A 241,796-nucleotide genomic window follows, 5' to 3' on the forward strand; every position below is an offset into this window, starting at 1 on the left:
TGGAAAGGTGCAGAAGGTAACTTTCTAGTAATATCTGAACGTGTCACTGCAGTCTCTCAGCCAATCTGGAAGGAGCTGTTTAAAGACAATTGTATCATCACCACCATTTTAATCCCAGCATCTTCATCAGATTGGTCTGCTGAAATCCTAATTAAATCTCCAACCAGCAGAGAGATGTTTCAAAGCAAAATAGAAAATACACGGAAATTACTTATTTTAGACAATACTAATGAAAGTTCAGTTAGAAGACAAAACCGTGCCCTAAAGATTTTTCTCTCTATATGGAAAAAGACATTGATAATTTGTTCGGCTGTATCCAAGAAACAGAGATAAACTTTATTTATTTCTCAGTTTATTTAGAGACTTAAAGAAGTATCCTGAATCCATAAATCTGTGAAAATAAAATATGACCAGTTTCAGGAGCAAAAATAGAGACAAAGGTGTAAGATTCCTCTGGAATACTTTACATTTATTCATTCACACATCTGTAAATTGAGAAAAGACCCCTTAAAGAACCTCCTGGAAAAACTAAAAAACATGGCTCAAAATACAACACCACTATGAAAAATTATATTGAATGTGAAATGAAAGTAAAAGTTTTTTTTAATCAAATAAACTGTTCAATGCTGGCATCTTGTGGGCAGAAAGTACAACTGCAAATGTGCAGGACAACATGCAAGGTTTTGTTTCTGTTGGACACAAGCCTGCTGTTTTTATTTTTACTATACTCTGTTGTTTTTTTTTTGTTGTTTTTTGCAGTAATGATTATGCTTATTGTGTAGCAATTCTCTTATAGTCAAATATATATATATATATATATATATATATATATATATATATATATATATATATTTTATCTTTACTCTGCTTACATATTAATTTAACTCTGAAGTACTATGATAAGTAACCAAGACAGAATTGTGTATTGATTAGATTTTACTGTCAAATATAAAACATTTTGATACTTTGATCAGTTTTTGGCTTAGACATATTAAATCCATCTGGATTGTAACAAGAAGCAGGCAGACTTTAAATGAAAAAGAGGTTTTCAAAGATACAAAGAAAAGAGAGCAGTAGCAGAGCAACAATAGTTTCAGATTCCCAATAAATCCGATCAGGACTGGGAACACTGGTCTCTGCTCTGTAGAATTTATATTAGAAATAAGAATAAGTAAACATCTTTAGATCATTTTGATAATGTTTGTGAATTTCACAGAGCAACTATTATTTTTACAATAGACTAAAGAATACTGACAAATTTCTGATCAAGGCTTTAATGAGCAAAATAGTGTGATAATTATATTTTGTGTAGTCAGCCAGAACATTTCCATAGAGAGGCACTTTGCATCAGCAGCACCATGCTCCAGTGCTCTGGGAGAGTTTATAGTCCTGAGAGTTGAACACTGGAGGACTGACAGCTGTCCTTCATCACAACAGAAGACACAGAAATCTTCCTCATCAAAAACATGACTTTGATCTGCGTCCTCATCTGGACTCTCCTCTGCTGCTGCTTCACAGGTAAAGTCCAGAGGATCAAACTCCTCTCCTCTATCAACATCTGTCCCTCTGAAATGAAGCCCACAAAACCATCAAGCTGCTTTATGTTTTTGTCTCTGTGTCCTCAGAGTCCAGAGGTCAGGTCACAGTGACTCAGCCTGCAGCAGTGACAGCTGATCTGGGAGGATCTGCCAGGATCCCCTGTAGGACCAGTCAGAATGCTTATGGCAATATCCATGTAGCCTGGTATCAACAGAAAGATGGACAAACTCCTAAGCTGCTCTTTTACTATGTTGGAAATCGAGTCTCAGGAACTCCAGACCGTTTTAATGATGGTGGATCAAACTCTGACTTCACTCTGACCATCAGTGGAGTTCAGGCTGAAGATGCTGCAGTTTATTACTGTCAGAGTGCTCATGTCATCAGCAACCAGTGGGTGTTCACACAGTGAAAAACAGTCGTACAAAAACCTCCCTCAGTCAGCCTGAACAGAAACTGCAGCTGAATGTCACAGCAGACTCTGACACAGCTCACTAAACACAGACACACACAGAGTAACAATCATTTTATGGAGAGATTTATTACTCACAAATACATTTATATGAATAATGCACACTGAAATTCATTGCTGGTTTCACATGAAGCTTGTAAATTAACGTATTGTAATGATTGCAAGTACGAACCTAATATTCAAACCAGACACCAAGTTATGTTGCAATCAAACATGAAGTAAACTTACCTCCAACATCCAGTCTGGTTCCTCCACCAAAAGTCCACCACAGTGATAGAAACTCACTGAGGTCACAGTGACTCAGCCTGCAGCATTGAGAGCTGATCTAGGAGGATCTGCCACCATCAGTACCAACAAAGTGTTGCAGGATCTTATGAATTTGCCCGGTATCAACAGAAAAACAGAGAGACTCCAAACCTGATGATTTACCTGGGTAGTTCTCAAGCATCAGGGATTCCTGATCTCTTTACAAGCACTGCCTCAAGTGCAGAGTCCACCCCGACTATAACTACAGTTCAGACTGAAGATGTAGCAGTTTACTACTGCCAGACTGGAAACTGAGTCAACAGCTTGGTTGTTTACACACAGTGAAAAGTCGTCGTACAAAAAACTCCCAGTCAGATTTAGCTGAAAATGAACTGAAAGCTACATCTGGAAGCTGATGATGTGGTTCACTGATGACAAACACTTTATGGCACACAGTTTATAATGTAGTTGACACAAATGCTTTTTATTTGATTTGTTAACACATCAGTAAAAAGGATCTTCTGTCTTTGCCATTGATAAACTCCTACATAGTATCTCAACATAGGTTGTAGCCAATGTTATTTTTAATGGCACCTTGTATGTGAGAGAAAAGTAAAAAGGTTATGGCAATAATAGCTCCGTAGGTGTCTCTATCTAGGAAAAAAACACAACTAAGCAGATAAGCTTGTAGCCAGTTTTAAATCTAGCCAATAAGCGACAGCACGAACAGTTAGTCGCAGTAAAATCTCAGCCAAAAAGCTATATGACTAAAAAATGTAATAACTATTATTATTTTTAATGTGCTGCTTCTACAGGTGTAATTGTGTGTAAACATTAAGGAGGACCATTTGGAGAGTCTCTTATCAATGCAATAAAGAAATCCACACACTGTATGATCTGCTTTGGCAGACGACGCTTGAAAAAGTAACAATTTTAACATGCTTTGCTTTTTACAAAATAATTGTGTGGACAAAAACATTATCTCCATCAGAAACTGGTTGGTTTTTTTTCGGTAAAGAGGAATCTAGGAAAAAATTACAGCTTAGTGCTCAAAACCATGTTTCTTGCATATGTGATATTTGTAGCTAAAGTACTCTTTCATCACCAAAAAGCTTCCACACCTTTTCAAATTTTTTTTCCGTTAAGTTCTTTATTTCCAAGAAAACAATTTTTTGTTGGAGTTAAATAAGAACATCAGGTCTATGGTTTGACAGACCCAATGTATTCATCTATACATTGAAGGATTTTAGGAACTGACTGAAAACTCTTATTTCAGAAAAGTATGCTTCAAAATAATTCATCTGCTTTTAAAACCAATGGAAAGGGCTATTATGATGCATTTTTGTTTCATAGCTTTTCCTTTTTATCTTCTGGCTCTAAAATATAAGCCATTGAGCATGCACAGAGGGACGCAATCAGCAGTTCATAGTCTACACCACCAGATGTTGCTACAACCCAAACCCTCTAGCTTCTACAGTAAGTCTCAGGCTTCCACAAAGTAATGTATTTTAATTCAGGCATTTTATAAATGCATAAAGGAATTATATCATTATGGTGTACCACCTGGGAGATAAATTGATTTTAATAATTGGAATAAAGTGACTGTTTCTTTAATTATTATGCCAAGTTTAGCTGTTTCACATTTCTAGATGAAGGACAGTGCATACTGATTACTGGTTTATTTTATTTTTTTTATTGTTTTGAATAGTTGAAACAAGATCCATCATAAAAGATAAAAAAGCACAACAATATTGTTGAGGCATGAAATTAGAGAGAGAGAATAAGCAGACATTAATGTAGTTAACGAGCTCAGGACTGGGAACACTGGTCTCTGGTCAGCGTCTGTGTGACTGCAGGCTGGGAGCCCTTGGAGGCCTCACAGGTCACAGAGCCCACCTTCCTCCACTGGTCTGCAGGGAGCCTCAGGGTGCTGCTCCAGCTGTAGAGGCCGTCCTTCTGCAGCACCCCGGGGCTCCTGCTCTGCTCCCAGCTGCTGCTGCTGCTGCTGCTGTCGTCCACCTTCCAGGACAGACTCCAGTCTGAGGGGAAGCCCTTGTTGGCCAGACACATGAGGGTGGCCTTCCCCTGCTGCAGCTCTTCACTGGAGGGGGGTACAACAATCAGCGACGGAGGCACTCGACCCACTACAGAAAAAAGCAAAAAGATTAAGTGAAACTGTGGGACCCGTCCTGTGTGTGCCCTGCCTGTTGCCCAGTGACTAGTGAGACCAGGCACCAGTCCCCCCCTGCGACCCGGCAAGGACAAGCGGACAATGGATGGACGCTCTTCAGGGTTTCACTTCCTTCACCAGTTTCAGCTACAACAGCAACAAGCAGGCATGGCTGCTGAAGCGTGGCAACAGGCAGGTTTCTCATCTAAAAATAAACTTTAATTTTACTCAGTTGTTTTTAAAACCACAGTGCATTTTGTCATTCAAGTAACATTTTATATTAATCATGCTATTTTATTAACACATTTTCACACTGTTTTAAACTTTTATGAATTACGTCTCAACTAGCAAATACAGCTGAATATTTACAACACTACCCTCTCGTCGGCAAAATACATTTTCATGTCAGTAATAATCAAATTCAAGCAATTCACTCAAACAAAATTAAAGATTTTTTTTTTTCTAAAACAGATAAAACTTTCAGAGTTTGGGCTTTTTTTATTTAAAAAGTATGTTGAACACCGAATTGGACATTTACGTGAATAAATATATTTAAGGTAGTTATAAAAAGGAAACTATGTCTAATAATGAAGAAGTTAAAGTGAATTTAATAATTCTTGGCCACAAAAACATATTTAAAATTTTAGAATATTGAATCGTTTATCCATTATCTTATCAAGTAGTAAGATGAGTTCTATATTCAAGAGTGTTGGAAAATATACAAGTGGTGTAAAGATATTTTTACACAAACAACAATTATTTAAAAAAATTATTTGTATTAAATAGTGTGAAAGACTAAAAGCCTTTGCTTTTTAAAGGAATCAAATGAACTTACAGTTAACTTCAAGTCTGGTTCCTGCGCCAAACATGTGCCACAGTGATACAAACTCATCGTGCCAACAGACAAAAACCTTTGATGGTAGAGAAACACAGAACCTCCAACTCAAACCAAGCGCTGCAGCGACACTTCACACATTTATCAAATGAATGTGTTTAATTGTTTATTCCTTTAGTCACTGTTTTGGGAAAATGTCACCCAAATAGTAACCTAATCCAAAGAAGTCAAAATTTGTTATAGTCTTTGTTATAGTAATCTAAAAGTAATCTTTCTAAAGGTTTTAATGTTTCTCTATCATTCATTTTGATCATTCACTTTTCCTCATTTTTATTCTCAGTCTGATTATTTTCAGAGAAATGGTAATGATTTCTTAAGACACTGACATAAATAAGTTTTACACAAAAACTTTCAAAGTAAATTTTTTTATTAATTTGTTGTTGTTTTTTGCTAAAGAGCCAATAAATAAATTTGATTCCCTGGTTGAGAAAGTCACAACACCAGTGTCAACGCAGAGCAGACAATTCAACCAATAACCAGTTCTAAATGACATATCTCAACACATCTCTTAGTTTGTTCTCCATTTTTTTCTGAATCTAAAAGAGACACAATTAGATGGAGAGAAAATAGAATTTTAGCTCTAAGAAGACGATTCCCAAAAAGCTCTTAGCACAATGCTGATGAAAAAAGAGACACCTCGGATCCCCTTTCAAGTTTATACCGTATCCTTAAAACAAGGTAGATTTTAGATGCCAAAGATAGCTTCAATAGGTCTAAAACATATTTTTTTATCCCCACCTCTTGTATTTTTTTCCCTAAACATGTAGTATAATGCTCTGTCAGGGGTAGGTACATGGATTGAGCTGGAAATAAGTTGAAGAGTATAACAAAAAGTTCTTCAGAAAGCAGGGGAGCTAGTAATTAAAAGAAGTGATTAAAAAAGCGCACTATAATTGGTATACCATAGTTTAAACCTTTAGAAATATTGAGTACTGTCACGTTCTGGTTTATGTTTAAGGTATTTTGCCCTCCTTCCTTAGGTTCTGTGGTTGCTTTGAGTTTTGTCTTGTCTAGGTTCTTGTTTACTGTTAGTTTATCCTGTTTTGTCATCAGTTTTAGTCTTAGCTTTATTTTCTGTTTTAGGTTTGTACTTCAGGGTTGTTTTGTTCTTTATTAGATCGTGTGTGTGTAGTTTGTTTCTGTCCACTTGTCTTGTCAGCTATTTATATTTGTCTGATCTGTTCTTGTTTTGAGCCTCAGCACTGATGTCTGGTCTAATTACTTATTCTGCACACCTGCCTAACTCCACCCCTGCTGCAATCACTTCTCACCGGTTTCACCTGCTTCCACCTCCATATAAACTGTTGAGACCAGACATCAGTGCCAGGTCGTCTGTTTGAGTATGGGTGAGTCGCCTCCTGCAAGTTTGTTTATTGGTTTGCTTTTGGATTTTGACTCCTTTTCTCCAGTGTTCTGAGCCATCCTGTTCCTGTCTGTTCCTGCCTTGTCTGCCCAACTGGACTGTTTGTTTCTCTGCCGTTTTTGGATTTTGTTAATAAATATTATTTTACCGAACCTCTGCTGGTCTAGTTGAATTCTGGGTCCTCTGCTCTGATTCATGACAAGTACAGCCAGTAGCCGAGGCATTTATTAACTAATCTTGCTGTTTGGTTGTGTTGTTGAGATTGATTTAGAATATAAACAATAACTAAATCACTTTAAAAAAGCATTTAGAGCTCATTCACATATTGACATACCAGAGGAAAAGATGGGCATCAATGCATAGTGTAAGTTGATTTTATTTGATTCCTTTTATATAAATCCTTAACAACTTGTTCTGCCTGTTGATTTGGGCTGAAGGGAAGCGTCAGTAGCGGTTACACCTGGCAAGAGCAAATTCATCTTAAGGAAAGTGGAAGTTTGAATGTAAATGTTTTTTTCCGTTTTCTGCTTCCTGTCTGTAGCTAAATAACCATGGCAACGGTCAAGGATGACTGACGATCCATGGCGACAGTTTTCTGAGAAAAAAGACAAACATTTTAAAGTATTTGCTTCATTAAAAGATAATACATATATTTTCTCTCAAATTAGTAGATTATTTTAGAAGGTTAAAATGTGTGTAGGATTATGCAGAATCGTCGGTGTGCTCGCATGGTTGTGGCAGACAGTGAAATTAAGATGCTTTGCGGAATATTAGGAAAATAAAATTAAACGGTCTAAATAAAAATTTCATAATTTAAGAGTTGCCCATCTTGTTAAGTCATTTGAGGCATTCAGTTAAGTCAATTTTACAGTTGTAGCTGCAGCTATAAAACCAGGCTGGTACTGTGGTAAAATGTGCATTATGGCAACATTTAGAGAGGATTCTTTCAAAGCCAATGACTGTATGAGTTAGGTCTGTTATAGATGTCTGGGGATTAAACAGATGAACATCACCGTTGGGCTTTCAACGAGTATCGTTATTACAAAATTAAAAATATTTGTCATGAAAACAATGAGATAAAATCAAATATTTTATTGCAAACCATATTCAAGTGAAAATGTTTTCACGGAAAGATGGTGATCTTACAATAAAAATCTTAAAATCATCCACTAAAAAGCCATATGTCAATATAATCCTTGGAATGACTGCCTGAGTTAGATTATTTCCATACAGAGGCACTTTGCATCAGCAGCACCATGCTCCAGTGCTCTGGGAGAGTTTATAGTCCTGAGAGTTGAACACTGGAGGACTGACAGCTGTCCTTCATGACAACAGAAGACACAGAAATCCTCCTCATCAAAAACATGACTTTGATCTGCGTCCTCATCTGGACTCTCCTCTGCTGCTGCTTCACAGGTAAAGTCCAGAGGATCAAACTCCTCTCCTCTATCAACATCTGTCCCTCTGAAATGAAGCCCACAAAACCATCAAGCTGCTTTATGTTTTTGTCTCTGTGTCCTCAGAGTCCAGAGGTCAGGTCACAGTGACTCAGCCTGCAGCAGTGAGCTCTGCTGTTGGAGACCTCATCCAGATCAACTGTAGAACTAGTCGAAGGGTCTTCTCTTGGAACAGCAAAGATTACATAGCCTGGTACCAACAGAAAGATGGAGAATTCCCTAAACTTCTCATGTATGATGTTAATGAACAGGCGGCGGGGATACCTGGTCGCTTCAAAGGCAGTGGATCCCGTTCAGACTTCACTCTGACCATCAGTGGAGTTCAGGCTGAAGATGCTGCCGTTTACCTTTGCCACAGTATCCACATGGGTAATAGACCAGGGACGCACACACGGAGAAAAATCTTCATACAAAAACTTCCATCCAAACTGAAATGACTGTTGAACCAGGAAGTCACTGACACACAAACACACACACACACACACACACACTGGTTTTAAATACTTACTGAGGACCATGCTATGACTTTCACTGACTTCCAGGTGTTTTTAATTTTCAATCCTAACCTTAAACCTAATTGACACCTTAGTCCTAACCTTAAGCCCTAGCCCAAAAAAGAGAGGACCAAATAAGGTCACTTTGCATAAAAATTCTCACTTTAGTAAAATAGGAACACAAACACACACATACACAAACATGTTATGAATTTTCTATATGTATGAACTAATTTGACAAAAAACATTCAAAAGTGCAAAAGAGTATTACAAGAAGAACTCAACTTTATATTTAATTACTCTAATATTAAATATTTTTCATACAAAAATTTTCTGAAAAATTACTTTGCCTGTATTTTAATGGTCAGAGTGTCAGCGGCGTGAGTGTGCGCTCCCTAGTTATGAAAAAATATCTGAAATATTAGTCAGATGTAAGTCTGTCAAACTTAAGTAAACATATTTTTAACATGTTTTCTAGCACAACGCTCATGCATCTCACCTTTAAAACTTCCTAAACAGAAACTTTAGGATACAATTTCCTCATTAAAAAGTTGTATGAAAAAAATGTGCCATTGTTTTTAAATAACCTAATAATTTAACTTTAGATTAGGTAATGTATTAGAATGCCATTTAATATTAACCGTTGAATCATCAACCTTACATTTAACATATTTAGACAAATATTGTTGTTTTGTTTGCTTTTTTTTATACAAACTGAAAGTTACAGGGCAATCTATTTGGTTGGCCTTCTAAATATGCTTTCATTGAACATTCATCTACACCTGGGTTAAATATAATAAGAAAAGTATTTTTTTTAAATTAAACTTCCTTTAAATTAAACTTCCACTGGTTTCACTGAAATAACATAAAGAGAGATTTTCAATGCCCTGCCAACACACCTAATTAGAAATATAAAGCATCCTTGCAATATAGCACAGTTAAGCATTGGATCATGATTAAGAATCAAGATTTAAGACGATCTTTATTGACATTATGTGTTACCATAATGAAACTTTTGGTGAGGCACGGGCTCAGGAGGCACATAGGTACACAAAAATATGCGATACAGCAAGACATAGAAATAAAAATAAACTAGTTGATTGCATCACAACGACCTTACAGATTTGGAAAAGTAGCTGTTTTTAAGTCTATTAGTTTTTGATTTAATGTTCCTGAATCATTTGCCTTATGGAACTGGGACGAAATGCATTGCCCAGGTGGATTAGATCTGTGGCAACACGTCTGGCCTTCTCTGGCCTATCATAAACTGAGTCTAGGTCCTGTAGTCGTCACCACCTCTGATGTCGTCACCACCTGTGCTAAATCTGTCCTCTCCTGCACTTTGTGGGAGAACACCACACTGCCACACTGAGACACAAAATGATTTTAATGATAGCTATGTAGACGTTTTTTAGCAGCTTAGTGGAAAGTCCAATCCATTTCAGTTTCCTGAAGAAGACCTGTTGTTGAGCATTTTTCCCCAGGTGGAAGGTGTTCACAGTCCAGGAGATGTCAGAGGAGATGTGAATGCCCAGGAACCTGATGCTGTCCGTACGCTCCACCACCTCCTCATGCATGCAGAGAGGAGCTGATTACATTAAAGAAACACTTTTTTTCTATTACTGGTATTTGTTTTTTGGTCTATGTTTTTGTGTAGGTCGATTGGTCACTCCTCATTGTCCTTAGATCTATACAGGTATGATAGGCCGGAGAGCTGGTCAGGGTGCACCATGCTTTTCACTCAGTGAGCATTGGTCATAGGCGCTAATGACCTATGACCTTTTCTCAATACATAGGATGCTCTGGATGGATGGATGGATGGATGGATGGATGGATGGATGGATGGATGCTCTGGATGGATGGATGGATGGATGGATGACAACAAACAGTTGATTCTTAATCTTCCATTGATTGTTGCCACGGACTAGTGCAGTGAGGCACTATGGCCACTAGGTGTCAGTGTTGCCCATGCTGTGTTTACTGATGAACTTTCAGTAACTGAAAAGGAAAAAAGGAAACATCACAGTATTTCATTATTTTTGATTAAGTTATCTAAATTCAGAATTGGATTTAAAATATAGTTATTTCAGAGCCCTAAATTTGCTAAAAGCTGAGCCAAGTGCTCAACACCTAGGTGGTCTGGCCCTGCACTATGTTGCATACGGTCCCTTACAGGCTAGATTACTGCAGCGAATTGCTCTCTTACTGGAAAAACAACGTAGCCCCTACAGACTACAGCTACATGCAGATCAAGCTGCATAAGTTTAGATGAGGCCTAGAAAGAGAGCTCACTTCTCTACAGATTTAAAGTCTCTCCGTCTGCTTCCTTTAAATATTACAAATACCACTCAGATCTCTTAGATCTTCTGAAAAAAGGTCTTGGAATAATACACAAAGTAAGAAAACCCGCTGACACCCTCCTCTGTGGAACACTTTCCAAACACTTGAGGTCATTAGAGACCACTGATGTGTTTGAGAGCAAAGTTAAGACATGTGTTTTCGGTTTGACTTATCTTTCATGGCACAATTTAGTGCCCTAAAAAAAATCCTGATTTAGTTCTAGGCTCACTTTTCGCCCACAAAGACCCAAAGTTCTGCATGTTCAATCTCCCAAAGCATTTCCTTGATCATGTCTAGCCTATTTAGAGCTGTGACATTCACGTCACATTGACCTTTAAAATGTTAAATAGCTCATAAAAATTAGCAATACCAATAGCTGTTAACAATACAATAGCCCATTACAAACGTGACAACAGAATCAGATCCGAAAAACATTAAACTCTAACAGAGTAAAGATACATTGCACAAGCTTCTTTGTTAATTTCCATTAGCAGTTGCTGTGGGAGGTAATGAAGGAAAAGAGAAATCAACATGCATACGATATAAGTACAGCTACATAGGTAAACGTTAATTCAAGGTTATTTAAAAAAAAATACCATTCAAAATGAGAAAGGCTACATATTCTGTAGTTATCTTTAAATGAGTAGGACATTTGTTCCAAAAGAGATTTTATTATCAAAACTTAACATTATACTTGTTCAGTTTATGATAATAGTTATACGGCTGTGAGCTTTTATCCACGATTTTTAGAGCTTGAATCTTCAAAGATGAACAGGTTTTGACGTTGATATGCAGTAAGACAAATGTGACATGATCAAAGCATAAAAAAGGTTTTACATGCCACGTCTGAGAGAGTTACTGATATGTCTGAAGGTGGCAAGATTGTGTCCCAGAATGCATTTTGGTACTTTTACCTATATGTTTTAAAGCTGAACGTCAGGTCTAGTACAACACCCAGGTATTCAAATTCCTTAATTATTCTTCTATGATTTTTCCTTTTATATTGACATTTAGATAGTTATTTTGATAATATATTCATAATGATAAGAAAAGTCGCACAGTTCACCATGTTTTGACCTTAAACAGATATCAAACTAATATTATCAAACAATAGCCCATCACTGCTAATAATAGAGATGCCTTAGTATGTCATTGAACTCATACTGTTCCAACTTTAAACGTCGGAGGTTCAACAATATTCAAAATATTCAGAATGTTCTGTCCTCAAAATGTTCTGACGACAGATAAAAATGGAAGAGGGGAAAGTTAAAACCATTGCTTAAACCACTGCTTAAAATGTGGCCATTTGGTTTTTGGCTCAAAATGTCTTCCCAGCTTCATCTGCAGCAGTAATACAATCATTTTGTCGTAGATGTTTTCAAAGATCTATACTGTGATGTCCATTTGATCTGTGCTATCATTTGTTTTGTAAGTAGAAATGGGTTTGGGCTCTTGAGGATTTTTTGGGTTAAGATTATTTATCTTTGATTCCTAAAAATTTTAATTCCCAATTGTATGGTATTAATTATTGATCCCCCTCCCTCCCCCTTCTCACTAAAAATGTGTAAAATTTTACACATTTTTAGTGAGATGTTTATTTAATTTATTCGTATTTCATATACTTCTGAATTTTGCTTTTATCGTTTAACTTTTACCCCAGTAACAAACTGTAGGTGCGTCTCCTCAGGGCTTCAAAACTAAGGTCACATTGAACGCTATAGTTTTTTCCATGCTTAACCTCAATTTGTGTTTATTTATTATGTGTATTTAAATGCACTAAAAACACTGATTGAAACAGTAAAGTCGCGACAACAGTAGCTTGCATCCTCACTGCATCGTTTAACAAATCTCGACATAGCCCTCCTGATTATTGTACTTATTTACTTCCTACCTTAATTTTATTATTATTATTATTATTATTATTATTATTATTATTATTATTATTATTATTATTATTATTATTATTATTATTATTATGTTTATTATTATGTTTATTATTATTGTATTTATTACATTTATTTTATTTTATTTTATTTTTACAGATGAATCAGTTCTGCTTTAAGTCTAGAAAGTGTTTTTTTTTTTTTTTTTTTGGGAGTGTTCTTTTATTTTGGAAACTCCAGCCGGAACGTCTACTTTATTTGAAGCAGCGCTGCGCATTAGAAGCAGATTTGTTTAAAACCGGAGACACGGAGAAGTTGTTTTGTTTTTGTTTTTTTCCCCACTCTCCGTTAGAGTCGGTTGTTGTCGTGTTGAGATGGCGACCACCGGGAGCTCCTCGGGCCCAGACAGGATTTACTCCAAACTAATAGACGAGGGCAACTTTGACGAGTCCAGCCTCGGTCCAGATGCGCTGCGCAGCGGTAAGGAGAGCGAAACGCTGGGAGTTTATCCAGCTGCAGGATAGAGATCCATTCTGATCCCCGTTTTATTCCTGTAAAATGCTTAGTTTGTCTGCAAGCGAACACACTCAAAAAAAAGTAAACCCGGGCCTCTTTCTCTCCATTTAATGTTAACATTTTGTTTCCAGTTACACATACAAAAAAAACGGTGTTTGCTGGACTTTCTTTCTAGCAAACATTACTGCATTACTTGTTTTTAACCCAACAACAAATACCCTTTTGTTAATGTGTTAACTGTCCTGGTTGACTTTTTGAAGAGCATTTTTGTTTTTTGCCTTACAACCAGCTTTGAATTTTTAGACATTTATCTCTGCTTGTTTCCCAGGTAATTATTTCATCAACCTGTTGCGTAATATCGTCAAAAGGGGTTTGTTTAGTTTCAGCACCATGCACCCTCCAGGGCATGATCACAGTTTAATACCAACTTTTGCTCTGCTCAAGTTTTTTTTTCTGCAAACAAAATACGAGTTTCATGGAGAAAAATAGTGTTTGTTACCAAAAAAGATACAAAAATATAACACGTAAAACTTGATTTTATTTGTTTTTTATTATTATTTCAATGTATATTTCGAAAAGCTTCTGAACTGTGTTTTACTTTGGGACAAGTCCTATGACCCAAAATGCAATATATCGTTTGCTGAAACACATCTTTTCAAGGTTTCATCAGCGTTCTTTCACAACCAACATGATTTTGCAACATGAAGTGTTTGACAACCGTTCACTTCATCATGAAGGCAGGATTTTACCGCCACATTTTAGCATTTCGTCTTCTTTATTCTTCACATTTCCTGAGTACCATTTGTCTTTGCATTGTAAATCTACAGCTTTAGTGGAGCAGCAACTTCATTCTCAAAATCTGAATTTCAAGTAAAGTATTCTAATGCAATGCTAAACTTGATAGTGGATTATTTATTTATTTAATTTTTTGGTGAACCAAAATAACAATGTTAGTCACTGTGAACAGGACAAAGGAGATCGCTTTGTAAATGAAAGCAGAGGGTGTGAATATTTCATAAAGAGCTCGAAATGAAAACAGATCACTTACTGGAAGTGCGGTGATGTTAAACAAATGTCTGGGACAAGTTTAGAGTTCCTGTCGGTGCTGTTAAAGGTTGTTTTTAGGCTGCCCATGATTAAAACCTTTTAAGCAAAAAAAATCTACTTGCTAAACCTCACAACAAGTTATTATATCCATATAACCTATTCGATTATTCCTTCTTAGATTTAAATGTTAACTTCGATTAATAATATATTAGTGCTGCATAGAGCAGCGGATACAGCGTGTCACATCCCAGATCTAAACAGGTATAGCGCTTGTTTTTTTCTTCGTTCCAATATGACTCCTGACTATTTCCCTTGTGTTGTGTAAGATAAAGCAAACAGACACATGTTACAGTTCCTGAAACAGATTCAGCTCATAATCTTTGCAGCTTAACAGAAGTTTGCACATGAACTTTTTCTCTTTCTGGTGTTTTAACAGCACTGAGTGACAAGTATATTAATTCCAACAGCTCATTGTATGTGCAGTCTGTAATTTGTCACGCTGGTTAATCTGTTTATTCTCTGGCCTTCCTTGTGCTCAAATACTCTTTACTGTAAGTGTCCTCATTCACAATTTATTTATATATCAGAAAGTCCCTAATAAATCCAGCAGAATAAATTAAAGATAAAATCATTGCTTTCATTGAAGCTATATTTTGGTAGCTGATGAATGACTCAAAATCAGTATATATAGAGGAGGCATAACTTTATGACCATCTGCCTAAAGGTTTGGAGATGCCCCAACATGCCTGACCCATTTTTCATCCCTGACTAGTCTGTGGCTGCGCATCCCCATATCAATCAACCGGTGATGCAGTTTGCATTCTGGCACCTTTCAGAACCGCCATTGACTCCTTTAGCAGTTTGAGTTACAGTAGCTCGTTTGTTGGACTGACCCAAAAAGGGATAGCCTTGGCTCCCCACATGCTTGCCTACTCACTTACCTACTTAGTTTATCTTCATTCAGAATAAACACCGCAGAAGCCCACGAGGACAACATTTAATTGGAAATGGCTCAGATAGGAGCACCTGAGGCACGGCGCTTACATCTAAGTACGTTTAGAAAACATACAGTAACAAGGAAATATATAAAATTGATTATAAAAGTTAAAATTAAACAATGACCAGAGGACAGTAAAGTGGTGCGCATATAGTAAGAGTATAAAGCAGGTTTATTTAACTAAATTCTTTCATGAAAAGCTATTGCAAAATGCAAAAGCAATGCCACTTGTCAGCCAACTCTTTATGGTGCTTAAGCGGTGATGATCTTGGCAGGCTCCACAGGAGGTGCAGATTCTTCTGTGCTTGGTTTATCCGGGACGTGGTGTTCTGGGTCCAGGAAAGATTGTTATTTGCACCCGCAGAACCTTGGTGCTTTCTACCACCTCCCCTGCTGCGTTGTTGACACTCAGTGGAGAACGGCGGGGTGCGCTCTGACCGAAGTCAGCAACGAGTTCTTTTGTTTTGCCACCTTGTTCGTTTTCAAACCTCTAGCCTAGCACATCAATGTTGAGGACAAAATGTTCACTTGTTGCTGGTTAGGTCTGACCTACTGACAGATGCAAAGATGAACAAGCGATTGGTGCATTTCATTTCACCTGAATGCTATTCCTGATTTATGTATTGAGTACATAAATCAGGAATTCATCCAAAAGTTGCAAGATGGTTGCACTCGAGGACTGGAGCTGCAGGACCCTGAACAAGCACAACATTTTGTTACCTTGATTTTTTTTTTTATACAACTTTACCAGCGGTGGCAATAATTGTGGAAGGTGCTGCACCATCGCGTTGTTTTATCAGCTAACAATAATTCTCACACATCTTTTCTGCTTTTAAAAACCTTTCAGATAACCTTTTTTGTTTGTTTGTTTAAAATTAATAAGTCTTAAGTTTCACATTTATAGACCAGCAAGTTTTTGTTTTTCTTTATAAAGCAATCTCTATCGCCGCCAGATTACCCAGCGTCCCCAGTCAGAGGCCCCTGGACGAGAGGCTCGAGTCCCTACCGCTTTGCCACCATCTGCCTGGCTGTGCTCTGTGCAGTCCTCCTGATCTCCATCATAGCTGTCACCGCCCGCTGTGAGTACTCAAACCGCCATATTTTACACCCGTTCTGGTTTGAACAAGAAACTGAGTCTGTCAATTACTGCTAATAATTACCTATTAGTCAAATTTATTCAATCACAATAATAAAAATAAATGTGCAAGAATCGGGTCCTGCCTAAGATGGGCCATACCCGCTGTTCCTCTTTCTATATTTACAATCAATCATGCTGGAAAATGGACATCTCTAACAATTTACCACAACAAGCTGTTCCAAGCAGATAGATACATATTCATGTTTGTTTACTTTAAGGTTTCTTCCCCATTTTGCTCAATATTTTAATTGAAAGGGCCTGAGGGAGCATGCTAAATGTTCCTAAAATGTACCTTAGGTTAGATTTGTTATTAAGGTCAGTAATTGGGTTCTGCTGTCCTAAGGAACTGAAGGTTGCATAATATTGGAAGCTTCCAAGAGGCCGTGTCATTATCCTTGGGTGTTTGTGTTTTTAATTGTATGTTCCAGGATCACGGCGTCTTTATTCTCCCTCAGCCTGAGCCAGCATTAATCAGTAAATCCCACTCACCTGTGTTGTGGGGAGTTTCCGTTTGTTGTATTCAACTTCCGGGTTTTGATTCCTTCCTTGTCACGTCGTCTGTTTTGCATCCCCTGTTCCCGAGTTTCCCGGATTCTGTGAGCTGGTTCCAATAAAATAATACAGTCTCCGGTGTGTGCCTGTCGATGTCCTGCTGCCGCTTTGGTCCTTCACCACAAGCCTTGACGGGCTGTTTGAAGATCGGTTTCACTTATTTACCGAAGGAATGGGAAGCTCCATATCAAATGCCAACTTCAGCGTTGAGTCTTCCACCTCAGTCAGTTGTAAACCAGTGCTTGGACAGTCTCATACCAGCTGAACGGTTGTGGGTTGGGGTTTCCCATGTAAAAAAAAAAGCCAACGTGAAGCCCTACTAGGCCGGAAATATGAATAAATAAATGTCAATGAACTCCTCACCAGGCTTGTTATTGTTCACATTTTGTGTCCTCTAGAGGCCAAAGCAACCAAGTGATTATAGAGCTCATGCGTTGTTGTTAAATGTAAACGACTGAGACCCTCAGCTTAGCTTTTCTCTCACACTGAAAAAAGGGAACTAAAAATAAGTAAACTTTTCTTGAAATTAGTGTATTTGTCCTTGATTTGAGCAGGTAAATAAGATTATCTGCTAATGGAATGAGTATTTTTACCCCTAAACTAAGAAATTTACATATACTGCACTGGAAATAAGATGATGGAGATTAGTTGTTCCTAATTTAAGTGCAAAACTCTAATCCATTGGCAGATCATTTAAACTAGCAGCTCAAATCAAGGACAAATGCACTCATTTCAAGAATATTCTGCTTACTTTCAGCTCCCTTTTTGCAGTGTCCGTGTTCATTTCTGTCACTGGCTTCTTTTATATAGACATTAGTCGGCTGTTAAAGCTCAATGCAAACACGGGAGCTTATCACTTTAGTTACTGGGATAAGAAAGGCCAGTAAGCGTCAAGCTTTTCACTATTTTACATTCTAGCTCGGCTGTTATCAACTGTATTTCACAAAATAACCAGATCGTTTATTTAACTCTTCCTTGCCATTTTCAGGATAACAGATATTTGATTGAAAGAGGAAAGAGCATTGTTGTTACCCTTATTGGAATATTCTTAAAGCAATGAGAGCCATATATACTGCCTAAAATAATAAACCAACATGTCCGTGTTTTAATGTTGCCTTCAGATAAGAACACACCTCAGGCTGGTGGTGAAGCAACCGCAGAGATGCAGAAGGAGAGCGCAAATGTCTCAGCCATGAATGCGTTAATCACGAAGCTACAGGAGGAGAATAAAGAACTGCAGAAGGAGAAGGGTGAGCTGCAGGTGAAACTGACCTCCATGATGACAGAAAAAGGTACAGTTCTCTTTAAAACGTTGCATATGTTCTCAGAAATGCTTTTTCTCTTCATAATATGTACATCTGGTCTGGCGTATTGTTTAGCTGTGACACCATCCAGGGTGGCAGATTATCTGCCGTTACTCTCTATAACGTAGAAAGGATTCCTGGATCAATGTGAGTTTCTGTGCTTTCTGTGTCTCTGCTCTGTCTTCTCTAACCCCACGTGGTTGGAGGCAGATGAGCGTTCATACAATAGTGGTTCTGGTTCTGCTGGAGGTTTTCCTTCCTGTTAAAGGGGAGTTTTCCTCTCCACTGTCGCTTCATGCATGCTCAGTATGAGGGATTGCTGCAAAGCCATCAACAATGCAGACGACTGTCCACTGTGGCTCTACGCTCTTTCAGGAGGAGTGAATGCTGCTTGGAGAGACTTGATGCAACCTGCTGGGTTTCCTTAGAGAGGAAACTTTTTGACCAATCTGGAGGATTTGATTGAATTTGACTTTGTAAAGTGCCTTGAGATGACGTGTTGTAAATTGCTGCTATATATATTTAAAAAATAATTTAATTGAAAATGTAGTATCTGAGATAGGCACCAGCACCCCTCGCGACCCCATGAGGGATAAAGCGAGTAAGAAAATGGATGGATAGATGGATGTAGTATCTGCAACTTCAGTGACCGGCTGAGTTCCTGATATGTTCCCCTACTTTCATCATGGTCCCATGATTGAGTTCAGAGATGTTCTACAGACACCGTGTCATTTTCTAAGTTATAGACGCTTTCTTCACTACACCGGGTGCACAGTTATTAGACATTATTGAACAACTACCGTGCCCATTCCAAAAATATTAATAAAAATCCAATCTATTTGAAGTTTTTGGCTTCCTTAGGAGAGAATGTAAATACAATATTAGTGTGGAGAATTATTATGCAGTGAAATATAGAAATTTTACCATCTCAACTGGCTATTTTTTCTGATAAAGTGAAAATAACTCAAAGTTAATAAATAAATATATCTAATATAATTTTTTACTAAAACAACCACTTTTTTCCAATTCCAGCCACCAGCCCGTTATTTGTGGAGGCTGCCAGGTTATGGAAGATCAAGTTTTTGTGTAGCTGCAACCACAGCTAACCAAACAATTTCCAGAGGGGTCTCTTTGGTTTTTCTTTGCTGACAATTTTTAAGAAGGGTCCACAGGCCCTCTGCTGGGTTTGGGTCAGGCAAGGTGGGGTCCATGTCACAATTCCTTCACCCTTAAGGCCTTTACTTGCTAGAAAAGCAGTGCAGTACTTTAATGCATTTGATGGACCATTGTCTTGTGTTAACGTCATTCTCTTCTTGAAAGATGCTCACCTTTTCCTCCACCTCGCTGGTGTATCAGTCAAAGTAAACATTTCAAGAACTTGTTCAGTGGTGGCTGGGGGTAAGTCTTCCCTATCTTGGCCTGAGCACTGAGCCCCTTGTTCGTCTGGGTCCTCCAGGCAGGTTGCACGTCATAAATATGACAGCACTGGGGGAGGATGAGATCCTGGCATAGCTTCACCTTTTGATTATTTGCCAGTCTTTGCCAGGTGATTTGTGTCTATTTAACGTAATTTCTTGCAAATCTGTTGACCATTTCAACAAAACATTTACTTCAACCTTGCATATCTTAATGAAATACCTTTTTAAAATGTTAGACTTTTCAAAGTGAGTTATAGTTATAGTTATAGTTCCCCCATCCCAAGTCCTTTTTATAAGACGTTTTCTACCAATAGGTATTTATGCTAATGCATAATTGTACACAGAGTATGGTCTTTGAGATTTTGTCTTAAGCATATATTTGAGAAAACCTGTAAATAGCAACCCATCAGCCCATCAGTGCAAACTTGCTGTTAACAAATCCTCATATTTCTCTGATGCAGTTGGATTTATTTCAGAGAATTATAAATATTAAGGTCTCTTAAAGTGTTGGTTCTGTCAGTGGCATTCTAAACACATTGTTAAAATGGAAAATGCTTTGTACTCTAAATAATGGCACAATTTGCGGTCCCATGAGTCTTTGGGATTTCTTTAACATTTCTCTCCCTAAAGTTCCACACAGTGAAATGGACACTGATTGATTTAAAAGGGAATGAATTTCAAGTTGCTGGGGATTCAAAGTCAGGCCTTGAAGGCCGCGAGGCCTTGGCTGTGGCCTTTTCGATGTGGAGGTTACATGTTCTTCTTTGTCCATGGTTAGGTTCTTTTTTATCAGTTTTTCTATCATTGGCTTCCAGAATCGAAAGCGACCAGAGCCCCTATCGTGTGCCCTACAAACTGGCATATCTTCAACAACAGCTGTTACCTCATCCCCAAACAATTAAGAAGTTGGAGTGGCAGCCAGATATACTGTCAGAGCCAAGGAGCTCACCTGGCCATCATCCTAACCGCTGAGGAGCAGGTAAAGTGGTGAATGGTGGCGTCATCTATAAGGTTGCAGCATATGTGTTCTTTTTATTTGATTCTGTCCCAATACTACGTCAAAGTTTGCAAAATCTATCCCTTGTATGTGCTTAAAAACTCATTCAGACAGCAGATTTCTTTTCTCTGCAGTATTGGATTTCTGCTGCAAAGACAAACGTTTTGTCCAAGCCAGATTTTTTTTTTACAAAACAGCATGTTTCCTTTCTAATTCCTTTGAAGAACAATCAAATTTCAAACATATTGTTGGGCTTACAAATGCATTCTGTGTAACAAAACCAGTTTTCCTTCAATGCGATTTTCTTACACATAACTATCCTCATTCTCCCAGACGTTCTTGTGGAACCTCCTTCCCAGAGGCCACTGGAATTCATACTGGTTCGGAATCACCGATGGAGAAACAGAGGATCAGTGGAAATGGATCGACGGCACTCCGCTGGTTGGAGGGTAGGTTTCTCATCTTTCTACACCTGAGTGCCTCTCAACCAGGTCTAAAAATCTGCAGAAATCTCCCATTAACACATATATCTTGTTTTAAATTGGGCATCCTATGTTTTGTTTTGTATGGATTTTTTGTTTTTCATTTTTGTGAAGACGTAACACATAGATATGGAGCACAGTCGATATTTGAGACACAAAGTGGCAGATCCTGTCAGTCTGAGTTGTTCTAACTGAAATGACCTGAAATCTTTATATTATCAGTAGTAATACAATTGTGGAGTCTGAATGTATGACATAATCCATTCGCTAACATATCCAAAAGTGTGCCACACAATTTATTGCACTAACCGTTTTGAAATGAGAACAAGTTTTAATTAGCGACAGAAACCAACATTATAAGCGAGGCTTTTATTTTCTTTCAGTTTTGATCTGCGTCTGCTCCGTCTTTCCAGTTTTCTAGCTTCTGTCGGTTTAGTAATGACCTAAACTGGGGCAAACATTTGCAAACAAAGTGCATGTCCAGAGGACCTTTACCTTTGCTTTAGCTGCTACCTTTGACTCACTGGCAAATTTTTAGGACAGATTTTATCAGCACTGTTGGCCTAATTTGCCGTTTCTTCAACAGAAGAAACTTTTTAATTCTCTTTGAAACAACATAATCATTTGTCTTTAGTACATGATTAATGTACTAAAGACAAGATTAATGTAGTCAAAGGATTTTCAAACACTATACTTTACTTGGTACGCTGATAAGTTATTAAGTTAAAATGTTCTGTTTGCTCGGGTATAAATTTCAAACTGACCCCGGGGCCCGTTTTTCTTAGCAACTAATCCAAATGGGAAAGACAAGAGAACATGCCATTCTGATCAGACTGGTTTGTGTCTGTTTTCACTAAAACAACATATCAAAACTATTAAAACAACTGTCTTAAGTTTATTTATTTTTGCCTCAGCAGAAAGAGAGGAGGGTGGTGAGATGAGTAAAGGAATTTCCAGATCTCACTATTCGAGAATAGCAGGTTTTGCATGTTGAGATTATACCACATCAAAAGATAAATTATATTCTTTGTTATTTCTAAAAAAAAAAAAAAAAAAAAAAATGCTTCACAACCATTTACTCTGTCAGTTGTGTGAGAACGAGCCATTGACTTTCACAATCAAGGTTATCTTATCTTAACTGAGTTTAGCATTTCAGTGAATTAGAAATATCCTACATTTCATTCATACTCTACCAAATAAACTATGTTTTTACGTAGTTAATTTCAGCATAAATTGATTTGTTATTCTATGTCATAGAATCATAATATCTTTTTTTTTTTTTTTTTGGCACACAGCAGCTTTAAATCAAACATCCCCTCAGCTGTTTTTGCTGTTATTGAAACTGTGGCACATTCTTTAATTGGCATCTGGATAAATTAAAAAATTTTTACAGTTTAAATACTAGTCTTTTTTTTCCTTTAAAAGGTCAATTCAGCTCTTTCTCATCATCTTCCACTTTTTTTTCTGTCTGAATTTGTTTTGTTTTTCCAGCGTATTTAGGTTCTTCATATTTTCTACTTCTTCTTTGCGTGACAAATATTGTGTCCTTCCTTTTCATCCCTGACTCTTTCCCAGCATTTGCCTACTTGACATATTTTCTAAGAATCATCTGATTTTTCTTCCCCTTTACTGGACTGGGAATAGCTTTTGTTATTCCTCAATTGTCCCCTACATCCCTGATCTTCCTCTTTTTACCCCCTTGAAATGTTCTCTTAGTTTTGGACCTTTGTTTTTGTCCATTTTAATGTTTCTTTTCAGTTCCAACTTTTTATGCTGACTGCAACTTTTTTTTCATTCCAGCCTTCTATTACGGACAGATTGATGTTGAAATGTATTTCATTTGTGTTTTTTTTCTATTCCTTTAGTTACCATACAAAACAGCCCCTTTTCAGTATTTTATTTAGAGTTTCATTTAATGTGCTTTGCTGACATGTTATTACCCCTTTAACTTTTTCACATTTTGTCTTATTACAACCAAAACCTTCAATGTATTTCACTGAGATTTTATGCGACAGAAACACAGCACAAAGTAGTGGATCGTCCACTAAATCAACTAAACTTATCCAGAGTTTCTCATTTGTTTGTATTTAGCCCCGCAGGTCAGCACGTCTTAGAACCACCTTTTTCCTGGATGTCCAGGTTCAAGTCTTTTAGGCAGTGCCTCCCCCAGCTTTGCCCATTCTTCTTTTCAAAATAGACCAAGCTCAGTCACACTGGAAGAAAGCCTCTGAACATCTGGACGTTGACTGGGCCATTTGTGATGTAAACCTTTCCATTTTAGTTCTGGTTGTAGGTGCAGGGTCTGACCAGAGCGCCTTCTTCCACATGTTTGTTTTGTCCTACACACAGTTTGTGGCATACCTTTAAAAAAAAAAAAAAGATTTGTGGGGCGAGTGACCTCTAGCTGTAATGTGAAAACATTTTCTCACCTGAGCTGTGACTCTCTGCAGCTCCTCCAGCTTCCTTTGGCCTCTCAGTTGCTTCCGGGTTTATTGCCAGCATTGCCTGTAAAGGTTTCCTGGTGTGTTTCCTTGATTCATATGATGCTGTTTGTGCACTAATGTTCTCTAACAAGCCTCTGAGGCCTTCACAGAGGTTCAGGGTTTAAACTAAGATTAGATTACACACAGGTCCAATAAACAGGCGACCTCACATGAAGTTGCATGTACTAGACTTTGTTTAGAATAAGAGGATCTGAAAAGAAACACATTGCACAGTTTTTAACAGATTTTTAAAAGTATGTAGTCTCTTGATTCCACTTGTGTTCAATTCCTTTATTGTTGTTACTGTGCATTTTACAGTGATGTTGTGTTGCTCTGCTGGAGCAACACCACAATGCCACAGTTTGTAGGTGGCGTCTCGCTAAATAAATCCCAATGTAATATACATCAATGTTTGCAACATGACAAAAGGGGAAAAACTTCAAGGGGTGTGGATACCTTTGAGAGTAACTGCCTTTGTTTCTGGTTGTTTTAATGACTGAAGGGGTTTTATGATCTTTGTCTTCCTTCTCAAAAGTTTCTGGGAGGAAAATGAGCCCAACAACCACATAAACGAGGACTGCGGTTACATCGTGAAGACAGAAGTGTTGGAACGCGTGGCGACAAAGAGCTGGTACGACGCGCCCTGTTCCATGTCTTTGCCCTTCATTTGTGAGAAGGAGATGAGCAGCACCACGCGATAGTGAGACGTCACCAGCGCCGGTCGGAGGAAAGCGACACCTTTAGCCAGCTGGTTGCTTGGGAATCTGTGTTTTACTCTTTTTGTCTTAAAATGCTATCAGAGACATTTCTCAGATCTGAGTTTGCCTAAATTGATTAGTGACACAAACCTCATTTTCTACTTTCAGGGTTGTAAAAACTTTTGTGGCATAGCTTGCAGCAGAGTCGTCATTTTATCCTAAAATCCACGGAATTTATATTACTGTAGCCAAGGGGTCTGCAACCTGCAGCTCCGTACCTGCAAGTGGCTCTTAATACCTCTGGCTAAGTGTTATTACAAAATCTAATGAATTCAAATAAAGGTAAAACAAATCAAGGTTTTTCTTTTTTTAGACATTTTTTCAATTTCCACAACAGAATGAAACAAAGAGTCCCAGTTTTCTTTATATTCTATTTTTCTTGTCATTATATAAGTGGTCTTGTTTGTACTTCACTTCCACAAATATAGACATCTTATAAAAGAAAATCTATCTATAAACGTTTGGCAAAAGTTGTATGTTTTGTTATTATTATTGCTTTGTGGCCATAACCCTGTGCTGACCGTCGTGTTTTAGGATTATCTTCCACGTCTAAACTGTTTGTGGGGGAGAATATGCTCTATTTTCATGGTTCAAAGTAGTTAGGTCAACAGTCTAGGACATAGACTTTATATATGTAGACGCCTCGTTGGGCGGTGGCTGTCCATGCTGCGGATAAGTCAGAGCGTCCGCCATTTTGAATGTGGTAAATCTGCAGTTAGACTCAGACACTTAAACAGTATCAGAGGTACTTTAATCTAAGAATATACTTTATATTCGTAATATTTTTATTTTTATAATATTACAAGTTTATTTTTGTATCCCTTTGGCTTCATTATCCTGACTTTATTCTTGTATAGAATAAAAATAAGAAGAATCTAACCTAGCCCTATTACTCCAGGACTAAAATAGCAAACTGTGACTATTCTGGAAATATTCCCCCTTAATTCTCATAATATGACGTTTTTCTCATAATATTACCACTTTTACCACTCTTAAAAGGTTCACACGGTTCTATGAAATAATGAAGACCACAATGTTTACATTTAACCAATTGATTTTTATATTCATAACACATACACACATATATCTTTAGAGAGAGACAGAGGGAGAGACAGACATCTATAATCTGGACATATAGTTGTATATAAACACACCCATTTATTTGTAATACTTCAAAATCTATATATGCACATCTATATCTAAAAACATTGATCAATAGCTCTCTGTTCTGCCAATCTCTATCACTTAATCTATCTATATTTCTTTACAAGTATATATGAGCTCCATCCATATCTTTCTGTCTAAATACTTAAAACATATATACAGGGAACATAGACATTCACTACTTTCTGCCACATACAATATGGCGGTGAGGTCAACGTGCATATCTGCGCCCAATGAGGCGTCTACGTATATATGTCTGTGGTCTAGGAGACCTGCATTTAACATGTTTGCTTAATTTTTGCATTGGCCCTGTCAGAGTGTGTCAGTAAAGATGGTGGAGCTGTGGGGGAACGGCCATTGGGCTGATGGATTACTCTGAAGGTTTTTTCGTGAGAAGCTAGGGATGAGGGTGGGCAGCTTTGAATCAAAGAGGAAGTCTAGCCATCTGTTCATTAAGGGTATAAGCCAGTTAATAGTATCAAGGTGTAAAAAATGTTTAAAAGTTACAGCTTCAAAAAGGCTCTTCTGGTTTAAAGTCCTCTGAATGAGATGCCACAGAAAGGGCTAAAGTGAGCAGAGTTTTCTCCTAATGAACGGAGCATGGAGTGTTACAGCAGCGCCTCGCAGCATCTGTTTCTGCACGCCGCCAACCGGTTGGCTGAAAAGGTTCAACACTTTACCCTTTGCATACAAGTTAAACCAACCTGACTGTTTGTCTGTCTTTTTTTAATGTACTGTAGAAATGCTATGAGCAAATGTGTAAGCAGCTGTGGGCTGTAAAATCAAGCTGAAAGCTCAACTAATTAACCAGCTAACGTCAGCCTGTTGGGCTCCCAGTGTTAAAGAGCAGAAACAGCAAAAATGTAAAGTATTCTGAGCGATAAGCACTTGAAACTACCTGTTTTTTATTTTCTCTTGATTCTATGTCTTAGAATCAATATGACAATTAGTAATTGCTCTGACTGTATGAGTGTTTGATAATTTGGCAGCAGCGGGAATTGTATGAACATTAGCCATAAGTGGAAAATCATCATAATTAATAGAAATAAAGGCTTGAAAACATTGGTCTGTGTGAAATGATTCTATATAATTGTTACTGAAATAAATACATTTGTAATCATTAACGTTTTTATTAAAATAATTTACTAATTTATTAAATACTATTGTACATTTGAATTTTAAATCTGCATAAACCCTGAACCAGTGGTATTTTTACTTAAAATCATCATGTGTTGAGCAATTTTATAACAGCCAAATCCTTAGAAAATTCCTTGCTACAAATGCAAAATTAAGTTTCAGGTCACTAAATCGGATATACGTAAGTTTAAAAAGTCCGAATTTACCTAAAAGATTTCTTTAGGTCACTGGATAACAATGAAGCACTGAGGTACTTATTAGGATTTTTCATACTGAGAAGAACTTTTGGTTTTTACCCTTATTAGAAATTGATTTTGAAAATCCACAGCATGTAGGATTTAATACTTTAATTTTTATAATACTGCTTATTAAATATCTATGAGTGTTTATTTATTGGCACAGCACATTCAAAGTTGTTTTATAGTAAAATAGGTTGGTACGTTACACTAAAAAACCCTAAATAAAAGAAAATCGTCACATTAAAAATGAATGTATTACAAATAAATCACTAAAGTGTGAGTTTTGGAAAAATAAATAATCACAGATAAATTCTTGCTCAAATAAGCTCTGGCTTTTTTAGTAAAACTCAAGTAAAGAGTGATGTTTTTGGTCCAGATTTCTCACTTTGTGCACACTCAGAAACTAAACCCTTCTCTTGAGTGCATATTTCCTGTCATGGGAGCACCAAGTAAACAGCTCTGCAATGACCGGACGAGTCCAGATGGTTCATGCTAAATTGTTTGACAGCAAATCTTAACTTTAATACAGTGCTCAATTTGTTCTTTCAGCTTGTCTTTATCCAGATCCAGTTCCTTAAATGCTCCAGCTCTGTGATGTTTAGGGATGCTTGCCAGCACTTCATTGTTGTTTCTGGCCCATTTTGTTAATGTGAAACCTCCCTCACTGCATATTTTGGTGAGATCTGTGACAAACCATTGCCTGGTTCACTGTTGCCACTGATCGGAGGCAATTGTCTACATAAAAGTTACTTTTAATGGTTTCAATAATTGCATCGCAATAATGTTTCTGGTTGTCAGCAGCAGTTTGACGCAGAGCAAAATTAGCAATGCTTGGGGATGATACAGCGCCAAAAAGGTGAACTCTCATCATGTAAACCTCAAGAGGTTTGTTAAAGGTATACTATGTAACCGGGATTGATTTTCCAGCGAGGCTCCCCCCAGAGGGCGAAAGTAAAAGTGCACTGTCGTAAAGATGCTCAGCTGTTCTTGTTTCTCCATCAAGCCAGGCGCGGTTGTTTTGAGCTTAGCAGACAGGCGAACGCAACGAAAAGTGGAAAAAACGGCAGTACAAACAATGACTAACACAGTGAAAGTATGAACATCAGGCTTCCCGCAGCGCTATCTTGGCGAGCCAGTTTTATTATTATTATTATAATTTTTTTATGTTGGCGAGACTCTACTGCCACCGCCTCGCCAAGCCGCAGCCGCCGCCGCAGCCTCGCCAGTTTTATTATTATTATTATTATTATTTTTTTTTTTTTATGTTGGCGAGACGCTACCGCCACCGCCTCGCCAAGCCGCAGCCGCCGCCGCCGCCGCCTCGCCGCCGCCGCGGTAGCGTCTCGCCAACATAAAAAAAACAAATAATAATAATAATAATAAAACTCGATATGCTTGCATGTTTATTTGACGTTAACACGCGGTTCTTTGTTGTTGCTTTCGCGCGTGCATATAGTGAATGGCAGGGCAAAAACACATGGAGTTCTCGCCGTAAAGCGAGACTTCTGTGTGTGCGGGCCGTGAGCTCTTGCAATTGCGGTATTTCCCCCACAGACCCCCAGGGCGGCCGAGAAAACCTTTGTTCGACCTGAAATGACTCATTTAATCATCCAAAACGGTATGGAACACATTCATTAACTGAAAAATGTTGCATAGTATGCCTTTAATGTTCCCTTCTGGCCACCACAGAGACCTTAGGAAATCTCTGTCCTTTTCATCCACAAAGACTTGATAAAACATTGCTTCAATGTCTGCCATTACTGCAATGGGTTCTTGGCGAAACCTTAACAATACCCCAATAAGGGTGTTTGTTAAATCAGGACCTTGGAGGAGCTGCTTGCTCAGAGAGGTTCCTTGAAACGAGGATGTACAATCAAACACCACCCTCGGTTTGCGCTTTCGCTTATGGTAAACACAATGATGCGGAATGTACCAGACATGTCCATCCTTCCTGCAAAGCTGCTCAAGTGGAACCTTTTCTGCATAGCTCTTTTTCTTTTTTCTTTTCTTTTTCTTTTTTTTTTTCTTTTTTTCCCAGTGTCCTGTCTAGCAATATGGCAATAGGAATTGATGTCTCAATCCCAGATAGAGCTCGACAGATTTTGCTTTTACAAGTGGAGCAAACAGCTTTCGCCATAGTGCTCCACTTGATTTATGCTTGTAAATAGCTTTATTGTGATTCCTGCAGGGAGAATTTCAAATTATGTGGACACTACAATGGGAGAGTAAAGGAAGAACAAGAATAGAAAAAAAAGAGAAGAGGTGAAAGAAAGAAGAGATATAAGGGAGAGAGTGATAAAACGTTCTCCGTCTGCTCCATCACCTGGAAAGAGATGCAAAAAGAACAGCACAACCAACAGACATAAAGCAACAGATACAATCGAGTAACACCTAGATGCCACTGCTAAATCATATGTATTATTATTTAAGCTGACATGTGTAAAGTAAAACCTGAAAAAAGAAAGTGAAAGAACATAAATAAATAAATAAATTATAAGCTTTCTGTATATAAGTGAACATTTAATACCTGGGACCCAGCACCTGTGGGAGTTTGTGAGAGTGCACTAGTTTAGGTGAAAATTATCCAGAAGGAAATAGCTCAATAGTGGTTGTGGAGAACCGAAGACCCACCTTCCCTGAGCACAGAGGCAGGAGTCAGGGGACCCATAACCCCGGACTCCCAAAGGGTCCCCTAAAGCAGGGCGTCCCCCCCCCCCCAAGGAAAGAGGAGAGACGACCCCGAGGAAATCCCCCAGCCACTGCAATGCCGACGGCCCCAAGAGCCGCGGGGACGAGCCCGTGGGCTCCGCCGGCAGCCAGCCCAGCTGAAGTGGTCCCGGCCATGGGCCCTGAGGGCCAGAGGCCCCAGGGGCGCCCCGCTGCGGGGGCCCCGGCCGCCCCCCGGGGGGCCAGGCCCCGTGAAGCAGCCGCCGGGAGTGGGCCAGCACCCACCCGGGAACCCGCCCCAAACCCGAGGCCCACCAATGCGGCAGAGGGCCAAGGCGCCTGCCAGCGCAGCGAAGGAGGGCAGGACGTGGGGGGATGGGCTCCGCACCTAGCGGAGACTTGAGATGTTCTTGGGAGAGGGAGCGGACCACACCCACACCTGGGGAAAAAAAAAAAAGGAAAACACATTCACACCATCCCTCCCTAGTGCCCCACTCACCACACACAGATTCACGGTCCATTGTCATGACTGTTTATTATTTTCCATGGCTCTAATGCTCGAGGATCATCAGTTCCAATGAGCATTTCCAATGTCTCCCACCTCTAGTCCTCTGGCCTCATCGGTTCCTGCAGACTTTTCCTGTCCCATTGTTCGCAGAAGTATCTCTGTTTTGCGTCCTTTCAAATTTAGCTGGTTCATCAATCTTTCGGTACAAAACGTTGCCGTGCTGCCCGGGTCGAGGAAAGCATAGGTCTGTATATATTTGTCCCCTTTTGCCACCTTAACTCGGACGGGCACAACTGCAAGTGCACATTCTCTCCCGGCGCCGGTCGCATCACCTGCTGAAACAAGAGCACTGCTTATAGGAGTTTCTTCAATCTCCGTTTGACTGTCCTGCTTTGAAACTTTTGCACTTTTAACATGGAGTACTGTTGGATGTTTCATTCGACAAATTTGACACATTAGTCTCCTCTTACAATTTTTGCTTAAATTACCTTTTAGTAGGCAACCAAAGCAATATCCATGACTTCATGTGACTCTGTTTTAAAACGCAGACAGTCAGCTAAGTGGTGTTTTCCCTGGCAGAATCCACAGTGAGGGATGATGGGACCGGGTGTGGAGTCAGGAGGTGGTGGAGACAAAACTGATTGCTTTATAGCACATCCTGTTTTCTTGGTAACTATTAATGTTGCAAAGCTACTGTTTCAACCTCTTAATAATTTTAGTTCACCTTTGCCTCTTGGGAATGTTTTTTTTTTTTTTTTTGGTTGTTGTTTGGTCTTGAAGGTCTCCAAACAAAGGATGCAAAAGCATGTTAGCATGATTTTTCACAAACATGACAAGATGCTTAAATCTGACTCTCCTGCCAGTTTTCTGTTGTATTTAATAAGCTGTGGTTCGCCATCTTTCTCGCAGTTTGTAAGGTAGTTTGGATGCTAGCAGCCTTAGGTTTGATGGGATTTCAAGTTCCTCTAAGTACTGTAAATCTTGCATTGCATTACAACATCCTCTCAAATACATTGCAAATGCATGCAGCATCTTTCCATCCTCAGCTTTAATCGCTGGCCAGTTCAAGGCTTTATCCAAATAAGCTCCAGAAACCTTTATTTCATTTCCAAAGTGCTCCTTTAATAGTTTTTTAGCTTCCCTGAAGCCTTTACTTCCTTCCATATGTAAACAACTGCGAACCAAATCTCTTGGCAAACCAGATGTAAATTGTTCTAGATAGTACAGTCTGTCTTTATCATTTTTAGTCTTGTCTTCAATTAATTGTTCAAATGCATTAACAAAAGACTGGTATTCTAATGGGTTACCATCAAACACAGAAATATTTCTCGGAGGTAACAAAGACAGATTTTGCTGGCTGACAATAAGTTCTGCTATGTCATTTTGTCTTCGAATAACAACATTCAAATTTTCATTATCAGCAGTAACGGCCACCTCTGGGTAATCTTGTGCAGTTTCAGATGCGTTATGATCATAAGTTGCAGCTTCAGTTTCACTTTCAGTGGGATTCTTATTTCGAGGTTTATTCTCTGCTGAGCTTAAACTCCTGGGAGAAGATTTACATCTCTCCAAAATGGTCCATTAAAAAGCTTTTGGTATAGCACCTAGGTGCATAAATTCCACATTGCCCTCTATGGAATGTGGTTTGATGAGAGCTATAATATTCATTTATGCCATCACCTAAAGACAGTTTCTGGTCCACCTCATCACTTTGCAAGATCTTTATTTTAGCATTTGATGCTGCAAGATCAGCTTTTAGCTCAATTTGCTCCATCTTTAACTTCAATTTTGCTTCCTCCATTTGTAAAGCATGTTTTTCTTTCAAGGCAGCAACTCGTGCCAGTGCAGCAGCCTGTTGTGCTTTGGCCTTTTTTAACTCTAAAGAGACTGAGGAAGATCTGGATGTGGAAGAAGATGACTTTGATTTCTGTGATACATTAGATATGCTGTCAGATGGTTTGATTGTTGATTGTACAATGTCTTTTTTTCCCTGTTTCAACATCTTTCAAAAAACAGTTTAGGTTAGTTATTCGAGGCTCAAACCAGTCAATAATTGCAATATATTTCCTTTTCGTCCTCTGACAAGATCTCTTGAACCAACTTATGAGCATTTTTAAACTCATCCACGGCTTCCTTAAATGCTTGTACTGAATCATTGACTGCATCAGCATTTCCTGCATCTGTCATCAAAGCCTTTATTTCATTAATCTTTCTAGTGCAGGCTCCCAATCTGCCTCTGTGCGAAAGGACACGCTCTTTTAACATATCCTTAGACGCAGGCGTGGCTTTAGGGTCCAACATTGTTAATGATCACGCAGATCCCTTTACTACTGAAGTTTTTCTACTTGATCAATTCTGGTGGCTTGCAGAAGACTCCTGGATAAGTGTTGAAATGTTTTCAGAAAAAAACTGATCAAAAGTCAAGTCCTGTTTGCTGTGGCAATAACCCAAAAAACTGAGAATTTACCCATTCAATGTTACTTATGTTCTCATTGCCGAATTAGCACTTCAAGGTCATTCATATTGTTTGTTTTCATCCTATGAATAGTATCAGACGTATTTAACAAATTCTATTAGATATGCATTTGTGTTTATTTTTTTTATGACGTCATATTAGTAAGGACTTTGTATTTGACTAAAATAAACTCTCAGATGCCGACATTCTTTGCAAGGATCAGCAATTTGAAGATTTTAATGAATTAATAAAACAACTCAAACTATGTATATTTATGTAACAGGGATTTTATAAATGTCCCACAAAAAAAAAAAGAAACGAAGTCAAAATATATTTGACCTGTTGCTGTTTCAACAATTTATCATCTTGACACAAATAAGGTAAAATTCATTGGTGCGAATTCAATGAACCAAGACCTTGTTTGTTTAAAGTTTAACCAGATCTGTTTTTGTAGAGGCAAACGTGTTACTTTTCTAATAATGTAGCTAAATCCATATCCATTATATTTATAAAGCACACACTACGCCAAAAGCCGCTGAAAATACCTGATGTTAAGAGAGACTTAAGAACGACAAGAGAAGAAGCCTAACTAATATTAATCAGCAACTTATTCCATATTTTTGCACACTGGCAGCTGAAGGTGTGATAGAGAAGCCTGGCTGATCCTAGTATAAAGTCATTCGCATTCATCTAGTCGAGTTGTGAAAAAATATGAATTATTCTCTCCAGATCACACTTCAACACAGTCTGGTTTTAGTTTGGCTACCTGAAAGAAAAATTTCTGAAGATGGAAAGAAAAAACAAAAATGTTGAAATATTTGAGTGAAATTCTTTGTTTCCAGATTTCTTGTGCTGTTTTTACAATCGGTCATTTATTTCCAGTGTTTTAAAAAGTGACTAATTTGACATTATTTTTATTTTATTTTGTTTTATTTTGTTCCTTTTATACTGCACTTTCATCCGGGCCACATTCATGCTATAATGAAGTGTAAAATAAGTAAATAAATAATGAAACTAGTCTTAGAATCATCAAATGAACACCACGAGACACAATTATTCAGATAATCATTTTCCCATAATTTCCAGCAGGTGGCAGTACAAACTGGCAGTAGATGTCAGGCCCCATCTAAAGAAGCTGTGAAGAGACGATGACAGATATCTCTCCTCAGTGGGTTTTTCATCAAATAAGTTGCAGATTTTTTCACTACAGTGAACAGTGTTTCATTAAAAAACACTATAAGCCCTTTGTTTATGCCTGTACAAACAAACTTAGGTTCATTACTCTGTGTTCTTGATTTTAAATTATCGTTTTTATCGTTTTTCAGTGAAATCATTATGTTTTTGAAAGTAGGAACTTTTGTTTAGGCTTTTCTAATCATCATAATTTTATTCTGAATGATATTTCTGAGACCGACCAAATGTTTTTATTCATATCAGAAATGTCTGAATGTTGAGAGCAAAGTGAAACCAAGGTTACATTCCTTGTTTTGCCTAAACTTGGCCAACAAAACTGATTCTGGTTCAGATTTTGATTCTGATCATGTTCTAAATACATTTCATCTAAGACGTTTACATGCCGCCTTCATGTATTAATAATAATTTTGGATTTGATTTATTTAAAATGTTTTTTACAGAACATGACATTTTAAGAGTAGGAACTTAATGCACAAGTTAAAATGTAACATCTTTTTTAAGGGAGGGGAGGGGGGGTCATGGTCACATGGTCAGGCTTATACACTGCCAGGCAAAGAACAACAGATCATCACCAAAATAAAAGGTTTCACTCTAGTATTTTCTTGGACTGTGTTTAGCTCTGATTACAGCGCCCATTCACTGTGACATTATTTTCATAAGCTTCTGCAATTCAAAAGATTTATTTCCAAGATCTTTTATTGATGATGGGAGAGACAAACCACTGTACAGAGCCTTCTCCAACACTTCCCAGAGATTCTCAATGGGGTTAAGGTCTGGACTCTGTGGTGGCCCATCCGTGTGTGAAAATGACGTCCCTGAACCAACCTTTCACAATTCGAGCCTGATGAATCCTGGCATTGTCACCTTGGAATATGCCGTGCCGTTAGGGAAGAAAATATCCATGATGGAATAACCTGGTCCTTATTCATGTAGTCAGCTGACGTCATTCTTTGGGCACATAATGTTGCTGAACCTGGACCTGACCAACCGCAGCAGCGCTCGGATCATAGCACTGCCCCCAACAGGCTTGTATGCATTTGGCACAAGGCATGATGGGTGCATCACTTCACCTGCCTTTGATAATTGTCTTTGAATTGTCTTGTAACTGAAGGATACTATTAAAAATAAACTTCCCTCATCTCTCTTCTTACCCTGATGCGCCCATCACCATGGAACAGGGTCAATCTGGACTCATCAGACCACATGACCCTCTTCCATTGCTCCAGAGGCCAATCTTTATGCTCCTGAGCAAACTTTAGCATTTTTTTTTTTTTTTTTTTTTTTGGATTAGCCTGACTCATTAGTGGTTTTCTTACGGCTACACAGCTGTTCAGTCCCAATCCCTTGAGCTCCCATCGCCTTGTGCATGTGGAAATGCTCTTCCTTTCACTATTGAACATACCGCTGAGTTCTACTGTCGTTCATCTTCTATTTGTTTTGGCCAAATGTTTAAAACAGCGATCACGGTAATTTTTTTCTGGCTACATTTCTTCCTCGAAGACGAGGGTTCCCTTCTGTCCTTTCATTTTGTAATAATGCATTGGACAAATTAAAAAATTTCCCATAACAGAAAAAAAATGTTTTTCTCATAACAGAAACTACTAATTGAATCAGCTTGGATTAAAAAACGGGTTGCCAGTTGAAAGATGATTGCCCAATTATCTAATAGTCGGTTCGTACATATTTTCTTAGCTAAATACGCGTAGCAACTTTTTTTTTTTTTTGGCAAGGCAATGTATAAAGACTAAACTACTTTATATACACCTCTCAGTAAAATGTAAAATTTTTCAGAGCAAGTTTCAGAGAAATCCCATCAAGAAGCTTCTAGCATTATTCTGTTTGAATATTTGACCTTTCTTCTTTCCAAGATGTGCCTGCACAAATCTTCAATATAGTTGAGGTGAGTCCGTTCCTAAAGTGTAATAATGTTAACCTGCTTTATCCTTCCCAAAATCAGCTGTGATAGTCGTGTGAGGAAATTGTCTGATAAGAATATCCAGATGTGTCCAAGTTTTAACCATCGGACCAAAACTGTCCACCGCAGATGAAAGAGATTGGTTTGACTGACCAGGGACCAAAACTCCTGGAACACCTGAACACCCACAAATGAAGCCAGTTTTACATCACTGTGTACACAGAGGGTGCAGACCTGGGGGAAAAAGCCCCTGCTCCAAAACTGACGGCTTCAAGCACAACTAACATTTTCAACACCACATTCCCAAGCACCCACGATGACAAGTCAAATCTTCCTAAATATTCAGACAAAAAGATGCTGATCTGTGTCAGAAAGCTAACCGATTTAAATGAGCCATTTTTTGTCAAGAGAGGTTAAATTAAATGAGCTTTTAATTAAACATTAATGGGGGGTGGGCATTTGACTGTTTGACATGAATAGAGAAGATCTGTAATAAATCCAAATGCTAGCATCCAAATCTTGTTTTTATAAATTATAGTTATAAATAATTAAAATAGCACTTTGTATTATTGGTAGAATCACAGGTTATTACAAGCCCTGAATTAATATTATATATGCTGACAATGAGCACATGCTTAGGTCTAAACAGAATGGTGTTAATTTTCTTTATGTATTTAATGTTAAGTTTAACGTTATGTACTATAAACCAATTTGTCTTCCTTTGTTTTAGGCCAAACAAAAAATAGCTGACTTAAAATGCAATTGTTTGAAAGTACATCTTCTACTGGTTAAATTGCATTTCACTTCTTTAGGGGCGTTCCGCTTATAGCTAACACAAAACCAATTTAAATCCCTCTGTGAGATCGCCATCCAGTCTTCCGTGTGACTTTGTCCTCTGCCCGTGTTCTCAAAGTGGACTAAGAGCTTCACTGAATGAAGAGGCCAAAAGGGGAGAGAGTTAGAGTGCAGGGTTTTACTCCTGAGCCTGTTACAACTGAGAGATACCAGGAAGTCAGCTAGCCCTCTTCTGTCCCACTTCATTAGGCTGGATTACAGCCTGGGTCTTACCACATGAGAGCAGGTTAGGGGAGCACCGCTGTGCTGCACTCAAACACTCAAACACTGTCACAATTAGAACAAAGAAATCTGTTTATAATGTCTTTCTGGACATTGAGCTCAGATTTATGATAAATGATAAAATGCAGCTCCGAACAGAGATGTGAGCGCTGACTTGATGGCTTGACTCAAGTCAGACTCAAGTCATAGATTTGATGACTTCAGACTTGACTTTGACTTGAATACTAATGACTTGAGCATCTTTACATGAAATGACAAAAAGAAAATGTTGATCCGCATGATTTGTTTCCTCACGTTTATGGGATGGCTCATTCTGGCCCGTTAAATCCAAGGACGTTTACTTGAGTTGAGACTTGACCACAAAGACTTTAGACTGACGTGTCACTAGGAAAGATATGACTTGGTCTTACTTCTGGCACTGACCACTTATTCACTTTGTTTTATGTTTGACATACAGTTGAGGATTAAACAATTACTTGACTTTTAACTAAATAATAAGCCTCAATGTTCCAGACTGGATGCAGGACACATTTCCATCTAGGAAAGGTCTCACTGAAGGCAAAGCAGCCATCATTTTCATCCTCCACTCATCCAAACGATGCTAAGATATAATTTCTTATGTCTGGTAAAACAGAGGGTAAGCAACTTTGCCCACCCAAAAGGGAATGAAATTTTCATCAATGGCTTTGAGAGACCCAAAACCAATTCAGTACGGAATCAGCTGAGAGAGGACTGTTTACATAAAACTGTTTTCCTGTGGATGTCAAATGCAAAGATGTGTTTTCACCCAAACTGTTCGATTTTCTTTAATTCACCAAAATGATTTGGGACGTCTGACCTTCCAGCTAGAAAAGCACGTCTGTAAATTCGTTTTGTTGCTGTTTTTAAATTTTTTCTGTTGCAAATGCTTTACCTGTAAAGGTAAACGTTGGGTGGCTGCCTCTAGTGTTCATCTTACTGACATTTTAATGGAAAAGAAAAATAAGTGCAATGTTTTTTCCTTGTGAATTTCAAAACAGAACCAATAGAGACATATGTGTAATCTGTGTGACAGTGTCATTTCCCATAGTATGATAAAGTTTGCTTGTTTGTAGGCTTATCCAGAACCAGAAAAGCATAAGATCCATGCAAAAGATGGCTTTCTGAGTCCAGATGGACTGGCGGGTCAACACAGAAACAAAAGGGATAGCTTTCCATGGACAAGCTTAAACCTTGAGGTCATTTTAGAATCACATTAATACAAATGTTTCTGGACCGAAGGGGAAAGAAAGAGAAGAGCCATACACGTTCAACAACAATGGGCAAACATTTTAGAAGAAGATAGCTTTATTGACAGTTTTATTTCCTTTTTAAAATGCAAGATATGCAACAACAACAACAACAAAAAAGAAGTTGAAAAAACATGAGCGTATACAAATTAAATAATTACTTTCAACCTGTTAGTCCAATCGGCGCCCATGAAGGTGAGGACGTTTAATCTAATATCAAAGGACCCAGATTACACCTGATGCTGATAGAGAAGCGTGTGTGTGTGGGAAGTGCTCGTTAAGAGAGAGTTTAGTGTGACTTGCAGCAGGTTTTATTTTTAGACCGCGTCACGTGAGCCCGAGCAGAGAGATAAACATTTCACAAGTGTTTTAACGTCTTAGGCAGACATGGAGCCAGCTGGAACACTTTCAAGAGAACACAATAAGGCTCAAATGATGATGCGCATACAAGTGTCCTGGCACGGAAAGTACCGTGCCCCTCCCTACAGACTTCTTCTGAGCTCTCAAACCAATGGAAGACAAAATATAGTTTTCAAAAAAATGATTACGCTGAAAAAAAATTAATAAATAATAGCCCTATGTAAAAGTAAAATCCCCAAATTGTTTAACTATGACAAACCTGCGATAAGCTTTACCAGCCACACCTTGATTACAACCCGACCTGCAGATCAAATGAAAATGAACAGAAATAAACCCTGTCTGACAACAAGACGTGGGCTAAAAGATTATGCCCCTTTTGAGAGAAATGACTATTAAATTATTTTAAATCAGTTCTGTTTATTTATGTTCAATTCACAGCACATGCCGTCTCAAGGCCTTTCGCAAAGTCGTTTCAGTTCAATGATGCAGACAGATCGGTTGAAACGTTTTCCATCTAAGGAAATCATTGCATGTTGTTGTTAACTTTGCAGCAATCCCTCATACCAAGCATGCATGTAGCGACAGTGGAGAGGAAAACCCACCTTCAACAGGGAGAACCCTCCAGCAGAACCAGAATCAGTGTGAACGCCTATCTGCCAACACTGAGTGGGGGGGTTTGAGGTTTGCAAAATGTCCAAATTATCAGTAATATGGCTTTGTTTCAACTTTTTTTTTTTTCAAAATCTGTTTCCATGCACTTCCTGGGTGTTTGATATAGTTACCTTTAAACTGTGTGACTTGGATTAATTGTTTGGGGGTCCTTATCCACAAGCTCCTCGCAACAGGTTGCTGAACTTTTGGCCCATTCCTCCTGTTTACAGGCTACCTTGCGTACACACATTTTTAGCTTCATTATCACAGTTTTCAATATATCAACAATATTATTATTATTTCCCTCTGATTTCGTCTATGTTATGAAGTGCACCAGAAGCTTAGAAATTAAAAACCACACACACACATTGATTAATGAGCTGCCATCCCTGTACTTCAGGGAAGCCTATGGTGTCCCAAGGCTTGTCAATTTCTTTTTTTTTTCTTTTTTTATTCAGTATCATAAGATCTCATTACAAGACTTTAAAAATGAAAGTCCTAGTCCCTGGGAGTATTTCCAAAACTGTATTCTTAGTTTATTTGATGGACTTTTTGGAGCGATGGCTTCTTCTTGTCTGAGTAACTTTTCAGCTGATGTCATTTTTGGACTCATCTTATTGTGAATAAAGGTTCTCTCTTAAACCAGCTTCAACCAGCATCCTCACTAGGTCTTTTTCTCTTGTTCCGGGAATAAGATATCGCACCTAAACACGTTAATTCCCAGGGACACAGAACTGGGTCACTTGAAAGATTTAGATTTTAGTAACATTCTTTTTCAGCTGAGACTTTGTATAAAATCTACAATGAAACACTGTCCTTCCCAAAATACATAATATTAACTAATATTGTGATTAAATGTTGGAGTGGCCAAAAGGACTGGTGTTCATTTAGAGTTTATTTTCTCAATAAACCCTCTGATTGTTCAGGGAATAACTTTAACCTGCTCTTAGATTTGTTTTTGTTTTTTTGGTTCCTTTTTAGCTTTACATAGCTGAACGAATGAGCACTGTATCTAGACTCGTTGGTAGGGAACCATACGTTGTGTGAACATTTCTGCCTCCAGAAATAAAGCTCTGGTGAACGATGCGCCAGGCTCACCGCCCTGACCTCCATCCCTCCACTTTAATGAAGCGAGGCGATCTAATTACCATTAGGTGCTCCTCCTCCTCCTCCTCCTCTAAATTCACCCACCCAGATTTCCTGGAAGAAAGAGAGCAAATCCTCCTGACGTTGCCGGTCAGATTACGAGATGTCAAAGGGGTAGACCAAACAGGATCATCTGTGATACCAGACCCAAAACCTACTCCACTTCATATCAGAACATGGCGGTACCCCTCCTCCTCACTGTTTGCTCTCCTGCCTTTACATTAGATGTTTGTTTTTTTCCTAGTCCAGGTCACCTGGGAGCGCTGATACACGAGGAGCAACGCGGACAGTGTCTGATTTCATATCTTGTCTTCACAGGGCCTCCTCAGTTCCTCAAAGAGAACGCCAGAACATTATATGGCGCAGGCACGACGCCACAACTGACTCTTGATCCACCTTTCTTCCCTACCTTTGCGAGTCAAGTGTGACGCACGTTTAGCCCGACCCGTTCTAATTCCCTAACGAGATTGCTCGTCCCCGGATATCTCCCAAAACCCTGATTAACCAGGCTCAGCTCATTAGCTCTGCCAAACCAATTCGCCCCTTGTCAACCTCCGCTCCTCACCGACCGCCCCGTGCTCATGGAAAACGGGGTCTGCAACAAAAAGGACCACAAGTGTCTGCGTCGACCTGGTGGCTAAAGTAATAAAAAGCTTTTTCCATGATGCCCCTTTAGTTTTGTGTTGTTTCAATTGATTTTATCTACTATAAACCAATTTGTCTTCCTTTTTGAATCGCGTATATGTTTGGGAAAACAACTAATTTCTTAATTCCCATGCAAGCCCCATTTGTCTGAGGTTGTCACATCTCCATCTACCTTTTCCCCCTTAACTCGCCGCCTTCCTTTGGTTTATCACCTGCTTTTGTCACTTGACCCCATAACCTCTTTTTTTTTTTCCCATACAACCAGTTTACCTGTTGCTCCGTGCCACGTTCCCTCCCCCTGTTTCTCTCAGTCTCTCTCCTTCCCTCGCTGTTTCCATCTTTGCGCTTTATCCCTTCATCCCTTATCTCCTTCATCCCCTCCAATCCTCATCTGTTCTTCGCCCGTGGAGGAAGGGCAAGGAGAAAGAGAGAGTTTTTTTTCTTCTTCGCAGGTGGAGCCAGATCAGCAGTCTTGCGTCGGGTAGAGCATCAGAGGAAGCCAGCGAGGCCGGCTGCGCAACCCGGGGACTGTGGAACCTGAAGGAACTCACAGGGGAGCTCGGAGCCAGAGGTGACGGGGACCAGGAGGCGTCCAGCAGCAGGAGACAAGGTCCTAACCGTGAGTGGGGAAGGTCCCGTTTCTGCTTAGATGTCTTCAGCTGCTGCTGAAGGGAGCTTTTTTTTTTTTTTTAGGTTTGAAGTCCAGGAAAGAGAGTTTTGTTCACCCTGGAGACGTTGGCAAACTGTGGCGGGCTTACGATGCCGCTGCATTCCGCGAGTTTCCGAGATTTCACGAGAGAAAGTTGTTGCCGGTTCTCGACGAAGAGTCTCTTCATCATCTTCATCCGGGCCACCGTGTCAGTGGCTTCAAGCTAGCAAGAGAAAATCTGCTTGCATCCCGTGACTGCTTTCATTTTGACATTGATCTTTGGGTTGCAAACAAGTAGGGAAAGAAGACCTTAGTCTCAGGTGAAGCGGCCGTAACTAGTGGGACCTTAAGGCCAACAGATTCCTGCCCTGACTTTTCTTCTGCAAGAGTTTGCGTCTTTCCGAGATCATTTTTTCTGGTTTTGCGTGTTTTCAGTTAAAGGAGTAGCTTCACTTGAGATATTCCTTAAATGTGGTCATCTGCTGGATCCTAAATAGTCGCCTCGTCAGTGTGTTGGTCATGATTTTGACTCTGAACGAACAACTTATTTCTTTATTATCTTCCACATCACCTCGCTCTTTCAGTGATCCCAAGGTAAATAGTATTAATCGGATGAGAGGAGATTTGGCCGTAAAGCCTCCCTTAAGATCTTCTCCCGGGATTTAAAGCCCTGCAGCAAACCCACCCCAGGAACCCCCTCAGCGGCGGCGCCACTGCATTTTCTGTCTTCCCATCTTTCTCTCTGCGTCCTGTCACAGGTTCAGCCTCCTGCATGTGCAGCAAAACCAACTCATGTCCATGATAGACATGTTTCGTTACTATTGTGCTCGGGTCCGCAGGACAATAGCTATGGATGTTTTTTTTTTTTAAACCCAATCTCTTTATTTTTTTGCTCATTATTTTTGCAGACAGTATATAATCTGCCGTTGTTCTGTTCATTATGACTAGCATGCAGTGTGCAGGTTGTGCTTCTTGCACTCTAAGCAGCAGGATCATTCATTCCAATCAAACTGGGAATCAATGCAAACAGCTTTTCCTGTCGGAAAATTAAAAATACCATGTCGATATTCCTCATCCTGAGGACTTGTGTGGCCTTGAAGGTTGGCCTCGTTGGTTTGCAAGCAGATTCTTGGCATGAAGTTTGTCAGACGTCAGCATCCCATTACAGCGTATTAGAGTCATACCCTATGCCTATGCCTATGCCTTGCCTGCACGCAAGGCTTTTAAGAAAGTATATTTGATGTCGGCTTCATAAAACTTGAAAGATTTTTAACTTTTCATATGTGGCTTGACAGTAGCGGCTGAGAACCTCATATGTACCGTTGTTACTGATTTCTTGAAGCAAGAGATAAACTGCTTTGTTCAACAGTTAAAGGTAGTGAGCGCAAAACAGGACTGAAAACGCAGCAGAAGTACTTCTTTAAAAACTTTTTCTCCCTCCTAACATTGTGTCCAGAAAAGTATTTCTTTGTCATCTCTTACATATCCCCCTTCTTCACCTCTTTCTTCGTTTCTTTCTCTGCGTACCTGACTCTGATCTGTCGGCATTACAACATCAGTTTTGGATTACATCTGTAAGCAGGAACTGATCTTTGCGGGGCATTTGATGATGCAACAGAAACCAAGCGCTCTAGTTAGATAAATCGGGTTCACGGACTTTGTGTCCCTGAGAGTAATTTAATGCTTCGTCAGCTGGCCGGAAGTGTATTTATCTCAGAAAAGAAACAGTGGCATAATGAACCCCCGGGGAAAACGTGTTTATTTTACACGATGCCCTTTTGTTTTTGACATTTCCTCCGTAACTTACCGTTCCTTTTGTGTTCTCCATGCTGCAGCAGAAGGATTGTTTCATTTCCCATCAGTAACATCCTCCAGCGACTGTCATCATGGCATCTGAGAAAGCTGAAATGGATGCGCTGAAAAAGGAGTGCGATGGTCTCCGTGCTCAGATTGAGGTGAGCATTTCCTGCATGGGACAAACCACTTCCTGTAGAAACCCTTTAAAACCTGCAAAAAGAACTGGCACCTTTGTCAGGGTGTTTCTAGGAGGTCTTGTTTTCATTACATTCTTTAACCATCAAAAGAAAGATTGTGTTTTATAACCCTTTCCTAAACTATTTATGAATAATTTGCTTGAATAATTTGCTTGAATAAACATGACCTTAAGCCTTAAAGTATGAGATGTGTAACAAAAGTAACACAATATACCAAGATTACATATATTTACATAGCATTGACTGATGATGCATTTTGTCTCCTTTTCTTTTCTCACGGACGCATGTACTCCCGCATGCGGCCACCAGGCGGCGCGGAAGGCCGCGAACGACACCACCATGACAGCAGCGGCCAGCGGGGTGGCCCCTGTGGGCCGCGTCCAGCTAAAGCTCAGGAAGACACTCAAGGGCCACCTGGCCAAGATCTATGCCATGCACTGGTCAGCAGATTCAAGGTAACGCGATGGGGAATCACAACGTTTTATTAAGTGATTTGTTCTTAATATGGTTTAACTTGTTCTATATTCTGTAAAGCCAAAATTAGAATTTGATCGTTTTCCCTAAGAAAATGTATATTTAATTAAGTTTTCCCAGATTTCTGTCTTGTTTCATTATTTACTTTAATAAATAAGGCTGAGCATGATCAACTTAAATGCCAGCATCTTATTTATAAGTTATTCTATTTGGTAACAATGAACTTAACTCTATTTATCATGCCTAATCTCTGTGTTATAAATTCATATACAAAATGTCAAAAATATATATAGCTAGAGGGTGAAACATAAATTGCTCCTTAAGACTGTCTCCTAGAAAATGAAATTATATAAAAAAAAGTATTGTAAAAGAAAACAAAAAAAGACTATTTTTGTTTTCTTTTACTTTTCCTCTAGTTAACCTTTATGTGGTACTTAATATCAAGTTTGCAATTGCTTTCAGATTCAGACACACGTTGAAATATTGTTGATAATAATATATAAAACGTAGGTTATTTATCATTAAATAAATAACATGTTAAAGATGTAAAAACATTCAGGCTCTGGTGGAATCTCATATACTCTGGTAAAAATCAACCATCCATGTTATTAATCATTGGAGGGTCACAGGAAAATCAAAACCAATGCACTACTATTGTTGTATAGTTTGCTGGCATCGCATGGAAAATATGATGATTTTATAAATTTCTGAACATAAACTGTTAGCTGTTAGTACGTTTTAAAAGGGCACCTGTACTAATATTGTCAGTTTTATTCCTCTCTAAGGCAAATGGTCAGTGCATCACAGGATGGCAAGCTTCTCGTCTGGGACACCTTCACTGGGAACAAGGTAGGGTGACGTCCAATATCAAGTGTGAACCATGTTCTTGCAGGAATCACAATATCTTTTCTACGAGTTAACTTTAAAAATAATAATTAATAAATAATAACTGGCCCAATTACTTTTGTGCTTTGTTTCACATTCTCATAAACTGGGTTAGGTATGAATTTAATTTAAAAATAGACACAGATATAAGCATCACCAGAAGCCATTAAACAGCTGATGGAGTCCTAAATACTTGGGTAAATTTAAAGGTTCCAGTTAAATTTAAAATTTAGATGTTTTCCTTTTTTAACTGGTCAGTTGCAATTTCCTTACAAGATCTTTCTTTTCCCATTAAGCTCTTACAGAAATGATTAGTTAAGGAAACTTTGTGATTGACAGTAACAACTATTATTGATAGAAACCAGTGAATGGAGGACAAATTAACCAGAGCAAATAAAATAAAAACAGTTTTACATTAAATATGATCAAGTTAACATAATTAGAGAAGTCATCAGTTTAGAGAGTAAATTAAAAATCAATCAACTCAACGGCCGAATTTCTCTCCCAGTTGGTTGCCGTCCCTCTGAAGTCTGCTTGGGTGATGAGTGTCGCCTTCGCTCCTTCTGGTAACCTGGTGGCCAGCGGTGGTCTGGACAACATCTGCACGGTCTACAACATTAAAGCTGCCAGCCCCAAGACCCTCAGGGAGCTGGATGCACACACAGGTAAGGCCCAACCAGGTCTGCCCCCTGAAAGGTTTCAGTGTGGCATCCTTTAAATGAAAACGTTGTCTTTCACGCAGGCTACCTGTCTTGCTGCCGTTTCCTCAGTGATAGTGAGATCCTGACAGCCTCAGGTGACACCACCTGGTAAGTGGAAAATGGACATATTCAGAACCTCTTTGAGGGCTTCCAATATAACAGGTGGTGAACACTTTACTCAGGATTTGTAATTTCATTGTGAGCATTTAAAAGACCAAAAAAAAAACATGGAGAGGACGGGTATCTTTTAGTGAACTGGCCACCCACATTATCAATCTGGGACTGCTCCCATCGTATCCATTTGGGGAAAGGAGGGACGTTTAGCAGAACTTCCTGAGCTGATTAGATGAAACCACACCTAGTGCCCGCCTACCAAAGGTTGGTTTTAGCCAATCACGGCATCAAATGAAAATGTAAGCACCAGGCGGCATGAGAAACCACAACAAGTTTACACTGGTCAAGATGAAATTACGGATTCTGATCAAACAGATGTGACGCCAGCAGCTACCAATGCTTCCTCCTCAGCTGCCATGTTTATGTTGGTTCGGCTGAGGGCTCTTGCACAGTCACAGCTGTACGTCCCGCCTTAAGCCACAATGCTGCAACGTGATTGGCCCGAACCGTTATTGGTTCGGTCAGAAACGGTTGGAGTGGGAGCGGTACCAGAGGGATTCTTGTGTGTTTGTCAGAGGTGGGTTGAGTGGCCAAAAGTTGTACTCAAGTAGGAGTAGCGCTACTTCAACATATTTATACTCAAGTAAAAGTAAAAAGTAGTCAGCCAGGAAATTACTCAAGTAAGAGTAAAAAAGTATTTGGTAAGTAGGCCAGTTGAGTACAGAGTAACTAATTATAACAGCTTGTGATTTAATATTTAAAAATTACGTAATCAGATAGACAAAAATATATGGTTATGTGCAAATTATGGTATTTTGAAAGACAAAAATGAAAGAATATGCAAATAATATGATTAAGCTTGGAAACAATACTTACAGCAGTTAATGTATGTACAGTATGTTAGAACAGTGCAAATTACTTCAAATGACAATATCTGCTGTTTACTGTACGTTCATCTGACTTTTAAATGGCTAAAAAGATCAGAAGATAGAAAATAACATTAAAACATCAAAACTTTTGTACAAATAAAAAGTTGCACTTTATTATAAACTCTAGGTTTTTATCTCTCATGTCCGTTTTTAGTTAAAACAAATCAGGTATTTTTTGATGAAGTTACTCACAGTACGTAGAGTAGCCAGAAATTTTACTCAAGTAACAGTAGCTATAGATGAGTAATAATATGACTCAAGTAAAAGTAAAAACTACAGTGCAGTAAAACTACTCCTAAAAGTACATTTTGGTCAGAAAGTTACGCAAGTAAAAGTAACTGAGTAAATGTAACTAGTTACGACCCACTTCTGGTGTTTATGAACGCACAAACACCGTGAGCACACAGCTTGCAGGCGAGGTTAATCTTTTTGCAGATCAGTCTAAAGAAGGGGGGCCAGACTGTGGCCTGTGGTCCAATTGTTTCCCGTGGGCTGATTTTGTGCTGCCCCATTTTTATTCTATTTTTTTTATTCCTGGGTTGTTGTTTTTTTGTTTTTTTTTTATCCTCAAATACTTTCGACTTCAAGAATTAATCCCACGTGACAGAAAATGTGGACGCTAATGGTCCAGACTGAAATCAAGGATATCTCTAATATTTCCAATTCATATGTGTTTAAAAATAAATGGTAATCTTCTCAGTCAGTGTTTGAGTTCATTCGCCAAAGTCACAACTTTTGTAGTCAGTGTCACAATGAAAACAATCTTTATATACTTTTTATATATTTGTTGATTTTTTTTTACACTTACCTGGAAATTTAAAGCCTGTTGCAATCAAATTATTATACTTTACATTGATGCCTTTAATTAGATTATTTTTAGTTTATTTTAATCTATTATCATGGTAAGGGTGCGGCTGGGCCATTGGCAATACTTTGTGATGCCTCTAATTATTCTGTGTTGTGTCATTAGTTCTAGTTTTTGACTGCTTTAGTGTTTCATACGACTTTATCATTTGTGATTTTAAAAAACATTCCATGTGCCACCACTGCTGACATTGTTCTGTTTTTTTTTAGCGTCCTGTGGGACCTGGAGACGGGCAAGCAGAAGATGGTCTACACCAACCACATCGGGGACTGCATGTCGCTGGCCCTCTCCCCTGACATGAACACCTTCATCTCAGGAGCCTGCGACTCTCTGGCCAAGCTGTGGGACCTGAGGGAAGGAAACTGCAAGCAGACCTTCTCCGGACACACCAGCGACATCAACGCCATTTCTGTGAGGACGCTAAATCAAGCCTCCACACACACAACATAAACACTGTCAGAATTGGATGATAGATTCTAGAGGGACAGAAAGATGAGAGGAAAGATTATAAGACGTTTAGAACAGCAGTTTGTTTCGACAGGTAAGCATAGAAAACAAAAAGCCAAGGACCGTTTTCCAGGAGGGAACCGGAGGTTGAGATTTTGACTCCTGTGAAAAGTGATTTTAACTATGCAACATTTTTTTGACACACTTAAATGTTACAAGTCAGTCAAAATTGTTAATTTCAGACAAAACTAAGCAAGTACTAAGTACAAAAAAAGGTTTTTAAATAATTATTTTACCTATTAACGGGGAAAAACATGCAAATCATCATGATCTTATGGGAAAATAGGAATACTGACTTTGTTTAATTATAAATAAACTGTGATTAACAAAATTATTTTGGGATTTTTACAAGAATCAAGAAATCACTTCTATAGAACCTTCAATAGACAATAAGAGCTGAAAGATCTAAAAATCTACGATCCCCAGTTCAAAGGAAAAAAGATATGTGAGACCATGTCATTGATATCTAGCTCTTTAAAAAAGGTTATAAAGTTGTTTCTAAGGGCTGGGGACACCAAAAATTGCATCCATGGGTGAGGTGCATGTCAAAAACCACTGCTGACACATGTCGGCAATATCCAAGACTTTTGGAAATCCAATATTTGATTGGGACAAAAAATGGATATTTGTGGAAAATGTTTTTCCCCATTACATCTGGTGCAAAACTAACACAGCAACTCAGAAAAACTGTATTTTTTTAATTATTAAACCTTTATTTGAGCAGGAAAGTCACAATTGAGATTAACGGTCTCTTTTTCACGGGCAACCTGGCAAAAATAAATAAATAACTAAAAACAAATTACTGTTAATGTTACAAAACATTACGTGTAAAACATCTCATGTAAATAGCCTCCACACAGACTATTTTCTAAAAAATTAAAAATGTTAAATGTTACATCAGACAGAATTAAAAAACACTGATAACTGAAAGAAGTCATCTCTAAGACCATCAATCTAGCTTTAAAAACACTGAGGGAGATCAAGCAGCAGGATCTTTTGCAGAGTCTTCCATGCTGTGGGGGCTAGGTAGGCAAAAGCTTTTTTTTTTCCAAGTTCAGTGCGAGCATTCGGGGCAGAGAGCTAGTACCGGTATCGGTAGCATCATATTGACAGTCACATGTGGTGCTAAGTTGATGATGATGGTCTCGAGCTACTAGACGTAATCGATGGAACCACAAATTCGTCTTCCTACCAAAAAATCCTGAAGGAGGACATCCGGCCATCACTTTGTGACCTTAATCTCAGTTAAACTTGAGTTATTTAGAAGGACAGTGATTTGACCCACAACAGCAAGCCCATCTCTACATGGCAATCAACAAATAAAGGTTTTAGAGTGGCCTCGTCAAAGACTGGACTTAAATTAGATGCTGTGATGAATGGAAATGGGCCATTCATGGTTGAAAGAAAACTCCTTCATTTTGCTGAATGTTCTGGCATGACGAGTGGGCCAACAGCCGTGGGATAGACTCATCAGCAGTTCTTATAAATTAGGGCTGGGTATCATCCAGGATGAGCCGATTCGATAGAATTCTCGATATAGCTCTGATTGATTTGATCTGTCTCCAACATCGATATTTATTACTTTCAAATTAATGCTCAAAGTCATTCAATCAACAGAACCAGCCAAATATTAATGTTCAATTTATTGAACACTGATATATTAACAGAAAAATAAAGTGCATTTGGTTCAATGCATTTAACGAATCAAAGAAACCAAAATTGTGCCCAAACGTCTGATTTTAGGGACGAAGGAGTTTCTAAAATCATATCGGCCATTCCACAAATTCGTCTCACTTGCATTTCTTCACTGTGAACAGTAATGGCGTGCTGTAATAACGCCCCCTAGCGGTTGGGAGGTATATCTATAATGAGAGACAGAATAGCGATATTAAATCGTTTTTAAAAATATCGATATTAATCTTTGTATCTATTTTTATGCACAGCCCTAATAAAAATGCTTTACAGCAGTCGTTGCTGCCAGGTGTAACACAGCCGGTTATTTTCCTTTAACACCCTAAACTTTGCCGTCCTTTCTTTAAACACACACTCTTCCACTTTCAGTTCTTCCCCAGTGGAAATGCCATCATCACGGGATCTGACGACTGCTCCTGCAAGATGTACGACCTGCGTGCCGACCAGGAGGTGATGGACTACACGGACACCACCCTTAACGCCGGCGTCACGTCTCTGGCCCTCTCCAACTCCGGACGCCTTATCTTTGCAGGCTATGACGACTTTAACTGCCACATCTGGGACTCGCTGAAGGGAGAGAAAGTCGGTGAGTGCTCCTAATGTCAGTCAGTGTTGGTATTAAATGTGGTTTTGGGGTTGTGTTAACTCAGATTTTTGCAAACAAACAAAACAAATGTGGGGTTAATGCTCTGTTATTTCCCATTTTTTTTAAATTGATGTCCATTCCCCCGATTTTCTCCAGGTGTGCTCTCCGGCCATGACAACAGGGTGAGCTGCACCGGCGTCCCGGCTGATGGAATGGGCGTCTGCACAGGATCCTGGGACAGCTTCCTCAAACTGTGGAACTGAGGCATTTCAGTGGGAGGACCACACTTCGGGAAGAAAGGAGGAGGAGCAGAAACGAGGAGGAAAGAATTAGGGAATCGAGGAGAAGAGGAGATATTATGAGAATAGGGAGGATGGATGAATTAAAAAAAAAGGCCTCCTCTTCCTATCTTCCTCTCTTCTTCCTCAATAATTTATGCAAAACATGAGCGGCTGCAAATGATGTTTAAATGGCATCAGGGAAACAAGGCACAACGCATCCTGCTGCCAGAAGGGCTTTGTTGTTTTAAATAACAAAAACACATTTTTAAAAATAGCTCATTAATCTAAATGTTACCAGAGCCGGAACAGGAAAGCTCTGACGCAGAACCGCATAGAGTTGTTTTTTTGACAATAAAAGGAGAACAAATGCATAAGCACTGAAAACAAAGTTATAGAATAACATGTTTTATTTTTGTTCCTGAGCTCATTAAGCTGTAAAAAGCCTTGAACTCACATAGATGAAAAACTGATGTATAAATTCCTTTACACCCGATAGTGTAACAACTAGAACGGAGTTGATGTACAGTGTCTTTTATTTTATTATTTTTTTTCTTCATTCTATGATTCTTTTTCTGTCAGGCTACACAAACTGTGTAAATATATTACAAAAAGTAATCGTTGCTCCCCTCCTTGGAACAGAGCGGCTTTGAGGCAGGTGTGGAGTTACACTTTGGGGGTTGTGAGGTACCCAGAAGAAGAAGGTTTCAGTCGGGAAGCCGGCTGGTAGACTGAGCTGCCGGGCAGCGCTCTAAAATGAAAATATTCTGTAAAAACACATACATTTTATTTAACCCCCCTCAGCTCAGCTGAATTCTGTAGTTTGTGTACAACTACACAACTCCAATGTAAAAAAAAAAGGCAAAAATGTTTCTTGAAAATCTTTCTAATAAATAGTTCTGCATTAACGTTATGTTAGAGTTTGAGTGTCTTCATTCCCAAACTGACTTTGATACGTAGCACCTTGCAGCACCTTGCATAAGGGAACGATTTCCACATCAGATTCACAAACTTTGATGCATATAAATATGTAATTTTGGTAAACCAAACACAAAGCAGCTTATAACTGATGTGCATTAAAAAGACAAAGTTTTCTGAAAATGTTCACAGATAAAAAGTTGGAAAGTATGGTGTGCATTTCTATTCAGAATATATATATATATATATATATATATATATATATATATATATATATATATATATATATATATATATATATATATATATATATATATATATATATATATATATATATATAATTGAACTTTATTTATATATAGTTACACTAAACATAAGGGGAAAAAAATATTTCTTAGGTTCATTCTTGATAAACTGAAAATATTCCAAACAAGAAGGTCCTGGATTCAAATCCCAGCTTGATGTCTTTCTGCATGGAGTTTGCATGTTCTCCCTGTGCATGCATGGATTCTCTCCAGGTACGTCATAAGGATGAATATATCCATCCGTCATCATATTCATCCATACATCCAATGGACGGATGGATGGATGGATGAAAATAGTCCAGTCATGCACCCGACTCTCACGTCGTTATTTTACTGCCATCTTGTGGCTAGTTGTGGTAAAGCCTTTGTGAGAGGTCAGGAGTTCCTGATCGAGACAATCTCAGCTTTGGGGCAGGAGCCACACACACTGCTCCAGAAAATAGTAAAGTAACAGTTTGAAAACATTTCTAATTTACATTGAGAAAGAAAAATGCTGTTCAGAACAAAAGGTTGCCTATTTTTCCACAGAGGACTTTATCCAAAATCACACAGAAGCTGAAACTGAAAAACTGATGTGGCTGGCTAGTCCAATTCACTTAAATGCCATTGCAGCTATTGCACACAGGACAGCAGTTTATATGGCCTCCATGAGCTTGTGAACATGTATGACAACGTCGGAGCATACTCCTTATGAGATGATAGATGATATCTTCCCAGATCCTGATCAGGGCATCACTGAGCTCCTGGACAGGCTGAGGTCCAACCTGGTGGCATTAGATAGACCTAAACATGAAGTAACACAGATGTTCTATTGGGTTTATGTCAGATATACATGGAGGTCAGTCAATTCTATCAATTCCTTCATCCCCCCGGTACTGGCTGCATACTCTTGCCACAAGTTGCCGGGCATTATCATGCACCAGAAGGAGCCCAGAACCCAGAAGGATCTAATGAGTCTAAGGATTTCAACCCAATCCCTAATTGCAGTCAGGATGCCATCATTTATCATCTACAGGTCTGTGCGTCCCTCTATGGATCTTCCACTGACCCACCACCAAACCGATTATGCTGACGCCGAACAATGTTGCAGGCAGCAAAATGTTCACAGCAGCTTCTCCAGACCCTTTCACGTCTTTCACATGAGCTTAGTGTGAACCTGCTCTCATTGTTGGAAAGAACAGGGCGTCAGTACCGCACCTGTTAATTCTGGTGTTCTCTTGCTAATGTCAGTTGAGCTTTGCAGGGCGCAGTGAGCTCAGGGCAAGAACACTAGGCCCTCAGGCCAACCTCATGAAGTCTTTTTCTAATGGTCTGGACAGAAACATTCACACTAGTGGCCCACGGGAGGTAACTTTTTAGGGCTCTGGCAGTTCTCATCCTGGTTCTTCTTGCACAAAGGGTAGATATTGGTCCTGCTGCTGGGTTAAGGACCTCTGACGGTACTCTCCAGCTCTCCTAGAGTAACCGTCTGTCTCCTGGAATCCCATCCCTGTTCTTGAGACTGTGCTGGGAGACAAAGCAAACCTTTTGACAACATCCCATATTGATGTGCCATCCTGGTGGAGTTGGGCTGCCTGTAGTGACACTGGTCAAAAGCGAAACTACAGAAAAGCAGTCAAAAATGAGGAGGGAAAAACACATCTGTGGCCTCCACCTGCAGAACCATTCCTGTTGTTGTTTCAGTCTTCTTGTTCCCCCCTTTAGTTCCCCTGTTGTTAATTTCATTGACACCAGAACAGCCGACACTGATTGACAACCTCCTCTACTACTGAACTGACCAGATCAATATTTCACAAGTTTTAACTCACTTGATTAACCAGTTAACCTTTTATCCATATTAAATTAGCAAAAGTTTCAGTGTCATTCTATGCAAAGATTTTTAGACACACCCCTAAAGTGTACTCCAAAATGTCCAGAATTTATTTGTAAAACTAAAGAGAAATAATATTTTTATTTCCTATCCATTTCACATTGATTTACTGCTCTCTCTAAAGAAAAATCTAATAACATACACGTATGTGGACCATGCATTGTGAATAAATGTATTCAGTATTGCTGAACACCTATAGGTTTATATGCACACCTGTATATTCTCATGTCATCATATTATCCTTTTGTCCCTTTATATTGGGCAGGTACATGTGCATTAAGTTTTCTGCTGGAATTTATTAAGTACTTTTAAATTGAATGGAATACGTATTTTCAGTTTTAAAAATCAAATAAAATCTTCAAGCATTTTAGATCAAAATATTACGACAAATTTTTGTTAACAGACATGGTAACTTGCTCCTAAATATATGCATAATTCTACAAACATGAATCAGTCATTAAACTCCAGCGGACACATATTTAAAAAAGTGCGCTGTGTAGGATTGTTTTCAGATTTCTCTTCCTAGAGTAGCTAATATTAACGCACTGCAAAGACATTTAAATGCTTTTTACAATTCTTAAAAACTGAAACACGCAGCAGTTTAAATACAATTTTCTGTTCGCACAGCAGGTGGCGCTAATTACCCATAAAAATTGCTCCACTCCAGTCTATTAATCCCAACTCGGAAGAAGACGGATTTTCGCCAGTGTATTTAGTCCTGATATTTCCCACAGCCCGTGAACTGCACACCAGTCGGGACTGAACACCGGGGCCTTCATCTCCTCTCGTACCGGGAATCAGCCACCAGCAACCGGCCATGGCGCGGAGGTTTTTCGTCGGAGGAAACTGGAAGATGAACGGGACGAAGGAGAGCCTGGAGGAGCTGATCACCACCCTGAACACCGGCAGCCTGGACGATCAGACCGGTAAGAGGAAGACGGAGGAGCGGCTGCGGCGTTGCATGCTGCGCTCACACGTAATCCTCCATTGCTGGCTGCGTTTTATTTATTAAAATGTTAAATAAATGCAGAGATGCAGGTGAATGAAGAGTCATGTGATCAGAAATGACTTGCTGAAAGTATCCGGATGCGCTCAGCAGTCTACCTGTACTTCTCCTGAGAATGTCGCCTCCTTACAACATGGTTTATAATTATTAAAAAGAAACTGTCAACACCTGTGATTGATTTTAGACAATGAGTTAAAAAATAGAACGCATTGAATAAAATCTGCTGTTGTATAATCAGTAAGTGTTGTATAATCAGTAGGGTTTAAATGCAGGAGTCTTTAATAATGCTTTATAATTATTAGCCTATAATGTACGAATCTAGAACACCGGGTTTATAAATCATACGTTTGCAATAATAAAGACATTTAAACCAGTAGTTTTTTTAATCCAACAGAAAAGGAGGGAATTACAGAATATCTCAATTTTTGCTGCATTTTCCCCTAGCATTTACCTGATGTTTATTCAACTCAAAATAGTGCAAAAAAGTAGATGCTGTTGGTTGATATGTTTATAGCCCACAAAATTTTGGGAGTTCTTAGTCTTTATGCATTTAAAACATCTTATTTTTGCAGTATTTGACCTGCTAATGACAAATCAGAGCATATCAGGGAATATTTGCCTGATCAATGCAAACCACACATTATGGTGAAATGGTTAGAAGGAAATTTAATGGTGAAATGTTTCCTGCTCTTGCTCAAATCCAGGAGTTCAGCAACATTAAACGAGCCTCTTCCTAAAAAGAACACCAGTTGGATTGCAACACGTTGTCCTAAAGACTTTTAAATTTTGCAGATTGATTATAAAGTATCGTAAATCTTACTATGCATACTAATTAAATTTCCCATCACATTTTCCCACATCCAAGAAGATGCATTATTGCAATTTATAAAAGTAAGATCACACTTTAAAGTTTGAGAGCACCGAACATTTTTCCTTCACCTCTATGCATCTTCCTTTCATACATAATTGTTTAATATTTCTAATATTTGTCTTAACCTTAATGCTTCGAACTAGGTTTTGGATCCTTGAAAAGTTCTGCATAAATTTAAAGTTTACTCACTTATCTCAGCTTTGGTGTTTTTTGTTTGCTATGTTTTTGCATAAGATACCTTATATAATATTATTTCATCTTTACTATGAAACAGTAATAAGTATAATAATAAAATAAATAATGATAAGGCAACTGAAACTTAAACCATGTTATCTTTCCAGGATTTACCACATGAGAAGGAGTCTGTGTAGATATATGCAGAATTAGGGTTAGAAAAATCTGAATTATTCAAAATAATAATGAATTATATCCCGTTTTGGTACAGTGTCAAGCAATTTGTGAAGATTCTCAGGGATTATGATCACTGTAAGGTCACAGAGGTCAATTTACTTTGAATCTGCACAGATAAGAAGGAAAAAACAACACAGAGCTAACAGCTGACCCCCCTGCATTGTTTTCAGAGGTGGTGTGCGCGGCTCCCTCCATCTATCTGGACTTTGCCCGGTCCCTCCTGGATCCCAGGATCGCGGTCGCAGCCCAGAACTGTTACAAGGTGGCTAAGGGAGCATTCACCGGCGAGATCAGGTGTGTCAGCCGCTCACGGACAACATCATCAAACTATAAACACAGTTCTGACTGATTGGATGACTTGACATATACCTGCTTCTTTTCTGTCAGCTGCAGATTAGAAAAACCCACAATTCTTCCCATGTTTAACAAATTTAAATCTCTGTTGGAGGCAGTAAACCCCTGACCATATTAGAAATGTACTTATTTAAAAAAATAATAATAATAAATCGTTTCCTGACGTTGCAGTAAAATCCGAGTGTGTTTACAGAAATAAAACCTGTAACCCTTTAAGAGGTGCCCTGCTCTCCTCCGTGTTTCCCCTCCATCCAGCCCCGCCATGATAAAGGACTGCGGCGCAGACTGGGTGGTCCTCGGACACTCAGAGAGACGCCATGTCTTCGGAGAAAGTGACGAGCTGATCGGCCAAAAGGTGAGACTTCTTTTATGCCCGTCGACGTTGTTTTATATGTTAGAGAAAATGAGAGGTTGGTAGTTATATTCCCAATTTTCTGTGGCTTTTCAATGTGCATCTGACTGGAAACAACATTTTATTGCAGACTTTTTTTTCCATGTGTTCTACAGTGCTGCAAAAAACTATTTGTTCACTTATAGATTTCTTCGGTTTTTGATTTTGTTTTTGTCCTATTTAATTGTTTGAGATAATCTAACAAATTTTAATATTAAATAGAGATAAAGTGACTAAATGCAAAAGGCTTTTTTTCAAATGGTGATTTCTTTAATTAAGGCCAAACCAACCTGCTCCTCTGAGACAAAGTATTTGGCTCCTAAAGCTAAGATCTAGTTGAGCCAACAGTTGGGAGCTACAGCTGACATATAGAGTTTGTGTTAACTGGCAGAGAGCGACTCCCTAATCTAGAAATGTTTTAATTCAGCAACATCAGATGGTTTTTGAGTCAGATTGATGTGTTTGTTGTTCCACACTATCTGAATTGGATTTTAGTCTGGAGTTAAGCCACTCCAAAACTTTATTTAGTTTTTTGTGTTTTTGAGTCATTCAGCGGTAGCCTTGTTGTTGTGTTTTGGATCTTTGCCCTGCGGCATAGCCAAAGTCTGCTCAGAGAATATTAAGACTGCTGGTCATTCTCCTGCAGGAACTCATCCAGGTCAAACCCTCACACATACACCACCATGTTTGACTGTTTGTTTCTGAAACGCTGTTAGTTTTAGGTCTGATTTTAGAGACTTCCACCTTCCTAAAAGTCTTGGGGGTTATTGAGATGTTTTTTTCTGTTTGTTTGCGGGTTATTTTTGGTAAATGTGTTCACTCTGCTCAGCAGTGGTCTTGGTCTTGGAACGCCATATGATGCCATTTTGCCTCTTTTTTATTTTTGAATACTGTTCTTGACTGAGGCAAGTAAAGTCTGCAGTGCTTTAGATGTTCTGGGTAGTTTTGTGGCCCCCTGGTGGAATCGTCAGCGTGCTTTTCGAGTCATTTAAGTTGACTGGCCTCTCCTTGAAAGGTTAACCTTTGCTGCAGGTTTACTCCAGTTGTGGATAATTGGTCTAACTATGGTTCTCCCAGAGTATTAGAAAAGGCTTTGTAACCTTTTCCAGACTGATAGATGTCAATGACTTTGTTTTCTACTGTTTAGGTTATTTATTTATTTTAATTAACTGATTTGTTGCTTTTTTATATCTTTCCATCACCAAAGAGGTTCTAAAATATTACTGCATATCTGTTGGTCAGTAAATAATAAGGCATGTGTTTGGATTGGAAAATTTAGCTTAGCTTCAAAATAAAAATGTAGTTTCATTGTACTTAATTCATGATTTAACAAGGGGAGGGGCAATTAGTTTTTTACATGGGGCTCGGATAGTTTGGAGAGCTTTTTTCCCCTGGATGAATGAAATCATAATTTGAATACAGCCTTTTCTATTTACTTAAATTATCTTTATTCGGTATTAACCTTTGTTTAATAAATAGAATAATTTAAATGTGACAAAAAAATAAATAAATCTGTTATGGGGGGCAAACAATTTTTCACTGAATTTTATGTTGATTTAAATGTTTGAAGATCTTTGATTTAGGATAATTCATAAATTTGAGACCAAAACCTCTGTGTCTATAACAGTAGCGGCATACATCTTAAAAACATGAGGCGTGCAGGTAAAGCTATGACTCTGCCTGCCTGCAGGTAGCTCACGCTCTGGAGAACGATCTGGGTGTGATCGCCTGTGTCGGTGAGAAGCTGGAGGAGCGGGAGGCAGGCACCACAGAAGAAGTAGTCTACGCTCAGACGCAGGTTATTGCAGGTATATTTGTTCCTTTTTTTTTACCTCCTCAGTTTTTATGTCTTTTGTTTTTCCTTTTGTCCAATTTTACATTTTCCTTCGTTCGTTTCACCCTTTCAAATGTAGTTATCCTTACTATAAAGATTGTGTCGAGATTATATCAAGATGTTGCTTAATTGCAAAATTGCTTTGACAGTTTTGAAAATGTTCACTCCCACAGCGGTTACAGCCATCTGGCCTCGCTAACTTTCTGCTGATTGGGAAGTCAAAGCTCGCTGTATCCCAAAAGACTGCCTGAATACCAGCACATTGCTTTAAGCTCCTGCTGACCAGGCAAAGCCTTGTTTTTTTTTTTTGCTTGAAATGCTTGATGTTCTCGATGTTTGAGAACAACATAAGCTGTTTAGTAAAATTCCCGTCTGCTAACGTGCCACCAAGACAACTAGCGCCAGAAGTACCCAATTTTCTGGGGGGTACCCTGCTATTGAATTAAATGTATTTATAAAACGCCAATTCACAACAAATCTTAAGGCATTTTACGAAGTCAAATTCAGTCAAATCCTCCAGATAAGTCTAAGTCTTGTCTAAGATTGGTCAAAACATTTCCTATCTAAGGAAACCCAGCAGATTGCATCAAGTCTTGACAAGCCGCATTCACTCATCCTGGAGAAGCGTAGAGCCACAGTGAGAGTCGTCTGCATTGTTGATGACTTTGCAGCAATCCCTCATACTGAGCATGCATGAAGCGACTGTGGAGAGGAAAACTCCCCTTTAACAGGAAGGGAAACCTCCAGCAGAACCAGAACCAGGCTCAGTGTGAACGCTCATCTGCCTCGACTGACTGGAGGCTTAGAGAAGACAGAGCAGAGACACAGAAAGCACAGAAGCACACATTGATCCAGGAGTACTTTCTATGTTAAATGGTAATAGCGGGTGATCTGTCTTCCCTGGATGATGCCACAGCTAACAGAACCCCAGACCAGGTGTACCTACTATGAAGAGAAAAATGACAGAATAAAAAGTTTAAATAACAACAAACAATGCAAATTAGGGAAGAGTAGGAGAATTCAGCAGACTGAGAAAAAATATATTGGTGTCCTCTAGCAGCCTAAGCCTATAGCAGCATAACTATAGAGGTAGCTCAGGGTAACATGAGCCACTCTAACTATAAGCTTTGTCAAAAAGGAAAGTTTTAAGATTAGTCTTAAAAGTAGATAGGGTGTCTGCCTCACGGACCAAAACTGGGAGTTGGTTCCACAGGAGAGGAGCCTGATAGCTAAAGGATCTGCCTCCCATTCTACTTTTAGAGACTCTAGGAACCACCAGCAGACCTGCAGTCTGAGAGCGAAGTGCTCTGTTAGGAACATACGGGGTAATCAGAGCTCTGATATATGATGGAGCTTGATTATTAAGGGCTTTATATGTTAGAAGGAGAATTTTAAATTATATTCTTGATTTAACGATGTCTTTAATGTCTTGTTGTAGAGTAAACTTGGAAATTATTATTGTGTCAAGTTTGAGATGCGCCTTAAAGTACAGTACTGGTGTTTTTCTAAATAACTCAGATGTTGTAGATTAACCTAATATGGAAGTTGTACAACACCATTACATCATCTTTTAGGCTTTGCTAAATCATGTGAAAAAAGTGATCTTCTCTAAAACAAATGGATAATCGTCATTTACTTTGAAACACGAAACGTTTAATTTATTGGCACACCGAGACAGAAAGGTTATGCGTGTTTTTTACAGTGTATGTCTGGTTTCAGCCGTAAAGAAAAAGTGCTTGAAATTTACAGTTGGAAGGGAATGAACATCCCGGTTAAAACCTTGAACCTTTCCTTTTTGTATTTTACTCTGCATTACGTAATCTGATTAATGATCTTTTCTCTGGTCGCATGTTGGCCTCATGCATTTTTCTTCTGTACAGAAACTAGGCTGCACCCTGTTTTAAAATGTAAATAGGTCAGTGGACTCTGCTGCTAGAGAAATTTTAAGAGGCACAGCTGTGTCTCAGCAGCCTCCCACAGCTATGAAGACACGTCTCTATGTGAACTTAACTTTCTGTTTGTGTGCCAGCTTTGATCTGTAGTTGCACGCAAGATTTCTCGTCTTTGCTATATACCAATATATATAGTTACAGATTATTCCCTTTTCAAAAGAGGTTTGTGTTACTCCAGCTTCAGTCTTTTATTCTATATATGGATGGATTAAAGGGATGTTGTGTTCCAGAAAATGTGAAGGACTGGGAGAAAGTGGTGCTGGCGTATGAACCTGTTTGGGCCATCGGCACTGGAAAGACAGCAACACCTGAGCAGGTAACAGCAGAGAAAGAAGAGAGTGGATTGTTTGTCTCAAGAGGCGTAGATAACAAAAGATAGAACTTTAAAAAAAATTAAAACCACAAACTAAGAATAATCTGTTCAAACGTCGGCCTCTGAAACCAGTTCATCTTTAATGGGAATTTCATTCACCAACATCTAAAATGTGCATTCAGAAACAGGAAGTATTAATTTAAACATGTTTCTGTCACATTTATTTTAAAATCACTAAGAGAAGGGGATGAGACGTGTGGCTGAGATAATTTATTAATAACAATTACTGCCTAACTAGTGGTGGATGATATGGACTTTAAATCTTATAAATCTTATCATTATATATGTTGTGATAATTCACAGCTTCCTGTAGTCGTTTTCAGGTAACCGTGTGGCTGTGACTGCATATCAATTATAGCCCAATAAGCACAAATACTGTCCTTTAAAAAAATCATTTAAAAATGCTGTATTGAAACAAAATTTGAAATATGTTTGATCAGGACATTGGTTACATTATAAAATATGGTGGGTTTTTTTTACCTAACTGCACACAGTAACTGCATTTAAATATATGTTTATTTATTTATTGCTATTTATTAATGCTCATAATAAAAATTGAGAAAATAGCAAAAATAACAATTCTGACAATATTGGCAGTTTTTGGGGGTTTCAGATACCACTGGAATTTATCGTTGTCAAGATAATTCTTGTCATGATAACAAATTCTTCACAATGACGATTAAATTGATATGATAAAGGCCCAGCCCAATGCCTAATTATGTTTTTGTCCCCCACAGAATAAATTCACTCACTTTTTCTTAAACTATCAGTGTGAAAATTTTGTTTTAAGTCTTTTTACACATTTTAACCTGAGATGTTCATGGTTGTAAAGGTGCTGAAGATCTGATTGATAATTGGATGATAACGTAATTTTTTTTTCTTTATCAAATGGAAAGATTGGGGGCTGCAGGACAGAAATGTTTATAGAAAGTCAAACCACCCAGGTAAAGTGGAGTAGCACTTTGAAAACATAAGAAACCAGGAATAAGACCGAGAATAAAGAAAATCATCTGAGGTAAACACAAAGGAGAACGAAGACGAAAACACTGGTTCAAGATAAACTTCCCTAACTTAAAACACATGTAAAGAAATAAACCTATGAACTTATATACAAAAAAAATGTGCTAAAACATACATTAATATCAGCAAGAAAAGCTCATTGATTCTTTTTTTGCGACGTTACATTCAAGGCAACAGAATAAACATAAATAATTTTCCTAAATAAGATAGAACATATGCCAAATTTAAGCGTGAGAGGTTTAACCAACATTCTCAGATTGATTTCTAGTTTTATTTTGTTGATCTTACCTGACAAATGTCCTGTTTGTGTTTCTTTCTTAGGCTCAGGAGGTCCATGAAAAGCTGAGGGCTTGGCTCAGAGCAAACGTATCCGACGATGTTGCTGATTCTCTGCGCATCATTTATGGAGGTCAGCGGGGATGTTTTACCGGTCGCTCTTATTTTGTAATGGTCCTTTAATTAAATTCAATTCAATTTGATTTATATAGCGCCAATTCATGAAACATGTCATCTCGAGGCACTTTACAAAGTCAAATTCAATCAGATTATACAGATTAGTCAAAAATTTCCTAAATAAGGGAACCAGTTGATTGCATCAAAGTCCCGACAAGCAGCATTCACTCCTGGAGAAGCGTAGAGCCACAGGAAGAGTCGTCTGCATTGTCCATGGCTTTGCAGCAATCCCTCATAATAAGCAAGCATGAAGCGACAGTGGGAAGAAAAACTCCCCATTAACGGAGAGGAAAAACCTCCAGCAGAACCAGGCTCAGTATGAACGGTCATCTGCCTCGACCGACTGGGGTTACAGAAGACAGAGCAGAGACACAACAAGAGAGACAAAAAAGCACAGAAGCACACATTGATCCAGTAATCTGTCCTACATTAGATGGTAATAGCGGGTGATCAGTCTTCCCTGGATGATGTCACAGTTAACAGAACGCCAGACCAGGTGTACCTACTATGAAGAAAAAAAAGACAGAGAACAAAAAGTTAAAAGCTGAAATGACGACAGTCATTTCAATGCAATGCAATGCAAACCGGAGAACAGTAGAACTTAGTAGAGTGAGAAAAATAGACCCTGATGTCCTCCAGCAGCCTAAGCCTATAGCAGCATAACTAAAGAGATAGCTCAGAGTAACATGAGCCACTCTAACTATAAGCTTTGTCAAAAAGGAAAGTTTTAAGATTAGTCTTAAAAGTAGACAGGGCGTCTGCCTCACGGTACCTGTTTTCTAATCTCTAGTAGGTACCTGTTTTTGATCTTTATAAACAGGTACCTATTAGAGATTAGATAAAAAATATATATATTCTCTAAAAATTAGGACCTGTTTCAAAAGACTTTGGGTTTTTTTTCAGTGTAGCATACAGACTAACATCCTCTTTGCTCGGCCCCGCCCCTCCAGGTTCCGTCACAGGGGCGAACTGCAAGGAGCTGGCGTCTCAGGCCGACGTGGATGGCTTTCTAGTGGGCGGAGCCTCTCTGAAACCGGAGTTTGTCGACATCATCAACGCACGTGCATAACGCGCACAAGACGATCACCAAATGGAGCACTTTCCCCTTAGTCTGTCACGCATTGCTGTTTCATTCAGACTGGGCCGACCCGTGCACAAACAAATGTCTGTTTTACTTCCCACCTTTGCTTGAAAGATGTGTTGAACATTTAGCTGTTAATAACTTATTTTTGTTCTTGTTTCGTGTGATTTAACTCTTAACTGTCTAAAAAAGTGAGACGTAATAACAGTTGAGATAACGTTTAGCGTTTTTTTTTATAAGTTGAAAAGGACTGCTGCTGATATAACAGGTAATATTTTTTGGAGCGCATCCACCAGGCTACAGTATGTTGGCCTTTGTGTTCGCTTACTAAATGATGTAATGTCCTCACTGCTGTAACATCTGTCTCACCTACACGCTTAAATGTCTGTAACAACTGGTGTTCCAGACAGAATTCACTTGAATTAACATAAAGCAAAGAAAATATCTGCAGAATGTAAGAGGAAGGTTCTAGAGGTGAGGATTCACAGACATTGATTGGTGAGTTTCACATTGCTTAGGTTACACCTCCCTTCCCTTGTTGCAGATGTACCTGAAACATGAGGAGTCAGTGACCCTCAGTAGATCTAAAAGCTTTACAACGTTTGGCTCAGGTTCGTTGGATGGTGTAGAGATCAGGGGACTGATCAATGTAACCTGGAAACAAATAAAAATATGGTAGAAACGTTTCACAGTTGTTTTCCCTTTATAAGGCCAATTTTAGAGAGAGAGAGAGAGAGAGAGAATGAGAGAGAGAGAGCAATTAACGTGCCGGTTGCACCAGTGGTAGCACTGTTGCCTGGCAGCAGGAAGGTTCTGGGTTCAAATCCCAGCCTGGGGTCTTTCTGCGTGGAGCTTGCATGGGTTTCCCCTACAGTCCAAAAACATAACTGTTAGTCACCTTTAAAATAAATCACCCTTAGGTGTGAGTGTGTGTGTGTGCATTGATGTCCTGTGTGTCTCTGTCTCACCCTGTGATGGACAGGCGATGTCTCCAGGGCGTACCTGCCTCTTACCCAATAACCTGCCCCCTTGTGACCATGCATGGGTAAGCAGGTATAGATGAACGGACTGACTGTCACACATTAACGAACTCCTAAAAAAGTACAAAACTTAATGTAACTGAAGTTGATCTTTAATAAATAATGGCTTAATATTATTTTTGCCTTCTGAGGATCATAACTAGATAAAAGTTGACTGCAGGTACGAGTCGGGCTGAGAGCCATTTATATTGTTGTTAATATTATATAGATAAAAAGGGGTGGCAGTTGTTAGAAACCATGGTTATATGTTATAAATGAACCGGTATATGTGTTATAAAATTTAAAAAGGGGGTTCTGTGTGATCTGTAGAATGACAGCTTTAATGCATTTAAACAGAAAACACTGAATGTTAATTTTTTCACCTATTTTGTGGGAATGTGGGGCCTGAAAGGCGACGGGGGGCGCATCTGCTATTTATTTGCCTAAGAAGTGAACAGAGAGAGGGCCTCCTGTGTCCTGCTTTGTGCAGGCGTGCACAGAACCTCCATCTCCCGTATCGCCGGTCCGACGAATCGAGCAGACTTCCCATATTTGGATCGGCTTGCCAAAGAGCGTAACTGCATAACGGGCCCTCGCTATTATTTTACCCGCACCCACAACCGTGAAGATAGCAGCGGGGTGTCTTGTATTAACGGCTGCATCGGCAGCGAGTCAAAACCGAGCCCACATGAGCTGAGGTGTAAATGAATCTGTCGCCACCTCCGCTGCCTTTAGCTCGCCCAGCCGGAAAATGTAAAGGCGTCGCATGTTCAGAGGCAACGTGCAGCTCTGTGAGCGTCGGCGCTATGGAAGCTAACACAAAGGGCACTGACTGGGAAAGGAAGTAAATTGAACTTAATGTGCAACTTTGAGGAAGGCTGTACATAATTTTACAATGAGCGAAGCCAAAAAAAAACAAAAAAAAGAATAAGAGCTCATTTTCTTTGGCTTTGCCATCAAAGTGGAGATAACAAATTAATGATGTGCTGTGTGAAATATTATGAGCCTGCAGCATTTGTTTTGGAAGGCCGGCGGTGTTTTGTTTCTGTTTTTCAGATCTAATATAAAAGTGTTTAGGTGTAACATCAGAAGTTTTTGGGGGGGGGGCTTCGCCAAAAAGTGCCAGTCATATGAGAACCAGTGGCTGTTCTAGGAATGGACGGCGAATGGATGTGAATCATGAATGAAAGCCCGAGGCCCCAGATTCACACGGCAGGAATCAGCCTCAGAGTCGTATGGTTACATGCGTCAGACATGCAGGTTGGTTGAGAAGCTGCGTAATCTGACAGGTATTGTTTCTCTGCAAAGAAAGGACTCAGCTGAAGTGGTTTTAAGGAGGTTTCAGGCCCATCCTACTTGGAGAACCACCTGAGTCGGACGCAGAACCTGCTGATGGGACGAGAGATCCCTTCTGGCCTCGGAACATCTTGGGATCTGGTTTCCTCCTGGTGCGTGCACGACTAATGCTCAGATAAGTGTGTAAAACTAGATAAGTGAAGTGATGGATGTTATCTTTCTGTCTTTTGTCACCTCGCTTCTCAGTTGTTTTTAGTTTGCCTGACGCTCTGCTGTTCTTTCACCTTTAGCCTTCTTCCCGCTGACTCTAGATTTCAGGACCTGATCCACAACAGGTTGGAGGCTCGTGTTGTTCTCCCACAGTGTTCTCCAAGGAGAGAAGCTTTAATCGTTATTGCAGCTGCAAACTTAGACCCGTTCTTCTCTTGTTTTCTCACTTTATCACGTTTTCTTTCATCTTTTTTCCTTTCTACGTTCTTATCTGCTATCGTGCATTTGGATCCTCCAAAGTTCCTACACAGAAATGAGGGCCTCGTAATTTACAGCTCGTCAGAGAAGCGGATCTTTTTCACGTAAAAAGAATTAAATAATATGCTTTCTGAATGGGGATTCAACAGATTTGTAGCCGTGCGAATATGTTCTTCCTGCAGTTATCCAGGGATGTTTTGGGGTCATGTATGTACATCCAGTGTGTGTCATAATAAACAGTTTATGGGGGATGATTGAGACGAAAAAGGAAGACACAGAAAGAGAAGAAGCTTTGATTGAAATCTTAGAACATCATTTTTATTTCACATATTTTCACATTATTTTCATCGACAAGCGTTCAGTTATTGTTTTCAGTTATTGTATTTTTTTTTTCATTGCTCTTTCTTCATTTTTTTTCTTTTTGACACAGCTATTCTATGGACAAACGGAGGGGGGAACCAAATGGGTCAAAGGGGCTCGGGTTTTAAGGTTTTCCTTCGTTTTCTTTTTTCTTTTTTTGTCTTTTAGGACAGAAGCAGGACTTCAAGCGTGGAGGACAGATGCTCAGATTCACACCAGGTTGAGAAGAAAACAGGAACAATTAAAACTGAGACACAGACACGAGAAGAAGAAGAAGAAGAAGAAGAAGAAGGAGAGTAAAATATGCAGAGCGAGAGGGAGGAGGATAGAGCTGGAAGGAGTGCAGGTACTTGTCCAGGTGAGAGTGTGTGTGTGTTCAGGTGTTGCAGACGGCTTTTCTTATTGTTCTCGGTGTGTTCGCTCACTTCCTGCACCTGCATCATCCTCGTCGGGTCTTAAAAGCCAAACGTTTTCCTCTCTTTCAGTTGCGTGCATCAGACTACGTTAATCTGGAGAATTTCTATTTATTCACCTGTTTCTTTTTTTGTTTTTTTTTACAACAATGATCTTATTTTTGCAGGTCTGTCTTCAGGCTGTACATGAACTATTCCTACAGTAACAGTGCACGTCTGGCTTATAGATTCTACTTTTTTTTTTTTATTTAGTGTTCCCCTGCATGTGCGTTTTCAGGTGTTGCCTCTGTGGATGTGCGTGGACGTGTGTCTGCATACAGCATCACCTCCCTTCTTCTACGTTTAGTGCATAATTGATGCTTCGCTCGTTTGCGAGTGTGTTTATTTTTATATTTTTTTTCCTGAATTTGAGTGGTCTTTCTTTGTACATGGCTCGTTCCTTGTTAGTCGTTTGTGTCAGTTTGCGTGGGCATTTTGCGTGCGTTGAGTGTGCGACTCGTTCTCGTCTGTCAGCTGGTTTCACAGGACGCTCGGGTTCCTGAAGTTATGGCCTGCGAAGCGAGCCTGGTCGCCCAGTTCCTCCTCGATCCTGCAAATCAAAAGGCAGACACAAGCCTCTACATGAACATGTCTTTTTTTTATTATTATTTTAGGTCTTTATTTTGATTCATTCCCATAATATTTCTCTTGATTTTTTTGAGTCCTGGATCCTCTCTTACTCTCTCTTCTATTCAGCTCCACTCAGACCTCTTCTAAAGCATTTTCTGGATGCTTCGACATCATGTAAGACTTTCTAGGTTTTCTGCCGGAGGCCACCAACGTCCTGATGTTTCAAAGAGTTGAGGACGCCCAACAAGAAAAACAAGGCCACAGCAGTGCAGATTCTCCGCCACACAGTGGACACGAGCCACATAGTTACCCCCATGTGTTCGGTGCTAAAACAAACCTGGGCCCTCGCCCAGCCTTTTCTGTCCCAGTTTCATTTGTCTTTTTAGTTATTGCTCTTCCTTGTCATCATTTCAGCTTTTAGCTTTTTGTTCTATCTCTCTTTTTTCTTCACAGTAGGTACACCCGGTCTGGCGTTCTGCTAGCTGTGACATCATCCAGGGAAGACAGATCACCCGCTATTACCATCTAATGTAGAACAGATTACTGGATCAATGTGTGCTTCTGTGCTTTTTTTGTCTCTCTTGTTGTGTCTCTGTTCTGTCTTCTGTAACCCCCAGTCGGTCGAGGCAGATGACCGTTCATACTGAGCCTGGTTCTTCTGGAGGTTTTTCCTTCCCGTTAATGGGGAGTTTTTCTTCCCACTGTCGCTTCATGCTTGCTCAGTATGAGGGATTGCTGCAAAGCCATGGACAATGCAGATGACTCTCCTTGTAGCTCTACGCTTCTCCAGGAGTGAATGCTGCTTGTCGGGACTTTGATGCAATCAACTGGTTCCCTTATATAGGACATTTTTGACCAATCTGTATAATCTGATTGAATTTGACTTTGTAAAGTGCCTTGAGATGACATGTTTCATGAATTGTCGCTATATAAATAAAATTCTATTGAATTGAATTGAACTGTAAAGAATGGCTTCTTTAGGCAACTGCGTATTTATTTGGAGTCATCAACTAATTCAAGGCAGATCTCCATTACTCCATTACTTGAACAATTTTCTTGTTTCCCCATGTTGAACAGAGAAAGTTATTACTTAATCTGAGGTGCCAATAAGTTTAGAGGTCACTGTAGATCTAACATAAATACGCATCAAAAGTTCCCAGCAATCTTTATTTTTGGCCCATGATAGACACATTATATATAAAAAAAGAGTGACATGACAAGTTTAAACAAGATAACACTTAGAGTGAATGAGGATAACCATGAAGAATTTTTTTTTTCCCACATCAAACTATCATCAGCATAAACTAATCTAATATGTTGAAATTAGACATCCTTTCATAGAAACTTATTGGAGCTACTAACTCTAAGCATGGGAAATCATTTCGGGACGTATTTGGGGTAAAAACTAACTGTTGATTTGAAATGTCTCATTGCATTCGTTTCAAGATCATCTAGAAAGTTGCCGTTTTGGCGCATTTCATGTCGCTTTCTGACAAGTCCAACTTTTTACTTGCGTGTGCTTGCTCGAACGCACAGATTAGCGTTTCTCACTGGTTAATGCCCCCTCTAAGTATTCCCAGCCTCCACCTCTCCTCTTCCACAGCAGCCCAATAGGATTAAACTGCTGAGCCGGTCCCACCTCCCCCTGCCCTCCCTGCTGCCTCCAGTCGCTGACTGGCTCAGACACATGGGGTGACTCCGCCGATGCCGGCGATTGTCACATCAATTAGCTCGGACTCTAAAGTACTAAAATAGAGCAGGCACCTACGGAGACGTGGTTCTACAGAGCCGCTGCTCTGGCTGGTGTGAGCTGAAAGAGGAGCTGAGAGAGGACACAGAACTGTGGCAAGACTGAATAAAAAAGTTTACACTGCAAAAACGGAAATAAAATAAGTTAATTTCTCTTTAAATTAGTGTATTTGTACTTTATTTGAGCAGGTAAATAAGATAATCTGCCAATGGAATAAGATTTCTGCACTTAAAATAGGAAGAACTGGTCTCCATCAACTTATTTCAAGTGCATTATATCTAATTATCTTATTTTAGGGGTAAAAATACTCTTTCCATTGGTAGATCATCTTATTTATCTGCTCAAATCAAGGACAAATACACTAATTTCGAGAAAATGTTACTTATTTTTAGTTATGTTTTTGCAGTTCAGGCATAACAGGATTAGCACTGGAAAATTCAGACTTTTTAATATGTGCAAATTACGAATTTTGAGGTAGATGAAAATAAGTCAACATTTTTCTAATATGGTATACATAACAAAGTGTTCCTTTAAATATTTCTGGATGATTTTCATTGTGTTTTAAATGTCACCGGCAAAAACATAACAGAAACAGAGTCAGGTTTAATTGACAAGTTTGTGCAAATTCGTGCTCACAAACAAGGAATTTGACTTTGGTTCTACTTTGCTCTCAGTGACACATTTTAAATCTAAATATATAAGAAGAAATTAAAAATATTGAGCTCCACTGTCCTACCCAACCAGACCACGGTGGAAAAGATGAGTCTTCTAACCTTTATGTTTCACAGCGAAATGCTGCTTACTGTTTAGTTGCAGTGTTAATCAGACTCAGATCCCGGCAAGAGCAAAGTGAAGATTTTTGCAAGTCAAGTGACCCAGTATTGCTGAAAACATTAAGGTCTAATTTATACAATACTATATTCTCCTGCTCATGCGGTCTCTTACGTAGCCATGTGTGTGGGCATATCTAAAATGCCAATACACATAAAAGTGCATGTTGTGAAAAGTCAAATCTTGTCACGTCTAGGAAATATTTATGCTGCTAATGATGACTACCCATTTGGTATATGTGGGTTGGGCTGAATGATGTAAATGTAAAATGTGCTGCAGGTATTTATTAGCTGAATTTATGAGAGTTATTACAGGCATTCAGAATGCTGAGGTGCACGAGTCGGTGCAGGCAGCGTTTCCATAGCAAAACATGAGATTAATGAATTAATTGTCAATTATTATTCAGTTATTCATGCAATATTTTAGTAGCAGTTGTGTAAATTCCACACAGACATAAACATAGATATATAAGTGGCAATCATTTGTATCTAAGGCTGCTTATCTTCAAATTCACAACGCTGTGACAGGGGGTGTTTAAAACACTTTCTCAAAGTCATTTCAGTCTTTTCTTTTAATGGTAAAAAAACAGTAAAGCAAAGAGAAAATTATTAGGTTTTAAATATATACGTTTAATATATATATATGTAAACATCTTTAGCTTGTATTATATTATTTTGTTGGAAAAGTAAATTTGTCGGTGATTATTTCTGTAAATCTCATGGCTAAAGTCTGTATAAGCAGCCCATTTCAGGATGGTACAACTAATTAATTGTCTATTCTATACCAAGTATTGAGCTGATGTTCAAAAGTAGCCGCTCAGATCAGTGCCGTCAAGCTTTCTTCACAGAATCTCCCATTCATTTGCTTCAATGTCACTTTTTTTTTTTTTTCTTATTCTACTGTTACAGTTTTTTTCAATTACTTAAAGAATAATACCTTTTGGTCTCTTTTTATTATTTTTAAATTCAATTAACTCCATTTTTGTTCTTAATGTAACAATTTACCTTTGCTAGATAATCTGATCATCTCACCAGTTCTGTCAGATTAAACCAACGGAAATTACGTTTTTATGTGAAGAAATATTTACCATGTTTGTTGGTAGTGATTCTCTAGACGTTGCATATAAAATACGTTAATTCTACATATTGTATTAACCTGTTTCAAATTGTCCAAGCAATTAATTTGTTTTCTTCACACACTTTCTGCATTTTTGTAGGTACAGTTTGACATTGGCAAAACAAACAGACAAAAAAGAAGTTATTACTATAATAACAACATTTTTGTTTCCCAGTCAGGCCACAAATAAATTGTGGCTTTGACCTTCAAGTTCATCAGAGAGTTATCAGTTCATGTTGTGCGACACTAAGCACTGTCTTACTGTCAAAGAACATAGATAATCGGATCATAATCAGTCAACACCACCCGCGGGAATTAAGGTCTATGAAGCTTAACGGGAAAGCTGAAAGGTGTGAATGGAAGGGAGGTGTCTCTGCAGCGCACTGACCTCATCAGCTGGTTGTATTTAGCCAGTCGCTCAGATCTGCACGGGGCGCCGGTCTTGATCTGCAACACAGAGAGTAGTCAGACAAACTGTAGACAAACAAAAAATTAGGTGAAAAGGAAGTTGGATAATGTGAAGGGAGCCTTTGGTGAGTCGGAGCCAAAGAGATGGACATTTAAAAACAAAGACTGGAAGAGCTGCAGCTTCAAGACAGCTGTAGAAACATTATATCTCTGCAATACATCTCTGTATTTTCTGATCCCTGTTCGTTAGAGTTCATAAGTGTTTTGTTTACCTGTCCAGTACAGAGTCCAACCACCAGGTCGGCGATAAAGGTGTCCTCTGTCTCCCCTGAGCGATGGCTGACCATCACGCCCCAACCATTGGCCTGAGCCAGCTTACACCTGAACGAAAGAGCCAATAGGGACAGCCCAAACGTTAGAAACTTAATTTTCCTGTCAGTGTGTTAAAAGATTACTGCAGTACCCAGAGGTGGGTAAGGTAGCCAAACATTATGCTCAATTTATTTTTATTTATTTTTTTACTCAAGTAAGCGTAAAAAAAAGTATTTGGTACTCATAAACTGAGTAACTGTTTGATCATAAGAGTTGATTTCATTTGGGAAAATTATGTAGTCAGACAGAAAAAAAAACGGTTCTGTTCGTGTGGTTAAAAAACTAGAATAGAAATTTAAAAGAAACAAATAACATATTTAGAAAATAACAAATTAAACATATTTCTGCATCTAGTTTTGTTCACAACATAAACATGTAACATAAGTTTGTTAGAACAATGTAAGGGACTGACAGTGACAATTTGTACCATTTGATGTAAATTCATTGTCGTCAAAATGGCACAAAAGGCTCAACAGACGGAACATGATATTAAAACAAACTTCTGTACATACAGGAAGTCTCACTTTTGCACAAAAAAGACTCGGAATAATGTGTCTGGTTCATGTTTGGTTAAAACACCTTGATGCTTCATTAGTGAAGTAACCAGAGATGGCAGGTTAGCCACAAACTGTATTCAAGTCAGAGTAGCGTTACTTCTAAACTATTTCACTCAAGCACGAGTCAAAATTACAGTACCGTAAAACTGCTCCTAGAAATACTTATTTTCTATAAGTTACTCTAGTAAATGTAAGTAGTTACTGCCCACCTCTGGTAGTATCTCTACTTCAGAGCTTTCTCTGCTGCTGTAACCCACAGCATGTCATTAATTCTCAATCTAGGATGTATGGGATTCTTCCAACAACAAAACTTTTGCTAATATTAGGAGTAATTTAGCTCATTCTGATAAAAAAAAAATACCACTTTTACTACACGACCTTAAAAAGAAGAGTGAACTTTGACGAGATAAAACATAAAGCCTAGAGTAACTGCAGTATCATCTCAATAAAATGAACAAATTCACCTAGAGAATATCAACCCATACAGGAAAAATATTCTGGAGGTAGAAATATTAGAAAAGTCTGATTTGCAAAAAAAAAAAAAAAAAAAAAAACATCTTAAAATGTCAGTCTATCACTGCAGGCTTGGGGCAGAGGACACTGAACACAGAATGGAGTCCAAAAATTGACGCAAAACACAAGAAGGTAGCAGGATGGTGTTGGTTTGCTGACAAAGGAACTGAGCTGAAGATGTTTTTACAACTCTGCACGATTGTTGCCATCCCTGTTGGACTTGTTTAAAAAGCCACATGCAGTAGCATTATGCCCTGCTGAAAGTTTTAGCAAAAGCCCAACCTTAACCCTAAATCTGAGTGCAAATCCAAGATTAAGACACAATAGTGGTAAATAAAGACATATTGCCAGAGTTATTGCTTTTTTTTTACTTTGTAAAGGGCCTTGAGATGACATGAATTGGTGCTATAGAAATAAAATTGAATTGAATTAAAACCTCTGTTTTTGTGCACAGGATACGACTTTTCTCCTGGTTGGAGCATTTAATGAGAGAGATCTTTAGATCGTCCACGGTCCTCTCTCATGCTCACCCTACAAAGATAGGCCTGGAACAAGGTTGATTTTTCATCTAGAGAGCGATTTCCGCTTTGACTTGGCCATCCGTAGTCAATCTGTAGACTTGATTTTCATCTAGAAAGATGTTCTTGGATTGCTCCGGCCGTATTTATCCTACATCTCACTTAGACCGTCCAGCCACAGAACTCGCTCTCCAGACCTTATCTCCTTCAGTGTTCTGACAAGGTTCCCAGGGCCTTTGGAGAAAGAAACAAGCCCGCAGCATCCCAGATCTTCCACCATGCTTCAAGGTGGGAAAAATCTGGCATCTTTTTCACTCCTTCATCTTTGTTTCACAGCTCACCTGATGGGTTAGTTGACAAAAAATGTGATTGTTGTGTCATGACAGCCAAAGCAAACTATTTATTTTGCACTCTTTGCGTCAGTTCTCCCTCTTTGGAGATGTTTTTTAGCTCCTTCGCTGTCCGGCTCACAGCGTGTGGTGGCGGGACAAACTAGTGCCAGACGTTTAAAGCCGTTTAATGGCTGATCGGGCTGCAGATTCAAGTTTAGGTCGAGAACAAGTTATCTACACGGTTTGACTGCGTTGCGAGGCCTGGTAGAAACATGAATTCCTGATTAACATCAAGACCAGACAAGCAAGCAGAAGAGTATAAATGTAAAACAGAGAGACATCCACAGTCAGCGCCTCGCAAGATGAAGCTTTTCTCCCCACTCAGAACTGCAGCGTTGCATATATTACCCTCTTAATTGCGCGAGTGCATTAATCACATTATGACTCATTTGCAGCCGCAGGTCATCTGACAAGTTAACATGAAAATTAAGACGTCTACCGACGCTGCAGGCGTCTGGGGATTTCCGCTCAGCCAGCTGAGCCATTAAATATATCAAATTAATGATGGAGAGAGCTTTTTTTACGAGATGGAGCCAATACATCAGCGACGGTGTCGTTGGGTCTGTTTGTATCGTTTCATCTTCCTCGCGCCCTCTTCTCTCCTGCTGCCGGACTCCATGATTGATAGTTTCATAAGGCTGAGTGACGCGACGTTAAGCCTCAGATTTATGTCACACACAGTCAGGGGGTGAGTGAATATTTCCCTGCAATGATGGCTCCAGATATAAAAAAAAGAAAAAGAAATAAAGTACAGCACCCTCCAACCAGGCTTCATAATTTAAATGAGCAGCGAATATCTGTTTAGATTAAATGCTGTGCTTCTAATGTTTCATTTCTGGTCATTGTTGCTGACAGCGAGGTGACTGTGTGTCTGCAGGACTGAGCGATGACTAGACAGTGAAACCTTTATGGCCCAACAAGGTCAGGTGGTTCTGGTTGTTCCTTTTTAATTTCACAGAAGAGTGGATTCAGGTTGAACGGCGCAGATGCGTTTGATCGACACAAATCATAAGTAGAACTTTGTTGTTGTTGTTGTTGTTGTTTCTGCATGAAATCATGCTGCAGCAATTAGACATGAATTTATGCTTTTTGAAAATTTTTACCAGATGATTCACAAGCTTGTCCACATCTGGCTTGTGCATTAAAGGAGCAATAAGCGAAATGTAGTTATTTTATACGCGATTAGCACAGATATTGAGTCCTTAATACGTATTTTTTGGACTTGGCACATAGAGATCTCCTAATTCCTCATATATATTTAAGCACACATATGTATCTTTTTATAAGGTACATAAAAAGATACATATGTATCTTTTTATAAGAAACATAAAAAGATACATGTGTATCTTTTTATGTACCTAAACACTACAGATAAAAAAACACTACAGATTTATTATTAGTCTTGTTAACAGTCTTGTCGGTACTATTTAGAGTTCAAGTTCCTTTTTAAATTCCTACAGTTATGGGTAATAACATGTTTATTTCATTGACGCTGTTATGACAAGCGCAAAGACAAAAGTGAAATTGGGATTTTTAGAAAGACAAAAGCATTTTTTTTTTCCACTGAGTAACATATTTTACAACTTTCCAAAAAAAAAAAAAAAAAGAAAGGAAAGGAAAGGGTTAAACAGCTTTAAAACTCAGACGTACGCTTGTATCGCTTCGGTGACGGAGCCGATCTGGTTGACCTTGAGCAGCAGGCAGTTACAGGCGCGCTCCTCCGCAGCCTTCTCTATCCTCTTTGGGTTGGTCACCGTCAAGTCGTCTCCAACGACCTGAATCCCCACCTGGGCCGTCAGGCGGGACCAGGCCTCCCAGTCGTCCTGGTCAAACGGGTCCTCGATAGAGACCACTGGCAGCAAGCGGGGACAGACGGTTCAGTTTGCATTGAAGCCTAAAAGGCTTCTCTTTGTATTGATCACCAAACAGAGGGCAGTGGGGGTACCTGGGTAATTATTGACAAAGCTTTGGTAGATGTCAGCCAGCTCCTCTCCACTGATGTGTCGTGACGAATCCGGCGGGGATTTGAAGTCCAGGTCGTACTTGCCCTCGCGGTAGAACTCGGAGGCGGCCACGTCCATGCCGACCACCACTTTCTCTGTGAAACCCGCTTTCTCTATGGCGGTCTGCAGCAGGTCCAGCGCTGAGCAGTGAATGAGGAGAGAAGGGATGGATACAGGATAAGAAAAAAAGGTTAAGATAGCAAACAGATGCTTTGGGAGCAGGATGGGCTTAAATTGAGCGTTTTATCTTCAGCATCCTGTCCATCCTCACCCTCACTGTTCTCCAGGATGTTGGGAGCGAACCCCCCCTCGTCTCCGACGTTAATAGCATCCTGGCCATACTTCTCGTGAATGACGCCCTTCAGCGTGTGGTAGAGCTCGGATCCTATCCTCAGCGCCTCCCTGACAAGCACAGCAAACGAGAAGATGAAGCTTCCAACAAGTCAGAAAGTAAAGTTAAAATAGGACAAGGTTTTTTACAGGAATGAAACCGCGGTTAAATCATTTTCACAGAATTGTGAAGAAGGGGGGAAAAAAAAAACATTTCCTACTTAAAAGATTCGGCCCCAACAGGCAGAACCATGAACTCCTGCATGGCGAGTTTGTTTCCTGCATGAGATCCTCCATTTATCACATTAAAGGCCTGAAAGAAAGGGAGGACAAAAAAGCTTTCGAAAATCCTGGCTGAACCAAAATGTCGGTGGTTTATTATCTCGGTTGGGTTTTGGGAAGAAGGCTTACAGGAACCGGCAGAACGAGCTCGGTGTTTCCAGCTAAGTCGGCTATGTGGCGGTACAGAGGGACGTCCTTCTCTGCTGCACCGGCTTTACAGATGGCGAGAGACACTCCCAGGATGGCGTTGGCTCCAAACTTAGCTGTTTGATAAGCCAGATGACGGGAGAAGACAGGAGTTAGCATCAATAATTGCTGCAAGACTGTAGATTGGTGTTATGGCTTTAAACAGGACAGGAAGGTGAAAATGAGTGTAATAAACCAAATTCTAGTCTTACTTCACATATGACTGTACCTATATCATTTCCTTGTGTGGTTTTTAACCCTTAACACCTTTAAAATTCAGTTCAGGCCAAAACAGTTCCTATTATTATTATTATTATTATTATTATTATTATTATTATTATTATTATTATTATTAAATATTATTATTATTATTATTATTATTATTATTATTATTATTATTATTATTATTATTATTATTATTATTATTATTATCATCATCATTATTATTATTATTGTTGTTGTTGTTGTTATTATTTGTGTTTTTAAGGCATCAAATATAGGAGCTACCTTAGAAAGTGGCACAGTCATAGAAACTTTTACTCATCATTTCTATTTTTGTATGTTTTTATATTGTTTGTTTGTCTGTATGTCTTGGACAGATGATTTTTTCTTTATGGGAAAAGCGCAAAATCTGGTCTGTTTTCATAAAGAAAAATTGGTACAAAATGGAATATTTTGCATTGAGGATGTCAGTCAGCAGTACAACTGCTGACCCATGGGTCAACAACTGAGAACAACGTTTTGATCACGATTTAACTGATTTGACTGCATTGTACTGCATTTAAGACTGGCGACCTGTCCAGGGTGTACCCCGCCTCCCGCCCAGTGAACGCTGGAGACAGGCACCAGCAACCCCCGCAACCCCATGAGGGATAAAGCGGCTTGGAAAATGGATGGATGGATGTACTGCATTTAGACAGAGAGACAGAAATAATAGGATTTTACCTTTTTTCAAAGTGTACACATATGTTTTCCCATTGATTTAAGCCATGCTTTTGTTTTGTTAAAATTTTTGTAAAAGTTGGAAAAACAAAGCTTGCAATCCAAACTAAAGTAAATGTAGACATGTGCTCTTTCTTTTTTCACTACCTTTAACAAGCTATAACTTTCTACTAATAAAATACTGGTGCTTGAATTCATTTTTAAAAAGTTTAGATACGTAACATACATTTTCTGTCATGCAACATATAAGAAAGGAAATTAAAAGGTTTTATTTTGACCAAAATATAATTATTCATCCAGTAACGTGAACTTTTACAAACTATGAGCTATAACTTTCTTCTAATAAAATGTCGGTGCTTGAATTCATTTTTAAAAAGTTTAGATACATAGCATACATTTTCTGTAATGCAAGATATAAGAAAGGTAATGAAAGGGTTTTATTTAGAGTAAAGCATAACTATTAATCCAGTAAAGTGAACTTTTACAAACTAAAATAAGCAAATTCTTTCTCTGGAATTCTTTTGTAACTCTTTACATAAGGTTGTTCAGGAGAGACACAAATAATTGTTTCCCACTGATTCATTTTGTCGGGTTTATTGTACCAACAAATATTAATTTCTCCAAACACACCATTTGCACAGTTGTTGGCTCTGCTTCTGAAAATGATTACCTGTCCTGCGAGGAAGCTAAAATAAATCCGCAGCGCATTTATTGGTGAAATATGTGAGTTTGTGTTCTGCGAGCCAAAGCAATCTATTTGCTCTGTCTTGTTACCGTCTGTATTTATGCAGTTTATTGCTCTAGAAAGGACTCTGTGACAAATGAGCCTTTGGTGCAAACATTTTTTTTTTAAATATGTGTGAGCTGCTGAACATGGGAGCCTTCCAGCTGGCTGGTAGAGTCTGATGATTTGGTATTAGTCATGCCGTCGTGTTTTGACTCACATTTGTTTTCTGTGCCATCCATTTCAATCATCGTGTTGTCCAACTGCTCCTGCTCCACCACACTGATGCCCTGCAGACACCAAACATCCACATACAGTTTTCCTAAACCGTATTGAACAAAGAGGAAGAAAACTGCCTCGGTACATTATGGTTTTTCTAAAGGCTAAAAAAGCCGCTCTATTTCCACGGTTCCTGTTTAATCTGACTCTGTTTCTTTAAAGTAACTCATAAGATTTAAAAAGAAACTGCCTCGATATCAAAAAAATCAGAATGCTGATTAACATGACTTCTTATTAAATAACTGAGGTTACCTTTGTTCTAAACTTAGCAGAATTGTTGGAGTTTTGGGCTGATGTGTAACTTTGTATAATTTGAAGTAATTAAAATAAATACAGTGAACTGACCTAAACTGGACTTAATGTAAAAGGGAAAGATTTTTGACATCTTTCTTTTTGTAAAATCTTGTTAAAAGAAATATTACATTTGGAGTTACTACTATGTAAATTAACTGGTGATGGATGGATGGATGGATGGATGGATGGATGGATACAGTTGCAGTTTTTCATACGGGTCATGTAGGCAGTTCCCCAGGGCAGAATTAGAAAGCCACATAAGCACAATTTTTTTTCTCTCTCATTTGCGCCATAAATCTTTTTTCCTTTCCTTTTTTCTCCTACACACATGGCGCCAGTGGGTTGTGGGCACCCCCATGTGTTAAGTAGGTGCCCCCTGCTTGCTGCTACCCACGAAATGTTGTATCAGGTGCTTCACTTCATTTACCTATGCTTCACAATCTCAGATGTTTACCTCCATTTTTTCCCTTAAGGCTCCTTGTGCTTAATCTAACTTTGGCCGAGTAGAATGAGGCACAGGCCATGCTGCTACTGCGTTCTGTGCTTTTAGCTACCTCTGCCTTTAGCTTCACTCAACCTGGAAATCACGTCTTCACAACCTGGGAACATTTGTTTCACGGAAGCAGCCGTGGCAAGGACGAAATGTATGAAAATGTATTGCTAATAGTTTGAAATTGTAACTAACAGAGCTGGTGTTCGTTAGAGCAGACTGTTTAGCAATGCTTCAGATTGAGCTGCAAGGTTTTCTACATCTGTGATGGCTTTGGAGAATCCAATACACTGAACCAAAAAGTCAAAGGAAGGATATTCAAGATAAGGCCATATTTGTTTGTTGAGCTGTATGTAATATTCTGAGCCGACGGTGCGATCTGTAGCGGGGGAAAGGGGTGGGATCAGACCAGTGCCGCCACTGGCAATAGGTGATTACAGGAAGGGAACAAATGTGTCAAACAACAGATCAGTGAGAAACATCTAATCAACAGTGTTTTTGGTCAAACCTGCAGTAATGGAGATCATCTCTATAAAACTGCAAACACTCAGCTGAACCGGTTTTCCTCTTTAAATCTCAGAATGAACTGTGTGTTCTGTCCCGTTCCTGCTTCTCCGAGATAAGTTGGAGAAACGATTCACGTGTCACTGCTTCAGAAATCTAAAATGTCCTAAAATCCATTTCCTCACACTCCCATGGTATCAGCATCTTAAATTTTGCAGCACAGTTGCCACTCTTCACTGTTTCTGGCATCACATTATGATTGGTTCAGTCAGTTGTATTCCTGATAAAAATTATTTAACAGGTCTCAAGACCTCATTCTTTTAGGTGAGACTAATAAACTTTAATTAAATATTGTCTAAAAAGCTTAAACTCTACTAAAAAGGGGAAAATATCAAAACATTTTTCAAAAATCTTATTTGGCACATCGGCCTTTGTTTTTTTTAAATGTGGTAATTGCCTTCCCATTGCTTCATATGTTCCCAGTTCTGAACCTTCATAGTTGGTTTGGGTTTGCTGTGAATTAATTTTATTGCAAATGAGTATGCAGATGTCTTAATGACTTACAGAGGCTATGAGGGCCGGTGCCAGAGTATCGTTGATGTGTCCAACTGCCTTCAAAACACCTAAAGCAGAAAATGGAGAAAAAGAAGATTTGGAAGATCAGCTTTAAATCTGTTTAACATTTTCACATAAAAACATAGATTGCAGCCACCAGAGAAAGGTCTATTCAGGGGTTCTGGAGAGGAGGGTCCGTCGGATAGTTGAACCTTGGATGCAGGAAGAGCAGTGTGGTTTTCGTCCTGGTTGCGGAACACTGGACCAGCTCTACACCCTCTGCAGGATCCTGGATGGTGTATGGGAGTTTGCCCAACCAGTTTTGTGGACTTGGAGAAGGGTTTCGACCGTGTCCCTCGGGGGATCCTGGGTAGAGTACTCCCGGAGTACGGGGTACCCGGTCCTTTGATAGGTCCCTGTATGACCACTGTCAGAACTTGGTCCGCATTAACAGCAGTAAGTCAGACTCATTTTCACTGAGAGTTGGACTCCGCCAAGGTTGCCCTCTGTCACCGATTCTTCATCGATATTTATGGATTGAATTTCTAGGTGCAGCCAAGGTGTTGAGGGGATCCGTTTTGTTGACCTTTGCCTCACATCTCTGCTTTATGCGGATGACGTGGTCCTATTGGCTTCATCAGGGCGTGATCTACAGCTCTCACTGGAGTGGTTCGCAGCCGAGTTCGAAGCAGCCGGGATGAAAATCAGTGCCTCCAAATCTGAGACCATGGTTTTGAGCTGGAAAAGGGGAGAGTGCCTCCTCCGGGTTGGGGAGGATGTGCTGCCCCTAGTGGAGGAGTTTAATTATCTTGGGTTTTTGTTGAATGAGGAAAAGATGGAGTGGGAGATCGACAGGCAGATTGGTGCTGTGTCTGCTGTGAAGTGGACGCTGTACCGGTCCGTTGTGGTAAAGAGAGAGCTGTGCCAGAAGGCAAAGCTCTTGATTTACTGGTAAATCTACGTTCCTACCCTCAGCTATGCTCATGAGATTTGTGTCATGACCGAAAGAATGAGATACCGGATACAAGCGGCCAAAATGAATTTTCTCTGCAGGGTGTCTGGGCTCTCCCTTAGAGATAGGCTGAGAAGCTCGTAGTAGAGCCTCTGCTTCCCCACGTCGAGAGGCACGTCCCACCAGGAGGAGACCCAGAGGGACACGCTGGAGGGACTATGTTTCTCGGCTGGCCTAGGAACGCCTTGTAGTTCCCCCGGAAGAGCTGGCCCAAGTGGCTGGGGAGAGAGAAGTCTGGGCCTCCCCAGACTGCTACCCTCGCGACCCAATCCGGATAAGTGGAAAAAAAGAAGAAGCCAATCGCACACAAGACAAAAATGTTTAAAAAATAAATAATTAAAAAAGTTGGATCAGCTTTTATTTGAGGTATGGGCAAATAAATATTCACACAGCTCTTTTTGTTGCAAGGTAAATTTCTTATGACTGAACTTTAGTAATGTGTGGTAGCTTTTTGGAAGCTGCAGCAAGATTTTTATTGCCAAATAGGAGACTTCTGAGATCTGTCCTAGGCTTAACACTTAAATGAAAGAGTAAAATAAATCCTTCAAAACCATTAACTTGAATTGTATGAATGAAAATAGCTTTGTGGCTAATGTGGGAAACCAATTATCACTATGTTGTATTTACTTTACAAATTATTGCTTGTAAATATTCCGTTCAATGATCTGAGGATAGAGAATTTAAAGTTCCGACACATACGAGACAATACGCTGCAAACATGTAATATTTACAATATGACATGCTGTACCTGTATTTATCATACATATATTTGTTATAAAACATATGTATGCATATCTTTCTGCAACTCCCTCGAATAAAAAAATTAAAAAAACGTGTAACCGTTACTTTAAACTTCCAATTCTTAGAATAACAAAAACGTTGTTTTGTCAGATTTCTTTACAGAAGCTTTAAGAAAGAATGTGAATACTTCTTGCTGTTGAATTAGTTTATGCAGCTTTGAGTTATTGACAGTAACTAAATATGAATGCCAAATTGATTTGTCATCTTACCTTTCCCCTTGAATCGGCTTTTGTCGCCATCTCGTAGCTCCAAAGCCTCGTAGATCCCTGTTGATGCCCCACTGGGCACTGCAGCCCTGAAAAGACCTTTAAAAAAATAATTAAAGGGATTAAATGCTATCGAAATGGAGAGGCCACATAGAAAATAACATTTGAATGTAGACTCTCCTCTGATTACCTATCGTCTTTAGGACCCATCATCAAGCTAGTTGAGTTAGCTTGATGATAAAAAAAAAAAAACAACAACTACTAAAGCTTTTAAAAAGTGATCATCAATGTGTATAAAATGGAAAGATATATCTTTTGTCTGGAACGTGTAAAAAGGGTTAACATGTTTTTCCTTTTTCTTTTCTTCTCTTTTGATTGAACTATATATAATGATTTCAGCAGATTCAGCAATATTTAAAAGGGTTTAAATAAGGAGTTGCTAATGTACGCATTGCTTCAGCCTTTTCCTTGTTGGTTGGAATGGTTGTCTTTTTTATGTTGAGATCTTCTGATCCAAATGTAGCAACCAAAAATAAATCATTCATGCATTAATTCATTCACAAAGCAATCAGCTGAATCATGAAAGCTGATTTTTTTTTTTCAACAGCAAAGAACCTTTTTCTGTGCGAAGATCCACTTCCACAGTGGGGTTTCCCCGGGAGTCCAAGATCTCCCTGGCAACGATGCTGATGATCGACATCCTGAGGGGCGAACGGAACAAAAAGAGCCTGACTGACGTCATCAATACGTATTTATATGTATTTACTGTATTTATATCTGTGAAGTCATAAATCCAATCCACTGTCAATGAAATTAACAAATTGAGTTCAAATCATCACAAACAACTAGTTGCATAAAAAAATGTGAAATTAGAATAAAGGTAAGGTTTAATGTTTCTATGGGGGCATTGGGGAAATATATATTTCCAAGGAGAAACATAAATCTGTGAGAGGTGACAGTAAATGGCAGCCCAACAGATTCACTGTGAAAATCAAAATTCACCCCAAAGGATTATGTAGACATTTAGAATCAGTATCAGTCTTGTAAACTTCAAATTTATTCACAAGGAATTTGACTTTGCTCTCGATTGAGACATATTAAGATTATTAATCAAAAAAAGATATATATTGCAAATATGAAAAAATACAACATACACTCATTGCTCCCAGATTGCATAGAAATCCCTGCAGCTAAGGACAATTTTAGATCGAGCATTCAGTTTGTGGACCACACAATAAGTTTATGGGAAGGTTGTTGGGATAATTAGACTGCATATGTTTGGGACTGATCAGGTATTAAGACATTGGTGTGAACAATCAAGAGACACTGGCCATTCAAACTATATTTTGAAGTTGGAGCAAAAGTTAGTTACAGCTTACAGTCTTTTATATCAAAAACTCTGATGCACTGCATTTATTAAATGTGTATTTTTTCAGTAATAATTCATCACAACACTTGCAATACATCGCATCTAGACTACACTTACAAGTACAGTTAGTAGATCACACCATATAGGATAGATAGATAGATAGATAGATAGATAGATAGATAGATAGATAGATAGATAGATAGATAGATAGATAGATAGATAGATAGATAGTAAAATTAATATATAGATATTAGATATAGATATTAAAATAAAGTCTATATGAATAAAATAAAGACTTCAAATATTAGACTAGAAGAAGGGTTTAGTGCACAATTGGTCTCTGTGTATGCTTGCTCTTGTGCTGTATTCACAGTGTCTTTATGTTTCCACTGAACCTGTTTACTCCTTCAGCTTTTTTGTGTCCCAGGAGAAAGATCTCGGAAAATCTTGCAGCACGAATGCAGGCAAGATGCATCATGTGGTGCCACTCTACACCCTTGAAAAACAGCTCAGCCACCAGAGCTTTCACCTAAATAGGTCACAGCAGCGATGCAGGTCTCTCTCAAAAATCCAATAAGATCTTCATACGAGACTTTGTTATCAAAGGTACCGTTTTTTTTTTTTTAATTGGGTGTTTTTTTTTTGCCGCAATGGCATAGTGGCACATTTACACACATTTAATCCAAGACTTTCTTCATTTAGATTTTTTAATACTCTTATATGGTTCACTGTTCAGTGCTGCAGAGAAGGTTTATTTTTAGTGACATAACAACAAGGCTCTGCACGGTAAATGGAAGCTTAAAAATCTGTTCGGGTTTTAGTGTAAACATTTTTCAGAACAGAATTTAAATTCTGACTGATATAAAAAGAAATAAAAAAAAGCTTTAGCTAGTTAATGTATCTTTCTTGTATTGACAGAAAACATTTGTGGAATAAACAACTACAAAAGACGAGAAATACTCATATGAGGAGATAAACTGGAATTATTTTTACAACAAAGTGACAGCACTGTTAACATGGGTATCTAATATCTGCTAGCGCTAATTTCCCTGAGCTTGAAAACTGTTTTCAGTTGTGCATTCATATTATGAATCATGGAAACTATTGATATAGACCAAAAAAGTGTTTAGCATCCTAATATGTAAGTCCGGTTGCTTAAATTGAGATCTGAAGATTTCACGTGTTGCTAACGGAGCACTTTGCTCTCAGACTGCTGGCTTACTGAGGGTTCCTTGAGTTTCTGAAAACAGGATGGGAGGCAGATCTTTTAGTTATCAGGTTCCTCTCTTGTGGAACCAATTCCCAGTTTTAGTCTGTGAGGCAGACACACTGGAGAGCATTAAGACCTATTTCCCTCACACTGCTGAATTTTCCTACTACTCTCCAATTTTGCATTATTTCCTATCATTTCAACTTTTAAATTTATGTTCTCTCTCCTTGTTACCTTTGAAAGTGGTTCCTGGAGGGGGGCTGAGCTACTTTTGCCAACATGTTTTCCTTCCATAGATGATACACTTGGCCCCGTCTTTCAGTGTTTAAGCCTGTCTCTCTCCTATACAGAGACTGGCTGACAGTTTACTGCAATTAACTGGACATGCTCTTTTTCATCCTATAGACTTCAAAACTGACTTGGAGTTTATCTGCTCAGCTGAGTTTCTCTCGTAGATGAAGTCACTAAAGAAGCTACTACTGTCATTATGTTTTTTACTTTTCTGCTACATAGAAAGTACTTCTCAATCAGCACTTCTGTGCTCCTTTTGTGTGTCTGCTCTGTCTTCTCTAACTCCCAGTCGGTCGTGGCAGATGGTCGCTCACACTGAGCCTGGTTCTGCTGGAGGTTTCTTCCTGAAAAAGGGGAGTTTTTATCTCCACTGTCGCTGCATGCATGATCTGTATGAGGGATTGCTGCAAAGCCAACCCCACAATGCAAATACACTGTAGCTCCACGCTCATCCAGGAGGAGTGAATGCTGGAAGTCAAAGACTCAATGCAATCTGCCGGGTTTCGTTAAATAGAAACTTTTTAACTAATCTGTCAGTATCGTTCGATAGAACACAGTTTATAAAATTACCTATGTTGTGAACTGGCGCCATACAAATAAACTAAATTGAATATAAACTGAACTGAATTGATATTTTCTGCTTGGAAATTGCTTATCTTTGAAGCTATTCTCTTCGGACATTATGTTGAAGTCAAATTTTTCCAAAATCTCCACCAGATATACAAAATAATGTTGCCAGAATTTTTAATACCAACGTGGAAAGTTGAGTCTCTGAGTAGCCATCGTCCGATATGGCTCCCATGCAAATAGTAGAAGAAATAAACTATTTACATTAATGGGTTGAATCCCATTAAACAATGGCACAACATGCAGAGTTGTGCAATGTATTTGTGCAACTCTGCCGTTTAAATGCATGAAATTAGGAAAAATCGGCTGTGTAGTTGTTAGCATGGCCTTGGATGCACTCGGGTGCCACAGCATTACCAGTTCAGAGCACAAACCTCTGAGACAAATTCAATTAAACAGTTTTTTATGTGTCTTTGCTCTAAGTTTTCATTTTACAGCAGCAGAGAGATGAGACAGGACACTTGAGAAAATTGAAGAAGTTATATTGACCTCTTGGCTGACCTTATCTTTCTCTGCTTTTTGTCCAACATCACCTCTTGTCGCTTTACATCCAATTCTCACGTTCACTTTAAAGTGCAACATGAAAGGAGCGGCTTCTCTCTCTGACAGACCGAACTGCCTCACATCTTGGGATTAATAATGCGTTAATTCCCTTTGATAATGCTTTTTAGGTTGTTGTTGTTGCTTTTTCTTACAACCATGACATCATCAGCCTACGCAGACCTGCAAAGTAATGGAACCTCAACCCTCGATGCCATTTCTCTTTGATTATCTGCTCTCCCCGGCTGGTGTTCGCCCTCTTTCTCCCCATTGATATTCCAAACACGTAGAACCATAACTGCAGCAATATGTCAAAAAAAAAAGTCCTTTCATGCTGTTCCTGTCCCTCTTTGCTGTATGAATAGTTTATCGATCTGTGAGCTAAATTTGGCTTGCAGCTTGCAGAAACCTGGCACCGAGGCTGTACTTTTCAAACGCACTGACAGAAAGACGGAGAATCAGAAAAAGGGCTGTGTCCACTCCTTTTCTCTCCCAGCTGCTTCAGAAGACATTTGTAGGACTAGCACTCAGGATTTTGTCAATTAATGGTGCGGCTAGCATCTTCAATCAAAGTTTTGGCAATGAAGCCTTGGTGAATATTCCCAAATCACATCATATTGTGTCTGGTAAAAGCTTGTAGAAATATGCAGTGAAAAGAAATTAGATCCCTTTATGTGAATTTAGAACTTACTCTGAAGACAGAGATGGGGGGGGGATGCCGCATTCCTTTTGTGGCATGCAACTTTGAAGGTTCTGCAGCAAAAATATAAATAAAACCGTTTGGTCCGAATTTACTTCAAATGGATTTAGTGACAAAAAAACTGCTCATAAACGAACCAATTGTTTTTGAGCTAATATCACGCACAACTTTTGTTGTCATTTTATTCTTTGAAGCAACTTATCAAAGTCTAACATTCTTTTTTTCCAAAGATCATAGGCTTTTAAAAATAGTTTTGGAAAAACTCTAAAACAGATTGAAGTAGGCATTGAAAATAACTTATATAGTGAGGATTATGTGGCGGTTTCACTAAGGCGCCTTAAACAGTTTTGATGAAAAGTTAACGTGCTTCCATCATCGGAAGTTTTGCGAGTCCGTTTCAGACCAGCTAATCTTCTTAATTTTAATGTCTTTGGGATCAGCGTCAAATTTTTAACTTCTACCTGAGACAAAGTAAAAAGATTTAGGGGTAGTCTTCCTCCTTCTGTAGACCTAAAGCAACAAACTAGAGTCAGTTGCTGCTAATCAGCCTCAGAGCTTCCACTGCTATGCATGAAACCTGGTACGATGTTGCTGGGTTTAAAACCCTGACCTAAGCAGATCAAAACATACTTCTTCTCATTATGGATAAAAACTGTAATCTTTTTCCAGGCTGAGCATGAAATATTTCTGCTGGTTTTTTCTCATGTGGGCTGTTAGAAAGTTCAGTTGAGCTTAAAGTTGGCCTCTGAGTCCACGGTGATGTAACTCGCTTCACTGTGGACTCTGACACTGGTGTTCCAGTTTTAGCTCATTGTTGGGAGGGATCTTTGTTATTCTTGGGTTCTTCCTGAACTTCTTCTTCTTTCTGCTTTTCCTTTTTAGTGGCTGCCCCAGCGGGTCATCTGCGGGTCATCTCCTCTTTGCTCTTCCTCCAGGCCTCCTGTCTGGCTGTTCCACCCTGAGCATCCTTCTACCGATGTCCTCACCATCCCTCCTCTCTACATGTCCACACAATCATTCTTCCTGAACATCCTAATTTCATTTCATCTAAGCGAGTTTGGATCAGATGGTAGAAACTCGGCATGTTAGCATCTTATCAGATGCTTGGGACTATTTGCACACTTTTTTGCTTCTCAGGAAGTAAATTTTGGCACATTTAACTTGAACATTTATGTCTTTTGTTTGTGTCTGTGTATTATATGGGAATTCTGAGCCGGTGTCTCAACGAGGTTTTGCCATGGCTTCATAATGAGAATAAAGACTCTTGATTCTTGGACACGATCAGTGTTCCAACCATACAATTATTCCAAAGATACGTCAAAACATATTTTGGGATAGAAAAGGTGGGTTGGCTTTGGGTTTATAGAATGGTTGTCACACATGTGCGAATTAGAAACTACAGAAAATTTGTAGGCTGTGCTTAAAAGTTGGAGTCTGTACCAGGAATCCACCTAGTTTAAATTTAACTCATATTTTCTCCCAGGAGAAAATGTCAAATATTGAGCCAGAATTATGCAGTAGACTTATTGATGGCTAGGAAAAAATGTGTGTTCAACTTGTAACGTGTTAAGAGACATTTGCTCAAAAATCAGTGGTAGAAATCATTTTAAGCCTGTGTGGATTAGAGAAAATCCAAAATAAACTCTGATTGGTGCATGCCTTAATAGTTTTTTTTAAATATCATATCACTGAAGACGTGCGGTATATATAATCATTCAAACAATTTCAAAAAGTTATTTCAAGATAGAATATTATATTTAGGAAGTTTACATTTAAGAAGTTTACACGCCCCCTAGATGAGGGCATGTAAATGCCTCACTGAAACTGAGAGACCAATTAAACTCTAGGTAATGTAATGTAATCTTATTCAAAGTACCAAATAAAGCAAAATCCCAACCTCAGTCATACAAACAACGCATACATCATATTTTCCTCCCAGGAGGATCGGAGCAATATTTAAATCCTCTCATTATTACAGATGTTGAAGCAAAATGATTGCACTGAAAGAAGAATAAAGATAAATATATTATTTACATTATTAAGGCCTTGCTGTAGCAATAAGGAATCTATATCTAGTTTTCTTTTCTATTGTGGCTCAAATCAAATATTTGTATGTTTATGATTGTAAATACAAACTGCAGGATATATTTTGCCTCTTGCCCAATGACTGCTGGAGATAGGCACCACACCCCCTGTGACCCTGCATGGAAAAGTGGCTATAGATATGAATGAATGCATGGATATAATAATAATAATAATGATGATGATGATAATAATAATAATAATAATAATAATAATAATAATAATAATAATAATAATAATAATAATAATAATAATGTATTTAAAAGTGCCTTTCAGAGCACTCAAGGTCACTGTACAAATCCAACAGGGTAACAACAATAAATCCTGATAAAATCACCACACATTAAAAACTGTTGTTTTCATTTCTTCTTTTCTCAATGAGCCAAATCTAGAATTTAGTTTGACTTTATACATTTTGTAGCACATTTTGTTTTGCTTTTTAAGCTTGAATTCAAGCAAAAACTTCCTGATGATATTAAACTACATTTGATTCGATTGTTCACTGCAAAAAAGGGGAGCTGAAAGTAAGTAACATTTTCTTGAAATCAATGTATTTGTCCTTGATTTGAGCAAGCAACTTTAAATGATCTGCCAATGGAATGAGATTTTTGCACTTAAAATAGAAACAACTCATCTCCATCATCTTATTGTATGTGCAGTATATCTAATTATCTTATTTTAGGGGTATAAATACTCATTCTATCGGCAGATAATCTTATTTACCTGCTCAAATCAAGGACAAATACACTAATTTAAGAAAGCCTTACTTACTTTTAGTTCCCTCTTTGCAGTTTTTTTAATATTTATAACTAAAAGGCTCTTGCCCACTAAGCTTAACTCTCCTCTATCTTGAGGTGGCTCTGTAAAGCACGTCAGGAACTTTTGCTCCATTTTTGTGAAAGTCTTTTCTGAACCGTGCACCCTTCCCTGCTGATGGTTAAGTACAGCGTCGACAGTCTACAAATGACTTCTCATTCAGCTCTTTCACTTATTGAAAGTCATGGGGCTTGAAAGGGTCAAGAAAATGTGAGAAAAGTGTAAATGGTGCTCAGCACAAAAAAAGGAAAAAAAAAACGCAGAGAGGGGGGGGATGCCTCCAGCTCAGAGAAGAATCCGCTTGATCAGGAGTAAAGGCAATTGACGTGTGGGTGGCTTTTCTCTACAGGCCATCATTAATTTCATAGAGACTCACTCTCTTTTCCTTTTCGGTGATCCTTTTGAGGCCCCACCCTGTCGTACTGCAGAGTTTTACAAAACACTTCTACCTTAGGGTGGAGCACCACTGCATAAGGAGTTAGCTTTTTTTTCTTTTCATTTAATCATCTGCTGAAATTAAAACAGGCAGATGCAGATAACCCCCCCCCCCCCTTTTTTTTAAATCCAAACCCTTTTTTTTTGAAGGACCAGAACAATATTCATAGATATAAATCTGGAAAAAGCTGCTAATTGATAAGTGTTTTCACCTTCCTCACTTGGTTCTATAAAATATTCATATCCTCTTCTTTTGTGTGCAATTCAAATAAAACATGAGTCTACATCAAGTTTAAACTTTACGCTCTAAAGAATGCATAATAAGGAGTCATTCGTGCGTGCACAAACATCATTAGCTTCCTGCTGCAATTTGCACCGTCTAGCATATTCGAACACATGCTCTTCCCTCTTAATCTGTCACCATCTCAATAAGGTTATCGCCCGATCGATCTCATCTCAGTCCTTGCTTTTCAACCTACTCTCATTCTCCCATTTTCACATCCCTCCAACCCCCTATCCTGAATCTCACCCTTTGCTGTTTGTACACGTTGCTGTGTGTTACGTAAGCTCTACAGCACCAGCAGCAGCACCAGCAGCAGCAGCAGCAGCAGTGGAGAGGGAGGGAGGGAGGGAGGGAGGACACCCGTGAACGCATCAAACCACACCTAACAGAGACTGCAGTGCTCAGCAGAAAAGATACCAGCACCGAACGGAGCAGAAAAAACTCCACGCACGCCAATACAAGTGGGCTAAACAGGGATGGAGTGATACAGTCGGAGAATGGGAGAGGTCAGATGAGTAAAAGCAGGGAAAGGAATGTCACTAGAATCTGTCTACAAGGAAGACTAAATAACAGAGGCGATATAGATGTGCTTGTTATAATGCTAGTGGAATTAAGGACGGTGTTTGAGGGCATGACAACAGGCATAAAAGCACAAAGTAATAGAATCTACATCAACTTTTACATTGAAGTGCAAACCTGTTCTTTGATCTTACAATGTGTTTAACGTGGATTTGTTGGCTGCACAAGCATGAAAGCAAAACCAAATCCAAAACGGTGCTCTGCTGACCGAGATCTGGTGGCTGGTACTGTGAAGTACGTGCAACTCATAATCCTGCTCAACAAACCAGTTTGGAGATGATCTGAACTTTGCAACATGATGAATTAGTCTGCAGAAAGTAGCCATCAGAAGAAAGTCACAGTTTGGTCATAAAGGGATGAACATGGCTGACGGTATTACTCAGGCAGGCTGTTTATACCAAACTCTGAGCCTGCCATCTGGAATCAGCACTAATCAAGACATTTCTTCAGTCTATCACTGTCCAGGTTGGGTGAGCCGCTCCTGTGGTCTCAGTTTCCTATCTTACGTCACAGGATGGGCGTCTGGTATGGTTTTCTGCTGCTGTGGCCCATCTCCTTCAAGATTTATCATCTTTCAAAAAAACAGTAGTCTGCTTGCCTTCACTATATCCTGTAACAATTGATTATTTTAGCCTCCATTGCTTTTACTGCAATCAAAGTCAAGTTTGTGCAGTCCCCCTCTGACATCACACCTTTCAGCACACAAATATCACTAGATGGATGTTTGGGCCCTTTTTGTACCATATTCAGTGAATATGAGATGGTCCGGCATCAGAAATCCCAGTTAATCACCAGTTTCCAAAATGCCCAACAACCATGCCCCCTTGAAAGTCACCTAAATTTCTATTTTCTCCCGTTTCTCCTGTTCTCTCGACGCTATTTGTGATGATTAGCGAGTTATTATTGCTGAGTCTAAGTTATTGGCTTGTGATTGGCGATTTAATATTTATATCAACAAGCAGGCAAACAAATATATGCAACGAAGAGGTTGTTGCCTGTACATTTACCAGGATTAAGTTATTGCTGACATTTCAAAAATAGTGTGTTTTCTTTTTGAGACCAACATCATTTTGCATCATATTCACTGTGAAAAAATGTTATACCATTTTATCAGGTTGACATACATTAACATGTCTTCAGGACATATTGTTGTAAATAATATAAAGTTTATATTTTTTGTCACATTAAACAGGAAACCAGGTGATCTTTTTCCTGTCTATATTTCTATGGGCAGAGAATCTAAGAATCTGACATCTAACCCGAACAGTTGTTTTGAAATAAAAAGCAATCATACTGAAAGAACTAATAAAATCCCAGGTGAAAACCGTTTGCTCTTACAGCACAACATTTTTTATGTTTATAATGTAATTTAATACTTCTGAATGCAATAACGCAGACACAACAAACTAAAGAGAAACAACGATTGAAACTAGCTAACTAGGGCAACATCTAGCTGTGAAATTGTTTGGATGTATGTCATCAAGCACAACAATTACAGATTTTTTTTCTTAACACTTGTAAGACAAAATAATTCATAACCAGGTATGTCATAATTATGTTATAATTTGATTTTGACATAAGATAAATTCCCAGCCCTACAGTCCAATTTGACCTTTACCATAATACAATACAGTCAAATTCAGCTGTTTTTATAATTCCAAATTATCTATCTAAAGAAACCTTGAAGATTGCATCAAGTCACTAACTTTGTAGCAATCTCTTACCCTTTGCAAGCATGTGGCGACAGTGGAAAGGAAGAACCTCACTTTGACGGGGGAAAAAAACTTTCAGCAGAACCAGGCTGAGCATGTATGTGTGGTCAGCTGACATCACCAACTGGGCTTTGAAATGCTGAAAAAGGACTCCAGGGTAAGAATCAATAAGTCATAAATTATTTGATTTCACTAAATCTGTATTCTGTGCTTGGTTTTTTGCCTATTGTCTAAAAGCTTGATCTCCGTTAATCGTTTTTCCAAATATTTTTTGTGTTACTTCACTGGATAAACTATTGCAAAACATTGTTGAAAGGCACACAAAGTTTCCTTGGGGTGTTATGCCATTTATATAAAAAAGAATAAGTGGGTCAAGGAGTTTTAGCGCCACAGCAGTTAAATTAATTCAAGATTTTTGTCAGGATCAGCAAATTAACAGTCGGTTAATGTTACTGGGACATTTTAATGACGGGTAATCCGACAAAAACATGGTTGGAGCATGAGAAGAGGTCATTTGACAAAATGAAACAAACACAAAGCTGTGCTAAATTCTTGATTTTTTTTTCACATCTTATTAAATCTCTTCTTCCCTAAATGTTTTATGCCTTGTGGCTTTTCCCACAGTCCTGAAAACTTCAAAGAACACAGGTGTGCGATTAATCCTTAAGATGAACATTGCAATTAATCTATTTTGTATTGGCATTTCTATAGGCAAGGAGCATGTGTGAAATAAAAAAAAGAGTTAAAATTAAGATGTGCAGGGGATGACAACAACAACAAAAAACAGGAAATGAGCTCTGAAACATGGCTTTGCACATGTGCAAACAGAAAGGAAATAGGGACCCTGCGAATGGGAATGGCCAGCAGGAAGGAGGGAGGGTGGGAGCGAGGAAGGACGAAATAGAAAAGGAAGAGGAAATGAGGCAGGAGTGAGAGAGACACCGAACAAAAGCAAGAAGAGGAAAGGATAAATAATTGAATGACCATGTATGGCTGGAGAAGAGTGGAGAGATGGAGGAATGTAGAGAGGGAGGCGAGAAAGAACATAGGCAGCAGAATTATGGCATATGTTGCGCACAACATGCATTTAAAAGATATATATATGTATATATGTGTGTGTGTGTGTGTGTGTGTGTGTGTGTGTGTGAGAGAGAGAGAGAGAGATTTTAAAGATTTATTTTACATAATTAGATTTAAGGGGCTCTATTAATTCTACTTAATAGCATGATTGCTACTAATTACTCTCTGGCTGAAGATCAACATGCATCTAACTTCCTTGAATTTCACATTCTAATCTGTTTCTTATTTTGACAACTGGCTAAAAAAACTTACCTTGGTATCCGACTTGTAATCGTCACTGAAGTGTCACTAATGACTTGATCAAAAACGATTATTAACATAAGATTTTTGTTTTTGCCACAAATAAATGTATATTAATTAGAGGTTCAATTATTTTATATTGTTATGTGTGAGATTATGCTGCTGGATAAAATATGAATTTATGATAGTTTTTTGGTAATTATTGGTATTTAATGAAGGGCCTTTACACAAATTATTAATTTGTGTTAATAACTCTGTTGTAATAACTCGGCTGTACCTGCCTTTAGAAAACAGGCCAGTCATCAGCAGAAGGTAAAACATATAAAACATGACGCCAATAATGCTTGTTTTCATCCAACACATTTATATCCAAAAGGACGAATTTGTTGAGGTGAAAAAAAAACAGATGGTGCCTTCTCTCCAACCGGCTGCCACTTAACTGTGGCTGGAGAAGAGGGAAGGTTCAAATGATATAAGTGATATGAACTAACTGCAGCCATGTGGAAAGGATATGGAAGAACTAGAAAAACATGATAGAAATGTGCTATTTATATGTTATATTTACATATATATGGCATTGATGAAAGATGTTTGCTATAGTTCATGTAAGGTCATACGTTGAATTTAAGCTTCCTGGCAGCATTTAAGTAATGTATTAGTTCTCTGTTTTTCAAAAAGTCTGACTGTGGAGGATCATGTCTGCTCAAAGTCAAACATCTTCACAATGACAGAAGCCTGAAAAAAACTGAAAAGAGATTCTTTACAACATATTTAAAGATTTCTGAAAACATTTTAAGCAAAAATTTTTTCCTCCGATTCTTCAAAATGTTCATCAAAAACTGTCTTGATGAAAAGCTGTTTCTGTATTTATGAAATTAAGCAAAAGACATGTTGAGTCATATTTTGTATGTGCTGTGAAAAAGTATTTGGCTCCTCGCAAAGTTCTTCTAATTTTGCTTTTTAAAATATTAATACCAGATAAGAATAATACGAGTAATTTTAAAAAGCAGTACTGCACATATTGATTTAGTAAAGGAAATTGCTCTGAAATCCTTTGGGCTTCAAAGTTTTTAGGTCATGCCCCAGAATCTCAATTAGACCCAAGCCTGGACTTTGACTAGGCCACTCTCAAACATTTTTTAATAGCTTAATCTTTAAGCTATTAAGAAGTGGACTTGCTGCATAACCCAAGTGCACTTGAGCTTTAGGTGAACTGATGGATGGATATTCTCCTTCAGGGTTTTCTGCTCAAGAGCAAAAATATGTGGTGTCATTAGTTGTTGCAAGATGTGCCAGTTCCTAAAAAGACTGGTTCACTAGAGTCCCAAAGTTTTAAACCTGACTTTGTAATCCTTTCTATAGTGATTGATTACAGCAATTTTGTTTCTTATGTGTTCCTGACTTTCTTAGATCGGGTCATGATTTTTTATTTTTTATTTTTTTTATATATACTTCATGATGTCACCACACATCAGCACCTGTATCACACATGACCGACCACACCCTCAGCCGCTGTACTCGGCTGGTGTCTCCAGTAATGTGCCCTTTAATTAGAAAACTTTTAGATTTTGCATTGCTGTTTGTTAGTTTATTGTTGTGAAACATCATTGTTCATAAAACATCATTGTTGTATTATTTTTGTTCCTACTATTTTTGTACAAAAAAAAACACATTTTAATGTCACAATGCTAAAAGAATACAGAAATTAAGAGATATTTCAGTTGTGATCTATTTACCGGAGAATGAAAAAAACAAGTCAGACCACAGCAAGTCATTTTACTGGATGAGAAGGTCACAGCAAGGAGATCTACTGAAATTAGCATGTCCAAACATGGAAAAAAAATCTAACTGGTCAAATATTCAATGATATCTGACAGAGAAGTTAATGAATAAAAAAACATTTCTTAGATTACACAACAACTCAAAAAATCACCAAGATTTTTTTTTTCAGGAGCCCCAGGGAAGTTTGGAATAAGAAATACGGATGAACTCTCCACAATCCGAGTGTTTTGACAGGCAAAATTAAATCAAACGCAGCCTTTAATACAATTCATAATGGGCTTTTGGCATTTAGCTTACAGCAGTATGTATTTGCTTTCTAATTAAAATAAAATGACCTCAACCTCATGTCACCGCCACCTCCGCTTTTCTGCCTCGGCTAAAATCAGGGAGGTTGTTATGAAGGTATCAGCCAAGTTACTTTTGGCAGCTTTACCTGAATGCATTGATTCAGTAAAGGTAACAAAAAAAAACTGAGTTCCACACGACGTGTTTAAGTGGTAAAAACAAGCATAACTCTTGTAGACGCAGAGATGCCTGCACTCTCACATATTCCTGCCCCGTCCTCGAACACAATTAGACTTGATAAAGCAGAGACGTGGCCATTATTGACTGCAGAATCCCATCTCGCTCTCACTGTCTATCTCTCTTTCTCTCTCAGACACACACACACACACACACACACACACACACACATACTGCAGCCAAGATTCATATGAGCAAACACCAGCCATTTTCCAAAAAGTCAGGATATTCAGGTCAGTCTTCCTGCAAGGTATGTTGCCACCTTCGGACACACACGACGCGCCAACTGAACGCATTAGTCCTCACACACTATGCTTCTGTTGCCACAACACTCAGAAACAAATCATCCCTCTCCATCCACAAGGACGCACATTAACACCAAAAATTGCATCTCACATAAACACACACGCATGTTTCTGTGAAGTCTAGGTGAAAGGAGAAAAGCCTAACACACACACCTGACTACAAGATGCATTGCAATGCTAAAGCACACACACACACACACACACACACACACACTGTTTTCTTCATCCTCTCTCTCCCATCAGACGCATTCACACACATACTAAGAGCTCAAGCTGACACGCAGACACACTGTGCACGTACAGTGAAGGCTCACACACGTACGCTCTCATGCCTCTCTCTGCACCCACAAAATGCACTTGACAGCCATTTTCCAAACATGTATGAAGCTGCAGCACACGAACGCAGTGTCAAACGTCTCACAACCACACACACACATGCATTTCTTCTGAATTCATGTCTGCTTCACGCAGCATGAAGCAGAGATGATACATTTAAGCGAGAAGAAGAAGAAAAAAACAATAGAATAACACAAAACCCGGTGGAACGGTGGATGAGAGAGAAAAAGAGAGAAAAATCCTGCCTTTACCTGCAACCCGTGAGTGTGTGAGTGTGTGTGTGCGCTCTGCCTTGCACGGCAATGGAGAAAATACTGGAGAGGCTGAGCGACGAGAGAGGGAGAGGAGGAAAACAGGAGGGGAGGAGGAGAGGGTGAGATGTGTGATGAAGTGGAGGGGGGGAGGGGAGGAGAGGAGAGGGGAGATGACTCAGAAGAGAGATGGAGAGAAGAAGATGAGTGCTAATTAAAAAGGAGAAGATGGACCAAGGGTTGGGATGAAGGGATAAGGACAGGGTGCAGAGGCTCGATGTCCAACAGTGGTGGTAAAAATAGACGATGGGTGGACAGCTCCTCGTCTCCCGTCGCCTCGGTGTCTTTCTCCGTTGCTGTAGTGGGGTTCAGTCCGCGTACATGCAGTTACATAACCCAGCTTCCCCAGCACGCTCCGACATGATGATCCTCTGGACGTGGATGCTTCTGCTGCACTGAAATCTGAGCAGGAATCATAGAAAATGTGACATCCTGTCGTGGTGAACGTGTATTGGGGAGAGGTCTGGCCTTAGGTGAAGGTCAGAGCAAAGGCTGGCTTTCCCAGCGTTGCTGTGTACACTCCAAGATGACAGAAAACAACGCCTCGCCACATCTCCTCTTCTAGCATTGGTGGGTCTGCAGCCGGTGCCCTTGAGCTGGGGAATTGAACCCTCTTCAGTCGAAGTGGGCCACAGTATGGGCCCGCTTGGACAAAACGTGGGAGAAACGAAAAAACTTGTATGCAAAACTTGAATGATTAGGATTTTTTTAGAGTGAATAAATATTGTTTTCTCCTCTTGAGCAACATAACGAGGGCAGTTACTTATTTCAGTGTTGAGTTTAATTGAGCTGTTCATGAATGAACCTCATGAATTGGAAAAGTAAACAAAATCTCAGTATCAATCAGTATAGAGATCTTTTGTTGGATCATATTAATCTAGAGACAGCATCTGCTTCCACATCTGATTGGTCTCTTTGGGCTCCTCTGATCAACACCATCACTTAGTGGAATAGGGGGCGGTGGGTTGCTTCCTGCAGGGCGCAGTGGCTGGATGGAGGGGTTCCTGGGGCCCTGGGGGCACTTGGAGTAGGGCGCCTGGTGGATCCGGCTCCGGGGTCTGTTGCCCCCATCTGGGAGGAGTTTGGGAGGCCTACGGGTGGCCTACAGCAGCCGCTTGCGGCGCTCTTTGGGAGCTGCGTGTTGACGGACGTGGGTTACTGACCTGGTAGCTGTGCTGCCGCTGAGTGGGGCCGGGGTGGGTCTGGGGGTCTGGGGTCCCTGGGGCGCGCCGCCCTCGGGCGCGGGCCCCGGCGGGGCCTCGGGGGTTCCGGTTCCGGGGGGTGTGCCGCTTTTGGTGTGGGCCGGCGCGCGCCCGGGTGTCCGCCCCTGCACGGGGCCTCTGGTGCGCTGGGGGGCCTCGGGGCCCGTTGAGCTGGTAGGGGGGCATGGTCATTAACACCTCTGGGCAGATGCTCTTCTCCTTCATTGGAGAGGCACTCTGCCAGTGGGGGGAGGGGGAAAGGAGGGGGAGTAGGGATCTACCCAGCCTGGATGTCTACTGTCGAATGTATGGTGAGTTGTTTGAACGTTAGTGTTGGGGAGGGATTAAATCCACGGGTGGGGGGTTGGGGGGGGTTGACGTTCTGGTGGGCTTGTGTCCGGCCCCCTGTCCCGGTCCTGGTCCGTGTCGTCTTCCGGTGCGGGTTTCACCTGGGGGGTGGGGTTTGGGATGGCTCGTGCGGGCCGGCTGGCCAGGGTCCCCCCCTCTTATTATTATTATTATTATTATTATTATTATTATTATTATTATTATTATTATTATTATTATTATTATTATTTATTTATTTATTTATTTAGTTTAAGTAGGCTTGGTGGGTGGGCTGGGGGGTGCTGAGGTGTTGGTCCTGGTGGGTGGTTGGCTGGCGGGCCCTGCGGCCTCTCCCTGGCCCCCGGGCTACGGTGGTGCCGCTGGCGAGGCCCCCTTCTCTGGGTGGGGCTTTCGGGGAGCGGGGGTGCCTATTGGAGTCAGTAGGGGAGCTGGCTCCCTGGGTTGGCTTCCCAGTCATTTGCTCCCCATCCCCGGACTCCTCCCTCTGCCTGCTCCATCACGCCGCCACACATGTAGGTCATGAGGGAGGGGGCGTTACTGGAGGTTGCCACTTTCTGGTGACGCCCCTCTCCCCAATTTTATCATGCATCTTAGACACTTTCACTTCAAACATTTTTCACATCGCACACTCATATAGGCCATGGTAGGGGGGGGGGGGGGTGGGGGGAAGATGTCTGGGGGGGGGGGGGCTTATGTTATGTGGGCCTCACCTCGGACGGCTCCCTTCACCTCCTCTCCCACTTAGACATTGAGGGTTCTGGGCAGTCACACGGAGGGGGTGCGCTGGCAACAGCTACCTTCCGGAAGGGGGGTGGGCTGTGCCGTGCATCCCCTTCGGCGCTCCCAGTTTTTAAACGCACTTGAGAACAACATGCAACAACACAACATTTGAGCAGGCGCAGGGAGGGTCGGGGTCTTCTGCACACCCCCGTTCTCCGATGGCGGCAAGGAGTCTGGGGCCTGGAGGAGGTGCGGGCCACTGTGTCCGGGGTCTTGGCGGGGGGCTGCGGTGTGCAGTCAGCGGCTTGCCAGGTCTGGGGCTGATGCCTCTGCTCCCCCCAGGGGGCGGGGGGCAGGGATGGCAAGGGTAAGGTGGGGGGAGGGAGGGGGTTTATTAGGTATTTAGGCGGAGGGGGGGTTCTGGCCGGGTGGCTCGTGCGGGTCGTGTTGGCCCGCCCTCTTGGGGTGGCCCGGTCCGGGGGGCGTCTGGTCTGGGGCCGGGGCCGGGGGTCGGGCACAAGCAGTCGTATAGTCGATTTGGGGAGACCCCTCCCCCCCCTTTGGTCAGTGTTGGATGTGAGTGTTATGTGGGAATGTGTGTACAGCGTCTTTTTTTTTTTTTTTTTTTTTTCTCTGTGTGTGGTGAGTGGGGCACAAGGGAGGGATGGGGTGAATGAGTTTTTTTTTTTTTTTTTTTTTTTTTTTTCCAGGTATGGGTGTGGTCCGCTCCCTCTCCCGAGAACATCTCAAGTCTCCGCCAGGTGCGGAGCCCATCCCCCCACGTCCTGCCCTCCTCCACTTCGTTGGCGGGCGCCTTGGCCCCCTGGCGCATTGGTTGGCTTCGGGTTTGGGGCGGGTTCCCGGGCGTGCGCCGGCCCACTCCCGGTGGCCGCCCGGGAACCCGGGCGTGCGCCGGGAGTGGGCCGGCGCACGCCTCCCCCTCGAGGGCCCCGGCCCTCGAGGGGGAGGGCCGGGGCTCCCAAGGGGTCCCCTTGGGAGTCCGGGGTTACGGGTCCCCTGACGCCTGCCTCTGTGCTCGGGGAAGGTGGGTCTTCGGTTCTCCACAATCACTATCAAGCTATTTCTGGATAATCTTCACCTAAACTAGTGCACTTTCACATCTCCCACAGGTGCTGGGTCCCAGGTATTAAGTGTTCACTTATATACAGTAATCTTATAATTTATTTATTTATTTATTTATGTTTTTTCACTTTCTTTTTTCAAATATCACATTACACATGTCAGCTTACATAATAATATATATGATTTAGCAATGGCATCTAGGTGTTATTCGAGTGTATCTGTTGCTTTATGTCTGTTGGTTGTGCTGTTCTTTTTGCATCTCTCTTTCCAGGTGACGGAGCAGACGGAGAAGGTTTTATCATTCTCTTCCTTTTATCTCCTCTTTCTTTCACCTCTACTCTTTTTTTTCTTTTCTTTCACTTTTTGTTCTTCCTTTACTCTCCCATTGTCATGTCCATATAATTTGAAATTCTCCTTGCAGGAATCATAATAAAGCTATTTACAAGCATAAATCAAGTGGAGCACTATGGCGAAAGCTGTTTGCTCCACTTGTAAAAGCAAAATCTGTTGAGCTCTATCTGGCATTGAGATATCAATTCCTATTGCCATATTGCTAGACAGGACACTGGGAAAAAAAAAATAAATAAATAAATAAAAAAATAATTGAGCTGTTCAGAGGTCTCAGTTCGCTGCAGCTTTTCTTTGCGGTCGTCCTAATTTAATGCTGCTTGTAACACATTTCCGGGTTATTAGCTGAATGTTTAGCTGTGTTTTTGTGTTTGTTTTAAAAGAATAATATTATTTCACTACATTAAGTCTGTGAACTTGCAGTGAAGGCTGTAAGACTAAAAAATATTGTATGTGAACTACAGTTACTATATATGTATTTGGGGGTTGTGAGCCTGCACAAAAACAATTATCAATCTTTTAGTATTTCTTTTTTATTCCTTTTGGATTATGAACCCAGAATTAAACTCTAAACATCCCACGAAGAGCATTTATTTTCACTTTCATGCGAGTCCAGCCTAAAAAGCCGGCCCAAGGCATCAGCGAACATAGCTGCTGCCAAGAGCCCCAGGGATCATTGACAGATTTCAAGTCAAAGTGGACCAAACAGTATGAACGCACATTTATGCACCTTTTCCACAGGCTCCGCTTGGCCAAGCTCTACTCGGCTCTGTCCGCTTTGCGAGCGTTTCAGTCATGCCCCTTCCCCATAGCCATTAAGTCCCCTGCACCACTCCACTCGCCCATGGACAGTGGCAGCTAATTCATGCCACAGCTACAGCAGCGGTTGCTCTGCCCTCCGTTAGCTTCTACACTGCTGGGGCTTCGCTCCACACCGCAGCAGCTGCCCGGAGAGAAGGCCTCCGCTTTCCATGTGAAGCCGAGAGACAAAACAGCTTTGAGTGTATTCAGTGTTCCCCTCTCAGAAGTATTGACAAATTGCAGCTCATTTTTTATTTTTTTCCCTAACTCCACTGTCCGCTGACTGGCCACACCCATGGCCAATCACTGACAAACAGTCTGCTCACATAAGAGTTCTGATTTGCTCAACCACAATCCTACTATCTTCTGAGAAAATGGTTGAGAAAAATGCAGTGGAAAAAACTCTCAAACTGGATTCCATGCAAAAGTTCCAGGTTGTTTTTTTTTCTACCGGCATTTGCTTTTTTTCGTCCCTTCTCACGAGGTGGTGTGACTGAAGCTGGGTATGGTTGAAAATTAACGTGAGCAGACTGCTGCTCACCGATTGGCCATGAGCGAGGAGAAACAAGGTTTTCTCTGAGGAAGTGCAGGGGAAATGTTAAACTGAAGAGTGTGACAACAATATATCAGATGTGTTAGAGGTACTATATCTGCTGTCATACATCACATGAGGTTGTAAAACCAGGATGTTTCATTCTAGTAACCCTCTTTCTGTTGGTTTGCCCCCCCCCCCCCCCCCCCCACTCCACCTTCACATTTTAACTCCCTCTTTCCTTCGTCTTTCCTGCAGGACCAGAACCAAACCTCAGTCCCACTGCTGCCGTGACAGGTCTGGATCTAACCCAAAGAACACTCTGCTGAATCAAACGCAGCACGAATATCCAAAATCCAACCAGTAAAAATAATTTCACAAATGTCAGCAGATTTGCACTTTAGAGTCCTTATCTAGCAATGGCTGAGGCAAAACCTCCTCATAAAGCCCTAAATTTTAACTCCATGAGGCAAACTTTGGAGCAGATCAGACAGTCTGGTCTCCTCTCTGCTGCTGTCACACCCCACCCCCCCCCCACACCTGTGCAGGCAGAGAGAAGCTGGGCCTTATTTATTAGTGCAGGCCGATCTGTGATCCAGATATTTATCTCAGTGAATTATTTCATCCTTAAAGACATTTGAGGCATTCTTGCATATACAATTAAAAAATGTGTATTTTTTGTTATTTATAATGCTTTATTGTCCTGCGATGGACTGGCGACCTGTCCAAGGTGTACCCCGCCTCTCGCCCATCTCGCCAGCTGGAGGTAGGCACCAGCACCCGTCGCGACCCCAGTAGGGATAAGCGTGTCAGAAAATGGGTGAATGGATGGATCATGGTTTATTTACTTTTTTATTATAAGCCATTTCTCAGAGAGAAATCATTTATTTAGTTTAGAGTGTTAATGTCACACAGTGATGATTAATAGCGGCAGAGCGCATAACACTGAAGGCTGAAGGTGGGGCTAAAGCCACCCCCAGCAGGTCTACACCACCTTCCAGCCTTACTGGGTCTGTGGAAAGGCAACTGGAGCAGAGTAGAGAAGAGCGGGGGCAAGTAGGGGTGACAATGGAAGTGGAAAGCCATATTAGAAGCAAAATAGATAGTTTTTTTAATACAAGGTTTCTATTTAAAAGCTGCATTAATTCTGAATGTCTCTGTAACATCAAACAATAAATCAATCATTTATTTGGATAGCCTTTCCTCCTTCACAATAACGGCAACCAAAATGCCTAACAAAATCAATATACAACAAAAACACACACAGATAAAAGAAAACATTAAAAGCAGGTTGAAAACAAGGTAGTTAAAATTAGAAGTGCCACCACATTTTTTAACTATTAAAAGCCTTCCTAAATTGAAAAAAAGTATTGAGCTTTGATTTAGGAGGGCAGGCTCAGTCTCGTGGAAGCTGAATCCGGAGTTAAGGTGAATTTATTGATCCACAAAAAAACGCTTGGTTACCCTAACATTTGTTTTCTGTCGGTGGAATCGTGAGTAAATGTTAACTGTCTGACCTCAAGGACCGGGTGTGAATAGAAAAGCTCAATAACTCGAGTAAATAGGGGGGACAAGACAGTCAAGAGCTTTACAAACATAATAAAACCCTAGTTAGACAGCATAGATGTTTAAAGATAAAATAGGGTGATTTACAATTGAACTTTATTTACATATAAATGAATCGACATAGTCAAATAAATCAAATGATACAGACTTGATTTGATCATCAAATTTTAAATTCTTGAACGATATGACCCCAAGGCTTTTGACACAGTAGTTGTCAAACTCAACTACAGCTTTGTCAGAAAATAAAATCCATTCTGTAATTTTTTTATTTAATTTTTTTTATTTGTTTGTTTAGAAACAAAACCAAAAATCTGGTTTAGTCACTGTTTGATTGCTGAGAATGCAGTCGGATGATTACTGTACCCTAGCTTCAACAGTGAATAGATCTGCAAATTATTGGCATAGCAATGAAATTTAAGATTGTGTCACAGATACCAACATAGTCATGTAGCGAGACAGGAGGACAGAGTGGTCCACATAATCGAAGGTCGCTCTAAGGTCAAAACACCAGAGCCACAGGGCCATTGGAGTCATTGTCATTCTGAACTTTTAATTAAGCAAATTCAGTACAATGCCGGGATATAAAGCCTGATTGGAATTTCTCCAAAATAGTACTTTCTTCTCAAAAAGGCTTGAAACTGGAGACTTTTGTTTTACTAAAACTTTCATGGTTTCATATAATGAGGTATTCTGTCAAGAAGAGACAAAGACACTTGTTCAAACTGTTCAAATACAGCAGAACCAGCTAAGACAACAGAAAGTTCTATCTTAGCATTAGCAAACGTCCATCAGCTTGTCTAACGGATGCTACTTTTTCTATATTTTCTCCGAAACATCTATAAATGCATTAAGATGCTTTATTATAACAAACAATCCTACGGGTGTACCTACTGAAGTGGCCTGCAAATTTCTGCATATAAATGAACGCCTTTTATTTCTATGTTTGCAGCTCACGTCACCATTATTAAAACACTTAACACTTGGTTATTTTGTGAATTTTTTTCACATTTAAACTCGAGATGCACCGATCCAGTTTTTTCCCGTTCCAGTCCGATACGATACCTGGGCGGAAGATATCGGGCGATACCCGATATCGAGCCGATACTAATGTTGAATGAATGAACCATCTACCGTATTGCCATGTTTGTGGTGTTGAATGTACCAACTTTTTCACCACCCCTTGCATTTTTCTCGTTGCAGATATTGCGTGTAGCAGTCGGACTTGTTGGAGTGTCAAGTCTGAAATGCTTCCATACAGCAGGCTTGGCTCAGTCTGGCACTTTGCTCCGTGTGGCTCTGTGTTTGCTCATCGCTAGCTGCTCTGCGTGTTCTGCATGATGATGTAACCGGTGTTGCAAACATTGACTTGAGGTGACTAGATCGCTGTAACTGTATGATATTAATTTAAAATTCATTCGATATCTGATCCAGCTAATTGGTCGATATCGGAGCCGATGTCCGATCCGGTTATCGGATCGGTGCATCTCTAATTTAAACCAGTGACTTTAATTTAAAATTCAGCGGTGAATAATCCGTTGTTTACTACAGACTATGTGTCCTTGTTGTTCTAAAAACAGACTGGTGTAGTTGTTAATGCTGACTGCAGGGTGACACTGATACACGGTGACAGGGCAAAAGAGTGAGCCGGTGGGTTCTTGGTGTGTGTGTGTGTGTGTGTGTGTGTGTGTGTGTGTGTGTGTGTGTGTGTGTGTGTGTGTGTGTGTGTGTGTGTGTGTGTGTGTTTATCTAGAAACTGTGTGCCTTTTTCCTCGAATGCGTGTTTTTGTGAACACGCAGGTGTGTCCACCTATGTGCCAATCTCTAGGCATGCTTATGTGTGGGAATACGCGCGTGTGAGTCTGTGAGTGTGTGAGATAATCTGTAATTAAATTCCTGACTTTAATTGGATTATCTAAGGGAGACAAGCATGCACTGTGTCCTTGACATTCATCCCGCGGTTGGCTACAGCCAGGCCACTGATAGTCTCACGCACACACACGTATATATATGGGGGGTAAAGGGAAATATATGGCGATGAGGAAATGAGAGAACGTAGGGGGAAGCAACAAAATAAAACAGATCAACTTTAGAGAGCTCGAAAGGGCACGATGAAATGCTTGTGAAGATGTGAGGCACAAAGCCCTTCAAGGGTGAGGGTAATAAAAAAAAGTGACCTGCATTGTAATTATCTCATTTTCTGCTGCGTTACCATGAAGGTCAACTTGCCCGCCTCTCAGCAAGGTCTCCATCTGCCTACAGCACGAACCGATGGCCAGGTCAGCCAACACAAACATATTCAAATCACTGAAAGCACTGAAGAGCTGGGTTGCTTTGACTGTTTTTCGCACACATTGGCTATTTCTGATCTGTTTTTAAATGTTTGATTCATGGTTAAATTATTATTCATAATTAAATCACTGATATCTTGTGGTGTTCTTAAAGTGGATGTCAAATTATTGTCCTACGCAGAAAGGTGCCTGGTTTTTACATACCTCAGATTCCGATGTTTTTAGTCTTTCAGACAATGCAGTTCTTTTGGAATATTATATATAATATATATTTTGGAATATAGCGGTTCACAGTCAAGACGAGAGTCAGCTCTTCTAAATCAGAGGCCATGGTTCTGATCTGGACAAATATGGCCCTGCGCCGAGTCTGTTTCAAACTCTCACCTATGGTCAATGAGATATAGATTAAGAGCCAAAAGAGTGTAAATATTAATATAAGCGTATAAATTAAGCTTCACCTACAGGCGATCTCTGTCGTCGTGTCTATGTCGGTGGGGTGTGGGGGGGATTAATGCCTGCAGCTGGATAGTGAGACTGGGGAAAAGGTTGTCTGGGTTGCTCTTCTGGTCCAGTTACCCTTGAGTTGGCTCACATTAACTGAAAACACTAGAATAATATTCATCTATGCAGTTCCACAACAGGAGAACCACCTAATTAAATCAGAGTTATCTTATATAAGCTTTCTGTTTGACAGGTAGGCAGGGTTTTTACTTTCTGAAGCCAGATGTATCCACCTATGCAAAGTTCAGAGGGAGACAGTGATGAAGAAGAACTGCATGAAAAACTGAATGTGTCCACAGATAGCAAAACAGAAAGACTTTGAGCAAATACAGTTTGCCCTTTGTCGCCCTCTGTTGGTCAATGAGGAACTTTCCGTTCTCTCATTGTAATATTTAAACTGATAATGACTGGTTTAAAGTTAAAGTTTATGTATGTTTTCTATCATATGTAATACCTGATGTATGGGGGCAAAATAGTAGCTTTAACATTTGCAAATGTGTGTGGAGAGATGTGTGTCTGTATCTCGATTTGTGTGTGTGCAGTGGGATTTGAAAATGTGTAAACAAATCTGTAAATGTGTGAGTTGCTCCACACTACTCCAGACATTTTAAATTGAGAAAGCTTTCTGGATGAGAAGCGAAACGTCATCAAACTTAAAAAAAAAAAAGTGTTTCGTTTTTTAACTTTTTTTGGAATGACCATGACCCGGATGACTGAGAATCTTCACCACCTTTTTCTTAATATGTTTCTTCATTTTTGAAAAGGTGCTGATTTACATATAATAATAATAATAATAATAATAATTATTATTATTATTATTATTATTATTATTATTATTATTATTATTATTATTATTATTATTATTATTATTATTATTATTATTATTAACAATAATAATAATAAATTTAAACAATTCAATAAAATCTGAAACTAAACTAATGTAACGCAGATGGTGTAATACATCCGGTTGTGAAAGTACTCAGAGGAGTTCTAGACGTGCCTGAACACAACCTAATTCATTTTTCCGATCACCCGTAAAGGAGGAAGGGGGGTTTCCAGGAAGCAATTGAACGCACCACCACACCAGTCGGAACACTCCAGCGACGGTGAGCGGACAAGGTAGGAGCTGTCAGCTTAACGAAAAAAACAGTTGTTTACCGGATCTAAACGATGATCTATAGTCAAGGAAACAACTCCAACTTTTAGCTTGACCCTTTCTACTATAACAGCGGTAACAACGAATCTGTTAAAAGCTAATTCTGCCACCCCGCAGCTGTCAAAACAAACTACTTCCTTTGGCTAACTTTATGCTAGCAGCGATGTTAAATCTGTGCCCAGGGTTAGCCAAGAGGTAGGAGTCCGCTGGTAAACCAGGGCTGTTGTTTGTGGACTGAGCCCTTTTTATTATTATTATTTACACTTTTATGTATAATTTTAAACATTTCTTTCTTTCCTTCTGGTCTTTATTTGTTTTATTTTTTGACTTGTTTATTTGAAACGTCTAATGTCGGTCGTGGTCAATGGGTTTAGTTTACGTGAGATTAGCTAAATTTAACGTGAATATCCAGTTAAATATTAGTTTCGTTTTAAAACTGGCTTCAACAGGAATTTACGCCCTGTTTTTATATGTATCTGGTTTTATCTCTATAGGTTAACATCATGGCTGTTGAGCCGGTGATGAGTGTTCAGGTCTGCTTTATATGCGGAAGTGACAAACTCTCGGTGAAATGTATCTCAGTCTAAATCGTTTAAATGTTTTTAACAGGTTTTAGAAGAAAACTTGAAGAATATGACGTCAGGTGTAACTTTTTGGGGGGGTTTGTTTGAGAAATAACGATAGGTTTAGTCACTAGTTCTGGTTTTGTTTTAGTTTTCTTTCCATCGTACACAAAATGAAAGTGTCTTCGTTTAAACGTCTCTGCTCGTTTTGTCCCACTGAACACTATTATTTTCTTCCCATGTTTACCTTGCTTTATTACTTTACTCATTTAAAAGTCTGAAGTGAGTTAACATGAGTTCTGCGGTCCATCGTGTTTAACCATAGAGGCTAAATCCCTGGCAGGTTTGCGATTAAATTCTTAAATTACAGTTTAATAAATAAAACGTGATTATAAGGCAGAAGTCACTAGCCTGCCTATGATCACAGATTTAATTGGTTTAACAACCACTATTACAAAGCTTAAGAGACCTGGTTGTATAAATGCAAGTATTCTTTTATGTAGGATATTCTATTCCTGATTTTCTTTCTTGCCTATTTTAGATTTGTCCTTTGTTTTGTATATCTCTTTATGTTTTATTGATTGTTTTATTTGTAAAACACTTTGTTTACCTATATTGGCTGAGGAAAGGTGAGTAAATAAACAATTGATTGGTTGATTTCTTTTTTTAATGCCTCTCTCAACCAGAAGTGTTTCTGTTGACATAATTATTTATATAATGTGTGTTTTTTTTGAGGGATTTGTAGTTTTTGCCTGAAATGACAAATCCAACTCAGACACCTCGTGGTAGAATCCTGCCAATCGGGCTGATACCGGATCCGATTTTCATTATTTATACTGCCTACCACCGCCCAGAGCCGAAAGAGTGGAAATCTGATCTCTGGCCAGTTTGTTGTTAACTTTGTAGGATTAAGAAAATTATAGTTGACATCATTAGCAAAGGCTGAGATGTTATTTTGACATAAAAATGGGTAATCTTAAATTATATTTAAGATTTTAATCTTGCGCTGGGTTGTTACATGTATTAATATTGTATTTTGCCTAAATGTTAGGTAAATTCTGTAAGACGTGGGTATAAATTGCAATTAATAAAATATGTTGTGTCATTATTTGACAATTCTTGCTTTGCGCATGATAAGTGGGAATGGTTGCAGTCCAGTCCTCTCAGCTAAATCTAAAATTCAGCCACGGCTAACGTAGCATACAGAACACGGCCTCCGTCCTCTGTGCTTTTAGACGTGACCCTGGTCCAGGACACCTGAACCAAAAGGCCGAATGAGCTCCTCGGTAGGCAGTCGATTTCTCCGGGGTCCTGCTAACGACCCAATTACTGGACTCAGGTGTGTTGAAGCAGAGGCAGATCTAAGAAGTTGCAGGACACCGGCCCTCGAGGACTGCAGTTAGTAACCCGTGATCTAAAGCCTTAGGGATTATTTCCCCCTTTTCAGTAGGAGGCATTCTTAGTGTTATGGAGGAACCTGTGATAGAGCAGATTAGTAAAGAATGAAAACACTTCTCCTGTTCTTACTAATTTTTAAATGGTTTTAGACCCCTTGTTTTATGTTGTTATACAGTGTAATTTGATGCTAAAAAAAACAACAATTTCAGGGTGGCTTAATCTGAAAGTGAAAAAAAAACTAAAACTCTCGTCATGTGCTGAATCTGTCAAGGCTGCTGATTGCCAAACAGGACCGGCTTGATAATCCCTGATAACAGCGTGTGTGTGCAACAAGAAGGACCATGCTCGCCAGTAATTGTCCATAGTTGTTTCCATGTGAATACGAATTAGCAGCGAGGAATGTTTCCCTCACATAACCAGTGTCGCCGTTCCTGCAGCCTGTTACCGTGTCCCTGACTCATCAGAGTTCAGCCGGACGCTGCGCACGGCCAAAGTGGCCCAAACAAAAGAGCCAGTGATGGAGTGGCAGCCCCGGTAGCCCTGTGCTATTGTCCCTGCTAATGAACCAGCAGCCTGGCTATGCTAGCTGCTGAGCGTCTGGGCGGTCACAGGTTCTCTCGTCGGTAAACACCGATGGACAGCGTCGCCACTGTTTCCATCTACCGCTCTAAGCGCTCAGTTCCTGCTCTTGGCATTCCTGTCATGCATGCAAACTTTATGGCTCAAGGTTGTTGTCAGGCTGACGGTAAGCAGAAGGGCGGGGTTTTCTTTCCTCCAGGTATGTAGTCATCCATTTGGGCATGTAAATTATGAAGGTCAATTATAATTGTAATTATGGCTGGGTATCATCTAGGATGAGCCGATACAATACGATTCTCGATTTAATTCAATTCAATTTCAATTCAATTTTATTTATATAGCGCCAAATCATGAAACATGTCATCTCAAGGCACTTTACAAAGTCAAGTTCAATCATATTATACAGATTGGGTCAGATTATACAGATTGGTCAAAAATGTCCTATATAAGGAAACCAGTTGATTGCATCAAAGTCCCGACAAGCAGCATTCACTCCTGGGGAAGCGTAGAGCCACAGGAAGAGTCATCTGCATTGTACATGGCTTTGCTGCAATCCCTCATACTGAGCAAGCATGAAGCGACAGTGGGAAGAAAAACCATCCATTAACGGGAAGGAAAAAACCTCCGGCAGAACCGGGCTCAGTATGAACGGTCATCTGCCTCGACCGACTGGGGTTACAGAAGACAGAACAGAGACACAACAAGAGAAACAAAAAAGCACAGAAGCACACATTGATCTAGTAATCTGTTCTACATTAGATGGTAGTAGCGGGTGAGCCGTCTTCTCTGGATCATGTCACAGTTAACAGAACGCCAGACCAGGTGTACCTACTATGAAGAGAAAAGAGAGAGAACAGAAAGTTAAAGCAGAAATGACAACACATAATGCATAATTGAAGAACAGTAGAACTCAATAGAGTGAGAAAATTAGATCCTGATATACTCCAGTAGCCTAAGCCTATAGCAGTAAAACTATAAAGGTAGCTGAGAGTAACATGAGCCACTAGTTATAATTTTTGTCAAAAAGAAAAGTTTTAGGATTAGTCTTAAAAGTAGACAGGGTGTCTGCCTCACGGACCAAAACTGGGAGTTGGTTCCACAGGAGAGGAGCCTGATAGCTAAAGGATCTGCCTCCCATTCTACTTTTAGTGACTCTAGGAACCACCAGCTCCGCTTAATTTGATTTGACTCCAATATGGATATTTATTACTTTCAAATTAATGCTCAAAGTCATTCAATCAACAAAACCATCCAAATATTATATTTATGTTTGATTTATTGAACACTGACATATTAACAGAAAAATAAAGACCATTTGGTTCAATGCATTTAACGTATCACAGAAACCAAAAATGTGCCCAAACGTCTGATTTTTAGGGACAAAGGAGCTTCTAAAATCCTGTCCTCCATTCCGCAAATTCGTCTCACTTGCACATCCTCGCTGTGAACAGTAATGGCACACTGTAATAACGCCCCCTAGTGGTTGGGAGGTAGAATATCAATATTAAATTGTTTTTAAAAACATTGATATTAATCTTTGCATCGATTTTTATGCACAGCCCTAGTTGTAATATGGATCTTTAAGCTGCTAGGCCAAAAATACGCGTCACAACAATCATCCTTAAGTTAGCTGGGTACTAATCTTAAGATAGTCTGATTTGTCAGCCGCTATTTAAGATAAAATAGAAGGCATTTAAAAGATAAAAAGCCGACAAAGTTTTAGAAACTTTCCTCTGCCTTTAAAAAAAAAATTTTCACACCCCTTGAGGTTTTTCACATTTCACAATCTTAATCAGAGTTTATTGGCATTTCACACGACGCACTGGCATGACGTGGCACTTAACTGCAATGTGGAAGGAAACAGATACACGTGATTTTCGACGTTTGCTTTTAAAAATATAAATGTGAAAAGTTGCTGCTCTTGTGATTCCTATCAACATAAAAAAACAACAACAAAAAACTTTCAGGTTTCAGCAGTCAGGGTAGCAGCTCACGCAGGCAGACACCTAACCGGTCAGGGTAAGCTAACGCTAGCGGGGGTTAGCGTGACGCTACGCTACACCGGTCATTGGGCTGAGTTTGTTTGCGTGTGGAGGACTTCCTGAACTCGCTGCTGTCCGGTTCTTTTTTCCTGGGTAACGCGCTCCATTTCTCCTCCTCAGATGCAGACCATAAAGTGTGTGGTAGTGGGTGACGGTGCCGTGGGGAAGACCTGCCTGCTCATCTCGTACACCACCAACAAGTTTCCCTCTGAATACGTCCCAACCGTGAGTAAACATTGGTGTTTTTTGGGGTTTTTTTTGCTTTAACGCTCTTTCCTGTCACACAGGACGGGACTCTTGTTTACCCTGCCAGGGCTGAGAAAACATAAAACAAATAGAGCTTCTACCAGAACCGCAGCCTTTGTGGTGAACTGAAAGAGTCGGGCTAAGTTGATCTTAATAGCACAGCTCACTGTTAGTTTTTAGCAGATGTTTCATTTTCAAATAAAATGAGTGAGAACTTTGCACAATACAGCTAAAAATCAGTGAGCTCCAGGCCTTTCCACCTTTTTATTTATTTTATTTTTTTAGTGAGTCCTTTACGTGTTTCCCATAGATTGAGAATGTACTCGTGGTGGTAGGCAGTGCAGCGTGGCATGGTGCCTGATGAGCGGGTTCAGAATAAACTACTCAAAGGGTTATGAAGTCTGTTTATTACAGAAGTCCTCAATACCAACATAACATTGAAATAATGCAGGTATTCACATTTTAAATTTTCAATCGTAAAACTATTTACAAAATTGACAGTTTCTGGCCGAGCTATTCGTCTTTCTTCGGTTTGAAAACAACCCAAGGCCTGCGTGAATAGAAATGCTCCAGAGCTCATTCTCAAGCATGCAGCCAGTCGCTCTCCTGACGTTTGTTTCGCAGGTTAGTTTTGATCCTGTTCATTGCCGTAAGTTAGATTGACAACCCATGTTGGGGAGACTATTGATTAAAAAAAAAAAAAAAATGCTGCGCTTGGTGTGACAATGTAACGGGGACATGATCTTGTGTTTGTAGGTTATTCGGTTGCCTGATTGACATTTTGTGTGGAGCCTGTGTGTGCAATGTTTATTTATTTATTTACTTTGGTGCGGTTGTGTTCTCTATTATGTCTGTAATTCTTCTTCGCTTTTTACATGAGTTCAAGAGAGATTAAGATATGGGCTGGGTGGGTTTTTACGTTGTTTTTTACTCAGATCTGGCAACCCTGGTGGAGCTCCTAGTATTTTAGTTTTCCTCCAGCAGGCAGCCCCCGCGCACCTATCGGTGTCCAACGCGTCCTTCCGTCTGTTTGCTAAAATTGGAGCAGCTCAGTGGGTCGAGCTCAGTGTAAAACAGAGCGATGTGAAGACTTCCTCCTGCCGAGCAGTTCTCCGTCTGACCGCGGTCGTTACAGCTGAGCTCTGTGCTAAGGCTGGACGATATGGGGGGAAAAAAGCATATTGATAAAATAGAAATCATATTCATCGAAATCGATTGTTAGGAAAAGTTAGGAAAAATTTCAAAACCGATATTGAGTGCAGCCCTGTCCACTTTATGCTGTTGCTTCATGGCCTAGTGTTAAATAAAAAACACACAAGTTGCACTGAATTCAAACTGAACCCTTCATTCAACCAACTTTTTGCTTTAACTACACGTTTTTTAAAAAGAAAAAACATCACGCACTATCTGACCTCTTTAAAGGGGGCGGAGCTTGGTGACGGAGAGTTCCTAGTTCTGCGTCTGTGATTGGTTGGGAGGATGTAGTGACTGTGGTATTGACCTAAACGATAAGCTGGAATGCAAAAGGAAGGAAAACTTTTCTTTTTTTTCTTTTTTTTTCTTTTTTTCCTACCACACGTCTATCAATCAATATATATCGTTATTAAATGATCACCCGGCCCTACTCTGCCTACCTGAACGTCCGCATAAATACGTGAGAGCGGTTAAATGGCTGCGCTTGTTAGTTAAAAAAAAATTATGAGCTCTTTTCTAGTGCTCTTGTTTCAATTTGATGGTGCTTGCAAGCTCAATCCCCCCCCCCCACACACACACACTCTGTCATACAGCAGGACTGTTGTCTATTGTATGACAGTCTGATGGGCAAGATCAAAACTTCATTACATGTTTCATTCGTTATTCTTATGGAAACTGGTTTTTATTTCAGGATATTGATTTTGGAAAGCATAGTTTACACTCAATCTTGGACATATAATCTCAAAATTCTGTGTGACTTGTAAATAATTCATATCAATATATCAATGTTAAAACTCCGCTTGGTGACAATTTATTGTATCTTAATAAATCAGTCATGCTTATACTGTTTGTCAGTGTTGTAGCGGCATCCTGCTGATTAACAGAACCCCAGAGTTCTGCAGCTTTATGCAAAATGTGGTTCAGATGGTCTGCTGTTGATGCAAACTCTGGTTTTGGGTAGAAAAGCTGAGCTACTTATTGGTTAGCAACCTGAGCTGAAAACATCTAGTTTAACGGCAGCTTCTTTTCCTGTTACCTCTTAACACAATCTAATGAGAAGTTTGCAGAACCAGCAACGATGACTCAGCTCCAGCCTGTTTCCGTCTTTCCTATTCGTCCCTTATTTCCCATAAAGTTACATCTTTATTTCATATGCCACTTTCTTAGATCTCTCCAGTTAGTTTAATCTTATTTGTATTTTGTTCATGCGTTACTATTTTTATTGTTAGCGTTTGCGTCGCATGCACAACATCCTCTTCCTGCCTGTCATCCTCTTATTGACAACAACCTTTTCTTTCCACTGTATGCTAAAGTTTTGATACAAACGTCCGTTAGCCTCCAGGATAAATGAGGAAAACTTCTGAACAAAGTCAAAAGTGCACATTTGTGCGGTTTCCAATATTGCCGCTCGCTCCCCAGCCTTAAAAGCGGACACCCCGCAGCTGTAGCCTTGCCAACAGATTCGTCACAGCAACTGCAGCAAACCTCCTGTTTCCTCTTTGATTCATTGTGTTGTTGCGGCTTCTTGCTCTGTTGTTTCCTGTTAGTCAGCTGACAATCACCGCAATAAGAAATCAAGGAGAAAGACAGGAAGTCTCCTCCAGAAGGCAATTCCTCTGCAATAGTTCATTCTTCTAGAACTCACTGACTTGTTAGACTTGTCTTTAGTTTTCACATAGTGCCATTTCTGGCCACAGGCTACACACAATACTATCTAAACGTCATCAGCGTAGATGGCGAGCCTTTCATATCCATTCTTTCTTGCTGTGTCTGTTTTTGATGGGATTGTTTCCAGGCGTTGGTAACTCCAGCACAGTTACTAAATATTCACATCACCTGACCTTTTTCTACATTTTGCATAGCACAAAACATTCATGTATCATTTTTCATCGACATTTCGTAAACCCCTAAATCAAATCCAGTTGCTTCCAATTGCCTCGAGGCATCTAATAATTGGAACTATTTAATGAATAAAGATGCTGATGAAGACCTCAGCGGGTTGTTATAGAACAACGCTGAACAAGCCGCATCATTTAGACCAGGTCTGGACAGGTCAGTAGGAAATCTGTGGAGTGGGCATAGATTATTGAAGACCGTGTCAAGCTGTTAACGTCTCACAGATCTTCGTTCAAACCGTCATCTGAAAATAGGTCAAACTAACTCTGCACGTCATACTCGTGGCACATTTTTAGATTTTTATCTGGAAATACTACTGAAAGCCTGCAATGGTTTTCCTTCCACTTCTTATTTACGTGTAACAGTGTGTTGGTCTGCCCACTTAAATAGATTGAAAGTTGGAGTTCTGAAAGGACAAAACCTAGAAAGGTTCAAGTGGCGTGCATATTTATGCGGGGCGTTGTCTATCTGGGTTTTTTGTTTGTAGTTCAAGTTAACTTTACTAGATAACTGTTCTGTTGAGATCAAGTTAGATGAGTATAAATACAGTGCAAGCCCAGCGAGTATCCCTGCTTGGATTGTGTTTTACTGAAGTCTACATATTTCCCTTGCCTCGCCCCACTACTCTGTTTCCTTCTGCCTGTTTTTGTCCGTGCATGTCAGCGTGATTCACCTCAGGCTGTCGTTCCAATTCAGATTCCTGAACTGAAGTAATGCTAATTTGTGGCCTTTGGAAACAATGATGCAATAACACCAAAATAGGTCAATGTATTACCCTCAAAGAAATGATATTCTCCTGTTTTCCTCTTTGCTGTTCTCAAATCTTTTGTCGACTATATTCTTTTTAGGTTAGCTTGTTTTTAAAGTCATAAATGAGCAGGGGAAAAAAATCAAGATCACCTTCTCACCTATTGGCCGAGCGCAAGTCTGTAGGGAGTAGGTGCCTCATTATGCATGTCTGTTTTATTTAAAAGGAGCTGGTAGAAACAGAAATGCATCAATGCTTAAAAATTAAAAAGACAAAAATCTTAAAAAATATATCTATAAGTAGTTTTTTATCTTGTTAATATATTTTTGAGTGAAGATAATCAAAGGACTTGGGAAAATTATATATAAATACATTAACATGTGTCAAATATAAAATAGAAAGACCTCTAGAAAGCAATAGAAGAATTGCACATCCATAAATCAGAATATCTAAAGATGGAAACTGAAATGTATCTGTAGTTGGGGGACTAATGGCTTGCGTTTTTGCCCTGAAGGTTCTGGGTTCAACTCCCACAGACTGCCACCCTGGCTCCCTGAGCAAAGGACAAGTTTCATTGGAATGTATGTTGCAATGACAAATAAAGATGATAATTAATATCACTGTTAGAAGATTGGGTCACAATTTACAGAAGTCTAACAGTAATTTATTACCTATGTAGATAACATAGGAGTTTTTGTGTTCTTTTAGGTTTTGACTTTTTTTTAAATAGTTTAAATCCTGAAGCAGGTCTTCACACAGACGAGGTTAATTTGCTTTACATGTAATAATTTAAGTTAGGCAATGATTTTAAATTAGGTCAGATCAGAGCCTTTGTTAGCTCATGGTTTTAATCACAGCTGGCACAATTGAAATCCTTTCGGTCAAGACAACTCCTTGAAACAGTAATCCCTGCTGTTGTTGCATCCCGCCTGGATTACTGTAATGGACTCTATGTTGGAGTGAATCAGTCTTTCTGGCCTCACTCCTTTGGCTCCTGTACGTTTTAGAGTTCTTATTTTTTTTTTAGGTGTTTGAATGACCTTTCCCCGCCGCACCTCTGAGCTTCTTCATCCCTACTCACCTCTCAGTTCCTCAGGTCAGCTGAACCACAGACATATATACGTAGACGCGTCATAGGGCGCAGGTTCGCACGTTAACGTCACCGCCATATTGTATGTGGCAGAAAAAAGTTGAGTTCTGTTATTGTGAACGTGGATCAGAGAAGATGCCTCATTCCTGTGCTGCAATAAATACACACACACACACACACATACATATATATATATATATATATATATATATATATATATATATATATATATATATATATATATATATATATATATATATATATATATATATTTGTGTGTGTGTATGTGTTATGAATATAAGGATCAATTTGTTAAATCTAAACATTGTGGTCTTCATTATTTCCTAAAACCGTGTCACATGTGAACTTTTAGGAACAGACTTTTGGGGGGAGTATTAAAGAGGTAAAATTAATAATATGAGGAAAAAAAGTCCTAGTTCAATAAAGTAAAAATAAAGAAACAAACACAAAAGTGATAATGTTATGTTAAAACATCATATTATGAGAATTAAGGGGGAACATTTCCAGAATAATCACAGTTTGCAGAATTATTTCACTCCTGGAGTAATAGGGCCAGGTTAGATTATTTTAAATATTTTTATTCTTTAGGAGAATAAATTCAGGAGAATGAAGGGATACGAAAATAAACTTGTAATATTACAAAAAAATACTACGAATACAAAGTATATTCAGAGATTAAAGTCCCTCTGATACTGTTTAAGTGACTGAGTAACTGCAGATTTGCCACATTTAAGATGGCGGACGTCCTGACGCATCGCAGCATAGGCAGAACCCGCCCAATGACGCGTCTACTCTTATATTATGTCTATGAGCTGAACCACATCTCCTGGAGGTTCCCGAGGTCCAAGAGGAAGCTCAGAGGGTCCGGGGGCCTTTTCTGTTGTCGCTCCTCAGTTATGGACTGACCTGCTCCTGCAGATAAGGCCGGCTCCTTCGCTGCCTGCCTTTAAAACTCGCCTTAAAAGCCAGTATTTGCTATTTAGGCTTCTACCTCTAGCGTGACTTAGTTTTTTCTTTGAAATTGGTTTTATTGTTCCTTTTATCTTTTTATGTTGTTTTTTTTGATAAATGTTTTTTAGTTTGTAGTGATGTACAGCACTTTGTTTTAGCCGTTGGCTGTTTTTAAGCACTTTATAAAGTTGGTATGGTATTTAATAATAAAACTAATATAAATCTGAACTTGCTGTCCATTCCGGGGTCTCCGCCTGGAAAACTTCCGACTGTATAACCAACATCTTACGATGGTGAAGAGCGGCGGCTCAACTTTGAGCCCCTCATCCAGTCTCTATTGCTTAATGCAGCCCCTCCAAGCCTAAGACCTGTTCTCTCTGGCCCACAGAAAGCGCTCATTTTGGCCCATTTGGACTTGGGATCTCATTCCTCCTTCACTTACGATCAAATATTAGGTTAAGGGGCTGGACTGTAAACGGACTTTGCTTTTAAGCTGAGCTCTTTGTTCACCACAACAGACCTGACCTTTATTAGTGCAAATGAAGCCCCGATATGTTGACCCATCTCCTTCTCCGTCTTATTGTCACTCGGAAAAAAATACCTAAACTCATCCATTTGAGGCAGAGACCGATTTAAAGCCCAGAGGGAGCAGCGCACCTTTCTCAGGTGGAGAACCACAGCCTCAGATTTAGTGATGCTGATTCGCTTCCTGGCAGCATAGACTGGCTTTAGAGACATGAAGCATCCAGTTAGTCTAGTCTAGTTAAAATACATTGTTTTTTGTTTTAAGATGTCTGGGTTTTACATCAAAAAGGGCGATTTTTCTTGCTAGAATTAGTCACGTAACGCTGTTTTTGTTTTACATCAGTTAAGCTTCTGCCTCCATTTAGGTCCTTTTTGTTACATGTGTTACGGGTGTCGTCATATATATAAATAATGTAAATGTATATGATTTTATGTCAGTCCTTGGAGGTATGTGAAACAGACGTTATCAGTGTCGGAGCACGTCAGCGTTTGTTGAAACCGTCCAACGGGTTTAATCAGACCAGCTGGTGGAGCGTCTTCAGTGAAGATCAGAGATTAGTTCCAACTTAAATCTGAGAGCAACTTGATGCGTCTCCTAATATCCACGCCGTCCGGTTTACGTGGAACCTTTGTGTGCGTACGGGGTTTTATTTCAGCCAAACAAGTGTCTGCAGGCTACAGCAGACTGCGGCAGGGCTGGGCGTTTGTTCAAGCACCGCTTCAGCTCCTTTCCACGTTTGAAGAGCTGATGTCGCAAACACGCATGTTACAGGTAGAGCTGAGGGACGGCAGCCCAGAAGCAATCCAGCAAAAAAATCTTTAGTCGAAAACATTTAGCTTCACTTTGTTATGACGTACCTCTTGCGAAGGGGACAGCCGCCGTAAACAGCTTTAACCCAGTTAAGACACCAAGGCTGCCTCACATGATTTGTGGCTGCTTAAGGGTGGGGCTTTGTTGGAGAAACCAAATCCACCTGACAAAAGGGCATGTTAAACGTAAACAGGAAGTCTGTTTATGTCGCCATAGAGACAAGGTATCTGAAACGCCCACAGAGACGTAAAGAAACAGCCTCGTCTGTATGCTCAACCTTTTTAAAGGCCACCTGCGCCTCAGACTTAGTCGGTGATTCCAGTAGCTCAGTTGTTGTAATTCATTGGTCAAAGTTTCACACACTTGATGAAATAAGTGGACGTAGAGTCACAGCATGACTTCCTGTGCCGAAGCCAGAACCAAAAAAAAAATGCCACAAAAACTGCTCTGGCAAACGTAAAGGTCAATGAGGAGCGCGTCGCATTTCTAATCATCTCAGGATTCGGGGTCAGCTATTTTATTTTGCATCATTTAATTTGATGAGTTTATTTTGACTGTAAATTCTGATTGTAAACATGCTTCATACAAAAAATGTTAAATTCCACACTCGCTATCTCTTAAAACCCTATGATTCATTAGCCGACAATCCAGTTTCTTCGTCATAAACTTCCGGCCAGCTGTAGTTATTAATCACATACATTTCTGAAACAGCATTTTGTTTGGACCAAGAGGGGAAGAGGGGTCAATAAAAATCCAATTAATCTGTGATGAATAAAAACATCTTAAATATGTTTCAAATGGGCTCGGTGTTAAAGAAAAAGATGCAGATTGCAGTTAATGAAGTGGTCTGAAGTTCTACAGTCAGTTATTTGTCCACCTTTCCAATATGGTATGACTTCACGACGTAAACCTAACATATTCATAGTATAGATCAATTTATTTACCTTCCCCTTATCTAAGCATTGCATACAGATGTATTTCAGTCAAGCAGCCTAATGAGTAAGCAGTATTCTTCCTGTTATTTCTATAATTTTCACTTCCCTTTTACTCAGACTTCCTCTTAGTGTTTTTTTTTTTTAAGTCTGTGGTTAATCTCCTACCCTGTTTCATGCCCAGGTCTTCGATAACTATGCCGTGACGGTGATGATCGGAGGAGAGCCCTACACTCTCGGATTGTTTGACACTGCAGGTGACTATAAATCTGCATATGTTTTTCTTTACATTTTGTAGTTTTTAATTTTTTTAAGTGATGTATGCTTTTCCTTCTGTCTGTTGCTATGGAACTATTTTAGTTTTAAATGCCTCTATCTCCCCCTGCAGGTCAGGAGGACTATGACAGACTGCGACCCCTCAGCTACCCACAGACCGACGTCTTCCTCGTCTGTTTCTCCGTCGTGTCGCCTTCCTCCTTTGAAAACGTCAGAGAGAAGGTATGATCACCTGTAGCAACGGGCATTCCTCTTAACTTTACAAATAAATTGTGTTTCACAGAATTTATTCAAATATAACTGGAGAGAACTTGTTTTTCTGGTGATCTCCAAACTTTGTGATACATGTTTTATCCTTTTGTCCTACGTTTGGCTTTAAATACTGGTACATCAGCCAAATTTAATGATTTATTTCCTTTCTAATGCTTATAGAAGTGATTTAGCCTCAATATGCAGAGGATGATGACTTTTCTCCAAGAATTAGATTTGCATTCAGCTGCTGTGTAACCTTGGTTAATTTTTTAAGGTTAAATTTTGCCATAAGTCTCAGGCGTTCCATGGTAAATAGTAAAGTCAAGTCCGACGACCCAAAGCCAGGTTCTCTCTGGCCAATATGAGTAAAATATTCTGAACCAAATTAGCTTATTAGTCCAGGTGTTTCCATCAATACTGGTTAGAGACAATATTATGCCTTGAAATATATTTTCATTTTGCAATCAGCTCTCTGAATTTTTTTTTTTTTTTTTTGCAGGGTGGCATATTGTGCTTAGGTCCTAATCCAGCCTTATTTGTCACAAATCTAGTTTTTTCTAGCAATTTAAATTATTTTATTGTACTGCTGATATGGCAAGTTTAGGCAAAACTGTATCTTCCTATAGAAATCTCTTGATTTATTAAAGGTTGAATTTTTCTCTCAGGTTTAGGTTTTGCTAATTCAAGAAAAAATAAATATGTTTTGAGGCTTATTGAAAACAATTCCACAGACAGTGGTAAATGTGGAGGTTTAAAAAGACAAGTAATTTGATGTGTGTGCTAACAGAACAAACCCAGACCTGAATCTAAGTTTAACACTCATGTTGTTCTTAACATTTTTGTCTATAACCATAAAGTCTTTCAGCTCACCTGAAACTTTTTTCTTTCACAGTGGGTGCCTGAGATTTCGCATCACTGTCCACGGACGCCCTTCCTGCTGGTTGGGACTCAAATGGATTTGAGAGATGACAACAACACTTTGGAGAAGCTGGCCAAGAACAAACAACGACCGATTAGCTCTGAAGGCGGAGAGAAACTGGCGCGGGATCTCAGAGCTGTCAAATATGTGGAGTGCTCAGCTTTGACGCAGGTATACAGAGAGGGACGCATTTATATCTATCTGCACACTCACCTCCACTGTAAGACCTTCCAGTCCAAAGCCTTCACAGATCCACAAATAACATTACTTCCAGTTAATCCCTGCACAGAGGAAACAATTTCCCGAGATCTTTTCTGGGTCAAAACTCCTCAAAAGCCAATGAAATATATTTAATTTGTAGTTTAATAAATGTGAGTTGTGCTTGTGGTTGGGGTAAAGAGTCTGGGTTCTGGTCAGGTTTAGGTACCCTTGCCTGCAAGCTGAACTCTCGCGGTAGCTGTGCGTTAACAAACACACGAGAATCCATCTCATCCCGCTCAACCGTTCCAGAAGTGACCCAGAACGAGTCGGCCAATCACGTTTCAGTATTATGGTTTAAGGCGGGACATACGGTTGGAACAAAAGGAAGAGATTCCAAGCCCGCAGCCGAACCAAGATAAACATCCAGGCGAGCTGCTGCTGCGATCACACCTGTCATGTCAGAATCCACGATTTCATGTTTAACAGAAAAACAGGAAGAAGCGCTTTGTGCAAAGATGTTTGAACCTGCTTGTGACGTTTTCATTCGATGCCGTGATTGGCTAAAACCAAACTTTGGCAGGCGGGCACTAGGTGTCGCCTCGCCCAATCAGCTCACAAACTTCTGCCGAGTGTCACTTCTCTCCCAGAAAGGATTCGATGGGAGCGGACCCAGAACGATGTTGTGCAGCACTAGGAGAGTGCTACATGTTATCAGTCTGGCTTGGCAGATTAAGGTTTAGGTGATAGGTCATGAAAGCAAAGGATTTCCAAACTGTAAAAACCTTAAGCTTGGTTGACACTCGCTGCATTGAACAGGGCGCGAGGGTGACGCAATCCTGCTGTCCCAGCCACGCGAGTTTCCGAACACTTCTGAATTTTTGTAACTTGGCACGGACCGCATGCGCAACCCTGATTCAAAATGAAGCGGCACTATTTTCTTAAATGCTATGTTGTTACTATTTTATTGTGACTGAAAACAGCACATGTAAAATACTGGCATATGTTCAGGTGTGAGTTTATTGGCCAAGTTTGTGGCTACAAACAAGGATTTTGATTTCCATTTCCATCAACTGCAGCGTAAATTAAGTATAACAACTACCCACAGTATGTAAAGAATTTAGTAAGGCAAAGTTTTTCTTTATCTTATTTTTAAAAACAGACAGTGTCTTTTCCCCATCTTCATGTCTTCCTGTCCATGCTACAGATGGACATCTCTTCTTCTTCTTCTTTTTCTTCTTCTACATCTCTAGCCCTCAGTTTATTTCTCTTTAGCTGTCATAAACACACCAATTACTCTTCATGATTGTTTACAGTGCTGCATGCGGCCATTTTGGAATTGTGCCATCAACCGTTTTTTCTCCTTTCACTGCATCTCCATCTGTTATGTTGAGTCCTGCCCCCCTGTGTTTCTGCAGAATACTGCAACTACGTCCGTGTCTAGTATACTTAGACTCAGACTTAGACAAACTTTATATTCATTTTCTATGCACAGAGTGCATACAAAACAAAATTTCGTTGCATACAGCTTACGACAATGTAAGGAGATTGCAATTGAAATAAAATAACATTACAGTGTAAAGTGCAGCTGTGATAAAAACGTAACAGTGCAGGAGAAAAACAGTTTTTAAAGAAAGTGTGCAGAAGAATGTTCCACCATGTTTGTAGTGCAAAGATAATGGTGCAAAAAAAGGCATTAATTTGAAAAGTTCAATGTTGACAGTGCAAAATATTAATGGTGCAAAAATGCAGTAAACGTTCAGTTGTGTACTTTTAAATTTGAATTTATTATAAAAGTTCAGCGACATTGGCAACATGTATAAACATCTACAGTTTTACGGAGTGGGGGGCCTGACAACGGCGCCTAACGCCAAGTATTCCTCAAGATATGTTAGTCATGTATTTTCAATGATATATCAGACTATATGATTATATCATTAGATATGCAGAAAAAGGCGAAAAAAATAATGTGTTTTTCTTACAATGTCCACTTTCTAAGTGTAACTCTGTGTGCTTTCCTTAAACCTTTCACAAGACAGGACTTGTCTGGATGTAACGCACATTTCTGGGAGCTGTGCATGATCACATTTGCGTTGTGCAACACCTGGATGTGTCTTTAAATAGCACAGTCGGTGTGCTTTATTCTGTTTTTTGTTGTTGTTTCTCTATCGATAAGGAAGAACGCAATGATGAAGAAGTTTAGTAACTTCTTTAAAATGCATGTCGGTAAGGTGACTGAGTAAAATAGAGAAACAGTTTCTGACACTATTTAAGTTTCAGGAGGTATTTTGAGAAATCCAATATTTTATTAACGCCGACCTTGTTGTTTTTTAAATAAAAATGTTAATGATGTAGCATGCGTGTACACCAATATCTCGTTCTATGAAATCTTATGATTTTAAAAAGCCTCAATATTTCTTATAAAAGAGAGGAAAAGCTCACAGAGTGCTAACTAGTTGTGATCATTACATGAGTAAGTGTAAGCTATGATTATGAGCCCGGGATATGAAGTTGTGAGCTTTTAGCTTAACACCTCACATCTATTCTTAAAACTCTTCTACTGAAATAAGAAAAGTAGTTCTTGAGTTAACTGGCTGACATTTTACAACAGCAGGATTAATGAAGCTGATACCGTCTTTAGATTGTTTGTGTGGAAGCATTTTGGGTTTTTGGTAGTGATGGAAACGAATGATTTGTATGTGAGAATCTCGAGACCGGCTAGCGGCTAATGACGCTGAAGTCCTCATCTGCTTTAGAGCGTTCTGTCACCGCCACTGAGCTGTTTAATATGTCTGAACCACATCCCATCATCTCTAGATCAAAATGTAAAACACACTCATCAAACCGAAACGGCATGATTCTACACTGAACAGAGCATTTAAAGCACATTTTGACATTTAGAAAATAAAATTATTTTCTCAGAATATGACTCCCCCTTAGAATTAGACTGTAATATGAGCTCCACACTGATTCCAGATTCCAGAAATATCATCTTATATCTGGGGCTGGACGATATAGAAAAAAAAGCATATCGATAAAATAAAAATCATATTGATCGATGTCGATAATTGTCAAAAAATTCAAAACATATATTTTAAGAGCAGCCCTGGCCATTTTATGCTGTTGACCTATTTGTAGATTTAAACTCATCCTTTATTCTTAAAAAAAATGGGGGAGGGTTCCTGGGTCTGCGTTGTGATTGGTTGGGAGGATGTAAGGACTGTAATATTAACCTACATGATTGGCTAGAATACAAAAGGAAGAAAAAGTGTTATTCTATTGAACTTTTTATTGACCCCTTTTTTTTTTTTTTCTATCATCGATATACGTCCATTGATCGATTATATTTTGTTATTGAATTATCGTCCAGCCCTAGCTTATATCTGGGGCTCTGAGCTATTAAATAAAGAAGTTATAGCTGAATATACATTCTTATTTGGACTTCCTTTGAAACAGAAACATTTTTTGCAACAAATGAAAGAAAACTGGAAGCTATAACTGACCGTTGCAGTCTTTCAAACAACTCCAGAGTCATTAGTAAACACAAAAACCCTTTTTATTATTATTATTATTATTACTGTGTTTTTATGCAGTAAACTGTATGGTAATACATACAATGTGTGGGTATAGAAAGGTGTTTAGCATCGCAGCGGGCATAGGAGAACTCTTATCCCCCTTTACCAGTAATCTGTCCACCAAAACGTGGATTTGTGTGCACAATTCGCAACTTTTTTAAAAATAAAATGTTTCTCTCCATGTCTCACTTTCAGAGAGGACTGAAGAACGTGTTCGATGAGGCCATCCTGGCAGCACTGGAGCCCCCAGAAATCAAGCCCAAAAAGCGTTGCACCCTGCTATAGAAGCCTTCCAGAAGAGGAGGAAGACGAGGAGCAGATGAAGCTGAAGACGGACAAGGAAGACATCGATCCTCTACGGGAACGGAGGGGGGGGAGCACCAAGGGGAGGGACGTAGACGCATGTTTAAACAGTGCCTTCAGCCGTAGTGACCTAACGTGGGTGTGGTGTTGGAACTGACTGGCGCTTTATTTTCCTAGTAGACATAAGTCGCTCTAATATGGCTAACATGTATGAACTGCACTCCACACTAACAAGTAAACAGGATTTATTTTTATTTTTTTTGATTAGGGGAGGCAATGAAGAGGTTTGAACCTGAGATGCCTTGAAACCGCGAGGCACGGATGGAGACACGTTTACAGCCGAAACTGGAAAATATTTTAGCAAAAATCGGGCACTGATGGTCTGCAGGAAATTAAAGGAGAGCTCCACTGTTCGTGTTTAAACGCCTTCCCTTTTAGGGGCCAGCTTTCACTCCTCTCTACGTCAAGTCTTGTATATCTTAATCTTCTTTTTAATTTCTGTTTCCTCCGCCAGCCACTTTTTCTGGAGAGAAAAATGCATTTTGAGTCGATAACGTACCAACTGGTATGTTTAGTCAAAGTCGCGTTCTAAAAGGTTAATAGAAACACGATAGGTGCTTTAATTTAAGCTACAACGAAATCCAAGGTAGCAAAGTTAATGTACCTTAGAGGCATTTTTATTGTGGCCGGTATTACATTTACAACAAACTAATTCCACTTATTTTTATCCTTTCAAAGATAAAATAGTTTTTTGAAAATGTTCACATTTTTTTTTTTTTTTTTTTTTTGCTAATCCTGTTAAATTTAAAAGAATTGAGCTGCAGTTTGGGCCACCTTTGGACAGACCAATCAACCATTTACCTTTTTATTCGTATGAAATAAAGATGCTAAAAACAAAACAAGAGCCGTACCGCTTCCCTATGTGTCCCCCCCCCCCCCCCCCCCCCCCCCCCAGACACCTGCCCTCCTTCGTGTAGCTCTGTAACCAAACACCTGTCGTCTTTACCTGTGGAAGCTGTGCTCTCAATGACACGCGGTTATCTGGAGTAATTTAAGAACAGGACAGGCGGGATCCACAGGTTCGTCCTCATAGCGACAAAGACGATTTAGTGTCTGACCAATGGTGGAGCAAACGGATATTTAAACCTTCAAAAGGTCTCGTCTTGCTTTTCCAGCACCTGCAGAGATTCGTGTGACATCCTGAGCCAAATGGCTCCAATCAAACCACATGTTTTATTTTTTAAGATCATGATTTTAACGACAGGTCCATTAAAGTTGTTTTTACTTATTTATATAAGTGCTCTAGTTTAACAGCCTCAGCATCAGGCTGGTGTAGCGATGAATCAAGAGGATGCCTCCTTGGAGCAAAAAGCTTGGGTTTTTTTATGTTTGTTGTTGTTTTTTTAATCAATCTGGTTGTTAAATAGTGCTTTCTGGGATCAAGGTGTATCTCAGACTTATATTTAAAGTGGCTTCACGTTGCACCGCCGGTGCACATCTGAAGTGCCTCCATTTTTATTTTATTTTTTTAATGCACCGCTCCAGTTGACAACCTAAAACCCGAATAAACGTTTGAATCTTGCAGCTCTAAAAACACTCCAAACAACATTCATGACTCAGCAGGCTTGGCATCGTTGCAGCCTAAACCCAGTCCAGCTCCTAATAGTTAAGATTTCCCAAAGTTTTGTTTTAGTATCTTTAAACTGTTCAATCAGCCATAATGTCCAGGAATTATGCTGGAATTATTTTTATTTCATCAAGGATTTTTTTTTCTCCTGAAAAGATCTGCCTAGTTTTTATTAGCACCTGAAAGCCTTAAAGGGGGCTGCTATGCAGTTCAAATGTTGGTTTGATTTTGTTTCTTGTGCCAAAGCGCCTCTAGAGCCTCACCTAAAGGACCTCAGAAGGTGGACCTAGACATTGCTATGATTACTAGTAGGAATTACCTTTTAAACTCCTCACAGACTTTGTTTTGTTGCTGTAACGGCGAGAGAGAGCGCATCTCTCCCCGTTCTGAGCGTTTAATCCTCTCTTTGGCCCAACCTCTGAACAAAAAGAAGACTGAAAACTGTAACGTTAGCAGAGCTTCGCCTCTCCACTCAGCAGTTGTGCTCATTTCTCTTCCTCCGAGGACCGGATTCTTTTGGATTTAATGGGATAAAATGGTGATGTATGATATTCTGTGGAGTTTGTGTTCTCTAGCACTGACTGTCCTGAGCCGAGAAAACTATTTTAACACTGAAATTCTTTCTTTCTTTTTTTTTTTTTTCTTAAACCGATCTGTTGATGTCGACGTTTTTGATTAGCTGTTAAATGGATTGTTATGAGTATTATATAGATTATTTTCTAGCTTCATATTGTTTCTTTGGGGACAATATTCTTGCAGGGTTTTAGGACACTTTAAGTTCTGATTTCTTCTTAGTACTTTCTAGATATTTTTACAACCACTTGATGAACACGCAGAGTGCCAACAGTTGAGGTTTGCCAGGGTCGGCTCGGCTCGGCAAACAAACGCATCTTTAATATAAGCTTGTCACGTCAAAAGGAAAGAGATTTTAAAAGCAATACAATATTTGTTATGCATTAGAGTTTGGATGTTTGGTGTGGTGGGTGTATGGAAATAATAAAAATAGTACTTGAATGTCTGATTGCCTTGATTTGATTCTATTTTCATTGCTTCGATTCATCTGTTAGGGACGCAGTTCTTCATCTCCTTGTTCTAGTTTTTCTATAACCAACATCAAAAAGGTGTAGCATTATCCAGTCTCATAGAACTTGTCTGAAAAGTTATCTTTAATCAAATGAAAGTATTTATTTACTTAAGACTGAATAAAATTCTGTCATTGTAAATAAAATAAAAACAAAATATTAATGGCGTGAGAAAGAATATACATATAGTGGCTAGTTATCTCTATTTAACATTTCTAGATGTTGCGTTACAACCATAAACTTTACGTATTTTCTTGGTATTTTATTTTATATACCAACACGAGGTGCGGGAGGTTTAGTGTGTCCTGTATTTAGCTCCATCCATCTTCCCATAAAGTCGGACTGCCTTCATTCTCCCTGCTGAACTAGAAGCCGTCCCCACAGCATGACGCTGCCACTACCTTTAAATAACCTTGGCAGGTTTCATTCTGGTCTCAGTTGAGCAGCATTTCTGTTACGGTTTCCCCTACAGATTTAATTTTCCACTCTATTATTCCAACTATTTAGTGTTAGCATTCTTATTTGGATCAGCTATAAATGGGGTTGAATACCAATGCTGGCCACACTTCGTTTTTTTAAGAGAGAACTTTGATCGGCAGATGGATTTAGACTGTAGAAATGGGTGAGTTGAAGTGAGCAGCTCTTGCCTTTTTCTTAGATAAGATGCATTTCTTGAATGCCATGTTATTTTGTCTTTCCCATCTTAAAAGGCGTTCTGTTAACTGTGACATCATCCAGAGAAGACGGCTCACCCGCTATTACCATCTAATGTAGAACAGATTCCTGGATCAATGTGTGCTTCTGTGCTTTTTTGTCTATCTTGTGTCTGCTCTGTCTTCTCTAACCTCCAGTCGGTCAAGGCAGATGACCGTTCATACTGAGCCCGGTTTTCCTTCCCGTTAATGGGGAGTTTTTCTTCCCACTGTCGCTTCATGCTTGCTCAGTATGAGGGATTGCAGCAAAGCCATGGACAATGCAGACGACTCTCCCTGTAGCTCTACGCTTCTCCAGGAGTGAATGCTGCTTGTCAGGACTTTGATGCAATTAACTGGTTCCCTTATATAGGAAATTTTTGACCAATCTGTATAATCTGACCCAATCTGTATAATATGATTGAACTTGACTTTGTAAAGTGCCTTGAGATGACATGTTTCATGAATTGGCGCTATATAAATAAAATTGAATTGAAAAGGGTGGCTTATAGAAAGAGGCCTTCAAGCGACCGAATTTTAGGGGTGCAAAAACAGGATTTGTAAGGAAGACAAAAAATTTTTTATTTGTCTTTTTAATTAAAATATCTGTATATAGTTACCCTAATGAATGTTCTGACCCTTTTTGTTGAATTCTGGCACCTGCTGGCACGTCATCTCTTGGCAGCCGTGAGGTGCGCTGCCCCGCTATGAACACTAGGAGGAGTTGGTCCCTTGGTTTTGAATGGCCCTCAGTGGATGACAGTATGTAAATGACCAAAGACTCATTTTTGATTGGCACTCTAAAATGGATCCTTCAGACCGACGCAGCATGGAGGTTCCTTTGTCTGTGTGACGACAGCATAAACGAGACGGGGAAAAGCAAAATGTGTTCCGGCTGCTCAGCCTCACCACCTAAGCTTTCTCCCTCGCATCTTTATCCCTCATTTCTTTTGTTTGATGCTGGAGCTCGTTGTCTTCATGTCCTCTCGGTTGCTTTAGGACTTTTTGCAACACTGTCCGGCCACAAGGTTTTTACAGATAGGCACTTCAGGGAGGATTACTGTGATTATTTAACCCATGTAAACTGGCAGCATAAATACACATCTTCCTCTATCCTTTTTATCTGGACGATTCTCCAAAATATGGATTCTGATAAACAAGGCAAACCACTTCGAATGAGCTTGTGCTCCTTGCTTTAGACCCACCCTCATGTCAAGGCTGCTCTTTTGAGAAGACATCACTTGTCTGTAAACGTTTAAATTGAAGGTCTTATTATATATGTCATTGTTGTGAATGTTACCTAAACTTATATAGCTATATATGCAGGAGCCCATATTCATGATACATAAAGATAATACAATCCCATCTGCATAGGGTTAATATATGCATAGAAAATACTTTAAAAAAAATATTTTGAAAAAAAAAATGTTCCCTGTTAGTTAAAATAACTGTTACTCTTTCACTGCAAAAAGGAACTAAAAGTAAAATTTTCTTGAAATAAGTGAATTTTCCCTTGATTTGAGCAGGTAAATAAGATTATCTGCCAATGGAATAAGATTTTTCACTTAATGTAGGAACAACTCATCTCCATCATCAAGTCCAGCATATCTAATTATCTTCTTTTAGGGGTCAAAATACTAATTCCGTTGGCAGCTAATCTTATTTACCTGCTCAAATCAACGACAAATACACTAATTTCAAGAAAATTGTACTTACTTTTTGTTCTCTCTTTTTGCAGTGTTGATGTGATTGTTTTACAAAATTACAGTATTTGCATTAAAAAAAACTGAGTTCCTAATGGGAGGATTTTGCCTAATGTTACAACGAAGCATCCAAACAAGGAATTTAAGAATTATTTGTTTTGAATCAGTTTAGTTTACCCGATTATTGGATCAGACTGCATTATTAAAGCTCTGCCTGTAAAAAATCACGAATGGAAACGTTTGGTTTTGGAGACGCCCTCAGTGGCCACATCTTCCAAGTAAAATGTTGGAACCGCTTTTGCCGTCAGAACTGCTGTAAATCAACAAGGTATCAGATACATTCCCCTGGTCCATTTTTTCCCTGAAAGCATCACACAGTTGTTGCTGTCTTGTCCGCTGCTCGTCGATGACGTGAATCTCCTGGTCTCCCACATCCCAAACGGCCTCTACTGGATCGAGGTCTGGTGACTGTAGAAGCTACTGGAGTTCCTTTGCCTAAAAGCTTGAGACGCTACCACATGATCCTGTTATTTGCCTTAATGTGTACCTAAGAAAATTGCCGGTAAGTGCAGACATTTGGGTAATGACACTTGATCTCTCATTGTCGTGCATGGGTTGCTTATACCCAGCTATAAGAACGTCTGAGAACATGAAACCCCGGCTTGGACCTTTCAAGGTCTGCTATCAGTAAAGACCGCTTTTGACATTTCAGACTTGTGCAATGTGGTTATGTCTTCGTAAAACTTTTGTTTTGTCAGTGAAACTACAGTTTTCCCCCATCAGGTCCCTCAACCTGGGAAGTTTCTACTCTTGGTTTTTGTTGACCGTCATTTTATGACTTTTTTTGTTCCTAACGAATCCTTTCGAGTCAAGCTTGTCTGCATGGAGATTATTTAAATACAGAGATGGGTAGTAACTACTTACATTTACTCAATTACATTTGCTTGAGTAACCTTTTGAGCAAAATGTACTTTTGCGCTGTACTTTTTACTTTAATTGAGTTATATTATTACTCAAGTATCGCTACTCGTACTTGAGTAAGATGTCTGGCTACTTTACTGCGACTAACTTCATGAATAAAGAAACAAACTTGTTTAAACCAAAAATGCACCAGAGAGACAAAAACCTAGAGTGTATGTGAAAGTCAAAGTTCTTATTTGTACACAAAGTGTGTTATTTTAATGACATTTTCTATCTTCTGAGATCTTTGAGCCATTTGTAGGTCAAATGAACGTACAGTAAACAGTAGATATTGTCATTGAAAGTAACGTGCACTGTTCTAACATACTTTATACACATTAACTGCTATAAGTATTGCTTTCAAGTTTAATGTCGGAAAAAAAAAAGATTTAGAAAAGTGTTTCTGCTTCCTGAATTAGATAGTTTGCAATTATTAAAGGGGCGATCGTGGCACAGAGGTTAGGGAGTTTGTCTTGCAATTGGCGGGTTGCCGGTTTGATCCCCTGCTCTGATTGTCTCTATCGTTGTGTCCTTGGGCAAGACACTTCACCCACATTACCTGCTGGCAATGGTCAGAGGGCCCGGTGGCACCGGTGCATGGCAGCCTCACCTCTGTCAGTCTGCCCCAGGGTAGCTGTGGCTACTAACATAGCTCACCACCGTCAGGGTGTGAATGGGTGAATGACTGTAGTGTGAAGCGCTTTGGAGGTTGTCAAGACTAGTTAAAAGCGCTATACAAGTACAAACCATTTAACATTATGTTATTCTTGAATAATTTAGAATTTTTGTCTTTAACAGAATTTGCGCATAACCTTATATTTTGTTTGTCTGAATACATAATGTTTAGATATTAAATCATAAGCTGTTATGATATTTACTTGGTACTGAAGTAGCCTTCTTACTGAATACTTTTTTTTTTACTTTTACTTAAGTAACCTCCTGGCTGACAACTTTTTACTTTTACTTGAGTAAAAATATGTTGAGTACAGTTATTTTGGCTACTCTACCCACCTCTGTTTAAACACAAGGGGGGGGGGGGGGGGGTGTTTCCAGATCAGTTTCAGCATGTCTTCCTATTTAATGAGCCATTGTTAAATAATTGTCTTGTCTGTCCCAAAGCACCTCGCTTGTTGCCGTTTGCTGGTTTGCCTGTTGAACAGTTTGGGATGTCCACTTGTCCTTATTGTAAGGCAATTGCCTCGGGCGACCAGCGTGAAGATGACGAAGAAGAGGAAGGCGGTGAGGACTGGTAGGGAGTGTTTTGCGTTGTAGGAAAGATACCCCTCCCTTTTTTTTCTTCCAGTTTTTCTTTACTTAGAGGACGCCCACATGCAAAAATGCAGCCGCACACACACACACACACACACACACACACACACACACACCGTTTGTCTAAACAAAGAGGCATCAGAGTTGAGCAGAAGCAGCGTGTCTGGCCTGGTTATTGTGTCTCAGGATGTTGTTTGTGGTCAAATGTGAAGAAATAAATAACATGCAAATATAGACTTCTGCTGCTTTTACAGATGCATAAAATGCATCGCCGTGTTTCCATGTGCTTGCATAAACGGTTGAACTATTAAACACATAACCTATGCAGAATGAAGTATATTGTGACAGAACTTTTTTTTGGGGGGGGTGGTTGGGGGGACATCAGGCATGAAAAACAAGACACGTCCATTTTTACATGAGTGACTAAAAATAGAATACTGGACAAGGATGTCCAGCAGATGTCAACTTGAACAGATACTTAAATAAAAATGAAAGTTTTAATAGCCTGGATGCATAAATGGGCAGATTCCTATGCTTTAAGGATGCTTGTTTTAAATTCAGTTTCACAATTCAAGCCAGAAGTCAAAGTAAAGCTTACTAGTCTTAAACATGTTCAGCATTCTTAGAAGGATTTTACAGACATTTTCTCATTTGCATTCATAAGCTAAGTTAGCAGAGACGTTACGAGAGATCAGAAGGTTTCCGTACACCTGGACACAATAAAAACAGTCATCACATGTAGCAAATGCAGCAGTGGCGGCACTGAGTCATGAAACATTTGTGAGAAACGGAAACAGGTCAAGGATGCAAAAAAAAACAACACAGGAGGAGCTTTTCCAACAAATTCTGGTTGTGTTTTACACCTGACAGCAATCTCCTGTGTTTCCATACGTCTAAACTAAGCAGCGAGGTCATGAGACAGGAGCCTTAGCTTCCAAAGAAAGCCTACAGGACTGGAAACAATCCCTCAAACCTTTTTCAGTTTTCAGTTGTCACATCCCTGAAGGTACGATTGGCACAAAAACAACACGGGAGGTAATCGGTAGAACACCATACGCACACTGAAACATGGTGGTGGCAGCATCATGCTGTGGAGTTATTTTTCATAGGATAGAACTGGGTTATTTTCTCCATTTATGAACAGTTCAACATGCCTGGCAACTTTGGCACCAAACCGTCGGGCGCTTGCAAGAAATCACATATTATAAAAGGACAAAGAGAGATTTAGTTGAGTCCGAGCATAGATCCAAATCAGCAACAACAGAATGGCTTCAACAAAAGGGGAAGATTTCAGCCTGCTCAGCAAGAATCTAGAAGTGAATTTCACTTCAAATCTGTGGGGGGGCTCCTGAAGAAGGGTCGTGGGTAAGCGATGTCTCCACAATTTTATATATTTTTTTTACTTGTGAGGTAGACAGGGCAAAAAAAATGTCAGTTCAAGATTGAGAATCTGACAATATTAGCAATTAGAGTTGTTCACATTGTAACTAAATTCCAGATTATGTTGAAAATGCATCAATACTCATCCAGGACAACCTAAAAATTGACCTTACTCTCCACTGGCTACAAAGAAGCTAGTCGCTGCCTCAAGCAGAGGATTACAGATTTGTCCTTCTGCATGCAGTTAAATCTGAAACAACTTTTAAAAACCCTTTCTTATGCAGTCAGAAAGTCCAATTTATTCCCACATTTATTTACTCTGGTGTTCTTCTGCAGTAGAACTATCCTTGTTTAACTAAGCGGTCGAGACCCTGGATTCAAAATGTGGGGTTATCATGGTATCGCCGTCATCACATGCGAAATAATGCAGTATCATTTTAAAACGTTTTAAAATGAAACTGCATTTGTTTTAGAAATGTCTAATTGTAGGAGATGTTATGCAGATAAATACAGCCAATTACCATTCATGCCTGGTCAAGATGTGGCAAGCAGACGAAGGACTGCTGCAGAAGAAGGCTGAATGTTGAGAACGAATTAAAAAACGGCTTCAACATGGTGGCAGAATAAGGGTCGGCAGCTTGTTTTGTCTCTTCACTTTCATCGTATTTATAGTCTTTTTATTTCAATCATACAAGATGCAGAAATAAATTATTCGTCTTTGTGTCATGTTTTACATCAAAACCACCCTGGCATTTTAACAGCACACCTCTGCATACTGAATATATTGTCTGGCTGACTGGCATATTTAATTGGCCCTTTGGATTAATAAAGAATTTTTAAATCAAATTTAATATGATATTTTCCCATAATACTCCTAAATCTACTTCTCTCCTGTTCATATATGTATATGTATACAGATATATATATATATATATATATATATATATATATATATATATATATATATATATATATATATATATATATATATATACATACATACATTTTCCAAACCGCTTAATCCCTCATGGGGTTGCGGGGGGTTGCTGGTGCCTATCTCCAGCGTTCACTGGGCGAGAGGCAGGGTACACCCTGGACAGGTCGCCAGTCTGTCGCCGGGCAACACAGAGACAAACAGGACAAACAACCATTCACACACACACTCACACCTAAGGACAATTTGGAGAAGCCAATTACTGTTAAAGGCATGTTTTTCCTCTCCACTGTTGCTACATGCATGCGCTGCATGAGAGATTGCTGCAAAGCCGACGGCACCGTGCAAGTGACTATCCACTGTTGCTACATTCTCATCCAGGAGTGAATGCTTCAAGTCAATGACTCGATGTAATCTGCAGGGTTTCCTTAAACAGATTTTTTTTTGCCAATTTGAGTAATAAACTAAATTTAACAGCATATTTTGATAATAGGATCAATATATGCGTCTGACTTGGAATCGGGACGCCTCGATCGACTTGACGTGGTGAAGTGCCCTGAGATGACATCTATAGTGAATTGACGGCAATAACTAAAATAAGTTGAATCTTTGTATGCAGTTTTTAGTTGTTTTCTTCTCATTCGTTCATATTTATATGGACGTGTAGCTACATATTTTCTCATTGTGTCTTTTTTGTCAAGGAGTTTTTGGCTTCCATTTTGCATATTTGTCGCTTTTTAGCAGCTACTTTAAATTAGTTTTTGCCTGCATTGTGTCATTGGGTTAGTTTTTGGTGCAATAGGAACATAATTGTATGCATATCACCACTTATGGAGAGAGAGAGAGCGCGTGTGTGTGTGTGTGTGTGTCCATATACAGTATACAGTGAAACACACATAATGCCTTCATCTCTGACATAACTGGTTACCATGCATACAATGCAACTCTGACTATTATGGGGTGTTCTTTGTTTTGTCATGACGTGCCCTGGTATGGACTAGGAGGGGGAGGGGAGCGGGGCGTGCGTGCGTGCGTGCGTGCGTGCGTTCGTGTGCGTCTGAGCACATAATTGTTTGTACATGAACAGGGTGTGTGTGTGTGTGTGTGTGTGTGTGTGTGTGTGTGTGTGTGTGTGTGTGTGTGTGTGTTAGGGGAAAGAGTGCGTGTTTCCACGCGTGTTGAGCTGGACTGGGTTGGGGGAGGGGCGTGTACGGCAGCGCGAGGATATAATGTGTGCACGAGGGAGCGTGAGTTTTTTAAGGAGGTGAGATGAAATGGTGGCTCGTGTGTAGGCCCTTAAGGTAGACTGTTGAGTTTAATTTGAAGGAGGAGAAGAAGAAGAAGAAAAAAAACTCTGTTCTTTCAACTCTTCAGACAGCTTCTGGACTTCTATAACTGAAATTACTAAAACTTTTTTTTTTTTTTTCATTTTAACTCCTAATTTTTTAATCTGAATAGACTGAACCAACAAAGTAGTAAAAAAAAAACTGTCTAACGGTTGAACTTCAAACTGAAAGACAGAACAATCAGATGCAAAGCAGTTATTTTATCAAGGTCGTCTGAACTACAGTGTTTAGGTTTGTTAGCTAAGAAGCATTAAAGTGTTTTTTTTTTTACCCTCCCTATTCTGCCACAGTTTTCCCCACATGTCCTGTAAAGGACTGCCACTATGAACCTTTTTTTATTGTTATTTAATTTAATTTAATAAAAAATTTTGTACAGACCCTTTTTTTATGGCAGGTGTGTCCAAACTTTTCATCACGGTTGCCAAAATTGAAAATTAAAAAGTACCTGAGGGCCTAAAAAATAAATAAAAATATAAACTAAAATGACCAAAACATTGCATTGCAATTATTATTTTTTTATTTTTTTATTTTACCTGCAACATAATATGAGCATGCACTATTGCAATGCAACAAATTAGTCAGATTTTCTGTGGGAAAGAGATATGTACATCATTACAGATCCAAAACTTGAAAAGGGTTTTGCACATTTGCCTTATTAAGAGATAGTCATCTAGTTTGCAATGTTTGGGGGCTTATTAAAAAATAAATAATAATAATACGCTTTATTTAAAGGCGCTAGCCACAGCACTCAAGGACACTGTCCAAATACAACAGGGTATCAACATTAAATCATGATTATAAACATCACATTAAAAGTTACAGTGAACAGGCAATTACACTGAGTAGGCATTCTTGAACAGATGGGTTATGAGTTTAGACTGGAGGTGAGAAAAGTGGCAGTATTGCAGATGTCTGCAGAAAATGAAAAACATTATGTCTACTCTCAGCACTAAGAACAGGATATGGGTCAGTTTGACTTTGAAAACTTTTGCTGTATTTCGCCAACTTTGATAAATGGATTAAAAGCAAATTTTAAGGCACAAAAAAGTTGGTATTTGAGTAAAAGTCATTGGATAGCTGTGATCCTCACATTAGGAAATTAAAGACAATGTAATGTCTCAGTATACTGGATACTTGAGAAAATAATGGATCTATAATACCCTGCCGTTGTTAAAGGTCTCTGGCACAATTTCACTGTCTTCCAAAGCTAATTTAGAAGTGTAAAAAACATTATTATTTCACCTAGTAATCCTTGAATATTGTGTTTGCATTTCTTGTGGACCTGATTTTACATCTATGACATATTTCTTGGTTTTGGCACAATTCGTTTAAGGTTGTGAAAAGACCTTTAGGTGGTTTAAAAGCAACTTTTTAATAACACTATAATTCAGAAAATACTATGCCCTCCACCATTTTTCGGCCTTAGCGGTAAATATTTTTGGCCTTGAGATAAATTATTCTTAGGGAGACTCATCTAAGATTTGTTTAATCTCTCTTTCCATCCTCCCCTCTAAGTATGGTTGCAACCTAAATGTGGGTCATTGTCAAGCTTTGTTAAAGTTTGAGATGTATTAAACGTTTTCCATGTGAAACCTTCATGCTTGCTCAGTATGAGGGATTGCTGCAAAGACATCAAAGATGCAGACGACTGTCCACTGTGGCTCTAGGCTCTTTCAGGAGGAGTGAATGCTGTTTGGAGAGACTTTACGCAACCTGCTGGGTTGACCAGCAGGTTGCTGTTGACCACTCTGTCTGATGAGTTGATTGAATTTGACTTTGTAAAGTGCTTTGAGATGATGTGTTTTGTGAATTGGCGCTATATAAATAAAAATCTATTGAATTAATATTGATTCGGTTGTAGATATGAGCAGGTTTAGGAGAAAATATGTTTCCTTATTACTTTTCTGTATCTGAAGATCTGATCACAGCTATATGCTACTTAAATGACATCTTCGCTTGTCTTTCCCATTTTGAAGAGTGGCAAGAAGAAATAGTTCTGTGCCACATCATATTTATAAACTCAGGGAAAATGTGACTCACTAGACAATTTGAAATTTTATAGACATTGCTATTAAAGTAAAACACAACATATAAATAAGTGCTTGAGATACATTTATTCAATAGGACGTTTAGTATTTTTCCTCTCTAGATACCTTTATTCTTATTAAATGTTGGGTTTTTCTAAATATTAGTGACACATTATGCCTCTGCATTAATATTATTATGATTTACTTCATTTTAACATGGTTGCTGATAATTGTGGCGAAGGCATAAGTTGCTGTGCTGTTAGTGTTTCTGACAAAGCCACCGAGTTTGATTTGAAAGTACGACCAAAATCATTTCTGTAAATGCTTTACCAAACAAAATGACAAGAAATGTTTAAAATAATCTGTTAAAGTAAAAGCTGTGGTCACTGAAAAGTGCAAATGCATTCACTGCTTTCCTTTTACACAGGACGACGCCAAGAGCTCCAAGTCTACATGCTGATGTCTGGTCATTTCTTGTAAAGTAAAAGACAGTTTTACCATGAATATATACAGAATGAAGTTTTGTATTCACCAGGCCTCTCTTTTTAGTACAAAATCTCCTCACTGCGACAAGGGAAAAGAAGCAATAAACAATCGGATGTCTGGAAAACCAGCTGGAGAAAGGGACCAGATTACATTAAGATTCCCTACAGAGCTTTTTAGATTTAAAAAGGCATTTTTACCCCAGTTATCCAACTGTGCTTGAATCATGTGTAAATATGACCAAAAAGAAAAAAGAACTTCGATGAATGATAAACCTGAACTGGACGGGTGAACCTGTCTATATCACATACGATTATCTTTAGCCCTGATCTGCCTCTTAGATGCTGTACCTTTTCTAAGCCTGTGTAAGCCCTCGCACAGCCTCTAAGACATTGATCTGCCCAACAATCAGTATGTACACCCCCATCTGACCTTGATCCATTACATTTACGCTTAAACGCAACTCAAAACACAAGACACACTCAAGTGATCTGTTATATTTGTAGCTTTGCATTCGATTTTGTCTTTTGTGCTCTTTGAACGGGTGACCAAGGATTAGAAAAAAACTGGATAATTCTCAGAAAAATGTCTGAAAAGACAGAAAAAGTAAGAAAGACATCATTTCATATTTTAAATAAATCAATATTTGGAGTCCCTTCGAAATAAAAGTGTTAAAAATCATCCGTTCGGAACGGATCCCATAACTCTGAGAGTCTAACGTTTGCGACCCACTCCCTGTTGCCACGATGAAAAGATGACCGGTCTTATTCACTTCAGCTGTCAGTGGTCATATTATTATGCCTGATTGGTTTACACCACAAAGACACAAAAAGATGTTTGTTTCCTTTGGATGAATTGGTGGAAAATGCACAAGATGAGACCGTTTATCAGACTCAGCATTCACTAAATTAAGAGCGGACAAAACTTGGACATTACCAAGTGTAGCACTGATCCTTATGTTACAGCTGCCATTATCCTTTTACATTTCTTTCATATAGAAAGTACTCCTGACCCATGCATCTGTGCTGTTGTCTTTTGGGTGTAGGCTATGCTCCATCTTTTCAAACCCCCAGTCGGTCATGGCAGATGACCTTTCACACTGAGCCTGGTTCTGGTTCTACTAGAGCTTTCTTCCTGTTAAAGGGACGTTTTTCCTCTCCACTGTTGCTACATGCATGCGCGGCGTGAGAGATTGCTGCAAAGACGACGGCACCGTGCAAAGGGACTATCCACTACATGCTCCTCTGGGAGGACTGAATGCTTCATGTGTGCCTCCAGGACCAGGCCTCCATCATTTCTCACACAACACAGGCCTATTAATAAGCCACCAAAGCAATGTCTTCTAAAGTAATCCACCCTGTTTTTATTCACTTATGCCATGACAAAGATAACAAAAAAAAAAAAAAACGAGATGTTCTTTATTTTGTGGGCCACTGCAAACTGAAAACAAGTAAAATTTTCTTGAAATTAGTGCATTTGTCCTTTATTTGAGAAGGTAAATAAGATTATCTGCCTATGGAATAAGATTTTTGCACTTAAAACAGAAACAACTCATCACCATAATCTTATTTTAAGTGCAATTTATCTACTTGTTTTATTTTAGGGGTCAAAATACCCATTCCATTGGTAGATCCTCATATTTACCAGACAAATACACTCATTTCAAGAAAATTGACCTTATTTTTAGTTCCGTTTTTGCAGTGACGCTTAGCACATGATAATGTATGCCCTCCATGGTAGCAGGTCTGTCTTTATCACAGTGTGGCACGTTTAAACAACAGGAGATCAGTTTAAGTCACTTTTTTGTCCTTTCTCCTTTAGGACCAAATCAGAAAGCTGGATCTGGTGCATTTTGTTTGAGTGACTGTCTGTAGTACTGCTTGGCTGTGGGAGGGGTGGGGGAGAGAGAAAACCCCAGCTTGACGGTGTCAGAGATTGTTAACCTGGGTATTTTGAGCTTCTATGGCTGCTGTTTGGAGAGACGTACTGTACTCTGTGCTCGAAGACGATGGTAGAGGAAGGAGGGGGGGGCGAGATGGAACAAGGAGGGGAATTAGTGATTATTATGGAGCTACAGGCCAAGCAGCGAAGAAGCGAGGAGGAGGAAGTGGTGATGGTGGGGCAGGCAAAAAGCATATTATGGGATGTCTGTGTTGTCGGCTGGGGGGAGGGGGCGTTTTGGTCTGGCCTAGGCCTGTTTTTGTGTGCGATGGATCCCTCCACACCCCTCCACATGTGCGTCAACATCACAGCCAGACGTGCGCAGACTGTGTATGTCAGAAGGAGTAATATCTGTGTGCAAATACAACAAGTTAGCGGGGCTGAGAGAGGAGGCGGCTCAAAGGCAGATTGGTGGGTGAGAAATTATCAAAAAAAAAACCTCTCTCGCAAACTATCTCAGCAGCACAGCGAGTACAATACACCCCCTGTCCTCTGTAATGTAAATGACTGAGGCAGAGATGGAGCAGTACATCTTAATATGCAGGGATTGGCCTTGTTAGAATTCCCAGCTACTGCAGATCTCCACCCTTGAAATCAGCCAATTTAACCTTAGCTGGACCGGAACCTAAGCTTGGTTCGGTAGGCAGTTAGGTCAGTTGTTAAAGTGCCTTACAAAAGTATTCACACCCTTTGAACCTTTTCACATTTTCTCACATTACACCAGCAAACTTGAATGCATTTTATGTAAGAGACTGACAAGAGCCTCTCACAGAAAAGGAGAATTATACGGCTTTCCAGAGTTTTCACAAATAAAAATGTATGATGTACATTTGTATTCAGCTCTGTCAGCCCTGATACCACTAAAAAAAACACTGCTGCCTGTGTATATAATTAGTATATAAGGTCCAACTGTGTGTAACTAACTCCCAGTGTGTCTGTTCTCTGAAGGCCTGGGAGCTTCTTTAGAGAGCAACAATGAACAAACAGCATCACTGACACCTAGGAACATCCAGACAGGTCGAGGATAACATGGTGGAGAGGTTTATAGCAGGGGTCAGGATAAAAAAAATAAACAATATTCCAAACTTTGAACATCTCACTGTGCAATGTTCAATTCATGATCCAAAAATTGGAAGGAGTATGGAACAACTGCAAACCCATAGCTTGTCTACCTGGGCTGACAGGCCAGGCTCAGGAGCTCAGCAAAGAGGTCCGTGGTAACCCTGGCGAAGATGCAGAGGTCCGCAGGACAACTAACAGCTGTTCACTTTAAAAACTCTGGCCTCCGTGTTAAGTTGACCCTTGAGGAAAGCAATACTTGATCCAAAGCTAACTTTAGTTTCCAGTTTGGAACAAACCATGCAGGAGACGCCGCAGACAAGTTCTAGGTCAAATGAGACCAAAACGTTTTGGCCTGTAGTCAAAAGGCAATGTGTGAGACAAAACTACCAGTGCTCATCAGCATGAACACACCATAATGTGAAACACGGTGGTGGCTGCATCCTAGTGCGTGGCTGCTTTTGTGTAGCAGGGCCAAGGAAGCTGGTTGGAGCTGGAGCTGAATCCTGTTCAATACTGGTAGAAAAACCTGTTCTGCAAAGGAATGAAACTGGGCCAATGACCCTTAACGTGCAGCCAAAGGTGACATGGAGCTGTACAGATAAAAACAAAAGACATATTGCAGCTAAATTGTTGTGTTTTTCTTGCTGTTTTGCAATAAGCAAGCTCCTGTCTCAATGTTATTTGTTAACAATAAAAAAACTAAACTGAGTAAATATTTAAGTAGTAGTTATCTTACTGAATTTGTAACTCTATACTTCCTTTTCAAACATAGAAGAAGGGAATATGCATGCCAAGATGAGATTTCCTTAAAATAATTTGACTGAGATTGAAATAAACAACTGAGTCTCTAGCATGACTTAAAAAAATGCTGCTCACAGAACTTCTCTATCCAATCTGACCGAGCTTAAAATAGATTGAAAAGGAGAATGAGCAAAAAGATGTGCAAGGCTAGCAGCAACATACCCAAAAAGCCCTGCAGCAGAAGGTGGTTCTGCAAAGTGTTTACTCAGGAGGACCACGTTGCTTTCAACTCTGCGAGATTTTGGGTGGTTTTTGGTGGTGCGAGGGAGGGGAAGGAACAGCACAAAAGGATTCAATCATTTGCGATCTGAGACTTAGAACAAAGACTTTGCCGCTGCTAGAAGATGCAACAAATAAAAGTGTAGAGTTGTAACCAAAGCGCCAACTCTAGTAGCATTCAACACAAGATTTATTTTTCCGTCAACAGTCTACTTACTACACCTGTTAAAAAGGCACGACTGAAGAAATGGGACAACTGAGATACTCGTCGTATTTGGTACGCCAGGCGTTTCTGAGTCTTCTGGCGCATTCAGACAACCCGATGCACCAATCTTCTCATCTGTTTTTGTTTTCTCCGTCTGTCGGTCTCCTATTGCTGCATGCTATCTGGGACTCATCAGATCTGTTTGCACTTTCTTTTCTGATGTGGCTTCAGAGCGTGGGCTGTAGGGCAGGATAGGTGGAGCAGAGATGGCGAGGGTCAGGCCGGTGGGGCAGTCAAGAAATATAATGGCATGCATTTTCAGCTACATGGTAATCTGACCCTGGCTGTAACTCTCCTCCCCTGCCACCACTGCCACCCCTTTGCTTATCTCCATGGCAACTAGCAGCACAGGGGCACTATTATGGTCTGCATCCCCCCCCCCCTCCGCCTCCTCCTTTTTTTTCTCTTTTTGCATCAGAAATGATATTATTATCATTATGAGATATGCAATTCTGCAAGCAGAGAGGTGGGGGGAAGGGAAGAGCTATGTACGAGGTTTCTATGACAACTGCCCCTGGTATTCTTCTGATTGGTGATTATGGGATGTTACCCTCCACCCCACCACCACCCACATCCCACCCACCCTACCCCCATTTCTCTCCAAATTCAAGCATGAACACTTTGTCTATAGTCAAGAAAATAAGACATGTGGGGGAGGAGGCACGCTGATAAGCCAAGGCTAAAAAAGGAGGCAGCTGGGAAAGAGAAGCAGAAAAGTAGTTTTTATAAATAAATGTCTATTGGGTTGTGTTAAGGGCAGAGGAGTTTCAGGACAAAGAAAGTGATGGAATCGGGATTAAGGTTTGCTGAGTCAGGATACTGGGAAGACTAGGACAGAACTGAAACGATGGTGGGAGGCCAGGTCAGCCGGGTCGGCTTGCCCGGTGAGGGTTAAAGGCCAAAGGGTTAAAGTATTCCAACATTATGCTGATATAAACCATTTGTAAGTTATATCATGTATGGTTCCCAGCAGTAAAACATCATAATCATATTAATATTTTTGGGGGAAACTAAATATTAACAGTTGATTGGATTGTGTTTCTTTGATAAATTGTACTCCAGCATCAAACTGTTTTCCTGCTAATTAAATGAACGACCTACATTCCTGGATAGACGTTATTTAAGAACCCCTAGACCGCCACAGCTTACAGTGCATTAACAAAACAAGCATGGACAAGTCCTGCCTAAGGTTTTGGTCCAAAGTGGTCATTTACGATTTGAGGTTAGGTAAAAAAGTTCCTAAATTTGACCTAAAAAACGGGTAATTCATTTTGTGATGTGAGACCACACCAGAAAAGATGTGAGATTTCAAGTGTGATCAAGTGTGTGCATAAATTTACTTAATCCATTCATTCTTCGGCTTATCCGAGATCTGGTCGCAGGGTCAAGGAGGAAAACCCAGACATCCCTCCCCCCAGTGACACTCTATCCCATTCTGGGGTAACCTAAAGCATTCCCAGGCCAGAAGAAAATGACGGTCCCTCTTCCTGATTTTGGGCAGTCCTAGTGTCGATTCCCAGTGAAATATGCCAGGAAATCCTCTTAAGGTAGGTGCCCAGAAGGCATGAGATGGCAGAACCCTCTCACTTGGCTCCTTAAAAAGGACGCTGACTTTGAAAGTTACATCATCTGTGCTTTCTTACATCCACTCATGCACTGATGCAGTCCTTCCCTCAAAGTCAATCAGAGTGTTTCCTGAGCTGAAACCATGGATGGACAGCATGAAACCATGGATGGACAGCACGGTGCAGTCCCTGATGAAGGCTCGGGATACAGCATTTAGACCAGGAGGCAGACTGGCCTCATGACTGACTGGCATCTGAGGCATCAGAACCATCACGGACAACAAGCACGGCGACCAGCAGCCCAGCAACGATCCGGCTCTCCCTGACACCTTAAAGCGATTTTTTGCATGCGTCGACTCTCCAGAGAGCCTAAACATCTTCCTCAGCCAGAGGAATGACACCACTGTGGTGGGTCTCCTCTCCAACAACATTGAGATGTATTACAGAGACGAGTTCCGCAATCTGACAAAGTGTTGCTCCAGAAACAATTTGATCCTGAACATGAGCAAGCCCGAGGGGATAACAGTAGACTACAGGAGGTCCAGGAAGACAGAACACGCTCCTTTTGCATAAAAAAGGAAGTGGTGGAGCAGGTGAACAGCATTAGGATCTTAGGCATTCACATCTCCTCTGACCTCTCCTGGACTGCAAACACATCACACCTGGTGAAGAGGGCCCTTTTTCCTCAGGAAACTGAAATGGACTGGACTTTCCACTAAACTGCTAAAAAAAACTTCTACAGCGCTACAATGGAAAGTGTGTTATGTTTCAGCATAACTGTATGGTATGCAAGCTGCACAATACAGGAGAGGACGGACCTAGCACGGGTGGTGAGAACAGCGCAGGGGATTGTGGGATGCTGTCTACAGGATTTGGACTTAATCTATGCAGAACAAGTCCAAAGAAGGGCCAGACGTATCTACACCAATCCCACCCACCCAGGCAATGCACTGTTTGCCCCTCTCCCACCAGGTAAACGCTTCAGAAGCATCAAAGTCCAAAACAAATCAACATAGAAAAAGATTCTTTCCCAGAGCTGTGAGGGCTATAACCCTGGTTTATGCCGATTGATAATCCGATCAACGTGCATATAAACGCTCGTCAGGCTCAAGTTATTCCGAATGTGGCAAACTGACCCGAGTGCGCATGTGCACACGACGTAAATTTGACGTATTCCCGCGGAAATATGTCGGGAAGCAAAATTGTCTGGACTTCGATACAACCTTTCTGTTCAAAAAAAATAAAAGAGTTTAAAACTGTTACTCAGTAACATTTCAACCATTATTAGAACATCGTGAAAGTCCAGCCCGGGTGCACTTAAGACAAATAAACTTGCACAATGCTGATTTGTTTAGTATTTTTTGTTGTTTTGCAAAGATGGAAGTACTTCTTCTACTGTGTTTTTTTTTTTTTTTGTTGGAGGCATGGGGGTGGATTTCAGAATCAGAATCAGACATACTTTAATAATCCCAGAGGGAAATTACTTGATAACTGTTCATGTCAGAGTGGTTCTATTCTGAATATGGCCAGGTAAATATAGACGCACATTATGATTGGATTAATTGATTGTGTGCCCATATAAACGGTACAATCTGATTATTTAATCCAAATACATTTTAATCCGATCGTGAAATTTTGTGCATGTAAACATAGCGTCTGACGATCTCCAGTCCTTTATGGGCCAAACAGAGAGACGCTGGCATTATCATGTATGCTGACTGAATCAGACAAAAGTAGACCTTGTTTAGCCGGACCATTCACACCTGGCATTAAAATCTGCCCTAAATGATTAGATCTGTCCGCATTACATGCAAATAAACACGTAGCCATATCACGTAGTGGGCTGTCTGTTAAGCAACTACAAGACTGTGTTTCTCCAACATCACTTGTAATCTCCATCGTTTTAACTACTCGTGGTGTACAGTAACACTGTGAAAGTTCATCCATCTGAAACATTTTTTATGGAGTTATTTGTACTACAAAACTCACGGTGATCATAATTATGTTGTGAAACAGACGTTACATGAGAAAGGGAGAATAGTTGTGTGACTTTCAAGAGCGCACACACTAAGACACTAAATTTGAACCCAATTAGAACTAAAGTGAGATTCTGGAGTTTGCAGTCTTGTGTTTGCACATTATGTCTATATCCTTTTACCTCTGCAGCGATATCTGCCACAGTCTATGTTCATTCATCCATCCATTGATTGGTCTATACCCGCTTCTCCATGCAGGGTTGCCGGTGCCTATCTGCATCGGTCTTCTGGAGAGAGGAGGGGTACACCCTTGGACAGGTCACAAGTTTCCACTGTTAGCAAACAGAATTAAATAAATCGTTAGAATGGCTTTGTAACATTTTTTGAGAACTCTGGGAATCTTAGTCCAGAAAAGCATGTACTTTTGATATTAAAATATGTCAGAACCATGTTGTTTGTGCTCAGAGCACTGCATGATTACACTAGTTAGTACATATATGACCCAATGCTTCATTGCTGCTGTGTGATTTATATGTTGCTCTTTATGACATTTCCACATTGTGCAATCTGTGTTAAGAACAGACACAAAAACATCAAACTGCAGAGGAAACTCACCCATACAGGGTCCTGTGAGCAACTGATCAGATTCATTCTAAATTCTCACGTTTCATTGAGGAGAATTTCAACAAAAATTATTGAAAAAAACAAAATTTGTGCTGATTTTTTTTTTCATTTTCAAGTTTTGAATGTCACTTCAGATGATTGTTTATTTATTCCAAATTCAATTAATAAATAAAAACATAAATAAATGTTTGAGACATTCAAGTAACTGTGTCGCTTGAGGGGCGTCTCATCGGGTCAATGGGGGGCGGTCCTACATCGTGTATCGGGATGGATTCCTGGATCAATGTGTGCTTCTGTGCTTTTGTCTCTCTTATTGTGTCTCTGCTCTGTCTTCTCTAACCCCCAGTGGGTCGAGTCAGATGACCGTTCACACTGAGCCTGGTCCTGCTGGAGGTTTTTCCTTCCCGCTAAAGGGGAGTTTTCCTCTCCACTGTCGCTTCATGCTTGCTCAGTATGAGGGATTGCTGCAAAGCCATGGACAATGCAGACAACTGTCCACTGTGACTCTACGCACTTTCAGGAGGAGTGAATGCTGCTTGTCAAGACTTGATGCAACCTTCTGGGTTTCCTTAAAGAGGAAAGTTTTTTGACCAATCTGTATAATCTGATTGAATTTGACTTTGGAAAGTGTCTTGAGATGACATGTATCATGAATTGGCGCTATACAAGTAAAATTAAATTGAATTGGGTTCAGACTGCTTAACAAATGCAGATAAAAGCATCCCAGACTCCCACCGGAGAACGTCTGATAAAATCATCCTAATTTTTTTGTTTTTAGGCCTTTATTTAGCTTGGCTGGATAAATCAGGATGGACGTCAGTGTCAGGTGTGAACAGGGTGGAACTTAGGAGGAAGTCACAGTACCTTGAGAGAAGCCACAGGATGATATGCAGATTCCAGACATGGATAGGTGGCAACCTGTCCAGGGTGTACCCCACCTCTCGCCTCATGAACGCTGGAGATAGGGAATCAGACCCCCGTGGCCCCGGTTGGATGGATGGATGGATGGATGGATGGATGGATGGATGGATGGATGGATGGATGGATGGATGGTTGGTTGGTTGGTTGGTTGGTTGTTTGTTTGAATGGATGGACAAGAGTTGGACATTATAAATAATTGTACACATGGGCAAACTGTTAAATGGAAGAGTTCTTAAATTGGCCAATAAACAACTGAATAAATCTTTACCAAACTTTTCACAAGGATAACATCAAATTGAAGATCCTTAGAATAATTTTGTTATCATTTTCATCTGTGTCGGAAAAACTTCAAGAGCAAATATTTCAAAAGCTGTGCCGCTGTCTTCTGGCAACTCTTGAGTCTCCATAACCCACTGCAGGACCGTTTGGTTCAAAAGAGCCCACGCTGGTCTTCTCTCTTCTTCTTCTGCACGGCAGCAAACGGGGCACTTCACATTTGTTCTGTCACCCGCCTTAACCGAAAAAAACCGAAACGCCTCCTGCGAAGCAAACTTGTCCGTCAAAATATATAACGCCATAGCCGATTCTCATCCTCCCCAGTCAGTGTCCCCCAGAAGGCAGACATGTTCACAGCTGGTTCCCCAGGTGTCGCAGCATCGTTCTGAGGCATCTTCACCGCACTCAGCACGGGGCGTCCTGCGTTGTGTTTGGCCCCACGGTCTAAATGCACCACAGTCGGTGAACGGTGGGAAGAAAGAAAAGAAAAAAAAAAGAAGCTTGTCTAGGACCCAGACGTTTTTCCCACCGTTCACTGCGATGCATTTCCTCACAGCCCGCGGAAAGCGAGCCAGCATGTGCAGACAGCTTAACTCAGCTGTTGACTTGGCGCTGGCGACGCCGGGCTTTCTCCAACAGGTTTTTGGAGGGATACTTTCCAGCTGCAGACACGGAGGTTCTGACTGCAGTTTGACCCCTGTGACCCCCCCCCCCCCCCTTAAAACACCCAACCGCTACCCTCGTTTTTTTTGTTGTTGTTGCTTTCTTAAAAACTTCCACCAACCTCCTTGCTAAGTTTTCATTTTTTCCCGTCAACTTTCTTGGCCTTTGTGTGCAGGACTCAGCCCTACAGTTGCCGTCACGCCGAGTAACATATGCTTTGGGCTCCTAAGTCCCGGTGCATGGGGGTTACGCTCAGGTCACCCCACATTTTGTGCCCCCCCCCTGAAGTTTTGTGACGGTGGGCACCGGGTCCGCATGCATGCATCCGTACCCCTCCAGGAGCCACGCTCGTACACAGCGGAGCGTCTGCGCATGCATGCAAACATGCACTCTCAAGTTGAGCAGTCATGTGGCACACACAGTTGCCATGTGAGCGCATTTTCCTCCCCCCCCCCCCTCCCACCCCCCCTCCTCCTTTCTCCTATCTCTCTCTTTTTGGAGTTATGCTTATTGTGGGATGTCAGTGACTGCGCTCATTACTATTATGGGATGCCACACAGGAAAGGGAGGGGTGAGCGTTTCCATAGTAACCGTGGTTGCTAAGAGGGGTGGAGGTGTGTGTTGGGTGGTGGTGGTGGTGGGGGGGTTGATGTGCATAGAGGAATGGGGAAGAGACTGTAGAAGAGGGAGGGGGTGAGTCGACTATTATGGTCTGTACGTTGCAAGGTAACTATGCAGAGTGGGGGAGGGGTGAGTGAAAATGTGCGTGTATATGTATGAGTGTGCGCGTGTGTGTGTGTGTGCGCGCGCGCGCGGGGAATATTATGGGATGCCTGCCCCCTGATCTCTTTGTGTGTGTGCGCGCGAGGAAGAGAAAGAGGAGACGGCGTCGTGCGCACACGCTGCCACCAAAAAAATACGGAAATATATTTAAATTATAACGTGCCCCGCTGCCATTAGGAGAAAGGAGAATTGCATCCAAGAGTTAAATCGGTGGCAAACTGAGCGTGGAGTTACTGTTTTTGGAAGCTTGAAGTTGTGAGTATTTCAGTTTTTTTTTTTTTTTTTTTTTTGGGCAGGGGGGGTCTGTGAATTGACTTGATTCAGGGTAAAGGGGTTCGGGTTGTTACACACTTGTTTTTTTTCTGGGTATATAGCAGCGTGTGAAACGGGTCGGTTCTGTTTTGGAAGTTTAAATCTGGCCAAGCGGTTCTGCTCCGGCTAGCACGCATGCTAATGGGACGGGTAGTAACGACAGTGTGTGCTGGACATGAGATGGAGTGAAAGGGAGAGATAGAGATATGTGAAGTTCACAGGCGGATAAAGTTGGCTTTATTGTCCCATGTGCTGAGTGTTGATGTCCTTCTGTGTTTTACCGGGTGCTTGTTGGTCCTGACATTTCACTTCCGCTTTCTTTTACGCTCTTATTTTTTTTTTTATGCCCTGTTAAACTTGGCCCGGGCCACGATTTGGACAGACTTCAGACTGGGTCCGAACTCTGGCTTTATCCACCACCGGCAACTTTCATTTAGTTAGCTAAACTCTTGGCTAACTGAACAGAGGAAAGTTCCCCGCCGCCCGCTATGTCTGGAAGCGAGGACGACAGAGATGGGTACGGAGCCGCCGACGACCGCCTAATGCAAGGTAAGACGAGGCTCATTTGTTAGCCGCTAATGTTAACGCTGCCTGCGTGTTTTTGACGTCCGCATCAATCATGCTGCGCTAGCTTAGCGCGAGCTCGTCCGTGCGGCTAACTGCCGCGTAGCTTCCACTAGCAAACCGGAAGCCGAACGTCCTTTAAAAGCACTCAGAATGTTCTACCTCAACCGCAGTCGGAGGTTTTTTTTAATAAAACGACGGGTGCACCGTGTTTCTTCCACGCCGAAAAACCGGCATGTTCGCGGGGCCTAGCGTTAGCCAGCTACCGGTATTTTTTTTTTTTTTTTTTTTTTACGTGTCGATGACAAGATGGAGGCAGCCAGTTAGCTTGGAAGCTGGCGGATGACGTTCAGTAGCGCTCCCCTCCTCACAGCCGGCGCCTTCAGTTTGACTGTGGGAGGAAAAGTACGAGTAATAATTGACAAAAAATATATATAGATATATATTTTTAAATCATATCATGCATTAATTGTAACTTGTATCTTTTTATATTACGCTGTGGTCAAACGTTGCGTTGTTTACGTTCGGACTTGGACGGTCGGCCGCAGCAAACACAGCGGAACCGCGGAGAACAAATAGCCTTTTTAGATCAGTTTCACCAACAACGATTGTTCTGTATTCGCCAGACAACACGTTCTATTTGGTTTGCACGTTTTTAGTGTGGAAAAAAAATAAAAATCGCACGGCGTTGTAAAAATGAAACTAAAATGTAAACCGTTTTGAGTTTATGTTTTGTTTTTTTTTTTGTTGAGTTTGTAAGCAAAAGCCTGGAGTAATCCAAAACATCTGATTGTTCTCTGGCAGAAGTGCACCGATCAGACTTCTGCTGGCCTCTACCGATTTCCGTTTTTCTTTGGGGTTTTTGACCAATTATGTTGTTCTGAGTACTATAATGCAGGAGTGTCCAAAGTGCAAGGGGGGGGGGGCATTTATTTATAAATTCATGCAGCCCCCACCCCCACTGGGCAATTCAAGATTGATACCAATTTTAACCCTCCTGCAGAGGTGGTCGATGCAGATGGAGACTATATTTATTTTTAATTCAGCCAAATATGGTACCAACAAAGTAAAATCTTGGAAATCATGCTTTTGGCATTCAGCTTAATACCACAAAGACGTAGGGCCCCATCTACCCTGTAACTTTGACTCAAGCACAGACTTTGCACCTAAATCTGATATTAGCTATTTTATTAAAACTGGATGAAGACGGCGAGATTTTGGAAGAAAGAGTGACCCAAATCCTGTTATTTCTGAGATTGTACTAAATGTGTTCTTTATTTTATTTTTTCCAGTGGAGCCCAGAGGAATTTGCAAACTGGACGCTTTCTTTTTCTAGTGAGGCAAACATGCAAAGCTATTTTTAAATTCTGAATCTCCAATAATTTACACATCCCTCTCCTACAGAAAATCTGATGACTTTTTTTACATTAAAATTTATTGTTGAGTAGGTAATTTTTTTTATATTTCTTTCTTTATTTTTTTGGCCCATCTCTAGTCTCTGCGAAAGTATTTTTAATTTTTTATTTTTTTATTTATTTTTTTATAGAGTTGTGTGCTAAACAGCCATGACATGGTACAATCTCACTCATTTTAATTTATTGTAGATTGTTTTGTAAGAAGTTTGCACACTAGTTTAGGTGCTAATCCCAGTTTGGGCTGGCTGTAGTTTTAAAATCAATGTAAATATTGCAGATTATGACCCTGGCTAAAACCAAAAATAAGCTTTAGCGACCTTCCCCTGCTAGATATCGTCCGTTGAAGTGATAAATCGACAGTTCTCTACAATGGTGATAAATATTTCCAAACCCCAGTTCTTTAAATAGTTAGTTGTTGAAGCAGGCATGAGTTTGAGGCGTTGCTGCAAGAAAACTCGTTTCCAAATCTGCCGACGCATCCTATGCAGAGGTTTTCACGTTCTCTCCAGGGGTTCCAGTTTTCCTCCCACTGCCCAAAAACATGCATGTTAGGTTCATTCAAGATTGTAAATTGCACCGAGGTGTAAGTTTGTTCGACCCTACGACCCTGCAAAGGATAAAGTAAATAGAGAAAATAGCTCGGCGAGTTAATGTGTAACTCCTGCAATCAGTTTTGAAGCGGATTGTTTAGGTTTCTGAATCTTGGATGCTACTTAAGCAGTTAAAGTGGCTTTAATTCGCCCCATACTGGAGACATCTATATGGATGTTGACCTGGAACACCAGTTTATCCCTCACAAGCTTACCTGCTGCAGATGAGTTTTGTTCACACCGTTAATCTGCTTCCTTGGTTAAACAGAGGAGCAGCTGGACTCGGCTGAGTGGAAACGTTATTCTTGGAGTTGTTCAAACCCAAAACGGGGTGATGAGCGGCGTCAGAGGGCGAGGGGTTTTACCCGACGGGGCTCGTTCATGTGCGTGTAAATGCTCGCCTCTCACGGCGTTTCGTCTTTGTTCTCCGCAAGATGAGAACTGCCGTACGTCAGTCGGAGAATCGAAGTACTTTCAGAGTGGAGCGGCGTGCAGCGCGCGTCACTTTCATCGGGATGTGCAACAGTTCGCAGATGTGTGTGTGTGCTGCCCTCGGCGCTCGCTGTTGAGTAACGAACGCGCAGCCTGAATGCGCTGACACGCTGTTTGTGGGTGTGCGTCCTAACCATGGAGCGTGTCGGCTGGCCTGCTTTGCAGATGACGAGGAAGAGGAGATCTCGGAGAACGAGTCTCCCAAGGTGAAGAAGAAGAAGAAAAAGGCCAAGAAGAGCCGGGAGAGCAAGGGCAGCAAGAGGCGCTCGCGCCGAGAGGTGAGCAGCAGCGAGTGAAGGGCTTTTAAAAGCTCGCTGGTTAATATGCATCATTTTTTTTTAGGCGCTAACGACAACAACGTGGGTTAATTTTCCCGCGGGGCGGCTTTGCTGACTCCTGTCTGTGTTCTGCTTATCCCAGGAGCTGGCGATCAGCTCCCCAGAGCCCATGGACATGGGTGGAGTGGAAGACGTGGAGGACACTGGCTCTGCCCAGCGCTCCGAGAGCGAGGGCAGCGACTACACTCCAGGACGCAAGAAGAAGAAGAAAGGCAGCGGCGGCAAGGAGAAGAAGAGGAGCAGCATTCCAGAGAGGAGTTCCAAAAGGAAAGAACCGGAGCCGGAGGAAGACGAGGACGACGATGACGACGACTCGGTAGGGAGCGAGTCGTTTCCCCCTGCAGATCGGACACTGATCCTGACTTTGACGCTCAGATTAAATCTGTTTCGGCTTTTTCCGGCCGACACGGCGGGTCAGAGTAAAAATCTTTCCTGTCGAGATTTCCATCCGTGCTTTCATTACATCTCGTTTAGGTTACGGCGGCGCGCGTTACGCCAGGCGTAACGGAACCTCAGCAGGTTTTAAAACGCCCCTGCTCACCTTTTTATCTGCTACCAAGAAACGAGAGCAAACTTCTGCCGTTTGAGCAGCAATTCATCGGTTAGCTGTTCATTTTCAGACTGACTTGGTAAAAAAATCAACCTTTTATTTGCTGCTAAATGCCTCTGTGGCCTTGTCCTTTTAGTATCTAAATGATGAAGATAATGCCTCTTTTATGAATGACCAGGAAGTACAGTACTGAGAAAAGGTATTATTAATATCACGAGTAAATTTATATTTCATTGTTCAGTCAGTCCTTTTGCTGTGAAGGTTTTTTTTCCTGCACTTTTCTCTTCAGAAGTGTTTTTAATTCAGCCACGTTGGAGGGTTTTGGAGCATGAAAAGTCTGCTTTGCGTCATTTTACAGCACCTGAGTCAGGTTTAAAGACCAGTAAGGGGGGGGGGGGGGGGGGCTTGTGATCGGCGTCACAAACTCCTTCTTTCTGGTGGAGAGCAGATCTATTTAGGTCCTGAAGAAGCACTGCGGGCACCATGTTTGTTATTTTTCTGAAATGCCGGATTCTGGCAGACTTTGGTCCACGTTTGACTCCCCGAAGGTCTTGAGAGTCAAGCCGTCTTTGGTGAACGCGGGACTGGTCCTCTGGTTCTTTTCCACCACAGGTGCTTCTCGTCTTGTAACTCTTCAATGGAGTTGCAGTTTCTGCGCGCTCTCCGTGTTTTTGTTGACCCTAACTAGGGGAAAAAGGCGCTTTATGTGGCTTTGTGACCTCCTGGATACATTTTGAAAAACTCAGGCTGGCCAAACCTGGGAAGATTTGCCATCCTTCATTATTCTCCTCCTCTTGTGGATAACGGCTTGTACTGTAGTTCACAGGTGACTCAGTGTTGGAGCGGCTTTGTAACCATTTCCAGATCATGTTGCAGTTCTAAACAAATGCTTGGATGCAGGATTTGATTGAAAAGTGTCAGATAATTACTGATCATATATAGAATATATTTGGTTAATTGGATTGTCCTAAATCTTCAATTTCTTTGGGAAAGGGTTGCTTTTTGACGCCTTCTGGTCGGATGGGGTTCTATTTAAAGGAAGTTCTTGTTTCTGCAGGCAGTAATCCGAACCAGGTGTAGCTTGTGAGCCAAAAGTATGATTATTGAAGATTAATTCATGATCACAAAGGGCGGGGTTGGTTTTGAGTGTAAGGTTTTTCCTTTTGCTTGATAAATGAAGGGTTTGGTATCTAGTCGTGTTTTCTTTGTCTGGTATCAGAGCGTTCTGGACGACCTGAAACATTTTGGGACAGAGAGAAAAGCAACAAGCGAAGTCTGTTCCTCATTCTCCTCCGGTTCAAAGGGAAATTTACCACATTTGGTGGCAAATTACACAGACGGCTTCTTAAAACGATCAAACGTTCAGTTTCAAGTTTCCATCAAAAACAGTGCAAAAGACACACTTCTGTTACCGTGTTTACTGTCGATAGAGTTTAGTGGCGTTGAACCTTACAATTCACCTGGCTTTGTGGTAGAGTTGTAGCTGTTTTTAAGAAAATTATTTCTTGTCTTCTTTTAACTTCTGAGTGTTTGTGAGAGGCCCCTTCTGTGGGTAAATCGCCGTCGCACGCAGCTCCCCTCTGCGGGCTCCGCGATGAGCACCTTCTGACTGCCTACCTGTAATGGAGTCCTGCGGCGTGACAAACACGTGAAAACGAGCGCCGCTCGAACAAAGAGCAGTCTGCTGGATTTAAAAGCTGCCGGCCAATAGGGGGCCGCCTGCTTAATGACAGTTATGCAAAAGGGAGGAGGTGGGGATGTGAAGGTGGGGATTGGAGGAGGGGGGGGGGGGGTGTAAGTGTGTCCATGTGTATGTCTGGGATTGGCGTGTGAGGCATACATGCAGTATAATGCGCTGTTACCCTGGCAACCCTAGCCTTAGCACTGCCGTGCATTCAGTTTTTTTTTTTTTTTGTTGTTGTTTTGGCAAGATGAACGCATTTTTGTTTCCTTGAGTGGCGCTGCCGTCGTTTGGGCGCTGCAGCGGGCCGTACGAGGCGACGGGCCGCAAGGCAGCCTTGATCAGATGCAGCTGGGGGTGAAGCGTGCAGCGCATTATCTTAATCTTTTATCTGCTACTTGAACTGCCTGAGACAAACCTCTTTTGTTCTGCCACCACTGAACTTAAGGAGGACCCGAATTAGCAGAAGACGAGTCCTGCTCATCCACGGCAGAGGCAAACTGTTTGGGTTTCCTCGTGCACTCTGGGCTTTTTCATTAAGGATGCGGTATTTTATTGAGATTTCTTTTTTAAAAATGTATTTATTTCCTGAAAAACAACAACAATATTCACATGTGAACAATCAAACTAATGAGTTTGTCACTGTTGTCTGCTAATCTGTAGCCAACTGACCCTCTTTTCTTCTGTTTACTGGCTGGTACTGATTGGTATCAGTAAATGCAAATAAAGTTCGGCTTTTTTTTTTTTTTTTTTTTTACTCAAAAAAGTCCACCAACGCCGCCGCCCTCGGCCTTTTTTGTGCCATGGACGGTTTGAAATGAGACGATATTTTCACTGACTGGCATCTTAAGGTATAGTGGATAATATACAGCTAAAAAAAATGGTGCGAGTGGCACAAAAACTAGTATTTTCTAACTAATAATAATAATAATAATAATAATAATAATAATAATAATAATAATAATAATAATAATAATAATAATAATAATAATATAAATATTAACAAATATATGAAGTGGATGAGATGTACAGCTCACCATAACACACTCAGTGGGAGCCCTGGGCTTGTTTCCCTGATCTGGTCTTTTCTAGGGGTAATGGCAGAAGTCCAGGCCGCTCTGGGATTGAACCATTTCTCATTGCAACAATCCTCAGGGCCCTAAAAGGCCGCCGTCATCGCGCAGCGTCTCCCAGAAGTTTACAGCAAGCGTCTTTTTAGTGGCGTGTGAGATCAACTCCTCCCAATAGTGAACGGCTCTTTAGCAAAACGGTTAGCCACCAAGAAGGACGGCACCAGTGCATTTGTTGATGGGAGCGAGACGTGCGTCAAGGATCATAGACGGACGTGACGGACAGAATCTGTCCCAATAAAATAAATAAAAACATTGTTCATCAGGCTCGCATAACGCAATAATATCATATTTTTTTGTCTTTCTGTGCGGCCTGGTTCTGGTCGATGCATGTGAAAGACGGGTGGAAGCTAATCGAACGCGTGACCCATGGAAGAGCGATCAGAACCCATCATGTTAAAGTCGGCAGATTACAATCTGTGGCCGACTGATCGGTGCGTCTGTGTGCGTAACTAATGTGCACCGTGTGTGCGCACGTGCACTTTCTAGATCTGTAACCCAGACCGTTCCAGATAACCGGCAAATCAACGGTGCAGTTACTAAAATGGCGCGCACATGTCAGCGAGCAATTTGGAGCAATTGCCTTTGAAAACATGCTGGTCTGTGTCAATTATTCAAGCCTTTGCTTGCTGGATGCTAATTTTAGAGGCTCGTTCACCAGCCACTTGAAAGTCTCTTACATGCAGATTGGCTCCGGCGCAGCAGGTTCAGTCGTTGCAGAAAGGCCTTTTTATTTTACATGCAGTGTGGTCATTTGACGCATCAAACTGTCTCTTTGTGTGACTTCAGGTAAAATAATGTCTCAAACGTTGCCAGAAGGGCTTCCTGCAGATGCTAAATAAACGTAGAATCCTGGTTTTGAATGCACGCATTGGTTTCTGTCAGATTCTCTTGAAATAAACTGATCTGAACAGAATCTGGTTTCTAGGTGTCGTTCTGCAGGCACCAGTTTAGCACCGTGCAGTGATCATTAGTCGTTATCTGATATTAACAATAAACCCCTACACAGACGGTGTAATTGTTGTGTTTATTGACTGAACCACGTTTTTATGTTTGGATCTGTGGGTAAATGCTGCACTTACGCCAAATATGACCGGCTGCAATTATGCGTTGTGTGTCTGTGCAGCTGCGGCGCTCAATCTAAGAGCTGCATTGAATTCAAACCAGTTCCACAGTGAGGAGTTTCATTCTTTTTAGAGCAGGATTTGTATTTTTGAAGCTCTAACTGCTTGCAATCATGGGTTCAAAGCTGAAAAGAAGATTTATTTTAATATTTTTTTGCTGTTGTATAAATAAATGCTCCAAAATGTGAGGATATAAGTCCGTATTGCATTCAACATTCGACTAAGGTTTTTTTTTATTTTCCGGCTTTCAACAGCAAACCTGAATCCTTAGCGTTTGCGATGTCGGTTGAATTTCATAACATTCTTGCAATAACAGTGGTAAGAAGCCCCAATGATCCTTATTTTCTGTCCTAAGGCTTCACATTTTCCACGGTCGATCGTAGATTTCAAAATAGCGTTGGCTACATTAAGTTCATCCCAGCTTTTAATCAGAATGTGACCCTCCATGCTTATTGTTTACTGATGAACATGTGAATCGGACCTGAACAGTTTCTCTTAACTCCTGCAGGAGCCCAAGTCGTCATCCCAGCTGCTGGATGACTGGGGGATGGAGGACATTGACCATGTGTTCACCGAGGAAGACTACAGATCCCTGACCAACTACAAGGCCTTCAGCCAGTTTGTCAGGTAGCGTCTGGCTTTAGTTAACCCATATTACCCAACCGGGTCTGCTGGAAACCCTAAAAAACGGGAATGTTTTATTTATTTTAATGCTTCCTCTGTGTCCGTCGCTTTTTCTCTGCGCTTTTGGCTAAGAATCACCTTCTTCTTCTTCCTTCGCAGGCCGCTTATTGCAGCAAAGAACCCCAAGATCGCCGTGTCCAAGATGATGATGGTTTTGGGGGCAAAGTGGCGGGAGTTCAGCACAAACAACCCTCTGAGAGGAGCGGCGGCGGCGAACGCAGCGCTGGCCACCGCCAACATACCCGCTGCCGTGGAGACCATGGTGGCAGAGGTGGCGCCTGCGCCCGAACCCCCAGTGGCTCCGGTTGAGCCCCTGCAGACCCCGGCTCCGCCTCTCCGCAAAGCCAAGACCAAGGAGGGCAAAGGTACTTCTGGCCGGGCGGGCGCAGGTGCTTCCTTATTCCTGTAAGTTCTGTGTGACCGATCTGTTCGCTTGTCGGGTCTGCAGGTCCCAACGCCCGCAAAAAACCCAAACCAGCACCAAAGCCGCAAGAGAAGAAGAACAACAATGCCAAGACGAAGAAGGTGGCACCGTTGAAAATCAAACTGGGAGGCTTCAACAGCAAGAGGAAGCGCTCCTCGGTAGGAACGCGCGTCTTCTCTGTGTCCTGGGCGCACAGCGTCCGCGTGAGCCGCCTCCCGGCCCAGCGCTAAATCTGGTGTTTGTTGCTCGTGTGCGCAGAGCGAGGAGGACGAGCCCGACGTGGACAGCGACTTCGAGAACGGCAGCATCCACAGCGTCTCCATCTCCGAGGGCTCCAACAGCCGCAGCAGCCGCAGCAAGAAGAAGCTGCCCAAGGGCAAGCCCAAGAGGAAGAAGGGTACTCCTTTGCTTTTCTCTCCCCGCTATGTTGACCGTTTCTACAGTTTTAAAACGGCGTGTCGACCGAACCGCCGCTGGCGAGAAAGAAAGCAGCGGGTCGAAGGCTGCAGGGTGGAATCTCTGCTGAGAATGATGGGAACGGGTTCAGGGATAGCTGCGAGCGTGTGTGTGTGCGTCAGTCAGTAACTAGAGGTGTAACGTCTGCTGGGCCGTCGCCTGCCGAGGCGTCCTCTGCAGCGCCTGTCACCAGATCGGCCACCTGTGGAAAGACGGCGCGGACGGATTCACATCGACGACTGAGAGAGGTCAAAGTCTGAAGCAGGGCGGCTTCACCGAGGAAATAATTCTCACTGCGGTTTCAGGGTTTGGCTCCAAATAAGTAAACGACACGATTTTTCAACCTCGTGTTAAAATTAAAGCTGATAGAAGCCTGTTGATGAAGAATTTGTTTAAAATAGATCCCTGTCGGTTATTGATGGTTGAGGAAATCTACTTGAGGGGAAGAAGTTTTCTGTTGACATGAAGCGACAGGCTCAAAAAGCGTAAATAACCCTCAAAGTTTTAAACGCTTTTTTAACACATAATGTGTTTTTTTTCTTTTCTTTTTTTTTTATTGGGATTTTATGTGACAAAGTAAAACAGGTTAAATGGGATGCACCGTTTTCAAAGACTTCCCATCCAAGTCCAAGTGTCGTGCTTTTGTGTTGCAACCCTCGTGATGCAACAGTTTGAACCGTATTTAGCTGGAATAACGCTTCCAGGTGTGTGTTTTTTTTTTTTTTTAACTTTCTTTGGTATGTTTCAACAAGTTTGGCATTTTTAGAGATGGGGAATCTTTATACCGTTCTTCTGGGCATAATTGCTCAGGCGTGGTCGTATTGGCTGGAGAGCGCGTGAACATCAAACAATGTCTTGCCACAAAATTTCTCACATTCACGTTTGGACTTGACGGAGATTTTTGCAGCCTATAAAGGGATTACAGCGCATCTTCGTCCGTATCGCCGGGTCTGAGTGGCTTTCCGAAGAAAAACGCCGGCGTTCAGCAAATTTGGCTCATGTCTGACCAAATATTTCAAAGCAGCTGGTTTTATACCGAGTTTACTTCTTCACAGGTGAACTCTTTACTTTCAGCAATTTGGTGCTCTGGGTTTATTTCAGGCTATCAGAGTAAAGGGGTGTGCACATAACCTGACAACAGCCAGATGCATGTCTCGTTCCGCCTAGCTCCACTCACATACATCTGGGACACCGCCATAGGAATTGCCTTTTTTGAAGGCTGGGCCTTATCAAAACTTCTTGCTTATGATTGGATAAGCCACTTGTCTGTCATCTTTATCGACGTGCTATTTCAACCACTCACACTGAAGCTAACCCGTGACGCTGATGAGACCGACGCATGAAAAAAAAAAAACGCGTTGAGGACTAAAGGCCTCCTAACATGGTTCGCGCTAACCGCTCCGGGGCCCCGGAAAACAAAACTTGCCAAATCCGGTCGGGAGAAGGGTGAAAACATTGTTTCCACCAACAAAAGCCTTGAGAGCTGCTCTCTGATGTTCTTTTAATGAAACAATATTGGGTAGATTGGACAAAACGGAAGAAATAGCAGCATCAATGTTAACGCTTGCTTCCTTGATCCGCCATTGCTGTCAAAACAGTCTCACGTCATGGTCGCGTCTCCACTACGTCACATCTATGAAATGCCAGCCCTGCGTCCTGATTGGCCAGACCATAAAATTGGTTGGAGAAATCACTTTCAACGGGCGATGTCCCAGATGTATGTGAGTGGAGCTAGGCGGAGCGAAACATGCATCTGGCTGTTGTCAGGTTAGTCTGCACACACATGCACACATCTTTTTCTTTCTTAACTTTTTTTTTTTTTTTTCTTAGATTTTTCGCGGCTCTAGTGGCTCACTTTTTAACACAGTAGCCTGACAGGAAGGGGGTGGAAGACGGGGGAGAGACGTGCAGCAAAGGACTGCGGGTCGGAGTCGAACCCAGGTCGATGGCGTCGAGGACGAAAGGCCCATTCATACCTCACGTAAAAGACGGATACGGATACGTGTGGAGTGTTTCATACGTTCTAACCGTCGATTTCGTCCGTACTTTTACACGAAAATTGGGAGCTTACGCTTACGGACGAAACGGATCAATACGGAGCAATACTACCGGAAACGGTGGGGGCGCTATTGAGTTTGTAGTACAAAATGTCAACAAAATCACGAAGAAGGTTGTAATTCTGGGCTTTAAACAATGGCGGGATTCGAGGAACAACTTGCGGAGCTTGTCCGCAACTACCCACACATATGATGTGTCGTGTCCGGGGCACAGGGACAAACAAAAAGTTTACTTACGGAGCAAATACAACAAAATCACGTATTGGACCGTCGCCGTGTTTGATCAGTGACGAATCATTGGCGCCCAGCACTGCCACCTAGAGGGAATATTGGTTATTGCGCACCTCAACGGACGGAGGTATGAAGGACTCAACGGATAGAACGTACGGACAGAAATACGGACGTGCAGGCCAAACGTAGGGTATGAATGGGCCTTAAGGCCTCCATACATGGGTCGCGCTACCCGCTGCGCCACAAGCGCGCCATCTTTTTTTTAACCTTTAAAAAGAAGCTGGCATCATTGGCCTTTGCCCTAACTGCTACACACGGCTAAATGTTGCTGTGTTGTACACGTTGAGGTCTGTGGTCGTAAGGGGACGAACAGTTTTGGGGAGCAGTGCGTAAAACCTTTTTTTTTTTCCCCCGCCGTCAGAAACTGAAGACGGCGACGGCTACGAGACGGACCACCAGGACTACTGCGAGGTTTGCCAGCAGGGAGGAGAGATCATCCTGTGCGACACGTGCCCCCGAGCGTACCACATGGTGTGTCTGGACCCCGACATGGAGAAGGCGCCGGAGGGCACCTGGAGCTGCCCGCACTGCGTACGTTACTATTCCACAAGCCTCTTTATCGCTCAAAGAAACACGCACACGCACACTCCGGCCGCTTCTCATCGGCCTTGTGTCTGAACGACAGGAGAAGGAGGGCATCCAGTGGGAAGCCAGAGACGACGGCTCGGAGGGCGAGGAGGACAACGGCGAGACGGGAGAGATGGAGGAGGACGACCACCACATGGAGTTCTGCAGGGTCTGCAAAGACGGAGGAGAGCTGCTGTGCTGCGACTCGTGTCCGTCCTCGTACCACATCCACTGCCTTAACCCCCCGCTCCCCGAGATCCCCAACGGCGAGTGGATCTGCCCCCGCTGCACGGTGAGCAGGACGTGGCTCTGGGTGGACGGGAGGGGGTCAGCCTGGTGGTTATTTGGGGCATCGCTCCCATATTCATGAGAACTTAGTTAAGTTTTATATATATTTTTTGTCTTTCAGTGTCCGCCCTTGAAGGGGAAGGTACAGAAGATTCTGACTTGGCGATGGGGAGACCCTCCTCCGCCCACGCCCGTCCCGCGCCCCCCAGACCTGCCTGCCGACGCCCCGGACCCCGCCCCACTGACCGGACGGTCCGAGAGGGAGTTCTTCGCCAAGTGGTGCAACATGTCTTACTGGCATTGCTCCTGGGTCACCGAGCTGCAGGTGGGTGCAGGAGAAGGACCCAGCGTAGAAACGGACACGAGGGTCTCTGAGCTTCTTTTCCGTGACCTTCTCCCCCCCACCCCCCCGTATGTCCCACCTAGCTGGAGATGCACTGCCAGGTGATGTTCAGGAACTACCAGAGGAAGAACGACATGGACGACCCCCCGCCCGTCGACTTCGGCGAAGGGGAGGAGGACAAGTACCTGAAAAGGAAACACAAGGACCCCATGTACACGCACCTGGAGGAGAAGTACCTCCGCTTTGGGATCAAGTTTGAGTGGCTGATGATCCACCGCATCCTGAACCACAGGTCAGAGGTCACACAGCGCCCAGTCAGCGGGGGAATCTTTACACACGGGCAATTCTGTAAATAGTTAAATAAGTTTACTGAGCAACACCCATCGCCAGCTGAGTTCTCTGGGAATCTCTTGTTCAAATCTTTGTTTGGGCCGCTCAATGCAGATAAGAGTACATTTTAGGCCGAAGTTTGATTGAAAATGTATTTTTACCTAATTTTTAAGTAATAAGATATTGAAGAGGAGTTGTTTATGTCCTCATGAGCCGTTTTTCCCCCCAAAGACTATGGATTTAAAAAAAAGAAACGGCAGATATTTAGTTCTAACTTCCAGACCTTTAGGATCAATGTCTGACCAACAGTTGCCTCACATTGGGAAACCTTTGGATTGACTTGCAGTCAATGGGTTTATATCTTTAAACACACAGACCCAGACTGCTCTCCACTGAGTGAATAATAACACGTTTTTAAATATTCCTATGTTGCATTACTCCTATTTTGTGATTTGATGAAACTAGAAGGTACCGAAGCATCAAGGTGCCGACACTCGTCCTTCTGCTGCATGACTACCCTCTGTTTCACTGACCAGTCTCTAGACCAGGGCTACGTTGCATTGGGGCGAACATGCAGTTGTGATAAACAAAAGCTTCCCTGCGTTTCATTCTCTCTTCTGTCACCATGTTGTTCCTGTCACATACGGACCTCGAGCAGCGAGGCTCGTTCCAGCCGTTCAGTGACGTGATCGGCGTGTAAATGCTCGCTTATAGCACGATGGGTTGTAATTTCCAAGTTTTGCACCTAAGCCGTTCTTTGTGGCTGAATGTTGCGATGTCGTTTGAATTTCATAAGATTCTCGCATGGTCTTAACAGTGGTAAGAAGTCCCAATGATCCTTATTTTCTGTCTTACGGCTTCAGGGCCTCCACATTTTTCCACGGTCGATCGTTGAGTTCATCGTGTCTTAAATTTGTTCGTTAATGTCGTTAAAGGGAAGTCCGCTGGCGACGCGCGTTCGTTCTGTGTTGTAGCTCTTGTTGAGGGATTCAAACGTTATGTTGTACAATCCCCGTGACTCAGGCCTGCAAAACACGCCGGTTGGAAGGGATTTCTCACCAGACCTTCTACTTTCACCATGAACACGCGACCTAACAGGCCTTATCGTTTTCCTTAGAGACTAGAAATAAGCGGTTCTACTCGCCTCATCCACTGCTTAGCTCCTTTGTCATGGGTGAGAGGGAATTTACTAAAGTCTGGTTTGAAAACGCAGGTTTGGCTAAAGGTTGTCTTTAGAGGTTTGGAGTTAAAATGTTAAAGACATGGACACGCGTGCCAGAGCCAAGAAACACAAGCAGACGGATGTTTATGTAGAAATCGGTTGTTTGTTTACCGGCTCTGATTAGTGATCAGCAAGTCAATTAATGAAGAAAAAAAGCTAAATATTTTCAATTTCTTACCATTTAATAAAACACGGCTTTTACATTTATACTCCTTTTTTTTGGATATTAATAAAAATCTGATTAATTTAGGGATCTAAGGCCAATATATCAGGACTATATCACCACTGAATATATCGGTGTGTACAATATTCACGTTGCAAACGGCTGTTTTTAGTGCAGTGATTGATGGCTAACGTATTACAAGTGTTATAAACTTGTATTTTACCTGCTAATGTAATATCTGGGCAGCAGAAGTTCACACCGAGCACAAATAATGTTCAAAAATACTGATGATCACAGAAATGAATAAACTAATATTGCACCTGATGTCGTTGCAATATTTACCGATGATATCACCATCACAGGATTTCCTATCATACACCCTATAGAGACCCATGCTTTACTGCACAAATGGACATAATTTAGTATTTTTTTTGTTGGATTCAATGCTACTACTTTAATGATTATTAATTATTAATGTATTTTGATCCTTAGAAAATTACATTTCGACTAAGTCAGACCTGCATCAGGCAGGAAAAGCGTGATCAGGAACGCTGTAGTTAAATAAAAATGAGTGTTTTTCGTTAGAAGTTAGCAGGTTACTGAAGTTATCTTTGTGGATTATTCTACAGTAGGTCGGAATTGTTTCTGATATCTTAAAGGAACCCTGTCACTATATTATAAAGCTATGTTCTTAAAAGGACCCACTCAATGCACTGTTTAAGAGTGATTTATAAAGCCAAATTTTCTGAATAATTTAACATGTCTGAATGCACGACTTGAGCGTCAGCAGTAAACAATTCCCGTTTCTCTTGATTCCCCCAGTGTGGACAGGAAGAACAACGTCCACTATCTGATCAAATGGCGCGAGCTGGCGTACGACCAGGCGACCTGGGAGTCCGAGGACATGGATGTACCTGAGTTTGACACCTATAAGGTGCAGTACTGGAACCACAGGTGAGACGTGTTCCTGTCATCGGCGCTCTGAATACCTAAACCAGCGTCCAGATGGTTTTTTTCTCCTAACTGAGCAAACATGCTTGTTTCAGAGAGCTGATGATGGGAGACGAAGGGAGGCCAGGGAAGAAGATCAAGGTGAAAGGAAAGGTGAAGCGGCCGGAGAGACCTCCTGAGAACCCGGTTGTAGACGTAAGTCTTGAGCTAAATCTCTTTTGGATCCGTTTTCAGTGGTTCAGCGCACCCTTAGTCGCTGTAGCGGCCTCAGACGTTTTATAAAATCTTCCTTCTGTCTGTAGCCGACGATAAAGTTTGAGCGGCAGCCGGACTACCTGGACAGCACTGGCGGGACGCTGCACCCCTACCAGCTGGAGGGTCTGAACTGGCTGCGGTTCTCCTGGGCCCAGGGCACCGACACCATCCTGGCTGATGAAATGGGTCTGGGCAAGACAGTCCAGACCGCCGTCTTCCTCTACTCCCTGTACAAAGAGGTGAGGCGCTGCGCCGTGTGTGTTTAAATCTCTGTCCTTGGTTTGTTACACTGCTCACTGTGTAGTAGATGGATTTTTTTTTTGTTTTTTTTATTTTTTTATTTTTTTTTGGAAATCTAATCAGGAGGAGGTGATGAGGTTTGTTTTTTGTAGAAGTGATGTCATTTGGTCTGGCCCGTGTCTGGCGGTGCTGTTGTCTGGTAGCTGTTGTCCTATTGGTCAGGAGCGCTCCAGCCATTTTGTCTAAGTCAGGTGAAATCTGATGACATTCACTCAGATCTGGAATGGTAAACGGATGCTCTCCGCGTGTGCGGCTGCCGCCACCTAAAGGTGGGAGGTCAGATTGCACGTCTTAGGGACGTCACAAGGGATCCTGTACCTCATTGTGATGGGTTTAAAAAAAAAAAAAAAAAACTGGATCAGCATGTTTTTCTGTATTAAGAGGAGGATGCAGCAGCAGGCTGAGAGTTAAAGCAGCTGTCGGCCACAGCCATTGATTGGCTTATTTAGAGCACGGCGGACCATAAATGCAAAACTAATCCCAGACATTTTCCCTTGTATTTATCCCAATACCAGCTATATGTATACAAGCATTCAAATAAATGCAGATTTTCCACTTTGTATAAGTGCTGGAGCCAGAGGATCAGTAACATGTAAAACAGGCCATTTATTCACTGACCCAGAGAGACTTTCTGAGCGATTTCAAGAGCCGGCAACTTTTTCCTGACATTGAAATGGGACAGGATAGTAAAATATAATTCATTCTTAGTGTTTTAATCTGTTGAGCCCCTTTTTAATCAAACACACACAAAACAATAATGAAACTAAGATCATTAAGGTAAAGTGGGAAAGCTATGAATTTTTTTCTCCATTTTGGTAGAAAATCTTAGAAAAAGATGTTGTATTACAACCCAACAATATTTGTCCTATGAATTTAATCTGTTATCTCTTACTGTCATTCTTTTATAAATATACCAGTTGGTTGGCGGAGAGCTTTGTTATAATATAAGCTTTTTAGGAGTTTTCAGTCTTGGTCTGTGCGTGAGCATGAGGACCAACAACGGGTCGGTTCCGATTTTAATTCAATGTAGGTTTGCAGTCCTGGGAGAAAAGGAAGCAAAGTGTTGGGCTTTGCATATGGAGGACGTGGTGGAAACGTCCTTGTTTTTACCTCCTGGAGTCACTGAAATCTGAGCACAGACGTGAGAGGTCGCTGCGGGGCGGCCTGCTATCAGGAAAGTTATTTACCTGCAATACTAAAGCTGAAAAGGCTGTTTGGCATCACTGTTTTCCCTTTAAGACCCGACCGGGTCAAACCTCAGCCTCACATTTGACGCTTTAACTCTTTGGTGTGCAGAGAACCTACTGTGAACATATGTGACGGCATATGTTGGCTGTAAGACCATCCTGGATAGTTACTTATGAAAGGTGATGGCTTACAAATCGTTTTTTTATTACACTTTATGGCCAAACCTCTTTACTTTGGTCTGTTCTGTCCAAAGTGGTCGATGGACAAGTCTTTAGTTGGAAGTCTGTCCTGCCGATCCTTTTTCTAATTGTCCTGCTCTGAACTTTTTAAAGGGAACGTGCCAACAGAGGCTCTGAGATGGAGCTTGTTTTTTGTTATTTCTCTGATTATGACACAGTCTGACCTTCAAGTGAATTTGCTTTGGCTTTCATTCCTGGGAAATTGTCCCAAATGTTCTCCTCTTGTGAATAATGCCCCTGCAGGATGATTGTCTGGTAACGGCGCTGTGATAGACAGCGAGAGCTGGTCCTCTGAGGTTTTTGCTGCTGTGTTTTTGTGTTTTTTAACTCTAGAGGTCAGATTTTAAATCTTTTTATAGGTGTAAAATGTTAGAATCAAAACTATTGTTTTTACTTTAATAATTCATAAAGCATGAGGGAATGAGTCTGTAGAAGGTAATCCAGATGTGTATCGCTGTGATCAGACACAATAATTTACTTGTTGCACTTCCAGGGTCACTCCAAGGGGCCGTTCCTGGTCAGCGCTCCGCTCTCCACCATCATAAACTGGGAGAGAGAGTTTGAGATGTGGGCGCCTGACATGTACGTGGTGACGTACGTCGGCGACAAAGACAGCAGAGCCGTCATCAGGGAGAACGAGTTCTCCTTCGAGGACAACGCCATCCGAGGAGGGAAGAAGGCATCGAGGATGAAGGTGAGAGGGAAAACTGGTTGAAGGAAGGAAGGAAGGGAGGATGGAAATGCTGAAGCTGAACGTTTGTTTCTTTTCCTCCAACAGAAAGATTCCTCCATCAAGTTCCACGTCCTGCTGACCTCCTACGAGCTGATCACCATCGACACGGCCGTGCTAGGCTCCATCGACTGGGCGTGTCTGGTGGTAGACGAGGCCCACAGGCTGAAAAACAATCAGTCCAAGGTAAACGGACTGTGTTAGAGATTTAGAACCAGAAAAATAACAAATTCCATCTTCATTCTTTGTCTCCGCTCTGAATTAAAAGAATTGACTTGAGCACGGTTGTAAACGTTTCCCCCTGCGTCCTCTGCTGCAGTTTTTCCGGGTATTGAACAACTATCCTCTGCAACACAAGCTGCTGCTGACGGGAACGCCTCTGCAGAACAACCTGGAGGAGCTCTTCCACCTCCTCAACTTCCTCACACCCGAGAGGTTCAAGTAAGTCAAGCCTCTTTTAAATCGAACTTGGCGGTTTCTGATGTGAAAGTTGGAGGTAAACGAAATGATCAAGCAGTCATTGGAGGAAAGTTTTCACGACCTTTTCCCATTTAATCACATTATCGTCACAGACATCGATGAAATGGGACTTTAGATCAAAAATAAATTACAGAATTTCAGAAATTCCTCCAAAAAAGGATTTAAAAGTAATGTCCGTCACGTTTCTTGTTCCATCCCTAGAGCCTGATTGTTGCATAAACCTGCCACCAATAAAGTGTGCTTATGCTTATGTTTTTACTAAATGAAAGAAATAAGAACCCTGGAAAAGTAGGCCATTAAACATATGCAGGAAATGAACCGTCTGGACTAGCAGATTTGGTGCTTTATGAATGTTGTTGGATTGTTTAAACTCAACTTAACGTTGAAATAACCTGCAGGAAGGCTCCAAATTTCGTGTTTGAAAAAAGGAAAACTAACCAGCTTGTGACAATAATTTTTCATGATGTAGATATGATACAAACTGAGTTTAGATGCGACTGCGGCGTTTGTTTTTCTTCATCCGTGTCTCTCTCCGTCCTGCAGCACCCTGGAGGTTTTCCTGGAAGAGTTTGCCGACATCGCCAAGGAGGATCAGATCAAGAAGCTTCACGACATGCTGGGTCCGCACATGCTCAGGAGGCTGAAGGCGGACGTCTTCAAGCACATGCCCTCCAAGACGGAGCTCATCGTCAGAGTGGAGCTCAGCCCCATGCAGAAGTTAGTCTGACCTGCCGAGATTATTCGCTCCAGTAGGGCTGGAGTCCCGGCAGAGGCGGCGTCTCATGTTCTGTGTTGCCTCTCCGCAGAAAATACTACAAATTCATCCTGACGAAAAACTTTGAGGCCCTCAACACAAAAGGTGGAGGAAACCAGGTTTCGCTGCTGAACGTCGTCATGGACCTCAAAAAATGCTGCAACCACCCCTACCTCTTTCCTGCAGCAGCTATGGTATGGAGCAAAAAAAAAAAAAAGCCCAGGAGAACCCACTGTGAAAATGAAAGGAACCCTTTTTAGTCAGAGCTTAATATCAAGTCAGTTAAACCTGCGGAGTATTGATGTGGTCAGTTCAATCAATCAGTCCGCTTTATTTCTGAAGCACACTTTAAAAACCTCATGGGTGACCAAAGTACTGTACATTAAAACAAGAAAAGGTTAAAAACATACACACACATTAATTCAATTTCATTTATATAGCGCCAATTCATGAAACATGTCATCTAAAGGCACTTTCCAAAGTCAAAATCAATCAGATTATACAGATCGGTCAAAAACAATTCCTCTCTAAGGGAACCCAGCAGGTTGCATCAAGTCTTGACAAGCAGCATTCATTTCTCCTGAAAGAGCGTAGAGCTTCATACTGAGCATGCATGAGGCGACAGTGGAAAGAAAATCTCCCCTTTAACGGGAAGGAAAACTTCCAGCAGAACTGGGCTCAGTGTGAACGATCATCTGCCTCGACCGACTGAAGGTTAGAGAAGATGGCAGAGAGACAAAAAGAATAAGAGAGACAAGCACAGAATCAGACTTCATAAGGTTGTTCTGAGGGTCCGAAGTCCTCCAGTAGACCCTGGGCTAACTACACGGCACCATGGAGCTCGACTTAGCAAGAGAACACCAGAACCCCGTTCTTCTCATAGATGAGCGCCGGTTCACGCTGAGCTCATGAGACAGACGTGAAGGGTCTGAAGAGACCGCGGTGATCCTTATGCCGCCTGCTACGTTGTTCAGTTTGATGCTTCACTGTTGGTCAAGGATAAACGATGCCACCCTCACTGCCATTACATATCCGGGTCCAATCATCAGACCTGTTGTCAGACCCGTCCCTGGTGCGGTGGGTCCTGGGTTCCTCCTGGTGCGTCATGTGACAAGAGAAAGCAGGCCTCCATGCTCCCACTGATCTAAACCCAACAAAACATCTCTGGACCATCATGCTCGGGTCCATCCGGCGCCACCAGGTCGCCTCCCAGCCTGTCCAGGAGCTCAGGATCTGTCAGGAGACACGCCCTGTTTAACGGCAGGCACAGATAGCAGCGCGCTGCGGCCGCACAAACCGACTGGTTTTGAGTTGCTGACATTTCACCTCGTTGGAGCCGCCTGCTGCGCCAGTTCTTCACTTTCACTTTCTCTGTGACGTTGGGCTAAGCCCTCTGTGGGTGGGTCCGTTTCATCACATGACGTGGCAGCCCTTTTGTTTCTAACACATCACCTGATCCATACCAGCATGGATATGTTTCTTCCATGATGGAGTCTTCTAGTTGTTTCAGCATATGTATTTGCCACGGCGCTCTTTTTATTTGGTAAAAATCTTCATATGAGGTTTAGTTGAGAATTTTTACAGGGTTCCCACGGGTCCTTGAAATCCTTGAAAGTTTGTGAATCTGAAAAAATAAATTCAAGGCCCTTGAAAGTTCTTGAAAACAGCCAAAAAAACACCTTGTCCTTGAAAGTCCTTGAATTTTTTTGTGGGGTTGATAGTTCACACGGATGACGACTCGTGTCATTATTTTACTACCACACAATCTTTTAAAATTATGTTGATTCCGCAGACTTTTAATTTGCAAAAGTACGTTCGCTCTTCTTCGTTAGTTGCTAGGATACGGTTTAGGCCTACGTGCGTCCGATAGGTTACATTCACGCAGTGTTGCCAACTCAGCGACTTTTGTCGCTATATTTAGCAACTTTTCAGGGTCAAAGTCAAAAACTAGCTCAATCAAAGATGAAAGTAAGTAAAACAAATTGATATAATTCTGAACATCTCAATGCTGCACTTTTTTCTATAAAATTCCATGAAACGGTAGGCTAATGTACATCTTATATGTAATGTAGTATGGCATAGCCATGTACTGTGGATATAAATGTAGGCTATGAATATGATCAATATCAATGTAGGCTATAAATTAAGTCCACTTTCTTGCATTGTTTCTGACCCAACAACTTCAAAGCCGTTTAGTCTTTTATTGAATTTGCATTGTATTAAAATATGATAACCTATTCAGCGGTCACAGTAGGTAAATGCTGCCAAGTGTGGTCCTTGAATTTGAGGAAATTGGTCCTGGAAAGTCCTTGAAAGGTCATTGAATTTGATGTTCACCAAGGTGTGGGAACCCTGTTTTTGGTTTTTGGTTGCTTCGCCATTTATTTCATGTTGCTAAAATCTTGCCTTTGATTTGTCCCACCAAACAGGAAGCTCCAAAGATGCCCAACGGGATGTACGACGGGAGCGCCCTCACAAAGGCGTCTGGAAAACTGCTGCTGCTGCAGAAGATGATGAGGAAGCTGAAGGAGGGAGGACACAGAGTTCTCGTTTTCTCTCAGGTCAGAAGCTTCACCAAGTGTAACGTAGCACCTTACTGTTTTTTTTTATTTTTTTATTTAATCTTTTGTTTTATTCAACAATTTGTCTGTTTTTTCTTCAGATGACCAAGATGTTGGATCTGTTGGAAGACTTCTTGGAAAATGAAGGGTACAAATATGAGCGGATTGACGGAGGAATCACAGGCGGGATGAGACAGGAAGCCATCGACCGTTTTAATGGTGAGATTTTCTTTCTTTTATCTTTTTTTTTGTCATCTACTAGAAATGCTCTTAGAAGATTGCGTGGCCAGAATTGTACTTTTTAATTTTTAATTTTTATTATTTTTAGGATAAAGGCAATTTTGTTGTTGTTGTTGTGTTATTATTGTTATTATTATTATTATTATTATTATTATTATTATTATTTGATGCTGACTTAGTGTTTTTATTAGCATTAATGCTGATAAAGTTTATTATTATTTTGGTTTGATTTAAATTGGCTTTGGCTTAAAATATGACGCAGATACAATTTTGTATCTAGAACTGTAGTTTAAAATAAAATACTAAAAAAATAAAAATAGATTTTTGTGACTCGTTGAGACAAGTTAGCAGAGCAGATAACAGGAACGTTGAACATAAACGTAAAACGTTCTCACGTGTGCTTCATGCATAAGAAATGGACACTCACAACAGACTAGAAACATTTGTTTCTTTTTACATCATAGTTCCTCAAGAGAAATAAATTAACCATTTCCGCCCTCAGCTCCCGGCGCTCCGCAGTTTGCCTTCTTGTTGTCGACGAGGGCCGGAGGTCTGGGAATCAATCTGGCCACGGCCGACACGGTCATCATTTACGACTCGGACTGGAATCCCCACAACGACATCCAGGTACAGCCTCGTCGCTCCTTCCTCTTTCTGAGAACGTGGAGCGTGTCGCGTTTTTTTCACGTTTGCCTCTTGGTCTGCGCGCAGGCCTTCAGCAGAGCTCATCGTATCGGTCAGAACAGGAAGGTGATGATCTACAGGTTTGTCACCAAGGCCTCCGTGGAGGAACGGATTACTCAGGTGAGCTCTCTTTTTTTTTTTTTTTTTTTTTTTTACTATCGTATGTAAAATGAAAACTCTCGGGTAACGTTTCCCGTCACACCTGTGGGACTAAGAAAGCTACACCTCTTCATGTTTGGATCTGGCGTTTCAGGTGGCCAAGAAGAAGATGATGCTGACTCACCTGGTGGTCCGGCCCGGTCTCGGATCCAAGACGGGCTCCATGTCCAAACAGGAGCTGGACGACATTCTCAAGTTTGGCACAGAGCAGCTCTTCAAGGACGACTTAGAAGGTGAAGGCGGGCTTGTTTTAGAACGTCAGGGATTTGGCATTTTTTTTAGGAAGTCCTGACCCGAGCGATGTTGGCGTGTCTGTCGACAGGCGAGAACAAAGAGGAAGACAGCAGCATCATTCACTACGACGACAAAGCCATCGAGCGACTGCTCGACAGGAATCAGGACGCCACCGACGACACGGAGCTGCAGAGCATGAACGAATACCTGAGCTCCTTCAAAGTGGCCCAGTATGTGGTCAAAGACGAGGAGGAGGAGGTGAGGCTGTGGCCGGGTGGACCGCGCATGGAGAGACCCCCCCTTCATTCCCGTCGCCTTCACTTATTCCTGTTCTGCTTTTCTGACGCTCAGGAGGAGGAGGTGCAGCGAGAAATCATCAAGCAGGAGGAGAGCGTCGACCCAGACTACTGGGAGAAGCTGCTGCGGCACCATTACGAGCAGCAGCAGGAGGATCTGGCTCGCAACCTGGGCAAAGGCAAGCGGATCCGCAAGCAGGTCAACTACAACGACGGATCACAGGAAGACAGAGGTAGACGCCTTTTCTCTCTAGAATTTCACCTTTCTGGTCTGTTTTTTTTTTTTTTTTTTTTTTTTTTTTTAAGCTTTCCTGAGGAATTTCTACCCCACCAAGCAAAGGTTTTAAAAGAAAATCAGCAACTGGCACACGTCTACACTGCAAAAACGGAACTAAAAACGAGTAATATTTTCTTTAAATGAGTGTCTCTGTCCTTGATTTGAGCAGGTTAATAAGATGATCTGCCAATGGAATAAGACTTTTGCTCTTAAAGTAGGAACAACTCATCTCCATCTTATTTCAAGTGCAGGATGTCTAATTATCTTATTTTAGGGGTCAAAATACTCATTCCATTGGCAGATAATATTATTTACCTGCTCAAATCTAGGACAAAAACACAAATTTTAAGAACATTTTACTTATTTTTAGATCCGTTTTTGCAGTGTAAGATCTGAGTTTCAATGAAGTTCTTTGCATTGAACTCCCAGAATAAAAGCTGAAGTTGATTACAGATCAAAGAAAGTCCTGGAAAGTGAAACAGTTTTCTCGTGTCGTTTACTTTGCCCCCAACAACACACAAGCAAACATTTGTTGCTTCACAAAACAGACACAAAAAGACTATGAATGGACCTAGTTTTGTTTCTAATAATTCTTTGAGCTGCAGGAACATTTGAGTTGCTTTCTCCCAGCTTAATTAATTAATAATGCTTAATTTTCCTTTGTTTCCACGTCCAAAGCTGACTGGCAGGACGACCAGTCTGATGGACAGTCGGATTACTCCGTGGCGTCTGAGGAGGGCGATGAAGACTTCGACGAGAGATCAGAGGGTCGGTATCAAAAATGGCTGCAGCGACGACTCATAAGCACTTTTGATAAAGAACACCGGCTGTACATGAAATGAAGATGAGAGGCATGTGAAGCATTTAGTAAATTTAGTTTCTTTTCTGCAGCCAACTCTCGCAGGCCCAACAGGAAGGGCCTGAGAAATGACAAAGACAAACCACTGCCCCCCCTGCTGGCCAGGGTTGGAGGCAACATTGAGGTGAGCGGCTCCCCTTTTGTTTACGACCGTATAATATCGCCATGTGTTCAGCATGAATCCTGCAAACCTCCCAAAAAGCAGCACGGCGACCAGTTTTAGAAGTTTTAAAGCTACTTTAAATAAACTTCATTAAAGCAAACTTTGATCTTCCTGCTGTTTTCCAGGTGTTGGGTTTCAACTCTCGGCAGAGGAAGGCCTTCCTGAACGCAGTGATGCGTTATGGGATGCCTCCACAAGACGCCTTCACCACCCAGTGGCTGGTCCGGGATTTGCGAGGCAAATCTGAGAAAGAATTCAAGTAAGTGACCTTGAAAGGGCTTTTTATTTATTTATTTATATATATTTTTTGGGATGGCCTATTGTTGTTCTGTCGACCCTAAAATGATAGAAGGAAACGAGCGTAACTTACCCATCCCGTGTTCTCTCTCATTTCTTTCTCCGCAGGGCCTACGTCTCACTTTTTATGCGCCACCTGTGCGAACCCGGAGCAGACGGAGCCGAAACCTTCGCAGATGGCGTCCCCAGAGAAGGGCTGTCCCGCCAACATGTCCTCACACGCATTGGCGTCATGTCACTTATACGTAAAAAGGTATTTTTTTTGTTAGTTTTGTTCTAATCTTAACCCACATCAAAATTAAATAGAGCCTCGTTAGGTCAGGTAAAATTTAATTTAACATAATTGTTTTGAAGCTAATACTATCAGGCTAGATATCTCTTACCTCCATGTTATATAGACAGTTTAATGGGTCACGGTGAGAGGTGCAGCGTATTTAAAGGGCCTTTATTTCAAATTCTGTCGGGGGAAGAGACATTTAACAGATTTAGCGCATTGTAAGCACTTTAATCATATATAAGGCGTACCATCAATTATTGAGAAGATTTTAGGTTAAGATTTTTAAGTGTGCTTTATAGTCCGAAAAATACGGTATATAAATCGTTCCACTATAATCCACTACAGTGGTCAGTTCTGCTGGCTATTTGAGTCTTACATTATAAAATCTAAATTCAAGGACTTAAAAAGTCTTAGATTCTCAGAATTATTGTTTTCAAATTGAATTTTTTTTAATAGGTCTTAATTGCCCCCGCAACACTAAATTGTGCTTTTATTAAATGTATTTAGAAGGAATACCTCGCAGGCAGCCAATCAGCTGGCTCGTTCTTATATATGTGGTGCTGAGTCATGGAGGAAGGCCGGCTGGTTTCTGTTGAACCCTTCCTGCGGCGTTTTGGTCAGACGAAGAAGCAGGCATGAGTTTGATTCTAGGTGTTTGTTTTCCCCCAGGGCCTCTGGAGGAGAAACAGGTCCATACCATAACAGACTTTCTACTGTACTTAACGGACATGAGTTTCTTTTCCACATTTATTCTTTTATGAAGAATAAAAACACCACCTGTGTTTTTATTAAAAGAACTATCCTCTAAACAAAGCAAATGGTCCCAGTTGTAATTTCCACTAGCAGCTCTGCGTGTTTTCATTATTTCTCAGTGTGGAATTATTTTCTCCCTTTTGAATAATTCTCCTTTAACTTCAGCTCTCAGTTTGCAGTTTTCTTGTTGCAATAAAAGATTAATTTATTTAGCTGCATCTGTAAAAGATCCCACTGACCCCATGGCCTGTCGTTGTGTTCCAGGTCCAGGAGTTCGAGCACGTGAACGGCCAGTGGTCGATGCCCTGGATGGCCGACCTGGAGGAGAACAAGAGGGCCGCCGCTCAGCCGGACTCTCCGGGGAAAACGCCGTCCACCGGCACCCCCGCTGACACGCAACCCAACACTCCGGCCCCCGGTACAGCACTCCCCATATCACTACTCACATTCTTCCATTAACGGTCGCTTCTGTTTCTGAGGTGCAAATGTCTCGTTTAAGTATAAATGGAATGTAATTCGTCTGATTCTAGCGGATGATTCGTCGAAAACTGAAGAGGCGTCGAAGGATGGCGAGAAAGAGGCAAGAAAGGAGGGCGAGGCAGAGAAAAACGGCAAAGAGCCGGCTAAAGCCAACAATCAGGTAAAGACTGTTGTGCCGAGAAGGCGGGGCTTTGAAAGATGTGTGGGAAAAGTGCAAAAAAGATTTGAATTTCCTTCTTTTTTTATCCGCGTTGATCGCAGGTGACCGCCGTCCAAGACGAAGAGGAGAAGAGTCCTCCGGCGGAGCAGGAGAAGAAGAACGGCGAGGAGCCGATGGAGACGGACAAACCGAGCAACGGCGAAGCAGAGAGCGAAAAGGAAAAGGAAGGCGAGAAGGAGGGAGAGGGGGAGAAGAAAAGCTCAGAGGGAGGAGAGGAAAGCAAACCGTCCGCAGACACCAAGGCGGAGACATCAGAGGTCAAACCTGAGGGGTCAGAGGTCAAAGGTAAGACTTTCAGTTTTCAAATTCTGCTTTAATGTCTTATTAGCATTAATGGTGATAAAGTAGGGCTGAATGATGTAGAAACAAAAGCATGTAGATAAAATATAAATCATATTGATCTCCCCTTGTGGTCTTTTGCTTTCATTTAAATGGACTTTGGTTTAAAATATTTTGCATCTAGAACTATAGTTTTTGTAGTTATTTTCCTAGAAACCTTGAAAAACTTATTGTGTAGAATCTATAACCCAGAAAGCTTTTTTTTTTTTTTTTTTTTTTTTCTTGTAATGCTAGTTCTGCAGCAGTATTTCTAACGTCTGCCCTTCATATGTTTTTGTGCTGCAGGAGAAGAGAAGAAGGAAGAGAAGACGGAAAAGATGGACACCACTCCTCCGACTGAGGAAAAGAAAGGTACCCCTCAAACATTTCCCACGTTAAATGGCGGCTGTGCTGGCAGCTCTGGTAACGGCTCGTCCTCTCTGGCGTCTTTAAAGACATGAAGGAGGAGAAGGAAGCTCCGAAGCCAGAGGAGGCGGCCAAACTGCAGAACGGAGACGGCAGCAAGGAAGTTCCCTCGGCGGCCGCTTCCACCGCGAGCGGCGTGAGCGAGGAGAAGAAGAAGGCCAAAACCCGCTTCATGTTCAACATCGCCGACGGCGGCTTCACAGGTGCCGACGCCGACGGGAACGCCGCTTTACTTCCAGGAGTCGGGTTTGAAATCACTAACGGCTCCTTTTTGTCTTCAGAGCTCCACTCGTTATGGCAGAACGAGGAGCGCGCCGCCACGGTTACCAAGAAAACCAACGAGATCTGGCACCGTCGCCACGACTACTGGCTGCTGGCCGGCATCATACAGTATCCTTTTTCACACCGGGGGACGATTCGTTAGCGTCGTTAACGCGACTTTAGCCCGCGATGTGCAGATTCCACGTTGAGCTCGTTGTTGCCCCCCTGACCGCCGCTCACTTCAGACACGGTTACGCTCGCTGGCAGGACATCCAGAACGACGTGAGGTTCGCCATCCTCAACGAGCCCTTCAAAGGCGAGATGAACAGGGGCAACTTCCTGGAGATCAAGAACAAGTTCCTGGCCCGGAGGTTCAAGGTAGGCGAGATTTTACAGACACAACGCGGACCTCTGGAAAATCCTGGGTCACTGGGTAATTTCAGTGCATCAGCCAAGATTCTTTCCTTCCATCCACCAGTTTAATTATTCCACCCGTCCTCCTTTTCTTTTTAGTCATTGATCTTATCTGTCCGTTATGGCTGAACGATTTTGGAAAATAATCTAATAGCGTTTTTTTTTGTTTTTTTTCTTAATATTGCGATTTTTTTTTATTTATTTTTTTTTATTTTTTTTTTCCCCAAGTTTAATTTATCATGTGCTTTTTAAATATATACAAACAGTTGCTAAAAGACCCACAGCATCTAAACTCGGAGCAGAAATGATTGCGTTCTGCCTACGATATATTTCAACCAGAATTGCAATTTTGACTTTTCTCTGCATTAACCACAAGCAACAAAAATGTCCTCTAAATAAAGATGTTTGTAAACAAGGACTATTTAAAACAAGAACTTTTAATGTTTCTATTGATCAGAATATTATTCAAGAGAACAGCTTTTAATTTAATTGGACAATTAAATCAATCCTTGTTGAACATAAAGTGCAAAGTCCAACCAACAAGCAAGTCTATGTATTAAACGGATTGACCAGTACTTAATGCTATGTATGATTATACAAACTCTAAAACAACTAATAAAATTCACCCACTTCATTTTACCGACACCTAATGGACGTGTCTAATTCCCTAATTGTTACATAGCCAAAAATTGCAGACCTCTGCGATTTGGAAATTGCGTTGTTTTTTTAAATCGCGATTTATATTTAAAAATGTGAAAAATTGTTCAGCCCTGCTGTCCGTTCATGCATCCTTCTCTTTTTCTATGCATGTTTGTCTGTTAATCCATCCAGTTGTACATTATCCATCCATCCGTTTGACCATCCGTCTGTTTTTCCATCACTCTTTATTCCACTCTGCTGTACATCCCTCTGTTTAGTGTCCATCCCATCCTTTTACATCCATCTATACAAACATTTATCCATCCTTTCTTTCCTGCTTCCATCCAGTTTCCCCCCCCCCCCCCCGGTTCAACATCTAAAGCCTGACCGCTGTAGAAATAACCATAAAATCACTTTTTAGATCAATTTTAAATGATCTAAAAAGGATTGTGAACTCTGAAAACTATAATGTGGAGGAAGTCTGATGATTCGGTGAGACGGAGACCTTTATTCAGTTGGTTTATACGAAGTTCGATGGATGAATCCAGACTGGTCGGCAGTGGCGGTTCTAGACCAAATTTACCAGGGGAGCCAAGGTGGGGCCAGTGTTTTTTCACAGGGGCACAGAATAAAAAATTTTAAAAACAATAAAATGGCAATATTGAACTGTGTTATAATATTAAGTGAGCCACTTGTGGCTCTGGAACTGCAGGTTTCAGACCCCTGATCTAGCAGTTGAAAACTTTGCCCCCTGCTCAATACGGCTAAAGCTAAACGTGAAACATCTTAAGTTTTAAATTATTTTTAGAGTAAAGCTGTATAGGTAACAAATAATATTGGTCAAAGTGACCAATCAGTTATGGTTTCTTTGCCATTGCAAATAATTATGAGAAGTTTATTTAACATCATGCTTTTAGTACAGGGGTCATAACAGAGGCCAGGGCCATTTCTACAGGGGCATGGGCCCCTGTTGGCCCCTGTCTAGAACCGCCCCTGCTGGTCGGTTACATATTTTAAAAAGACGACGCTTTTCTCTGCAGCTGTTGGAGCAGGCGCTGGTGATCGAGGAGCAACTGCGTCGCGCCGCCTACCTCAACATGTCAGAGGATCCCTCCCACCCCTCCATGGCCCTCAACACCCGCTTCAGCGAGGTGGAGTGTCTGGCCGAGTCCCACCAGCACCTCAGCAAGGAGTCCATGTCCGGGAACAAACCAGCCAACGCCGTCCTGCACAAAGGTAGAGCCAGGGCTGCAGAGAGCAATGACTGAACGGCATCAGCGTGGGCTTCCGTCGATGGGAGGCCTGCGGGTTTTAGGAAATGAAAGGAACTCCGTTTGATGAAGATACTTCTCTGGTCGCAAACTTGTGCTGAAGTATGAGGAAAGAATTCACAAATCCTCGTTGCTCCGTCTGTCTTTCAGTGCTAAAGCAGCTGGAAGAACTGCTGAGTGACATGAAGGCGGACGTGACCCGCCTCCCGGCAACCATCGCCCGGATACCGCCGGTAGCTGTGCGACTCCAGATGTCAGAGAGGAACATCCTAAGCCGCCTAGCGAGCCGAGGACCAGAAACACAGACGCAGACGCAGCAGGTAAAGCTTGTTGCTGATATATTTGCTGCTCAGCCTTAATTTCGTTAAAACGCAGCGTTTGTTAGTGCAGCAAAGATGCCGTTTGAAGCACGCGCCCATTTGTCTGCTTTGTCGTGTGTTCAGCAGCAGATGCCACAGCAGTAGACTGAAGATCGTCTCTAACCTCAAGAACCACCCCCTGCCTCACGTCAACATTCCTGATTGGTGCACAGCAGAACGACAGTCAGCGTGCCCCGAGCTTGAAGCCACGTCCTGTTCACTTTTCAGCCCAAAATGGACTTTACAGAGTTTTTTCTGGGGGATCAGATCTCCTTACTGTCCCAAAAATACGAGGCTGTGGACAGAAGTTGTTTCCCCCTCCCCCACCCTCCCTCCTCTCTTTTCAATTTCTTTATTAATATTATTGATATAATGTTATTATGATGGTTTTTTTGGGACCTAAATAAAAATGTAATAAAGAACTTGTTTTGTTTGGCTCAGTTCTGTTCAGATGACCCACTGAGACGTTCAGCGGTCAAAATACGAGATTATAAACACATGTATAAAGTTGTGAAAACATTAGATCATCCTAAATCATTTGACTTTTTAAAAGATATTCCTAAGCTTGGTTAATATCTACTTTAACAATACTGACAAATAAAAGAATATTATTCATTAAAAATTGAGAAAATACATAAACTATAAAATAAGTAAAACTGCAAGAATTTAGTTTGGTGTCAAACTGTTGAAGTGAGAGTGAACATCATGGTGAAGTCCAAAGAGCTGCTGCAGGATAGATACTGAGGAGGTTTATGTTCGTGCCTAAAACATCCTAAAACTACTTTTTCTGATAAATTAAGGGGATAAAATTGATAGGTTTTTAAACTCCATTTCCTTACTCTCCTTGTGGTGGACTGTTTAGACTTACAGAGCCCAACCTCGCCCGTTTAACAAAGCACCAGGGTCCATCCAGATTCCCTTATTGGGCAAGGAGTCCAGCCACAGCAGAAGTGTCAGCGGTCGCTCTGCTGTCTGAATAGTGCAGTAAGGAAGGAGGTAGGAAAAGGAGCATGTATGCTTCCTTTTGTGCATTGTGAGCATATCCCACAATCCTTTTGTGTGATGTGACATCAGCACAGCCCACCTCATGGAAAATAACGAAAATATCTGCAGAGAAGAGAGCTTGAGCTTTGTAGTTCATCCACGTGTGTTTCCACTGTCCGCAGTCCGAAGCACCTTTCCTGCAAACGATATAGTTCTTACTGTTGACCCCATGGAAAGTCAAGGAACAGGAGATGGGAGCTATACTTAAAGGTTATTCAGATGGAGCCCCAGGCATGTTGAAAAGTCCAACCTTAAGGCCGGGACCGTTTCCTGTTAAAGTAAAGCCAGGTGGAAGGGAAGAGGAGCGCGGTGGGCTTTGAGGTCAAATGGAAAAGGCTTTGATATGATAGATTTCCATGGAGGCTGATTTACATTCCCACATTTACAAGTAGGATTACTAAGAATTTTCAGTTTGTTAAATGGCAGAATTATAATTCTTTACTATCAGGAAGTCCACAAAATGCAGTTCAAAGTCTTCAGCTGATCCAAAATGCTGCAGGAAGAGTTCTGATGAAAATCAACAAGAGGGATCATATTTCTCCTATTTTAGCTTCCCTTCATTGGCTTCCTGATAAAACAAGAACAGAATTTAAAATTCTTCTAACGTATAAAGCCCTTAATAATCAAGTTCCATCATATATCAGAGCTCTGATTACCCCGTATGTTCCTAACAGAGCACTTCACTCTCAGACTGCAGGTCTGCTGGTGGTTCCTAGAGTCTCTAAAAGTAGAATGGGAGGCAGATCCTTTAGCTATCAGGCTCCTCTCCTGTGGAACCAACTCCCAGTTTTGGTCCATGAGGCAGACACCCTATCTACTTTTAAGACTAATCTTAAAACTTTCCTTTTTGACAAAGCTTATAGTTAGAGTGGCTCATGTTACCCTGAGCTACCTCTATAGTTATGCTGCTGTAGGCTTAGGCTGCTGGAGGACATCAGGGTCAAATTATCCCACTCTACTAAGTTCTCCTACTGTTCTCCAGTTTGCATTGTTATTTCCACTTTTAACTTTTTGTTCTGTCATTTTTCTCTTCATAGAAGGTACACCTAGTCTCCCACCATCTATGCTGTGACACCATCCTGGGGGGCAGATCATCTGCCATTACCCTCTAACATAGAAAGTACTTCTGAATCTGTGCTTTCTGTGTCTCTGCTCTGTCTTCTCTAAGCCCCAGTGGGTCGACGCAGATGACCGTCCATACTGGTTCTGGTTCTGCTGGAGGTTTTTCATTTCCTGTTAAAGGGGAGTTTTCCTCCCCAACGTCGCTTCGTGCTTGCTCTGTATGAGGGATTGCTGCAAAGTTTTCACTGTGAAACAAATCTTGTACTGACATGAGCCGGAAGGCCATTCAGCTTGAAGGAAACCATTGTACCAGAATTTGAGAACACACTCAGAGACAAAGACCTGATGTGTGGAAACACGTCCTGTGGTCTGATAGAACTAAGGATCTGGCCACAAATAGTTCTATTTAGTAGATTAAAAAAACAAACAAAAAAAAATGAATAGCCTGCAAACCCTTAAGCACCATCCCAGCTGTGAAGTACGGAGGGGTCAGCATTATGTTGACTGGGTGCTTTGCTGCAGGATCCAGGAGGGACTGGTGCATTTCACAAAATAAATTAGATATTACAGTAACATGTCAACATATTAGCAAAGCCATACATGGGTCTTCCAAAATTTATAATGAACCAAAACATACTTCCAAATTAATTAATTAGCTCCTTCCAGCTGTTAAATACAGCAAAGACAGGTTTTTGAAACGGCCATCACAAGGACCCGGTCTTTAAAACATCTTTCACCTTGCTTATTAGTCAGGAATTTAGCAAGTGGAAATTATGCTGGTGACTGAAAACAAGAAAGCTTTAGTCTGATCTAATGTCAGATGGTGAGAAAACAATTTAGTCCTTTTAGGCAAGTATCTTTTTGTTTAAATATCTCCTTTCAACTGTGTTTGAAGGAATACAGCACAAAAGAGTGAACCTACATCGGAGGACAATCAGAGTAGACAAAAAAACAACAACCAAGTTGAGAAAAATGAAAATTGAATGCAAATGTTAATTTATTGGAATTTTTGCCCAGTACCAACGAACCAGTCTTGAACGCGATAGTTTATTTGTTTCAGTGGTACACAGCATAACTGAATGTTGTCATTCCTGAAAATTTGTGAAAAAAAAAAAAAAGGTTCTGGGAACAAATAAACGCGTTGCACAGAAATCACGAAGCGGCTCACGACACAGAGATCAAACAGGATGGATGAAAGCAGACAGGAAGTCATAAAATCGGTAGCAGTACCAGCAGAGTAACACGGACATGTACAGTAACACCCGAATAGAGGGAGGAGACGTTGGAGAGAACTACACGAGCTTCTGCAAATCAACTTCATGTTCAATGTCAGGAGGTTCAGCCATGTTTTAAAAGACAGTTTAAAGCTATACATGTTAGGTATAACTAAATTTTAGTGTCATTTTAGTGTTGCATGAAATAATGATACTGTTGATAGCAGGTGCACGACTTAATTTCTTTATAATATAATAAAAGTACATTTCTAACCTACAATCAGCCAGATATGCTCCCTACAGAGGTCAGCACTTACGGGCCTCTTTGGCTCAAGACATGATTATTTTTTTTTTTTTTTTTAAACATTTCAATAACCAAGGGGCTCCTGGTGTATTTTAGTCGAACTCGTGCTGTTCGAACTGGAAAGCCTTACAATCATTTAGGAAACGCTGCTGGCTCATTAGTCAACGACATGATGCAATTCTTTTACACATAAATGCCCGAAGCTGCTTCAAAAATGAAAAATAAAAAAGCAAGTAAAGATTGGCCCAATATCGACATCAGTTATCTATCGTTGTTAATACTTATAATATCGTTAACGAGTTATGTGATTGAGGTAAATGTCACAGCTCCTGATGGAGACCAGCATTAGGACGTTATGGTCAAGTTACACAAGTAGGTGGATTTACAGCACATCTGAGGTTGTAACAGCCTAGCCAACTTTTCTTTGATCGCTCAAACCTGAAAACCTCCTTTACTTTGGTCTGTAAACCTGCTCTGTGCAGAGAGAAAAGGAGGCGCATTAACGGCCATGCATCGCTGAGAGGCAGGAGGACAAGGAGCAGGAGCAGCGCTGAGGAAAGGCTCGATTTGGTGCGGCGGCATCAGAGGCAGACTCATCCTGGGACTCGTATCTCCATTCTTGGAGAGCGGCTCAGTAGAAGAAGTATACTGTCATAATAAACACAAAAGTAACAATGGTGAGTTTTTTTTTTTTCATACTTGCATCGGTAAAAGTTTCCCCAATTTATCTTCTCATAAATAAATAAAACAAAATCTAACTAAACTAATTGTCAAAGAAGAAATGCAGAAATTATCTTTCGTGCTCTGGAAGCTAAAATGGTACAGTGCTGCACTAAGGATAAAAAATGCAATGCCATATATTAAAGGAGCATAGTGTAAGTTCCAGGATTTTTTTTGTGGACATCTGCCCCCTCTGGCGACAAGCTGAAATGACACCGGTGTCGTGAATGTGCATGGGAGAAGAAGAATAACATCTGTTGCTGCGACTACACAGGTCTTTTTTAGAAGCGTCATTTTCTCTGAGGTAAAAAAGGTGTAAATATTAAAGTTAGCCTGTGTTCGTTATATTTTGACATTACAGCCAAGCTTTAAAGTATGCTGATGAGATTTTATGGGATCTCATTAAGCAACACAAAGTGGTGCATTTGTGAAGCAGATGGTTTGGTTTAGGGATTTTCTGCAGTTACAGCTATGATTCAGTCTTTTGGAGTACATCTCTACCCACTTCAGACATTCAGCCATTGACATTATTGCTTATTCCTCTTTGCAAAGTCGAACTCAGCCAGATCTCAGTTTGAAATGAGGTATTTACTTTGACTACGCCACTCCAACCTACAAACACACTTTGATCTAAGCTGTTCAATTGTAGCTTTGGCTGCATGTTTAGGGTCCTGGTTCTGTTGGGACGAGAACCTCCAGCCTAGTCTCACATATTTTGTGGCCTCTTAAGAGTTTTCCTCCAGGTCTTCCATATTTTTAGCTTGATCCATCTTCTAATTTAGTCTGACAGGGTTTATAGATTTCTCCACCTGAGCTATGGATCTCTGCAGCTCCTCCAGTGCTATCATGGGCCTTTGTGCTGCTCCACTGATCAATACTCTTTAGGCTTAGGTGAATGGGCAAGTGTTAGCAGGTTTGCAGTTGTGCCATACTCTAGTTTTGGTATGATGGATTTAACAGTGGTTTATATGTTCAGAGGTCAACCCAGCTTGAAACTTCTCCACATCTTTCTGCTGAGTTCCTTGGTCTTCGTGACGCTGTTTGTTCATGTATGTTCTCTATCAAACCTCTGAGCCATATATTAATGATAGGACTGGATTACACCCAGGTTAATTCTAACTGCTACTCAGGTGACTCACCATATTTGTTTGGTCTTAAAAGCTATGTATCATTTTACTTCATTTTTACAATTATGCACCATTTTGTTTTGGTAATTCAAATAAAAATCCCAATAAAATACATTATTAAAACTTTTAACATTGCTAGGAAACCATAAAAGTATCACACACATATTACATGGTGGTCACAGCACTTTGTTATTTTCATTTATTTACGCTTTCAATGTAAGAAAAAGAAAAAGTAAACATACTTTTGTAATTTTTCTTGAGTTTTAATGCTGGCAGTTTTTGATTAAAAAAAGTTTGGTCAACTAATAACTCATTGGTGTACTATATTTATTTAAACACTATAGTGGTCTTTGGGGGCTACCTGGCACCCGGTGACACCATATTGGTGACCCCTACTTTACAGTGTATATCCTCTTTTGGGTAGAAGGCTCTTTTGTGTTTCATATAAATGCAGGAAACATTTGTCATTTAAGTGCGTTTGATTGGAGTTTAAGTGTTTTATGTCATTGTTTTATACTTACAGAAGACAACGCCCACACATATAACACCTATAACTGCCATCATGATCATCATCTGGTAAAAAAAAAAAAATACAATTAATTAACTTCACTTCTGTTTAGTTTGTGTAGAAACAAGCAGAAAATAAACATAAATTTGACACAAGAAGTAAGGACGTTTGTGTTTGATCAATTTCTTCCTCGTAGTGACAAGGCTTCTTGGCAATAAATCTTACACTGTTGGAAAGGCACTTTATTTGCCTTTAAATGGACACACGTTTGTAAGGAAAATAAATGTATGGGTGATACCCATAAAAAGAAATGCTAAATGCTCTCTGCAAATTGCAATCTCTTTGTTCTGCTTTTGACTCTTGTTTGGTGCCATTTATTGGCTTGTGTTTAAGGAAACAAGGCATATTGGCAATTGAACTATTTACTGACAGGGGCCTCAGTAATAAGTGGAGGAACCATGCACAACCATAACAGTCTGGCCTCTCGCCCTCATGCTGGTCACCGGCTTGGTCACACACTGCTGCGGGATGGCAGTCCGCTCCCTAAGCAGCTATTGCTACAAATCAGCCTTTGCTGTGGTGTTGTTCGCTCTAGAATGAAAATCATGCCTAAGCGTTTAGTCGGGTTGAGGTCAAGACTCCTGGCAAACATTTAATTTAATCCTCTCCCAAATTCTGGAGGCCACCATCAAATCCCCGTTCTGTGGTGACGAGCGTTGTCATCTTTGAGGGTTGTTTGGTCCGTAAGAATGGAGAAATAAGACTGTAGCTGGTTGCTGAATCTCTTCTGAATACAATGTCTCTGCATTGAGATTGGCCCCAGTGATGACAAGCATTGTTTTACCACTGAGGAAGATGCTGGCCCATACCATCGTTCTTCCTCCATTCTCGGCACTGGAAGAGAGGATGTGGCAAGTTCTTCATGGGAAGGACCCACATCCTAACCCACAAATGTAGTTTTCTAATAAACGTGGCATCATTTAAGACAGATTTAATTGCCCAACACAAATTTCCTGATCTTGTTTCACTGAATGAATGAATAAATAATTTATTTCCGACAATCCGGTGAAATTATAACTTTAACACACACAAATATATATTATAACTTTAACACACACAAATATATATTAATAATATCTATCTATCTATCTATCTATCTATCTATCTATCTATCTATCTATCTATCTATCTATCTATCTGTCTGTCTGTCTGTCTGTCTGTCTGTCTGTCTGTCTGTCTGTCTGTCTGTCTGTCTGTCTAGTGAATATATAGTTGTTTGTGCATTTAGTTGTATTAAAAGCAGACGCATTAATTGGATAACATAACAAAAGTCTTATTCACCATTCATTAATTTATTTGAAAATGTGCATTTTTTATCTCCTAATTGTAACTAAAATGAATTGTAAATTAATCAAATCTTCACCATTATTACACCTAGTAACTCCTCACCTGTGATGTATTATTCATTGATAATTGATCCATTAATTGATTAAGGCCTCCAATTAAAAAGCGACTCTACAGTGCAACAATGATAATACAGTATGTATATGTTTTTATTTTATTTGTGGACTGTTCTCAGGCAAGAAAATGGTAGTGTTCTTCTGGGGCGGGGAGGATGTGCTGCCCCTAGTGGAGGAGTTTAAGTATCTCGGGGTCTTGTTCATGAACGAGGGAAAAAAGTCCATTAAGTTCGCAAAAAAGATCAATACACTGTACATTATATTTATACAGATACACATTTACATGTGCCTACGCACATCTAGGCCCACACGACCAGAACCATCGTAAAAGTATGTATACAGCCATGTGCGGCGGCTGACAGCACCCATTGGTGTTCACTGTTCTTCCACCTCAATCAAAAGGAGTGTCAGATTGACAGGAAACCACATCCTCTCTGAACGGGGAGAGATTAATAAATACAAGAGCACTGGAGCAAAGAGAGGGAGTGGCGCCGACATGATAATAGTGCTTACACTGTGTGTGTGAAAGGCTTTTTAAATACCAACACAGCGGATTATTACGTTGTTGCATTGAACAATGTTTAGAGTTCTGGTGCTAAAGTTTTCTGCTGTTGAATATAAAAAACGTTATACTGCTATGACCCTACATGTTGCATTTATCGCGACATACATTATATTATATCAGTGAAGGTTCTCGTGAGCAAAGCCGAGCCCAGAATGTTGGAGAGGAGGAGTTACATCACAGATCACAGCTGGCTCTCTAATCCCCGGCCGTCACCGTAATCCAGATTGAGATTTTCCTTCCTCTTTTTCTGACGCCGCCGTCAGTCAAACAGTCCATCAAAAAATAATCTGCCTCCATTCTGCTACCGACTGGGCCTCGTGAACTGCACAGGATGGAGGGACGGACAGGGCGAAGTGTTGGGGAGAATAAAGATGGCAGCCGGGAAGCGTTTCTGCTTCATTCAGAGTCACGCTTTTATGTTTCAGTCATGTTTTTAAGCCCGCCGAGGAAGAGAAACACAAATAACAGCACCAAGGTGTTAAAACAGGACAACAATGTGGCGGATAGATGGTTCAAACGAACAGTTGCTACTTCATTTAGCATCTTTCTGACTGCAAGAAAAAAAAAAAACTTTCTTTTTTATACATAATTGTAAATAAATTCAGGCAATAAGAGCTTTTATAAATGCACCGTCTTTCATTGCAGACAAATCTGTTTTTAACTCTTGGGGTAACGTTAATTGTGATCTGTATTTTAAATCTGGTAAAATAGCTCCCATTCCAGGGGTTTAACAACATTGCATAAAACCCTTAGACTTCAAGATCAAGTAATTTAATTTTATATCTCTTCTTTTGGGCAAAAATGCCCCTGAATCCTTTAAAAATAGAAAACATTGTTCTTTTCACCAGGGAGGTACTCTGTGTGGCCAGAAGAGGGTAACTTTTGGCTTTTTACCTTGCAGTTTTTCCACCAGTACTTGTTCTTGAGCTTGGCAGCACTGCTCTCAAACTGAGAGGCTCCGGCCTGCAAGGCGTCGGCCCGATCGTCTAGTTCTGACAACTTCTGATCCCTCTCCAAGACTTTGTCCACGTTCACACGCATGATGTCCACCACCTGAGGGACAACAACAGCTGTCAGTGTTAAAAACTGAGCTCAAGTCCACCTGATAAAAACATTAAGCAATTATATTTTTTAACATTTGAATCCCAGTTTTTCATTATTATGGATTTTATCAGTTTCTATTGTATATGATATTTTATATAATCTTATATTTAAAAAAAAAAATAACTGCAGCCATAAACTGCTAAGTCTATACATGGCAGAGGTGGATAGAAACTAGTTACATTTACTTGAGTAACGTTTTGAACAAAATGTACTTTTAAGAGTAGTTTTTTCTGCACTGTACTATTTACTTTTACTTAAGTACTATCATTAAGGAGCATCACTGCTCTTACTTGATTAAAAGGTCTGGCAACCTTATCCAACCGTGAGTAACTTCATTGAATGAAGAACAGACTTGTTTTAACCATAAATGCACCACAGAGACACGCCTACAGTTCATGTTTAAGGGAGACTTCTTGCTTGTTCCCAAGCTTTGTTGTTTTAATGTTATTTTCTACCTGATGACCTCATCAAGAAATTTGGAGGTAAAGTGAACGTACAGTAAACAGTAGATATTGTCATTGGAAGTACTTTGCATGGTTCTAACATACTCTACGTTACATTAACTGCTGTAAGTGTTGCTTTCATAAGTTTTATGGTTAAAAAAATAGAAAAGTGTTTTTTCTGCCTAAATGTATTATTTTGTAATTATGTAATTTGTATATTTTCTTAATTTAGTCTTTAAAATGCATGAATTTCTACATAAATTAATATTTTGGTCGGATTACATCATTTATAATTATTAAATCAGTTGTCAGATTAGTTACTCAGTGCTTGAGTGGCCTTCTTTCCAAAAATATTTCTACTCGAGTAATTTCTTGGTTGGCTACTTTTTACTTTTACCTGAGTAAAAATATTTTGAAATAGCGCTACTTGAGTACAATCTTTGGCTACCCGACCCACCTCTGATATTTGGGATGTCATTCATTATAAGCCAAAAGGTACACTAACATATTAACTAAAAAGGAATACCACACTACGAAAATTTAAAAGCATGTATAAATATGTTATCTTTAAAAAATATGCATGTAACCCAAACATTTAAACGTGATAATTTGTAACAATTTCAATAAGTGCTTGAAATGCCTCCTTTTATCAAAAGACCGTATATGTTACATGACATGAATATTGTAATTGCGGGTAGGTTCTTGAACTTCTACCTACTCCTTTTGAGTGCTACTAAAATGTCTTAACATCTCAATGTAAATCTTGCTTGTATTGTTGCTCAGAGAAATTGAAAAAAATAAAAAATAAAACAATACTAAGAGCGCATCAGCTCACGCTGCTCTCCTCACCTCGTCCACCTGCGCCTGCGTCTGCTGAAGCCGCCTGTTGCTCGTCAGGTTGGGGGCCGCAGCCGGAGGGCCTCCCTCGCCTTCCGGGCCCCCCGGAGCTCCTGGAGTACCTGCTGCATCTGGAGTTGACCTGTGGTAAAAAATGTGAAGCTCAGAGAAGAGTTTTCTCAAATGGACGTTTCATGAACGGAGACGTCTCGGGTAAAAACGTCCCAAAATAAGAAATGATTTAGTTCCCCTCATTTTCTTACCAAACAGGAGCCTGTGTCCACCAAACAGATTTCAGTACATGAACATCACAAATGCTGGTCTGTTCACAAACATCTCAAATAATAAAGAGTGTATATAATGTAGGGCATGACAAATGGAGGAGACAGTGGAGGAATCTTCTTACGAAAGTTGCTGTTGTTATTAGGTCATAATCTTATTAGAACAAAAACTGCTTGTTTATCAGCGTAATTTTAGTTGTTTGTGCATTTAGTCGTAATAATAGCTGCCACATTAATTGGATAACGTAACAGGAGCGTTTTTCACCATTCATTAATTTCATTGCTTGGAGAAAATTTGCATTTATTTCTCTCCTAATTGTAACTAAAATGAGTTGTAAATGAATCAACCTAGTCCTCACCATTATTTCATATATTAACTTCTCACCTCGCCGGAAAATTATAAGGTTCTTCTGGGTCGGGGAACATATCCTGCCCCTAGTGGAGGAGTTCAAGTATCTTGGGGTCTTGTTCACGAATGAGGGGAAGATGGAGTTGGAGATCGACAGGCGGATTGGTGCTGCGTCTGCTGTGAAGCGGACGCTGTACCGGTCCGTTGTGGTGAAGAGAGAGCTGAGCCAAAAGGCGAAGCTCTCGATTTACCAGTCGATCTACGTTCCTACCCTCATCTATGGTCACGACCTTTGGGTCATGACCGAAAGAACGAGATCCCGGATACAAGCGGCTGAAATGAGTTTTCTCCGTAGTGTGTCTGGGCTCTCCCTTAGAGATAGGGTGAGGAGCTCAGTCATCCGGGGAGGACTCAGAGTAGAGCCGCTGCTCCTCCACGTCGAGAGGAGCCAGGTGAGGTGGCTCGGGCATCTGGTCAGGATGCCTCCTGGACGCCTCCCTGGTGAGGTGTTCAGGGCACGTCCCACCGGGAGGAGGCCCAGGGGAAGACCCAGGACACGGTGGAGGGACTATGTCTCTCTGCTGGTCTGGGAACGCCTTGGGATTCCCCCGGAGGAGCTGGCCCAAGTGGCCGGGGAGAGGGACGTCTGGGCCTCCCTACTGAAGCTGCTACCCCCGCGACCCGACTCCAGATAAGCGGAGGAGGATGGATGGATGGATGGACTGTTCTTAGTTAGGCAAATACATAAGTATGATTAATTAAATAAATCTGATGTTTTGCAAGCAAAGCTTTTAATGCGGGACTTGCATGCTACTTTTAAGTAGATTGATATATTATAGCAATAAATCAGTCAATTACCATGGCTTTCAAACAAAGAAACACAGAGAACTGATTAAAATCAGGTCCAATAGAAACCTGACATATTCCATTTTGATTGTTGTCCTCATAATGTACAATAATATATAAGAGGCTGTAAAAACACAGCCGTTTCATATTCATGACAAAATGTGTTTGGGGCGTGTTTTTTTTTTTTTTTTACTTTCAGTGAGACATAAAGAGCAGGATCCCACTGACCAGCAGTCACTGCCATGCTCTAACAGTCAGGCTTGTTTTCCAGAAGCAAAATGGAGAAAGATTAGTGCAGCAGCAGCAGCAGCCTGACTGATGGAGATCAACATGCAGGAATTAAAACTCCGCCAACCCCTCCCCCAAAGAAAACAGACATATATTCACAATATATGCTTTTCCACTTAATAAAGGTCTGTCACATCTTATACGATCTAATGTTTTGGGCCGTGTCTTTGAGCAGCAGAGTTTTATTTGTTTTATCAAAAAATATGCAAAGGGTAGCAGCACTTTTCCCCGATCACAGCTGATGAATAGTTTTTTTTTTTTTTTTTAGGTGAGTCAGCCGGTGAGTCACGGTCAGACTCCCGCAGGATCTAAGTGCCACAGCCCAGAAAACTGGATGCAGACGCCGGCAAACTTAGTTTAGGTAAAACAAAAATAATAAAAAAACTAAAATAAAACCATCTAAAATCAATTAATAAAGAGTAAAGTATGTATTGTGTTATACAACGTGGATCTGGATTTAACAATTGCACACTATAATAAATCCAGTTAATCTGAAAACAGAAGCTGGACAGTCATATAGGTATAAATATAACCTGATAGAATAAAAAAAAGTACTCACATCTCAGCGGCAGGACGATGAGGATTATCTGAGAGACAGAGGGTGAGGGAGGGTGAGGGTGAGGAGAGCGCAGAGAGAGTGATCCCAGCTCTGTTTGGGTTTTTAAAAAGGACCAGAACTTCTGTGTTCTTCCCTCAAGGATGTCTTTCTGCTTTTCTGTGTTTATTCAGGTGGAGTAAAAAAAACTGCGCAGATGAAAGAAACAAGAATCTGTCCGTCATCCAGAAGCCCCGCCCTAAAAGCGCGCACCCAGCGTCCCCGTCACTGGCTGTGACAAAATAAATCACTGCTTGTGGCCCAATATTCTTCCAGCTGGGCTTCATCGCGCATGTGTAGCCCTGTAGAGCCTGCTCACCTGGTCCTGAGAGCCATTCAGTCAACATGCTGGATCTTCCACTTCTAGATTGTTTTCTGTCCAAAAAATTATTTTTTTTACTTTGGTTAGAAATCAAAACAATTTGGTGTAAAAAAAAAAAAAAACATTGATCATTTCTGTATTATCCACATTTAAACGAGCCATGCTGTTTTAAAACTACAAAAGTTATGTAGTTGCCCTTCCCACCGCTAGAGGTCGCACGGAAACATCATTGAACTAATGAAAAATAAATGTTTACAAAGGTCAGAATAGTAATTTAAAAAGCCCCCACAAAGTTTATGTAAATAAAGTTAATGAAAATCAGTAAAGCGGTCAATCAGCGAAAACAAAAATGTAAGCCGTCGGTAAATTCAAACATTATTGTCTCACAAATTAGGCAGGGAATCATTCTTACCCATCCATCCATCCATCCATCCATCCATCTTATCCTTGCAGGGTTGTGGGGTGTTGGTGCCCATCCTTAGCCATCGTTGGCCAGAGTCGGGGTGCACCATGGTCAGGTCGCCAGTCCGTCTCAGATCATTCCAATGAATAGAACTGATTTTGCTGCATCAAAGTTGGATGTAATCACTAATCAGTATTTAAAATGACACCTAATCACAAATTATTACGAAGCGTGCTGAGTTTATCAAGCATTAAAATAAGACGTAAGCAGGACTCTACCATATTTTGACAAATACTTTAAGATTCCGGATGATGTTTTTCAGAGGTTGCTACCCCCTGGGCAGACCTGGACAAAAGCAAAGGTCTTGTAGGGGAACAGACAAAACTGCTGGGTTCAAATTTAAATGTACAATGCGACTGATGGGCCAGTTAAAAGAGCCCCATGGTGTTGGGTGAGGTAAACCCATCAAACGAGGCTTTACACCGAGTCCAGTGTGTGAAATGTGTTGACACAGCACAGCTGTTCCCCCCCCCCAGCAGCTATTCCGTCTCTTGGCTGTTTCTGTGTTTGCTCGTCTTTATCGATCTGCTGAGAAGTTGTTGGTTTGCAGCTCTTGACCCCCGGCGTTCTGCTCAGCCAATTAAAGTGCGAAGAGGAAGCAATTAGCGTTAGATCATTACAGGAGCAGAAAGACGGCTCCGACGCAAAATCAGTGCGGCTAGAAAAAAGGTCAGTGTTTATTGCAAATAACGAACAGGTAATGGCTGTGATTGTTCTGCTTTTGACAGACAGCAAAGGAAAAAAAAAACGCAGTTATGCCTGCATGCTGTCAAAAAGTAATTTTCTTAAATCTTTACTTTTACCAGGACTGGTGATCCTTCTGAGGTGTACCCCGTCTCTAGAGAGGAGACTCTTAGAAGACTCCCCATGTGAGGATTAAATGTAGACGATGGATCCACCACATCCTGCAGAAGCAAAGTCCATCGCCATCATGTCTGACTGTCACCGTTATGGTTCTTCTTCTAAAGTCCTCCGTTAGAAACAGGATCCAGACATTTCACAAAGTTTCACTTTTATTTCAACAGCAGACAGAACAGTTCCCCAAAAGTCTCAGGGATCATCAAATATTTTTGGGGCCAATGTGAGATGGGTATTTGCGTTTTCGCCTTAGAGCTCTCCCAGTAATGTCTTATCGTTGAGTAATGAACATTGGCCTTAACTGCAACAAGTGAGACCTGCAGTACTTTGAATGTTTTTTTTTTCTCCCATGTTCTTCCTTGACATCTCAGACGAGTCTTAATTTCAGTAGGTTTGTCACGTCTGGTTCAACTCTGTTATACGTTTTCCCCATTAGCTGATAACGATGCTAACTGTGGTTCAGCAGGGTACCAAAGCATGTAACCTTTTTAGAGTGATAGATGACAGACCAATGTCAGTTTCTTTTCTAATCTGTATTTTTTAGAAAGGGGGCCTGATGCGATGCCTTTTGAGATGTTCTAGCATACTTCACGCTGTCAGACCGGTTCTTTTTAAGTAATCTCTTAGTTATACAAAGAGATTTCTACCATCAGGTTTGGCAGTAAACAGGCCTGGGTTTGCCTGGTAGAATCGAAGGAAAGAAAATCATCTTAATCAGTGTATTTCAAGATTTAGCATGCCTCCTTTTCTGCTGTTCTGAGGTTGTGGTGCAGATCAATAACAGATACTGTAGGAGAACCCAAACATTTCTCTCCAGCTCAATATGTGGAATCCCAAGTTGTTTCCAGGCCAGAGAGGACATATACATACCTGATAATCAGTTTCTCGTTAGAGAACCATGGCCTCAGACATAGAAGAGCTGACCCTCATCTTTGCCGGTTCACTTTTGGCTGTGAACCCAAAGGAACTCCTTTATCTGCAAAAGGAAGATTACTTTCTCCTCTCCACGCCTCTGCTGTGGGATCTATGAACACCACAAACTGGATAAATAACAAGGTGCTTGGATAAGTCCAAACTGCAGTGGAGCCATTGTGCGGTTTATGCCTTTGGTTACAGGGATTGGACTGTCATTAAAAGCTAACCAGGACCCCATACTCTCATAGTGCCCTTACCTTAACTACCCATAAGGTCATGGCTGTGAGCCTCCTCCAGGTGCACAAAACCAAACACTGTCAGGCCCCTCAACTTCTCTGAAGGCTAAGAAAAATGCTGCGATCACAAAATGCTGTGTGAAAATGCAGAATTTCAATCAGAAACTTAAACTATCTTTTTTTTCCCCTAAGTAAAGCGACCAAAGCAAGATGAAAGAGTACCTTTATCAATATTTTGTTATCTTGGTAAAGGAAATAAAGATTACTTGATTGCAATTAAATCCCAGGTAAACTCTTTATTTCTATAGTAAACAGAGATAGTTCTGCCACAATGAACAAAGATACATTTTTTTTTCAATGCAACGCATTCTGTTCATCGTTTGATTGTGTTGTGATCAAAACACACGGATCTGCAAATCACAAGCAAATAACCCATAAACATCTCCTTCACTCCTCCTTCAGCTCAGGTCTCATCTCATTTCCCAGCATTTTTTTTTAATCACACATTTCATTCTCTGTTGAGAATGAAACTTACAGCAGACGATCTTCTTCAGGTAATCGGTATTTGACCCGACACAATCTTCTTTCACTCAGTTCTTTCACTTGCTAATGATCTGTTTTGTGGAACTTGCAGCCACTCTGTTCTGACCTCAACGTTAAATAACCAAAATGGGTGAAAAACTGCACATTGCTTGACTGAAAAGAGGAGAATGTGTAATTAAAAAGTGCAGAGCAACAGAATCTATCAAGTCGTTTCAGGTGCGTTTGGTACACCTGTAAATGTGTTCCTGAGGAAAAAACATATACAACAAAAAAAACAACAACAACATGTTAGGATAAGGGATTAGGATTTGTAAAAAAAATATAAACCAGCAATTGTTTCAGCTAAGTAAACCAAAAACTAACTGAACTCCCCAACACAAACAATAATAATCATAATAATAAATATTATGATTATTATTTATGCCCATAACTTTGATCATTCATTTGTTCTTGAAATTAATTTTCACTAAAATAGCCTATTTGTATATCACTCTGACACCAGCTTTGCTGTTAGGATCTAAACAATTCATAACATCGTTTTTGGCCATTTACACAAAAAAGTAAAACTGCATTCAAAATCAGCAACATTTACATCATGAGACACAAAGCTTGCAGCATTAACTGGTCAGCATCGTACACAGTGTTTGGATCAAATACAATAATACAGCTCTGCACAAAAAATGGGCAATTTACAGGTCAGACAACGCCTGGCATGTAAAATCAACAAATTATGGATTTACTCCTAATCCTGGTTGCAGATCTGAACACAAAGACAAGCCTCTTGCAGTCTAAACCGTCCCATCAGGTCTAGTAGCTACAAAACTATTTTTTTTTAATTATTTTACCAAATTGTGCAGTTTTGCAGTAAACTCAATATACCAAATAAACGTAAGTCATTAAGTTATAGGTAATTGTTTTCATGTATAAACATTTATTGGGCTTAAATATGCTTCAAATAATAAAAATAATAAAAAAAACTAAAAAAAGTGTTTTCAGTCAGATTTTTGTTAGAAAGTATGGCTTTTGTTTCTCTTCGTAAATAAAATGAAGTTGAATCTCTTACTCGTTTCCTTTAATGTTCAGAGAGTTTGCTAATGATGTGCAACGTCTAGTTTTACCCAAAGCAAGTGGGCTACATCTATATGGCAAACCTACAAAGAAATCTTCAGAAGTAAACCTGCCATAAGTAACCGCATCTCAGAAAACGATTAAGAATCAGCTCCGCCTAAGAGGAAAGATGGGATAAAATATATATTAAAAAATGGCTTTTTTTTTATCAAGGATGTCCATATAAATCAAATCCTTACAGATAAAGCTTTTAATATGCTTCATCTTAATGTTTATTTCATTAATAATTAACGTCTACTTTCGTTAAGTGTCTTTTCTAAGGTCACGCCCGAATTTCCCCAATGTGGGACAATAAAGGAATTTCTTATCTTAACGCTGAACAAATTGCAATTGGTATTTTTAACTGTATTTACTGACTTAGGAGACATTTCCAGAGCTCACACCCGGAAAGGAATATCATTCCAAAACAAATTTGAAATAAAAAAATAAATGCTATAAGAAAAGAGAAAAATTAGGGGTATTTTTATATATTAATTTTAATTGAGGTGTACAAACTACATTCGTCTCAGCCTTATTGCTGCTCTATTTTATACTGCTGCTGAAAAGCCTTTTTTTACTGACTGTGCAAAAAATGGGCTCCCACACTAAACAATCATTATTGTGCAAAATAATGTGCATCGTTTTCATCGTACAGAGGTTAAAGCCAGTGAATCTTTTTTTTAAATGTAGCGTTTTTGTCTTTTAAATGTAATTACTGTAGGTAACCACACGAGGGCAGCGGTATACTGATCAGTCGGTGCGTACATTTTCTCTCTGAATGACACTGAATGGGACTAAATGTCGCTTCTGAAAGTCGCTGGAGAATATTTTCCTTCTGCTTTAGACAGAAAACAAAACTCAAGGGCCTGCTGTTGTCTTCCCTCTCGTTGCTTTGGCTGATTTTTCTGGCCATGTGGTACCAGACGTACGTAGGATGTTTTCAGAAATGCCAAAGACGCTGTTTCCCCTTTAAACGTCTTTCGAAAGGTCAACAAAAATCATGCATTTTACGATGTGTGGAAGTTCTGCGTTGGTGTTGTTTTCAGTGGTCCCGGAGCACTACGGGAAGAACCGGCAGGTTGGGAATGAGTGTCAGGGTTTTCTCCAGTTCACAGGCGGGATGCCAGCGTTGATGTTGCAAAAGGAACTACTGCTCTCCGGGTTAGCAGGTAGAGTTGGATTCTCCTTCTTCTCCTCCTTTTCAGAGTCCTCAGCTGTCGGTATGATGACGGGGTTGGATCTTCTGTAATGAAGCAGAAAGGAGCAAAGTTTAATGCTTAACAGGCCGGAGTCCACTCCAAACGTGTGATTCCTCCCTTTGGTGTAGGAAAGGTACACAACTGAAGGGCAGATTGGAAGTTAAGCGCTTTTTTTGGGAACTATATGTATAAATATAATGTTGATGCTGCGAAGAGCTAAATTTAACTGCATAATATTCATCATTACTAGAAAACGAATTACAATATCAAGCACTCTGCTTTGATTTACAATGGATTGCAGAAAAATATAAGAAAAAAATACAAAGCTGAAAAGAAAGCCAGAAAAAGTCCTTTTTGCAGCTTCCCACAAGCGCATGCAGAGGACCCAGCCAACAAGAGGAGGAAGCTGTTCTCCTCGGATGAGATCGACAGCGAACGTTTTGGCCCAGAAGCAGAACGCTACGTGGCGACAAACTACCCCAGCCCATTGCAGCCTGACTATGCCATCACCGCTGTGAAATGTGGCAACGGCAGCGTCATGCTGAGGAGACGATGTCCTCTGCAGAGATGGAGAAGCAGGTCAGAGTTGGGCGATTGTGGAGGAAAACCTGCCAGAAGCTGCTAAAGTCCTCAGACCGGGGCAGAGGTCCGCCTTACAGCAGGACAACAACCCTAAACACACAGCCAGAGCTGCACTGGGAAGGTTTAGATAACAATGAACCTGATTCACGTGTTAGGATGGTCCAGTCAAAGTAAAGACCAAAATCTAATTCAGATTATGTGGAGAGACTTTGAAATTACTGTTCAGGACCCAGACGAAGGCCACAAGCCAAAACGAGTTGGTCTGTCAACAAAGTCTGCTCCTGAACCTTCAAGCGTTGCTGAAGTTTTCATCGACCAGTTTTATGCTCTTCATGCACCTTGAAACTTGGTCGAGTTGTGCCAGAAATGTTTGGATCTCTGCAGAGATGCTCTCCATCCAATCAAAACCCCCCGATCTACAAAGCATGGACCGTCTAAGCTCCATAATTAGGTGCTGTGTTGTGTTAGTCTACTGGACAAAAAACAAACCCAACTAAATGATTTCAGGTTTGTGGTTTAAATGTGACAAAGTGTGGACAAGTTCAAGGGACATGGATGCTTTTCACAGAAAGGAGCAACATCAGTGGTCAGTTTATCTAAAGTACTAAACCTCCCTTAAACCTTATACTTTTTTGTCTTGCTTTAATTGGGACTGTAACGTAGGTTTTCCTTATACTGTACACTATGTTTGATTAAAAATCAAATGGTTGTCAGAGTAATATGATGAATTTGCATAAAGACAATAAAAAAGGGAAAGATTGATTGCACATATTTCACATGAACCCGTTTTCACTCATCTACACTGGATCGATTTTGTAAATATTCCAGAGTGGCTTTACGGGACAGCTCGATGCGGACGGAGGCCTCGGAGCAGAAATACACCTGGAGCTGCGTTTACACCAAATCTAACGTTTTTCTCTCCCCTTAGCCATACATATTGGCAGTTGCTGACTGATGAGAGTACGAAGCAACAAAATCTTCCGCACTGTCACCTAATTGTTGTAAAATCTCTACTAGAGGATTACCTGCTGATGTCATGTTATGCCTTTATCTGGGTAAACTAAAGAGATCCTGAAAGAAAACTATCTGTGTGATGTCCAGAGAAGGTTTAAAGTAAAGGTCTGCAGACATCTGCATTCTCACATTATGTTCTACTGGAATATTTCAGCTGTGAGAAAGCTATTTGATATTTTCTGCAAATCCCTGCAGTCATCTCGAATGTTTCTAACAGTTCTCCGTGTTTTCAGTATATGTTAAAAAAAGTTCTATCTGTACTTCGGTTGATTTTTACTCAAAACCTGCAGAAATCTTGCATAAGATAGAATTAAATGGCTAAACAAGACTCCATAGTTTTGCTCAGTATCAAAATAAGCTCTAAAATGAAGTGAAATTATTCAACCTTTAATTATACCGGTTGTCTCACTGAGATACAGGATCTCATTTACAGGAGCGACCTGTTGCAGATGACCTACATTAACGGCGGCTTGATGTAAGTCCCGGCCAGCACGGCGCAGTCGCTGCGGCCTACCTGTCTCCGCTCTGCGTGATGAGTCTCCTGCACGTCTCCATCTGGACGTCCAGGCCCCGCTTCATGGAACACATCTCCATGTACTCGTGCAGGTGGCGGTTCATGTCACTCTTGGCTGTGGCCAGCTCCAGCTGAGGAGGACCCCACGGACATTAACATCACTTACATTAACAGATCATCCGAGGAGGTAAAAGCCCCCAATAAGACATTTGACCTTATGGTTTATTATTAGCGTAACCGTCTCACCTCTATTTGGTCAATAGTGTCCTGGTATTCTTTGTCCCTAGATTTAAACATGGACTCTGTGTCTTTAATCACCTTCTCAATGGACTCATCCTGCTGGAAGGACAACATCAAACAAATGTGTTGTTATACTTTAAACTATTGAGAAGAGTGTCCAGATTACGCAACCTTCAGAGCTGGGGAAATTATTTTTTTATCCAAAATAGTAGTTTACAAAAATCCATGTAATGCTGTTAATTAAGAACACTATAAATTCTCTATAAATACCCAGACCTGAAGCCAACGGTCACCTTTAATCTGTTTAACGGATGAGTTTCATTTAGACATTGATGATAGTGATGATCCTATTCATCTAAACTTTTTGTTCCAGGTGGACTAAAACTGTTGAGTTTAAAATAGCACAGGCCAAAAAAAAAACATAAAATTGTGTTTTGGTTAAAAACACACAACTAACTGTATTGTGAAACGTTTCATTTCTACCTGCTCAACAGTGAAGAAAACATGCAGTATTTTATTGAAACAAAACGATTTGATTTGATTTTTTTTGTAGGAAAAAGATCATCGCATGAATCACCGCAGTTCTGCAACATAAAAAGATTCTCAGAGGTTTGCTTTATTAAAAGAAACAGATAATTTCCATTTTTTTCTCATGAAAAGGTTGTGTTCTCACCCAAGAGATTGGGATATGGCTCACTCTTTCTTCGACAATGTGTGTGTATTTAGCCATATAGATATGGTAGTTAATAAAACACTTAACACTTAATAATATTTTATTTTGTCATTAATAAAATTTAAGATGTGTATATATGTATCGACCGCCAGTACTGGAGGGTCAAATTTGCATCGTTCTTGACTTGTGGGCAGGGGCCATATAAAATTATTGCACGAGCAGAAAATGGCCTCTTTGGACACCGGTACAGGTAGCAGTGTTGGACTTGGGATGCTCTAATGGTACTGTAGGAATCAGATATATGCAAAAGGTAACTTTTGATACATTAACTGTGCTACAGCGATAATAAACAGACACAGACAATACTGGATTGGGAGATTGGGGAGAAACATCCGTCTGTCTGTCTTGGAAATGTGAAATATTTGCTTCCGAGTAAAAAAAAAAGTAAGATACATAGGAACTGTGTCAACAAATACTGCACTCACAAGGGATAAGTGCTTTTAAAGGTATAAAAAAAGAACAATAGGGATGTTCTTTTTTTTATACCTTATTGTTTTTGTGACAACACAACTGAGTCCAAGTTTACCCTTAACCTTGCAGGGATGAATTACAGAAGGAAAATACCAGCCGCCTCTGTTGCCTTTTTTGGCATTTCACTAAGCAGCGTCTAATCTCGTTTAACAGATTACTGGTAACCAGGACGGGCATGTCACCGACGTCACTGGACTGAAGTTGAACTGCGTTACATGAAGACGCTGGGCTGAAAATAGCTCATGGACCCAGGTGGAAGTGGGGCGAGGTAGAACTGCCCATGGTAGGAAATCCCTGAATGTGGGGACATATGACACGACGAGACTATAGAAACTGAAGCAGGCATTAACAGTAAAGTCTAAACCTTTTTCTTTCCTAGTCTCCCGTTTCTTAGTCCTTTTTTGTTTCAGATAATAAAGTATTGTGCAAAAATTCTGAATTGACCTTTATTTTTTTACTTGATTTAAAAGGACCGAGGCCTACTTTTAACCTTACATAATGATCACAAATTAAATTTCTCCATACCTCGAGAGTTCCGTTAGTTTTTTTTCAACTGAACAGCTTAATAAAGATCAGTATTTAAAATTAAACCTTGTTTCAAATGTATTTAACTTTCTTAGCTGGATTTATGAGAAGAAAAGAAAAAAAGTTGCACAATTGATAAATGCAGAAAAACGTTGGAAATGAACTTTTTATCTTTAATCTTGTCTGAAAATGTATTTCTTGACTTTTGTTGTCTTTCATTTTAATTGGTAAAAGATTAATTAATGCAGTGTATAATTTTTTTCTGTGCACTATTTCTTCTGTAAATCCCCTGAGATCTTCTGTGAGTGATTGCTTCGACACAATGTCTCCAGATGCTAGACTCTGTCTGTCTTTCTTCTCTGAGGTTCATCACAACGGCATCATGATTTATGGTCATGGGTGGGACGGCCAGGTTTGGCTGCTCAAAGGGATTCCCATTGGTTAACTTTAATTTAAAAGGCATTACTTGGACTTGTCCCATCCTATATCTGTACTGCAATCGCACTGAGAAACGTCGACTGGTGTAACTTTCGCTCACAGAAGTTTGCTGTTTCTTTCTGTTCCTGAGTTGGGGAAGAAGGCTTTCGATTCACTCAGCGCCTTCCTCCTGGTACTTGCTTCAGTAAACATTGAAAATAACTGAACTTATCTCATTGAGCGCCTTTACTACCAAATTAAAAGTTCTTCAGGCTGATTCAATAACATGTACCTGTTTTTCATAGTTTCTTGTTTTCTTTTAACTATGTAACTTTTGTGTATCCATTGGTTGCTGCCTCTTGGCCACGACTCCCTTAAAAAAAGAGTTTTTTTAATCCTAATCGGACTATATCCTGGTTACATAAAGGTTAAATTAAAATAAATTGTGTTACAGTAAAATCACAAAGTCCTAATAAAATACAATGAGGTTTGTGGCTGTAATGGGATAAAAATATAACTTGTTCTACAACGTTTCTACCAAGAACAACAGCTGGTTTCGTGGCACAGCTGGGTGACATCACAGATTTTTGCTAATAGTTCAAAACACAAGTAAGAAATAAAGAAAATTTATAACGTGTGTGTACCTCTCCCTGTGCTTCAACTCCCAGTGTGCATCCAGGAAAATCTTCCCACAGTAGAAGAGTTTCATCAGTCTCCTCCCAGGCCAGACTGTCACAGTCATCTTCAAACTCACACTCCCTCCTTCCCAACAGATGCAGACACATCAGCTACACTGTGATTTAACGTCGCTATGCGGAGACAGACGCTACTTACAGGTGATTCAGCATCTTCTGCATCTGCTCGTTTATCAGACTGGCCGACGTGCTGCTGGACTCCTCGTCTCTGGCTCCGCCCCCCTCGCTCTCCGACACGCTCAGTTCGTCTCCGTCCCCGCTCTTTTGTGACTGCCCGCTCGGCTTCCTGGTGCGGCGGCTGCACGCTGACGGGGGAGTGGGTACCTGATGGGTGAAGTCATGTAGATTTAACCCAGAGGTAAAGGTTTTTACTGGACAATCGTTGAAGCAGACGTACCTGGAAGATGGGAATGACATCCTCGCAGTTCCTCTGCTGGGCAACGTCACACAGGCGAGCTGTGATGTCAATACGCCGGCAGATATCCATGTCCACCTTCATGGCCTTTTCTTGAATCTTGCACTCTAAATCAGACAGGTCCTAAAGAAAACAGGTGAAAAAGAGATATCTGTTGGCACAGATTTGGGTCATGTGAAAAGAACCCATCATCTGCTGAACTGTCATGGGATGTCATTTGGAAGTGGATGTTCAGTATGGAGGGGCATCAGGTACAATAATCAGAACCAGCTTCCATATCACATATGAAATGAAACTCTTCTACATACAATAGCTACTGAAATGAAAACATTGCCCAAACACTAGTGAAAAGCTCCCATACAAAGTAGTGAAAACTGCTCATATAAACCGGGTGAAAAGCTCTACCTTTCATACAAACTGGTAAAAACCGTTTATACAAATCAGTGAGAACTTTTCATATATAGCAGTGAGAACCTTTCATACTAACTAGTAAAAACTGTTTATGCAAACTAGTGAGAACCTTTCATATAAACTAGTAAAAACCATTTATACAAATTAGTAAGAACTTTTCACACAAACTAGCGATAACCTTTCACATCAAATAGTTAGAACCTGTCGCTTAAAGTACTGAGAACTTTTCACATAAACTGGTTAGAACCTTTCATTAACAGTGGTAAAAACCTTTCATATAAACTAGTCAAATATTTTCTGAGTTTAAATGAAAAGGAAAAAGACACAGCAAGGTGTTTAATTAGACGTTACACTTCTTACAGCTTCTGTGAGGTGTTCAGCCGGTCGCTGAGCAGACATCAGTATTTTGATTGGGAAAATATCAGCAGCAGATTGCTGATACAAAATATGCGCAAAGCTAACCAGAACAACTTCCATTTTAAACTAGAACTTCTAGTCTAATTAAACCCTGTTTCACTAAAAACGTTCATTTTCATCTGAATCAGAAAATATTTGGCAGTTTGTATTTATGGTTCTCATTCATTTGTATGAAATCTTATCACTAGTTTATATAAAAAGTTCTCACCATTTTATATAAACAGTTTTCACTACTTTTTATGAAAGATTTTTCACTAGTGTTTGTGCAAGATTTTCACTATAGTATGTGGAAGAGTTTAATTCTACATGTAATATGGAAGCTGGTTCTGAATAATGTCCCTAGTGGCACCCCATAGTTCAATAACAAAGTAGAAAGTAACAAACAGGAAATAATTTCTAACAAGATCCAGATGCATTAACGTGTCTGTCTATTCTCTTTCATTTTTAATACTCTAACAGTTGAAAGTGTTTTTAACAAGAATACACACACTCACGTTGCTGACAAGTCCTTTGAAAAGAACAAGCTCTGCCTTGAGCTGCTTCACCCTGAGAGCCAGCTCATCTTGGCACACTTCACTCTCCTGCAGGTCCTAGAAAACACAAAGAATTTTGAGTTATTGTACAGGGAATTGTTAAAGTTATTAAATGTTCTCAGGACTCATCTAGTGACCCGAGGAGACAGCTTTTTCTGTTGCTGCTCCCAAACTCTGGAACAATCTTCCTCTTATTGTAAAGAAATATAATATATAATAATATAATATATAATATATAATATATAATATAAAGAATACTAAAGTCTCTTAAAAGCACATCTTTTTAACTTGGCTTTTAATTCAACTTCAGCAGAAATATCAGGCTTTTCTTATTATTAGTCTCCTAATTTATTTTACTTACTGTTTTACAATGTTTTAGCTGTTTTAATTTGTTTGTCATTTGTTGTTGTTTCTGTTTGGCTTTTTTTCTTCCAAATTTATGGATCTGCACAGTAGGTTGGTCAACTTGGGTGTGCAAGTGATCTATAAATAAAGGTTTGATTGATTGGTTGATTGATTGATTGAGGTCCTTTGGAAGAGAAGCAAGCCCACAGAATCACAGATCTTTTACCATACTCAGTAGTAGAGCAGCACAAAATAATTACAATCGTCATTGCATTATTGCAAACATGAAGGTCTGCAGTTTGGATGCAATACTTTGTAAGATTATATGTCAAGTGTGATGCAAATTCTGCATTTGTCATATTTTAGCCTGTTTCAAAGCCCAAGCCTGACAGATGTATAATATATCTCTAATATCTTCTACAGTATAGTAAAATAATATATTCTATTAGCCAAGATACACAAGCTAAAAAAAAAAAGTTTTTTTGGACAGTTTAAGGAAGACAAATAAGAACACCAATCAGGAAAATTCTGGTTAATTCTAATCAACATCTTCATTATAATACTTAGCAATACGGCCACAATTACATGTTTTCCTGATATTGTGCAGGTATGTTCAGCAGCGGGCATGTGGGCCTTTTTATATTCAGCTGTGGATCAGTGGCTGCTGTTTTCATCTGGTAACCGGAAAGCCGCGAGTCTGACTGCAGACCCATCACCACCAGTGGCAACCCAACTTTGCAGGTAGATTCTGGACTTCCTCCAGAACAGACATGGATACCATGGATACATATAACCAGGTATCCAGATATGGATACCTGGTTATATGTATCCATGGTATCCATGTCTGTTCTGGACTTCCTCCAGAACAGACATGGATACCATGGATACATATAACCAGGTATCCAGATATGGATACCTGGTCATATGTACTGACCCCTGGATGGGTCAGTACATACAACCAGGTATCTAGATCCCAGGGACACCCCAGGGGTTTGTCCTCAGCCACCTCTCTATCCAATGTTCCTCTATGACTGCTGCCCCCATCCACTCCACCAAACACCACAGTCAAGTCTGACGATAACGCTGCTGTTGCAGGTCTGATTTCTGATAATGAGTCAACCTACACAGAGGAGTTCCAGTACTTGACACCATGGTGTCGAAAAAATAACCTGGACCTCAACATCTCAAAGATGAAAGAAGCAATTATTAGAACTCTAAGCACATGATGCACACTACCCTCTCGATTTACGGCGAGGAGGAACCACAAGTTCCTGGGTTTCCACATCCCTGCTGAACTCACCTGGAACACACACACGTAACACCAGGTGGGGAAAGCCCAACAAAGACTATTATTCCTCAGGAGGTTAAAGTGTGTTCTCTGCCCTCCCCAGCTGCTAACAAACCTCTACAGGTCAGTGCTAGAGAGCCTCCTGGTGTTCTGCTGCAGTGTGTGGTTCTCCAGCTGCCCTCAGCAGAACATGGAGAACCTGCAGCAGGTGGGGAGGTCAGCGGAAGGCGTTATTGTTATTTACACATGCAGACCCCAAAAGAAAGACAGCACATTGATATTATGGTGACAGTTTGGATTCATGTTGTCCATTTTCTTGTTTCCCTGAAGATTTAAAAATGTAACCATTCACTTCACTTATTTTTTTAACCAGGAAACACTGATGGGAATTAAATAAATTGTTTATAATAGAGTCCTAGTGGTATGAAAAGTTGATTTGTCCCTTTATATGTTTTTTTTTTTTCTATTTTAGTTTCTTTGTTGTCACACTTTAACATCTCAGATAATCCAACAACGTTTTGTATCAGACAAAGTTAACCTGAGTGAACAGAAAAAAAATAATTTTTAAATCCTGATTTAACTTATCAAAGGGAAAAAACATCCTGTCCAAACCAACCTTGTTTAACGTAACTGATACCTAAACCTAATAACTCTGATCAAGTGGTTACGTACCTCCTCAAGTTCAGCCACCCTCTCCTGCAGATCCATCCTGGCTGCATACTCCTCCTCCCATCTGTGAACACACACACACAGAAATTTCTTAATAGGAAATCATAAAGTCAAGTCAGCTCTTTGTAACATTAATACTTAGATCGATTTTCCCGTCAGGAAATCAGTTATCAACTGGGACACATTTGCCGGCCAATATGAAGTTTACAAAAACTTAAACTCGTTAAGCTATTCAACAAATTTAAGCACTTATTGCTTTTAACTGGAATATTCAACTTTTTGTTACACAGTTTCATTAATATAAATGTTTTTGAATGCAACCTCATTTCTAGGTGAGACAGATGAAGAATTTAGCTCTTAAGCTTTGAGACAGAATCGGTCCCACGTTGTTTAAAAGATGGCGTGCAGCACCAAGGATCTTCTAGCATTAATATTCAGCTTCTGTTACATAAGCAGAACAGTGAGGATACTCCGATGCACAGAGTCAAAATGAAGAGAAGACAGAAATAGTCAGAGACAGAGAAGTTTCTGTAGGACCAAATGCTTGGATGATTTCTGGGACATGATCCTCTTTACAGAAAAACACTGAGCAGTAACACAAAGGAAGACATTTTGGTGCTACTTTTGGACGTATAGGTCAAATGGCTTTTTCAAAATGATGTCCGAGTAAAAATAACACCTCCTGTTGAGTTTTAAAATGCCCCAATGGTCCAAATCTAACAGATGTTTAACCCTCGGTTCAATTCAGTTCAGAAATACTTTATTCATTATAAAGGGAAATTAAATTCCCTCCTGTTTGCAATGTTGACAGCAATGAAATTTAATCCATCTGGTCAGATGCTGTTGCTAAATTTCACACAATTTCATAATTACAATTTTTAAATGTCACTGCAATAAAAGCAAGCAATTTTTTCTATATCTTGTTGCATGACTTTGCGTACCATGATATTTAAGTTTATTTTCATGTGCATTAAGTACATTGTGCAAAAAAAACCAAACAACAACTTAAAAAAACACCCTGCCCTTGATCTCGCTCAGTCTATAAAAACGAAATATTTGTTAAATTGATCGATAAAAAATTAAGAGCAAGAAAACGGTTTTGAAAGAAATAAAAAGCAGATGGCAGCTTAGCTGAAAACATTATTATTGATGTGTAAATGAGGGGAAATAACTACTTTCTGTCCTGGTTTGTAAGACTTGATTTGTGGAGATGAAAAAAAGCATTTATAGTAAATTAGGCAATAATGGTAATCCTACAAGATGTAGGCCATTGAGTTGATCAGAACCAGCAGCCGCTATAGACAGAGTTTAAACGGCAAAACGTAGCAGACAAGAAATGCGTTGTTTCAAAGAGTTTATCTTGTATAAGATGGCTTTAATATTCTTCCCGTTGCTCTCCTGAGAAACAGGAGACAGAGAAATCTGCGTCTCACCTCTGAGCTGTTTGTTACTTTTTCCTTTACCCCAAAACAGAAAAGACTTGGATTTATCTCACCGGTTTCCAATTTTAGCAACTCAGAACAGATATTTTTGAGTTTATTGAAATGGGGAAACAGCAAAAGCAAATGCCGTGACCAGCGGCAGCAAAAAGGTATCCTCAGACATGGTGGCTTGTGCTCAGGAGGCAGAGGAGGCTGATGTCCTTGTGGCTTGTCCCATTTAAAGTCTCGACACGTTGCTCTGTGGCGAGCTTTCTGATTGATTACCTCACTGACTCACGGTTTCTTCCCGAGCAGATGGATCATTTGTGGTGACGTCAAACTGCTGGCTGATGTCTGGTATGGCCACAATGTCCGCAGTGAAAGTCTACAAGTGACTGCAAAGGAGCTGAGAAGTTTTAAGAATGAAATCCGAGCACTGCTGCAGTACATTTACGAGATTAGGAATCTATTCAGTCCGTTGTGGATTAAACGGAAATGCACCGGTCTAGTAAACATGGACTGAATTGACCTGTATTAAAATGAACTGGATTGAACTGGTTTGTAGACTTAATATGGACTCTTTGGATTCGTTTTTTATAGTGCCTGAGATCAGTTTTGTTCAGCATTAGTTTTAAACATATAAATAAACAGCACTGATATAAAAATTAACTGTGTTGAACTGAACACGAATCATGATTTGAACCTGACTGAATATAATTATATTGGATTGAATGAATTTCCTTTAATTTAACGCCATGGATATCTGGATTTGGGTTATTTACTCAATGCCAGTATTGGGATTTTTGAGAACTGGTATATGAATACACTGCATTGTTTTGAATTTAAAATAAAGATGTTATGAGGCAATTGTCTCAGAAAAAAACCAAATTACTTTTTATTGAAATTTAACAAAGTTGAGAGGAAGAGATAAGCCAACTTTTAACTGTACACACCACGTTTATTTGGTTTGTACACTTAAAAGCCAAAAAATAATAATAAATGAAGCTTAATTTGAAGGTTTACCACAGCGGCTGGCTAACCTGGCGCAGAATTTACAAAGAGAATATCAAGCCACGGCTTGGTAGGCTTAAAGCCATAAAGTGGAGCTTATTGCTGCAGGTTTTTATTAGTCGGGGTTTCACAGACTTCTTTGACACACATCTTTTTCCAGCTCATCATAAAAGGTCAAATACCAACATTTCACAACTTCATTATATAATTACTAAATTTTTTAACATATCAGGTTGTCATTTTGCATGTGAAATAAGAATGATATAATTTTCTGCACCACTCAAGCACGTGGTGTCAACTAGTAGCTCACCCACTCAGCCCAGAGTTCTTCTTTAAGTCAATTTTAAGATGTGTTTGTTTTCTCCAACTTGCTAGTGCACATTTTGGAGCAGGCACTGTTCCCGGTCACCCTCTACACGCTCAGACTTTTTCATCAAAACCCCAACTTCTCACACGGCTCTGTCATCGCAGGTCACTCAGAGCACAGAGAGCCGATACAGGAGTTTGTAGACCGGTGCCGACGGAACCACCTCCCGATCAACGCAGGGAAAACCAAGGAGCTGGTGGTGGATTTCTGGAGGCACAGACCCGCCACACGGACACTGGTGACTCTGATAAGTACCTGGATGTCCACTTGAACAATGAACTGGACAGGAGTCACAACATGAAGGAGAACAGCAGACTACCTGCTGAGATAACAGATGCTTTAGAGTGCAGGTGGAGGGTGGCAGAAGGACTTTGTCAAAATAGACTTCTTGAATATGCAATTTTCAATCATTTACAACTGTACAGTATTTATTCCCATGTTGTAAATTTGCTCATTGCTGCTTGTGCACCTGGATTTCCCCGCCGCCAGACTATAACGGGGTCTTTATATTCTTTTTTATTCTCTAAGTCACATTTATAAAGCATTTGGTTGTGATGTCAAACAATTTGCTGCAAAATATCGCAGCATGACCAGGGATGGGCAATATGTTGAAGATTTTTTTTCAAAAGACATAAGATGAGACTATATCGTTTATTTTGAGATAGTCGATCATATGTTACAATTTACATTAATAATACAACTTTTATGTATTCCAGACGGATATTTTTCAGCAGTTTCTTATATTTATCTAAAGCTGTTTCTTAAAAAAGGGATCAAAGTTTGATACATATATGCCTTTTTAGATTTCCTTTGTGAAAAGAAAAAGGTATTGAGATAAATATTGTGTATCAGGATTCAGACTAAACATATTGAGATATTATTTTATGTTTTAGGTCCATATGGCCCAGCCCTAAGCATGACTGTTGGAAGACTGAAAGAAAAGAGGCAAAGTAGATACCGTCAGTGGCTCCCAGAGCACCGATCTGAAAGCACTGGTGTTATGAATAAACAGAAAATCCTCTCTGCTATCATTGCTGTTTTCTCCTTCAGCAGAGTGTGAGTCACTGTAACCCCTTAGAGCATCAATTACCGAAGGCAACGCTAACATTACTCTCAGAGTGGAGACTCGCTGCTGTCTCCATTAGCGGAAACAGCTCTGAACACAGAAAAAAACAGTAACTGTTTAGCAGCCATTCCTATTTTTTTTTTTAACCCATTAATTAGGCGCAGGAGGACTCAGCAAGGACGGTGGGGACTTATGTCAAAGAGGCAAAGAAAGAATCAGAAAGCAATTCTGAGACGACACGAAGAGCACGGCGGGGCTGGAGACGGAGAGATGTTGACGAATGAATGCACGGAGGCAGGAGGCAGGAGGGGAAACGCGGGGAAGAGACATGGAGAGGAGACGGCGAGGGAGATGGCAGGCTGGGTTACATCACCGCTGGCGGTCACAGGCTGGTGCTGCATTGCAGGTAGCAAAACAAAAGTCAGCACAGAGGGGGAGGAGGAGGGGTTCAGGAGAACAGAGACGGAGGCGATCCAACCGTCTGACAGGAAACTTTTACACAGACAGCTTCTCCAGCCACACACAACCAGCAGGTTGTTCACAGGGACATGGACCGGGAGAGTAATGCAGAAACTCTGAACTTGTGACTGAAGATGAGTCTGCAGCAAACAGCTCTCTGTCATTTATTTCAAAATTAATTATTTACCGGACCTGAAATGTTTGGTCACTTTTTTATTTTTTTATCATAAATTCACATCATGTACTTCAAATGCAAATGCAAGAAAAAAAATAAAAGACAAATAAATCCATAAGACAACTTACAAAAACAACATAGGACATTTTTTGACCAATCTGTATAATCTGATTGAATTGGACTTTGGAAAGTGCCTTGAGATGACATGTTTCATGAATTGGCGCTATATAAATAACCTTTTATTGAATTGAATGATTCACCATATTAACTATCAGCTGCTAAGCAGTGGGGGCAAAGATCAGCTCTTCCAAGTCCGAGGTCATGGTTCTCGGCTTGTCCTCTTTATTTTTTTTTTCAGAGACAGCTGAGCCGAAAGGCAAAGCTCTGAAGTTACAGATGGCTTTACGTCCTACCCTCACCTGTGGTCATGAGATTTGGGTCATGACCGAAACAACGAGATCCTGGATACAAGCGGCTGAAATGGTGGTGGGGGCATTTGTTCTCAGTGGCCTCTGGACGTCTCCCTGGAGGTGTTCCACAGGGATGTCCCACCGGCAGGAAGCCCAGGACACACTGCAGAGACTAGGCTACGTTCACACTGCAGGTCTTGATGCTCAATTCCAATTTTTTTTTTTCACTGAAATCAGATTTTCTTTAGGTAGCCGTTCAAATTACTATTAAATGCGGCCGTCATCAGACTTCTGTCTGAACGGTTCAAGACTGGAAAGCGACCCGCATGCGTGGAAGTAATGGTGAATGTAATTGTTTCTAGAAGTCTTTAGTAAACTTTCATTAAAAGAATAAAAAGCCTGCAGATACTGTCTGGGCGTCTCTCCTTGTTAATTATTTGAAAGCTGTTTAGCAATGGGAGCCGACGGTATTAAGACCACATCATAGCAAGACGAAATAAGGTAAGAAAAAAGCAGGATATCTATTAAAAATGGTCTTTTATGGAGCGCTAACTGCTACTGCTGTGTGCAGATGTGTGGTGAGAGACAGGAGAGTGAAAGGCGGATAAAATGCGATATGACCTTTCAGATCAAGGATGCTTTGAAAAATATCTCATATTATCTGAATTAGTAGCACATATGGAAGTGGCACAAATTTAGATTTTTTGAGGGGTGAAAAAAACTGGAATCAGGCTGTTCACACTGCCGTTAAAAACACGGCTATGAGTCGCGTATGGACAAAAAGATCAGATTTGGGTCGCATTTTCCTGCAGTGTGAACTTATAATATGTCCTGGGAACGTTTCAGGTTCCCCCCAGAAGACCTGGTAGAGGAGTCTGGAGAGGGGGAAGTCTGGGCATCCGTTGGGTCTGCTGCCCGTGCAACCCAGGTAAACAGAAGTGGGCGAGTACGAGTAACCTTTTTTAGGCTTTTCTAACATTGCTTAAAATAATTCTGTTTTGCAAAATTCTGTTCTGCATGTCAAAACAGCTTTGGAGCTTCAGAGGCCACACGAAATGGCCCAAAAAGTCCCTACATTAGGCAACGTTTCATCAGTGTCATAATTGTTAGGCAGTTAGAGAAAAGAATGCGGCTCCATAAATAGAGCTGTTGTTGCTCATAAAAACTGACCAAAATATATATATTAGAATAACCCAAACATGTACCCCTAGGTGTGAAATAAAAGAAAACCAATATGGTATGAAAGCTACGTGGTTGAAAGTTTGTCCTGGAGAAACATCAAGCTCGGAAAATAATAAGTCAGAATTTTAAAAGCACAAAAAGGCAATGAAGTCAGGCAGCTGTGTCTGTGTGCATCTGAAAATCTATTCAGATTGTTTTGGTAATATGTAAAACGTGCTGTTTTACAATTTGACAAATATTGAACATTACATCAAACTAATTTTAGATTATTAAAATTTAATTTATATGTTTGCCTAGTGATACTTTCAAAATGATGTCTTACAGTTTACGCAGTGCCAGTTCTAGGCCAAATTTACCAGTGGGGCCAATGTTTTATCATAGGGGCACAGAACAAACAAATAAAAAAATTAAACGGCAAGATTTAAATGTTTAAAAATATTAAGTGAGCCACTTGGAACTGGGGATGTCAGACCCCTGATCCAGCAGATAAAAACCGTGATCCTAGTCCTGACATCTTCATTTTTAAATCCTTGTTAGAGTAAAACCGTATAGGTAAAAAATTAAATTGGTCAAAATTACCAATCGGTTATGGTTAATTTGCCAGTGCATATAATCATAAGAAGTGCATTTAATGTTATTTCTTTCATACAGGAGCCATAACAGGGGCCAGGACCATTTCCACAGGGGCAATGGCCCCTGTTGGCTGCCATCTAGGACCACCCCTGAGTTTACACCATCCTTTACCCTAAAAAAACTCAAGCTTAAAATGAACATGGTAAAGTTTTAGCCCCTATTTAAGACCCAACCAAAAGAACAACTGAAAATTCATTTACTTTAGTTCACCGGATCAAGCTTCTGCAGGCCCTACCTCCGCTTGTATTCGTCCCTTTCCCTCTTCACCTTGGCCAGCACGTTGTACAGAGCTCTGATCTCAGGCGTGATGGTGTCAATCTGGACCCCGATGCCGTCCGGGTGCGGCCAGGAGGTGCCGGGCCCCGCCGTGACGCACGACTCCCTGCCCAGGCCGAAGCGGCGGGTGTGGTTGAAGGACCAGATGGTTCCGGGGATGAAGCGCGGCGGTGGTGGCAGCGTGGTGCTGGGGGCCGGCCTGCTGTAGGCCGAGTGCTTTTCGTTGATGTTGGTCGCGGTTCTGCTCGAGTCGCTCGGACTCTGCGCTAGACCCAACGAGGTGAGGTTGGAGTTCGAATCAGTGTTCAGGTTGTTTCCCAGGAGTGGAGGGGGTTTCAGGGTTGGGGAGAGGAGGCCGCCAGGTAGGTAAGCCGAATTATGGAGCGGGATGCAGTTCGGCCGGGATGGAATTGGTCCGATAAATCCAGTCTGGACCCCCGTGTCTTTGGTCAGTGGCTTGTGATGCCCCTCTCCTCCGCTGCTGTTCTCCACGGCCTGCTGCAGCTGCTTCTCCAGAACCTTATTCCTGCGCTCCAGTTCGTGCACCTTAGCCAAAAAGCAGCGGAACCGCAGATTCAGGGTCTTCAGCACGCTGATGTTGGAGCCCAGGTCGTTGCGCAGCGCCGTGGCCGCAGGGGGCACCCGGTGCAGGGGACTGCTCAGGTGCAAGTAGGCCTGGCTGGAGGACGGCGGCAGCACACCCAGATCCAGCCCGTAGAAGCCATCGGGCCCAAATCCTCCGCTGTCCCCAAGGATGTAACCTGGCTCCGGGATGGCCGCCTCGCTCTGGCCCGTCATCTGATGATGCTGCGGAGCCAGGAAGCCGCTCTCTCCCAGGACAGGATTCATTCTTGAGTAGGAAAATCTGAAATGCTCAAAATCCGGCATGAACCCAGACGTCTGTGGATTCAACTCGGCAAGTAAGTCGGCGTCAACCCCTTGATCTGAACCAGAATCAGAACCGCGAGGCCCTTTTTGAATCCCTTTCCTTTCTGACTTGGCAGGAAGTGGAGCTGAGGAGCGAATCAGATATTCACATTAGAAGGATGACGCGACCTCGAAGGAGAAAATAAAGACAAAAACCAAGAAACAGAAGAGCAGTAAATCCCACGGAGCTTCCACTAACGCGCTTTTTAAGAATACATTATAATGGCACCTCTGTTTCAGGCATACAACTGCATCCTGCAGCCAAATTCAGTTTACTTTTACGCATTAGAGGAAAAAACGCAGTAGCGGTGCGCAAAGGCAGAATGCGTTTTTCAAAGCTTTTCGATAATGACGTACTTTAATATTTCCCATTTCTGGTTGAGATTTCTGCTTACATACCTGGAAGGAGCGATCGGCTATTTCGGGCTCCTGTTACGGAGGTGAAATCAGTCCAGAGCGGCTGTGCAGCGGAACCCAGGCAGGGATAAACATCAGCGCATGACTGCGGCTGCTGCTGTACCGTAATAACCGGAAAAGAGGGGCAGTGAACAGTAGAACCATTGATTTGATGAGCCATCTCACTGAATCACCCAATAAAAATGTATTGTGTGCCTTCTCCCTTGAAGGTTTGCCAATTTGTTATATCATTTAACTATTTGAGGCAAACAGCTTTTATTTTATTGTCCCCCCGCAAAAAAAGTGGTTGAGACTTATTGGGTATTTCTGTTCTGACCTTTAATGGTCCCCTAATATGAAATAAAGTTATAAAACAGCAGGATACACACACACACTTAAGATGTTACAAGCAACCTGCAAAAGTTCAGTAAGAAGAATCTTTATTTCTGGGGAGGTGTTGGCCTGGTTAGAGCAGTGTGCTTGCGCTCTGAAAAGGATGCAAGTACCTGGTTCGAGCCCAACAGCCTGCACTCTGGGTCCATGAGCAAGACCCTTAACCCCCGATTGCTCCCAAGGCACTGCACAGTGGCAGCCCACTGCTCCAAGGGGATGGGTTAAGATGCAGAAGTGAATTTCTCCATTGTGAGATCAATAAAGTTCAATTATTTTTTTAAATATGCTTAAAAGGTGCCAAACAGTAATTGGTGGAGCAAGCATAGTAATCTTTGCCATTGAAACATACATTGTAATTAAATTTGTCCCCTGCACTGAACACCTTTTCCCTTTTAGGGAACTGTGGGCTGCCAATGTGTGGGGCCTGGGGAAAGTCCTTCCTCAGGGAGCCAGAGTGACGGCTTTCATGATCCAAACCATGAATCTAGTAGTTTATACAGAATGCAAGGACCTGCTCCAATCACTAGGCCACAGCTCCACCATTTAATGCACTCAAACCAAAAGGGACATTGAAGCAGACTTCAAGAATTGACCCTACACTGTTAGAAATGCCAGAATTTACAAACACATTTGAAATGGTTTGAGCAAACTATATAAAAACACAAATGTGCCACTAGTTTTAGTTTGGTTTAAGTCCGTAAGGCATTAAACAAGACTGAGATTTCAGCCAGTCCTAAATGCATCCTTTGCAATAGTCTGTTATACTGCAACAATTTTTGGCTAATAACCCTCTTCCAATTCTGTACCAGAACTTTTTGCATTTTTCCTAGAAAGGGAAAAGAACCAGTTCAGGTTGGTCATGACTAGGAACCTTTCAGTGAATGAATCGTTCAAACCCATTATGCTTCATATCCCAGTCATTGTAAAAATAAAAATAACCCACTTCTCATGTTCAGTCGAGACTCACGTCTCATCGAAAGGACTTTATTAAGATGGTAGGGGGAAAGAAAGCCACAGAAGTAGGGTGATTTGACCAATTTATTACAGTTCAGCATTTTTCCCAGGAAGGTTTTTGGATACCAGGGCAGATCTGGATGAGAGGACAAGCTGAAACAAGCAGCATCAGCATTTACTCCTTGGAGAACATGTGCTGGAGCAGGTCACACACACGGTTGCTGTAGCCGAACTCATTGTCATACCTGCATAGAAGTTACAGAGTTGTTAGTTACACCCAACCTTGTGAGAAAAAAGACAAATTGTATGCTTTCAAAATTAGTTTGAAGTTGTTAAATTAGTTCTGAGATAAATGGATGATTTGTGGCTCACAGCACAGGGACACTCACCATGAGACCAGCTTGACAAAGTGGTCGTTCAATGCGATGCCAGCCCCAGCATCAAAGATTGAAGAGTGAGAGTCACCGTTGAAGTCTGTGGACACAACCTGAGCAGAAAGTCATGTACATTTAGGAGACATCATTTATAAGCAAGGTGCTAAAGATAAAACTGAACCATAACGTTCAGATGTGTGCTGCCATCTGCTGGCTCCTGAGTGGCACATCACACCAGCATCCAAACAGACCAATTTCTTCTACCTGATCTTCTGTATATCCCAGAATTCCTTTTAATGGCCCCTCTGCAGCAGCCTTGACAACCTTTTTGATGTCTTCATATTTTGCCTGAATGATTTGACAAAAGAAAAAAATAAATAAAAAGAAAAAAATATTAGATTTCAGATGATGCTGGAAAACAAAACAAAAAAAAAAAAAAAACAAACAAACATCAAGACATCCAGACTGGACACTGAAGAAAAAATTAAATCTAGAATCTAAAATTCCAGAGATCATGCACAAGTCAGCTGAAAAAAAAAAAAAACAAAAACAAAAAAAACAAAAAAACAGCTTTGTTCTAAAGCAACACTGAGACAAACTGTTCAGATTATATTAATGAAATACTCACAGGCTTCTCCAGACGGACCGTCAGGTCAACCACAGACACGTTGGGGGTGGGGACACGGAAAGCCATCCCAGTCAGCTTTCTGTTATAAATTAACACGAGTGAATCAAATGCAGCATAATTGTAAATCCGTTTCATGTTAACCAAGAAGAAGTTAAGTTTAAAAAAAATAAATAAAGGCTATCTGTACCCATTCAGCTCAGGGATCACTTTGCCGACAGCCTTGGCAGCCCCAGTGGAGGCGGGGATGATGTTCTGCGACGCGCCACGCCCATCTCTCCACATTTTACCCGAGGGACCGTCAACAGTCTTCTGGGTGGCGGTGGTAGCATGGACTGTGCTCTGGATGACAGGACAGAGTGATCCAGTACGTTTAAATCAGACTATGGCTTTTAGACCAGAGATGCCTGGCAAGAGCTTTGACCAAACAGATTTGATCTGATTCCAATTTCTTTTAGAGGACCAAAATTTTAAAAATCAGCACTGAAATTTTTTTTTTTTTTAAGCCTTCCTTGTATGAGAAATAATTTGTATTAAAAGCAGAAGACATACCATTTGTGAGGGAGCAACTGTAAAAGTTTTAAAAACAAATTTGTTCATATTTTGTATGGCTTATAACATTCAATATTGGCAGCTAGTGTAGTAAGCATTAATAATAAACTACGTGTATCCCCCCGGGAACATAGATTCTTACCCCGACATATTTACAAAGGCTGCCAACACCTCCAAGATTAGCATGTTCCATAACAGAGATGGAAACGAAAAAGCAACTTTGCTGTACTGCGCTCAGCCTTCCAGGTGTCAGCTTTAAATTGCGACTCTCACAGTCTGAATAAACAGCTAACATGTTGGCTTATTTTACAAACTAGTCTTAAAAATCTTACGTCCGCCTTCCGACTTCATTTTTAAAACGTCTGCTACTGAAAATGGCTAACCAAATATTCTTCAGTCAGTAAATGCTTCTCCACTGAACAAAAGAGTTCAGCATGACCCGGCAGTGCCTAGCATGGCATTTTTAATGATCACCAGAACAGATTTGAGTTTCTGGACTAAAAGGCTTATGGGTAGCCATTAGCCTTTTTACATTATGCATCTCAAGGCTTTAACACATTTTCCTGAACAGAATTTACACACAGGTGAAGTACAACAGCACTCAAGGGACAGTGTCCCACAACTTTTAACCGCATCACTGCTTTGACACACCCGACTTCAATATCAGCTCATTGGCAGCACTTCACAGTATGATAGTGAGGTAGTTTAGCCATTTGATTCAGGTATGCGAGGCAAGGGATGCATCTAAAAGTTGCCGGACACCTGCCCTCAAGGATTTAAATTTGAGATCACTAGTCTAGATAGTTGAATGTCTTACCATGAGACCCTCAACAATTCCATAGTTGTCGTTGATGACCTTGGCAAGTGGAGCCAGGCAGTTTGTCGTGCAGGACGCGTTGCTTAAAACAAAAAAAACAAAACATTATTGACATTGGTTTTGATTCTTCATGACCAATCAGGTGAGAACTTTAACAGCAGCTGATGACACAGAACAGGCAGACACTTACCTAACAATCTTCATGGAGTTGTCGTACTTGCCATGGTTGACACCCATGACAAACATGGGAGCATCGGCACTGGGAGCCGAGATCACCACCCTCTTTGCTCCACCTTTCAGGTGGGCCTGAAAGGTAAAAACCAAATGCCTTAATACAGCTTCAATATTAATGCGCTAAAGAAACACTTTGTTTTGTATTCCCTGTAGAGAAATTGTATTACAAAAAAAAAGTTTTCAATTTCTAAAATTGCCATACAATCCAATTTGGGGAACTTACAGATGCTTTTTCAATGGTGGTGAAAACACCAGTTGACTCCACGACATAGTCTACGCCAGCGTCGCTCCATTTGATGTTAGCAGGGTCCCTCCTGTAATTTTTTTTATACATTAGTCATATTAACCTGGGAGCATAATAAATCAAATAAGGAGGTGGCATACTCGTTGAAGACCACGATGTGCAAGTTGCCAATAACCAGCTTGCCGCCCTCAGCCTTCACCTCTCCGTGCTTCCAAATACCGTGAGTGGAGTCGTACTTAAACATGTAGGCCTGAAAGACAACTAGCAAGTCTTAAACTGCACACATTTTGGAAATGGTCAATTGTCTCTTCCATTTAAAAAAAAAAGAGAGAAAAAAAAAAAAATTCCACACCATGTAGTCCAGGTCGATGAAGGGGTCATTGATGGCTACAACCTCAGCCTTCCCACCCATGACAGCAGCACGGGTCACCAGACGGCCGATGCGTCCAAATCTGAAATGCATTAGTAAGCAGGTTATAATATAAAAAAAAAAAAAAAAAAAAAAAAAAAAAAAAAAAAAGGCAGCATTTGGGTCAGCATGTACAGAGCCAACTTAGGTTTTGCAAAGGAAACTGTTCCAGCACATGAAATATTCATTGTAGGTAGTTCTAAAAATAACTTTTTGGAGCATCTTTAGCAAGTTAAATGCCAAGTTCATGTATTGCTCTTGTCCAGCAGGGGGCATCAACTCCTAACCTAAAACTGGTAACAGCAGACAGACCATACAAGGTCAGCCCACTTTGAAGATAAAGATGTTCAGAGGAAACCAAAGGGCAGTTTACTCCTTATATGGCAACTGCAACAGTGGGCTTAAACTGAGTGAAGAGAGAACTGAGCAAATCAGGAGAGGATCACCTTGTTCAAAAGTCAGAATGAGAGCTGAAGGTGGATATACTGAGAATAGTATACAAAAAGATATTTTCCTTAGAAGGTATGGATGAGAACATTAAAATATTCCTGCCATTTAATGTACACTAACACACCAGATAGCTATGCTCCGTTTAAAGTGCAAATTGAAGATGGTACTTCTCACTCATGACACAAAAGCATAAATATTAAAGTCTGTTGCGGCTGCATATTATGTTATCTGTGTACGTCTCAAACTGGTGTGTCAAAAAAAGTAATAAAATAATAATAATAATAAAATAATAAAATAAAATAATAATTCACCATGGTAAGAATAAAAAGAGCCTTGATTCTTTCAGCACTGGGCTTCTGTTAGATTATGTTGTATGCATGAGAAAAAAAAATGCAACATTTAATTTGACTTGACAAATGTCCTAATTACTGCATCCTCAAACTCTTCCAACCAAAATAACTGCTCACCATCTCTTGTGCAGAAGTTGGGACAATCAATTAAACTTCAAGTGCAATTAAAATGGGACTCTGGTGACTAAATGCCAATCTTCCCACTTTTCATTCCCAGAAGGTAAAATTCTATAAAGAAACTCTTCAGAATGGGGTGGAAAAGAGAAACAAGTATTTCAGGCTCAGATTAGAGGCTGAATACTGTAGGCTGTAGCATGGAAGATCAAATGCAAAAAAAATATAATAAAATGAAGCAAACTAGAGTGGCCAGTTTAATTCCTGCAGAAAAATTGTTTTAAATACAAACAATGCATTAGGGAACTGAAGCTGAAATAACAAAGCTGAAAGTGAGGCAAACGGAAGAGATTTACAACAAATTTCCAATTTTATTTGGAAGTTTAGACATTAGCGGAATCACATTCGTCTACAAAACTGCAAGAGGAAGAAAAAAATAAATTAAAAAAAAAAAAAAAAGTTAAAATGTCCAGCCTCAAAGTCCAGCTCTGTGTTGTACCAGCATAAAGGAAAATGCAGTTTTTAAACACTTCAATGATTCTTCTCACAGTAAGAACTTCCACACTGAAGTGTGGTAGCACTTTCATATTGTACAATGAAAAAGTTCCAGTTCCTATCCTGCCACTCGAGCTGATAATCATCCCATTCTAGTCACCAGCTGATCTCAGGAGAAAGATGCATACCACCATGTCTAACCACTTTAAGCGTTTTAATCTGCAATATTGACAAGAATCCCACACATGAATGGGTTGGGGCTGTCAACACCGGACATGACAGGAGAGGCTCAGCAGCCGGTCTGAAAATAGTTATGAGAGGCAAACGTGTAGAAGGCCAAAGTGGACCATAGTCCATCCTTTGTCTCTCTGAGGCTGGACTTTGGCATCCGGCCAATCTCCCAGCAGCAGCAGCAGCTGGCGGCTCACAGGAGATTAAACCCGTTTCAACAAACTCCCAAGTCTGAGCAGTGTCCATATTCTGCAGCAGGGATGATCTCTAGACCTCAGAGATGTTAGAGAGTTAAATTTAGACAAGAGGGGAAAACATAAGGAATGTGACAGCTGAGGGAAAACAGGGATCTAGACAGTGGGTGGGTGGGTGGGGGGGGGGGGGGGGGGGGCTGAAAGGTGTGAAGGGACACCAGGCATGAAGCCACAGCACCACTGGACTATAAATAACGAGGAAATGGACCTAGAATAACAAGAAAATAAAGTGGTCCAGCTCAGAATCTGGACCTTAAGTTTTGGCTTGTACTGCTGGGTTGAAATGCCAGTTCACAGTTACTTTTACTTTTTTATGCCACTTTATTAAGACTTCCCAGCTTCAACTAGAGTGACAGTGTTCATCAAGTGTACATAATAATCCCAGCTATCACCAAGCAGAGCTTCACATTTTGAAATATTTCCTCACTAGGTCACATCCTCCAGTTTTCTCTTCACTCACTGGACTCCATCCTTTAAATTAAGAAATTACATCCTGTTCAGAAGTAATCCCAGAACAATCAGAACTCCTTGCACATCTATTGAGGCTGGAGAACATTGGGAACCCATTTAACCCATTTGAGGTAAATTCATGCTCTTTAAAACATTTGATGAAGTTTTTCATAACCCAACAGCCTGGGAAGCCTTTAATAGCTCCTTAAAAACCACACTTACAGCCAGACAAACCTGCAACCCTCTGCATGACATCAGAGCTTAAAGAAGAGTTCAGAAAAATCATGTGTGTGCGCCAATGAAAGATTGCTCAGTCAGGACGCCGCCACACAAAACGACAAGCTGCAAAAATAAAAATTCTAAAAAGGGAGAACAAACAAGAGATCTCACCCGTTGATTCCAATCTTCACCATTTTGTCTGCTGCGCTGTTGTTGCTTCTAAACTGGTTAAAAAAAAAAAAAGAGAAGAGAGTTTTAAATGTAGTTAAGCACTCAGCGCGTAATCAGTCATGCTGGCGTTAATTGGAACACTGGAGCGTTTTTTTTTTTTTAGTTTTCCGCAGGCTTGGAATCTCACTGCAAACAGTTTACTCACCTGTTCCTCCAAGGTTTAACGCAGAGGAAGTTTTATACAAAAAGCGGGAGGAGAGCCACCTGAACCGGCTGGAAATGACCCCCGCCTTAAAAGCCTTTAATTATAAAAAAAGGGGGAGTCAGCGCAATTTATCCCAGCTGTGGTGACCACGCCCCCTGGACGATGACGTCAAGATCCAATGACACTTAAGAGTTTGCCCTATGCAGGACCAACTCTGACATAATTAAACGTAAATATAGAAATAAATACTTAAATATTTATTTATATATATATATATTTATATCTCTTTTAATTAGCTTATTTATTCAGTCCTCTTTTTAATAATCAAACCTTTTATTTATTTTCATTACAACTGTCAACTTTATTTATTAATTACTTAATTTTAAATGTATTTATTTCTGTGTATGTTTTAATAGTTTTGTCTGTTTTATTTTTCCTTTCTATTTTTTTTACCCCATTTATTTCTTTAACCCTATTTATTTATATCTGTTATTTTTCCATTTCTGTGTGCATTTCAGCCTTATTATGTAAATGAGGTAGGGGTGGGTCTTAGGGGACAACTGCTCCTTATTGGTTGGTTAGAATCAGACTTCCATAGACAGAATCTACAATCTACTTTTGTCAAAGTTATACCTTTAGTGTTCTTATAGATTATAGAATCTCATCCCTGCTACCATAGGTTTTAAACAGGAGAATAAGAATAAGAAGAGAGCGAAGTTGCAATGACTGTTGCTGTATTATTCTAATTTACCAATTTGATTTGTGGATTTCACTCTAGATTCTAGAGTCCTAATTAGATATGTGGTTCTTCGAAATCAAACCTATGATAACATGTAAGAGTTATGAAATAGTATGCCATAACTGTCTATCCATCCATCCATCCATCCATCCATCCATCCATCCATCCATCCATCCATCCATTTTATGTACCCACTTCATCCTAGCAAACAAAGAATACATATTGTGTTTCTTAAGGTTCTATTAAAGGGACAATTTTATTAAATATCTACATACTGGCTCAAATTATGGAGTACTACCTAAAACATCTCATGCTAAACCTTAGCTGATGACATAAACTTTAAAATTGTGTGCTTAAGCCACTGAGTAAGTGTACTCATAATGTCAATGAGTGTGGATAGGTACACGGTTCATCCGACTTAATGCAGAAAATGAAGGAGATATTTATTTTTTTGTTCCCAAAAAAGCAAGGCTGGAGATCAGCGCACAACTAGAGAATAAGCTAAAGACCACACAGCATGCAAAAACCAAAAACCAAAAACAAACAAACAAAACAGTCACTTGGTGAAATCTTGGACTCAGACCTCCTTAGTTTTTAATTCCACACAAAGATTTGATAATTCAGCCAACTGTCGTCTAGTAAACATCGCTATAATTAAGAGCTTCCTGTCAAAACAGGAGCCAGAAAAAAACGTGCATGCTTTTATTTTCATTAGATTTAGTAGCCATTAAAGATGTCTGTACAGGTCAGTACGAAAAAAAAAATCAACTTATATGTGTGTGTGTGACACATATCTCCAGAGAAATCATGGAATGGTGTTGTATTTGATCATTTAGACTTAACTATAACAAAATTAAGATGCATTTTAGATTAGGTTGTGTGTTAGTATCTTCATTATTATGAGACACAATTTTCTTTAAATCTATACATCAGAAACAGTGACGCATAGAAACAGTTAAAACAGCTCAGTGTATATAAATATATACATATATAGCCTATATATAAACGTGTTAAAAGACCAAACGCAAAAAAAATAAAAAATTGATCCCTGCAACCTTCAGCAGCCCATCAACGTGGCGGTCACATTCTTTTTTGACATAGTCTTCATACAGAGTCTGTCATCTGTCAGGACAACAGAATCAACTGGACAACTCGCTGTCAAAAATATCCACATCAGATCAGCAGGTCAAGAACGTTTGAAAAAAAAAAAACCCTCAACAAAACCTGCACAGACCATGTGCGTACGCTGTTGCTCCACGTTGTGGCGTAACAGTGGACACAGTGGAGGTTACTTAAATTTCAGCGTGATAAGGGCATTGTCGTTGGCCAGGGGTCTGTTTCTAATCTTGATGAGCGCCACGATCTGCCTCGTTCGGGCCTTTTCGAACAAAACGGGCTCACCTGCCGGTTGCTATGACAACCCCAGAGGTGAGACAGCTGAGTTAATAATTCAGGTCTCGCTCCCTCCTGTCTGATATTTGTCTTTCTCCAGCTAAGACTGTATAAACGTGATTATAAAATTCAAGCCATGGCTTCACAGCTTTATCAGGAGAACTCAGACATGAGGCGGCTCTTCGTCTTTGTCCGCCTTTCCATTTCCACCATTGGCGTCGTCCTTGCTAGAGAGGAAACTACTGGTTTTGATAACATTTGGGAACATGCTCTGTCATTTGGTGTGTCACAATAAATTTCACAGATTAAACTGTAACTCGCTTGCATGATTATCTACTGGAATCCTGTGCAAATAACATCAGGATGCTGGTTTCATTTCTTCCATTACATAGGAAGGTTTATATATTGCATTGCAAACACCATATACCATCCAACATTATGCAGGCATATGCATTGGTTTTGATATTTTTGTAAACAGTCTGTTTTTGCATAAAGACAAAATCATAGATTGTGCAGTTTTTAGATTATTTTATTCACTTGCACATTTTAATTTGTGCTCTCTTCACAATTGTCTATTTTTCTTGTATTTCTGACCTTATATTAAGATAAAAAATGGTTGTTTATTGTGTATTTGTGTACTTGCTTCTGCATGTAACTTTGCTGCTGATACACCTGAGTTTCCCTACAGAGGAACAATGAATGATAATTCTGTCTCTATTTTATTTTCTGATGTTCACAGACTTTCACAGCAGAAATGTACTTTATTGTCATATCCAAAAAAGCCCCTCATTTGTTTCTTTCATATTCTCCAATGAATTTAAAGCATGTTTAACAAAAATCGCTTTTCTACTCTAATTTGAGTAACTGATGACTTATTCCACTGTCTGAAAAAAAAACACATGGTTGGCATTAAATGTACTGAAGTTAAGAAGTCAAATTAAAAATGTCCTAAAAGCTTTCAGCTGAGTCACGGTTCTGTAGCAACAGTAAAATTTAAATGGGGTAATTGTAGAAATAATATTGTCACATTTCTTTACCTTCTCTCACTGTTACATCCAGAACAGTGTTTAGAACTCCTTTTCTTATAGATCAGAATCAGAATCAGAACCAGAAACAAGTTTATTGCCAAGTACAGTAGGTTTGCACTTACAAGGAATTTGACTTGGTGTTGATGGTCCGGACAAAATTTATAGATAGATACAGAATCTATAGCTATATGCACAGTATAAAGCTCTAACTAACAAATCTCCATCCTGTGTTAAAGGATTAATTGTTTTATATATTTCCAACAGAGCGCTTTGCTCCCAGACTGCAGGTCTGTCGGTGGCTCCTAGAGCTTCTTAAAGTACAATGGGAGGCAAATATTTTAGTAATCGCTCTCTTCACCTGTGGAGCGAACACTGCAAAAACAGAACTAAAAATAAGTAGTTTTCTTGAAACGAGTGTATGTGTCCTTCATTTGATCGGGTAAATAAGATGATATGCTAATGGAATAAGATTTTTGCACCTAGAATAGGAACAACTCATCTCCATCATCTTATATCAAGTGCAGTATATCTAATTATCTTATTTTAGGGGTCAGAATACTCATTCCATAGGCAGATCATCTTATTTACCCGCTCAAATCAAGAACAAATACACTAGTTTCAAGAAGATTTTACTTATTGTTAGTTCTGTTTTTGCAGTGAGATTGAGATCCTGTCTACCTTTAAAGCTGAGCTTAAACGTTTTGACAAAGCTTATAGTTAGAGTTTATTCTGAGCTATGCTGCTAGTGGCTGAGGTTGCTGGGGGACACAATGACCATTTTTTCATCTTTCTTCACTCAATTCAGTTTATTTGTACAACGCCAAATCACAACATGTCATCTCAAGGCACAATTCAATCAATTCATCTAGACAGACTGGTTAAAGTGTATTCTAAGGAAACCAAGCACATTGCATCGAGCCATTGACTTACAGCATTCACTTCTCCTGAATGAGCATGTGGCCACAGTGAACAGTGACCTGCGTTGTGTTATTGACTTTGCAGCAATCTCTCATACTGAGCCTACGTGTAGCGACAATGAAAAGAAAAACTGCCCTTTAACAAGAAGAAACCAGGAATCCTTTCTATGTGAGAGAAAAGCAAAAGGCTAATGGCAGCACTAACTCCATTAATGCTTCATGTGGGAAAGAAACACAGCTAGGCAGATAAGCTGTGAGCCAGTTTAAGTCTAGATGATGAACCCATGCAGGTAGTTGTAGTAAAAGCTCAGCCAAAAAAACACAACTTTATAGATGTTTAAACTTTGATAAAGTGTGGATACCCTTTAGGTGAAAATTCAAGGCATTTACAGCATACACACAGAATAATACGCTACAACCCCTTATCACCTTAAACAGCAAAACTCTAGAAACAAATCAAACTGTGATATGAACACAATTGGTGATACAGGCAATAAAGAGATACTCCCTCATACTGTCATCGTTTTTTCACGATATAGCATGAGCGCATTAAATCTGAGACGTCCCAGGAGGCTCCGGCCGTCTGCTTCGTTGACCTTTTCCAAACGACTGTAAGCTGATGACATTTATGAGATTTCTTGTATTTTTTCTTTATTAAAGAATGAATGTGGCAGCGGGGATGGGAGAGAACCTGCTAAATCACCAGGACCAAAAACTCCATCGTGTTTGTCCCTTTTTCTGCACAGAGCGTCAACAGGGCAACAGTTAGAGCTTTAATTATGATTCACATCAGAATGAAACTGAATTTATTTCCACAAGGTAGGTTTTCTGGAATAATACTGCAGTATTATGCAACAGGACAAAACATAACAATTTGGCAATAATGCTTTTCCCAGAAATGCCAATTAAAAGAAGCCAAAAGCTTCAACTATTGAGAGCAAAATGCTTTTATTCCTGAACGTAAATATTGCTGATTTAGTTAGTAGCTACATGTGGCTTGTGCTGAGCAGTACTTTGAGTGGAAAGTCTTATGGAAGGTGAATTTTAGCATGTGTTCATGAAAAGAAGATTATTGTTTGGTTTCCAGTCAATTACACTGATGCCAATAAAACTACATGTACAAAGTGGCCATCATTTAAAGACACTATTTAAAAAAAAATCTGGGTCTTTTAAAGCACATTATAATGGAAATAGTGGTTATTCAAGACCTTTGCACATTTGCCAGTAAATGCATTAGCATAATTATAATCTCTTAGTTAAATAACTCTTTAATTTGCCTTTTCATTTAAAACTTGTTCTACATTACATATATTTATTTAATACTTTTTGTGGATGGGAATGAAATACATCTGCTTCAGTATGACATAAACCTTTTTTCTAGTATCTTTCAGGGGAAACTTTATTTTAAGAATATCAGATTAATCCAGAATGGAAATGCAAGCTTTTAGGCCCTTGCAGAGATCTTGTTTCTCCACTTTTTTGGTCACCCTTAATGTTCCTAAACAGCAAATAAACGTAAAAAAAAAGAAAATCAGAAAAAACAACAACACAAAGTCTAATGATATTAAAAAAGATCCATAATCCCCACATAAACTAGTGGTGCCGCTCTTGATGGTAGTTGCCGTCAAACGCTGGATGTGGAGGAATATCGTCCTTCTTTTTTTTCTTTCCAGAATTGTTTTAATTCAGCCACATTTGAGCGTTTGAGAACATGAACAGACAATTTACGGTCAGGTCACTACATCTGAGTTTGATTTAAGTCTAGACTTGGATCAGTGTCTCTGGACTAGACATCGATGTGCCCTTGGGAATAATTACGATTAGTTTGCCTCTCACATGTTCACCACTGTTCCATGTTTTCTCCATTTGATGATAATAGCTGCCACTGTGGTTCACAGGAGTTCAAACGTTTAAAAGATGCTATTGTAAGCCTTTCCAGACTGATAGATGATGGATAGATGTCAGTGACTTTATTTTCTCCTCTGCTGTTGCATTTTTTTATACACTGGGGAATGATGATTTTACAGGTTCAGCTCTTTTAGCCTACTTCATACTGTCAAACAGGTTCTAATAAAGTGATTTTTATTTTTGGTTCTGAAAGTTTGCCATTAATTAGTGCTGAAAATGGGAAGTGAACTTGAGTTCAACTTTCCGAAAAGTACGGCTTATCACAGTAAATGCATGATGTAATAATTGGAGTGATTTTTGTATTTACTCAGCTTATCTTTGTCTGTTATAAAAAAATATGATGAGAAATATTTAGGTGAGGCAAGAGAGAAAAAGAAAAATCTACTATGTGGCAGCTTACATTCTCAAGCTTGAGATGATGTCAGTTTTCCAAAAAGCTTTTCATGTTAAGTTCACACAGTTAGTAACAAAATTGAACTGATGGGTTCAAAATGACCTTTACTGTCTTTTGTAAACACAAATCTGACTGCGTTATTTTTTCCCCCATCTTTGCCTCTAGGTAATTAAAGCAAACTAGGAAAATATATCAGTCCAATTCATCTGACCTGTTTGAGAATAAAAGAGCAAACCTGACATTAAATCACTGAAACATTAAAGGTAAAACTAGTGTGGAGTATTTTTTTTAATAACTTATGGTGCCCTCTAGTGAGTAAATAACTCGGTGAGCACCTTTGAAGATTTTGAAATAACACAATAACAGTTTTCCGTTTTGGCTTGAATTTGTAATTTAAAAAAAATAATTATGAAGATAATGTTGCTGAAATAGAGACAAAATACCTAATATGGAAGTACCAGACCAATCCCAACATCAGGTGGCTTCTGAGAAGTTAATAGAAAGAAAATTATGAGGCATCCTCTGAGACCTCTGAAATTCAACTGAGAGAAAAGCAAATTGTGGATCTGATCCATGCTAATATTGGACTTTTTTGGTGTTTTTTTTTTTGTTGTAAAATTTGGTTTGCTCAATCCTGCAAAACCTAAACTAAGACATTTAAAATGATCAAATTAAACACAAATACAAAAGTTGCTATTTGTCTGTAAGCCTTTGAAGCACACTGAAGACACATTAATGATTTTCTAGTGATTCTTTCTCATTTTTCCTTTTATTTAAACAGATAACCTAAAGCAATATGTTCAACTAATTTTTCCTGCCCTGTGCTGGCCTTCAGAGGGCAGCAAAAACTTAAAGGTGAATTGATGCTGAATATGTTCTTCAGTTTCAATTTTCAGATTGTTAGATAACATGTTTTATTTGCAACTAACTCTTGTCCTGTCATCACTCCCAAGGCATTAGCACTACATTTTCTATTTCATTTGACTGACATGATAATATAATTTTGCATATGAATCTGATAGGCCTTTGAAGTTGCACTCTCTAAATAAACTTAGAACAGATTAGGGCTTCTCAGATGAGCAAACTGTTCCCAGGTTTTTGTCCCAAGGAGACGTGTTGATCACCCCAGATCCAGGCATAATAAAATAGTTTCTCTGTAAATAAACATGTTTTTAACAAAGGTTTTGTCTGAGTGCTGCTAATACACTGCAGTTTGTTGAGGGTGGCACATTCGTTTTCCCGGCGTCACTTTGGCACTAATGAAGTTTCAGTGCAATTTCCAAAAAGCTCTTGCGGCCAAACCTCCTTCATCTCAGCTCAGATGTAAATAAAGTATATTAAGAGTCTACCCAGCTGGCCCAAACAAGAGGCTAGATCAGTTTTGTGATTATCTCATTAAATAAAGTCCTGTGTGACAGCCCCCCCCCCTCCTGCAAACATTCATTTTAACCCACCTTTCCCCCCCTGCAGGATTAGGCCATCATTCTTCATCGAGCCGCAGCCCCTGCCTCTGCGTCTGCCTCAGTCTTGGCTGGAGCGACTAAATCTGAGAGCTCTCCTGGCAGGCAGGGAACGTGTCGACCTTGTCTCGTCCTCTGTTACAGGAAGGGGCCTCCAAACAGCTCCGGAGAGAGGATGTGGGGATAACTGGCAGGAAAGCAGGTGAGGGGGAGGTAAATGAGATGTTGCTGGACCGTGTGGGATTTTACATTCATAATTCATTCAGTCGGCCAGTTGCTTGTTAGCCTACCCACTATATGCTGGAATCAGTGTGACATTTACAAAGTCACACGATGACATTTTAAAACAGTCTTGCGAGATAAGTAAGCCAGAAAAGTATACCAGAGGAAAATCCTCCGCATAGATTGGTAAACCTTTCTACAGTGCCTTGCAAAAGCACTCATAGCAGTTGAACTTTCGCATTTAGCCATATTGCAACATTGGTTTAGGGATTTTATGCGCTACACAAACACAAAGTAATTTTTAATGGCAACGTGGAAAGAATATTTTACTTGGTTTTCAAAAACATCTGAAATACTCGGTAAAACCATCTTCCGCTGAGAATACTGCCGCAGCTTTCTAGGAGTTGGTCTGTACCAGTCTTTGCAGCCTCTAATAGTTTTTTTTTTTTACAGGATTTCCGGCATTTAGATCCATGCCTGAAGTATGATACTCCCACTGAAGCGTCTTACTGTGGGGATGATGTTTTCATGGTGATGTGTGCAGTGACGGCTTTCCACCACACACAGTGCTTCCGGCTAATAGGTTCTGTTTTGGTCTGGAGTGAGTAGACCGTAGATTTCTTGTGGCAAACCGTAAACAGGGCTTTTTGCATTTTTCTTTGAACAAAGGTTTTATTCTTATATCTCTTCTATAAAAGCCAGAACTGCATTATGGAGAGCACAAGTCATAGCTGTGCAGTGGAGAAACTCTCCCACCTGAGCTGTGGATCTCTGCAGCTCCTCAAATGAGACCATACGGCTCTTGAATGATTGAATCATCCGGCCTGTCAGCTTAGGTGGGCCGCCATGGCTAGCTATGTTTGCCTATCAGCTAAACTCTTTCCATTTTCGATTGATGGATTGGACATGGTTCTGTTAGATGCTTGAATCATGCTCTATTGTATTATAACCAAACCCCACTTTAACGTTCCCTGAAGTGTTGTCTGTATTCCTTAATCTTTCCGATGCTGCCCATTCTCTGGCAAACCTGAGTTTTTTACTGAACAGCTGAATTTATACACTGCATTAAATTGCAGAAGCTCTGCATTAAACACTGCAGAGGTTCTGGGTTCAACCCCCACAGACTGCCACGCTGGGTTCCTGAGCAAGATCCTTAGTCCCAGAATGCCCCGCACTGTGACAATCCACCGCTCCACAAGGGATGGGTTAAATGCAGAAGGTAAATTGCATTGGAATGATAAATAAAGATAATTATTTTCATTATTAATTGCATACAGGTAGTCTGCATTTACTAATTAGGTTACCTCTGAAGATAGATGATTGTACTGGATTTCATTAATTGGTATCTGGGGTATTTTGTTTGTACAAAACTTAGAAAACCATATTATAACTTTGTGTTGGTCTATAATATGAAATGATAATAAAAATACATTGAAGTTTGTGGATGTAATGTTACAAAATGTGAAAAAGTTAAAGGGTGAAAATCCTTTTAAAAAGCATTTTTTTATATATATTAACCATTGTTTGGATCAACTTGTCTTATGACTCACGCGAGAGCTTGTTAATGAACTCTGGCTGTGAGCTGCAGCAGCTAACCCCTTTTGTGGTTAGAGACTATGACTAAACACTTTATGAGCCGGCTGTACCCAATGAGAGAAACAGAAATAGATGTTGTTGTTGTTTTTAATAATAAGCCTGGGCTGGCAGGGCAATTACAAGCAATCGGTTGTGATTGTCTTCTTCTTATACGTTTGATTTATCTAAATAATGATGATTAGTGTGAGTATTTGTCCGTTTAAAGTGGTAATAAAAAGGTTTAATTAAAAGTTAAAGACTCAATTGGCATTTGTTACGACCAGATGATTGTTCAGGATGAGGACATTATGAGACATCAAGCGGGGCTTCCTTAGACAGACATCTTTTTACTAATTGGCTTCATTAATTGTGTTAAATAGGATTGAATCTGAATGTATAGTGAAAAGCCAGATGCTTACACACTGTCATGTCCACAGCGCTGTGTGCTGGTTGATGTGTTTGCTGTGTCTATCTCACCTCTTCGGTACAGGGTGTGACTGATGGGTGATGGGTCCTGACCGGCCTGCAGCTACAGCTGGTCAGGACCAATCAGGAGGAGCTCAGAGAGGAGTGGATCCCATGAGGCAGACGGCGGATTGTTGGCCCACTCTGCGTTATCTTGTCTTCCTGCGCCTATTTTAACCAGACTTTGTCCTCCCTTCCTCCTGGAACCAGTTCCATGATCGTTCCCACTTTCCAGTAAAACAAGCATGACACACACACCGCATAAAGAGCCCTACCCAGCTTCAGGAAGCATCTTCACAAGGTTTGTTTTCAGTTTTTGCTCTAAGGCGGATTTGCTCATTTGAGACGAAACCCATTGATCCCTGGGATGCAGAACCTGTCTCCTTTCTGACTGGTCTCATGACTGCACATTCCCGCGGTCGTTATACTTGCACGTCGTTGATGCAGACAAATGATCCAGATGAATGTGACACCTTTAGGTCCATATTTCCCTTTCTGATATTTTGTCTGATTTTATTGGATTTTCCAAAGTCACACAAGGAACGAGCTTTTGAGTTGCTCTTTAGAAAATGTTGATAGATGTGCCTTCAGTTCAACTCAAATATTGTGAATAGAAATTCACAATTCACAAAGAAATAAATCTCTCGCTCATTAAATCGGGTACTTAGCAAATAATAATTTTAGTAATCCTGTCTCAAACAGCAACAATTTTGTCTCATTTAACGTCAGACACTGGGGAAAATTTTTTGTCTTTCATGTAATTGAATTTGAATATGTCCCATGATTGGACTGGATGGATTGAATTATGTATTTCTTGACACATTAGTTTTGTAAAGTGCCTTGAGTTGGCCTTTGTTCATAAGAAAACTGCACTGGATTTAAACTGAGTTTAGGTCTGGTAGTTTAAATTAGAACCAAAAACTTAATTATAGGTCCTTATGCTTGAAAGCCCTGCTTGTAATCCTGCAGACTCATCTGCATCTGCTGACTTCTTCAGTGGTAAGGCTGCTGCCCCCCCTCTCCCCCAGACACTCAACAGCTAAATGTAGATGATAGATTACCACAGGGGCTATTAGGAAGAACATCTCACCTCATTTCAGCTTTATGGTGGGCTGTATTTCTTGGAACAGGAGTCCGGACAGACAAGGAGGTAAATCAAACGAATGACACTGAGGACACAGGAGCATGTTTCCAGAAACTCGTCTCGTCTGCAGCTGGTCTTAGATCTGCTCATTTAGCCTCTGAGGGTGCAGAGCCAGAAATATGACATATGAAGGATCTTTCTGCAGCAAATGTGGGAAACAGTTTGTGTAATCTTTGTGCTCCCAACGGGTAGCTTAATTGTTAATTTTTGGCACTTTGGTGTAATGGATTGTTCTGTTATCTACTCTCCAAATGTGTTTTGTCTTACTCATATTCTGGATATGACTCTTCCAGGTCATTCATGTTATTCACAGCTCCTGAAAAACTAAATATACCCTTTTAGCCTCTTCATGTTTCCTATTTACAACCCCAAGCTTCGTTGTGTTTACCTGGAATTTTAAGTGAAAATCCAAAAAATTGTGGCATTTAGTTGTAGTCAACCTCCTCTACTCTGATTCCCTTCAAGAGCAATCCTGTTTGCAGTTTATCCCAAGCCATGTAGACACAGCAAACCCGTAGAAGAGTGTAAACTGTGTGTCCTGTGTGCTGAATGCGTTGTAAAACTGACACACATCTGCATGAACGCGCCGTCCACTGAGGTGGCAATATCATGCTGTGGGATTCCTTTTCTTCGACTGGGACACAAAAGGTAGAGGAAGCTGTATACAGGGCTTTCCTGCTGGAAAAAATAATTAGAAGCTGTAAATATTTTAAGTTTATAACCATATCTGAAAAAATGTTTTAGATCAAAGTGTATTTATATTCTCAGTCAAAGCTCTGAGCTAAATCCAATTAAAAATCTGTATTAACGTTAGGAAACGGCATTAAACCAGACCGAGGTTATTTTGCAAAGAATTGGCAAACATTTTAATTTGGATAATTTGAATGAAAAGTTTAATTTATATGTTTGATTGTAAAACCAACAAAAAATATTAGCTTTGAACTTTTATTTAATAATTTGACTGTTTTCTGAATTTGTAATTAGAAATCCAGAAACTTTGTCTGTAATTTATATCCCACAACTCTAACTATATGAGGTAAGATTAAAAATAAATTGCTGCACTCAGGTAAAACATATTTAAAACATATTGGAAAAACATTAAAAAATCCATGTATGCAACATTAACGTTTTCCAGTATCTGCAGAAGGTTTACCTGTCTTTAGGTAAGTTAAAAAAGCACCATAGGTATGAAATATTTTGTCTGATTGCCGGTAATCTGAGCTTCTCTTACACAGCGTTGCCTCCAGCTCTGCCCGGTTCTGGTAAAGTCGTCCCCGAGGAGCCGTTTTGTTTTGCTTTCAGATGCCTGACTGGCAGCGTAAATGTATCTACAGAGGCCTGCGAGGAGACGAACAGCAGGACAACGTTGTGAGCGGAAAACAAACAGTATTGATCCTGCTGGACTCAGTGGTGGAATCAATCATTATGACATTTACTGCGAGCTCCGTGAAACCTGGACTTTGGCTTTAGGTTTCCGTGTGGGTTTGTGACCTGAAATTATTCCTATCATGCTGCAGCGCTGAGGTGACGGCATTAACGGGGCCGCTTGATGGAAGGTTAAACAGATGCATCAGCCTTCGAGCTGCAAAATTAATTACAGGAGATGGAGCACATAACTTTTGATGCAGAAACAGTTTTTATTGTCAGAACGCACAAACTGACAATTTGATTTGTTTTAGTAGCATTTGGCAGATGTTCTTTGGACTGAAAAATTATACTATTTGCCTAAAGCTCCAAAAAAAGAAACCAGCTGGAAATTAGAATGAAGGTTTCAAAAAGGGAAAAGGATATAGATTACCCATCCATCCATTATCTATACCCGCTTTAACCTTGAAGGAGGCTGGTGCCTATCTCTAGCAGTCACTGGGCGATAGGCGGGGTACATCCTGGTCAGGTCGCCTATCCACCATAGGCAATCCAGAGCTATGAGCAATCTAGAGTGACCAGTTAACCTGACAGTCATGTTTTTGGACTGTGGGAGGAAGCCATTGTCCCCTGGAGAGAACCCCCACATACATGAGAACTCAGCAGAAAGACCTCAGACCGAGGTTTGAAGGACTTTTTTAGTGCAAAGCAACAGTGCTACCAACTGATGACAGTAGGAATAAAAAAGCTAAAAAGGAGCTGTCAGAGTTAGACTGACACAAACTGGTGATACACGGACGAGCCCTGATATTATCGTTAGGAACAAAGTGGATGTGTTTTTTTCCAATTGCTGTAGTGATGCTGTGGTTTATTACTGGGTTTGCATGCAGACAATTCCAACGTCTTAGTTTGCAGATTGAGTTGAGAAGCATGATCTATTCCCAAACAGTCAAAACTGAGCTGCACTTGCATTTCTATCCAAAAAGGTTAAAAAATAAAACAACTGGACTTCTTTTCTAAAGCTGAAGACGTTTCGCTACCCATCCAGGAAGCTTTCTAAGTTCAAAATGTCTGGAGTAGCGTGGAGTTCCCAGCTTTACAGAAGTGCAGACGAGGCCACGTTAGAGCTTAGGTTCACCTGCAAATTCAACTGGTGACTGATCGCCCCAACAATGGAGAGTTGTTAGTCGTTAGTCTCACCATCGTTTGGAAAGTGAAACGTCTTCAGCTTCAGAATAAAAGTCCAGTTGTTTTATTTTTTAAACTTCTTTTGATTGATCATGACCTGGATGACTGAGAATCTTCATCGACACACTTCCATTTCTATTGGTACTTTGCAAAAACGATTTTTTACAGTGAAGAAAATGCAAAAAGTATTTAAAAACAGGTTGTAAAATCCCCTTCTTAACCCAGAATCGTCAAACAGTCACCATAAGCTTGTATGATATATTTCAATTTATTTATGTATATGGAATTCTGTCTGTAGAGGCTGAATTTCAAAGTGTCTTTAAATGTCTGGCAGAACAGTCATGGAGGGAGCCTTCCTCTCTGACTGCCAGGAACACGATTACCCAGCAGACCTCCACCCTGCTGACTTCACCTCATCGTGACCTGCTCAGTCACCCACAAACTCTCCTCCAGAAGATAACCGTCAGCGGATGTCCCTCACTGGCACTGACCTAACAGAGACTCTTAAATAAAGTATTAAGTTTAAAACAAGATTCCCAGAGCAGGAGCTCTCTCTGAGTCTGCCAGCAAATAAATAAAATGCAGAGAAAGATTAAAAGTTGCCTGGTAGCTTTGCAGGTTATGTTGAAGTAATCAAGAAATGTCTGTGAATGTAATTGCAGTACACATAATTTTCTTTCTTCCTCCTTCATTTAAGCACTTTGTGATTAAATTTGATTAGGATCCGATCTTCGTGCAGAAACTACCTGTTATCATTATTTGGTGTCAGCGGCTCGCATATTTAAAATTAAAAGGTCAGATAAGATCTCCTTGGTGATCCGACGTGCGTTCAGGAGTAACAAACTGTTATGTGTCAAAGCATTCAAACAAAAACAGTCAGTAATAGGTGTCAACCTGTGGTTTTGCGGAAATGCAGCTAAATAGTTCATAAAAATATAAAGACAAACATTAAAATTCCAAAACTAGAAACATATTCAGGAAGCAAAACGTTTAGCCTTTACATATTCAAACTTACAATTTGTAGATAAACAGAGTTCAACCTTAATTAAGGACTTCTTGAAAATGAAATGTTCAAACCTTATGCTTGATTAAATTCCTAGCATTAACTACTTGTTAAAAAAAGCAAAGCTAAAATAAATAAAAAAAAGTTTTGTATGAAAATTTAAACCTTTGCTGCTTTTGCAGGATTTAGGAGAGAAAGTATCCAGCATCTGTAACAGATACGACCGCCTCTTTAAAAGCTAGAGTTTGGTCTGGAGCACACAAGTATCTGTTAAATTTTAGCTTCCCTTCATTGGCTTCCTGTTAAATCAAGAATAGAATTTAAAATTCTTCTTCTAACGTATAAAGCCCTTAATAATCAAGCTCCATCATATATCAGAGCTCTGATTACCCCGTATGTTCCTAACAGAGCACTTCGCTCTCAGACTGCAGGTCTGCTGGTGGTTCCTAGAGTCTCTAAAAGTAGAATGGGAGGCAGATCCTTTAGCTATCAGGCTCCTCTCCTGTGGAACCAACTCCCAGTTTTGGTCCGTGAGGCAGACACCCTGTCTACTTTTAAGACTAGGCTTAAAACTTTTCTTTTTGACAAAAATTATAACTAGTGACTCATGTTACTCTCAGCTACCTTTATAGTTTTACTGCTATAGGCTTAGGTTACTGGAGTATATCAGGATCTAATTTTCTCACTATATTGAGTTCTACTGTTCTTCAATTATGCATTATGTGTTGTCATTTCTGCTTTAACTTTCTGTTCTCTCTCTTTTCTCT

At 40.4% G+C, this 241,796-nt stretch overlaps 9 protein-coding genes, 1 long non-coding RNA gene and 1 gene segment (V, D, J or C); 5 read left to right on the forward strand and 6 right to left on the reverse strand.

Annotated features, from left to right (window-relative positions):
• Positions 1 to 4,038: 4,038 nt before the first annotated feature.
• On the reverse strand, positions 4,039 to 8,467 carry LOC118565313. The segment is given in 2 exon segments: positions 4,039 to 4,398; positions 8,404 to 8,467. Coding segments are annotated over 2 exon segments (384 nt in total).
• Positions 8,468 to 13,126: 4,659 nt separating this feature from the next.
• zgc:174904 (C-type lectin domain-containing protein) lies at positions 13,127 to 25,301 on the forward strand. Its single transcript, XM_036145519.1, has 6 exons — positions 13,127 to 13,336; positions 16,370 to 16,495; positions 18,228 to 18,398; positions 20,644 to 20,807; positions 21,159 to 21,274; positions 24,326 to 25,301. The coding sequence occupies exons 1-6, from the start codon at positions 13,231 to 13,233 to the stop codon at positions 24,489 to 24,491; spliced, it is 849 nt and encodes a 282-aa protein (XP_036001412.1). The 5' UTR covers positions 13,127 to 13,230; the 3' UTR covers positions 24,492 to 25,301.
• Positions 25,302 to 41,432: 16,131 nt separating this feature from the next.
• gnb3b (guanine nucleotide binding protein (G protein), beta polypeptide 3b) lies at positions 41,433 to 51,561 on the forward strand. Of its 4 annotated transcripts, XM_036145522.1 has the most exons (10): positions 42,348 to 42,454; positions 42,532 to 42,534; positions 43,462 to 43,578; positions 43,927 to 44,072; positions 44,877 to 44,940; positions 45,485 to 45,641; positions 45,719 to 45,785; positions 47,795 to 47,996; positions 50,154 to 50,370; positions 50,527 to 51,561. In XM_036145522.1, exons 3-10 carry the CDS (start codon positions 43,510 to 43,512, stop codon positions 50,631 to 50,633), a joined length of 1,029 nt encoding a protein of 342 aa, XP_036001415.1. In that variant the 5' UTR covers positions 42,348 to 42,454; positions 42,532 to 42,534; positions 43,462 to 43,509; the 3' UTR covers positions 50,634 to 51,561. The 4 variants fall into 4 exon arrangements, with proteins under 4 accessions (XP_012729412.2, XP_036001413.1, XP_021177957.2 ...); XM_012873958.3 differs by lacking the exons at positions 42,348 to 42,454; positions 42,532 to 42,534 and adding an exon at positions 41,433 to 41,593; XM_036145520.1 differs by lacking the exons at positions 42,348 to 42,454; positions 42,532 to 42,534 and adding an exon at positions 41,433 to 41,593 and having other exon boundaries at positions 43,465 to 43,578.
• Positions 51,562 to 54,438: 2,877 nt separating this feature from the next.
• Positions 54,439 to 54,910, reverse strand: LOC118565315. The gene is made up of 2 exons (XR_004932308.1): positions 54,846 to 54,910; positions 54,439 to 54,735 (listed from the first exon to the last, which is right to left on the reverse strand). It is a non-coding gene; the product is annotated as an uncharacterized LOC118565315 (long non-coding RNA).
• LOC105934102 (triosephosphate isomerase) lies at positions 54,444 to 64,174 on the forward strand. Its single transcript, XM_012873946.3, has 7 exons — positions 54,444 to 54,667; positions 56,200 to 56,323; positions 56,639 to 56,738; positions 58,465 to 58,582; positions 60,791 to 60,876; positions 62,275 to 62,362; positions 63,357 to 64,174. Exons 1-7 carry the CDS (start codon positions 54,559 to 54,561, stop codon positions 63,473 to 63,475), a joined length of 744 nt encoding a protein of 247 aa, XP_012729400.2. The 5' UTR covers positions 54,444 to 54,558; the 3' UTR covers positions 63,476 to 64,174.
• A 2,392-nt stretch (positions 64,175 to 66,566) lies between these two features.
• LOC105934076 (gamma-enolase) lies at positions 66,567 to 97,984 on the reverse strand. Its single transcript, XM_036145523.1, has 13 exons — positions 97,878 to 97,984; positions 83,333 to 83,418; positions 82,721 to 82,816; positions 80,708 to 80,766; positions 78,797 to 78,866; positions 76,854 to 76,987; positions 76,664 to 76,755; positions 76,384 to 76,514; positions 76,055 to 76,252; positions 75,760 to 75,961; positions 72,030 to 72,138; positions 71,738 to 71,796; positions 66,567 to 67,632 (listed from the first exon to the last, which is right to left on the reverse strand). Exons 2-13 carry the CDS (start codon positions 83,415 to 83,417, stop codon positions 67,563 to 67,565), a joined length of 1,305 nt encoding a protein of 434 aa, XP_036001416.1. The 5' UTR covers position 83,418; positions 97,878 to 97,984; the 3' UTR covers positions 66,567 to 67,562.
• A 10,366-nt stretch (positions 97,985 to 108,350) lies between these two features.
• On the forward strand, positions 108,351 to 129,646 carry LOC105934100 (cell division control protein 42 homolog). The gene is made up of 6 exons (XM_012873944.3): positions 108,351 to 108,445; positions 113,185 to 113,289; positions 121,663 to 121,735; positions 121,867 to 121,976; positions 122,899 to 123,096; positions 126,894 to 129,646. Exons 2-6 carry the CDS (start codon positions 113,185 to 113,187, stop codon positions 126,981 to 126,983), a joined length of 576 nt encoding a protein of 191 aa, XP_012729398.1. The 5' UTR covers positions 108,351 to 108,445; the 3' UTR covers positions 126,984 to 129,646.
• Positions 129,647 to 151,608: 21,962 nt separating this feature from the next.
• chd4a (chromodomain helicase DNA binding protein 4a) lies at positions 151,609 to 183,128 on the forward strand. 2 transcript variants are annotated; one of them, XM_021322280.2, is made up of 41 exons: positions 151,609 to 151,855; positions 152,295 to 152,461; positions 155,139 to 155,251; positions 155,394 to 155,627; positions 160,305 to 160,423; positions 160,580 to 160,845; positions 160,929 to 161,062; positions 161,163 to 161,301; positions 164,070 to 164,239; positions 164,334 to 164,567; positions 164,685 to 164,888; positions 164,990 to 165,198; positions 167,444 to 167,575; positions 167,668 to 167,767; positions 167,875 to 168,066; positions 170,048 to 170,248; positions 170,333 to 170,470; positions 170,604 to 170,725; positions 171,308 to 171,481; positions 171,571 to 171,712; positions 173,948 to 174,079; positions 174,181 to 174,298; positions 174,822 to 174,946; positions 175,031 to 175,123; positions 175,257 to 175,395; positions 175,485 to 175,654; positions 175,748 to 175,925; positions 176,648 to 176,737; positions 176,861 to 176,952; positions 177,117 to 177,250; positions 177,397 to 177,541; positions 178,583 to 178,736; positions 178,849 to 178,958; positions 179,060 to 179,303; positions 179,643 to 179,708; positions 179,792 to 179,965; positions 180,044 to 180,152; positions 180,269 to 180,401; positions 182,117 to 182,312; positions 182,498 to 182,667; positions 182,794 to 183,128. In XM_021322280.2, exons 2-41 carry the CDS (start codon positions 152,401 to 152,403, stop codon positions 182,809 to 182,811), a joined length of 5,874 nt encoding a protein of 1,957 aa, XP_021177955.2. In that variant the 5' UTR covers positions 151,609 to 151,855; positions 152,295 to 152,400; the 3' UTR covers positions 182,812 to 183,128. The 2 variants fall into 2 exon arrangements, with proteins under 2 accessions (XP_021177955.2, XP_012729390.2); XM_012873936.3 differs by having other exon boundaries at positions 151,610 to 151,855; positions 182,791 to 183,128.
• Positions 183,129 to 186,370: 3,242 nt separating this feature from the next.
• vamp1 (vesicle-associated membrane protein 1) lies at positions 186,371 to 195,692 on the reverse strand. Its single transcript, XM_012873921.3, has 5 exons — positions 195,418 to 195,692; positions 193,107 to 193,236; positions 191,605 to 191,763; positions 188,699 to 188,750; positions 186,371 to 186,978 (listed from the first exon to the last, which is right to left on the reverse strand). Coding segments are annotated over exons 1-5 (360 nt in total). The 5' UTR covers positions 195,420 to 195,692; the 3' UTR covers positions 186,371 to 186,961.
• Positions 195,693 to 199,112: 3,420 nt separating this feature from the next.
• LOC105934103 (intermediate filament family orphan 1) lies at positions 199,113 to 218,885 on the reverse strand. Of its 5 annotated transcripts, none has more exons than XM_036145526.1 (10): positions 218,692 to 218,885; positions 217,325 to 218,378; positions 210,369 to 210,429; positions 208,019 to 208,120; positions 206,685 to 206,825; positions 206,427 to 206,611; positions 206,237 to 206,354; positions 203,453 to 203,542; positions 203,207 to 203,337; positions 199,113 to 201,140 (listed from the first exon to the last, which is right to left on the reverse strand). In XM_036145526.1, the coding sequence occupies exons 1-10, from the start codon at positions 218,867 to 218,869 to the stop codon at positions 200,990 to 200,992; spliced, it is 2,211 nt and encodes a 736-aa protein (XP_036001419.1). In that variant the 5' UTR covers positions 218,870 to 218,885; the 3' UTR covers positions 199,113 to 200,989. The 5 variants fall into 5 exon arrangements, with proteins under 5 accessions (XP_036001419.1, XP_036001420.1, XP_036001418.1 ...); XM_036145527.1 differs by having other exon boundaries at positions 208,025 to 208,120; positions 218,692 to 218,884; XM_036145525.1 differs by having other exon boundaries at positions 203,453 to 203,545; positions 218,692 to 218,882.
• A 1,216-nt stretch (positions 218,886 to 220,101) lies between these two features.
• LOC105934104 (glyceraldehyde-3-phosphate dehydrogenase) lies at positions 220,102 to 226,288 on the reverse strand. Of its 2 annotated transcripts, none has more exons than XM_021322250.2 (12): positions 226,230 to 226,288; positions 226,025 to 226,077; positions 223,234 to 223,333; positions 223,022 to 223,131; positions 222,861 to 222,951; positions 222,594 to 222,709; positions 222,404 to 222,485; positions 221,225 to 221,376; positions 221,038 to 221,116; positions 220,674 to 220,757; positions 220,425 to 220,522; positions 220,102 to 220,280 (listed from the first exon to the last, which is right to left on the reverse strand). In XM_021322250.2, the coding sequence occupies exons 2-12, from the start codon at positions 226,045 to 226,047 to the stop codon at positions 220,211 to 220,213; spliced, it is 1,005 nt and encodes a 334-aa protein (XP_021177925.1). In that variant the 5' UTR covers positions 226,048 to 226,077; positions 226,230 to 226,288; the 3' UTR covers positions 220,102 to 220,210. The 2 variants fall into 2 exon arrangements, with proteins under 2 accessions (XP_021177925.1, XP_021177926.1); XM_021322251.2 differs by having other exon boundaries at positions 226,025 to 226,072; positions 226,230 to 226,283.
• Positions 226,289 to 241,796: the final 15,508 nt, after the last annotated feature.

Source organism: Fundulus heteroclitus, chromosome 13 (genome assembly GCF_011125445.2).
Source record: "Fundulus heteroclitus isolate FHET01 chromosome 13, MU-UCD_Fhet_4.1, whole genome shotgun sequence".
Lineage (NCBI taxonomy): Eukaryota > Metazoa > Chordata > Actinopteri > Cyprinodontiformes > Fundulidae > Fundulus > Fundulus heteroclitus.

Bases quoted from the DNA above. Each gene is read 5' to 3' on its own strand.
- gnb3b (XM_012873958.3), top strand. From the start codon at position 43,510: ATGGCATCTGAGAAAGCTGAAATGGATGCGCTGAAAAAGGAGTGCGAT. The intron at 44,941-45,484 runs GTAGGGTGACGT...TTTCTCTCCCAG, and splicing joins ACACCTTCACTGGGAACAAG to TTGGTTGCCGTCCCTCTGAA. The intron at 47,997-50,153 runs GTGAGGACGCTA...TTCCACTTTCAG, and splicing joins GCGACATCAACGCCATTTCT to TTCTTCCCCAGTGGAAATGC.
- vamp1 (XM_012873921.3), bottom strand. The intron at 191,764-193,106 runs GTGAGGAGAGCA...GTTGTCCCTCAG, and splicing joins CGCAGGCGCAGGTGGACGAG to GTGGTGGACATCATGCGTGT. The intron at 188,751-191,604 runs GTAAAAAGCCAA...TTTTTTTACCAG, and splicing joins ACTGGTGGAAAAACTGCAAG to ATGATGATCATGATGGCAGT.
- LOC105934104 (XM_021322250.2), bottom strand. From the start codon at position 226,047: ATGGTGAAGATTGGAATCAACGG. The intron at 223,334-226,024 runs GTGAGATCTCTT...AATGCATTTCAG, and splicing joins GTGAAGATTGGAATCAACGG to ATTTGGACGCATCGGCCGTC. The intron at 220,758-221,037 runs GTGAGTATTTCA...CAAATCATTCAG, and splicing joins CGGTCCGTCTGGAGAAGCCT to GCAAAATATGAAGACATCAA.
- LOC105934103 (XM_036145525.1), bottom strand. From the start codon at position 218,869: ATGGCTCATCAAATCAATGGTTCTACTGTTCACTGCCCCTCTTTTCCG. The intron at 206,612-206,684 runs GTACGTCTGCTT...TTCACCCATCAG, and splicing joins ATGTCATTCCCATCTTCCAG to GTACCCACTCCCCCGTCAGC. The intron at 203,546-206,236 runs GTACACACACGT...TTGTCCTTCCAG, and splicing joins GAGTTGAAGCACAGGGAGAG to CAGGATGAGTCCATTGAGAA.
- zgc:174904 (XM_036145519.1), top strand. From the start codon at position 13,231: ATGGCGACCACCGGGAGCTCCTCGGGCCCAGACAGGATTTACTCCAAA. The intron at 20,808-21,158 runs GTAAAGTGGTGA...TCATTCTCCCAG, and splicing joins TCCTAACCGCTGAGGAGCAG to ACGTTCTTGTGGAACCTCCT. The intron at 21,275-24,325 runs GTAGGTTTCTCA...CCTTCTCAAAAG, and splicing joins GGCACTCCGCTGGTTGGAGG to TTTCTGGGAGGAAAATGAGC.
- chd4a (XM_012873936.3), top strand. From the start codon at position 152,401: ATGTCTGGAAGCGAGGACGACAGAGATGGGTACGGAGCCGCCGACGAC. The intron at 160,424-160,579 runs GTAGCGTCTGGC...CTTCCTTCGCAG, and splicing joins GCCTTCAGCCAGTTTGTCAG to GCCGCTTATTGCAGCAAAGA. The intron at 170,726-171,307 runs GTAAGTCAAGCC...TCCGTCCTGCAG, and splicing joins CTCACACCCGAGAGGTTCAA to CACCCTGGAGGTTTTCCTGG.
- LOC105934076 (XM_036145523.1), bottom strand. From the start codon at position 83,417: ATGTCGATCATCAGCATCGTTGCCAGGGAGATCTTGGACTCCCGGGGA. The intron at 76,515-76,663 runs GTAGGAAATGTT...TGTGCTTGTCAG, and splicing joins GTTGGGGCCGAATCTTTTAA to GGAGGCGCTGAGGATAGGAT. The intron at 76,253-76,383 runs GTGAGGATGGAC...TTCACTGCTCAG, and splicing joins CATCCTGGAGAACAGTGAGG to CGCTGGACCTGCTGCAGACC.
- LOC105934102 (XM_012873946.3), top strand. From the start codon at position 54,559: ATGGCGCGGAGGTTTTTCGTCGGAGGAAACTGGAAGATGAACGGGACG. The intron at 54,668-56,199 runs GTAAGAGGAAGA...CATTGTTTTCAG, and splicing joins CAGCCTGGACGATCAGACCG to AGGTGGTGTGCGCGGCTCCC. The intron at 56,739-58,464 runs GTGAGACTTCTT...GCCTGCCTGCAG, and splicing joins ACGAGCTGATCGGCCAAAAG to GTAGCTCACGCTCTGGAGAA.
- LOC105934100 (XM_012873944.3), top strand. From the start codon at position 113,185: ATGCAGACCATAAAGTGTGTGGTAGTGGGTGACGGTGCCGTGGGGAAG. The intron at 113,290-121,662 runs GTGAGTAAACAT...TTTCATGCCCAG, and splicing joins CCTCTGAATACGTCCCAACC to GTCTTCGATAACTATGCCGT. The intron at 121,977-122,898 runs GTATGATCACCT...TTTCTTTCACAG, and splicing joins TTGAAAACGTCAGAGAGAAG to TGGGTGCCTGAGATTTCGCA.